The following is a 228,361-nucleotide window of genomic DNA, read 5'->3' as shown; positions in this document are numbered from 1 at the left end:
GTAGAGACAGGAATGTACTTTCTCCTACCAGATCTGGTGATGGGCCTTGACGGTTGTCTTCCTGGTATTTCACAAGTGAACCAAATCCGTGCAGAATCAATCTGTTTGCAAAGATCAGTGACATTTGCATTTCTGGGCCTTAGATATTTATCTACTGCAGTGTTCTTTATTTACTTCTTTTACTGTTTTCTAACTTCAAAGTATACTTTTAAAATTTAATATATTTTGAAGAGAGGATTTGGCTGAAGTTCATCCCCTTACAGTCTAAGTGAATTGGGCGCCTGTTGCATGATACAAAACCTCTCCTGTTCCATAGCAGCTGGTGAACTAAACAAATTCCTGCTCTGCTGTGGAGCAGCCCCTGGGGAAGCAAGCAGACACTGCCTGGGTGTCGCCTCTGGGATGTGTCGTACATCAGAGCTCAGCCTCACTTCAGCACACGTGCTCTTCTCAAGTGGGGTCTTAAACACATAGACAGTAGCAGATAGCCTTGGGTCTTAAAGCGTGCGTCCTGTTCCTCTGTTATCAGTTGCTTCAGTGTTCCCAAGCTACACAATGTCGTGGATAACAATTAACCATCGCTTCCCATTCTCCAGATGCTATTTCAAATAGAATTTAATTTCTTGAGTGAGGATTGTATATGCTACAGCTTTGTAAACTGAAGAATTTTTATATACTTTCTGTTAATATATGTATATTTTCCAAAGAGACAATACCTATTTGATCACTTATCCCAGAGCTTATATGAAGTAAAGTTTTTAATCCCATACTTTATTTTCATAATGACCTAATTCCATTAACTCTACATCAGAGTCAGAAAAAAAATATATATGTATATATATTCAGCAAGCACCGGGTCTTTCAAAACATGCTAAGGCTTAAAGCTCAGGAAAGGCTTTTTATATCCCATTAATTTCTTAATTGTAAACAAAGCCTCAATACCTTGTGTAATAACCACATTTCAAAACAGCATGTGGCTCATTAAAGTCCTAACATCTGAACTTGTATATTAAAGGTAACCAAATAATTAATCTGAGTAGCGTTCCTTCTATTAGTGAGGCTGTAGTGTGCCCACTAGAAGGCACTATCTGCTAGAGAGTCGTAATATTGAGGAAAAAAGTAGAGTGAGGAAAAAGTTTCATATAAATAATTCCATGTGAATACCTCCAGAACTGCTGACAGGTGCAATTTTAGAGAGAGGACGGACAGTGTATCTAGCCTTGTTTACAGCTATTTCACAGCAAAACCATAATGAATCAAAATTATTTGTTTTTCGGGGTTACAGTGTCAAACGTGTTTACAGTATGAAAGAATGCATTACTTGAGTTTTCAAGGTCGGAGGAAGAACCAGTGAGCAGCCTCACCACTCCCCCAGGAAGACAGGAGGGTGAGGTCTCTTTCTTACCGATTTCCCCAGTAATCTTGGGCAAATCAGTTTCCCATGTATCATTCCTTCTGAGGAAAGGAACCAACAGAACTTTATTGGGAATGTTGAGATGATAATTCTAGAGGGGGGTTAATGCGAATTTGTGCAACCGTTCCTTGTCTCCCTTGCCAAGAGATTGCAAGAAATGCAAGAAGAAATTGTATTAATTCCTCACGAGATCCATCCCCAAACTGGTGGTAGTATGGGCAATGGTACTTACCATGAAAGTAAGTTTTTAAGAGGAAACCTCCCTGCGTTCAACTCAGGGAAAGGAAAGGAGGGCTTTGAAACTACCTCTTGCAGACAGTGACTGTCATAGTTTAGGGTCTCTCTATAACCAGCTTCATTCACTGCATGTGCCCCATGGTATTGATTAGTTAAAGAGCTATCTGTGTGCAGTCTTATTTACTGTACACTGTCTTCAGGACAGAGATTAAATGAAAAATCCTCTTAAGGACTCCATGATTCTGTGTCGCTTAACAGTGGGTCTAAGTGTTTCAAAACAGGGATTTATGTTTTGAATCTCTGTAAATAAGAGCATCGCTCCTGTCGTAATGATGAGAGGTGAGGCAGAAGTTTCAGACCTATTTCTGTTGCCAAGTGTAAATCACTTACAACAGCATGCACAACTTTGTGCATATGAAACAGGTTCTTTGATCTTCAGTTTGTTTCTGAGTTCTCTGGTCTTAGACAGAAAATGATACCGCTGTTAATGATTGGCTATGAAAAGTTTGGCCAAAGACTTGTGTGGTGTCACTCATTGTTTTTGTCCTAGAAAAAGACTATTTGTTGTTCTTAATATGGATCTTTTGTGAGAATGCCTCTATACTCAGTAGTTACCTGGAAACTGTGTCGTTTTCCTCAGTGACAGCTGAAATCGAACTCTGAATTCCATGATGAAGAAAAGTGGGGGTTGAAGAGGGTGTTGATAATGAAAATTTGGAGAAGTAATGAGTGGTAAGAGCAGGGACAATAGAAGAGCCTGAGAAACTTGGGCAGAAGTATCGTTACGGGGATTCTGTCTTCCCCATGCTGTTTGTTCTTTTTCTCCATAAATACAGAACCCATAGTCTCTGCTTGCTCTGTAATTCTGTACCTCATGCTCATTTTTGAAAAATAGATTCACTATCCACTTACTTGCTGCTTAGCCCACTAAGGAAAGGAAAGAATAAAGAAAATGACAAGTTCAAGAGAGTGTTTTCCATCCGTTTCACTGCCTCCTAGCTGGCACCTATCAAAGAAGAAACCCTCTCCCCTCTTGCAGGCAGGCAGGAGGCAGAAATGACCCAATACCCATATTCACTTACAAAGGCAGAGCAGACAATTTTGCTGCCATAGCATGGATCTGCTGTGTCTCTGAACCTGAGCAAGTTTGTGCGAAATTGCACTAGGTTTGAATTACAAATCTGAAAATGGATCATCCACCATACCTGCGTCTGCAAGGAAATCAGAGTAGAGTGTATATAATCAGTAAATGTTTGTGAAAATAACCTGTAAATATGTCAATAAAACACAACTGTGTGTTACCACGATGACAGCAGAAAAGGTATCTTAAAAGAAGTAAGTGCTTATGTAGACTCAAGCATAGGGATAAAAACCTAAATAAAATGCAAGCCCCGGTCTCAAATGACAGTCCTAAACAGAACACAGCGTTACAGAGCTTAGTTTAAATTAATATAAGGAACAGTTTTCTTCATATGTATCCTGGTTTCCGCTGGGATAATTGCAGATGACTTTGGTCTATAATGTAACTACCCAGCACAATGCAGATCTGATGAGGCATGAATTGTGCTTAGCCTTTTACCGTACAGAATACATCTACATTCTAGCCTGTATTTTACAGACAGAGGTCATGCTAAAGTCTTTCCATAACTTAAAACTAAATACAATCTCAGATAAAATTATATACTTACACTAGATTTCACTTTAATATATATGACCTGACTATTTGTTAACACATAATAATTTATTAGATTTTTTTTAAATGACATTACAAATAGCCTAAGGCTGGTATTACAAGGTATATCGATACATTTTCTATGCTCACAAAATTGCCCTATTATTATCAGCTTTTATTACAATTTCCTCTCAGTTTTGAAAAATGACCTGTCATATTGCCTTCATAATACACAGGTACTAATTTGGTGGCACTCAAAGAGCAGTCTTAAGTGTGGTCCACACGTAACTGCTGACTGCCACTAGTGCTTTCTTGAATTTGTATTTCAAGCTGGAGTAGGATTGCAATGATTGTCAGTAATATGCGACATTGGTCATTTTTCTTCACACCAGTGACGTATTACAGATTGTTCTAAAAACGCTTATAATTACCAAAATACTTTAATGTAATCCGTTAAACTTCAGGCCCATAAATGTGGATATGATTATAAAAGCAAACACTTTTCTAAACTAAGTATTTTGAAGAGTTCCAGCTCTGTTATTCAAAGAGTAGCAAGGCTTTACAATTCCGACTGGATTCTCTTTTTGTTACTCAGCATCATTGCCTTGTTTAGCAAACTGTTTTGTACAACAAACCAGTGATCTAAACTGAAAGAACACACACTCCCACAATCCCATCCCTATTCTGTCAAGTATCAATATTTTAATCATAATTGCTGTTCAAAGGTGACGCCAAGTGACACATGGTCAGTTACAAAGAGATTTGCAGTGTTAAAAAAACTTGAATCCCATACTGAGATGTTTCACAGTAATTCTTTGTCTGTTTAAATATATCACATTTGAACGGCAGTCATTGTTTCACTGCGTACAGATGTCTCTAATGCTTAACCTGTATTTCTGTTCTATGTTCTAGGAACACACATGTAAGGTAATATGACGAACATGAGATACGATTTTGATATTCAGTGTCTTACATTTCCAAAAATCACCTTACTACATTTATGAGGAAAACACAATACATAGTCATCTGCTAGTCGAGACTGGTGCTCGGAGCTAAGATTAATGCCAAGTTTCAAACTTGTGCTTCACTCCACGAAGTTACATAGAAGTTAAGATTTCCATCTAATCGAAGTCACTAGATGTTTAGCTATCAAAAATGAAATGTCTAGAAAAAGTATTAAAAAAAGTAACGACAAAAAAAATACACCCAGTAGTTGAGATCCATAAGATCTGTGTTTTAATAGCTAATTGATCCTCATAACAAGAATTCAGAGAGTGAAATTACAGTACACAAATCAAAATATAAACTAACCTATTCCTACCTATACAATATACATTAGGAATGCAAGCTCCGTAACAATATAAAAATGCTTTTACACACAGTAGTTGCAAAAAGCTGTTCCGTAATTCCAAGGGCCTGTAGAAAAAAAAAGTCTTCCAGCATTCATCTTAAGTTATTGGCAACCTGTTGGGGAAAAATAATAAAGTATTACTGAGTAGAATTTAAAAAACATACTGATCAGAAATTTTCATTTTGGGGGTTCAGGCTAAGAAAATCGACACTGGGGGCAACAAAGCCCATAATAATTTGTATTTTTGTCAAAGTACACAAAAAATAGATCCCTTAACAAGCAAAAAATATACCAGTTTCAAATATACATGCCTATTACACAAGCTGCGTAGTGCTCTAGAACTGACCCCAGAATTTCAGGCATGAGGCTGAGACATGTCTTATTTAGCTACCTTAAAAAAAGCAAGTGTTAATCTAACATCCTATGTGTGTTCATTTACCAGCTCCCTTCCATGGACTGCAAAAATCAAGTTCTGTACAAACTGAAATGAAATCTTAGCACTCATATATTGCAATTAGGCTCCAACACACGGCCCTTGTTTATGCGGGAATACTTTGGCACTCCTGCATTACCCTTTCTTTCTGAAATACCTTTAGCAACAGTTGCAAATGTTGCATGTGGTGACCACTTGAATTTCTTTGTATGTTTTTGTACTACATTGTTAATCGCTGCTTGCCAAATAGATGAAACATCTGCTTCTCTAGTGTTTTTGTGCAGGAACTTCCCCTCTCTTCTCCTTTCCAAGCACCACAGATGGTCATTATTTCAGCTCTTACCAAGACTATCAGAGTGCTTGAACAACAGAGGACGAATACAGTATTGCAGTTCCTCAAAACTAACTATGCACGAAGAAAACATCCTTAGGGAAGAGACTAACAGGCTCCTGCTGAAGGGAGCTTCCTGTACATTCTCTTATTGTAACGTACAGCGCTGCTCTGCAGGGATTTCAGACTACCTTGCAAATCAAACGAAAATTTCTTTTTAGTCTTTTAAAGTCGATAATTTCAAGCGACCTGAGGATTTGTTTCAAGGCTAGCAAGCGATTGTCTCACTTTAACTCTTGTTAGTAGCAGGGGTCTTGTTCTCGCCTTCCAGTTCTTCAACTCCGGCTTGTGTCATGAGATCTGCTATATTTTTCTCCAGGTCATCTATGCGACAGCTCATGTCATCAAGTTCACTGCTGTTAAGGAACGTGACCACAATCTAGTAGTGTTGTCAGGTTGTTGGTTTTGATTATGGCTTTGCTCAAACTCTTATGACCACTCTAAATGTATCTTACAAATCCCACCGGAAATATACATAAAAAATACTTCTACAGTGGTAGTGTATAGTAGCTATCAGACTTGTAAAAAGGATATTTCGTCCAATTATTTGGTCAGACATGGTTTGAAATTTGTCCTGCATTTGCTGAAGCAACGTTTGCACCTAGTAAAAAGGAAAAAAAAAAAAAGTAAAAAGCCTGTTTTGTTTCTATTAGAGGCTGTCACAGCATTACCCTTATATTACCAAAATGCGTAACAAGCTGACTTTTTCCATTGCTGAGCTCAAACTTTGCAGTATAATCCCGTATTTAGGTATCGCGTTATACAAACACGTACACACACACGAGAAACGACACTCGGCCACCAATTTCAAGACAGGGCACACCGCGACCACCCCACAGCAGCCGTCCCCAGCTCCCCGCGCTCATCCCTCGGCCACCCCCTCCCGGTTATCAGCCCTTCAGCCTCTCCCTCCCCTCGCTGCCCCCCGCTCCGACCGGGGCTGCCCCTCAGGGTGCGGGGCCAACAACCGGCGGGCCCAGAGCCGGGCCGGGCAGGCCCCAGCAGCCCCTCGGGGTAACGCAGCCGCCCCACGGTGCCGGCCGGTGCCCGGGCGCACCACGGCGGTGAGGTCCTGCACGCTCTTGGGGTCGGGCTCGGCCATGCTGGGCTCGGGGCGGCTCGGCGGGCGCTCGGCTCCACAGCGGCACCACAGCGGCACCGCTTCCGGGACGCGCCCCGCCGCTTCCTCCGCGGGCGCGTCTCGCGGGAAGAGGAGGGCCCGGGGTGCTGTGGGAAGTGTAGTCCGAGCCGCCTGAGGGGGCGGTCGGGGAGGAGGCGGGAACAGCCCGCTGGTGGCCGGTGATGGCCCCTGCCCTGCCCTGCTGCTGGTGCAGCGGGGAGAACCGTGGTGTCATAGCATCAGAGCGTCAAGAATCGTGGTGTCATAGCAATCACAGAGTCACAAATCGTGATGTCATAGCAATCACAGAGTCACAAATCGTGGTGTCATAGCGTCACAGAGTCAACGTTGGAGAAGAATTTCAAGGTCACAAAGTCCACCAAACACCAGAAGCCCACGTCCCTAAGCACCACGTACACGTCTCTTAAATAGTTCCAGGAATGGAGACTCCACCACCTCCCCTGGCAACCCATTCCACTGCCTAACCAGCCTTTCTGTGAAGAAATTCTCCCTGACATCCACGCCGAGCCTCCCATCGTGCAATTTGAGGCCGTTTCCTCACTTCTGCTGTCACTTGTCACCATGAAGAAGAGATCGAAACCCTCTTCACTGCAGCCTCCTGTCAGGCAGTTGTAGGGAACGATGAGGTCTCCTCAGCCTCCTCTTCTCCAGACTGCCCCAGCTCCCCGAGCCACTCCCCATAAGTCTCATCTTCCAGTCCCTTCTCCAGCTTCGTTGCGCTTTTCTGAACGCGTTCCAGCAACTGCACATCCTTGTCAGGAGGGACCTGAAGCTCGAGGTCCGAGTACAGAGGGATGATCGCTTCCCTTGTCCTGCTGGCCGCGCTATTTCTGATACATGCCAGGATGCCACCGGCCTTCCTGGCTGCCTGGGCACACCACCGGCTCCCATTCAGCCGGCTGTAGGCCAGCACCCTCATGTCCTTTCCTGCCAGGAAACTTTCCATCCACTCTTTCCCAAGCCCATACCGCTGCTACCAACGTCCCCCGGGAGGCCGTGGGAGCCCCCTCATGCCTCATGGGCCACGGCCCCTCAGGATGCAGGCGGTCTCCCTACTTCTGCCCCTCAGAGTCTGGCTGCCCCTTGTCACCCTCCACCGTCTTCACGGTAACTGTTGGCCCCCGCCAGCAGTGGGGTGTGAAAAGTAAGGAGTGAGCGGGTTTATGCTTGCTAGGATATGTTAACCCCCGCTTTTCACTGAGTACGAGGCAGTCTTGTCAAAAAGTAGCACCTGGCACAACTGCATGGGAAGGGGTGGCATTAAAACATCTATATTTTCAAGAGCATTAAGCTTAAACATAATCTTATGCTTAGAATAAAAGCTTTCTTCATGCTAAGATTTAGTAGTTTTGCTGATGCTCTTAAAAAATAACTTTGCAGGTTGGGGAGATTACAAGTGCATTTTTCTAGCCTCAGAAAAATGCTCTAGCTGTCTGAAGGGGCCTTCACCCTTTTCAGCATTGAATTTAGAAGGGAATGAGCAGTTAAGCCTGGCTAGCAGGCAGCTGCAGGTAATCTGGATTCAGAAAGGGGCTGGCCATAGGAATGGCAGCATTACGGATTAGCGGTGGAAGTCCGGGCTGTTCCATACACGGATTGATGATTAAAGGGAGTACATTACTGCGGCATATTGTCTTCATGAAATAAAGCACAAATAACAAAGTTGCATGCATTAGATTAAATTCATGTCTGCCACAGATTAGTGATATGGTTCTTAAGATACTGTAAAGCTTCAGAGAGTGGATTTTCGCAATGGGAATGGTTGCAGGATAAGCATTTCCTAAGTGCGAATTTATAGGCTTTTTAGACCAAAGCTACTCGTCTGTAGTTCTCATTCGTGAAATGACTTAGTGTTTATGCAGCTCGCTTATTGCGTACTGAGATAAGATCTAAACAAACTGAAGTCAACAAAAACATTGAAGGTGCATTTGTAAATGAAGAACATTTCCCATTAGCAGCAGATGATTGTCAAATGTCTCATTTCTAGAGAAAGCTGATATGCCGACACGCTCTGCCTGATCCCATAACTAGTAACAAATGGGAGATGCAGGGCGTTTGCATTATTAATGTGCCTTTTGGAACATTGCAGTAGTAATAAAAAACAAACAAACAACAATTTAGTGCCAGTTTGGGGAAATTTTGTTGACTGTTTAAAAGTAAATATAGTTTCTAGTTCTGAGAAACACTAAGAAATTAACTCTCATTTATTTGTTTGATTTGTTCATGGAACGGTGGTTGTTTTTATGACTGTTATTTGCATCACATAAACTACCGTTTCTAAAAGGTCGTCATGTCTGGTCTCTAAGTGCACACTTAAGTGGAGGTTTCTCAGCTGCCCTGGGTGCTGATGTGAGTCACGGTGACCGTGATGCCTGCAGGGTCAGGCTGTGGCTGTTCTGCAGCTGCTGCAGACTCCCAGAGGACATGGGACAGCAGTATTTGGCTGGGGGCTGTCTCTTTCCCTGCACGATTTAAGTCTAGGATAGAACAGCCACGACCTGCCCACTGACGGGCTCTCTTGCATGTGCACCATGTGTTGCTTGAACAGGCAGGAAAGCTGTGGCTTTCCGCAGCAACTTCAGCAGGTAGAAACACAGCAGGCAGGGGCACACACACAGCAGGAAAGATCTGACTTGTATGCTTGTGCCTTCTTGTGCTGCGCTAAGGGTGATCTTTGTTCTATTATGTGGTCTCCTGGTAAAGCTGAATTGCTGTGTCCTGTTACCTTCTTAGTCTGATCAGACTAGCAAAATGATTCCTCAGGCCGTTAAGATTTTTATAGGTGTTGAATAGCTGCCCATTTGTTCTTATATAACTTCAGAGATTTTCTTTTTTCATGGCAGGATAAAACATTTTCATTATTCACTTTCTTCTTAGCATGGCACAGTTAAACAGTGCCTAACTTAAAAATTGCAGGGGTTCGTCTCCTTCTGAAGACTGGACACAGAGAAAATGCTATGCAAGGCGGACTGGTAGGATTAATGATCCTTTCACAGTAATGTTCAGAGATTACTAAAATGAATGGAGATGTAGAAGGCTGGATACTTTTGCTAGCTTCTTACTGGCAAAGTCTTAATTTAAAGTGTACAGAGAAGGAGGATCTTTAGAATTTAAAAAGGGCATGATGTGTTCCTTAAATTCAAGGGGAATTTACAAAGATGGATTTAAAAACAGTTAATGAAACTGCTATAAAATGCAGGGAAACGTAATTCCGATGGAGAGTGATTGGACCATGCAGCACTAAGTCACTGTCAGGCTGTGTACAAAAGCAGGCACGTTTTCGGTTTTCCAGAGAACTCAAAATGAACTTTGCCTTTGTGGAAACATGACAGAGATTTCTGGTGCTGGTCTCTTTAGATCTGATTCTGTTCATGTTTATTTTGGTGATGTAGGATTAGGGCTTAATATAATTTTCATCAAGTAACCACTTAAAATAAAAAGGCTGCTAATTTAACAGCTTATTTTTTTGTGCCAGTTAACGTCAAAATCACCTTAAGCAGTTAATCCTGCAGAATTAATTGTATATTTGCTGTTATGGGGGATTGGAAGGCATCTAATGAAATGAAAGGGTAGTTGTTAAAAAGCAGCATAAAATTTCCCAGAGGCAATTTTTGCAAAGACAGTTGTCTTTGTAAAAGACTCTGCTCTTACTGAAAACACTGGTGTGGATTCTGCAGTGACCTCAAAGAGCTGTGGTCCTATGTTTACATCTCTTTTAAATTGCAGCTCTTCCAGAGGACCATTTCCCTGGTAGAATTCTGGTGCATTAGCTCAGCGTTAACAGTTTAGAAATGACGATGTTATTTTGTCTGTGTATTCTGAGAGGCAGTGAGTAGCAACTATACTTCAATTGTTTGGACTATCAGATCTTACTTGGGCTCCCTGAAGACTTTCAGATAATTGTGATAGCTCTGAGTATTATTTGTGCAGTGGCTGTGCACTCAAACTGCTGCAACTGCTCTTGCCTGCCCCCTCATTTGACTGTGCTGAGTTGATGGATCTTAAGGTACTCAGCATGTAAAATCACAAAAACACTTTCTGTATTTGAGCCAAAGACTTACGATGAAATCTTGAGAATGAAATTTTAATACCTCAGTTGCAGCCTGAGTTGCTCACGGCATAAATTCTTGAGAAATTATAAAAATATAACAAACAGAATTCCTTTATTACTTCCAGAGGAAAAACGTTCCTTAGAGGCTGTCAAATATACATGAGGTCAGAACATATTAAACAAAGAACTATACTTAGAAAACAACCGTGAAGGGAAAAGTAAATATTCAACATCATGACTCATGTGAATATTTAACTGGATAAAGCATAAAGTATGGAAATCACAAAAACAGGTCAAGGATAAATGTAAAAACAATTCATAGCAAAACAGAAATGATTCACAGTGTTTTTTTTCATATTATTCCTCAGCAACTAAAATAAATATCTTTAGTATGGGTAGTTCTTGCACAAAGTTAACTCCTGTTAAGAAATGAAATCACTTTGGCTCTTTAAAATCACTTTACCTTCTGGTAATTTATCCAGTATCTTGCTTTTTTAGCCTTTGATCAGCTTGCTGTTACCTGCCATCAGAATTGATGAATGAACTTTGTGGATGCTCAGTACCTTGAGAGCAAAATATTAATGTATAGATAATGAAACTTTCATTATAGTGATGCGGAGTGTGGACCATGCACCAAACTGAAATATTTTCTTACATACCTTGACATTTATGACCTGCAGTGTCTGAAGACCTTCCTTTTTAAAAAAGTGAAGTCCATTTTCACCTTCAATTATAAGCATTCCAGAGGGCATCTCATTAAGGTTCCTGCAAAAAGCAAGCATGCCACAGATATGAGGAACAGAATAATTGTGTTCTGCTAATTAACTGTAAGCGGTTGGTTTCTCAATCAAGTAATTAGTAGGGGTGTTGGCTTTAAGTTTCTCTGGCAAAAGGAAATCTGCAGCACAGAAAGAGAGGAGTTCTTAATGGAGATTCAATTTCTTCTCTGGGAAGTGGTGCCAGTGAAAAGTTTTTTACCTTGTTGGGTCTGGCGGAGCAGAGCAGAGACAGATCAAGCTGTTTTGTAGATTGTAGTGCAGGGTGAGGAGTTAGCTTTTTATCAAAGAGATACACTTGTGCTTCAAGAGACATTTCAGTGCTTTATCCACAAACTCGAGTGTGGACGTCAAACTCACATCTGACCCACTTCAATGGAAGCTCATTGCTTTTGAAGATGCAACCAAAGTGTTTTCACTTGACTTTGAGCATGCACTACTCACACTCCCAAGTTAAGCGAGTGATAGTCAGTTGTAAATAATGTATTTAGATTTGCAGTAGTTTGGCTGAGCTAGAGGAACTGGAATTACACTTGGGCAGCAGCCTAGTTTACTTGCAGCTTTAAACTGAAATTATAACAAGTAGAACAACTGGATACTGTTTTGGCAGCCTTCACATTCAAAGCTTATTTGACCAAGCCAGGAGATTACTTGAAGGTTCATGAGGGTATAGTGTAATTAAGTTGTTTTGTGGTTTAACTCAAAGACGAATAAGCCCACATCTTCACAGTTTTAACCTGTTAATTAGCCCTGTCTACTTTGCCAAAAGAAAATGTGGACTGAGAGTCTGATCCTGCAAGTTGCTGATTATTCACAGCCTTCGCATGGAATTGCAGGTGCCGAGCACCTCAGGACATTGCAGGATTAAACCATTTGTTCTGCAGGGCTAGATCAGTGTCATACTGAAGAAGGCAAAAACACAGCCTGCAAAACTAGTCATTTCCTTAGGGAAGACACTGCAGACTATTGGATATGCCAGATGCTAATTAAATATTGGCTAGTTTCTGGTTTAAATACAGAAAGTGCTCACAAAGAGCTTTGGGCTACAAATGAACAAATAACATATAAACTCATCTCATAACTTGGATGAGTAAAAAATAAATGTAATACAAGGTTATAACAGCAACCTCAATGAAGGACACAAATCACGTTGATTTGCTCTTTGCAAAAAGTTTGTGTGAGCTATGCGAAGAGAAGTGCTATGGGGTTACAGACTCCAGCTGGGGAGAGATTTCCATCAAACGATTGTTGAGGGTTGGATAATATAAAGTACGTCCAAACAATGACTGTAACTGCACAGTAAGATCTTGTTTCACTTTTCCTGAAAAATCCTTATCATCAATTATTATCATTAATTCTAGTGTACTAACACTAGTGTTAGAGAGCATTTTCTGAGTAACATCAATACTGTTATTCTCATGTCTTCTGACTACATTCATTATATTTGTCATTCTATTAAAAGAGCTTCTCTATTGTAATGATTTACATTTTTGTCTGAATTACAGCTATTATCACTTTTTAATACATCTCCACGTACAGCTTGTTTGCTGAACTCCTAATTTTCCCCCAATGATCATATAATGAATTATTTCCCAGTTTTATTTTTTATGCACAATAATGAAATGTTCCTTTATTTTATTTCTTGCCTTCTCATGAATGAGCAGTTAAGTTTAGGTGTGTGCTGCCTTTTGAATGTTAACTTTCTATCCAGAATTAGCTGAAAAGCAGTAAATGTGTTCAATTTGGGCTCTTCTATGAGAAATTAAGGTAAAAATGCATACTTTTTAAAGATATGTTTAAAAGAAATGTAACACACATCTCCACAAAGAATGCTATTAAGTATTGAAATTCCTTTATGGGCCTATCCACTCCTCAGAACTAAACAGTAATCCTGAGCAAATGCCTGGCACTAAGGTCATTGTTTCTTAGGTTATTTCTGACAGTGTGTTTTATGTCCAATATTTACTTCATTGTTTGGTAGGGGCATAAGCTGTTGTGCTTCAAGTTGTCTTGCAGACATCTTAACTAATTATAAACTCTAGTATCTCCTCTTTAAATTTGGTGTTCAGTCGTGGTATAGGATGATGTAAAAATTGTCAAGGTCGTCTCAGCTCAAATGCTCTTACTTTTCGTAGAAAAATGTTCAGAAATACAAAAGGAATGTTTCTTACTTAATCATTCTAGTGCTTGTATGTCAGCTGTAGCTGAGCAGAATATTTAGAGTGACATAATTGTTTAAAAAAAAAGAAAAGAAAAAGGAATTTTGAATGGAGGCGGAAGAGATTTCTGTGAACATTTCTTAAAGAATTCATTGGCATTTCTATTTCTTTGAATGAACAAAGCTGGATGTATTGAACTATAGTAAATATTTCATGTGTGGAGGACAATAGGTAACTGTTTCCAGTGTCTGCTCTGCCAAGATATTTTAGCCCTCTGTTATTGAATTGACTTGAAAGAACTTTGGCAAATCAGTTGCAAATTTACAACTACATGTCCTAGACAGCCAAATTTTTCCTTCGTTGAAATTAGAAATGTTTCCTTCCAATTTTAACTCTGTAAAGCCATGAGAAAGGTGTCATTAGTAAATGGACTGAGGTGGCACCTGGAAAACAGATGGATGACTGTGGAAGGCAGCGGGGAAGCCAGATGAGGAAAGGGGCCAGTGAGATGGTTCCGCAGCCACTCTGAGTAATGGGGTAATTATAAAGGCTTTGCACAATGTGTAGATCTGTAACACTGGGTATCTTGGAGCAGTGATAGCTGATTCCTGCTGTGAACGAATCTAGTGATAAATTCCTGCTGATTCCAGGGCGATCAGAATTAGGTCAATACAAACATCTACCCACTAAGAAATTAATAAAACCGGCTTTTGTTTGTTTAGGGTAATGAAAGGAATGTGAAGGTTTTCTAACTGGTACATCCAGGCAATAGAGAGGTCTACATTTAGTTTCCCAAATTACTCATTAAAATCCCTTCATTTCCTGCCCAAACCGCACCGTTACACACTGCCCTTTAGATGTTAGGAACTTTATAAGTGATAGCTACAGTTCCGTAGTGTTACTTTGTAATTGTTCATGTGCTAGAAGAAGAGTTTCCGAGTGGGGGCAGTAAAAAAAGAACTCCTCCATTTCTTCATTTTCCTAATTTTGGGCCATGTTGTTGCAATTCGGCATGGTGCATAAGCAATAAATACTATTCTGTGCCTCCACGCTGGCCAGCTGGTTCCCCAGATTTAGTACAGAGCTGTTTTACAGCCTGTTTGCTTGGCAGACAGCAGTTCCCTGCTAAATTATTCACTTTATTTTGTGGCCAAGAGACTGGATGTTTGTGACATGTCAAATGAAATTCAATCTCTCCATCTGATATAAACAAATTCTCAAGACTTGTGTCTTTCAGGAACAGAGCTTCCGGTAATGTCATCATCTTCTCCTGAACAGTCCTCAGCACTCCAAAGGAAGGCATTGGTAAAGCGAGGGCAAGATCCTCCTCGCGTAATGGTAGTGCACTCCCTAACCCTAGGCCGATTTAGATCAGGTTGGGGTGAGAATGAGTGGGGCACTCTCTGTACCTAGACATCAGAAAAGGAAAGGGCAGTTTGCTCATGCGAATCTGCACCAGAAAACACTGCAGTGAAAGGGGTCTTTCCAAAAACCCTACTTAGGGCCTCACATGGATCCATTTCAACAGATAGCGGGGCAGAAAGATACAATGCATGTGTGGACATAAGCAACAATTTTAAGTAAAATCTGTCTTGTTTGGGGGCAGTCTCATAGGTTTGGGGGTCTGACTTTGGATTTTATAGTCTTCAGAGTGCATGCTGTAGAATTAACCACATTACTTGTCTTAGTCTGGGAGACATTTCATTTTTCAGCCCTAGAGTTGAGGGGTAAGGAATGGGGTGGGATGTAAATGGCAGGTGTATTCTTATTGCCTGCACCACAGGAAGGGAAGATTGTGTGTTTAAAAAATTGCAAAATAGTGCTGTAAAATTAAAACCATGAGATTTAGATTTGCTCAAGTTGTAAATGGGGCATAGAAGCCACATATGTATCATTTGTTCTACTACCCAACAAAAACTGATAGCACAAAGGAGATTTGTTTTTTTTTCTTCCACAACTGAGAAAAAAAAAAAAAAAGTTGTTTCAGCCCCTTCATTTCCTCAAGAAAAGCTTCAACTATCTTCAGTAGAAAACACAGAAAAATTGTATCACAGACAGGCTAGAAATGCCATTAGTGAAACGCGGATACTTCTTCAAGCACATCAAAACTGTCAATACCAGATGCTTCAAAGGAAAAAGAAAAAAAAAAAAAACTGCTTTGATTATAGGAAGATTGTGGCAGAGAAAATTCTTTCACAAGCTGTATTATCCAGTCAAAGAAGAAAGATAAACCATGATTAATAAAATGCATGCAGATTTGTGTGGATCAGACCTTGGATTATTCTGAGAAGTAATTTTACAGAAAGTCTTTGGTGTTGTTTCTGTGGATAACTAAGGAATTGTCCTGGGAGAGCAGAAAACTTCTAACTTCCAAACCATCTCAAAACTCAGAGCAACTTCTTTCAGAGGATAAGATGGCATTTCCCAGAGCATTGGGTAGTGACGCTCGATGAAAACAAAATACAAGGCATGCTTGGACTGCCTAAACAGTTGTGTTTTAGTTAAAAGTACTTGGTATACCAGTTTGAGGGCTGTTCCAGCAGGTACGAGACTGTTACCTGCACACCAGTGCTGCTTTTTGGCCTGTTTTTAATGCATCGCACGGCAGTTTTAGTTGTCATTACTGATAGTCACCTGTCAGGGCTTTATCTGCTGGGATTTGCTTTCACTTTTTACATTCCTGTCTTTGTGTCTGTTATCACTGTGTCCTTCAACATCTGCGTGTCACCACACCTTGTGTCACAGACGTATGCATTGTACTCCTATAAACGCCTGGATTCTCTTGCCATCCTTTGGTCAGAGAATCTCGTCTTAGTTTCTCAAGGTCCAACCAAGTTTTTTGAGGTTAACAAATTCACCTCAACTTCATGTGGTTTGCATTCAGCTAAATATTCTGGTCCTGGCACAGGCTGAAACGGTGTCTCCTACTGGCATAGCATTCCTTGGATGTCTCTTTTTTGGGGCCCCTTTTCCTGAGCCTGAATGTGACACTCCACATCTTAGGTCAGAGGATGCAGGTTAGTTTGTAGGAGAGATTGCAGCTGGCAGATCTGTTCCCATTAAAGAAGCTCCTTCGAGAACAAGGGCTGGGCTGGAAGCATGCACCCCTTGTTGCCACGCAACAGTCAGACAGAACCCCGGGTACCAGACACAGCTCATCCATCACTTGGTGATTTTTCTGTGTCCTTTGCAAATGTGGCTTCCAGAACTGCACACAGTCTTCCAGTCTGTTTCAGCTGTGCTGTAAAATAACTTTATTACTCCTACTTATTAGTCCCCCACACTCTTATCTAATGATCTTGTTAGTCTTTTATGCTACCACACTCCATCAATTTGTATCTTAGTTTCAGATGATGACAATGCTGTTCTGTGTTTATTCATTACAAAGCAACAAGGTATTCCGATGTGAACTTAACTGCAGATGTTTCCTAACTTTGGACACATGCCTTTTCTGGGATAAACAACTCTAAGAAATCAATGCAGTGAAAGTAATAAACATATGGCTGTGGGACAGAATGCCCACTGATCCAAATTCCTTCTTTTTCTGTTTCAAGTAAACATTTCCTTTGGGAAGCTGTGTTCTTCGTGGTGGATTCAGTGTGTTGTTATATCTGTGATACAGCGCTAGGAATGTGTTAGAGGGCTATTTCCTTGCCAGATACGGAGACTAGGTTTTACCATCTGCTTGATGTCTTTTTTCCCCTTATGTAGGTAATACGAGTGGCTAATATTGAAGAGAACTAGTTCTTTCCTTATGTTGATAAAAATTGTATAAAGATGTTATGAGCATTTGATAAATGAGATTTACGCTCGTCTGCAAGTGGGAGAACGTATCTGTTCTTGGGGCTCAAAACACTCCCTGGTTTTAGACTGCATCGATAGAATATGATTATTTTCAGTCTACTACTGAAACAATTCCTAGATACAATTCCTTTGATGTTCAATAGAAAGTGCTTATTTATACAGTGAGATGCATAACAATATGCAACATCAAACTATAAAATTGTATACAGGACTATTGTTATAATTTTGTGTTTGTCTAACTCTGCAAAAAAATGTAAATCCTATGCCTAGCAGGAGGTTATTGAAAGGATCATGTAGTCATAGCCCATTCAGATGAAACAACCAGCAGGTTTAAGAAGAAATGAAATTAAACTTTAACAGCACCCTAACTACACGACAATAAAATTCAACTCTTATAATTCTGGTTACATTTATCTTAGAAACTCACTTTTATGGTATCTTAAGCTATAAAAGAAATTCATTAGAAACATAAGGAGCACAATGAGGGCATCTTTCATTTCCCTGCTCTAAAGCTACATGGGCTGAAAAACGCCAAGCTATTTATTGTTTCAAAAACTGTATGTGCATGCATGACTGCCAAGGGAAGAGTTAAGGTTATGCACCATAAGTTTCCTTCTTCCAGAGGTCAAAATGTGTAATTTGGGCAGGGTCAGTAACAGATAGTCTTATAAAAGATGGAAGTTGTGAGAGGGAATCACATTTTGAAAGTAAATTAAAACTGGAAAATGATCTTAGAAACAAAGTGATATGTACTTGTGAATCAGTACTTTTCAAGGTGTTAGTTGTGCACGTTGTGATTTCGTTATTCAACCTGCCGTGATATAAACCTCATCTCAAGCTAGCTGTTGTTTTCCTGCACTTTCCATAATCAAAGCCTGCTGAAATTAAACTGGTGCAGAGTTAATCATGCATGCTGACTGTTTTAGTTATCGCTTCTTTTTAGATCTGTACCAGTAGTGTCTAGGGAACGCAAACAGTAGTAGACCAAGAGCACCTGTAATTATTATTGCAAATTAGTAAATTGACCTTGTCAGAAAAAAATGGAGCAAAAGTTTCCCTGTTAATTAATTTTCTCAAATGCTTTTTAAGTTTGTACATATAGTGTGGAGATAGGCAAGGAAAAAGAAAAGGCAAGCACAGAAAAGATGCACTTAAGGCAGTAAATGATGGGTTATATACTGTTACCAATCTGGGAACTGCATTTTTACTAGTACTAGGTCTGGGGACCACCACGATAATTAGGTGCCAGTGTTTTATGGTAATTAAAATAGACTTATGTCTTCGTGACAGTTTGCAAATGAGGGTTTTTTGGTGGCAAAGAACTTGAGGTGTATTGTTGTTTGAACTGGTTGATCTTGGGGTAGAGCAGTTTCCTTTATTTGCCTCTGGCTTGCAGAATGCAACCCAGGTTTGCAATTAGCATCTGCAGGTAACACCTGTCCCGTGGGAAACAAACTTCCACTGCTGTGGGCCTCAACCAGCACAGCTAAATGTAAGGGGACAAAAGCTTCGCAGCAAAAAGTGTCACCAGATTGCGCTTCTGACCTGCTGTTCAGCTTCTGTTCTGCTTACAGAGCTACATATGGAGGGACTGCTGTTGTGCAGGACAGCTTGCAAGGTACTCTGCTGATAAACTATGAAATCAAATAACTGATAATGTCCTGGGTATGTTTGGGAATGCCAAAGGTTCAAAGGTTCTTCAGAATCTTTCCATCAAAACAGATGGACTGATTATATATATATATATACATATGTATGTATAGATATATAACTGACTTTTCTTATAGGTGTAATCGCAATGACCTCTATGTTCTGGGGCATCAGGGCAATGGAATTCTGGCTGGGCGATGGAAAGGGCAAGAGTTGGTGCATCTGGAAGGGAGAAAGAAGAAAAAGAGTGCTTCTTTCATTCTTTAAATCAAAGCCTGTGGTAACCATGTGATTTCATCAGGAAATTACTCTGCTACAGTCAGGAGGAAATCTAGGGACATTCCTTCCCAGAAGGTCCTGTGCTTTTGAAGGATGAAGCAGTTGCTTCATTTCACAAAGGTTCTTGCATTTAACTTTCTGCTCTGCCTCCGTTTCCTCATAGTAGCGAATGCTGAATTTCTGTCCCTGCCTTTCTGCCCTGCAGTTGCGCTGCCTCCTTGGCATGACTAGGAAAGGGTAAGATCACCGCAGCCCTGCCTGTAAGTTCTGTGGCAGAACTGAGGCAAGGAGCTGCCGAGGTGGATGTTGAAGCTGGTTTATGCTTGCAGCAGAGTCCACTTCTTGGCAGAGATTTCTAGTGCTTTGTCAAACTGTCTGGCTGCATCAGTTAATTACTTGTTCCAAAGTCATATCAGAGTGCTTAAATCTCAATGAGTTTGTTAATTTGATTCTTTGACTAGTTTAGGGGAACTTGGTTGTGCTGGGGTAGCACGAGAACAGTCTTGTAATGTACCTGCAGCACGCCTGCCTGCCAAAGAGGAGGATAATCAATCAGTCCGTTGCCGCCACTATTGATGTAGTGTGAGATGGTCTCTGACTTGAAAGATGAAGAGGAAATTAAGCGTAACACAGTGATAATGGAATGATCAATGCTGCTTGCTGCAGACTTTGCCTCTGCACTGAAAAAGCAAGATGTTTTGTGAATGCTAGCTAGAGATGTGTAAATGAGACGCTAAGTCTTGCCCGTAATACAAAGCTAACCAGAAGTGACTAATATAGCACTGTCAGCATTGGTGCTTTACCAGCAAATCAAGAGACACAAGAAGAATGAGAGGATGTCCCAAACCTTCTGCTTCAAGAAGGCACAGAGAGTTGTGGTTGTTGTCATGAAATTCCTTTTTCTCGGTCTTTGAATCATGGTTCTGTTTTCTCTTATCATCACTGAGTGTAAAGAAGGAATTAGTGGAGAAATCATTTTCTTCTAGCAGTTGTGTAGCCTGGGTTTTTATCTAAAAAACTGTCATAAAAACTCGTTCTTGATATTAAAAGATTACTTTCAGTGACCATAAACACTCATCAGTTTGGGACAAACTCTTTCCCTTCAATGGCATTTTCTGTGGAAGGAGCTTTCGATATCAAAACTTGCTCCGAGTATCATGGGTCTCAACTTCGTCTAGTATGAAGCCTATAGGTCACCAGAGCGATCCTGAATATTGATGTGGGGAGGAACACATTTGTAAGTGTCTCACCTTGGGAATGCCATGCAGTTGATAGGATTGGTCTCTGCAGCAGGTGTGTTTACAAAATTCTCTATGCGTAATGCCAGTTTGAATTTTTTATGTTAATAGTTCCCCTAAGGGAAAACAGGACTTCTGAATGTCCGCTTGTAGGATCAAGCATTTATTATTTATTCTATATGCATTTATCGATGGTTCTTGCTAATGAGATGAACTCATACCCTCGGGTTTTCCAGTGCTTTTATAGAATGTCAATTTCCTATGAAATCATTAAGGAAATAATTAGGGACCTTCATCTATTTCCCATCCTTCCTTGCATGTTAGAGCTTCGATGTCACCCCCCACTGTTATTTTCCGGATTCTGACTTTCTGCAAAGACTAAGGACAGGATTTCCATACCCTGGCCCTTTTTCAGAGCCATTGAGGTCCTTATTCAGTGTCTCACCCACCCTCTGAAACATTCTCTGCTACTTTCCTCAATAGTACCAGATGATGAAACAGATAATGGGATTACCATGCTCCAGTCATATGCTTTAAAATATCTTGCTGAGTCAAAATTTCATTATTTTAATATTCCATTGACCACTATATGAACTTTCAATTCGCTGTGGCTTCTCCACAAAATTACATTAAGTAACAGTGGCTTGTATGAAATCTTTTTTTAATATCCTTGATTAGTCAATAGCTTTATAATACAAGATTTTGTTTTCAAATTCCTTTTCTGTGTAGTAAACGTTCATTTCTTGGCACTACTGTCTGTTCAAATTGCAGTGTTGTTTACCTTTGTTTTTAATTTCATGTTAGCCTCAGGTTAAACCCATTCACACGTCAATCACCACTGAGCTTGAAATCTGTGCAGATATATTCTGTAAAATTTTTAACTGTTTGACCAGATATCCATAGTGAATCATAGCAGTCTCCTAATTCAGGATGGCTGTAGCAGTCTGACCACCACCTGAGCAATTCTGTTTCTGTTTTTTCTGATGACTTTTTCTGGTTTTTCTGCTCTGCTCTGAGCTGGGCAGTCTTTGGCAAAACAGGAAGTTTTGAAGCAATCAGGACAGAACTGCATAAAGATTTGGGGGAATCATTTGAATATGGAGGCCAAACACTGGTTTCAGAGATTGTTCCAGTTTTAAAAGCCTTGGATGATTGTAGAAGTTTTTCAGATTGTACTATAGTGAAATGAGCATTCATGAGGAAACTCAGCCTTGAGCAAAGTCACGAAGGCTCTTCTCCATCAATGTCCTTCTTTCATGCTGTTTTCAACCCACTCTGAGTAAATTTCAATCTCCTAGTATATGAGTGAATAGTTCTTTGAAATTTGTTCATTTCAAAATTGATATTGTTGGGGAAATTCATCTATTTTTTTTACCTTTGTGCAAAGTTATTTTTAAATATATACATTTTCAAACTGGATGCAGCCTAAGCCAAACCACTGGAGTGTTTTCATCTGGTATTTGGATTTGGACAAGCACATTATTTTATATATTTCTATTTATATATTCAAATGACAGGCATGGTCGTTTTAAATCTTCGAGTACACATTGATCCGTTTTTTGTTGTTGCTGCTAGAGAGCATGCTTTCCCTAAACTTTTGTTTCTTTCCAGGGCATTTCAGTTGAGCCAATGCCAGTGCAGAGCCAAATCCATTCCCATAGTCAGCATGATCTCCTCAATGTAGCCCCATGCCGGGTGATGTTTCCTGATAAATTCTAAGCATAGCTAGAAATAGGAATCCCTGCAGCACAAAAGCAAGAGTTCACCTTTTCTCCCAGACTGTTCATACCACTGTGCCCTTGCCTTGCGTCAACACTCAGTATCTTGTCTTTGTGAAGGATGTGAGCACCATACCCCCAGTTTTTAGTATACTTTTCCCCTCTTGAATCATTGATGGTAGATAATAAAAAATGTCACAGAGCTGCTCTGAAAATCCTGCATCTTTGAAATAAAGTACAGCAGGAATCACACTAGATAAATGACATGTTTTAACTGAGCTGAGTCCTTGGAGAACTAGTCTGGTGATTATAGGGAGACTGCAGCTGAGTGTCTTTTTAAATCATGTAATTTGAAATTAACTCTCTTTTCCTTATCTAGTTAGTACAGTCCATTGTTCTGAATTTACGGCTCAAGTTGCTATCTGATGTTTAAAATATAGCATTTCCCAAAGTGTTTCCTGATCAGTTTAATGTAATTTGAGAGCCTTTCATTCTTGAATGCTACAATTGCAATGAGATTAGAAGCACAGTGGTTAAAATGAGTTTCCATTGCTAAAAAAATAGATATTGGTAGATAATTCAGGATAAGGTCTCAAAAGAGAAAAAAATTAAAAGACTAGAAGGCAGAAAGTAATCCATATTGAGAAACTACCTGCTGTCCAAGGCAAGCATGGACTCCAGCGTCATCAAGCTGCAGTTCTCTTTGCTTTCTGATAATGTGCCAGATGTAACTTGAATGCCTCCCAGATCAAGCGTTGCTTGATTAAAATGGGTCACAGAAAAGAAAAGCAGTCAGAGCTTGCCATGTTCTACTCTGCGAGACTCACCCTGCCTGCCAGGCGAATGGGCAGCAGAGCTATTATCATTCAAACCGTAATGAGATGTGTGATTTAGGTTTTTCAGGTCTCTGCCTTTTATACTCTCATAATAGAAATCATTAGGGATCCACTGAAATATTCCATTTATCACAGTAAATTTAGGTGACTGGTGACATTAAGTGCTGTTATGGGTCTGGGTCGTGATTACTGCCAAGCTGAGTCCTGTTCTGGCTGAGTGAGTCTGCATTAACTCAAGTAGCTAGATTATTATCCATCATGGCTGATGATAAGGCCCAGTTTTTCTAGCAGCAGGGTGGTAGGAAAGTGTCCAGGAGAAGTCTCTGCCTCTTGCATCTGGGGCTGAAGTCAGGATGAAGTTTTCATGCTTTTGGTTGGGCAAATCAGAAGTCTTTAAGCTAATTCAGCCTTTCCAAATTGCACTTCCCTGCTTCTGCGTGCTCACTAGGGCCAACTCCTATTTATGCACTTGAGTAGTTATTACCTTTGTGCCTAAGAAAAGGAAAGCAATAGGCAGGCCTTCCCAGACAGTGATGAGGTGACAAGGAAATTACACTGCCAACCACAAACATACAGAATTACCACAAACCATTAAGTGTTTTTCTCTTCTGTCACACACTTTACGTCCAATCTGTCACAGCAATCTTGCTCTGGAATTTGGTTGAATCTCAGTCTTTGACTTCCATCCTTTCCAGGCAGGTTTTTAGCTTGAAAGCCAAAAATCAAGCAGTTTACAACATTCATTCACTATCTTGAGTTCCAAACACCGCCTTTACAAATTGCACATTCATTATGTAAAAAAAAGCACTTTGCATCCATTGTCAGTAGATACAATGCTTCAGTGCACACTGTTTGGCTTGATCTGTGTGCAGGCTTGAAATTAGCTGCCTTCCAAATGTACACGTCCTCGTACTGCTGCACAGTCCTCGGGTGTATAAGCAGTAGCCTGCTCTCCTTCTAGAATGAAGTAGGTCCATTTTAAATTCTGAGTTTATCCACTTTAACCTGGATAGGATGTGACATTTATTCTAATTAAGCAAGATTTTATCTAGGAGAAAAGGCAGGCAACCATAATAGGCAAAAATGAGGTATCATATTATCTTTAAATAAAACGAAATGGAAGCATGGATAAAAGAAGATAATTTGTTTGTCTTGCTGGTAACCTCAGGGCTCTGTTATTTTAAGACTGCTTATCAGAAATATCAATTCATACTCTTTTTTTTTTCCTTTGAAACAGTGGCAAGTTATAATTATATTATGACTTATTTTACAATCTCAAGATTTGTAATATTTACTCAGGCAAAATTAGAAACCAAGGAGAGTAATCAGTCATTCACAACTCTAATTCTGTCGTTACCCATTTTGTAGACTGAGTACAGAATAACTCTGTTGTTAGATTCTCTGAAATATACAGAGCAAAGAATAAAAGGTTTTTTTGATTTCTAATGACTGTTCACTCTGAGCACTATTAAAGCATCTCACCCTGAGTTACAGTCCTAAACAATAGTTCAGTCTTTATAATACCAAGGATACAAGGTGTTACTGGAAGTTGTAATAATTCGGGACCCCAATTACCTAGCTAATTGGGAGCATTGGACAAGGCTTTACCATCTCCTTCCACGGAGATGAGACATTGGTAGGATTTCTCTCACCAGTCAGATCTACTCTGAAAGCTGCCGGTTGTGTAAGATTGGGTCCTGGGGAGGGATGTGTTTCTGGGCTTTGCCCACAATATTGTCCTCTTGTGCATGCTGTGCTAGTCACTCTGGATGGATTGCAATTAGTATGTATCTGCAAGACCCTTAGAACTATCCCTGCTTTCAAACCTGAATCTTCTTGTAACTGTAAATCAGTATCCAGAAAATAATTTCTCATGTCTAACTTATGTGTGGCAGAAATATTATGAAAGTCTCCAGATTCTGCATTCTTTTACTTCCCAGCTGTCTCAGGAAAACTAAGAATTGTCACCATAACTTGAAGTCTTGATGTACATTTAGTGAGCAAAACTCTTCATAATATCACTCCGTAAGTCTTGATATTAATATTCAAATTTTCAGCTTCTTTATTCAAGTCAATGGTGAACCTAGAATAATAAAATACAATGGAATTGGTGTCGAAAATGATTATTCAATGAAAATTTTAATAACTGAGCAGACACCTAACCATATCTGAATTGTAAAATGAGGTCAGCTGTGAGTCATCACTGTTTATTTTAATAGCTGCTTAGGGTTCATTATGTAGACAGTTTAAAAATAATAATAATAATAATAATTCAAGAAATTCTTAGCTGAATCTGAAACCGTTAGAAGCAGGTCCTATTTATTTCAGTGGAGGTGTGCTGGCTTACAGCAGCTGAGGATATGATAGATATCTCTTTGTTTTCAGAAGATTTTCCACAAATCACTGCAAATATAGTGGTTTGGAAATACATACTTGTGAATGTGAATAAAAATTTCTGACCGTGGGTTTTGGCATATCATGTGTCTGGGAGGACTCTAAGCCCTGACTAGCAAATATAGAGAGTTGTGTTTTGGCCAAAACACCCTGGAAATAACGCTGTTCATACCTTTCTGTTCAAAGTAGAAAGTACACTGATATCAGAATGATACAAGTAAAATTCTGAACGGCTCTTCTGCCATCTGAGTTTGGGTCTGTTAGGAAAGTTATTTTCAGGGAGGGGGGATAAAACAACAAACTTCCACCATTTCATTCAGGCTAAAGGGCTGTTAATCCTCCCAAATGGCTGTTTGCAAACAATAATGCCTGCTGTGTTCTTCCTTACCGCTTGTTTCAGCTGACCTGCACAGAATACCGGTACGGATGTGTTCGTCCATTACTATTTTACAGATGCTACTCTGGCAAGTGTCATTGCAGCAATGTCCATCAAAAATGTCACTCAACACAAACATTTGCCAGATCTGCCTGCCAGCACGAGCTAAATCATCTCACCATGGATCGAATGGAGCTCATCCTTGCCTCTCCCTCTCTAAGAAAATCATTAGGGAGCCATAGAAGTGCTGATAACTAGCAGTGAATGACATGCAGCAGATGCTAAATATTGTAACACTGATAACAGTTAATTTTTCACTGTGAGATCTGAAACCTTATTTGTTACTGAGGAATCATTATTCTAGTTTTAAGGGATTGGACAGAGGAATTTGTGGGAACAGAACAAGACAGTAAGTAGTATATGAGCTGATTAATAATCGTTCCATACAAGTCCTTAGCCAGGAGTTTATAGGTAGCTCACTCTGTCTGTTCATACAACGATGCTTAGCACACGCATAGCCAGAGAGAACCTCAGTGAACCTACAAGCCAGGCCTTTGCTGGGTTCACCGAGCAGCTCTGTTCATGTTTATTGAAAGAGGTACAAGGCAGGTGCCCTAAGTGGGGTATGTAAGAGATGGAGATCAAAACACAACAGAAATAGAAGGAACAAGGACCTTTAAGTTTGTTGTCATATTTCTGATCGTGTTGAGGCGAATGTTTCACGTACTTCATTTCTGATAAGTAGTCTGAACATTTTCTCCTGCAGATTACCAGTATCTGTGGCTTGTCAAACCTACGCTGTTTCAATCTGAAAGGACAGACAGTTGTGTGCGGCAAGACTGACAAGAAATATTAAATTAATTCAGAAAATCAGACTCGGTCCTTACATTCTCCTACATAACACAGCTAAGGGGAACTTTGCAAACCTAAGCCCCAATCCTGCTGCTGACGTTTCCTTAGCAGATCACCGCATCCATGTCACAACTTGCTTGAAGACAAAAAGTGCCTGCTGCCTACTGCTGGGTCCAGACCTTGCCATGGGAAAGATCTGACCCCTGAGCAGATGAGCAGGGACTTCTGAGGTGACCTCTCCAGCTGTCAGAGAGGCGCTCCCACTGCGCTGCCTTTGATCCCAAGGAAAAGCATGAACCGGTACATCACTGCTAGGGTAACTAATTTTAGCATCTGCATCTGTTTAATTGGGACTCTCAGCAGAACATGACTGCAGAGGGAGCCCGGAGGAAAGGAAGATCACTTGGCTATGAATTGCGTATGTTTTAAAGCTTACCTGCCCTGTGGATAAATCCTCCCAGGAGCTGCGAGCTTTGTGCTGCTGCCATTCCTGACCAATCTTCTGCACTCGGATGGGAGGTTTTTTCCAGTGCAGGAGAATATTTAACAGAAGTACACAAGAGATCTACTAAATATATGGCATTTTCTCTGTCATAAATCATGATACTGAATATTTTCCAGAGCTATGCAAGATATTTGGACATTTCAGAGACTCTCCTAGATCACTTTTGTAATTTTCTGCATGAGTTGAGTGCTAAACTCCCAGATTTTTGGTCAACGTTTGTCAAAGGTCCCTTAAATAATACCTAAAATCTCCTTAAAATTTCCAGAACCTAAGCTAGCTTTGAAAAATCAACTTGCTCCCTGTTTGTGTCTTATATTACCAAGAATTGTACGCGTCACTCTTATCTTTTATCTTTTTATCAGAGTCCTGAATACTACTGACATTTCTAATAGAGGATTGCTGAAAATATAATAAATATAAAAAGCAGAGCTGATGTAGAATTATATTAGGAGGTTGGCTCTGAATTCACCAACTTTCTCATATAAGAATTTGTATTATTTAATTATCCTCCTAAATGTACACTTGTCTGTTTCATTGGTCTCTTGAAGAATGTGAATGCTGCCTAGTCAAGAACTGCATATGACCTTTTCCATCAATATGTCTCACTGTCTACATTATAATACAATATTCATTCACAATATATACATACGGAACTTAGTAAATTGTTTCTGGGTTTAGGAGTGGAATGTCAAAAGCTAAGACATGAGCATTCATCTGCTTTGGATTAGTTTTACAGACCATCAAGCAAACGCAGCAGAAGAATAAAGAGACATGGCTTATAACCTGAATAATTTGAATTCAGGGTTTGAATCCAAAATTCAAATAGTTATTCTCTTCTGAAAATAATTAAAGGTTGGCAGCACTTTTAGTTATGTGAAAGTGACAGTAACCTTTGTAGTAAAGGACTTCTGGTAGAACACAATGTGATCTCATTGTTCTCTTAGAAGAGATCCCACAGTCAGTGATGAGAACCTGGAATATGCTTCATACTGTGCGTTCAAGTTTGAAATGAATGTTGAATCTATACCAAGAGATTTCTTTAAAATATGCTAAACTCTTTTCGCAGCATTTTGTTTCTTACCAGCAGTTTGCTGAACACCTCTTCAAACTCTGCAGCCTTTTGCAGTTGTTTCCAACTCTGGCCACCAGTGCAACAAAAGAGCAGCCTGTTTTATAGAGAATTTCATCACTGTTAGTGCTAAACTGTCCAAACAAACAAAAAAGAACAACACTAGCACTTCCTGATTCCTAACCTTGTTGGATGTTGTGTTCCTCTGAAAGAGGTGGATGGGCGAGTATTGCTCTTGAGAAAAGCTTTTTGTCTTACCAAGACCAGCTTTTGAGAACCTGCGAGCTGTCAATTCTTTTTTCCTGAAAAAGAAACAAAGGATTTTGTCCTACTTTTCTAGAGATTAGCTTTTGTTTAATCTTCCAATCTTCTGGCATACTGAATCACTGACTACTCTAATAACAACATGCTGGTTAATCCTTATGAAACACGTAGTGATAATTCCGCCTAAGAAACAATTCATGTCTTACTGGCTGTCAGCTGAAAGATTATGTTAAAATTTCTGCTGTTTGGGAAAAAAAAAAAAAAAAAGAAATGTGTGTTTCTCCCCTCAATTATTTTATTTTGCAGTGAACAAGGTAATCACATTATTCTCTCTTATTTCAGGCATCCTCATCACAGATGGTCATTTTTTACTGGATTTCATTTTATATTCTCTTAGAGCAGACCAAAGGTAGGAAAAGAAAACCTACCTTTCAGCTGGTATTTGTGAAAATCTTGTGTGAAACTCCCCCAGGATTTGAATCTTAACATACTGTCAATGACATAATTTTCTTAATGATTTTGCACCGTTCTTGAAGTGGGAAAAATCTACTTGTTAAGTAATACTAATGAACATACTGCTTCTGCTGCTAACCTAACCCTACCGTAACCTTCCTTTTTTTTCCTGCTGTCATGAGGGGAAATGGTCACTTTTTTGTTGCGTACACAGCACACAAAATGAAGGCCTGACAGCAGTTCACAGACAAGTCAGCAGCACAGTGAAAATCAGCAAGAGCTGCTGATGACTAGTTGTAGGACTACCATTAAAGCCATATTTCAAAATGTGCTTTTATGTCAGTGAGACAATTCTGCCTTAGTACATCTTTCAGCCCAGCTCCCTGTGCATGGACTTGCCTTCTTAACTTTGTCCACTGTGCTTCATTTTTCTCTTTTTTAATTTGTCTCCTTCAAATCTTCCCCCGACTCACTTACTTGCACATCCTTCTGAGACATTTTAAAAATAGATGGCTGAAAATAAGAACATTACATAAAAATGTGGAACCACCGAGACACATGGAAAACGTTCACCATAAATCACTCTCCCTCCTTTACCTTTTGCATTGACTCTGAACTCTTTTGAGCAGACAATTTTCTCTACAGTAATACACTCAGCATGCGGTGCTACTGGACCTACAGATGATTAGCAATGAGTAACCCTGTGTCAGGCTTAGTTTCAGTCCTTTCAATGAGAAGGAAATGTCTATACAGCAGAATGGATGATCAAAATCATCCCCATTTAATAGGGTCACATTTGTTGGTGCTTATCAATGTAAGATCATGCAGTAATAACCACTGTGTTCAAGAATAATTATTTTTAAAATTACATGCTGTACTTTAACTAGCATTGGATATCACTGCTCAGTGTAAAAGCAAACCATTTAAAAATAAATACCAATTATGGATTAATGAAATATAAAAACAATCAAGGAATTAAAAATATTTAAAACCTGGCATTTAATCTTTTGCCAATATAAAGATGAGATTTCATTTTCAGTATTCGCTATTTTCCTTTTGATCTTTCATTACTAACTTGAATTCTCTTTTGGTTTTGACTACCTTGTGTTTAATTTCAAGAGAAATTTATCTGCAGAGAAAAGCCTGAGATCTAAGGATGAATGCATTTAGTTATGTTTTCTTCCCACCCAGCCTTACAAGTGGGAACCAAAACCAATTTGTTTGCTTTTCTTTATATTTGTTTGTAAATGACAAAACGCTATGCTGTTGTGTTTTGTGTTAATAGTTATGTAACTTGGTCTACTTGCTCTGATATGTTAAAAAAAAAAAAAAAAAAGATAATTTGTTTCACCAAGAGCTCCCAGGTAGCTCTTGAGCTGTTAGCTGGAGTTTCCATTCTCAGAAGGTACGCATCAGTAATCAAGTCTGTTTACTTCTTTCAGTATGAACTCTGAAGGAGGGCTGATCCTGAGACAGGTCTGTGACTGAAGCCTCTGAATTGTGAAAGGAGCTAATGGAAGGGTCTCTGACAAAAGCCACTGCCTTTTTATAATAGGGGTTAAAAAGCTGAAAATGAATTTCCCAGAGTGCGTAACACAGCATCCTTTTGCTGCGCTATGTCCTGGGAAGCATCATGTCATTTTCCTCTCAAGGGGTATTATACATTCCACATAAAGGTGCATGTTTAGAGGCATCTTCATTTTGGTTGCCTGTGGACTTTACAAAGAGATGTAGAGCCAGGGTGAGTGAAGAAATGTCTCTGTGTTGATGAGTCAGGCTGGGGGATGAAGGCCAGCTGGGCGTTATTATAGATCGCTATGAACAGCAGTGGCATGGGCCTCATGGAAAGCTCAGACACCTGGGTCTGGGATGGGAGATCAGCGTGGTAGCAGACAGGAGGAAATGTATCTTTTTTTTTTTTTTCTTTTAGAGAATTTGGGGTAGAGGAAATAGGAGTGGTGTTCTCTGTCAATCTTTAAAGTTAGAACCAGTAGTTCCTGCATTATTTATTGATGTTAGTGTTTCACCTATCTCTTCTGAATGCTGGAGGAAAACATTGCATTCAAGTTCTCTACAAAGCATCTCTGTTGAGGTAAAACTGGGGGGGTTTATTTAAGCGGGGGATTGAATGTATTGGAAATAAAAGAAAAACAAGGTCGAAGTCCAGGAAGCTGAGACCTGTCGATGTCCTTATGTTTGTAGCTGACCAGAACTCCGCTTCCTACAGACCCCGTTTGCAGCATCTCTTTCTAGCAGGAGCCCTGGGCTCAGTAAGCTGCCTGATGCTGCTCGGGGGGGGGGGGGGAGAAATGAGCTAATTTGACCAGCTACTGTATTTGGGGCCAAATCATGCTTTTGGCAATGAAGTTTTCCCCTGAACTGTATCAGTCGGTCTACTGTAAATTCACCCCTACGTATTCTGCTGAAGGCAAAAAACTGAGGTAGTTAACTCCCCTTTGCGTTTTTTTTTAATATATGGAATAATAATATCTGACTCTGAAAAGTCATGCTGACTCTTTAAATCTTTTTTATTTTAAACTATTTTTTCCTTCCCTGAACACTGGAATACATTCTTGCCCTCTGGATAAACCTGAATCAAACTTAACATTAATTTGCAATCTTCTTGCCTTCATGCTAAGCTAGCCAAGGTACTTTACTGCTAATTTCACAGCTCTCAGTACCTCAAGGCAACGCAGCTCCTGCAACGTTTCAAGCCTGGTGAATGATGCCTGTAGTTAGGAATGAGTGCAATGGTCTAGTGAGCTTAGAAATGTGCACAGCGTTACATGGGTTTCTGTTACTCTGTCAAGCAAAACACTTTGCAGATTGGCTCTTCTGGTTCTGGTTGCCTCTGCTGGGGACAGTGGAGGCTGATGGGGTCTGCAGGGCTCAGGTAAAATGCTATGACAGGGAATATGTGGAGGCAAAAGCATGACAAAGATTTCTAGGTGATTCTGAGGGCAGTTAGCGTAAACCTGAGCATTTCGGATGTAAAAGGACATAACTGTCAACAGAGGAAGAAACCAGAAGAGATCAGCCTGTTTGTTACTGGAGGTAGGAAGTCCTTGGAATCAGCTGCAGTTTACTGTAGCAAGTAACTTAGTCTGCAGAGGAACTTCAACACATTCTTTTATACCCGATGTTAATGGAGTTGCACAAGATGCATGCTTGAAAGCTGGGAGAGGTAAGTGGGGAGCTGGGGAGGAGACATCAGCTAAAGGCAGCTGTCAGGATCATTGCTGTGTGTGTTTCATGATGAAAACCTTTTGGCAAGACTTTCCGAGAGGCTGCAGTGGTATCTTCAGAGTGTTTGTGTCCATGGACCATTTTATATAGGATAACCAGAAATAAATAAAGTGACGTGAGTATAGGGTATAAACTCCACTCTAAGGGCCCAGCTACTAGCTCCGACAGGAGGGGACCATCCATCTAGGCTCTGTTTGCTGCTCCTTTACCTTGCTGAGTAGTGCAGGTACCACTAGAGGGCTGTCAGGCAGAAGGAGTGAGGACCTCTGGGAGGGTGTCCAGGGCAGAGCAGGGTTCGGTGCAGGACCCCTACAGACTGGTTTCGAGGCAGGGTCTTAACTATCAGAAAGTTTAGGAAGTGAAAAGGGGAGAGATTTAGTCATCCTGAATTGTGTTTCTACGATGTGAAACATTGATGTTAATTATAAATGAAGCTCTTGATTCGTTTTGGCCTTGAAAGCATGATTCAGAGGCAGGGTGCTTGTGGTCTGTTATGAGGTTTCAGAGGATGGCGGCATCTCTGTGAGCCACAGGTAGCAGCGTGTGTGAGGTCTTTTTTGGTAATTCATACGTTGAAGAGATAGAAGTCCCAGAGGTAAAAAGGGCTGAATCTCTGGAGTATGTTTTTTTTTGTTGTTGTTTTATTTTTTTGTTTTCAACTTGCTGTTCTAATTTGTATAAGAACGTTAGAAGTGTATCTGAAGGCTGCCTTGCAGTGTTATAAAGTGTTAGTCTAAGAAGGCAGTAACAAAATAGATAAGATGCTGAACAAGAAGGGGACCAGCACAGTGACTTGGCAGTGGGGGTCCTGCTTGGCCAGTAGCCTTTGGTTCAGATCTGACTGGAACGGAGCTGTAATGCAGCAACTAAAGCGCGAGCACGTTGTCTGTCCGTGTGCGCCTCACTTCCTTGATGGGCTGCAAGAGTGGGAGAAGATCCTGAACGCTGATGTCTCAATATTGGCTCAACACCAAAGCAGTGTTCCTGCAGATTCGGTTACACTCATCTGGACGTTTGGCACATACGTTGATATTTCTTTGATAATTTTCTTCAGTCGGTAAAAGTGCACCCAGTGACTATATGGGGAGGGAGACCAATGCAGTGTTACAAAGACACACACAGATCCTCAGATGTGCCACTGCAGGCCGCAGCTGAGGAGATGTCAGCTTAAAAACTGTCTGCTGTGTCCTTCCTTACAGGCAAACTCACATGTTTTGTGAGGAAAATCCTCCATTAATACTTGTTTCTCTAGACCTGCTTCTCTTCTATCTCATGACACCCAGTCATACAAACACAAGTCATTGAGACAATTCTCTTTCATGACTTCGAGCAGGGTTCAGCTCTGTGCAGAGCCTTCAGCTTAGAAGCCGCCTGACTTACCTGCCACATTTTAGAAGAAAATGTCCAAAACTAATAAGCTTGATTATTCAACGGAAAAGCAGATAGGAGAAATGAGTGCTATTGCTGTCTTGTTGCGTGCAGGGTGCTCCAAGACTTTTTGGCTTGTTGCTTTTGCTCTCTGAATAAAATGGGAGAATCGTATAAATATTGGCAGTCCTCAGTGCTGCTTTTTAGCCAAAGTTGAGCAAGCAAACAGCTGTGATTATGCCAGCTTTTCTCAAATGAGCATGCCCTTAAGGAGCAGGTTCAGCACCTCCCCATAGTTCTAATTAGAGTGTGTTCTTTCCCATGTACAAGAACACAACAATTATCTAATAGCTATTTACAGGTTGGGATATTCCCTGTGGTGCTATTAGAGCGCCTTTAGTGGCTTCTCTTTGTGTTGTAGACAGGATGAATCAAGACTTGCTTCCCTGTTCTTCCAGTTTCCCACCCAAAATGAGCCAGGCTGGAAATCTGGCAGGAGCTTTGAAGGTCCTTTGAAGCTTCCTCCCTTTCGGAAAGGCTGGTGTTTGGGAGTGCTTGGTGTGGCACTTTGAGAGTGTGTAGTCTGTAATTTTAGGGAGTTCATGGTATATATGAAATGACAACCAGCAGTACTAAAAGTATAGATAAGAGTGGAAATACAAAGGCTTGTGTTCACGTCTGGTATTGCAATTCATGTTAACAAGGAAGTTGCAGGTGTCACTGTTTAACTGGACTTCTAGAGCCTTAAGTGTTGATCAGTTATTTTTAAAAGGAAAGTCAGTCGTTCTCTTCAGCTTTCTGATAGTCTCTTTTGCATTTCAGAACCACTTGATGAAGCAGGAGAATGACAGCAAACGTTGCAGCAATAGAGAAGTCCTTGCAGCCCTGTTCTCAACTGCAGTAAGTTGTTGAGGTCTATGGATTTTAAGAGTGATAGAGATTCACACCACATCTAGGCTTTTTTTTTTTTTTGGTATCCCAAGATGAGATACTGAACCTAGCAATGTAAAAAATATAAGTCTTTTAAAAAAAACAGTCAAAATCTGTGTTGCTTCAGTGTTCAAATCTGTTTTCTCATTGGAAATCAAGTATAAAATTTAAGAGCTACGTAGAGTTTTCAGTATACTGGGTGATACAAGCTCTCTAGACTTCCACAGGAGCCAGAGGTACTTTGCAGATCACAAGAATTATCCAACAACCTGCAAAAACAGGCCCCTAATTTGCTCTTAATTCAACAAATGGTTATTAAAGACCAGCAAACCCATTATCCTGTAATGCTGACATACTTTGCTCTTTTGGGACATAATTTGAAACTGATTTATCTTTTGTTCTGTGCAGTGTTCCTTCCAATAATCTTACTCTTGAAATTTGTTGGTTTTTTTTTTTAATGCTACTCCTGTAATAACTCAAAGGAATAGACTCTTTGTCACAGTTTTACTCAGAAATACAAAACTCTGTAGGAAAATGCAATTTTAAATTCTGCTAGAACATTTCACAATCTGCGGATCACTAATGGCACAAATCTATTTGACCTTCATTTTCCATTAGGTATCTTTGTATAGGTGTGAAATTAGCTTAGTTTGTTTAAGCATGCATACTTACACCTTAATGAGCTGATAGCATTATCTTTATCAACCCTGTAAATTACTGAACTAAGTCCCACTTAATATTAGATGCAGACAATGTCCTAGGTATGAACCTATGTAACAGAGTTGGAATTACAGATAAAGCTATGTTAATAGCATTAATCAAACTGAAAACTTATCAGTGGGAAAGGCAGAGAAATTTTCCAAGGTTTTACCTTCTGATTCCTAGAAATATCCTGTTAGAAACCTAGTAATTGTGCTGTACAAGTCTATTCATGTATCTTTGCTGAACTGTGTAATTTTTTTTCTTTAATCATCAGTAGCTCCTAGCTCTTCCTTCTTTGAAATTTCCTGGAGTTTGTCTTTGAGCTGAGATGATTTCTTATGAAATTCTAATATAAAAGTCTCTCAGAGCCAGATCAGCTCTAACTAATTTGGTGTGAAAGTAGGCAGTTTGGAAAGCTTCAGGATATCTTGGTAGAAGGAAAACGCCAGACTAATGAATATTTTTATAATTTGGAGGAAAAGTAGATCCTCGAGGCATAAAGTTTTATCATTGTCATCTACTTTGTTGTTGTGGTGAAGATATTTCAAGAAAATGATTTGCAAATGAAATTTTAAGGAAAATCTGTTAAAATTTTCTCATTAAAAGACTGTGTTAGACACTTACAGGATGGTACAAGACCTGTCGATCGAAGGAAATAAAAGCACTTCATGTTTGTTTTATTGGCATTCTCTGTTCATGAATGCAATTCAATTATCTTTGGTATTTGTCACTCTGCACCTTTAAGGTTATAGAATTTTCCTATTGGGATTCATAACGATATGGCTTTTTGTATAGCAAATGAACCGTTCCTGATGTGAGCTTCCAAGAGCAGGAAGGCAAAGGCAAAAGAAGCTGTGAATCTAGGAATGTAACTGTTGAAGTGTAGGGAGTGATGTGTACCCAGATACAGACTTAAAGGCAAGCAGTGGAACATCAGCAAATGATCATGCAATTTGTTTGAATTTAACTGAAAAATCACTGAGTGCTCACAAAGGCATTGATAAGGTTTCACTTCTGTGTAAGGTCAATATAAACTCCACCTCACCTACTTTAGGCAGAAGAAAAGTTCTGTATCACTCCATTTATTCTTCCTGAGACATATCAGTTTCCCGAGAGATGATAAAAAGAAATTATTTTGAAGAAGTCAAGATGAAACCTGTTGACCTGTAGTTAGTGTCTAACTGACTAATTCTTCTCTGAACACTGGAACTGGCAAGCAAGGAATTTCAGAAGATATTATGACTTTGCCATCTGCATGTATGGTGTTCTCTGCTAATATATTAAGTCCTAAAGGATTTCTATTTTTTTAAACAAAGTTGTCAGGTATGAACCAGTAAACCGTCTCATTTAAGATTTAAAATTTTAAGTGCTATTAAGTGTTGTATCAAGATTACGTCTTATTACTAGTTATGGTACTTTTTACCGGTGATATAACAGACTCTTTTTCAGAAGAGATGCAAACAAAGGGTCTTCTACAGCCCTTCTCTTATAGATATATGCTTTATTTTTACAACCAGGCAGGAATCAAGTATAAAAATAATGAAATGTAGCTGGATTTTTACCCTTCCCTCTTGCTGAGTCTACTTTAATATTCCACTAAGGTGGCCCTTAAGCACTCCTACTTGGTGCTGATGATCTAAGTCGTTTTCACTTGAGTTGGTTCCTTGGTCCTTGCTAGAATGCAGCTCTCTCTTATAACGATGTAGCTTAGGGGTAAATTTTACCCAGGGAAGTGGTGAACACCCCGTTTAGCTCAGACAAGCTGTTGCTACATAAGCAAAATAGTTCACAGAAAGGAATTTAACACTTTCAGTAAAAATGTGCTGGAATGCAGCAAACAGACTCCATTCAGGATACTTGAGTATTATATTGGCCTTTTATCAGTTTTAATTTTAACATGTGGCTAACTCATCAAAGTGAAAACTTTCTGCCGCTCTTTCAGGGAGTGTGCTGTACTTCTCGTTTCCTTGACCTTTTAAGTTTTCATCATTTTTTATAGATCAATGCAATGTATTAGAACATTTTCCTGAAGGAAAAAAAAAAAGGTAAAAATTGCATTAAAAATAATATTAGAGGGGGCATATCTGTATAATTTTTATCAGCAGACATGCTTAAATGTTCATAATAACTGCAGAAATTAAATAATTAGCTTTAATGTTTGGGTATGTTTGAAATAAAAAAAATATATTGACCAACATAAATTTTAAATAGCTCAGCTCTAATTTATGTTTAGAATATGCATAATACTTAGGATTAAATTACAGAATAATTCACATAAATAATGTACCATTCTCTCCAATTAATTTGTGATTTAAATAATAAATCTAATCTGAATTATATATAGATGCTAGTGTCTGGATGCAAACTTCAGATTGCCAAAGACAGATAAAAAGCAACTTTCCGGAGATCTAACAGTAGGTTATAAGTTATAAAATACTGACCCCATGAAAGTAAAGGGACTTCATTACTAAAAGAATACATCCATTTTATATAAAGCTTCTCTGCCAGAGGAACTGATGAAAGTCAAAGAGGAGAAACAGCTGGAGAATGGCTGGGAGGTACGAGTGCTACAGAGAGAATTCAAAGCAATTTGCAGAATCCCTGAAGAAATTACAGTTAGGTCAGAGCAAAGGTCTTAGTCCCTCAGTACTATTCCAGCGTCATAGGAAGCTTGCATTTAGTCCATGATCAAAACCAATTCACTGTGTTTTGGTTCTGAGTCAGACTGGCGCTTGGAAGGGTCCTGTATTGCATTTCCCTGTGATCCTGTCCCTCTGTTAGCTGGTTTGCAGAGCAGGATATCTACTAATTCCCCTAAAGAAAGCATTATCATCGGGAATTTTGTGGGTCCTTCGTTATGCGGCAAAGATGTTGCTGATCAGAGTTTCAGTTAGAAGTTAGAAAAGGGATGTGGTGCCTTGATAAGGGCTGAGGAACATGGTGCCCACTGGGTAACGGGTGCTGGTCCCCTGCATCTTCTAGGATTTAGGTTCAGGGAAGAGGCTCTGAACTAAGAGAGGCTCGATGCCAGGCACCTAAACTGCTCTTTTAATTAAGTCTAGTTCTGAAATGATATGTACTTGGCAACAACAATATCTGCTAATTGTAACTGCTTGTTCTGAATTTGTTACTCAGTTGAATTACACAGGAACTAAATGTTCCCCTCAACATATTTTTTTCCTTTCCTAATAACACAGTGAATCATGAAGGACATTTTCTATGAAAGCTGGTGCAGGCCTGACCCAGCAGTAGGAAGAAATTTGGTTAGAAACGGAAATGTGTGGTACGGTCCTGATTCTGCCAAAAGTACCGGCACTTACTTCACTGTTAAACGTTGGTGATTTTTTTTTTCTTTCCTCCAAGTTTCAGCACGTTCTTGCATTGTGGTGGCTTTTGTTTTTGTTTTGTTTTGGGGGGGAGAAGGTAGGTAGGTAGGTAATTCTTAAAAAAAAAAAAAAAAAAAAAGTAGGTTTTTCCTGAGGAGCTGAAACAACCCTAAAGAAATACAAAATCCCCAGGAGAAATGCAGGTGGCGTGACATGCCTAGGAACTTGGAGGGGTCGAGGTCGTGGTCCACATCTAGGCTGGATTTTGTTTGGTTTCCTATCTGAGTAGTCCTGCAGTAGAGAATCACTGGCAAAAATAAAAGTTAATAAAAAAATTATCAGATGGATTTATGCATAAAACAGCAGAAATTCCACCTGTTATGTGGCAAATAAAAACTCCTGTCATCTAGAGTCTACTTGCTCCAATTGTGTTGCTACATCCCATCTATAATCTGCTAGAGTTTCCCTGCTTTAGATCATAGGGTCAATAGCAAGATAAACCCAAGAGATTAATTTGAGTCACGTGCTGCGAACTGTGCCAACAACTGTGGTTTTCTCTACTTAAGCTATAAAGCACAGCGAGGATAGCATCGAAAAACTGAAACTCCCAAATGCCTGCCCGAAGTTGCATAACTCTGCCGGTGACTGCGTTTGTGTGTCCACGTGGGAGGCTGGTCACACGCCTGGAAGTGTCCCCTGGGCTCTAGGGGACATGCCCTGCCTGAGCACGGTGCTTGCTGAAAACTGGAACTCAAGGGTCATCTCACTGAGCTCTGCTTTGCTGCAAGGTCATAGGGAACCTGGCAGGATTTAGGAAATGGAATAATGAAAGCTGAAAATCTGATTAAAATATTAATGAATTGCTTCATCTCGGTACTTAAATACATGTCAAAGTTCTGCAGATACCACCAGGACTGCTTACAAGCTGAGGACCCATGAGCAAACCAGGCCCTGTACACACAGATGTATGCACAAACGTGACTTTCATGTCTTGGCATAGGTTTCCACTAACTGCATTCACAGCATCTAAAAGGTTGAATTATAAAATATCATCTAGAATATCTCAAGAAGTAGCATTTTTGACTTTTGTAGGCCTGTCATTTTCTTCTGGCTAGACTGGTGTATGCTAAGAGGGACATCTTCTATTTGCATTAGCAAATCACTCCCACTACCTCCGGCAATCATTCCTCTCATTTTTGCTCTTTATACATTTGAATACTTCTGAGCTGTCATTTTATTTTCGATAACTTTTTATTTTTTTTCTTCTAGAGAAGCCAACACCATTCAATTATAAAACAAACAAACAAAAAACCACCACCAGCAACAAAAAAACACAAGCTCAATTGTATGTTCAATAAGTTTGGGTTTTATTCCCTCCCCCTTTTTTTTTCATTTTTTTAAATATATGAAAAAAGTTTGAAAACTTCTGTCTAGTATGAAATGTGTATAGTTTCAGACTGCAACTGTATTTCAAGCAAATTCTCTTGCAAACACTATGTGTCTTACAACAGCAGTGCAATTCATTGTTTAGAAATTGATCGTCTGATTACAGGCGAGCTTTGAAAGCTTTCACATATAGTGCTTTTATTATAAGCTTATTAATAGCTTTAGATACAGAGCTCAGATTTATATTGAGGCGTCTTCTGTATGCCTGGCTAATGAGCATTGTATAAATAACACTGGTGCATAGCCCTGAAAAAATCCTTTCTAATGCTTGGCTCAAGGTGTTAATTGCAAAGAACATTGGAAATTCAAAGGCAAATAAAATAAGTGTTATTTGTGCCAACAGAAGCTGTTTTGTTTACTATTCATTCAATATTAGTTTTTCAGCAAGATACATAACTGGCAGAGACAAAGTTGAATCTTATCGTTAGTCCTAGTGAAGAATGTATATTTATTTATTACCGAATAAACTCCGACTTTTGCCATTCTCAAAACCTCTGCCTCCATAATGATGTGTTGGAGCCAGCTGCGTTGGCTTGTACTGCTTTGTTATACCTATCCTGACAGAGAAAAATAGCGCTGCAACCTAATTTTCTTGCTTTGCTTTATGTATTATGTTGACATACATATGTATATTTCTATTCCTGTTCTTGGGAATGTTTTACAGCAAGGCTTAGTTCCCCGTGTAAATGTATTTGATCGGTGATGCTGGCTCCTCCAGGATCAAGCTGTCTGTGTCATTGAAGGTGTCACTTTCGCCAGAATGATTGGCATTTTTTACTCTGTTTACCCGAGACTGCAATCGTTCATGTTCCTTCCTCAGCTCCGAGTAGGAATGGGAAAAAGTGTGGAATATTGATGTTGCGGGAAAAGACATGATGAGAATCCCACTGAGGATGCTGCTCAGAGCTACCATCTGGCCCGGGACGCTCCGCGGTACCATATCTCCGTACCCCACAGTGGTCATTGAAATGATGGCCCACCAGTAAGAGGCAGGTATGCTTGTGAATTCAAGCACCTTGCCCGATTCGTTCTCGGCAAGATAGACCAAAGGAGAGAACAGAGTGACAGCCACGCATAAGAAGAGTAAAAGCAGGCCAAATTCTCGTGTGCATTTCCGAACTGTGAGGCCCAAAGTCTGCAAGCCCAAGGAGTGCCGGGCAAGGCGCATTACATACAAGATCCTCAAGGCACGTAAAACCCGTAGCACCAAACCAACCTTCTCCAAATATGTGTTGCTGCTTGGCCTGTCGTCCGCCTCGTTTGAGTCATCTTCTGCCAAGATGAGGGAGACATAATAGGGTGAAATAGCCAAGAAGTCAATTATATTCAGGGGCCCTTTGAAGAATTGACACTTGCTCCTTGCTTGAATGAATCGGAGGCAGAACTCCAGGGAAAACCAAGCCACACAGATGGTCTCTATGACGAAGATGTAATAGCACTTCTGGGAACACTCACCCTGACACAAAACGAAAACAGAATTAAATAAAAGAACAGTCTGCGAACCAGCATCCAAAAATATTAAAGAAGCAGCCATGCGTACCTTCTTGAGTCACTAACATCAGAAATAATAAAAATCCCAGCTAGCAGGTTGTATGGTAGCTGTCTTTCAACGGTGAATAGGAGGTAATAAGCACATGAAATATTTAGATGAACAGATATACTGCCTGCTTATTTTATTATTTTGCTTCTTCCAGTCCAAATGCATGAAACTCTTTTCTGAATATGAGAAAAACTCAACTCCCTCTGAGCATACAGCCTCTAAGTTCCAACCTGCAGCTCCCAATTTAATTTAAATTTGACTGGTTCATTAACCTGTACAAAATATAGTGTCTCTTCAAAAGAAAGATTAACGTTCAAAAGTCTCTGCAAACTTCTGGTGCTGTTCAATGCATGGTGCTTTCGCAAAAGTTGCGTACTCTCCTGCAATTAAAAGTGGTTCAGAGAGATTCAGTAAGTCATCTGGATCCTTGGCTCAGTTATCCATATGCAAATCATGTTTCTTTCTATATTTACAAATGTTTTATAACTACAACTGAAAGGAAAATAAATATCCTCCTGTAGGCAGAACTTGCCTTGAAGAATCCTTTCCCAGTATTAAGACTCCATGCTATGAGCAGTGCTTTCCTTGGTTTTGTTATCAAACGAATTGCTTTAGTTTGCTACCTCAGATTCACATTTATTTTATTTTTTATTCTGTTTTCCTGAGCTTAAATGAATTTTTTTGGCCTATTGCAGTAAAATGAGGAGGAAAATGTAAACTAACTCCTGATTATTTGGGTAAATTAGAGAATACAGGAACCGTTCCTTATATGCTATTACCCATTCTCAGCCACGTTTCACAAGCAATACTGATGAAAAACACCATGGGAAACGCATACCCCTATTACTAATTAAATTTGCTCACAGTGTTCAGTTACACTCTGCATCAAATATGATGTGATGTTTTTTTAAGAGTGCCCTTTTCGATAGAATTACAGCTATTCTTGAGACGTAACATTTTTTTGTTGTTCAGGCAATGAATGTGCAAAAGCCAATATATAAATAAACCTATATAAAAAATATAGACCTATATAAAAATAGCCTGTAGTTCTGTCATCATTATCACATGTTATGATCCTTGGCTATCTGAGACTCCCCAGGTAAAATCATAATATATCTTGTATTTATTTATTTATTTTTTTTAACACAGTGTGTCAGAACAATTCATCTCTTTGGGGAGTTAGCACTCTGGGGGTTTTTTCTCTTTATGCACAGTGGACAAAGGAGATCATAATTTCTCTCAAAATAGACATCTCAAAAGGTAACAAAGACTTGCTTCTGCTAGAGTTATGTGTAGATGATGAGGTTATAGCCCTATCTGAAGTCATTGCAGTGACAGTATCTAGAGTGCATTGATGTCTGCAGAGTTGCTGACTTGGCTTGATAAGATTGCTTGTGATCAGCAATTGTGTTATGCAGTGTTCACTTTTTTTCTGTTGTAAATTATTTGTACAGCACAGCATGGACTCTTCACAGACCTGCCTGTGATCACTCCAGTGATGTGGCCTGTGAATTATTCATTGGTCCCATCAAGATTTATTTTATTTTTTGTTAACTGGGCTGAATTTCCACTACACCTGCTATTTACCTACTTTTATACATTTACAGGTGATGCTGCTCTCAAATCAATGTGTAGTTTTCACTATTCCTTCATTGGAAAATACAAGAAAAAAAATTGTTTGCTGGGAATTTTAACTGTTAAGATCTAGGATGTCTTTTGAACAGAGTACGTAAGTTAAGGAGTAGTGTGGGAAGAACTGATTGGGAGTTTTTATCTTCTCTCCAACCTCGGTTGCCTCAGTAATCCCCATGGGAAGTTATTTGTGCTTAGAGAAAGCAATTTGTGCAGGCAGCTTCCCAATTGCATATTTCATTTTTCAGAAGAGCATTCTTCAAGCCAAACTTTTCAAGAACATAACTGTGCATTTTATTTTTCCTTTGTGCAGAACTGTGGATATAAAGGATGGTGAGTTCTCCCCTGTTAGCACACTTTGTCTTTTTTATATACTTTGCAAAAGACACTTCAGAAATGTTTGTATATGATTCAAACCAGCCCCTTTTGCTTCTACTTCTGCAGAAATCAAGAGAGTTACAGTATCGCAGTCTCTGACACTGATTAATGCAGTGTATTCTGTGCTTGGTTTCTTTTCTTTTTTTTTTCTTTTTTTTTTTTTGAGAGAGATGGATGGAAAAAGGATGTGTTTGCCTCAAACATGCCTATGCGGGATGAAAGCATGCAGCAAAACCATCCTTGTTTATCTTGGAGGGAACTGATTTATCCATGCAGTACTGTAGTTCTGCATGGAGGTGACTAGGTTGTCATTTGAAGTCACTTTGAAGATTCTTGATCATTTTGAATACTCCATTCAAAACAGCAAATATTGTAGTAAGAGGGGAAAAGAGGAAACAACAAATACCAAGGCCAATTTCTGTTTCTCTTAGTATTTTTGATGATTTCAGACCTTGTAGTGCTTTATGTTCCACCTACAGCTGTTGTCCAAAGAGCAGGCAAAATAGCACACTGACTTCAAATACCATGTACTTCCCAAAATACAGACACCCCTATGTCAATGGTAGATTTCAGATTTGCTATTGCCACCAACCTCCTGTCAGATGTTAGTTACTTTCAGTGAACTGTCCAATTATAAGCCAAATATTCTGATCAATGAGAGGTGTTTTGCAAAAACGGCCAATAAAGGAGTTTCTGTGGAAAAACAGCTTCTATATATTTTCTCTTTCGGAACAAAGCAAAAACATTTGGGAAATTCTAGTGATCAAAGACTGCCAAAGCAAAACCAAAAACTCCCTCTCTTGCCCTCAATATTAACTAGAGCAGAATTCTAAGCTTTTATTTTTATATCTTTGAGTCAAATTTATCACTGACTTTTTTCTCCTCCTGACTGCATTTTTATACCCATAGTATCATGGTGTAGTAGAACTTATAAAAGCACCAGACCAATGCAGCACTGATCACGAACATGGAGGGAATATGAGGTTTTATTTATAACTGACCACAAAAAGTTTTGGGTAGGATTTTTCCATAAAACCCTCTGAGATGTTTTACACTATCATGGCATCAATCAGTACTCATCCTGTCATTGACTCTGATGGGAGAACAATTAGAACAAAGCTAGCAGTGAGTGAGCATCTAACACTTTATACTTCCTGCAGATTTACTTCTGAATAGTGTAAGAATTTATCAGGATTTATGGAACTTGTCTCTAGCTGAATTCTACAACGTATGGTGTGAATGTAATAAAAAGAGTGCCTGGTATTGATCTCATGTATGAAAAGAACATTTGGTTCAGCAACAAAGGACACAATGATTTGTATATAAAAAATTATATATTGAGCCTAATGGTTTGAAATATTGTATGATTTCTTAAATTTATACACCACCTCAAAGAAGTAAAGTGGCTGTTTCAAATTTCTCTGCCGCCAGAGATAATAAGCAATTCATACTACTTTTTCATTACTTCCTTCTGCTGTATAAGGTAATGGCTCATTTTCTGGGTTCTGTTATGTACTGGAATGTTTATAGCGTTACAGTAAAAAAAACCTCATTTTTGGATACTTTTATTAACTTCTCTTTTGATATGAAAACGATAGGCTCATAATAAAAAGTAAGAATGGCCACAGTGAGTCCAGTTAGCCCAGTGCCCTATTCTACCAGCCTGAGAAGGCACGGGTGCCCAAGACAAGTCTCCTGGCTTCTGTTTTCTACTGCAGAGCTTCCTACGCTGGAGGTGGTGTTTGTGTTTCTCATCTATAAAGCTGGGCCATTCTTTTTGTCTGCTGCCTACTGCATGCAAACTTGCTTCTTTCTTTGCTTTGAACTAAGTTCCTGTTGGTTCCATCTGATGCCCCTAAGCTATCATACTGGGAAGGACTCTAAATAGTCAATGGACCTTTCCTCATTTCCTGCTATTTACAATTTTGTAGACTTCTGTCACAGTCCAGGTCGTAGCTTGTTCCTGTCCTCAGGAATTCTGCCTGTCTTAGTGAACCCATTCCATCCCTTTTGCCTTTCTCTGGCCCTTTTCTTTTGTGAGATGCAAGGGACTGGGACTGCAGTTTTAAAGCCTGGGTGAACCATGAGTTCATCTAGTCAAGTCTATATTCTGTTTATAATCAATAATTCTATATATTTTGCTTTCTTAATCTACTCTCCTTACAAAAGTTTAAGCAAATTGGATCTACACAGGGACTGTGCTTAGAATGTAGTATTACTATTAGGGAAAAATGTTTGAATTCCCGGGAGCTTTGCTGTAACTTTCTTGCAGTACATTTTTTGAAAGGATCTGAGGTTCAGGAATTCAGCACCTCTGATGCCAGCACTGGCCAGAGTGATGTGTTGCATCTAAATCGCAGGCCTTAATTGCACAAGTGAGTTTAGAGAAGTGAAATTTATTCCCTAACAGTGAATTCAAGCTAAATGAACTTGAGATATGTGCCGCTCATAAGATAGGATAAATAAGATAAATTTCCTGGTCAAGTGCTCTCTTAGTTTACCAGGAAACATTAATTAAAGCATAATGACATCTAGGTTAATAAACAAAACCAGATCTTAGAATTATGCTGTACTATCCTATCTTACAACAGATATAAATCTCATCTAGTGAAAATAATATCTGTACATGCATCAATAGTTGTAGCAATGCCCAGGGAGACTGAATCAGAATCTCCCTTGCAGAATATATATCTCATCTGTCCACCTTGGTTTTCATATGCAATGTACTTGTTTACATTTTCTAGACAAGGAGAAAAAATGTTATTATAAACTCATTTATAGATAACTGGATAAGAGCACCAAGGAGCTGTTCTCATGTCCTCAGGATCTTCTTTGCACTGGCTATTTGTGACCCACTTGGTTGCACTCTGAGGCATTTTATAATTAAAATATGCTAGGGAAAAGCTGTTCTGAATCATTGCCTGACCTGATGATTAGTTTTCTGCTGCTGAAGATTTACCCCAGTATTTCTGAAGTGAATATTTACCCTTTAGAAAGACAAGTAATATTATTTATGGATCTGAGCTGATAAAAGTCTTTAAACCCAGTTAGAAATCATGCTTGAATCACTACATGCAAGCATTGTTATTTGCAGGGTACATTTATGGAAACCAGCTGGCTCATCGACATGAAACAAATAAGTGTTGGACAGAAAGGATCTGAAACATCTTCCCAGCTAGATCCACCCTAGACGCAGTAGTGATTGCTTCTGAGTAAAGGCTGTTTTGGTGCTCAGTCACCCAGAAAGACACTAAACAAACACAGAACGAAGCAGAGAAGGAACTCAATAAAGCAATACGCTTGACTCTTCTTGGTTCAGCCTCCTCTTGGAGCTTTAAACAGTGACAGACAGGACCTGGACCTGCTTAGTACTCTGCAGTTGAGGGACAAGCTGCCAGAACGCCGTCTTTCACACCAGAAATGCCTGGCAGCAGGGTTGGTGCAAGGTCACAGTCCACATCTGCTAAACTTACCCTGGCACGTCCCAATTTATTTCGGCACGTTCAGATACAGCCAGTTACTGCTCAGACCCTTCTCCCTGGTCCACACGCTATATTGTGGACAGAGGCCAGCGGCCACTGGCATGGCAGCAGATGGGATCAGTCTGTACTGAGGCTACCGACCTGCCCACTGCCTGTTTGCTCAGGCTGACTGCTGCCCACCGCCTGGCAGAGAGGCTTATTGCAGCCAGGTGCTCCTGCAGGCTGGCCTTTTGGCCCCCACAGAAAATAAATAAATAAATAAAATAAATAAAAAATAAAGAAAACCATTCAGCTGTGTATGTATCCTCTCTAAGCCCAAGGTTGACTTATTTCCTGGGCAAGGTGCTGTTTTCCAGCCTTCTGCACTTCTCAAGGTTATACGTGGGCACTGCATCGTGGGCTGTAGCTTGTCCCCAGAGAATTCCCTCTGTGGATAAAAATGCAGGGTAATGTACCTTCAGTTCTTCTCTCTCACACAGTGGGTCTACAGAGTGAGTCTACAAGTCTGGAAAGTCATTAAGGTGAAGTGGAACCAGACCAAAAACTTTGCATAGATTTTTGTATAACCAAGATACCAAACCATCTCCCAGGTATTCTTATCCCTCTCTGTGTCACAAAATGAACAGACGCAGGAGAGAAATCTCTTTTGGCCGTAAAATGACAATTCAGTTAGTAAGTCTTGTACCAGTCTGTGTTCCCTGCCTACCTGGAGCTGTGGGATCCAGCTGCAGGGCTGGAGGTACTGCTGAATCACTGCGACTGCATTGCTGCAATTATTTGAATAATGAAACCATGCTCTGCTGAATCAAATGATGGCCAGGGAGAACTTGAAAACCCCGTGTTATGGATCACTTCAAAACTTGGATTTATGGTTACAGAGCCATGCAATAAAATCAAAAGGTTTACTGCCTGCTGAGAGAGAACTGTAACCTGATTTACAGAATGATGAGCTGGTTAAAGGAGTGCTGTGTATTCTGATCACAGAACGATTTTCCACTCATTTTGCTTTATGGGAAAGAAACCTGGACTTATGAAAACAATTGCTCTAACTAGTAAATTTGAGGAAACTAAACTAATAGTGGGATTATATTAATGTGGGCATTACAAAGAACATAGAGAAGGGGAAATTTTTATCTCTGTATCCAACACAGATCATCCCCTCTGGGGAGGAAATGTAACTGAAATAAAATACTTCGATTAACTCTTAAGCTTGGGTCCTTATTCTGCAAACACTGTGAGAATCAATCTGAAGAATTTCAGTTTGATCTAAGCCAAGTGGTGACCCCAGAACATTTGTATTCGGAGAGAAATGTGGAGGTATTATCTTTTTCTTTATTTTTCCAGTAAGAAATTTAGCAGACTTCGTTTTGTAACTGTGAGAAACAATATACTCAAAATGACAGGTATTTATCTGGGACTTAGAAGAAAGACTTTCAATTTCCAGTTTTACTTCTGATCAAATCTTTTGCACTATTACCGTTTCTTCTCTGCTCCATTCCTCCTGCATCGTAAGCTCTTTGCAGCAGAGGTACCTGTTATTGTACCTGTGTACTGCAGGGCGTACAGCAGGGCCCCACATATGGCTGAATCTGTTTCAAGGGAAAATACTGGTGCTGACAGGAGGAGCTGACACTGTGGGAGTAAGCACAGCATATGCAGTTCGTAGCTCTGAAGCTGCAGTGAAATTAGCAATTAGATCTGCTCGTGCATCTTCAGAACTAAAATACCAGATTCTGATTTTGGCTGTAGCAGTAAGCTGAAGAGTCCTCAGAGGTTTCTGTCATATTCAAGGAGGAATTTCTACAGCACAGAGAAATTCGGGTGGTTATTTTTAATGCTTGATGCCTTACTTCTATGAATTTGGAGGATGCATTGATTCCAAATAGCATTTTCCAAAGATAGAGTGCCTTCTCCATGGGAGGAAATACCCATCTTCCAAAGAAAGCATTTATTAGGTAATGATCTATGCTGAACCCCCTGAGAGGACTCAAGTGAGGAAAGTGAACAGGGTTTTTCCTAGTGTGGCTATTGCAAACTTTGAAAGCGTAGAAAGGAGAAGAAAGCATGATTCCCGGGGAGGAGTACATGTGCCGGCACACTGAGTTGCAGTTGATTGCCTGCCTGTTGCAGAGCAGCTAGAGCAGCTGGGGGTCCCCCCAGGATAGCGTGCAGAGCCGGGAGACTTGGTGCTGTTGGGATACAGCCAAAGCTGGATGAACATAAGGCAAACTAATAATGTCCAGTTGTGCCTTCTGAACACTGGACCTTTTGCTGGCAGAGACAGCTTCTGAAAACCATGCAGAATCCATTTAGTCACTGAAATGGAGTGTCCAGAGCTTCTAAAGAAAATTGCTCTCTGTGGCAGTGGACGTGAGCTGAGACAGGGATGTTCAGCAGGATCTATCCCCCTGGTGCCCCTCTCTGGTTATGTAGAGCAGGGCTTAAGTAGTGTAGACTTCACCAATGTTGTTGTATATATTATATTTAATGCTGAAGTATGCAATGCTCTTTGTGGATGCTTGGAAAATAATCACTAATAGTGTGCAACTGTTAAATGAGTGTCTTAACATAATGATCCAATTCCAAGGTCTAAACTTTTGACATTACTGTATGGACATGTAAGCTGCAAAAACAGGTATGTCCCATAATGCAATAATATGTATATATCAAAGTACTTCAATATTCATTTTTTTTCCACAGCTTATGTTTATATCTTTATTCAATTGTTATTTAACTAATACAACCTGTGCTAAGTGCACCTGGTAGATGTGTTTTTGGTGCCTCAGTGAAACACTTTTTTATATCTTCAAATGTTGGAATATTTTAATTTGTGATTAAAATGGTTAGAAGAAATCAGAACTGTACTGAATGACTAGATAATTTAGGCAAGTGAGTGTCCACAATATGTGTTCTGACAAAAAGCCAGAAAAATTCTTGGACGGGTGCAATAAATCTAAAGCGTGTCCAGCTTTATTTTGTTCCAAGTAATTTCAAGTCATATGTATATACCAATATATTTGTAAATAGGCATGTACACGTGTCTTTTTGGTCTTACGCTTTTAAATGAGCATTCAAAGTGTCTCTGAAAGTCAGAACTTCATTAATCTCTTTGCAGTAGAACAAGTAATTCTGGGCCATAGTTTGTGTGATATATACCTTGTATTAGAAGATAAATTTGAACATAGAGTTACTGTCAAATACCTCTGCTGGTCAAATATAGTCCGAATAGGGCTTCACTTCATTAATAGTACTCTTAACTACTCATTGAAAAAAAGGTATTATTCAGCAAGAATCATTTTGCCCTGGATATTCAGCTAGAAAATTCTTTTTTTGATCAGTGTTTAGACCCTGTTATTTAAAAGCTATAAAGTCAGTAGCCAAGGGTATCTGTCAAAATTCAGCTGTCATATCCTGTTTAACAAAGGTGATTGCTTCTACCAGTTGGCCAAATTACACTCTGATGGAGAGCCTTATCTTTGCAGACTGCGAGCAGTAGGACTGGGTTTGCACACCTCTCAGTGACACTCTCTATATGGGTTATTATCTTCTCCACTCATCCCCAAGCCCTTCAAGTTTTCTTTCAATAAGTGCACTAGCGAGATTTAATGTTATCTGCAGGTTATGGGCAGGGTTGGAGTATAATGTTATAATGTCTTCACAATGGATTTAATAGCTTGAATGCTGAGGATATATCTCCTGCACACATATCTTCACATACTGAACTGCTTAACTGCAAGTCAATGTGACGTTTTTTAATTACCCCATTTAGCTGCGGCAATAGTAACCCTGGTGAAACAAATGTCTTGTCTGATTTTCTTTCTCTTCACAGGAAGACCAATAAATTGCTTTTCCTCCTATAAACCTCTGTAATGCCACTTTTAAAGAAAATGTGTTTCTGGGCAGTTTCCTCTAGGTTACAAGCGAAATAGGCCGTTTTCAGAGTGATACGGACAGCAGCAGCAACATCAAGCATCAAAAAACCTGAGTCGGGGCCTCCAGAATAGTTGCCCAGAGAAGCTGTGGGTGCCCCATCCCTGGCAGTGCCCAAGGCCGGGCTGGATGGGGCTGGGGGCAGCCTGGGCTGGTGGGAGGGGTTCCTGCCCATGGCAGGGAGGTGGAATTAAATGGGCTTTAAGATCCCTTCCAACCCAAACCATTCTGGGATTCATTCTATGATTCTAATAATGATGTAGAATGAAAAAAAATACATATATGTATTTAGAAATGGTCCTGTTTATTATGTATCTCTGTGTTGTTGTTTTTTTCTGCCTTTGTTCACGTTTTCTGGATTCTCAATATAACCAGTGACCAAAAATGTAGTCTTTTAAAATGAGTTAGATTTCCATGTAATCAAATGACCCCATGAACTGGAGCTTCAGCAAATGAATATACTAAGTTTCAAGATAAACTCATTAGGCCTGACAATACTGGTTGCTTTGTATGTTGGTTCTCTTTCATTAGCTTATATACAATACCTAAAGCAATTACAGGCCTATCAAGATCATTTAAGAGCAAACATAAAAATGAGTAGTAACAAGGTCGGACCACTCACTTATCACTGGAGAACAGAGGGAGAACAGAGAATAGATGTTTCCTTCTCTCTTAACTGAGATGTCATATAAGTGTAATTTTTTGGAGACTTCTGCATCAGGAGAAAAAGACGTCATTGCCACCAGTGCTGAGGGAAACGGAATGGAAATATCTGGGGTTTCCTTTTCTTCTTCTTTTTTTTTTTTTTTCCCTGACCCTAATTTGCTTGCCTTTCCTGAAGAAAAGTCCTTGCTGTACCTTTTCTGCTGAGTCATTTCTCCAGAGGATGCCAATTTTAGGGACTCAATAAAAGAAATCTATTCCAAAAAAGAAAAAAAATCCCAGGAGTGCTTCAAAGTAGACAGTCTTACTGTCCAAGCCCTTCTGCAGTGTTTTTGTTCCATATTTCACAGGTGTAAAGATGTTTTTTTTCCCTTTGGATTAGATGTGCTGAGCAGTGCCTATTTCTGTTACACCCTCTGGATGCTGATAGTGACTCTTATGTGGGACTGAGACTGCTGGGGGGACTTTGATGGGACTTTTGCCTGGACCCTACTGAACTCAACTTAATTCCTTTGTTTGAGGAAAATGTAGATTTTGTTGCCTCAGCTTTCTTATCCTAAATAGGATGCAGCTTTGTAGTTCTCTCAGGCTTACAGCTGCTACCTGTTTGGATCAATAATAAACAGAGTTCCTTGCTGCCAAATATGCTTTCTTTTCTACCTGCACATACACATGTGCCTTGATTACCACATTTTGGTGATGCTGTATTTGCTTCCTTACTGAAGACAGTTTGCTCTCCATAAGGAATAGCTGCAAATATCCTAGATAAAGCTGTATGGATATTGCATGTGAAATTTTAGTTGTTTTATGCAGATAACCTAATTTGTTGTCTTTCCATAGTACTGTGTGTGATAGATTCATTTATACACCTGTTTCATGGTCAGGCTCAAACTTGAGATCACTAGAGCCGCACAAATTTACCTCTCTAGAGTTTTCCCAAACTTTTGACCTCCTCTGCTTGGGGCTGTTTTCCTTCACGTGACGTACTTGCGTGACATATAGTTACAGAACTGTTTGCTCATATATCTCTGGTTCTATTTCTTCTTTCTCACGAGGAAGTTCCTAAATGTCATCTGAAATATTCTCGGGGATGTGCGTGGCGTCAATTTTAGTAACTTGCTCTATATTTTTGCTTCGGCTGGATGTCTATCTTTAGGCCAGCCCCCCCCTCCCCGTTCCACTGCCCATGCGGACGGCTCCTTCCCTCCCCTCGGGTTGCCAGGGTGACTGGGCTGCCCTGGTGCGGATGCTCCTGCCTTGGCTCCTCGCCATCCCTTTCCCAGAGACCGTACTTTTCACTTTCCCTCGGGTGGTGAGGACTCCTCTTTGCTCTTCTGCCTGCCCGGGCAGCTTTTCTTCCTCCTAAGCCAGTCCTGGCTTAGCAGCTGCTAAAAGAACAAGTGATTTTGTGATTTCGTGTGCCTGCAGGGTGGGATCAGCCAAGCCTCTGAGTGAAATGGAAGTCACTTTGTATTATTTTTTTTCCTTTATTTATTTTTTTTAAACCTGATTCTTCTCCTTGAGCTGGAACCCAGCCATTTCTCCCTCTCTTAGTGTGGCAGTGATGATGTGAAAAAGGAGCCTACAGTGATACATACTCGCCAGAGGTAAAGCCTTTTTTATTTGTATTTCAGAATGGATAAATTCCATTTCCAGTGTTAAAGACATTGGAATATGGATTCTTAAAATACCTTCAGCACGTTTATGCATAGAGGTTTAGTCAGGCTTTACCTCAGAAATGAATAAATCTCAGGATGGGCATCTTTAGGGTCAGGTGTGGAACTGCAGGCTGTGCAGAAACTTGATTGAAGGAGTTTGGCTGGTTTTTGTCTCTGGGCAAAAGGATGTCAGGTGATCTTTTCAGCCCCCAGTGCCAAAATTTCAGGTGCTGCATGCCTGTACCAGGTTGCTGGTAAATGTGGCCTCATCCTGTGAGTCATTTTCAGAGGCCAGCCAGTGAACAATTTGAGCACCAAATCTCAGCGCAGAGTTGCAGTTTCCCTGGGTGTGACTCGGTCACAACCAAGTAGTATTTTTAATCAGTCAAGCTCTGTGAGTTATTTGTTTAGATTTAGCTGATATGCTCTTTAGAAACCCCATTAATAAAATCTTAGGTGTTGCAGGCTGAGAATTTAGGGATGGAAAATATCTGACATGTCAAATTCTGTGCTTTTCCATAAGGTGTGAGTATTCTATCCCACATTTTCCACTATATTTTCACTGGCATAATTTTAAACGGTTCAAATAGCAGGACTTTCAATATTCTGTTCTGTGTTTCTGGGACACAGTGACAAGGTGCACCAGCCTGGTGTTGTAAATGTAAATTATGTGATGTTTGGACAGATCTGTTCCTTTGCCCAAGTTCATCCTTCAACCTTTCCCCTGCACATTAAGCATCCCTGCTTTTGAGTTTGTTTCAGTCCAGTCTGCTTGTTCTTAAAGTATATTTATGCAAATCTCTAAGAAGTAGTGTTATCAGTGTTTTATAGAAAGTCTAGGTATAGTAGCTACACTTCAGCTAGCAGATATACCTGTAAACCTGAACATCCTTCCCGTTCTAAAATGCGGTTAATTATTTTCAAAAATGCATAACATATTTCATCTAGCTGAGATCTGAATATTATGTGCTCTTTTTCTTTTTCCATGAAAAGTATTTACAAAAGATTTTTCTGCACTGCTTGGAAAATAAAAATCAAATGCATCAGACTGCTTCCATTAACAAAGTTAGTGAGAAGCACTTCCTAGAGCAGAGTTTGTAATGTTTTTGCATCTAACTCTAAGAATGATGTTCTATATTTAAAATGTTTTCTCAGAAGAAGCATTGGAACAGGGTAACATTTTTTTCTGCCAAAAGTAATAGCTGTGGAAGACAACAAGAGCACCAGACTTATCACTGAAAGGTAGTAGTTTTCCTATGCAAATATAAGTTAATATTTAAGGAGTTAAATAGAACAGGGAATTTCAGCCTTCTGTACAGTCCTTAGCGTTATTGAAAGACATCAAATATCACAACATATCTTCACCATGACTATGCTGTTTTGAATTACTATTTGGGAAATAAAATATATATGTATTGTTGTGTACACCATGCTGTGCTACAAATGTAAAAAAGTCTTTATTCATTAATATACAATACTTTGGGGAGTGTCTTATCTTAGTGGGGTAAGGAGTTCATTTAGTCTGATTTTGCTCACCACTTTTGGAAGGACAGTTTGCAAATGAAGTGAAGGATTCATTAAACAGACTAGTCAAGGTTATTTGATAAGTTTGAACATTGCTACATCTGAAATAACTTTTGATTTTTACTTTCCTCCATTTTATTATTAGAATAACAAATCTGTATAATGCTGACATACAGAAATGTTATAGAAAAAATCATTCATGTATGATACAGACATGACTTATTTGCTCTGAATTACTGTGGATGATTTACTCGAAAAGGCTTTGTATGTGATTAGCAGTTCAGTTAGTATTTGGCATTACTCCTACAATACATATATATATATATGGGGGCAAATATAAAGTTCTATAAGCATGGAATCATGATTTTTGGAGGCCCAGCATTAAGTACCTGTTTCTGTGAAAATTATTCATGTATCTCTTATCTCTTTAATCTTTATGCAACTATTGAAATGTAACATTGTTGTGGGAAGAAAATAATGAATATTTCTTCCTCTTGAAATATTTGCCTTAGTTAACAAAAAGGAAGACAGCTGGCTGTTTTTAAAAGTAAAGCTGTCATAGGAAAACATTTCTTTTGCTGATGTGTCCAAACAAGAGATTGCTTATAACTGAGAGTAAAACATGTTAAAAACTCCACAATGTGACTTTGAGTCTCAGTGTAACAAGTTTATAACTTACACTAGCAAATGCTCTTTAAGAAGGAAAACTAATGCCGTATTATAAAGCTGCAATATCTGTTCTGTCCAGAAACACTTTCCTATATTTTAGCTCACAGTTAGTGAAGTACTTTGTTAACATTATTCTTGAATGTCATTTTGAAACTGATTTTTAGCTACTATTGTGTTTTCTGTTGCAGACCATTTCATTACCAGGGCAGTTTTGAACCTCATTGCTATGGATTTTCTGTATCTGTTTCATCTTTTTAATGATGTATACCTAGCAAAGCAAACAAATTTCTTTTAATTCTATATTTAGATCAGTTATAAAGGACTTACTTACCCTGTCTTCTTCAGCTCTTAAATCTGGCATTGTACTAACACAAAGGCTTATAGCTGTGGTGGCCACAAAGAGGATGGAGAGACAAGCAAAGACTTTGCCTGGGAGCCCTGACTGCGGATTTTCTACCATATCTCTGAGTCTGTTCATAAACTGTCCGAATTTTGTTTTCTCATCCAAGACACATGCAGCTTCTTTGCTCCTCCGGAGCTCCTCTTCTTTCCGTACCTCGGCCAACTCCTGCAGTTTTTGAAATAGTTTTCGAAAGCAGCAGTTCTCCAGGTTGGTTTCCTCGATCCCCCAGTATCTCAGCTCCTCCTGAAAAGACAAGGCACACGTGTCTCTTAAGAGCATCAGCTTCCCTGCTGCTAGAAAGCTGACAATCATCCCAAAAGCATTGGGGTTCCTGTCAAAGAAGAATTCGTGCGTGTCTTCATCGTAATCGTCACACAGCTGAATAATTTCTTCATAGCTGCTGCAAAGCTTAAGTTTGCTCAGTCTGGTCAGGGGAAATTCATCTAAAGTACTCCAAGGTAGCAGGTACTTGATGCCTCCAACATTTATCATGATCTCTGTCTTTAGATCGACTGCAGAGACTTGATCGGGGTGGTAAATCCTCCTGGCTCTTTGGTAATGAACCCCTTTGACAGAAGGAGTTTCAACGGAGACAGGAAAGAAATGGCTCAAGGAATTACAAGAAGCATAGCTAATGTTACTATAGTCTTGGTCACTGCCTCCGGAGAGAATAGGCATCTCTAAGAGTTCTCACTGGGACATCCGAAATGGCATCAGACCAGGATTATCTGTCAGCCAAAAGACAGGTGAAGAAGGAGAAAACATAGCAGAAGTTATTGCAAGAGAAAGGGTGCTTCAGGCTACTTTCCTAAACCACAAAATTAGCGAGTGCATGTGTGTGAGTAAAAGTCACCTCTGTGCTTCTTCCTGAAATCTGCAGCCCGTGAATGCGATTTGCTTGGCAGCCTCATTGGTTGTCTGGCAACACGCAGACACGGAGGAGAGCTAAAGCCTCATTCATAATTATCGCAAAGGGTCGGATGCCTGCAAATCCAAACGTGAACAGATCGGTCCCTTCTCCCAGCACATCGCGGTCATTGCTAGATCGCTGCCTTTTCTGGTGGGTGGCACATGGCTCTCGTGCTCCTATAAACCCTTAAATACACACTAACTCAACTAAGCTGCTTAATAGTTATTAGAGTGGTCAATTACCTGCCGTCAGCTGGATGCGAAGTTCTTAATTGCTTTAACTTGAATGCTCAGATTGTAATTCCTCTTCCTTTCACTACTCGCCTGTTTTGCCTGCCTCTCCGGGGCACTGTGAGCATTAACTAGTAGATGTTTGTAAAATGCTTTAAGAGTAGATTGCTGTTTAAATGACAAGTGTTCTTATCCACCCAGTCAATGCAAATTACTGGCAAAATACAGGGGACATTTGCCCACCCTATAGAAAACTTTGTTACATGGACAGAAAGCAAAGTATTCTGTCAGCTCAGAGGGAGAAAAACAATTGAAATACACATTACCAACCTCCCCCCCCTTCATCCTTTCAGGAACAAATCCCTGGTTTTGTTCATAATCTCTGAAGATTCACAGGCAGTTATTACCCCAAGTCAGCAAACTACAAAAACCCCAAGGAAACTTCCCCAAAGTTACTCACCACCGCGCCACGGGCTGCTGCCCGGTGCCTGCCTTCGCCGCAGGTGAAGTATACATGCCGTAAACTGATCGGCTGAGTTACAATCCAGCAGAAAGACCTGGGGATATTTTATGGTATTGATTACATAAAAAAAAATCACTGTAGCACTCTGGAGATCAAAGTCTCTTTTTCTCTGCTTCTTCCCTGGAAGGGGAAAATATTTGTATGTGTTGGTATAATGTGTGTTGTACTAATAGATCCTTTGCAAAGGAGACGGCGTCCTAAGTGGCAGCTCCTCTCCTGGACTCGTGGGGCTTCCTGGTGAAATATGCTGAGTGAGAGCTGCAGGATCCTGCCCTCTCCCTGTCTCTCCACTGTTTCCCTTGGGACTGTCAGTGTGGTCCTGGAAGAGGAGGGGAGAGGGAAGGGGGAAGGGCTTAGAAATAATCTCTCCAGCATCCCTCTGTCTATTCAGCAGGCAGCAGGCAGCAACTGAGTAAGAACACGGAGACAGTCTCCGACTAATCAGGTTTAGCAATAAGTAAATTCTGGTGAACCTGCTTAATAAAACAATTTTAATCCTTATTAACTCCTGCCATTGTTGTAGTCATCCCACAATTGCTTGCTCTGGCGGCTCCAGTCGGATTCCTCCGGAGCAGTTTCGGTGTCCTGCATCCCTCTTGAAACTGAGATTTGCTCTTAAATATCCCTAGAGGGAAGTTTTTTGGGTCCATGGCTGCTGGGTCTCAGCATTTCTTCTGCTACTAAGAAAGTGTTTTCCTCCCCAAAAAAGAAAGGGTCTGTGGCTTGCAGAGAATGGGTGCCGATCACTCTTTTGCAGCTCTGCGGTGCTTTTCCAACAGCCAGGGACTTTCTCCTCTCTCCTGTACAGAAGATGGGAAATCACACATGACTGTCTTCTCCCTTTCTCATACATGGCTGTGGGGGGTCTGAACATGCTGTAACGTTTTTAGGTTCTGTACTGTCGGTAGGTCCTGGGCTGCCTCAGCCTAAAATTGGGATGACATGGATTTGACCTGTATTCTGCTTGCTTGGTCTCAGTCAGCAGGTTCAAAAGGCCTATGATCAGATCTTAATGACAAGTGCCCTCAGTAGCATTCCTAAATTCAGTAAGAAATGCCTTAGTTTATACCTAGTGCAGCTGAAACCCCTAAACCCAAATCCTATTTCTACAGGGGTGTGTGCATCTATAGGATTTTCATGTCCCACTGTGCATATGAAGAAGTGGCTGTGTTTGGCTCACAAAGCTGTGTTTGTGCCATTTGCACAGTGGGTACAAGGTGCAGGTGGTGCCCTTTGCTTGCGCTGAGCTGTTTGCCCTTGTGATGTGTGTGGGACTTGTGCACGGCTGAACTGAGGCACCTCGGAAGCAAATCCTGCAGCTGTTTATCAGTGCTGAGTGATGCTGTGGCGCAGCCTAGGACGGGAAACCTTTGCTAAGTGGACCTTTTGGCACATCTCTCTTGGCCCACGTGGTGCCCAGAAGATTAACTTCTTATCAGGCTTCACCACTGGGGTTTACACTCGGGCCCTAATTATGCCATTTACCGAGAAAGACCAGATAGATGCCTGAAGGCAACCGAGTTCTGGGAGCACAGCTCAAAATCACTTAAATCCTACCACCTTTGTGCAAGGCGCAGTTTGCTCTGCCTATCAGTCTTTCTTATGGATTATTTTTGCAAGGAAAAAGCAAACCTATTCTAATTAACTTTGGATGGATTGTTTCACAAAAGGATAAAACCAATTAGCATTTCCCTCTCACCTTGTGAAGCCCTTGTGTGGTTTTGCTAAAGGTTATGTTTCTGAAACTGGCTGACAAGAAGGTGAATAAATCCAAATCAATGAGTAAATCTTGTACATAATTCAGTAATTTGAATGTTATACTTATTTAACAGGAAATACATAATTTTTAATGTTTAAAACTTCACCTCCAATACTGGGCACCCTAATATTTGTTTTACTGGGACTGACAGCTGTATCTGTAGCTAGATCAGGACCTCATTGCCAACTAGAACCATATCAGTATCTGTCAGTCAGTCCTTAAGAGCCATCTGTCTTCATAAATGAGACAAAAATCAAAGAAATATTTTTATCTTAGCTTTATTAGCAGGAAACGAAGACACCGAAAAGGGAAATGCTTTATTTGGTGTCTGAGGAAGCCAAGCCCTGAACCCATCTCTGAAGGTCTTAAATATATAACTTACTCCTTGACCCGTCCTTCTTCTCTGGCCAGTCTCTGCCTCCTGCTCTCCCGGATCCTGCTACTATATTTATAGGAGATCTTCCTTAATACTTCAGCTTCTAAAACTGTTAATGCCAAGACCATAAAATTGAAGTCTCTCCCCAGGTGAGAAATCATATTTCTGGCTCAATTCAAACCTCTACTGACTTGCTTTTACATTTATTTTTTCTTTTTCATAACTACGTCTGTAGTTTTCCTGTTAAATTCCCCTTGGATTTGCCTTATTCAGTATGAGCTTTATAATCTTTATTCTCTTTTTCTGTTTGTTATTCCCCTTGCAGTTTCTGGAATTGCTCTCTCCTTGCTCCTTAGCCATCTGGTCATATCAACTTCTTTTACATGCCCTTTATGCCTTAAATGCAGTTTCTATACGCTTTATTTATATGTTAACATGAATGACATTCCTGTCTCCTCCGTTGTTTCCCCTTATTGTTTTTGCCATTCTACTGTAGTGTCTTAGACCAGAAAAAGCCTAGCCCTATGTAAACCAAGGTTAAAGCCTCTGTCTTGGCTGTATGGTATTTGATAGAATTCAAATTTTAAAATGCACAATGGAGATCTACTAGGCTGGCTTGAAACCATGTGGGTATGATGGTGCGGCTATCGTCATGTCCCTGTGAAACGCAGAGGAGAATCTCATAAAGATGTCCACTGCAGTGAACAGATTTTTCCCATATAGTAGGATAATGAAGTTATTTATGGCATTAGCATTTAGGTATTGATAATGGTTAATTGCTGTAGAAAATGGGAAAGACAGTGAAAGTCACTGGCTCTAATACCTTACTTACCTGCAATTTTATCTCCTGTATCTCCTACTTTTTTTTTCTCTATAATTTTGCCAGAATCCTGGATCAAGCAGCAGATATATACAGAATCTAGATATACAGAAGCAACATATTTTTTTCACTAAGCACATAATGAAACTCGAGTTTATTGGCACAGAATATTGTGGTGTCCAAAAGTGTAAAGAATTCAGAAAAGGACTGAACAAATTCAAGCAAGGAAGGTCCACCATGTAGATTCAACTTCTGGCATGGAAAATCTGTGAAAAATTGCTGGGCAGCAGGAAGGTATTTTAGTGGAAATACCACAATGGTCACTCTGCTTTTTTCTAGATTTCTGATGATGTACATGGGGGCTGCACAGACCCTGGTGTGACCCTATGGAGAAGTCTTTATGCTAAGAAACCAGAGGAGGGTGGTCTAGGCTCTTCTAGGTTGGTTATGCTTTTCTGGGTTGATCATGCACTAGTTAGTTACCTGACAGTATTTCTCTGTCAGAACAGCAAAAAAAGAGCTGAAGATAAAACTCTGATTATATATGTATGTATATGTATTTTATATATATATATTCAAGATTAATTATGTCTGTTTATAATGGGCAATCTCACAAAGGAGTAGACTGTACACTTGGAAATTGTACGTGCTTTCAGGTCTTCCAGTCATTCTGCAGGGAGCAGGCAAATAATTTAATAAAGGCAGTGTGTTGTCAATCTTCCTTTCTTCCCAACCAGGCATTTTGTAATACTTAAATATAACACAAAGATAATTACTTTCCCTGACATCTATACCAGAAGATGCATTTCAGGCTTTTAAAGTCAGAAAACAAAAGTGTAAATCAAAATAATTATTTAAGGAAATATGAATGCACAGAAAAAATAAGCATAAAGAGGAGAAAAAATATGAATGAAAGAAATTTTAAAACCTATACTGCCTTCATTCATTGACTTAGGAATTAACCCAGTGCTGAATCTTCTGTTGATGCAATTTCATCACTAAATTATTGTGTGCTGTTTTTTAATATGTTGTGTATGCAGGCTTTTGTCTGTGAAGATTAATTTTTTAAGCCTCAGCCAATGTATAGACCTGTCCCTTCCCAGGTTCTTGTTGTTTATGCCATATGAATCCCTATGATAAATAAAATATTTTTTTCCTTTATTTGCAAAATAATTGGAATGGAATTGAAAAGAGCACTTTAAAACTCAAAATTAGTTTAAATTCTTCCATTGTGTTCAAAGGTGGTTAAAACTTCTGGAAGTAAATGGATTTAGATAGCCTTGTTACATGAAAATTCAATGTCTTTTCAGATCCTCATATTATTCATTGGGCATAAAGAAGAGCTTAGCTTTCTTTTCTTAGTTTAATTATTGTATTGCACATTGCAAGGTAAACTTTCAGGATTTATGTCAATATTTTATTCAGTCTAGCAATGTTAGCTTCATGTTCCTGTTTATTCCTTCATAATTTGTCTTTATGGAGCAATAGAAATATCCTTTCTTGCCAAATGCCTAGTTTGTTTGGATAATTAAGCTGACAGTAAAGGGCTGGATTCACCTCTTCATTATTCAAGCCTTAGCGAGTTGCAGAATTGATTCCAATAGAATAATGCTAGCAATTGCCCAGGAGTATGTGGTAAATCAGGCAATGGATACCCTTGATTTATTGAGTCACGCGTATTGTTGGCAGTGTTTTCTTCCTTCTTTCCATCACTGTGAAAGTTGTTTGTTTTTTCTTTGTTGAGTTTGATGAAAGCCAAACAAGCCCCTTCTCAGTAGGAAAAATGTCACTAAAGCCAATGAATTATTCAAAGCATTTGTTAGATATATAAAGGTAATGAAGTTAATGATATGTAATGCACAAATTTCTGTGTCCTTTCACTCTTCTCCATGCACAAAAGCTGAACCTAGGAATTAACTTCAGTTACATTTTCTGAAGTTTTCTCTACTCATCTTCTCTGGACTGTCTAGAAAATTGTACCTGTTAATGGATAGTACCCAGGGAAACTAATTGCAAATGGATAATCATTCCTATGTCAATCCAAAAGCATTTTTTACATGAGGGCTGAATCACTTAGGTTTAAGGGATTACAATGTTGTGTGGCATGGGCAGATGAAGCAGAGCTGAATGCTGTGGCTTAGAGCTGAGTGCTATTATCTGTCCACCTAGATTGATGAAGTGAAACATACAGGTAATCCGAGAGTCATGCTTCAGAGGAAGACAATCTAAAGTCTTTCATAACCTGATCTGGAGATTAATTCCCTCCAGATATCAGTTCTGGTGATCAGTCTCACCTGAGCACTGCACACTAGTTGAGCATTTCAGGAGGAAGTTTTTCTACTATCTCTGAGCACTGGTCCCTTAGAGGTGCCAACAATTTTTATAGGAAACACATGCAACTGTCCCTCCCTTGAGTCCAAATGAAAGGGCACATCTGTCTAACCTCATGAACATCAGGGAAAAAAAAAAATGGTGGTCTGCATTTTTGTCCTCACTGAGATCCTAGCAACTGAAGGAATTAACAGAGTCCCTGGTAATAATCAAGATGAGATTGTTGTTAATAAATGGAAGATTTCTTTGGGAGAAGCATTTTGTTTTCTCTCTTACTCTGCAGGCAGATTTAGACAGTGGGTCCTGATGTGTCTATTGAAGTAGAGAACATCTTGACATCGTAAAACCTTTGGTGAGATAAAAATTGGAAATCATTTTAACTTCTTTATTTTTGACCCAGTGCTTTCCATTTCAAAATTCCAAGGCATTTATGAATCACACCATTTTCATGGCTGATATTAAAGGAGCCATTTCAATGGCTGACCTCAGGATCATTGAAATACCACAGATGCCCAATAGATATAGTACAGGATACAGACGTACAGATGTACCTTCTGCTATTTCCAAAGACTCTCCAAAAATCTGATATTTTACTGTCATTTGAGTACCGAGGTAGTTTTTTTGTTTTGGTTTGGTTTGGTTTTCTTTTACCATTTTCATGCATTTCTCTAGTCAGTAACAAGACACATGATAAGAAAGAGAAACCTTTGCTTCACTGAGAAGCTATCTGCACAGGGGCAGGTAAAAAAGAAATTGTATTTGTGCCACCGTGAGTTAGGGAAAAATAACACCTGCTTCAAAATTAGAAGAAAATGGGCAGAAGAAGGTGATGGAAATTGGCTAGGAAGAAAAACTGAAGAAACTTAACTGGAAGTTTCAAGTGGCTTGAATGTTGTTGTTACATGCTTAAGAGAATGCCCACTTGGGAGTATATTTATGCATGCAGATACCATTGATTTTGAGCTCATGGGATCACAGGTATTTGTGTACATAAACACACACCTGACTTACTGTGCACACTAAAATACCTGCCATCAGGTGATGCAGTATTGAAAGAGAAAAGATAATATTGTGGTTACAATACAGAAATTGTTTCTTTCTTACCTTTGTTAAAATCTTTCCTTGTCATCCCAGACACATCACTTAATATCTGTGTGCCTTTGTTTCCTAATCATAAATCAAATAAATATAACTCCTGTGGTCTTGTAAGGAGAACTCTGTTACTAAGACAGAACAGCAAGCTCCCAGACAGGGAGAAGAACAGGAGGCATTAAAAAGTTGATCTTCAATTAACTGTGCTGGAGAAGACTGTTTTTTAATAGGCAGATAAGTTACTAGTCAGACTGATTATCTAAAGTCATATAGCTCAAGAATCAAATACAGCAATGCTTTCAGTTTCCAAATGGAAAACAGAAACGGTGTTAAAATTACATTAGCTACTGTGACGAACTGCGAGATTAAAATGTGAATCACTAAGCAGGTGAGGTGGGTTTGAATACCGAATGTCGCTGATTTTTTTTCCTCTCTCCCGTTAGTATTTATTTCTCAAATCATTTAAAAGTAACAAAGTAAGGTCTGAAAATATTTTTATAGTTGTTACTGGCGAGATTGATTACTTCATCTAGTTTTTCCTAGTACAATACTGCTCAACTGAATTACCATACAAATCCAGCTCTGCATTTATGATGCATTAAATTTAAAAAAAAATAATAATAAAAAAAATCATTCTAATTATATTTTTTTCTAAGGCTTGAGGCCTTGCATTAAAAAGCAATATACATAAAAGGCATTGTTGTGCATATAGTACCACCCACTTGTTAAAAAGTACCCTTAAGCTCTTTAATAATTTAGCTAGTTCCTCACTGAGATCTGTATCTATTTTAATCAATGAAATGTTAGCCTCATTCAGGCTAAATACAAAGATATTATGATTTGATCGTAGTATAAAACTAATAGAAAAAGACTATGTGCTTGCATTTTGGCCCCTTCAAACCTGTGGGAAGATCCCCATCCAGTGGGCTCTGAATAGTTGTTTAACTTTTTGTTTGAGAGGAAAAGAGAGATTTTTCACTCCTTGCAATGGTTCTTTTTCAAAATTTCCTTTGGTGAGAACATTATCAGGCCAACATTGAACATTTTTTTAAAACCCACCTTTGGGCGAGAACCCAAGCTTTTCCCTCAAAACCCCTTTTCAGACCCATCTTTCATTCTATCTGACAACATCTACTCTTTGTTATTCACGGTGCAGGTTCCTATTTCAAAAGTGAATTAGGAGCTGAATTAGAGCCATTTTCAAAAGTAAGCCATTGGTTTGCATTTTATTCCCTACAAGCTCTTTCCCTATTTATTTATTTAATTATTTATTTAGGAAATTTGCATTAGCAACCCCTCTCAGCCTGCAGAACTACAAGGTTTCAGTAATAAAAAGCTTCAGTAGTACAAAACCTATATCGTTGCTCAGGTTCCTGTCCATCTGACAAAAGATGGACACTTTCCACTAAAACGGTATTTTCCACTTTTCCCTGATCTCTGGCTGCTTTGTCAGCCCTTCATGTAGAGGAACTTTTGAATTACTTTAAGGTACATTAGGGGGCTGACTTGACATGCAACTGCACAAGGATTAGGAACATACAAGTGCCCTTTGTGAGCTTTCCCACCCAACGTTGACATTCTGGGCCATTACCTCTTGCAAACTGGTCACTCTGTTTTCAATCTGTATTCTCTACCTTCTCTCCTGTTAAGTCAGAAAGATTTGTCATCTGCAAGTGCTGAAATACTGGAGAGGAAAAATAATCAGAAAATGTTTCTTTTATTGTAATGTTAAAATTGTCAGCACAATGATTTGGAAAATGTCTGGCTCTCAGTGGCTGGGCAATGAATGGATACGTGATTCACATTTATAACCCACCTTTTGTTGTAAACACTACAAATATGCATTAATTAATGATAAAATCAAGGGAAATGTCTGGGAGGATAGAAAGAGAGACGAGGGAGCTAGGGAGATTAGAGAAAATGGTAGGCATTAATAAAATTAGACTGAACATGGGGAAAAACAGACTAATACGTCCAGTGTAGGGGGATAATCTAAAGGAAAATAGCCATAAAGTAGGAAGAGAGATGAATGCAAAGAAAAACAATTGTCTGGAAAGCAGAAATGCTGTTTGGTTTTCTAATATGATGGGGTAGCTAGCATAAAGGAAAATATAAAATGACCCCATTCATGTAGTCCATCCACCAAGTAGTCAAAAGATGCTTGTAGGGATATTTTAAAAGATTATGTTATGGATTGTGGATTAAATGGAAGTAGTGTTAAGTTTTCAGTTCATGTTTCTTTAGATTTCATTATTTGAAGAAGATACGTAGAATGTGAAAGGGATGGTGTTTGCAGAATTATTTAAAGATAAGAAATTTTGGTCTTTCAGGCCAAAAAAAAAAAAAAAGAAAAGAAAAGAAAAATGGAGCTTAAGAGACTATGAGTGACATGATAACTGTCCGCAGTTGTTGAATGGGTGCTAACATGAAGCAAAAGGAAATAATTACTTTGAATGATTCAGGTAAAGCCACAAAGAGTCAGTCTATATGTTTGGGATAGGCGACAGAAAACATCTTAACTAAAACATCTTTAATAAATAAATGAATACTTCAGCACCTGAGGGGAGGGGAGCTTTTCTAGTGAAGCTGCTCTTATGTCACGAGGCTTTGCCCAGCCAGGAGTTGTTAGCAGCCAGTAGCTGGCCTGGATGTGTGAAAGCCCTTGGGGTAAGCAGGAGAGAACGTTGACCCACATTACACCCGTGGGTCAACCAAGGGCAGGATGCACTGCTCTGAACTGAAATAATGGTGCTGAAGGGCCGGTCAGACAAAAGGGAGTTGTCAAATGCCAATGTCCCCCAGTCCTCTCCTGAGGTTCCTCCTGAAGCCGTGACGACACGACACAGCTGTGTAGAAACCAAGTGCACCTCTTGGGTACTGCTGGGCATTGCCCCAGTGTTGGATCTCTCCATGGTGCAGAGAGGAAAGCTGAGCAGGAGCTCAAACACCCCCTACTCTCTGCTGAGCTGTACAAACACCAGTCAGAGCATTTTCACGTTCGCTTCTCTCATTTGTTCTTTAAGGCCTCTTATGCAGAGCTTGAATGACAGATACTCCTGTTTCTACGGTGCTTTCTTCCTAGTCTCTTTCAATAATTCATATTCATCTACACCTCATTCCTGTTCTCCTTTTCATTGCTCCTTTGGTAATTAAACAATAGGACATGAAAGGTATGTGAGATGCTGAGATATTGCCGTGGCTCAAAATACACCTGACGTGCGAGTGAGGTAACTTAATTACCACTTGGTCTCTTATTGCCTGCCAGGGAAATAACTAGGCAGTTGTGTTACATATAAATGTATGGCAGCGAGCGAGAGGGAAAAGGGAATTTGAAGGCTCGTTGTGGCTGTGATATTTCTTCGTGTACTGAAGTCAGAATTCCTGTAGTTCATTTTAACCATTTCACATAGAAAAAAATACAATAAGCATGTCTCCAAGCACCCTTTTTCTTGGGGAAAACAGATATTATCATTGTATTTTGTTGAAATGCTTTCTTACCTCTGGTAAGAAGTTCTTGTTTTATATATGGACTGTAGAAACTTTAGTTCCCTGGTAATTTTACATTAGTGCAGACATTTTATTTATGGACTGAACAGGACGAATTCTGCCTCCAAGATGTTGCTGTTTAGAACTTTCCTTTCTAAAAGTGTTGTAGAGAGACTTAAGTAGATGGCAGCACTTGGCTCAGCCATCTCTGTTAAGAAAGGAGAGTGATTTGAAATGTGGTCATTCCAGGCTATTTATTTGGATAGCAGAAAACAAGAAACTACTTAGAGGGTGATAGAAAAAAGCTATCAGGCTCAGAAAGCCTGGCTCTTGCCTTGTGCTTCTCTTCTGACTATATAGCAGGCCAAAAGGGACAATCTTTCAACCCTGAGAACCTCAATTAGATAACTAAACACAATGATTGCATCCAGGCTTTGTGTAGGGATGAAAATTTTCCTTCTAACAACATTTAATCTGCTGAAGGGATTAGAAATATGAAAAGATTTCTATCTATAATATAAAATAACTCAAATTGGCATAAGCTCATCAAGTAATATAGCCAGCAGAAATATCAGTCAAGTTGCTTGAGTATCATTCCTGACGGCCTACTTTAACTCCCTGCTTCCTAATCTTACGCACAATGAGATTTCATAGCCCTGCAACTCTCTGACTGTTGCTGTGGTTTCTTGGTGCTGCCATTTTGTACTACTGCCGCAGCAATTTTCCTTTTGACAAGAACTTCCACCAGCCTGATTTCCTCTCAGGCCTCATTTCGATGTATCAGTCCATGTTGATGGAACCAGGTGATATAGTACATCTTTTTATTCATTAGGTGATGGTATGGTGTATTATTGCTCGTGTTCTCCTCCAAGCTTTGCTGATCGTAAGCTACTGCAAAAGCTGGAAAAATCAATACAGACGCTTACTTGTTTCATCTTTAAATGCATCAGCAGGTAAAAACAGGGAGAGCACTTGAGGTTATGTTATCTAAACACAAGATTATCTGAGGGCATCAATTGAAAGCAGAGACTACTCTGAACAATGACTAAGGTAAAAATTGTACCACTTTACTCAGCACCTCTGATTCCTAGCTTGAACTCAGAACTGCTGCTGTTACTGGCAATGCTGCTCTCCTCCAGCTTTGCAGAAGCAATCCTGCTAGGAGAAAAGCAGCTAAATCACCTTCCTTTTTGTGCGTTGTCAACAGAATTGGTCACCAAGTTCAGGCAGAGTTCTGTGATGAACGAAAGCTAAAAGATACCCAAGGACATGCAGGGCACTGCAAGTACTTCATTACGGGTGGTATGAGAAGGAAAGAACTGAATCTGATTGGAGGAAGGAACAATGATATGATGTTTTTCTGGTTTTAGGATGAGATCATAATTTTAAGAAATAGCCTTGTAAAGCTTCATATTCCAACATATTTTGGCTGGCTGCAGGACTTTGCCAGGACTCATAGATTCCAGATTCACATTCGTAAAGGGCAGATAATTATTTTACTGTTACAGAAGTGTTATTATTTTCATGTAAATTATTATCTCATAATTTGCCACGTTCTTTCTGTGATACTTTTGCTACATTATGGTTCAAAGATTTCCAGCAAAAAACAATGTTTTATTACAGGAGAATTGTCTGGAAATCAATGCTGTCTCTCTGGTATATAGGACAAGATTGTTTTTGCTATTATTTGGTCATTAGTGGTGTTGCAGCAGAGCTTAAGAATCCAAGGAATAGACTTGAACACCCTCTCATTTGGTAGAAACACAGGACAAACAGATGGTTGTTGTCTCAGAAAGCTCGCCCTTGAAATAGATGCAAGAGACTAAGCCAGGCGCTGTGGGTTTGTTTGGACTTCAGTAGTGTTTGAAAACATTTACCACTTTCAAGGCAAAATTGGGTCTCTGGTTTCACTGAGAGACTCTGAGTGAATTCCCACAGTTGTCATTAACTGGCCAATTGCCCAATACATGCAATGTAAAGGCCAGATCCTGTTCACCTCTGTCCCAGGATCATTCTGTTCATTTTACTCATACAGGATGCTGTCCTGTTAGTTGTTAGAACATGTTCATATGGACAGGACAAGAAAAATCTGTTAGTACTTGTTCAAGAAAGAGAAGTGCCATATGTTTTCAGGCCAGGGCCAAAGCCGAATGTTTTAGACTACAATAAGGTAATGCTGAGCTTTAGATGCTGTGCGGAAAAGCCTGTAGGGAGGGAGTGTTAATATCATTACCATGTATTTTGAACATTTTCATTTCATGACATTCACAAGTCTAATAAAAAGTTATGCACAACACTTAGTGTGTTTGTTAAGTGTTATGATTTTATATGCCCAGTGTATGGAAGTTAGAGTGAATTTGCTATAAGGGGAAATCTCTTCTGTTTGAAGATACAATATGGAGATATGAGTGGGACCATATCTTTGTATTCCCATTACATTCAAGGTTTTAAAAATCAATTTTTAATTACTGATCCCAGGCATTCCCAGAATACAGCGTGCTGATTTACTAGTGGCCCTTTTAGAGCTCTTCTGGGCGTGGTAAAGCAATTGTGTCCATCTCAGCCAGCGCCAGGGCCCTGCACGCTCCTGAATTCGTGATTGTCCTTTTGTCATGCCCTTCACAGGACAAGGTCATGGGGAACCTGTCACGAGATCAGCAACTGTTCTCCTTCTTTTCTCAGGTGCAATGGGCCACAGTGAAGTTTGCTTAGGCTGTCTTAAGGATGAAAATAGAATCTATCCATCTTGTTGATTTTATTAAGTTATGTCCTCTGTTAACGTGAATGAGGACTATAAAAATCCTGTCTCATGTCTAACTCACTTTAGGTGCTATATTCATGAGAAAGCCCCCAAAATTCCAATTGACTTATTGTTTCCAAGACATTGCTCATAAGGAAAAAGAAAAAATCCAGAGCAAGTTTTTTTTATTATCATTGTTATTATGTTTGATTTTTATACAGAAACCCTAACCTGCTCAGTTGGCAGGCTTCACAGTTCAATATATAATTGTCAGGAAAGTGATTTTATTGCTGTTGTTAGTAGCATTTATTTCAGATAAAAACACAAGGGAAAAGAAAGTTGAACTAATTTTTGGATAGTTTAGCTTTGAGAATACGTGAGGCTATTGCCATAGTTTCACCTTTGTGAAGCAGTTACCTGCTGTGCTGTTTATTTGTCCTATCAGGTGTGTTCAAAGAAACTTAATTTTAATCCTTTAATGCTTAATCTATGCATAGCTTTCCATTGTTACCCGAGGATATCAAATAACATGTTTGAGTTTAACCTCATTTTGCTTCCTGCTCCCCCAGGCATGCACTTAAATGAAAATCCGACCCTTTGTGCTTTGGTCTTTCATCTGTAGAATAATGATGGTACTTCTGCTCTGACTTTCTTCTCTCTGTAGGTTAAAACCCTTGGGAGATGATCCATCTCTCAGTACGTGTCTGCACAAGACCTGCACGTAAGGGGTTTAGTTCTGGTGGGAAGCTCTAGGAGTTCCTCAACAAAGAAATAATAATAATTAAAAAATAAAAAAAGTAACTTTTGGAGGATACTCTGCAGTGTTTATGAAGCAGAGAGAACTTTGAACTTGTCTGAGAAAGCACTGCAGTAAACCAATTAAAGTGATATGCTGTGAGTTCAATACAAGTACCCTAAAGCAATCAGGTGTTAGGGAAGTTTTCTTTTGATATATACATAAAATCTGATGATAAAATTTGGTGCAGATGCACTCACCCTGCAGTCCGAGGTAGTTTCATTGTGTAAGTTGCACTTTACTTCTCCCACACCAAAATTTGTCCATAGTGGAGCAGAAAATATTGAGTTTACAGTACTGACACTAGTATTTTATTTTTATGCTAGTATTCACTGCTGATACTTTCCTTCAAGTATGTGAAGTTGTGGAGTCAGGAATATCTGGCCCATCCTGGAGGTAAAATGAATGCACATACTGAAGAATAGTGAACCATGACTTTTTGTCTGTGTATTTCAGGATTTTGGATATTAATTTCTTGGTCATTTCTGTCTGGGAGTATTTTAAATGATGTTGTCAAATGCTAATTAACATATTTGCTTTTTGCCTAATACTTTGTCTTCCTACCTAGATGACAATAGAGATACATGATTTCTTCCAGTTTCTGGCTTTCTCTGACACCTTGCAAAAGGTAGCAAGTTGTTGTGACTTTTTGGAATCATTTCAATTTGTAACTTCATTTCTGCATCTAATTTATATCCCCTGATGATCAGAGCTATTATATGCCGTACCATTATACCAACTAAGAGAGACTGAAGTGAAACCAGGCCAGAGATTTCAAATGTATTTATTGCATTGATGCATTTTTATTAAATTGTATATTTAATAGTTTTTTTGATTGTTCATAACACTTGTGCAAAATAATGTCACTGCAAAACAAATGAAGACATCATATTCATGAAAGAGCATTTAGCTGTATTTCTGCCTTTAATGCTGTTACTGATAGCATCTAAAGAATATGCTACCATCAGTCTTAACATCTTTTATTACTTCAGCTTTTTGCAGTTTGGTTCTACTGTTGCTCATCTTGCTGTTTTTAAGGAAAAGTTGTTTGTAACTTATGTATTATTTGTTATTAAATCAGTCAACCTCTGAGCCACACCTGGTATCCACATTTGGGTTATGTCAGCTGTGGACAGGTATCTTCTCTAGCAAGGGATAGTGTTCTTTTCTTTAGCAAAAAAACAAGAGGGGACAAGGCCTGAAATTTGGGGATCACCTCAACCACCTATTAAAATTTCCTATTCTGAAGAATTGTCTTTTTTTTTTTTTTTTTTTTTTAGTAGTAGAACCACATGACACAGGTATTGGTTTTGCACAGTTTTTTGAGACTATTTATCATCCTTTTAATATACAGGCCTGCTCATGTCAAATGCCTTATTAATGGTTTAAACAAAGAGCAGTGGTTCGACTGAGATCTCCTGGATCAGGAGCAGCAAGAGATCAGCATTAAAACTAGTGACTCAGTCATGGAAAGTACTGTTCCAGAAGGAGGTTGTCTGTCATCAGAGAGCCCAACTCTTCAATAGTATCATGTTTGCTTTGAAATCAGCCTGCTTGGTGTTGTTTGCCTAGCAGATGATCTTGCTCTTCTACCATGCCCTTGAATCTTCCTTCCTGCCCTTGTCAGCTGACAGTGCAGAAACCTGAGGCTGGGGTTTCCTTCACACCGTGTCAGCACAATAACATCACGAGGTGCCAGCCACATCTTGGTTTGCAGGGTAGTAGCACTGGTTTTTCAGTTGCAGTCACAAAATATATTAAAAAAAAAAAAAAAAAAGTGAAGAAACATTTTGTTAAGAATGAATGTATTTTTCCTTCATTGGCAAGGACCTGTGTTCAATGTTCCTTGCAAAATTATATCTGAACTTGACTAGTTTAGACATGCTATGACTTGCTATGCTAATATTAATTTCTCATTCAGTAATTATCTTATGAAACAGACAGATTAAGCAGTCATATGGCCACACAGATGCAGAACACCCTCATGTGGGTGACATTGGCAGATTGTGCTCATATTAAACATTTAGTCGAAGGGAAGATGAGGAAAGAGAGCAGTGTAATATGGCTCCTCACCCAATTTGCTTTCCTGTGCTAAGTATCTCTGGGGCAGAATTGTAGAAAGGTTTGCAAAATTGCTTAGAGAGTCCTAGTGAATGAGCTGTCTATATAAAGACTGAAGATTATCTTTGATAGCAAAGGAAGGAAAGAGAGTTTGCTGTCTAGAAATGACATTCTTCCAATCTGAGGTGCTTGTGTGGGTCTGTTATGTCAGGATCTGAGCATCTCACCAGCTTCAGTGTAATACCTTTGCAGTCTCAGAAGTGTAAGGAACTCTTATCCCCATTTCTCCTGTAAAGGTGCATTGCACCTTTTCTTCCTTACTGGAGTGATCCATGGTACTCACTGGGATTCTCGTCCCCTCACTGAACACTGCTTGTTGTACCTCCTGCACACAAGGGTTTTCTTCCTCGGGAGCCAGCGTGTGGGAAGCCCTCCACATGGGGGATATTTCTGCAGTGCAGGATCCCGATGCACCTGGACCAAGTCTTGTGGAAATGCTCCTGCACTCTGTGCAATGGACAGAGCCAGAGTAAGAAAGGATGATCCTGATGCTCAAGATGAGACTGAGGTGGTAGGATGGATGATGGTTGGTGGAATTTAGGGACTTAAACCAGAATTACAGTCCTAAAAACCACATTCAGTGTCCCTCCCCATTTGGAGGTGGCTACCCTCTGTAGCTACCTGAGCTCGTCAAGCTCCTGAGGAGCCCAGTGCTTTGCTTCTTCTTCTTCACCCTGTGCCCAAGTCCAATGGGGACTGAAAAATAGGATGCACCTTCCTCAAGCATCTACAGAGCGTTCCTGGGTTCAAAACTCAGTTTAAACTCAGCACAAGGAGTAAGGATGAGAATCACTTTGTTTTTTTCTACAGTAGAAAATATTTGGCCACTCCTCTTTGTTCTCAAATTGACTCAGAGCAAAATCTGCAGCTGAGTAGAAGACAGTTGACTCTTCAGTGCCTGACTTTGTCTCTGTCTCTTTGCGATTCTCATTAGTTCATTCCCTAAATATGGGGTGGGGAGTCTAGTCCATATGGAAAGGAGCTGATTCAGTAGACACGGTCAAATGAACTAATTTTATTTTTAGGAGACAGAAGCGAATGATATGAATGAAAATAAAGTTTTTAATTGTTATTGCTGACAATCTTTTTGTTTGTGCAAACTAGCTGTGTTGAGAAACAAAGCCACATCTGGTGGTTCAGGTTCCTGCCATCACGTTTCGGTAGGGTCAGAGCTGAACATGTGCCACAATCAGAGCTGCTTTTCAGGATACTACTTATGCCAACAGCTTTTTGGAAAATCAGTCTGTTGTTTGGCAAAAACTGATTTCCTGCCTACGCCCTACTGGTCAGAACAAAATCAGTTCCAGCATCCAAAATTAGGCAAAAGAACAAAAAGCTTCATGCAAGCATGAATACTGCTCACTCTGGTGCAAAGGTCAGTCCTCCCTCCTGCCACAGCTCCCACTGAGTGTGTGCTCTGATGCTGCATGGGTGCAAATGAGAAGCACGTGGCAGCATGGAGCTGTGAAGAGAAAAAAAAATCATAATATCTGAAGTAGTTGAGTCTATATATGTTTTACATATCTTGTAATGCTGTTTACATTTTGTACTCTAAATATTTCATAAAATACTTTATTTTAAAAAATCAATATTTAAATTTAAAAGCGTGACATGAAAATTCCAAGAACCATATATTGGGTTCATATCAAATACTGAAAATGAAATTATCTCTGAAATTTCGTCACTTGGGGCATTTTACCCTGTCAGTTCAAATTCCAAGAACGGTATTTCTAAACCATTCTAGGAGATGTTTTACTCTTGACTAATACCTCCTTAAGAGCTCTGAATTCTTGTTGTTGATCACTGCATAACGAGAATAGCACATTTTGGTATTGCAGTAAGTGACCCAGTGAAGAGGTTGCAGCTATATCAAGGTGAATAAAACCTTGGATATCTAAAGGACTAGAAGTACCTCATATATCACAGGATTGTAGAAGAGAGTAGGAGAAGGAAGGAAGGGAGGAAGGAAGGAAGGAAGGAAGGAAGGAAGGAAGGAAGGAAGGAAGGAAGGAAGGAAGGAAGGAAGGAAAGAACATAATATTATATTCAAAGGCCTAATATTGGAGCAAGGCTTTCAAATGTGACCTATATATTAATTCAGCATCATTCATATGTCTGGAAATGAAAGAAATGCTTCACTGAAACTGCCAAGGTTAAACTAGCCTCTTATTTGCTTGGCTTGTGTCTTTATGTTTGCAGGGTTGGATAAACTTTATTGCTTTCATTTTAATAACATATCTGGAAGATGTTTGCTCATGTGTTTTTCATATTCAGCATACTGAAATCAACATTTTTTTCGTGGATTTGTGGATAATTTTGGCTCACCATTTTAGAAAACATAAAGGCTGACCAGTAAAAATTGCAAATGCAAGAAGATCTGGATGCCCCATGTAATAAGTTTCTAAAGAGAAGAGAGAATTTAGGACTCAGACTAGTGGTTCTTAAAATGTATTTCATAAAGTAATTAATTTTATAAAGTAAAATTTCATAAAAAAAACCTCATACAAGGTCTTAATATCCTCAACACCAAGGATTAATATCTTAACACCAAGACTTAATATCCTTCTCCCATCTGTTTGGAGAGGGGTAGATCCTTTCATAAGCAGGTGCCCCTTCATTTGCAACCCTGCAAGGTCTCCAAACTCTGGTTTGAAGCCTACGCCTGGGACATGGCAATCACCAGCACTTGGCTTGAAAATTCCTATCAGGCAGAGTTTCCTGTATCTGTGTTTTCTGGTATTATCTATTTTTAATGCATTGTCTTATACCTCTCTCTCCCCTTTCTACTTTCTGTGAATAAGATGTTTTAAAAAAATAAATAATGTTTTAAAAATAATGTTTTAAAAAAATAAAAAAAAAAAAAAAAAGGAAATCTGTCCCACCTGAGGTTCTGTAGCTTTATATTTTCAATACATCAAATCCAAATGTGACAGGCTGGTTGCCCATTTGTGAGTTTTACTGATGACTTCCATCCCTGGCTTGGATGTTGCAAGAAAGAAAAGTATGTGTTAATAAAGTGTGGCAGGCCTGTGGCGCATGACTCGGAAGTATGAAGAGCTCCAAAATCAAATCTGGATCCAAATTTTAAATCTAACCCTTCAGGTCTGTGAAATGAGCTGACTCTGACACTCAGTTCTCTTTGAGTCACTGTACAATGAGAAGTGTTGTTTATCCTTGTCAGGCCTTTGTAATATTCATCTCCATTTCATATGGAATACTTTATCACCATTTGACTAAAGCCATTATTTCCCAAATATCTGTTTTCTGAACACATTTTTTCTGTTTAGCTTTTTACATAGGTTAGAACTTTTTTTTTTTTCACTTTTTTTTTCCCTTGCCTATTTTGTTGAATGTAGAAGTATCCAGGCCAGCAGGGTGGAAGAATTTAAATATTTAATATCATAAATATTTAATATCTTCAGGATTATATTTGAGTCTGAAAAGAATAAGAAGGAACATGTACTTCTGCCCATCTCTCAGACTGTCATGAGCGTGGATCCAGCAGCTACAGAATTGCTCAGCAAAAGGATCACAACATTCTAGCAGTTATATTATTAGGTGGTATTTGTTTAACCATTTTTAGAACATTCCCAGTGTTTCTTATTACGTAGTTTTTGTAGCTATCCCTCTTTAAGATTCAGGGCAAATTGGTCACAGTTTTTAAAATTGAAAATAATTTCATTAACTTGTTTATTAGAAAAGTGTCATCTGGTATATCATTATTCTCACGGCTAGAAGAAAGTTAATTGCTGTGTAGTCCAACAGAAAATTTGTAATCTCTGCTCATCTAAAGCTGTTGTTCGACACGAGAAGGACTATGATAAGACACTTCAGAGAGAGGTTATTGTTCCAGTGGAGTTTTCTAAGTGTTCAGAGTAAAAGTGAACTTTATTGATGTGTTTATTCTCATTGCTATTGCTTTAATTTCTAATGATGGAGTCTGAGGAGCAGCAGAATAGTGATCAAGACAAAAGTTAATAAATTAAATTACTCTGTTTGACACATTCATCAAGTTGGTACAACTGTCATGTATCTCCTACAACAGGTGACATAATGACACCCAATTTCTGGTCTGAATTCAGAGTTCTGAGCAGTATTGCAGTTCATTTAAGTAGCAGTTATAATATGCAGCCTTTAGAGTCACTTAAGAACATGACTTTTTTCTTAGTGCTAATTTTTCTTTGAACTTGGGAGAGAGAGTTATATATTTAACCATTATAGTCTGCTTAAGAAAAGACTTGTGAAGGAAAAAAGAAAAGCAGATGTACAAGCAAACTCTAGCTATGTAGGCAGGAGACAAGACAAACTGAGATGGCACTGTTAAGTACTAAAAGCTGCTCAGGTACTAAAACTGCTGGTCTTTGCAGGGCAGTGAGCTGTCTGCAGGTTACTTCCTAATGCAGGTGACCTGTACTGTGTGATCTCGATTGGTTTTCTGTATACCTGGCTCTGGCAACACAGTGCCCTTAAAGCTGAAAGAAACTAATTTTTCTCTGTTTCTGACGTGTTCTTCTCACAGTTCTTTGCCATAATTAAATATAAAAACGTTTGTTTCAATGACTAGGAATAATAAGGGTGCCCAGGCATTCATTTGCCATTCAGTACAACCACAGGCAACGCTTACTGTAGTGTTTGAATGAGGGAGTTGTGAGAGTACGGCTGCCTCCAGAAGTATAATTACATCTGATATGTGATTATTCTTCTCTTACCTTCCAACAGACTTCTGCAGAGCGTGATTCAACCAACACTTTTCATCTTGAATACACGGTATTCTTGCAGTATACTAGAATTTAAGTACTTACAACACAGAGTATGTGACAGTCTCCCAGCATTGGTACTATTCTGGTCACATAACTGATCCCATTGGTCTTGTATCAATCCCACTACCTTGTGGTTACCCAAAGCATGCGCTCCTTTCACTGAGTTGGCTCAGAGGTTAGTTTTCTCACCATAACATATCTCCCATAGGAATTTATTATCAATTCATGTATTATATTAAGGGTAAATAATGAAATTGTAAAACAGAAAGAAGCAGGTAGATCAAGAGTACATTATCTGCATCAGTGATATTCACCAAACTGCTGTATATGTACAGTTTCTTTTTTTTTAATCCTTCTTTGAACATCTTTCTAAAATACATGACATAACAGAGCAAAATGAAATACCTAGATTATAATTCCAGCATAACACAAGTACCTCAGAGGGAACAAGGGGACATGTGACAAATTTTGAAGCACCAGCAGTCTGGCAAGCACCCAGTTCATAAGCTACATGCTGGTAAAAAATACACATGCTGCAGAAAAATGTGCATGTACAGTAGTCATTTTCTTTAGGATGGAGGACAATGCGACTGTGGTGCTTTATAAACATCAGGTGGGATTGGAAATTGTTTATGGATTGAAATAAATAGGAGAAAAGTCTCGTTGTAAAACATTTTAGTTTTAGACTGTCCCACAGACATCTGAGTACCTAACAGTATGCTTTTATTACAACCGTTTTTGTTAAGAAACCGAGGGAGGAGATGCTTAATGCTGCACTTTAAATGAATTACTTCCTTTGTGCTCAGAGGGAGGGTTAGCACAGCCCATACATCCTCTGTTGCTGGGTGAGACTCCTTGGGAGAAACGCTGTTGCCTTCAGTCATAGAATCATCTCCACCTGGAAGGACTGCAGAAATCTTCCAGTTATACTTAACATAGACTAATAAAAATTAGGGTGGGAAGGTACTTCTAGAGGCCACATATCATGATACCACAGCAGGCTTAATTATTTTTATGCCATTTCTAGAAGCTATTTGCCTACTTTGCTCCCTTGCTGCCCACTCCCCCTCCATGGCCATAACAGCAAACTCAGAAGTTCCCCTATTGATCCATTTCAGTGCTGCTGGAGCTCTAACAGCAGAAAAGCAGTTGTTGGCTTTGCTCTTATTTTCATTTCTTGCAGTTCAAGCTCATTCTTTCTTGCCCATCACCAGTAGATATGGAGAACTGCAAGGAGGAAAGCAGTCAGCAAAATCATCTCATGTAGCTTAAGGCTCTTATAACTTCTTTTAGTGTCTGGATGAAACATTCCCAGATCCAGATTTTCCTTGTAAGTGATGTTTTCCAGATCTCCTGTCAGCATTATTGCTGTGCTCTCATTTCAAGAGATATGCCGTAATATTCTTTACAACCCCAGGCTAAAATGTTTTGGGGGTTTGTTTGTTTATTTATTTGTTTATTTATTTATTTCCTAAGACACCAAAATAGTTCTGGCTGTGGTGTTTTGAAGCACCTTGCACAGCAGTCTGGGGGTCCAAAACCACCAAAACAGAGCTTTATCCTGCACTTTTGGAAATAATGGAAATTTCAATACCATCTTAGGAAAGGATCAAACCCTTGAGGATGTTTTTATAGTGTTTGCAACTGTTCGAGCAACCCAGTAACAAGCGGAGTCTGCAAAGCAGAGACTGGTTTGCATAATGTATTACCGCAGCTAGGAATAGATGTAATAATTTTTGAACATGGAATAGCTGGCAGGAAAACATCTGGATTGTAAATGATCTTTATAAAATTAACTGACCTAGGTCCTGTTGAGGGTGTATGCTATGACTATATCTGAAAGCACTCACAGGAGAACTCTTACTTCTCACTTTCCCAGCTTCAGAGGCATTAACCTGCATATTGTTGCCAAGTATCATGTATGAAAGGCAGCATAAAACACCATCCAGTCATTTCATATGTCGACACAGCTTTAATGTGAGCAATGGAGCAAGATTTAGAGTCATCCTTTGTAGAAATATAGGAGAAACTTAACTTCTAACTAAAGCTTTTAGTTTGAAGTGTACAATTGGGTGAATATGGGTCAAAATCAGCAATGAAAATTAACCGAATGTGTGTGATTCCAGCCACATATCAGAGAAGGTTATTGTGTTAGAAATCGACACATTTTTCCTTTATAATAGAAGAAATTAATGCAGCCACAAATTTAAGCTTTCGTTTTTGCAGAGATGCTGAAAGGTCTTGGGATGATTCTGATGTCAGAGATGCTAAATCACAAAGCTAAGGCAGGGCCGGATTTATTCTTTTGTCTTTTTAATTTCAATAATATGAAAGTTAGGAGAAAACTTGGCTCTAGGCCTTTACTTAGCGATAGGCACCGAAACCTTGACACCTGATTGACTGTCTATATATTATTTCTTTATATGTAAACATATCTAAAGCTTGTCGTCTCAGGAATTGTATGCAAGACACATCTATTTATATATTATACATTTACTATCACTTGTTGCTACTAATATAATACCGCTTCCTTGTATAGAGAATATTGGTTATTTTGTCATGGAGCAGACTGTGTCGACTCATTGCCAATGCTGATAGGAATGCCCTTCAATATTAAATTAAAGAGATGTGTCTCTTTCATAATCTGTCTACACTAGTGACTTTCATCCTTATGTTGTCTGCTGCATCATGTCAGTTTTCACATCTTTGTGCAACTTCATCTCCATTTTAGGTATGAGCAGCAGCACACATGGCAACCAGAAATAGCTTCACTGTCTTCCAGCAAAATGTCAGTCAACCGATAAAGCTAATGAAAGGCCCAATATCTCACTTTTTCTGTGCTGCAGTTTCCATCTCTCACGTCAGGAGAATGTACGTCCAAGGCTGTAGGACTGGCCATCTGTTCTGCTTACACAGTGCTAGTATTTGGGACTGCTGAATTACTCAGATGCTGTAATTTTTATAGACATCTGGAATGGGGGACCATCAATTAAGAAAAATGCAACAACAACAGCAACAAAATATACATATTTATGTATAAATTGTGCTAAGTGCCCTTGCCATGGGATTACGAGGAACTGCAGGACCAGTATCTGCCTGGTGGTGTGATAAACACGCAGCATAATCACTGCAGTATCCTTTGTTATAAAGAATAACAAAAATGGTTCAGTAGAACAGTTTAATCCCCTAGTCTGCTCCAAGGCATCTTCCGAAAAGCATCTTCCAAAGGCATCTTCTTCATTTCAAAGTTATTAAACATAAAATTTAATTTTAGGCAGGTGAGGATGACATCAAAGTTAGAAGGTTTTGCTAGTTTGTTTTCTTAATACCATAAAGCACATGTTGAAGCAGCAGAAGACAATCAAGAGCCTTATGAGTGCAGAGAGTCAGTGAAATCAAACTATGTGTCCATGGGTCAGGTTGTCAGAGTCTTTATAATGAAAATACTATAGATACATTTTAGTGTTGTAGAATTAGTCAGTACAGAAGAACCCTAAAGATGTTCTGACACGTAACACAGTTCTGTATTTTGTGCGGATTTATCAGTGAGCCAAGGGGATTTTAGCCCACCCCAGTAGCCAAAGGAAAATGTGTGTTGCATGGCATGATAATTCAGCTGCCAGACTTCCTCTCCCTGACTCTGCTGGCATCAGCTGTCCCTGGGTTGGAACAGAAATGATTTTTTGTAAATAAGGAAAAACTCTGCTTGTAGTGAACAGAAGCATTTTGTCTTTGGTGAGGAGCGAAGGAGTAAGCAGCTGGTGTGGACTCGCCATGAAACGCATTCTTCAACAATCATCAAGTCAGAGCTTCATTTGGAAGCATGGCGAAGAGAGAACAAGTAGAGAAGGAAATTTTGCTAGAGAAATTTGGAGACCCATTACCTTAAAATTTAGTCTTGCTGGGAAATACCTCACCAGCAGTTCTGGTTCATGTACAAGTCAAATGTGTCAACAGGGTTTCACATGGATGGATCAGGTACTTAACAGAATTAAGCCAACACCTGCCATTTAATCACCAGTTAAGCCTCCTAAATTATTACTGGTTTACCAAAAACAAAAACAAAAAAAAAAAAGTTTCTCCAACTTGTACCCCCTGTTTGGCTCAGAAGGGCATATTTAGGCTACATGTTAAATCTTTCCATTGCAATCATAAAGTATTAGCGTTGCTTTTTATTGTTCTTAATTTTTGTTTTTATTTTAATATTAACTGAAGTTCTCAGAACCAACAAATTCCTGGACCTGGAACTTAATGAAAGAGAGAAAAGCACCAAAAAGTGGAAAATAAAATCGAAGAGACTGGCCACATGGTTTCTGCATGGTTTTATCTTGTGATTTGCTGCCGTGAAACCTTAAAGCATATATTCTGTCCAGTGGTGCTGCAATGAAAATGTTACTTGCAGGCCCGGCGGGTAGTTCACACCTGTGGAGCGGCCAGTTTTGGGCTTTTTTCTTTATTTAGCAGCAATGGCTTTAGCTGAAACATTTTCACACAAAGCTGCGTCTTGTGGAAAGAGCTTGAACACCTGGGTTGTAACCTGTGAGACCTCAAGATGTTGGATTTTATGTTTCAGAACTGACATTCTTCAGCTATGTTTCTGGTCAGAGCAAATGCTTACATGGGAACCTTTCAGCCTCAGGAATGTGAAATTGCCCTGTATGAGAAACATTGCTTGTGGGGTCTGCTAAAGCAATCACATTAGACATCCATGTGCTTTTGTCTTTTTTATTTTTTTCCTGAATTAGCATAATTTCGTTGCTTTGGGTTTAAATATTAACTGCTGTAAAGTAATGTGGACTATCTCTATCTACTGCAGGAGAAATTGTGATTTTATTCCTAATAGCTCAAACTTGAAGTGAGCCGTCACTTGCTTTATTTAAAGAGGCACTTGTTCATATACATATATATTAAATGTTCAGTAGTGTTTTCTGGCTTCATTGTAGCAAAGTAGATAAATACAGGCTTAATGTTCAGTATGTGGGCTGTTCCTTGGGCTTCATTGGTACTACACGTGCTTAAAACAAATCACTCACTCACATGCTTTGCTGGATCCGAGCTAAGGCTCTCGGTGCCTTTGAAGGCAGAGCCCTCAGTGAGCAAGCCACGGATGGCAATTTGTGCCAGAATACATGGCTTTATTATTTAACATCTCAGATGGCTATTTAATTTGTTACCACTTTTGGCTAGAAAACTGGCTGTTAATGTAATCAGATGCCTGCTTTCTGTCAGGCCTGAGGCATTTATTTTCATTACTGTGGTTGCCTCAAACAAACGAGAGGACGGGTGTTGGAATTAACATCTTTGGAGGGCTGTGTGTCCATCTGGTGTGTCAGTTGGAATAAATCACTTCTCCATTGTGGAAACAGGGCCTGACACATCCTTCAGGAGGTGCACAAGCTGGATGCTTAATAACAGTCAGTGGGCAAGTTGCCGGCCTGAAGGCCACAAGATTTAACTCAATTTGAAGAGATCTAAGGGAGTGAGGAGGCCAGGCAACACTGAAATTAAATGGAAGTTTGGACCCTCATCCCCCTCAGTTTCTCTAGTTGTCCTTTTTAGCTCTATTTTCTGATTACATCCGCAGTGTATTGGTCCCTCACCGACCCTGGTCGGTCTGGCCACCTCTGGCTCCTGGCTTCCCTCTCGCTCCCCAGCACGCGACCCTCTGGCCTCTCCTCGCTCCTGCTTTCTTCCTGGCTGCAGCTGCAGGGGTTTGAAAACCAAAAGCAGTTGGAAGGACAGGGGTGTTGCGGGGCACCTACAGCTCAAAACGAAGAGGAAAGATAAAGAAGACAGAAAATCAAAGGAAACTGAGAAAATGAGAACAGGGGGAGGAGAAAATAATGTGGGATAGAGAAAAGCAAGGGCAAAGCAAAAATAGCATTGAATGTGTCTGAGGGAAGAAGTAACCCTTCTGCAACATCTTCTCCATAAGGCACTGAGTGAGATACTGCTGATCAGGGAATGAAAAACAAGACAAGGGAGACAAAACCTGGTAAAATATTTGCTGTTTCTTGGCTGAAGGGGTAATTCTGTGCCATTATGCTAAATAGCCCAATTAAAAATCATTTTAAAAAATAATTTGGATAGAAATAGGGGAGAGATCTGCTAATGTTTGCCTAAGGTTGCAAAACCATCCAGAACCATCTCTCAATAAAGAACGTTTTCTTATTTTTATTATTATTATTTATTTTTTCCTTTCCATTCTGGAGGCTTTGGGCAGATGAATGTGCTTTTCTCACTTAGAACAGTGACTATAATGCACAGGTAGATAACCTGACAAATGCCAGTTTGTTTGTAAATCTGAACTGCAGAAGTGCCTGCTCGCCTATTATTTTACTAAGTTATTTAGAAGAGAAGGAAAGGTAAGTAGTGTTTTCTGGGACTGGCCCCTGACTGTTGTGGACAAGGAGGTTGAATTGCACGACACTACTAGACCTACATTTAATCATCTACACAAACCAGATGTCTTCCACAGGGTTTGGGGAGCCTGTGCTAATGCAGAGAGGATTTCTGTGATGTGAAATTTGAAACAAGTAAAACATTGTGGTCTGGTTTTCCACTGCTATTAAGAGAAAGTATATACCAGGGAGCAGAGTCTTGTCTCCGTGGCTTCCTCAACGGGAAGGAAAACTGAGCTCGGTATCGAGGCACTGGTCTTGCATGTCCTAGGGATGTGCTAGCTTTATGCCACAGGTCAGAGAGCTGTAACATACAGCAGACCCTATTTTAAAAAGAATCATCCTCCAAAAAAATAGAAAGAAAAATGCCCTCCTTCCACAACTGATCCCACTTAACAACCAAAGAAATATGTAATGAGATGAAATAGAAACGAACACTTCTCTACTGCCGCCAAAGTCTTTCTACAAGACTGGTGCCGATGTTGTATTTCCTTTTTCTCTAACCACTGATATTAAAGAAGAAGTTTAGACCCAAGCTGGACAAGCCAGGCATTGTATGAGAATAGAGATCAAACCATTCTGGGCCTTAGTTCACTACATTATTGCTATTTGTTGACATGTTCTGTGTAATTCAAGAATCCAACTGGTTTCTCTGGCAGTAAAGTCATACGGGTGTCTGGGATTTTCTGTCCTGCACTTGATTATTTCTTCTGTCTCCACAGAAAGAGTACAATCTGTCACTGGATTATGTAAATTTAGTTAGCAGAGAGGTTTTACGACTGAAACAACCATGTGATTGTGCACTGAGAACTGTCTGCTGAAATTGTAAGCCCTTAGGTCTGTGAGAATTTTGTTGGGGGGATTGTGTGTGTTTGTATAATATATTCTGCACAACACAGCCAAACAGCAGAAGCCGAACAGTGAAGGCAAGTCGTTCATAACTTTCTTTCTTTTTCTATTACATGTATTTTGTTTTTAATAAAGTGTATAGACAACAGGACTTTTTCTAGAAGAGAATTTGCCAAGGAGTCTCTCCAAGTTATTGGCTTTTTTTCACAGGATAATGCCCACTATTACTGTTTGATGTCTATCATAGGCAAAAGTCCCTGGAGAATGGGAACACTGGGATCCAGAACTGAGTATCCAAGGTTGAAATAAAAAGCCAAGGAAAACTTTAGCTGGTCAGGGCAAAGGGTCTTCCATAACCACACAAGTGGTCTACAGTGCTGCTCACTGCTCTTGCCCACAAGTTTCACTAGGGCTGGAGCATGACTGGGAGAGTCAGGAAATATTGTGCATTCTCCAAACCCACAGCATTTATAAAAGCACAGCTGGAAGCAGCCAGAAAAAGCTGCTGATGGATCTCCTGTAATTTATTTTCTTTCACGGTAGAAAAATATGCGAGAAAATGACATAAACATGCCCAGATACGCAATGACTGGGATTGCTTTTATTTCTGTTTCATAGTACAGATTCACAGGCAGTCTTCTCATCCCCCTCTTAGCTCAGGAACATCAATTAGCTTCCTCCAAACACGACCCATATCGCCACGGCCCTCTGGAGGATGAAGTGCAGCAAATAGCACAGATGCTTGTGGGATGACTCCACAGCCAGAGCTTCTCCAAGTACACTCATGTATTTGGGGGAGTGGGTGGGTGGCTGTGAGTGACTGCATGGTTGTTTTGACCTGCTCTGCAATGTGACATCTTTCACTGAGCTCTGGTCTCTGAGCCCTGCTCTACCCCTGAGTCATTCTGCAGATTTGATTGCTCCTGGAGGTTGTTGGTAGAGGCCCAGAGGATGGAAGGGGCAAGAAGCTCAGCAACAGATGGTGGTTTCTCCATCACAATACACCCAGGTGTTTAGTAAATCCAACCTGGACGTTGGTGCAGCAGACATTTATGGCTATTTCTCTTTTAAAATCAGATTATAGTGACGCAGTCATTCAGTCCATTAGGGACTGAAGTAATGAAGGGTATTGCATGTGATGCCCCAGTCAGACAGCACCATAACAAGCATCGTGGCGTCTGCTTCCAGCCCTTCCCAAGCCAGACACTCTAAGCAGGCACTGATTGCACACCCTTAATCTCTTGTTGCATCTCATAATTGTTTGTTCCAGCCTTTATCCAAGTGATATTAAATGCAAAACACAGGAAAATGTTATACTCAACCTTTCAAAATTAATCAAGTGTTTTTAAAAATGCACAAGATGAAAAAATCTACAACTCTGCAATTGAGAGACAATCAAGAATAAAGCACATAAAGCAATCAAGTTGCATTTAGCTGGGTAACTAGTCTGTGGTTGCTGATACACACACACCATGGATTTGCAATGCTTCGCAGTCACTGGAACATAATAATGACAAAGGCTGAACTTCCAGCTAGGACCACAGATTTTATGAAAAATATCTCAAAGTTAATTATCTGTAGAAAGGTTGAAGCACTGCTCTAGAAGGTCAAGAGATGGAAGGTCAGCCTCCAGTTCTGCCAGCAACCTCTGTTGTATCATCGCACAAATCCCATGAACTATTTGTGATATAGTTTTAAAAATTAAGATAAAAATAAAATTACTTTTTTTTTTTCTTCTTAAAGAGTCAAAATGAAAAAAGAAAAAAGCCATTGAAACCAAATTAAGTCTAGAGAAAGTATTTGAATCACCGACTGAACTCTTTTCATCGGGCGATGTTACATTTTCAGGATTTTCTGGTTTCCTAGGCAACATATTTTTGCAATCACCCAGCCTGTGTCCCCCAGCTGGCTGATTGAGCCCACTGATTGAGTTACAAAGACTGCACAGCAGCTCTGGATGGGAAGGGCATGTGTCAAACATCTGCAGGCTCTGCTTTGGGGCTGGCATCAGCAATGTGCAGGTCACTACAGAAATATTTGGTAGGACAGAATGGAAAGGAAGCCATGAGGGAAAGACATCATAAAGGTGTAGTCATGAAATCACACATTGTGTTTTCTGCTACAAAAGTTAAACCCAGACATATAAATTATGGTAACGCTTTTGGTTTTGAAATCGTTTGTTTGCTAGACTTTTGACTATCTACTGAATGGGTATTTTAAATTTTTTATTTCATGTAAACTATAAAGAACATATCCTTTTTTTTTATAATTGAAATTATAGAGAAAAAAAATAAAAAAATAAAATACTACAGTCCTACAGTCAAAGTTTTGGCCAATGTAAACTTGTAATTTCTGTAAATTAAAACAATATTTTCCTTGATTAATCTACGAGGAAACATTTCATATTTTTATGGTTCTTGGGTAGAAATGAGTATGTCATTAAACAGATAACAAAGCCAGCTGTCATCCACTGTTGCCTGTCTTCCCTAGGTACTGCACTGGTGCCACACTGCCAAGGTATGGTAGTTCTCCCTGACTCTTACTCAAGTTAATTATTTCAATTCAGCCACTATAACATACCCAGGCAACTGAGTCCTAGAGAACTATCGATTCCTAAGGAAATGGTCACCCTGAGAAATTGTGACATGAAAATAATAGAATTTTTTCTTTGGTAAACAAAAATGTATACAGAAATTTATTGGTTTAATTTTTAAATGATTTTCATAATAAGAAAATTGATGTTTTTCTAAGTGGTATTGATTTTTCATTTCAATATTTTAGGTAATATGCTCAAAAAAAATTAAACACTTCAAACGTGAATAATTTTTTTCCAAATCACAAGAATCAAACTTTTTGGCTGCATAGAGCCAATGGCAGGAAAGCTGATTTCTGGTCGTTGAAGATTTTCAAAGGGTTGATAGATTGTTCTGAAGCACAACATGAAACATTTCCAAAATCTTGCAGTTCTTCAGAGAGTGGGAAAAATCTTTCCACTCAGTTCTTGTCACAGGGGAGGTATTTCATAGTGAACTTTAAAAGCATTGGCAGATTTCTTCCTTCAGTCAAAGGAAAGCAGTGTGAGTTTGCATGTTTCAAAGAAAACTGATATTCTGGCAGACAACATTAATGTCTATGTATGTGTGTATCTTTCAAAATGCACTTGTCATCAGACTCAATTGCACTATAACTCATATCCCTAAGAGTTATAGAGGCCTTAGGCTGTGATGAATTTTTGAGTTGTTTTTTTTGTGTTTTTTTTTTCAAGGAAAAATTGAAACTAGTCAAAACTGAGACATATTATTATTTGAGATTTAATTGCCACAATTACTGAAAAGCAGAAAGCTTTAGATGAGAAGCCTAGTTATCTGAGGCCAGAATGCTTACTGTATTTGTAAATGGATAGATAGGAGCGTACAGCTTTTCAGGCCTGAATTTAGAAAACACTTGATTCTGATGGTAAATAAGAAAGGTCCCCTTGGTTATGTAAGAGCAAGGGGGAAGCATCTCACTGAATAATCCTAATGGATTATACGGCCCCAGTGAAAGTCCAGTATTAGCCACCAGCCAATAGCTTTACATCTGGAGTCAGGGGGCGAAAGTCAGATAGTGGGTGGCACTCGTTAAAAATAGATCTGCTGAAGAGTTTAAGACGATTATTGGTCCTGATTCGCAGGATTAGACACGTGGAACAGTCTGTCAGGCTGTTTCTTCACTTGACCACACAAAAGGCTTCTCTCAGGCTGGGATAAAAATCGGTTATATGGCCAGACCTCTCTCCAGGGAGGTGAACCAGGCAGTGTCCGAGCGGAGGCAAGAGAAGATGCCTTCCCTCTGCTCCTCTGGCTTTAACCTCCCTCGTGGTGGTTGAAGCCAGAGCTGAGCACATAATCAGTCCTGCAGAGATTTATGTGGCTTAAACACTGTAGATGTAACTTATTAACGTGATCTCCCTGCCTGATGCTGTGAAATCTTTGCAGCTAGGTGTCTAATGGGTTTATTGAAACTGCAGGTGTAGCAGGAAATTTGCAGGTTCTTTAGCGAGGGTAGCCAAGGGGAAGGATGGGCTGTGGACATGGAAGAGATGGAAGGGGCTTGAAATCAGAACTGTCAGCAGGAGTACCCAGTGTAGGGGCTAGCTGAACAGAAATACAAATATGCCATAATTCATGTGGAAAAACATTGTTTTGCTTGTTCTTGTTTCTTCTTTATGCTTATTTGCAAAATTGCTCTGTTTTGCAAGAACATACTTAGCAAATATTGCAGGGGAAGAATATATTTCCACTCAGGAACAGAAAATTATACAAATTATGCATTTTACGAGTCTAAGCATGCAGATTGGATAACTACAGGTATTTATCTCTCGACAGTCTTTTTCCCTTCATTTGCTGGGACAATGATAAAACAAATGATTTACAATAGTAAGCACATTCAGAAAAGTTATGTGTGTTCTCTGCCAAGGAGGAAAAGTTCCATTCATCAAAGAAGTTATTACAGGTAGTTTGTCCAGATCTTGCTAATTTCAGTAGGTAAAAGGAGTTACTCATCTAACTCTTGCTGTACGCGTTAACTGATGGCGAATGAATATTTGGCTGAATCATTTGAATACTGAGCTTTCTACTGACGATTAATGTAACTGCTGGACAATCAGACCTGTACCACAGAAGCGCAGATTAATTTCTGAGTGAAATGAAGAAATGTCGATTCAGGCAGTTTATTTGCTAATGGTTTCTCAAACAGCTCATTTGGAATCGCTACACACATTTTGTTTTACCTGGGGTTGTGTCTTTCATACTTACAGTTCAGACTCAAGCGCTCAAGTGCATATCAAAAAAAATGTCCTTTTCTAATTGGGTTTCTAATACTACCATCTGCGGCTTGGATAAAGTATTTAAAGATCCTTTTCTCCCTTCATTCAGGTGCTGACAGTCAGTTCCCCATCCTCAGATGCGGCTGGGCTCCACATCTCAGCAGCACACCAGTGATAAAGGAGAAGCCCACAAACCCAGTTACACAAACCATTACAGGCAACACCCCTTCCTAAGCCTAATGGCTGCACAGAGTGCGATTTGGAGGCAATCTCACTCAGTGCTTCCCCTGTAAATAATAATAAGATACTATGGATCTGTGGGAATTAAGTTCTTAGGAGGCAGTGATGTCATCTCCGCAGATTCAGGGCACTATTCACTTGCTTTCTGGAAACATTTTATAGTTATATAATATTCCTCAATCCACATTCTGGATCAGCTTTGTTCCATCAGGCTTTTCCCATTACTCTAATAACTTGTGTCTGCAGCTTCGCAAGTTTATATGAAATATGCAAATGGCTTTAACAACAACAACAAAAAGCCAGGCAAGGGGTATCTTCTAAACCATGATCTTTGCTTACATGGATATAAATAATAGGGGCTGTTTAACTGAGGGCAGCTTATTTCTTATCTGCAGAAATATTAGTGCCCTTCCTGTTATCTAATTCAACATAATGTAAGGGGATTTACTGGAGATTAAGAGAGAAAGTGGTAGAAGGTTTTATATTCTTTTGGGCCATGCTTGTGCTCCCAGGAGTTTGGCCATCGCTTCCATCAGAAGAGGCGATTGCTTTCCTAGGAGTTAAAAAGAATTGGAAAACAAGGTATGCTCTTACAATAGAGAGAAAACATTTTGTGGAAAAAGAAGCAGTTGTTTGGGTTTCAGACTCCCTTCCTTGCCTCTGGAGGGACGCATTTTTGTTCTCAGCCCCGTATTTTGGGAAAAGCCCAGCACGCCAACAGCACGCAGTGTGTGCCAGCACTGCTGGAGCGCAGGTAGGCTCTGCAGAGCTTCACTCCCTCTGGATCGTACAGGCTGGCCAGACAGTGACAGAGTACATTTCTGTTACATAATATTACAGAATCAGTACAATTGTATATACAGCTCCTCGGGGTGCTCCAGGTTCTGGCAAAAAGAAAGGCTGTTATACGCTCTGGCCATATATTCAACATTCCCCAAGTGAATGGATTAGGATTGATGAAAACGTATCGATTTTATACAAGGGGAAACTTTATACATATATGAGGGAGCTTCCTCAGAAGCACATTTCTATTTGTCTTCAACACTTTGAAGTGATTCATGGTGTAAGTAAGGATCAGGTCCCCAGATTTACCATTGCTGTTTAGAAATACCACATATTTGGGGAATCCTGCACACCATAATGCCTGTTTCTACTAACTGCATGAAATAGTAGAATAACATTTGCTTAGCTGCCCGTCAGTCTCAGAACAAAGTATCACCTTGTTTTCTGAAGGTTGCATGTTTCCAGAAATATTTTGGAGAAGTGAGATGAGTCTCTTCATTGCAAAATTATTCTTGATAAGTAGAGAAGAAAAAGGGTTGTGCAAGAGCAACAACTATTCCGTGGTTTTAGTCAGATTTCCTTGGATGCCAATAGCTGGCTCATGTAAATTGTATGTGAGCCTGACTGTGTTAAACAGCGACAGAAGTTTCTTTGGCATCACTCACAGATCTCACATTGCACGTAAAACGCAAAGTTGACTCTTTTTTCAGTGGATGTGACATTGGGAGTTATGCACAATTATACTCAATGAGGATGAAATTATGAGACCTTCAGGGCAGAATTAGGGCCTACACTGTATTTGCACTGGGCTTTTTATGACGTTTGATCTTATGATCATGCTGAATTTCATTGCTCATTTTGGTTTTAACTGTCCAAAAGCAGGTTAGAAACTCAATATTTTTTCTAGGCTGTAGAGTGAAGCAGTGCTGCCTTCCCACAGACTTCCACAGAAACAGCAAAGGACATTTGAAGGAGAAGATCACTCTTAAAGTGTGGATTGTCTCTGAGGAAGTCTGCCTACCCGCTCATCCCTTCTGCATCCTACATGTGTCTGTCCTTCCCACGGCTGCAGCAGGCTTCTGGCCATGGTCCGTTATCTCTGTGATTTGTGACCAGGGATCAGGAACATTGGCTGTTTTGAAGCAGGCTGGGGCTAAATCCATTCAGATCACCAGATTTTACAGCTTTTTTTTTTTTTATTGTTTATTATTCTGAGCAAAAGTAGTAATCCTCTGGGAAGTGAAATAAAAAGTGGTCATGGATAAAATGATATGGCTGTAACTACACTGTTCACTCGTTTGCATTCACAAATGGAAACTATTGTATTTTCTGAAAGTGAAGGTTGAAGTCATTCCCTGGTCAGTTTAATCCAGACAGTGATCCTATAATCCGTGTTAAATTTACTGGCTTCCCCTTCTAATCGGGCTGGAGTCAGCATGATTTCTTCCAAATGTTAATAAAAGCCAGGGAGCTCTTACTCAGGAAAGCAAATGGAAATGAAATCCACATTTCCAGTCATTATTCCGACTAGTGACCGACTTTGTTTTTATGTTGCAGTATTATGTCGAGCTCAGCTTCTACTCTGTGTTTTTTTGTTTTTTTTTTTTGTTTGTTTGTTTGTTTCTGACCTGGAATGCTGAAGTAGTTTGACATGAACAAGAAAATACTTGGTTAGGAAAACAAACAACAATCTTGCTATGGAATACTGAAATATAAATACACCTGTTTTGTTTGTATTATCTTTCCAAGAAATATGAAAATTACGTTCCCGATTTCTGAACTTCATCTGAAGCACCCCATTTTCCCTCTTTTCTGAACATAGGATACCTTTTTGTCATGCATCTCCCATTAGCAACTTTTGTATCAGCAGTGTTACCCTACTCTATTGTAATTTATTCCTCCCTAGTACTTGGACATTCTCGCATGGATCTGCAAAGCCAGTGGGTGGATTCGCACCAGAATCCCCTATCTGGAAGAACCCCTACTGTGACCCCAATACAACGTCTACTTCGGGATGTTTATTCGTACCTTTTATTGCTGCTCGACGTCATAAATATAAGAAATCTTATCCTCTATGCAGTTCCTAATACCTATAGGTCCTCAGATGAGAGACCTAGCAGACAAATGGGAATAAAACGTTGTGGTTTATGAATATAAAGCTGAATTAGTCTCACCATTAGGACTAAGCCAGCCCATGATGTGGAGTGAGCAGGCAGTGTGGGGCATGGCATCTCAGGGCTTGGGTCCCCACCTTGGCTTCTGGGGATCCTGTGGTAAAACCAGAGACCCTTCAGTTCTGGCATGCTCACAGCTGAGATTTTCTGCAGGGTGTTTCTGAAGGGTGTTTCCTGTTTCCCAGGAACACAACCTCATTTGTTTGAGCTAGGGACAATGTTGGCAAGAAAAATGTCCGTGTTCATTAACCTGATGGAAGAAAAAGGGTGTTTACTCTTCCTCTAATTTCCTCTTGATTTCTTTTCCATCTGTAGGCATCTTCTTGGATGACTGGTGGTTAATTTGCAATCTTCTGTAAAGCACCATATGTGAAGTAATCTGACTTTCATCTAATCTGAAATGAGAACCCTAAATCAGGCCTCCATTTCAATAGTCTGCAACAGGTTTCTCCAACACCACCGTACTTCAGTCATTCCTGACTGGATTACGTGTGGAGACGCTGAGTTTAATTGTGTTATTCCTGGCAAAGAAGGGGAAAAAAAGCAGAGGAGAACTAGTTCTAACAATCCAATTTGTGAATTATAACTGTACACTCTAATCTAATCATGGTTTTCTTTCCCCAGATGTGGAGAATTTTAAGAGTGCCTCATTATCGACCTCTAATTAAATCTAATGTGAAAGAAATGTTGGATGAAATCCTGCCAGCACTGAAGTTTCTGGCAAAACTCCCTCTGACTTCAGTGGAACTCAAATTTTGTTTTTTGGGTTTTGGACTCTTCTGAGGATAATAATTATAATTATTTATTATCTGGGATCTGCAGTTAGAGCTCAGCCCTCCTGGCACTGGGCAGGTGAAGTGGCCGTCTGCTTTTAGCCATGTCGCCATGTGAGAAGCAGAAGGAGCCTTTGGATGGAACAGCCAAGTGAGGTGGAACGAGGCAGGGATTAGGAGCAGATCTTGAGACTAACAAAGTTTGTCATAGCAGCGAATCGTTTATTAGAAAACATAACATAGTGCTTTCCTTTCACTGTGGTAAAACCTTCAGAAGTGCCTGCCTATGGCCAGATGATTTATTCCTGAGGCTAGCCAGACTTCTCTGCAGACAGAGTCTTTTAGGAATATGCATTTGCATTTAATGAGAAGAAATATCAGTCCCAAATGAGAAAAGGGCTCAGTGATTCATATAAAAGCTGGCAGAGGTAAAGGGAGCGTCAGGCAACCTCTGGTGCCTTGGGAAGGAGTTGTGAGGACAAAGACCCCATCACAGAGCCATTGGGAGATCCTGGTTTTACAGAATTCCTTTCTCAGACCCCTGTGTGTATTGTAAGAGCTTTACCTCCAAAGAGCTGGCTGTCTTATACAAGACATCCCAGGCAACCCTAGCTGCAGTTATGTGTGTAGGTGTTAACCACATGTACGGAGGTTACGACAGGACTGAGGGCTCACAAGAGAGATCTGCAATGACATCCCTAACATATGAGAAAGGAGTAAGGAACGTGGAGTCTGGCTCGAGGGGGGATGCTCTGCACAGGAGTCGCTGCAAACAATATATATGAAAATCTATTATCTGTGGTATTTACAACTGCATCCTGGCTTGACTATGACTTTCCCAATTCTTTCCAACATCTCATTTAAATTCTTCGCCAAGTTGTTTTTCTCTTCCCTATTGCACTCGTTGATCTATGTAGTACAATTAGAAGGCAGCATGAGGGCAGTATCTACAAGAAGTTGTTTATTTCTGCACTTTATTGCAAACGTAAGTTCTCTGGATGCTCAGCATCTAAAGAAATGTATTTTCTTCCTTTTCTTTCTCTCTCCCCTAAGCTGCTAAAAGTTTGCTTTAAAATTGCAGTGTGGGTCAACAAAAGTATGCCCGAATGCCTGTTATAAACTGAGTTTTCCTTTAGTGACTATTCACACGATATGTCAAGCTAACAGGACAGATGTGGACAGTCTCAAATTTGGCTTGCTGATTTTCCACTTTGCTTACAGTAGCACTGCAGCAGTGGAGATTTTTCTGTCTGTGTTTAGCCTTTCTCTTTCATCAGCACTTTTGGACTAGATGCCTTCTTGTTTTGTCTGTAAGGTTAATTGAGATGAAAAAGGATTATAATTAGGTCTCCTTCACAGCACCACAGTATGATTGACTTTTTTTTTTTTCTATATGCAAGTTTCAACGTGTCTTTATCAGCTGTTCCCACATTGTGTTCAGAGATGAAGGTCTCTCAGGCAGGGTCTCCTCGCTAGCTGTCTAGGGCAATGAGGGAACCTGGGGAAAGCCCAAAAAAAATTTGTTTGAAAAGCAGAATTGCTGGGCTAGGACAAACTTTAACAATATTCTTGGAAAGTCCCCACCAGTTCCAAGGAACTCATAAGAGGGTATTTCCCTGGTGATTCTAGGAGGTTCATCTGAGACTTAGTAAATGTTTTGGTGCCTACAAGCTCTTTCTGAAATGCTTTCTTTCCCTGTGTTTAGTGTTTTGTGGTTTGTTTGTTGTTTTTTTTTTTCAAGTTATCATTTAAATATAGCTGAGTGGTTGTTCACATCATCAGCTGAAGGGGTATGCATACATTTAACCTGTAGTGCTTAGTGTAGCTACTGACAAACCTATTCCAAAATTTCCTTTCAGTTTTGCCTACTGTTTATGTCTATAAAGAAAGATTGCCTAACATGAAAATGTCTGAAACACTCAACTGTGCAACATCGCTGCATGAGCATCAGGAAAAGAGTCCTCTCCTTTCAGCTGTAGTGTGACTGCTTCGTGAGGATGGGTAATGGCTGTTGTAGAAATTTATCCTAAGTAGTTTTTTATGATACTGTGGTAATGCAGTAGCAGTAACTCCTACAGCTGTACTCCTTCTAGCTGTCACTGTAATATGGATAGATGTTTCTTTTAATGTAGGAGAGGCCATACAAGTTGCTGTGAGAAAGTCCTTCATCTTAAGCAGTTAGTATATTCGGCCAATGTTAAGAGGTCTCTTAATACCACTGTAGTGCTTTCTATTCTTAGATGGATACTCAGTGGAAAAAAATGGCAGTACATCAATATTATGTTATACATGTAGAAGAACCAGTATGGGATAAAAATTTTAAAATCCCACTGCCTTTACTCTATCCCATTTTCTTCTGTAGAACATGTGGTTTATGTCTCTGGAGACAAATCTGAATCAAAAATTGTCGATGGAATGTGAAAGTCAGTGGAAAGCTTTTCGCTGACATTAATCAATGCTGTAAAAGGCAAAAAAAAAATAGATGTTATCTCAGGTACCTCGTAATGTCTAAGCTAGCAAGTAGCATAGCAAAACAGGAATTGATCTGCAGAGCTGAGTTGCGGCTACGGCCCCTGATGTTGCTGAGGACCCAGACTCTGTACCATGGGACTTTATTTATTGACCATCATTTGGAAGCAGGAGTTCTCAGACAGCTCCTTAATCTGTGGATCTTCCTCCTATTAAAAAAGCATCATATGCATGAACATTGCAGTGTCTTCATTGAAAAAAAAAAAAAAAGAAAGAAAAAAAAAAAACAGAACCTTTTTTATTTGGACGGTTGCAGTCTTAACAAATTACTAAGACACTCTTAAATGTCTAGGCAAAGGCATAAAGGCATCTCCCAGTCATATTGTAACATGGGTCAGAAACCCCAAACTAGTTTCAGTTTGCAGTGCCAAGCCATGCTTTCAAAAGGTGGGGGATGTTGAATTTTAGAGCGAGATTGTTTCTATTTTGACATTTTCTGTGGAATAAAAACACTCATCCTTTCAAGTTAAATCAACAGTTGTAGCAAAATGGCTAAAAGAATTGCAGTCAGATTCTCAATTGGCTTTTAAAGAAGAGAAAATGCTATGACATTTGAAGATGACACTAACAGCATCACAAAAATAAATTAAATGAGTCTTATCTATTTTTCTGAGTGGCTTTTAGAGTCTTTAGAATGCTTTTTGGATTGTTACTGCTGAGTAGTATTAACAAAGTGCCAAACATCTATTTCTGTGTAATTCATCTTTTGCAATATTTGGTATGACTGAAGAAATGGAAGAGTCAGTTGTAACTGGAAATGGAAGAAATGAAGCATCAGAAAAGACAGGATGCTATCAAATAAGAATGTAAACAGGTTTCTGAAATTAGAAAATGTGAGTTTGTAGCTTTCAGTACCTTACTCAAACAGGTGATAATGCCGTTTGTGTTCACGGCAGACTTAACCATAGCTGCTAAACTGCAAAGAGCTCATACAAATAGAATTCGTTTCCAAACAAAATAAGACCCCAATCAGATAGAATACTTCCCTCTATATTCATCCACAAGTGGCAGATTTCTCCAAAAAGTTTCAGCCCTGACTTCTAGGTCCCCGCTGCAGAACACGACTTACATTTGGTCAAAGCAAGCCTGCTTTTGGAGTTTATAACCAGAATCTCAGAGCAGGTGGATTTCAGAAAACTTACGGATTTATTATGAACTTTGTGTAACATTCGGGGATCCTCTGACAAGGATAAAAATATGTATTTTGACTTAAGAAAAAGATGAAAAGTTAGATATGATATAAATCATGCGTAATTGTTTTGGGGAAGAGTTTGATTCTCCAGATGTGCAGTTCTCAATCTTCAGTGACAGAGTTAAAGGATTTCAATCCAGCTGCTACCTCAGCAGCAGAAGTGCAGACACACAGAGCTGTTCCAGGGGCAGAGCCCGGGTCTGGCTTCCTGGCATGCTCCTGAGCACCAGCATGATGTGTCTTGTCCCCACGGTGATGCTGTCGTCCAATGTAATGTGTCTCACTCATCGTGTGGTAAAATGCGTGGATTTGCCACTTGGGAAGCTTGGGATAGGAATCAGAGACTTCTAAATATTTAAATCTGATGTCTTTGAAGATTAAATTGCCAAGCTGTAGGGCCTAGCTGGAGGTAGTGATGCTTAGATCAAGTGTTTGCCACTGGAAGAAAGGGACGTGAAACCAAAACATTCTCCTTTTGAAATATATAGCAAGTTTGTGTTCCCCTTTCCCCCTTAGATCTTAATTAAGTAATTGCTAAGACTGCCTGTACAGATGATGTTTACAGAGAAGCTAGTAGCAAAGACTGTGGCCAGCTGTGCAGTATCTTGCACTAGCAAAGAGGTGAATTAAATATCCTGAAAAAGCATATCCTTGCCTACTGTCCTAAAAACCTGCCAACCACATGCACGTGGAGGTGCCCCTCCTGATCTCAGCGCTCGGGATATGAGGTGGCATCCTCCAGCACAGCAAAAGCAGTGACACAAGAATCAGGCACATCCAAAACTGTCCCAGAAATGCCAGGGGAAAAAAAACATCTCACAGTCTGGGCTCATTCAGAAATTATTTTCCATTTGTGTCTCACCCAAGTGTTTATTCTCATATAATCTATATGACGGTTGATAGGGGAGGGAGAGAATGAGATGAAAGAATGATGATGTGCTGTGGAGAAGTACTGTTTTCATCACCCATTTTGCTATACAGGCCACATGCACAAGATCCTAAATACGTAATGGCAGGTTTTCTGCCTGCTCCTCCCCAGGGCAGAGAGCAAGACCCAAAGCTGAGCCGTGAAAGCAAACAGCATACAATCCTTCCATGAGGAATTACCAAACCTTATTTGCTGCATCTGTCAAAATAATTGCACCTCTCAGTGATATTTATCTCTATATTCCTTGTTTTAAGTACATTCATTAATTAAATGGCTCAGCTTATTTCAACATGGCCCTGAACTGATATGAGCAGTATATCATACTTGTTATCCTCTGAGCATATTGCTTTGAACTCACTCAAATTAAAAGGCTTTCTGTCTGCTCGTCCTCTTTTTTGTGCCTTTTCTATTTTTCTATTTCCTTGCTTGTTGTTATGGAGGGGATACCTGGTGCATCTGGGGCTCACAGGGGAACCAGCACAGGGCGTTCACAATAGAGAGGCCCCAGTGAGAGGAGAAGGGATGTCACCATCCCATGAATGCCCTGCTTCCACCTCCCAGCCCCACCACCTGGCGTGTCCCTGCACCCTTCTTGCACCTCTGCTGCCCTTAGAGCACCTCTGCTGAACCCACCCAATGGGAGAAGGACCGATGAGTAAAATTGAAATCATGTGCTATAAGAAGCAATAACTGAGGGATATTTTAGTGCAGTAGTTTTAATGGTTTCCTATTTCCTGCTAGGGAAATGTGTAACTAATTAAGTCTATTACATTCATTTAACTCAAACAATAAAAAGTGCCTCATGTCATCAGAGCTATTTACTAAACACGTTTTCCCGGTGGAGGGAGGGGAGAGTTTGTAAAGGAAACATCCATGACATCTTAGGTGAGGGTTCAAGACAAAATTACAGCAACAGAAAACCTGTAGTTGTCCTGCAAGTCTCAGCATTAACCATCTCATCTGGTGATCTGAAAATTGCAGCAGATTCTAGGATTAAATGGGGATTGTCCTATTAAAGATTCAGAACAAAAAGGTCCTGCATAGCTCCATAAACCAGCCTTGACTATGGATGCATCACCCCTCCCTAAAATAAGCACTGCTTCGAAACCCCGTAATAGGCAGAATAATTCACAGCATCGCTTCTGTGCCAGGGAGCAGCTGTCTCCTAGATCCCGTTTTGCTTTGAACAACCAAATGCTGCTGTGGTACTTGTTGCCGTTCAGTAACTCTGATAACGGCACTACCTCACCGATGCAAGGAAATTGTTGTGGCTGTGCAAGAGGAGGCGGCTGTGTTCCTCGGAGTCAGCACAGTGCTGGTGTTTGCCCTTCAGACAGCCCTGCCTTTGTGCAAAGCCGAGGAATTTGCCTGGTGTCTCCTCGCATTGCTAGGCAAGTGTGCCAAGAGCTCGACACCTTCCCTTCGCCGCTGGCCCACATCGCATACCTCCCCGCAAATCTCGTCATGTCTAGTCATGCAGAGTGGCGGGACACCCTTGAGCATATGTTGTGCTCAGCCTGCCCGTTTAGCTCGGCATTGCCTGCTTTACGTCTGGCTTCCCAGCGTAATCTGTTGTGTCTAATTGGAGATTATTGCAAGTGTCACAACAGAGACCAAATCTGACAGTTCAGCTGAGCACCGAAGTAATGAGTTAAATAATGCACCTCGGAAAAGTTAATCCGTAAAAATACGTTAGACATCTCTTGTTTTCCAGGTCAAAGCAGAACTATGTTTAACCTTTTAGAGGTTTTCAAGAATTTGGGGATGGGGGACAAGTAGAGCAGTTATTCCGTGGAGCAATGCAGTCTTGGTATTATTATACCGGTATATATATATATATAAGTGGTGTAATTATACCAGTCCCATGGTATAAGACAGATTTTCTCCTACTGAGGAAGAAGCAACAAAAATTGGATTTTGTTTCACTTCTCTCAGATCTTGTTCCAGTAGATGACAGCCAGACACAGAAATAAAACAAAGTACCGTATTGAGGAGATATTAAATCCTGCTGCCAACAATTCACTTCATTTTTCTAGTTATTGATTGCTGTCAAAGACCTGTCTGGGGAAGGATACAGAATCCTGGTTTATGACAGCTCACAAAAATACCGAATCTTCAGACTCTTGCTCTGAGCACACTTCTATTACGCCACTTAAATTCTCCCACAAACACCGTTACTTTATTCCCTAGGTCCAGCAGCCCAAGCAGGCACAGAGTTATATCATCTGTTCTCCGGGACAAGAAGGCAGACTGATGGAAACATCCGTCTGGCAGGGCCGCGCTGTCTGTGCTACCAAGAGGACATCTCTGTGGCTCCTTTATGCAAAGAGAGATGCAGCATGCCCTGTGCCTACAGCAGAGATGCTCCAAATGGATCGGAAACCTCAAAGCCAGCTCTTTTCTTTACCCTTTGATTTCAGCAGTGGCCTTGGAGAGCCACACAACTTGTCACCTAATTCCCTGAGCCCTCTGAATCGTCCGCTGCCATATGTGCCATACGGATGTTGTGAATACAAAAGCCACCCCATCCTCTCCCATCTGGAATCACTTCTGCCTAACCACTTCTCCCAGGAGGCTGAAAGAGTCTTTTTTTTTTTTTTTTTTTTTCCTAAGGAGGTGAAAGAAGCAGGCAGCAAACTACTTAGTGTAGTTATTTGGCGGTTGTCTGCAGCAGTCACAAGACAGCAACAAAACTCGTGCCTTCTCCAGTCCTTGCTACTAGCCAACAAGCAAGAGTCTCTTTACCAAATGTAAGCAGTCTTACCAAGACTGAGGCCCCATTCCTTGTTTTCTTACTTTTGTTCCATTTTTCCCCACCTATTTCACATGTGGAGACACATACTAGCCCAGCGTACAACTCTTTCTTTGATCTGTGCACCAGAAAATCTGTATCAAGCCAGCCGCACATTTCTGAGGAGATTAAATTCGCCTTTGTGGTTCATCTGAAGCCTGGCAGATCTCCTTTGTGCGGTTTATGGTTCAGGGTCCCAAACCAGAAAAACCCTACAGCCCTTGTGTAATTTTAAGCACATGGGTAGTCTGAGCAGCAACCCTCCTTCTGTGGGACGTACGCACTTAAGGTTTAGCACATCTAAAACCTTCTGCAAACAAAGTGCTCTGTTTTTATACACTTGTGAGGGACATTCACTTGAAGATTACTAAATTGATTTTTTTTTCCTTTGGACTGCTTTAGAAAAGTCAAAAATGTCTGCAGCACTTCACATGAACAGGTGGAGGCCCTTTGGTGTTTGGGTATGAAGGAGACATAAAGTCCTAAGGAGTCCTTCAACACGCAAAGCAAGAGGATAGCTAGTGGAAAGTCAGAGGACATTGTGGCAGAATATTTGCCTGTGTGGCAAGGAAGAGGACTAGAGAGACCATATAACATTATCATCCAGTGGTCAACACCACAGGAATGTGATTATTACTAATTAGGCCACATTTTCTCCTGATTGCAAGACAAAGCTGAAAGTCTGTCATGCCTGGTGAAATTGATGTCCTAGTACAGTTTTACAAAAACGTCTTTATTGCTCTGGGTTGCTCTATTTAACCAAGCATGTCCTGCAAGCTACATATGAATGTCATTCACAGCTAGAAAATGTTTTCTGAGGTCAGCAGCCAGACTCAGAAGGAAACCATCCTCAAAGGTATTCTTCTGGACTGTGCCCATCCTCTCTCAGCAGTGGGAACATTCCCATTTTGCGGGAATTCTTTATGTCAAATAGCAAATGTTCGGATTAAATATTATGAAAGGACTGGGAGCAAGAAGAAGCTGCGCCTATTTTTCCCTTCCTTTTGCCTTTGGTTTTATAGCCATTTTGAAACACGAAATTTTTTTCGAAATGTATTTCCTCTGAATAAACTGGGTGGCTATTTATGGTTTCTGATGAGAATCTAAGTAACTGATAGCTTTGATTTGCATATTTATTTATTCTTTTGCAGGAAAAGTAGAAGGAAGTTGCTCATGAATCTGAAACCTATTACAAGTGTCCCAGTTCTTGACTTGGGGGTGTTCAGTGAAATATTTTATCTGAAAATATGAATTACTCCTTTTAATGTTTTCAACCTGATAGGAAATAAAAAATAAAAAATAAAAAGCAACAATCACCTTGATTCAAATAGGACTGAGGAAAATCTAAATTGATGGGGAAGAAAGCCTGTCTGGTGTTATTTGTGGGATCTGCAGCCTGGAAAATCTGAGGGCGACAACCTCAAGGGGACATCTTCGATCTATCTCCCAGGACGGAGGGAATAAAGGGATTTCTTTGCTAACATAAAGTTAGGAGCAAGCAGGAATTTTCTATCATTTTGATGACATTGACAAAGCCATTTTGACTTCTTGCACCAGTGGCTTTAATTGCTGAAGTAAAACAGCCCAGAGGGCTGAGCTAACACAGTGCTTTCAACATCGATCCACCCCCGATGCTTCAAAGCCCACGTCTAACCTCCCCGTCATCTCCCGTGTCTGCACTTCCCAATTTATTCACTGCATAGAAGCAAATGGCACTGTGGTGCTGAGGAATTCGGGAGATTTGTGCTTGCTGCCATCAAGACTGCATTTGGTATTTAATCTTCAGCCCATAAAAGTTGCAAACCATACTTCTAAAACATGCTCACAGAAGCCGAACTGATTGAGCCATCGCTGCTGCACCTAGCTAGGAAGGAAGAGAGGCAAGTTGCCATGGTTTATCAACCCTTCCCCATAAATACCCTTTGCTTTGATGCTTCAGATGGCCTTAGCATAGATCAACAGTTACAGCCCTCAATAGTTTATTCAGTAAGCTGGTGTTTGTAAATAAAGTGGAGATTTTAATCCGCCCTAGCAAAAGGGCAAGTTTGAAAAGGAGGAGTGATTTATATATGGATCCTGTCTCTGTTCTCACAGAAGAACTGGGCAGACACTCAGGTTGCAAGACTCACAAACGTTTTTTTGCACAAAATCAGAAGAAAAAAAATGAATGCAATTAGGCTGAGATATATTGCTAGGGAGCAATGGTGGAATTGTAGTTTTGTAAACTACTCCCATAGTTTTCATTCACACATCTTAAAAACCTGAGGAGCCCTTTCTCATTGCCAAATTTCTCTGCCATTGCTCTCCGTGACCTGCCAGGTCGCGCAGCAGGATACTGCTCTTCTGCAGTGATCCCCCAGCAGAGCGGAGGTCATGGCAGGGCCTTGCTGGAGAGGTGCTCCCGAGGCTGTTTTGTCTTTCCCTGAGCCACAAGCTCTCTGCTGACAATTTTCTAGCTTTTGTGATCTCTGGAATTCATCACTATCATTGAAAAAACAGGTTTCTGTGCAGGAGCTGTTGTGTCTTTGGTAGCTCAGCATCGAAGGGCCATGTACGCGTTAGCCAGGGATCCCCACAGTAAGCAGTGCAAAGTTTTCATTTGGTTCTAGCACTGACGGCAGGAAAGGGAAATCTTCCAGAAATTACTGTGCCGGTGATGTCTGGCCTCACTGCCCAAAGTCTCGTGCCAGTCATGGCTCCTCCAGCTCTGAACGGCCAAAATGTCCTCAAAGCCCATGAGGCTGCTGTTGAAAAGAGGAACCCAGAGCTGTGCCCTTGTTTCCTTCTCACATGTCTGTCTGCAGCCACCAGTCAGCACCCATTTCACTGCCACCGTGAATGGTGGGGAAGGTGCTGAGCTGCCCCACTGCCACAAAGTCCCTGCGGCTGGATCCCAGCACAGCAAATTGTAGTTATGGAGCATGGGAGCTGAAGGGGCGGACCCGCACCCCACTGCTCGCAGGAAGGCTGGAGGCTACAACACATCCACGTGGCTGTCTGCACTGTCCAACGGGAAACTGCTCTGGCACTGGCTGCTAAGCCCATTAAAAAAAAAAATAAAATCATTATCTTAAGCAGTGGTTATTTCATTACTGCACTAAAAGAGATTCTGGCCATTTAAAGGACCATGATAGAGTCTGTAATATAATTACATGATCCTGAAAAAGCAATATTGGAATTCAATCATTCTGAGCAATCCACATGCGTTTCCTGAAGGTAATCAGGCCCTGTGTCATGGGAAGCCTATTGTTCTCCGTTCCCCAGGGTCTCTTTCTCCTACAATGTACAAAGGGATTTTTTTGTCAGGACCAACAAATCTATTTCCTCAGCTTAGCTGGAGATATGAAAACAATGCCTGGATGATCTAAACAATTTGTCCTTCCTCAGCCACTCTGCTTTTCTCTTTCTAGGTTTCCCGGTTTCCCTGTTTGGGAGATGGCTGACGTACAACTGATGACACATTTTGTGAGGTAAGGCTCTGCTGAGCTTTGCACCAACGTAAAACTAAGTCAGGGACAATCATTCTGCATTGGGAAAAGGATACTGAAGGGCAGCATTTACATCCCTTTCTCCATGGCTCGTATAGAATTGATAAACAGCTACTAAAATATATAAACCAGCATCCAAGATCCACCTTTAGGGGCTTTAATATAGATTTAGGCACTTTATTATCCTCTTTGTGTTGCAGAACACTCTACACACATGTACACTGTGAGATTTGATTTGTAAACACTGGCCCAGAACTCAGCATTCTTTCATTAATTCTACCAAGAATGTTATTTTGTAACCAGAAAATTGAATTACCTCCTCTATTTAACTGTAGTACTTTCTACCTTCGTGCTAGGAAATTGAATTATCCAGGCTGGTTTTCTTTTTCCACTGTGTAATAACGCAGGACTTGTCTGTGTTAAAATATATATGCTGTCCTTCCACTGAGTAAAATTCCACCTAATTCATACCTGTCCAAGCTTGTTGAGGTTAATAGGAGTTAGCTAGGGAAACCAAAGCCAGAATCGAGTCAATATCTATCTTCTGCGGAGGGCCTCCAGGGCTCAGACAACCTGGGAGAGGCAAAATGAAGTGTCTGACTCAATGAAGCTCCCATTACCTAACGACTCCCGATTGGAATTGATACAGTTTTCTGAAGGAAAAACTTTCCTTACAACTCACACCTCCCCTGCAGCAGCAAGGACGGTGCCAGCAGGCCCCCTCCACAAACACGCACTGCTGCAGCGGTCAGGGGAGATTAACAGCATTTCCCCAAGGCTTCCCAGTGGAATCAATGCTTGCTAATCTTTAGAAAATTACACTAACAAGCTCCAGGCCCGAACGGCAGGAGTTCAGCGCACCAGTCTCTGAAATTGCACACAGGCCATTAATGTATCAAGGCTTTAATGAACCAGAAAATCTCTGCTAAGCAGAGGCCACAAGGATGCTTTAAGGTTCCCGCCTCTCCTAAGCCAGTTTTAGTAGAGACGGTCAAGGCCGAAACCAAAAAATGTTACTTTTGGAACTGCTCCAGTCTGGGGAGCTGCCCCTGGTCCTCAGAGGTGTTTAAGCTTTGAAGTCCATGCGAGGAGATGAAGCAGCCTTGAGAAAGCCTGAACTCAGAAGACCTTGAATGGCAAGCTCAGGGATGACTGCTGGTTGTTGTGGCAGTAGATGCTGGGTGTAGTTTCAGGGGAAAAAAAAAACACGTCTATTTTCTCTTCTTTCAAATCACCAGGAAGAACTAGAAGGTGTAGCTGGCCAAGATACAATTGCTAGAGGCTGGACATTTGAAAATGAATGAAATCTTACTATAGCCTTCATTAAAGACAAAAAAAAAAAAAAAAGGAAAAGGAAAAGGAAAAAAAAAAAAGCTTTTTTTTTTTTTTTTTTCCCTACCGGTCATAAAATCTATTTATTTCCTGAGCAATGTTCTCATTTACTTGATGCTTATGAGATATATTGCCTGTTTTCTGTTTTCTACTTTGTTTTCTATTGGGCAGTGTGCAAGATTGTCTAATCTCTAAAAGAAATAAGCATCTGTTTCCTTTATGGTCCATGTCTGATTTAAGGTAATTGTGCTCCTATTATACTCCTACACAGCATATCTGAGAGAAAATAACACCAATTTTTTTTTATTCTCAGAAGATATTTTAACTTGTAATCCAAGAGGAACGCAAATTGGTTCTTTCTTTAAAAGAAATAGCCTGCAAATGCTTGTCCCTGATTCAGGGAAGAGTTCAGTGAGCTGGCTCCACGCCATTGCAGTGGACCTGGTGCTGACATCTTTGCAGAATCAGCACCCAAGGGGCTCCTGCCCTAAAGCTCCAAAGATTGGCACATACTCATCCATCCTGATGCACCAGCAATTCACAGCCCAGGGCTGTGTAGGTAGAAGTAAGAAAGCTGTTTTCTCTAAGAAAAAGTCTGAAAATTTTGAGAAAATGTTACAGAATGCAGGAGGCAAAGTCTTGGAGATAGTAGTATCACCCTTTGGAGGCAGGGAAGCTATTTTCTCTCTCTTCTGTGTACTTTGAAACATTTTGCTTACAGTCCCCAGCATGTGTTGGCACTGACAAGGAGTGGCCCATCATAGATTTTTGCAGAGCATCAATAGCCAGGCTACGGTGTCTCTTCACCAAGAAAATCAAGAGAAGCTACATCTTTATTTATGGTCCTTATACTTGCAGAAATCTGAAACGATAAGGTCACTTCTTTATCTTTGCTTTTTTGGCGGATCAAGTGTTTGATTTGGAATCCCTAGGGAGCAGTTTGTCCAAAAGGCAGGCAGTATTTCTGCTGCCCCGAGGTGGAGTCTCACTCCCATGTTGTTCTCAGACATGGGGCTTTCTCCATCGCTATCAGCAGACACTGTTTCCATTCTGCAAAGCCCATCGCTAAAAAGGTTCAAACAAAGCAACTTTCCCGTCCTGACAAAAACAACCAGACATGCATCTTAAGGATTTCTGTTTTCCAGAGCTCCTTAACCTCTGTGACCTCACCTCTTGGATTTTAATAAGGAGCCCTTTGTCATTTTTATTTCATATTGCTGATTCTGACATGAGGAAAGAGTAAGTATTAACTTAAATTTGTTACAGAACCAGCATTTTTTTTAAAGCAGCCTTTGAACAATTGGAATGTTTCCTTGCATAAAATCCTCAATGAAAACTGCATCTGAAGCCAATATTTGCCCCCCTGCAGAGTGTGAAACCCACAGATTTCAGCACAGATGCTGGAAATCCTGTGCTATGAGACTCAACAGCAATGTCACTTGCTTTGAGAATAGGAATTCATCCTAAAATATAGTGGTCTCAGAGCAGTTTGCCTCAGCAGAGGATCTGCCACTCAGTGGGAAAATTAAATCAAGAAGGACATAACGTGAAATGTTGCCACTTGAAAAAATGAATTTGAAATAGTTTCAGATTCTTCTCTTGCTGTTGTCAGTTTTCTAACTTTACACTCCCACATTCCTGCTTTATAGGGCTGGGGTTTTTCTCTTCTCTGTTGTTTTCTGTAACTTGTACCCAAACAGAAAGGGAAGTTGATCATACACAAGAATCAGTCCCAAAATATACCCCATGTATGAAGTGGGAGGTCAAGCACAGAGGGTTGAATGTAGAGCCCTCTGATGAACTTTGGTTTCTGTAAATGAGAATTTCTTTCACACTCCACTGTAAACCCTTCCTCTCTATCCTGGGTGGGATGGGGAAAGGATTGTGTTACATTTCACAGTGCCCTGACCCAGAGAAGCCCTCAGAGCCTGTAAACACAACCTCTGCTCATCCTTGCCTCTTGGAAACACTCATCTGCTGTCAACACTGCTCTGCTGTCAACCATCACCGCTCTTCTAGCCTTTCACTGCTCCCTTTCTTCCAGTCCATGACCCCAAAGAGGGTCAAACTTTGCAGACTGGGGAACACAGAGTAATTGTAATTCCAAGTGCTAATTGTGCTTTGGGGTGGGGACCATCATTGTGTTCATTTCGTACAGTAGCTGGAACAACAAAGTCCTGCTCTGTGATGAGACCTCCCCAGTATTACTCTCATACTCACAATGTCAGCAGATGAAACTTTCTCAAAGGGGCAGATTTTGGGGTGCACCTTGGCCCTGCCATCCAGTAATTCTCAAGGGCCAGGATGACAGAAACATAAAGACCATCCGCTTGGATTCGAACTGCTTACAGGAATGTTTTTCTTTGCCTCATTCTGGACCTAGTCATAAAACCTTCTCTCCGTTTTTCTGCTTTCCTTAAATAGGAGTTTCGTCCCTTCCGAGGAATTGCTGCAGATTCCAGGATTTGCCCTCGTTTCCCGACCCTGGGCTCGCAGTGCCCCGCTAGGCAGTGGGAAGGAGGCAGCGTGCACCATAGAAGGACAAACAGCAGCCGTGGGGCTGATCCCCCCCCAACTCCATTCGATGGAAAGGCTCCAGCTGGCTCCAGTGGGAGCTGGATCAGTCCCATACCGGGGAGGGTAATGATCCAGCCATTTAGCCTGGCATTTGTTAGACCAGAGCAGCAGCAGACATTACTCACGTCCCAAGATATGCAGGGCTATGGCCAAGATTTCTTGTGGATCTGCAGGCTCTGTGGGGCTTCCTGGGACCCTTTCCATGTCTCGGTGGTTTTGCCAGTAACCCCTCGTCTTCAGGGCAAGTCCTCAGGGCTGAGCAGCAAGTCCCTCTTCTCAGGGTGGCCCCAAGCCTCCTAATCTGGAAGGAGCTCGTTTACAGAGCCCTGAATCAAAAATATGCTGCTCATGTTTCAAAGAAACCAGAAATTATTTTCTACATCTGTTCTCCACTGAGTATGGAAATTTAAACCAATTTGGGCTGGTATATAATGAAGAGAAGGTAAAACTAGCCGAAATGTCTCTCAAAACTGGTCAGCACACTCTCAGCCTCTCTATTATCTGAAATTCCCAGTCCAGGCAAAGACAGCTGAAGTTCATAGGATTTTCTTTTTCCTTTTTTTTTTTTCCTTTTTGTCCTGAAAACTAGGAAACTGATGAAATATATTGGCATTTGGGTTTGTGATATACATGGAAAAAAATATTAAAAGTGAGCATTACTATCTAAATTATATATTTAATGTGGCCAATTTGTAAGTAGTGACAACTTGCAATAATTACCCACCTTTTGGAGGGAAAGCCATTAGTTATTCTTGTGTAGAACATGCTTTCTCCATGTTTCCAGAGGCTGCTTTTTTAACGAATCACTGCTCCAATGGATGTATTGTGCCTAATGCGTTTGCTTATGCATTCCTGAGACTTTGCATTTGTCCCAGCAGCCGCCTGGAAATTGCTGACTGGGACTCTCACTAACAGGCTGATCTTGCAAATATTCGCTTGAAGGAAGCTGTTCGTATTCCCGTTTATTATCTGCTCCAATCTTTTAGGAAATAATCACATGCAAATCAATCAGGATGACAGCATGTTACCATTATAAATCCCAGTGTAGAAGAGGGAGGGCAGCATCATTTTCTTCCTATGAGAGAGAGAGGGAGACTGTAGGAGCTTGGCTGTCGTGCCCAGTCATGTGTGACCTGTGTGAAAGTTATGGAATTTCTGACCCAAATTCCAATGTTTTCTCATGAATAATGGTGCCTTTCTATAGCATAGACTGCAGGAGTGGGTCATTCTCCCTTAATTTGAATAAAATCCTTCTATTCATTCAGAGTTTAAATCTGTTTTCCTTGGTAGGCCTTTGAAGATGAGGAATTGCTCAGTAATAATTCACAACTACTGTATATGAGCTGATTATTGAGATATTTAAGTTAATGACAGCAGTGTGAAGAACTGCCTGAATGGAAATTCAAGACCACAGCTCCAAACAAAACCTCTTCTCAAGGCAGCTCAGCAACAAATCCTAGGCTACCAGTTGGGAAGATCCTACTTCATCCATGTTTTGTAGTTTGCTTTGTCCATGTTGACATAGAGAATGAAGTGTTCACTGCTCAAGCGGTCACTGGGAGGATGATGTTTAAGGTCCCTTCAAACCCAAACCATTCTACGATTCTGTGTTTGAAGGAGGCAGAGAGCTTCCTTGAAGTTTCTAGAAGCAGGACCAACCACTCACCCAGCTGGTTGTTGTCCAATAAGGAGCAATGCAGAGGGTGCTAGTTGTTTCATAAAACCCTAGAATATCCTCAGCTGGAAGGGAACCACAAGGATCATCAGCTCCAACTCATGGAATTGACCCTTTGAGCCTTATGCTCAGACTACAAAATGTTTCAATTTGCAAAGGCTGCCTGGGACCTAGTGATGGCAACAAGCTCCCCCCCCAGAAAAGGGAACTTAGATGTAGCTAGACAGGTTTTCTACAAAACTAATCTGGGAGAAGAGCTATTTAACCCCTTGAGACTAAGACAGGAGGCCTCAAATTTGAGGGAGGTGAATACAAAGATGAAGAGACACAACTAACACTTCTGCTATTACACTTCGTTTAAGTCTGGAAAAAAACAACTGTAAATGCCATAACTTTTCAGTCACAGTCTGAAACAGCTGTTTAAGTCTGCACAGAAAAGTAAATCTGCCCTGCTGCAAACAGCATGTCCTGGGTTTCTTTGGCAGAAGCATTGAGTTAATTGAGACAGAAAGTTTGTAATAACTGGAGGTTCTGCTGAATTGAAGCCCCAGATGAAATGCATTGTACAGTATTTATCTCCATTACCTTGTCATGAGAAGGATTTTCACTCTATCTACATACTATGAATATGGGGCTTGCAAACCTCAGTGCCCTCAAAACCATATTGTTCCAGCACAGACGATCAACACTGCAGTACTTCCTTCTTCCACAGAAACCTTCCAGTGCCTAGAGCTGCTCAGGGAGCTATGGGAGGTGTCGTTCAGCCGCCAGCTGAATTAGCCTTGCCATTTCAGCTCTACAAGACTTGACGGTATAAGAAAGCATTTGAATTTTCTTCTCCAAGCTACTGAGTTTCCACTTACTCCCAGCACATGAACTTCAGTTTGCATTATTCCTTGGACATAAAGTCTGAAAGGGAAAAAAAATACAGTGGAAGAGGCTTTCACTCTAGGTGGAAAAGATGAAGTTCAGGGAACCCAAATGTATGTAGACTATAAAGGATCGGTATTTAACCACACAGGAAATGATGATTAAATTAATCCACCATTCTCCTTTTTGCAGCTCTTTGGGGGATTTATATCAAGAAATTAACAAAGGAATGTTGTAGTCTGCCAACAATGTAATTAAGGAATCAAGCCTCATCTGAGCTTTCTCATGCCAAAGAGCTTGTTGGATGTAAGTTGGAAAAACGTTCAAATTCAAAACTTCAAAGAAAAGATGGAGAGATATTGTGAAAAAGCATTTGAATATTCAGCTATTCACTTTCTCCAGTTTCCTTAACACTCTCAGAATACTGAAAACACGAATGATGAAATAATGCAGCTACTTTGGGAGGACTGAGGAAAAAAAAAATGATGAGGTAGGGCTGGTTACACTCAAGACGTGGTTAACGGCTTTGAAAGACAAGTAGACTTGATAGGGGACCTGGAACTTATGCCAAATCAACTGCAAATGTTTGTCCCATACTATTGAAATGTGCTAAAAGAACGGTCAAAACAAACCAGTTGTTCTTGTTTGGCTTGTACACTTGAGTGTCCTGACAATAATTTGGAGGTTCTTGTTTTTTCTTCTTTTTTTGTCTAAGATAGAGCATTTTCCCTTGCATCCTGTTTCAAAACCCAACAGTGGGAACTTCAGCAAAAACAAGGAAGAAGCAGAGACAGACCTTGGCCTTCACGATGCCTGAACAGTGGTGGGGCCTGCATGACTCCATGTGTCTCATAGCCTGATGCAGGGGGCAGGCCCTCACCTCAACACCTGTGTCAGACCATTCGTTGTAGACTGGTAAAACATTTGGGATTCCACAGACAAAACCATCACAAAGTTCACCAAAACCTCATAGGACTAGTGTGTTTTCTGAACTCTATGATATTTTGAGCATGTTCTACTCCTACTAATTAGGTGCCTATTCACAGAGGACTTAAGTTGCCATGTCTGGACTTAGGCAAGACAAAATATACAAGTACTTGCTCTGTGGAACTTATTTCCATTAGAATGAGTCCAGAGTTGCTGGGCACTGGAAATCTCAGGAAAAAAAAAAAAATGAACCCTGATGAAGCAAAAAAGTTGATGACTGGGGCAAAATGTGGGTGTAAATCTGAACTCAAACTCTGGCAAGATGCATGCCTACTCTGCAAATACTACATATCCTGAATTAGAAGGAGCTATAATGTACCAAGCAGCTCTAGATAAAGAGATTTGTTGATGTAGCTACATTACTCTTTTTTTATTTTTTTCTTTTTTTGAGTGGGGTGGGTGGAGGTGGAGAAGGGCAGGCTGGGGTTTATGAACAAACCAGAAACATGTTGGAGATTAAATTATATAAAGATATATATAATTTCATTATTATATAACTTATGCAGTTATATAATACATAATATTTAACTAGAACATTGAACAACAACTTAATGAAACATTTTCCAGTGTATTGAATTCACATGGTGAATGGCAAAAGCAGCTGCCTCATGCAGGGCTGGGAGTGTACTCTCATGGGAGTTAGAGATGTGACCATCTTCTGTAGCCACATTCAGCGCTAAGTAATGACAGACCCAGGTCTGTAATAGTCAGTTTTTTAGCACGGCTTTTATTCTCTGCCTGGTGCTAATAGGGTGTTTAGAGAGTTTTTGCTTTGTCTTTAGCTAACAATTTCCAGATTGTTTTGCTGCAGAAATAGGGACAGCCATTGCTGAAGTCTCCGTGCAATATTCAAAACACTGACTTTGTAATAGAAATGTCGCCATTTCTCATGTGTTGTTCTCCATAATATAAACATCCCTCATCCTCTGTTCTCTTCTCTCTGTCCTGCCCAAACAGTTTACTGCAGCTGCACTAGCGCGGAGCTTGGAAGCAAGTGAACGTGACAGTGAATGCAAAGCATCGACTGACTGCGGCTGCGGCACAGTGCATCCGAAGTACCTTCATGTTTCCCCTTTATGTCAGGAATGGGAAACATTGTAATTGGCAACATCTGTGGAAAATGCAAGTTACTGTCATCCTAAAAATGAGTGGTTCACTGGAGGACAATAACTTTCCCATTAAAGAGACTCTATTCAGATGGAAAGTTTTGTGCCGAGATAAAAGATGGAAAGTCTCCATGTATCTCTCCCGGTCTGCTGAACTATTCAGAAGGAATTCAGCTGGAATACTAAACCTTTCTGTTCAGGTCCATTACACAGAGACCTCACATGGAGACAAGAGGGGAGGAAAACCCTTCTATTAAACTTCTTCCAGCACCTTCAAAAAATTAAACTATGTCTGACGGTTACAAAAAATACCTTGTTTGGCTAAGGAAATGATATAAGCTAAAATAAAAGCTATGAGATGCATCCTCTCTATTAGGGGTACATACATCAAAAAAGAACACTCTCTGATGTCTCCTGTGTTTTCCTGCCACACCAAAGCTTGTAGGAGCTCTCTGACTGCCCAGAGGGCTTTTTGGGCTGATTTCTAGGCATTCAAGCGCACATGTGGGTGTCAACAAGTAGTTTTAGGAACATTCTTGCATTAAGTTTTTGCTTTGCAATCCTATGTTTTCATCACTTGGTTTCTGATTTTGGGATGACATCTAATTATATTTACAGCCCAAGCCAAGGAAGGATTCAAAACATTTCCTATTGGCATCAGGAGTCAGTGGTGAGTGAGATGCAGCCCACTTAGCAGAGCTACTGGACAGGAGAGAGCCTGCAAGTCCCCTCAGACCAGGTAGATGATGGAAACACATGTGCTGATTTCCAGACACACTGCTTGAGGAGATAAAAGGGAATGCTCCCAGATAAGCCCAGTCTGCAATGGTTCAAAATACTGCTGTTCGTCTTCAACCAGCTTGAGATAAGACCTTTATCGGGAGGTCAAAGGCAAGTGGGATTTTCTTTAGCTTGTTTAACCCTGCTCCTTGGATAAGAAAAGACAAGAAAAAAACATCTGCCTTCTCACAGCCAACTCCTGAAAAGCCATGGGATAATGTGTCAAATGTGACTCTCAGATTCCCAAATCCTTAGATCTCATAAAAAATCCTGAAGAAATGTTACCAACTACAAGCCTTAGCATCCCCGTATGGCTGCAGCGATGCTCCTGCCCTGCTGGGTCCCTGCATGGCTGCTGGATCCTGCTGAGCACTGAGGTTGTGTCTCTGTTCTGGAGAGTGTTGGCACATCCTCAGAGCTAATGTAAGGAGATGGAGTTTTTTTTTTCAGAGCTCTTAAGACATTTGCCTTGCGGTTGGACCTGGAAAATCATTTACTGTCCTTGCCAAAGTACTCACTGCCTCAGAGCAGCCCCAGAAAAGCAGGAGGGAGTTCATCTGTAATGGTGTGTGGGAAGCTGAGGTTAAAGGTTTCCTTTATGGAAATTATCTGCAGGCACAGCGATGATGTGTATATGACTGGCACTTCATCTGCCTTGTTTGCAGGTGCCACCGACAGGCACTTGGTGTATTAAGTTGCTATTTCTGGAGGTAGGCAGGACACTTTTGTAATGGGAAACCATCTGTCTCTGGGGTCACAGGCAGGCAGATTTCAAACTTAGAGAGATGCAGCCCCAAAATCAAAGTGCCTGGCCCTGAGCAAGTCATCATGGGTCAGTGCAGGGAATCAGACACAACTTCAGCCAGAAAATATCCCCCGTTTCGATGTCTTGTGTAAAATTGTGACTTTCCTAATGGAACATGCCTTTTAGATGGATTTATACAAGTCCATTCCCACATGTTTGCATGATCCTGGCTCTGACTCGGGCCTTACCATGGTCCAAACAAGATATCATGTGCCCCACGCTTCTTCCTGATTTGATCCCCTGGATTGCAGCTCTGCTTTTTTAGGCAGCCTGGCTTCAATCTTTCTGCCCCTGGGGAGCTCAATCTGGCTGCCACGCGCAGCGTGGTACAAGGCTGTGGATTTCTTGTAACATCCATGTGAATCCACAGAGAGACTAACGCACCGTGTCTTTCATTTTAGGGTTAAGCCTTTCTTCCAGGGAGATTTCTCTGAGCTTTCCGGTCCGTGACTCAGCTGCTTTGGTGGTCACAGTGTGAGAGCTCCCGGTACATCCTCCCCACCCAAACCATGCAGCACACCCCATGGCCTGAGAGGGAAAGGGTCCCTGCTGCCCCCAGCCCCAGAGCCTCCTCTCTGCGGGAACGCTCACCGCTCTCCTCTTTGGAGACAAAAGGCTTTGGGACAACGAGGCCCCAGGGGGGACCGAGTGCTGCGTTTGCACAACCAGACCCGACCGTGTGGGCGAGAACCACCCAGCTCCAGTGGTCCCACCCAGAGGAATTGTTCAGGCTTCCCAGAGGTTCCCCCGGGCACACGGCATTGCAGCGGAGGCACAGCCGCATGCTGCACCCCAGAGCCCAGCCTTTTCCCCCAGTAAAGCACCTTCCCCCTTTGTAATGGATATATTTTGATTGTATATTTTAAGACTTCCTGTTAATTTTGTTAGTGGGATGCAGCATGCATGAGAGTGCTTCTCTAATAACATTCATCTGCTTAATTTATATCTCATATGCAATAAAATGAGTTAAAAGGAGGAATAGTTTCTATTCTTCTTTACAGGCCTGTCCAAATGGATAGGGGCCACCTAACATTGACCCCTGCCAGGCTTTGTGAGAGCTTGAGGCCAGATGCTTAAAGAGAATCACCTGTCTGTGTTTTGCATTGCTTTTGATCTTTTATTTCATCCTGTAAATTCCCGGGAGGGTTCACTGGTAGCATACATCTGGCACAGACACAATAGCCAGCTCCTGCTCAGAGAAGGAACGAATCCACACCAAAATCCCAGATTTGGTGTCTTCCTATAGAGCTGGTCCTAAAATAACCTTCTGGGTGCATCATCTGCATCCAGTGTTGCCTCTCGAAGACACTGCAGCTTCTTTTGGTTTATCCCATTCATGTACCTGGGTGTGCACAAAGTTGGGATTGCAAGTAGGGTTTGCAGGGGTTAGGGGGAGGCAGAGCATGCTGTAACCTTTCCCTCGCACAGGACCAGGTGATATCAATAACCTCTAACCTGGTTAAACCCCAGAAAACCATTGCCCTTTGCTTTTGCCAGCAGAACCTATATAAGGCTGGTGAGGAAACAGCCTGCCTGTTATTTTCATGGATAAGGAGCTGCAGCAACCCCTGGCATGAAGGTATGGTGATTGTATCAAGCTCAAATGAGTCACCCTGTGCTGCTGGGGTTGTGTGCTTTGAGGAAACTCTCTTTTTGACATAATCTTTCCTTAAAAGTCAGATCTTTCCTCTGGGAAAGGGGAAGTCGGCTCGGGCTGACCTACCCTGCTTATTTTTGGCTGGACAAAGACATTTTTCCCGGCTGCACAAACGCCCTGGGACTTTCACTCAGAACCTCCCTGAGAACCATTATTCCATAAACCATTATTTAATTCATTCTAATCAGGTTGCATGAATCCTGGTTCCAGTTGTGACTCTATTCTCTTAGCTGGATAAAATGCCAGGCTTTCCATTCCAATACCTTTCCCCCAGCTCTTCTTTGCTGTAAGAAGTGAAGCTGAAGGTTTCAAAGGTCCTGGGGAGATACTCAAGTCTCAGCCACGTTCTTCCATTACCATCTGACTGCAACTTATGTTATTGTAGAACCTGCCCTCTTGAAGCCATTTGTGGAATGGAAATTTGCACAGATCCACATACTGAAGGTGACTATTTTCCTCGTAATGAGATATGAAACTATCTCATTTAACATCCTTGAAGGCAGTGGGAATTTTATGTGAGGAACTACTCCACAGACCTTGAAGCAGAGAAATCTTGACTTAGCAAAATAGTGTGTATTCCCAGGACAAGTGTATAGAATAAATAGTCCTATTTTGAATAACACAGCTGAGCACACTGCAGGACACTTTTACCAGCAGGAAATGTGCTTAATGTTCACACATGTTTTTGCACCTGGTCATTGTGGCTGGCTGTGGCTTTTCACTTTAACACCTTCACTAGGCTGATTGCTCAGCATGGATATACTTATATATCCTGTTATACTTGTCTCTTTTTTCCAGCTGTCGGTGTAACAGTGATGACAACACCAGAGGGGATCTTACAATGGGTTTCCCTAACCTATTTTTTGCTGTGGTTTCAGCCACAATTCTTTAGCAGGTACATTGCCTGCCAGCACCCAAAGGAACCCTGCCTGCTCAATGCCCAAGATTTCAGACAAGCAGGAGCCAAATCTAGCCAAGACATTATAATATTGTGAGGATGTCTTATGCCAGCATCGCTTATTCCACTTTGTATATGGGATAGGCACACAGCACCTTCAGACAGATGTAACTGCAGGCAGCGTGAGGGAGTTGCTCCGTGCAGAGAAATGACTGTGCCCCAACTGGTGTGTATAGATAAGATGTAGTTCAAGAGAAAATGGCAGTTCATTTTCTCCTCTTCTTGTAATAAGGGATTTTCAAATGTCATATGTTATCAACTGCATAGCACTTAAATTAAGACAAGTCAGAATTCTGCTTAGTAGTAAATTTAAAATTTCTAATTATTTCCAGAGGCTATGTTTGCTAAGAACTTGTGCCTGATTCCTACATTTATTTCACAAGCTGCTAAGAATCCTTCATATTAATAGTTGGAGCCATATACCTGCCAAATATTTCTTAGTTAAACAAGAAGTTCTTTGGAAAGTCAAAGCAGCTGCTGCTTTATTTTTTTTCCTTCTGAATGTGCCATTCAAAGTGAACTGGGTAAAACATGAACTGCTCTGGAGCAGGAGCAGGGAGCCTCCATAACCGGGTGGACTTGGTCTTGGTGGACTTGGTATCTTGGTTTTGGTGTGCATTAGGCTTCAAATGGGGAGGGCAGTGAGGGGATAGGAAATGGGCTGAAGCTGTCCTGCAGACAGACAGCTTGCGAAGACAGCCCTGCCAGGGACCACCAGGAAGAAAAATAACTAGAAAGAGCAAGAAATATATTCCTTCTGGTGTTTCCAGCTAAAGCAGATTTTCTTAATGCTGTAAAAAATATGAAATTCCTTGCTTAGTTTCCAAGACAGGCTGGTGGTAGAAGTATGTGAGGAATGGCAATGGGCGGCATGAGGAATGGATGTGAAGATAGAGAACTGAAACATGGGGCACCAGCTTAGTATGCACTGTTTATAACTCTAAGGAGTCTGGTCATGCGGATGGGAGAAGGTCTAATTTCAGCAAATCCCTTACCCCATGCCTCAGTTTCACCAGCAGGAATAGTCCAGTCCAGGCACTGCATGCAGTACCTTGGGAAGTGAAGATGGAAAGTGTTGTGTGCAGGAGACCTAAATATTGCAATACCAACATTCATTTTTATGTGAAGACCATGACCATCTGCTGAAATCTGTTACTGCAAGGAGTGTTCACATTTCTTCAGTATACAATCCGTGAACTGTAATGCACAGACCCTAGTTTCACCTGGGTAAATGTCAAAACTGCATATCTGCCAAAAGAAAGGCCAGAAAATGGTGTCTGTAGCAGCTATTAATCTTGAGCATTAGTTGCTTCAAGTCCAGATTGCAAGTCTACGAAACAAACAACAAAAATGAAATTAGGAAGATTTATCGTGAACAGTTGTTTCTCGCTGGTTTGTGTTTCAGCAAGAGATCAGACAAGTGGAATAGCACAAAGACATAAATTAAGTAGGAGTACTCTAAGAAAAAATCTTGTTTATTCTTTTGGACAAGCTGTGTCATTTGTCACCTCATGGCACAGGAGTCGGGATATTGGTGGGAGCTCCTGGTTGTGCTTGAAAGGTGCTTTATCAAGGTGCAGATATTAACACCGCAGCAAACAGGGGAGATTTGTATTTAAGAAGAACTGGAGGCATCCTGTTGTGTGAGACAAAGCCCTCTGAGCAATAACAAGTAAAGCCACAACCAGAAGACTTGTGGTAGTGATATATTCCTCTCTGCGTGTACTAATGATGTCTGAGTGTGCATTTTACTAACGCCAGCACAACTCCTGATTTCGGTTGATGTTTAGGTGAAATTTGGGTGGGTTTGACAGAGAGCTGTGGTTGCTGAACTCTGCTTTCCCCTGGAGGTTGTCCTGTCAGCCTGATCTGCTCAGACCCCAAAACTCTGCTTGCACCTTAGGCAGATACTATTGTTACTGCAGGAGCAACCCATGGTGAAGACCATACAAAGATGGAGCAATATGTATATAGTCACTGCATCTCCACAAAGATGCCCTCGGAGCTCCCTGGGGAGGCCCTGGCCACAGAGTGGGACTGAACATTTGGGGTAAACTGAAGCAAGCAGGACTGAGAGCTCGCATCTTGACTAATTTTGTGGGTCCATTTCTTTCTTCCACCCTGGTAGAAGGTGTGAACAAGTTGCTGCAGGAGTTCAAGGAGGATTATAAAATAAGCAGTCCCCTACATTTGGTTCAGGAAGCCCTGAACAAGTTATTATTGAAGACTGAGAAAGCATATACATACCTACATATGCATACATGTATAGATGTATGTATATGTGAACGTACTTCTATATATGTAACAGATACACGGTTCTTCTACTCTTTGGCACCTGCCTCTGTCCCAGGCAGGATGCTGGGATGTTTTCTGCCTGATTTCTTAGGGGGATTCTTGTCCTTCAGACACCGGGGTGCCTGAATATCATGCGGGTGTCTCATCCCCACATCCAGTCTCTCCCATTGTCAGGCACAGGCTGACTCATGTCCCCTTCCTCACTTTCCATTTGGCCATGTCATTTCCAAAGCACCTTCCTTCCCTATTCCCCACCCAAGCATATGGATTTATTTTTACCTGATGGCCACATCTTCCCCTTCTTCAAAATCATTTGCGGAAAGCTAACGTCAACTTGGTTTAATTAAAGCCTCTGCATGTTTATCATGTCTTTAAATCATTTCCTTCAAGCAGCCTTCATACAAAGTTATCACTTTGTCAGAACATGATCTGAAACCACGGCTCGGGGCACAGCGGGAAGCACACAAAGGGAGAGCCGAGTAGCCTGGAAAGTTTGGGTGAGCTGTTTTCTAGATGCTGCCGAGCCCACCCCTCCAAGACCTTTATTTCCCCCTGCGGCAGCTGTCATCTGATCCCACGCTTTGGCTTTGAATGGGGCTCTCTGAGGATGCCAGATGTTGGGAACAAAGGTCTAAAAATAATCTTTCCAAATAATCTTCCCATCTATCATTCAAGGAAAGCATGTGCTTTGTATGAACATGTGAGCGGAGAACCCGATCTAACTTTGCGTAGGGAAGTTCAACGGCAGCTCCTGGCTTCTGCTCGTGGGCTCCTTTTTTATTTTTTTTTCCCCTTTCCCTTCCCACAAGCTGCGCAGCAGAAAGCGGCTCTCCCCAGCGATCAGCCCTCACTCTCCCTCCCTCTCCGTCTCTCTCCCTCCTTGCCAGGGCTCTGAATCGCCTGGATCCTGGAAAGCTGAGCTCCTTATTTGATCTCTCATTGGGACAAATGGATTCCAGGATGCCGTCAGAGATGATTTTCTGTAAAAAGATCTTCACTGCAGCCTTGTGTGTCTTAATTTTGCTGCCAGACTCAGGCTGTGCAAGGAATCTCTGGAAACGTGCTCTACATCTGAAAATGACGGAGAAATATGATGTGAGTAGCCTGCGGTGGGGCGATTCTGGGGAGCTGGGTGTGCTCACTCTGAAAGGGGAGCTTTCCTTATGTGTGCATATCATTTTAGAACAAGAAGCATTTGAATGCACAGCCTATCTCTTTATAAAAGGGCTGTGTTAAGTTTCCCAGGCTGTACTAAACTTTTGCCACCTAGCTGTTGTAACGGGGAACTTGTAAAGCATGCTGAAAATATATCAGAGCTGCAGTCATCACTGCTTTTCCTAGAAACTTCAGAGGGCAACAAGGGAAGCCTGAATGGGGAATGCAAAACCTACATGGCTGGGAATAGATTTAGTGAAAAGAAAATAATGTGATTATCTTCTTAGAGCAGGGAGGAGGGTTCCCTGCTCAGTTTCCTGCTGCCTTTTGGGGTAACTTTGGGTAAATACCTCTGCCTCCTAGTGATAATGGGAGTGCTGGAGCACTTGCTGTGCCTGTGTGCCACAGCGGAAAATGAGCCGCGTGGCTATTCACCAGTGGGGTACTGAGCACCACCACCACCACCATTCCCAAATCTGCTGTGGTACCTAGAGCAGTAGCACTGGGATTGAAAGTGAAGCAGCAACAAGTTACCAGCTGCTGGAGATGGCCATGGGGGGATGCCCCGGTCAGTCTGTTTTCTCGCGCTCAGGTTTAATTGCATTTTACAGCCATTGCATGTGTATAAACATCCTTGGTGTCACAGAGGGATTCCTCCACCTGTTTTCTGCAGCCACATACAAGGGCTTTTAATTTAAAATGGATGGGGTTTAGCCCATGATGTCTAGAGTGACGCCTGGGGACAACTACAGTTGGTTCATGTGACTGCTGACTTAGAAGTGTGATACACATCTTTTGTCCATTCTGAATGAAATTAAATATGGTGTATTTGTCTCACTGAAATTTTGTAGAGAATTTGTGTTAATATTTTAAAGGTAACCTGCTATTTTCAGACCTGAAGTTTGCTTCACTGTAGCCTCCCTTGGGACAGAGTGTCTGGTTTGCACTTTAATTGGAAAATGATGTAGCAAGAGCTGTGTTTCGTGCAAACTCGCTCACTGGAAAAGTATATTTATCAGTATGTTCTTCTGTCGTATTTCAATGTGACGCACAAATTCAGTAGGATCATAGTGTAAATGTCCCAGAGAGATAGGACAGGAGTAGAACATGTATTTACATGTTCATCTTCAGATAATGTGCTGTGTAGAGGCACGGAGCCCACTCCCCTGAGGACAAATCCTCTTTCAACCTACAGTTCTTCAAAGGGCTGTTTTCTCTGGCAGCCACGAACCCAGGTGCTACCGATCTGGCATGCTCAGCTAGAGCTGCTCGTATTGACAGAAACATTTCATCTGGGAAAACAGAAAACGCCTTTCTTTTTCCTTCACCTAGAGCTTCGTGAGGAGGAAGGCCATCCTCTCCCCATCCTCTTCTCCACCAAGAGCCTGTTTCTGCAGCATCCTCTCCTCATCAGAGAGATGCTTTCTTTTCTACCAGATTGTCTGCTCCCTACTGTTAGGAAATCAGAGGCTTTGGGTGGAACAGCTGATTTAGGAGGCTCTTGGATAGAGGGATAACAGATGGAGGTGCTCACGGCAGAGCGCAGCCATACGTGAGATGGGCCAAAGACATCTCCAGAGGACACCCAGGAGGCCTTGGGCAAGGTTTGTAGGGGGAGGATGAGGGGAGAGGCAGGGAGGTGACAGAGATAAGGTGTCTGAATCCAAAACTCAGTCCAGAGAATGCATCCACCCAACCAGTGGCTGCAGAGTGATGGATGGGCAGGTGTTACAGCGAGGAACTGGCTTGAGGTCCAGCCAGGAGTTGTTCATTATGGACTCTGAGGAAAGGTTTTGGTTGGAAGGGAGGAGCTGATTGAGAACAGAGAAAGAGGATAGGGAATGTAATGACAAGAAATGTCTGGCAGTCAGGTTGGGATAGAGGAACTGGGGTGCCAGCTTTTAGGAAATCCATGTATTTTCCAGTCAGAGGGACCCTCAAGTTCAGTGATCTGCAGCTTTGTTCTGCAGCCTCCTGCACAGTCTGGACTGTTCCCAAAGGGGAGAGGGAGGAAGCTGGCTGGGAATGGGCTTCAATTTATTATCAAGACACCCACATGTCTACTGGGAAAACCTGGGGCAGTCTTGAATTTATTCCGGTGTCTACTACATCAAGCATTTTAGGGGGAAAAAAAATCCAGTCGTCTTTTAAAGATTTCCAGAAACAAAGAATTCCTTACAGCTGCTGTAATGTTCCTCCAACAATTTATTTACCCTCCAGCTAGCTGTAATACATCAACATGGAGATATGCTCTTTGTCTACCAGGTTAGCACACCTCGTGTTGAGGCTTCTATCCTACATGTGCCTAAGAGAAACATACAAGTAGAGCATCCCTTGGCCTTTAAAGCCTGCATACATATGTTGCACTCTATTCCCTGTTTTCCAGTTCTCTTATCGCTATCATGCATTTTTAAGCCCACCCCTATTTTACAACAGTCTTCCAGTACTGTAGACACCGGGTCTTGTTTCAGAGAAAATGGGGTTTATGGCCCTTGTCTGGAAACACCTGCCAGGGCCAGAGCTGGCGACTGGAGGCTGACAAAAACCTCACGTGTGATCTCAGTGATCTTAGACGTGGCCAAGCAGAATATGAATTAGCAGAGAGTCGTGCTTTGGCACAAGCCCAGGGTCCAGATTCAGGTGCAAATAACGGAACAGATTTGGGATTGTTTAAAGGCAGATTGCATCCCAGTTACCATTGAAAATAGGGGTTGAAAGTGAGTGGTGTTGCATTCAGGTTTTCTGTGATCATCATTACTGACTTCCAGGGTTCTTAGCTAAACTCTGAACTTTTTACTTTACCTTGTGTCTGTATATCTCTAATGCAGATATTTTCATTAAAATGATTTAATCAGTTTCCGTGGGATGTGACAATTTCCCTCCTGAATTGAAAAAGATTCTTAGAAGAAATTCTGATAGTTGTCACAATCTGTAAAAGTGATGAATCCAAGCTATGCTCCAAGCCAAACTGAATCCTTGGAGAGATTTTACAGAGACCTTGTAGCCCTTACCTAGAGACACCCTTAGCCAGGCTGCTTTGTGAATGAGAGAGATTCCCACTGAGATTTCAGCAGACGAAAAGCAGTGGCAATAATTTTATTAGACAATAAATTATTCTTGTGAATTTTGTCTATGAGGTTTAGAATGAAAGGGATTAAGAGCAGTAGCTGATCAGAGAAAATGGGCAGCGAGGTCATGAAGACCAAAGGTATTTGGCTGAAAACTGTACATTGTTCCCAAACGGAAATCTCATTCATTGAGCTGAGTGTTCATTGTAATTTTGGCTTCTTGGTTTCTGAATCATTTGTAAAGCCACTGCAGTAGCTGTGTGTGTGTGTTTGCTGTTTTCCCATGTATCCATTATTTGCCAGTGTTATTCACATCCCTACCTTTTCAGTCTGCAGCTGATATTTCAAGTAATAGAATATTAAACTGTGACCCTCCAAGGTGCATGCTCCATCACATATGGAGACTTAAGTGTTTGCAACTTACGTGGTCCAAGAATTTCTATATTTAAAATCCAACAACAAACAAATTAAATTTTAGATATATTGAGGTTAAGAGCACATTGTTTCAAAACTGGATTTTTTTCAGCTTTTTGGGGAACAGTTTAAGATGTTAGATGGCACCTTGCTTTACACTTTAAAATTGAAAGCATGATGAAAATTATTGAATGTATTCTTCAAATCTGTCTTGTGGATCAAACAGCGCACCAATTAATGGAAAAACAACCTTATGGGAGGAATCTTGAGCAGTTTCTTATTCACTGTGTATAAGAAACTACGGCAAAAGCAGAAGAAAAGGAATTGTTGATAGTGGGACCTGGCTAATACTGGGAACAGGGCAGGAGGCTGTTTACAGAAACATGAGCAATTCTGTCTCTTATGTGCAGACATAGGCACATTAAAGAAAATCCGGTACCTGGTTAAATAATGTACACCTTTTAGTATAAATTAAAACTTTTAATCACCCTGACTCTGCTCTGTACTTGTACATTTGCTGACTCAATGACTGCAAAGCAGGCAGCTGAGAAACTGCTGCTCTCCATTTCCCCCTATCGCCCAAAGAAATGAGATCAGCTCTTATGCAAAAACGACCACTTTAGCAATACAGTTATATCCTACGGCAGAGCATGGAAGTAAAATTTCTCACACTGGTAGCACAAATAACGTGAATCATTATTGCTTTTGGTGCTCGGTGGTGTGTAGCAGCAGAGGTTGAGCGGGCCAGGGGTCAGTCCCCAGGGCTATGAGCCCCTTTACAGATCAACTGAGGAGTGCCAAAGTTTCGGCAAGCGATCTCATGTTAGATGTGAGTGACAGTCAATGCTCGGTCCTTCGAGCTCAAAACCATTGTGGAAGTATTAGGCTACTGCGGGAGTGTTCAGCTTGTGGATTTGGGATGAGTGCAGGCTACCTCCTGGGGCCTCTCCTAGGATGTGTTTTTGGGCACTACGTGTGGTGACGTGCTGTTTTGCAACACATGTTTTGCACACTTGCTCCACAGAAGCCATTGGAGCTTTCAACAATTAGAATGAAGCAGCATCGGGATAAAGAAGGATATTAGTCTCAACCCAAATTTCTCCATAGCCTGATGGTGAAATTTCCCTGGACCCCCTCAGGGACAGTTGCACCACATTTTTTCTTGGAATAACAATCCCAGTTGTTCGTCACTGATTTCAAAACACAGCAGTGATGGGGCCAAGTATCTATAAGGCTCTTAAACCAAGCAGCCTGCCAGTGCTCTCACTTCGTACTTTGGGCTAGGCCTTGATCTCTGATAAAAGGGCAAATCCGGAATCTGTCTTCTGATTTGACCAGAGCTTATTAATGTGTGTTAATAAATCTGAGAACTGATTTCTGCCCTTTGTGAGCACTTTATGCTGCTCTGGGGAGCTACGTTTAAGCCCAGAGTGTTTTAGCCAAAGGTGAAAAAGGAACAGGCCGGGGTGATTCACCTTTGATAGAGGGAGTTGGCTGCTTGCTAAAATGCCACCAGCACAGATAATATCTGAATGCTGCCTCTTTCAAATGTTTCTGGTAAAATCCTGTGCCTGTTAATCCAATTCAAATCCCCCTTTCCTTTCAGTGTGCAGAGCAGCTGGGCTCCTTTCTGCTGTAGTCGAACACCACCTCATTTGCTGTGTGATTAAACTGACATCACCCACACAGCTCTCACCCAGATCATCTCCAGTTTTAGAAATGGTTTCCAATTTAACAACCCAGGCCTCTGCAGTGGATTAGCTTGAAAGATTTTGTACCTCTTCCCTAAAGGTTTTGGTCCAGCAGGAGGTGATGAAAGGTGAAGTAACCTGTTCTTGAGACAGGCACTACCTGGGACGTCAGTGCCAGGTCCCTTTGGGGATGTAACCTCAAAACAAGTGTGAACTCCACACAACAATTTGATGGTTTGGGGTTTCCGAAGAAGGTGTTAACATGGTTATATAACTCTGTCTTCAGTGCACTAAAGACGGGGCTGGGAAAGCAGAACATTTAATTGTTCTGTCTCGTGAATACTTGAGAACCGCTTTGAAAATCCCTCTTCTATTTCAATTTATGGGATGCTTGGTACTCGCCTTATGCCAAACCTTTGTTTCCTTTTCTTTTCTTTGCAAGGATTATGAGTACCCTCTTCATTCTCACAGTGCCCACTACCAGAAGAACGACCGCTGCCCGCCTCCGCCCCAGACTTTGCCTGACCGAGCCTGCGAGGTGCCCAGCTGCCGCTCCGATTCCGAGTGCGAGCGGCACAAACGCTGCTGCTACAACGGGTGCATCTACGCCTGCCTCGAGTCCGTGCAGCCACCGCCAGGTAGGGAGGACCCAGCAGTCAAATTGGGGCAGAGACATACAGAAATTGCGGTAGTCATCCCCGTGCGCATCAGGTCGCAGGTGGGAGGTGTGCTTGGTGTGAATTGAGGATAAAACTGTTTCTGCACTTCTGATTTCCTGGAGCTGAGTTTGGGATAACTGCTGAGTCAAGAAATTAGCTAAGGTCAGCTGGTGTTGCAAAATTTCCACCAGCACAAATGGTAGGAATCTTCTGAGGCCAGCCCTTTTCCTGGGATTATATATTAAATAAATAATCCCAATCTGGATTAGTGCTCACAGGATCCAGGCAACCAACTCACCTGACCCATGCCATGGGAATGGAGAATCCACTCAAATCCAACCTTCAGGGTCCTGGCAACCTCATCCTGCCAGTTACAGAATATCTGTGTTTTTTCTATAACAGCATGCCCTCTGTGCTTGACTCTGTGCTTTCTTGTTTCTTTTACAGTTTTAGACTGGTTGATTCAGCCCAAACCCCGCTGGCTGGGAGGAAATGGGTGGCTTTTGGATGGCCCAGAGGAAGTCTTACAAGGTACAGCACATTTCACTCTCTATGATATGGATAATTGTACAAAAGACAATAAACAGTATATTCATCACATACGGGGCTTGCCACAGACTTTGCCATGGTAGGGCTGCGTGTATTTGCCTGTAGTTTCTGCACAAATAACACTGTGTTGTGCAGGGTACTAGTTTCTAGTGCAATAAATCAGTTGTTTTTTTTATGGGAACAGCTGGAAATCCTGTGCTAGGAGAGCTTGATCAGATCTGTCCTTCCAGAGCAAAGTGCAACACACAGGGGAAAGCCTGGAGGCAGCAGAGCACTAGGAATACTCCAGGGAAGTGTGTTTTTATCCATTCTTGAAATAAGTAGAAATGCATGGTTTTTTTTTTTGTTTGTTTGTTTTTAGAAAAAAGTCTTTGTCAGTATACATGGATTTTCTGCCAGCTGCTTGACAGTCCGTGTGCAGCTTTGGTTCAGGAGGTCTTATAACATGCAGTGGCCTCACTGCACCGATGCCCTGGGATGGGCACTTAGTTCTGGCTCTTGTGTCAGAAGACTGTTTTAAACAGAAGCCCAGGCAAAACACTGCAGAGTTGAGGGAAGCTGAGATGGAGCTGGGAGTATCAAAGCTTGAGGACTGCTAATGAGATTGGGCTTCTCAATTAATTCCATAGAAAAAGGACTTTAATTAAAATTTTTCAAATACCTCAAAATGTAACATGGAGGCAGCGGAGAGGCAGGAAATTTTCTTCTATGACACATCCTGAAATGTATGTGTGCCTGAAGTTCTTCATTTCATCACGAAAAGGCTATTCCAGCTTTTGATCAGCTGTAGTCAGACAAAGATAGTGCCAGTAAATTACCCTCTTTGGTCTTGCACAGATGGTATCGGACTCAGCAAACCTTATTTCTCCTCCATGATGGAAACACCTAGTTCTTCAAGAGGAAATTCTGACTCCATCTTGTTGCAGTTGCCCTGGTAGAATTAAGATAAAATAGGTCCATCCTCATCCACCCCTGTCATGCTTGGATTATTTGCTACTATTTTATCACATTTATCTCAGCTTGAGGGAATAATTAGTGCAGTAAGAGCCATCAGTCATGGCATGGGAATTACAGCAGAGGTTCTTGAAATTAAAATCCTGGCAAATGAAAGGGTGGAGTGTCCCTGCATAGGCTGTACACTTCGTGTACGTAAGCACCACCTGTGAGTCCTGCTTTACCTTCTTATTCTGCTCCATGCCTACTAGATATCCAGGGTCAAGGCAGTTAAGGCCTCTGGTGGTGGTAGGGCTGGCACTGCCTTACTCCATCCACACTGACTCACATCTGAGGTTTAAATTCATTGGTACCGTGGTGGGTGTGGAGCAAAGAACAAAGCAGCAAAGTGCCAGCTTCCTGCTCACGTTTCCCTGACTCCTCAGCCAGCCCCAAACACTGGCTGGAGCAGACTTCTGGCTGCTTGAAGGCGGTAGCACTGTGGGGAGACCACCCATCAGTGCCCACCACGGTGGACGGTGGTGGTCTTCACCACACTTCAGCCTTTGCACAGCCCAAGCTGAACAGGATGTGGGTAGGCTGGTGGTACAGGCAGACGGGCTGATATGGGCTATCCATATTGAGTTAGAAAAAGAAAAATCAGGTTCTGTCTCAGGTGTGAACATGATCATCTACTCTGCCAGACTTCTTTGGAGGTGTTAGCTCCTTGGCAGCCTTGCTTGGGAAGCGGTCTGAAATCCTGTCTGGGAGGAGATGCAGAAGAAGGTGGCCGTGCTGCCATATTGTGTTTACCTGGGGGTGACAAAGCCACAATTTATGACCTTCGGGCTTCTTTTGCAGCTGAGGCCTGCAGCACCACTGAGGATGGAGATGAGCCTCTGCATTGCCCCACAGGGTATGAATGCCACATCATCAACCCCGGCAACACGGCTGAAGGAATCCCTAACAGGGGCCAATGCATCAAGCTCCGTGGAAATCCAGGTTAGTTGACTGGAAATCTCCCTTCCTTTCTTGTTCTGCCACGCAAACACCAGTAAGAGATGGGGTTTTGGCTTTGGTTTTATTATTTGATATATTTTTCTTTAATAACTTCCCTAGTGTAATGTATAGCTATATGGTTCTTAGACACTAGCTATTTCTAGGAGCATTTTTATGTAACAAAACGGTAAACAAACAAAAAAATAGGTTGAACTTGAACTTTGTATATCAAAGATAGATGGTCTCAAATTTTCTTTCATTTGGGGAAGTCTGTGATTCCCTGACTCATAGCTACTGAAAAGGACATAATATTATAGTGGCCATCAGTTAACCACTCTCAGGGAAAGTGAGTTGTGCCCGCATAGTTCAATAATCTAAACAGGTTTATAAGAGGTTTATAGCAGCCTAAGCTATTTCAGCTACAGAGGCCTTCTGTTTTCTTGTTTGTGAGATTATTATTTCTATATCTGTGCTGTACACAGAAAGCTGCAGTTTAACACAGGGAATGAAGGCTGGCTAGACGTGTTCTTATTATGTACTTTCTTTTTCAGATGGACGCAACCTGAGGCAAAAGTACTACAAGGAGTATTTTGGTAAGCAATTGGCATGAAGTGTTTGCTATTATTAAGCCCTATAGCTATTGCATTGCTTACAGGGAATTTGCAGCTTATGAAATCAAGGTCCTTGAACAGTAGAAAGATTCTTCAGTCTCAACTCTCCGTACCTTGGTCAAAATATCTTATTTTCAGATCTGCAGTGCCCTGACTTGTGGGATTCTTGGGAACCAGTATTGCCAGCCGTGACACACGGTGTTGAATGACACAGCCTTCTGCCAGGGGTTCCCACCCAAGGGTGAGAAACACCCAATCCAATAACCTTTTGTACATTTAAAGTATATTTTTGGAGCTTTGGTCATGGCCCAGGACTTCTTGCAGACAAACACAGAACTCAGTCAAACACAGGATCTCTTGCTGAGAACTTGTATTGGGGTATATGGGCCCAGAGGGCACCAGTCAGATCAAGTTGGAAGTGATATTCAGATATAACTAGACAAGACCTTTGATAGCATCAGACTTGCAACCAACCAAGTTTGGCCAGTTCAGCTGATGAAACTAGGAAAGGTTTTCCTTTCCTCAGTCCAACCTGCTATCGCAGCTCTACCAGAGAACAGATAAATAATGACACCGATAGAACTGCACTGTTTATAGCTCCTTGTGAAAATATTTGCCACAGATTAATCTGCAATCTAACCTTGCTGAGATTTGCTTTACAGGTAGTAATTCCAACAATGTCGTTGGCTACGTGAAAAACCAGCAGAAGCATTTGGGCTAAAATCAAAGGTGTGCCTGGGTAAGTGTCCTGTGAGTGAAGGGACAGCTGAGTGAAAGGAGTTGGTGCTTAGTATGCAATTATTTAAAGAAATGGTTGTTTTAGGATGAAATTACCTCTCATCAAAACACCAGCATAAAGACAGCACCTTAAAATTATGCAGATGCATACCTCAGGCTCTAAGAATAGAGCCTAAACAGCTCTGCAGACAGATGGTGCAGTAGAAGTATCCCGAGAACGCGTGGCATTGCAGATAGAGCTCTGCAAAATGTCCACAGAGAAGCTGATGTCTTTCCCAACTTTGCTCTCTCCCTCCCACTTTTTATTCTAATTCCACAAGACAAACGTTGTTTTTGAAAAGCCTTTGCTTTTTCTAGGTATTTAGAGGATGAAGTGATTTTTTTCAAGGTGAAAAATGCTGCGAAACTTTGTTAGCTTTAGGACTTTAAAGTCTTTATTTAGGAGCTTCTACTGCAGGTATGACTGCTCCTGCAAGACAAAGTAAAAGGATGGATTGCAGTCAGGGTCATACTTAGGCATATGGGTGACGTTGTGGGGTAACTTTAAGTGCGTGAACACTTGTCCTGAAGAATGTGGCCCACTCAGGTGAGTAAATGTACTTGTCTGGCCAGACCAAAGCCAACTGAAAGAGCTCCCTGACTTTCATCAGGCTTTGAATTAGGCAAGAGTGAAAATATTATGCGAAAGATTCTGTTCCAATATGCCATTCTCAACGCTTTTAGCTTCACTTTAAAACTAACCTGATCTTAACTGGCAGTTATGAGACCAAAGCAGTTAAGTGTGTCTCTTATGTACCTACGTCAGGGTGACGGTTAAGATTCCGTGGCTACGTAAGGACAAGCTCTGTACAAACATCCCAGGAAAGATAAATATTTTAATTCCTTTTTTTCTTTGTTTGATTTTTTTTCACCCAGCTGGACCGCTCTGTTAAGCAGCTTTCAAGGAATGATTTACTCAACAGTTTTCTCTTTCGGAAGAATTCTAGTCCCAAGTCTACATGAGCATGTCTCTGGCATTACCCTGATCCCTGCCCATCAACGATAAACACTTCGATTTTCAAGAAACAGGAGGAGTCTGGATTATAAACCTATCATCTTGGGGAGGAAAGTGATTCCCTGAAAGAAACCACACTGTGTATGAGCTGCCCTTCTACTGACAAAATGTAAATATCACCGAATGGATCCCTGCAAGCTGCAGTGCCCTTATCAGGCTGCTGGCACAGAGCCTGCTCTCTACGTGCGTCTTAGGGGACTGATTCGGATTTCAGTACCAGGAACATAACTCAGTAGTATAAGAGTTAAATTCAGTCAGAATCACACCAAAATATTATATTTAAGATGTATGAAAATAATCAAGTCTAAGACTAAAGGAGCTCTCTGGGTCAAATCCAGTCCCTGCCTATCTCAAGCAATTACTTCACAGAAGTCGTCTCATAAGCGTCGAGCTTGAAGAAACCTGCAGGTTTCTTTTTTTCCTATTTATAGCTGGGGTTCACCAGGTCTGATACCCAGTCTACAACCCTAAGCCTGAAATCTTAAAAATTTGAGGAGGTAGGAGCAAAAAAATAATTTTTTTTAAGTTATGTTCCTTAAGCGTCTCAGTCTGATGAGCTGCAGACTAAGAGCTAATGATCAAATAGGTTTCTTTCTGCAGTGTCTAAGCAGTTAGAGGAACACGCATGACAGCCTTTTGAAGTTGTTGTTTTTACCCAGCACAGTTAATACTCACAAGTTTTATGTGTGTATTTTAGTACCTGCAAAACCGCAGCAGTAGGGCTGAAGTCTGGCTATTTTGTGCACATATTAGAAAAGCAAAAGCAGGATAAATATGTGATTAAAAGGATTGGCTGGCAGATGGGCAACTTCTCTCTAGAAGTCCTGTGCCTTTATGTTGACTCCATAAATCCTTAAGGTCACATTAATTGTGTTTTGGCCTTCACAGCTTCTTTTAGCTGCTTAGCAGTAGGAAACGGAAAACACATTTTCTGCTAATGTCGTCTTTTTCTATGGCAGCTCCTCAAGGGACGGTTCCATTTCATTTTGACAAATCTGTCGGAATTACTAGGCAAAGGAAGATATTTTGGCTTCCTTGTTTAGTACATGTCCCCATCTGCATGCATAAAATTAGCATTTTGATATGCAGAATAGTAGCAGTGTTTATAAATACCCAATTCACAAATACAAGTGCTTGCTTCCACCCACCAACTAAGAGGTTTTTCTTTCCTTTCACCGATTGTTTAAGCCAAAGCTCAGACGCTTATAAAACACTTGATACTTTGCATATGACATTTGCAGCTGGAGAGATGAGAGATGCCAAACCACTCTGTTTCCTTTCATAAACAGATATGCTCCTCGGTGCTTTACAAAGCAAAGGAACAGATAAATGGCTCCACATGTTCCTAAATCTCTTAATTTGTTGAACTCCCTTCAAGTCTACATGCCTTTGCTTCAAGTTCTAGGAATTAAATGAAACTCTGTATTCCAACAGGTCCATTTTTGTAATTTTATCCAAAACTATACTTACTGTTAGTGGGTACATTCAATGCAGCGGTTGCTTTTTGGTAGCTAGAGAGAGCACATACCTGACCGCCTTGCCTGATGGGTTGGTAAAGATATTTTCTAATTGCAAAAGGCATTTTTAAAAAAGAAAAATTACAAATTAATAATTTGTTAATGAATTTCTGTTTACGGGGTGTTATCAAAGACATCACCCTTCCTCGTGGTGCTATTACGTTTGCTTTTTCAAGTTAATTCTTTTCAAGTTATCAGTTGTCAAACTCGGAAACAAAAGCCACAGAAGCAGCTTGTATAAATGCTGTTTTCAACACAGTCATCCATCACACATTGAAAAGAAAACGTAGACCAAATAAATTGTCCTTACCTTATCTTCTCTCCAAAGAAAAATGGCTTTACAACACTTTCGTGAAGCACAATAGGAAATCGCTAATGTAGCTTGTTTTTCATGTCCCCATGTACACTTTAAAGTATGTTTGGTGCTATAATCAACTTTACAAATATCACTGTGTGCTAGCAATGCTCATGGCCTGTCGGATCCGCAAGCGCTGCCTGTGGTGTTGGTGGAGCTCCTCTGCCTTGTGGCAGCTGAGGATCTGTGCCAGATCCAGGAAAACCTTTCTTGGTTCGTGCGTCTGCTGCTGGATGTGTGCGGGTTCTGCCACTTCGGTGCTCAATAAAAAAGTGACCAGTATATTTTTCAACCCTGCCTAGTTTCAGTTGTGTGTTCTTGATGGATGCTTGGCTTTAAATTCTGGGGAAAAAAAAAAAAATGTATATTTTAGGTGTTAGGTAAGCTGAGAAAACACAGGCATGAGAAGACAAAAGTCAGTTGGCCATTGGAAGGAAGGTGACAGGCTCCAAAACACATCTTCCACCACCACTGTCCCCTTCCAGAGGGATCACCCTTGTGGGTCAGAAGCTCGCTCAGTTCTTGGTGCCTTCATTTCTGCTCGAAGAGGAGCTGAGAGTGCTGTGAGGAGGGCAGGGATGATGACCTAGATAAAAGGTGACCTTTTTATTTGACTGGGCGTTTAGCCCAGCTGCGTCTGTGTTGATTCAGAGATGTTGCTCGCTGCCGGATGGCCTTGGGCTGTCAACTCTGACGGTTTGCACTGCACAAGCAGCTGCTCAGGCAGCTTTGTGGGCGGCCAAGGCTTTCTCAAAGGGTGGAAAAACAAACCAAGTCAAAGTCCAGTGCTGGGATGATGCCCGCTACAGAATATCAGCGCTGGAAGAGCAGCCTGGTGCTGGACGGCTGTGGTGCTGAGCGCTGCATTTCCAGGAACAGGCAGGACTTCACCATCCCACCAGCACCACCCGTGCCCTTCTTGCTCTACCTGCTGGGCTGGAGTAGGAAGGAGTGCCTCTGTGTCACATCCCTTCTGCCCCGAAACCATAGCTGAGAAGCCACAGGGAGAGAAACTGCCTGTAATTTTGCCAAAGAGGGAAGACCAGCGGGTTTCATCGCTTAAAAAATATTTTCTGTGGCTTTTGAGAAGAGGCCAGCTAGCACTAGATGTCAGCTCTTCAGTCTGGCAGCGATCCTTGGGATCACTTGAATTTCTTGTGGTAATGGTCATCTGGTCTTTTGGATGGGGAGATTACGAGATGGGTGTACAGGCCTTCTGTTTCCTGCTGTGAACACTTAGTCACAGCGTGTCTCTCAAGAGAAGTCCCTCTCTTGGGACTTCAGGAGAGTCCCAAACTTTCAAGAGAAGGAGCTGCGTCACAAAATTATGTTTTAATTTTACCCGTGTTAATGCTAGCAAATACGTTTTGCTGATGCAGCTGGCTAACAGGTTTTGTGGAAAGTATTATGTGATTTAAGGCATCATCTGTACATCACACCAAAGTGCTATCAGTGCATCCAAGAGCCCAGCAGCTGGAATCAACAGAAGGACAAACATTACAACAGATCTTCACAATGTCAGGGGTCTGCATTAAAACTGCAATGTGCATCACTAGGTCAGCAATCTGCAGAAGCAGTAAATATGAGAATAAATAAAAAATAATTTTAAAAATTGCTAACATTTTGACATACCTAGTTCAGAGTTCAATTAAACTTTATGATGCAGAAGTGGTTGGTTACCTTCAGGAAGCTGTCCCATAGTTTCATGTAAAGTGAAGAAGTCTACAAGGTTGAGACAATCCACAGAAGTCTTTGGAGACATGGCACACATCGGGGATGGTTTCGTGCAGGGTGTTTTTTACTCTCCCACCTCATGCTGTGTACTCAGGCTGGACTTTTCTCTGGCGGCGCTGTCAGGTGAGCATCAATTGCCTCTGGCAAACTGTGCAAGAACAAAAGAGGTGTAGCAGGTCAAATACTCCCTGCCTTTCATTTCCCTAAAGGCAGAGACCATCTTGAAGATGTGCTTGTGAAGCACTTCTCATTTTAAAAATGATTCCAGTTTTTCTAACCACAGAAGAGATATTTTTGCTGGGCTGACAGTATACCACAAGCGAAACTGAAAAGTCTTTTAGCATCATTTAAATTCAATTTTAAAAGACCCCTTTTGCTGGTTAAGTCCTATTTATTCTCATGATTTTCTCCTTCTAGTTAGCCTTGTAGACAAAGTAGAAAGAACCAGGGGAGAAGCTGTGCAATACAAACAGGGCCTTTTGACAGTTTCCATGACAGGGACAGAAATGATGGGGTTTGTTGCACCTAGCCTCAGCCACCCCACCCACCCCATCCCAACCTAAGCAGCAGAGCAGGTGACAGGCCTAGGGACAGACTAATAATGAAGCGAGGATTTTATCTAGCTTTCTTTCAATAGCATTGAGAAAAAGGAAAGGGTCTGTGGCTCAGGTTCTTTCCTTTTATAACAGGCTGTGAGTTTTCAAGTCAGAAATCTCCCTATTCTCTACCACCCCTTGCTGCACAGACTGTGCAGCACAGCACAACACAATACTGTCTTTTTCTCAGCAGAAGAGATTTTTCATTTGAAGTATGTGCCAAGAAGTCTGCTTTTAGGCAGGTCTGCGTTCCCACCAGGAGAAGTGGTTATTCTGCCCAGGGGCATGGGAAAAACCTGACCTGAAAGCAGAACATTTGGACATCTGGGTAGCAGCAAACTCAGTAAATCCAAGCCATGCACCGGAGGTTTTTTCCCTCAAGGTGGCACAAGAGGAGCAGAAGTGTGTCCAGCCCTGCTTATGATGAGGGAAGCAGGTGAAGGAGACTGAGCCGCCTGTGTGCCTCAGGGATCTCGCACCATGAAGCCTCTGGGAATGAAGCAGCCCTCTGCAGCACTATTTCCCAGCCTTAGCTTAGGCTGCTTGGCTGACACATCTTCCTCTAAATCAAGCCTCCAAGGTGCCAGGCCCAGGAGGGGGGGAGAGGTCCTGCATATCAGGGTATGAAAACCAATCCATAACAGATACTATCTATTTTAAAATAAAAAAATAAATAAATAAATAAATAAAGGTTTTCTGAATAGCCTGCTTAGAACCGGAGTCTGACCAGCTTTATTATTCAATTAAATAGGAAATACTATAAAGGTAGTATAATTGCTGTGTGGTTTTTTTATTATTTTTTTTTTATTATAGTATGAAAATTATGTGTTATTATTTTATAGTGTGAAAATTATATGTGACAAGAATGAAGAAGTACAACTTGTATTAGTGTTGTTTTCTTTACATTGTGGTCCTGATTCGGTTTATTCCCAGCATTTTCTGAACCATCAGATAGCACAACACATGGATTTGCCATTAGATTTCCGGACAGAAATCAAAAGCGGCAATAAACCGAAATTTCATTCAGCAACTTGGCAGAATGCATGGGTAATATTCAGCAATAACCACATTTTCTTTCTGCATTTGTTCACTGTCATTGGTGCTGAAACGCAACCTCATGTTTCAGGACTGAATGAACATACAGGTGACAGACGTGGGCACGGTCCTGAGCCCGAACGACTCTCTCATGATCCGCAGGCCTGCTGGATAGCAGCCCGTGACACACGATGACTGTGGCACTTTGCTCTCACCATGTCCTGCTCCTTTCCATGCCCTGCGTGTCTTGGTAGGTCCCTGAGGGGTGTGGGGCTGCAGACCCAGCACCCAGCGGGTGCCTCCACGCTGACCACGGCACGTTGGCCTCCGTCCTCCTCACGGATACCATGGGTTCTGCTCTTCTCCGGCTTGTTTATGCAATGCCAAGCTCCCCGTGCTTCCACCAGCAGCAGCTTTTGGCCAAGAGGGGGAGGTTAAATACAGAAACCGACAGCACGGGCCTGTTGCTCAATTAGCCGCACTGTCAGCAGCGCGGGGCTAGTGAGCACCGCGCTCGGGATCGTACAGCCCCAGCGGCACTGCGAGCTCCTCTTGTGTGCTGCTTGCATGGGCGATGGTGAGGCCTCGGGGTGAGAAAGGAAAGGACAAACCCCGTCAAATCTTCCTGCCAGCCTCAAGAGGGGGAAAATGGTTTTTGGTGCTTTTCTATCAGAGCCACGAGGAGCAATTCACTAAGGTCCCCAGGCCGTGACCAGGCCAAGTGCGCTGAGGTGACCAGAAGCGTGTGCTCCGTCGGGACTACGGCAGCAGCTGCCTGCCCTCCTGCTCCTTACAAAAGCCACAGAAGGAGGGAATAGATCAAAGCATGCTGAGCTCTAGGATGTTTTGCCACACAATTCCCATAGATTTCAGGAAGGTTTGAACCTCTGTGCCTTTGGGAGCCCGGGTTGCCTTCAAGCCCTGGGTAAGTTGAAACCCTGGGCAAGGCCTGGATGTGAGCAGGCTGAAGATCAGCACGAAGCATGATCCTGGATGTTTTCCCGTGGGAAGGAGCCTTGTTGCACTGATTCAGGAACTTCCTTCATCTGCCTGACGCATCTGCTCTGGGTCATTAAGAAAGCATTTCTCAATCAGGAGCCGAGGGAGGTAGGAAGTCCCAGCCGTGTTTTACAAGAGGTCAGCTGCTCGCAGGGTGTTTCCCAATCGCTTTGCCTTCCCCTCAGCCTTTGGGACTAAATCCTCCCTCCGGATTGCCGCAGTGGGGCATGGCATGTGGGGACGTGCATGATCAGTGGCTGACACCCCATCGTGCTGGCGGGGTATCCTCCGTGGCTCCTCACTGTTTGCTAGACCCGGGACACGGGAGGTGCAAATAAGAAAACCGAAATGCTCTGTGGGAAGGCACCCGTTTGGTGAATTAAGCCAGGTGTGGGGCACCACGAGCTGTCACGCAGATGAGAATTTGGGATCTTGGTCCCATCATGGTCTGGGTGTCACCACCCACCGACACTGACCCGGAGCCAGGAAGGTGGCACCTGAAGGTCCAGGGAGAAAACTATTCTTCTGCAGGAAATTGCACAATTTTTTTCTTTGTCTGGGAATGACACTGATTCCCTGAATGCAATTTACACCACAGGGACAATTTAAGCCTAAGTGAATCCTGTGGCCATGCTGCCTGAGGGAGCACATAGGTTTCCTGGTGCAGACCAGAGCACGACGCTCCCTGACAGACAGCTATAAATCTTCAAAAAGGATGCAAACAATTAACTTTACCCACATGTCAAGATCCAGCATGAAAACATTCCCCTCTGGCAAACGAAAGCCTGTCGCTTTTTAATAGAAAAGCACCACAAACTCAGTGTGGGTTCACCCCTGAGAGGGGTGGGGGCTCCCATTACACACACGTTACGCATTTATGCCCTCTCCTGGTGTGTTTAGCTGTAAGTGCCGGCGTTTTGCTGACCGGAGCACTTCTCAGACAGGATTTCTCCAGCCTAGAAGTTTACAAGCAGGCTCGGTGCCGCGTGTGATGCACAGTGGCCTCGGTGAAACAAGCTCCCTGCCTGCCCGATACGCAGCACCTGGCGATGCTCCTCCTGCTGCACGTTTTCAGCGGGCAGAGGAAACCACAGACCTCGAGGCGCCCTTTGGGTGCTGTACCTGCACGTTCCGCGCTCTCATATGGGTCTTAAACACTCGCAGGTTTCCCCTGGCAGGGTTTTATGGGCGAAAGGTGCGCAGGCTCCTTCTGGCACCTGCAGCCGAAGGCGTGACTTGGCGGCAGGTAACCCGGCCTCTCCCCGCCCGTAACCATAGCCCCGCGCCTGCTGGGGAATTCGAGCCCTGCCGCAGCGGGTGGCAGCGGCACCGCGGCCCCCGGGGCGCTTCCCACCGACCCGGCAAAGATGGTCGAGGGAGGCTTCGCCAAACTCTTCCAGAAAAGGTCCCTCGTCCGCTTCACGCAGAAATACCAGCCCTTGGGAAGCGCCGAGCCGGAAGAGGAGGTGAGGATTTCTTATGTCCCTTGCCTGGACCTGCCAAAAATAATTTGTAGGATTGGGGTTGAATCTGTCACCTTTGCCTGCCGGTCTGCTTTGTCCGGCTGCTAACCTGGTGTTGCTGTGGCCGTGCCCTGAGAGCCGAATCGTTCCCTGTAAGCAGGACGAGGTTGCTGATGTTTACCAGGCAGCGGGACAAGATGAGGATACGCGTGCTGCGTGCTACGGGCAGGGCGCGCAGCTCAGGCCGCAGCAGATGGGCTGGGACAGCCGGGCTGTCTGTGTGCTCTGCCTGCATTCATTACTGCTAATGAGTGGCCGAGATGAGCTGGGCAGCTCTACTCATAACTCTGACATAATACTTTCTTTTCCTGAAAAATGCTGATCTATGAACATCGATTTTTCCCTTCACTACCGCTTCTTGGTACCCTCACAGATGGGTCGGAGAGTGGCCGGTGGTGGCCTGGGAGTCACGTTTGTTACTCTTGTTGCTTTCTCTCCACTGAAACTCACAGGCTGGGATTATTTTATCATCACTTTTTTTGCTCAGCACAGGGATTACCATTGCTCAAGACCCATTTTTCTCCCACACAACAGACAGATCGGGCGCCCTCCCACATGAACCTGATCTAATTCTTTTAGCACCTTGGCCTTTAGTCCTGTCCCCACAACACCATCCATACATTTCAAGATGCTTGTGTTCCTTTCTGACTGAGGCCTTTGTCAGATGTCATTTCAGCTAATCCTCTGATCATTTCTGAGCCCTGTCTTTCCAGCAGGGGGTTGGTCAGGGCAACAGAGAGAAGAAAAGAAGACGTTGAGCTCTTACCCCACGCACCATGCAGTGTGTTGTGCGTTGCTGCTCTGTGCCACTTAAACACAGCTCGAAACCCCAAGGAGAGGAAGGTGCCGCTGAGATTACAAATTTCTGTAATCTCGCTTTGATAGGAAGCTGAGGTTTCCAATCCTATGTAGTCAGGATGCCGCCGGCAATTAGGCTGGCTTGTTCTTTGGCAGTAACTTTTCTGTCGTGCCAAAATAAATAATGATACATATTTACTGACAAACGTACGCCCTGCCTGAATTTGAGCCGTAGTCCGTGCAGCGTCATACTTGTGTAACGTGACGGGGAAACGGTTGGCGTTTTGGCTGCGGGCGTAGGAAGTAGGCAGCAACGTGCAAGTGCAGTGGGGAAGCGACTTCCAGGCAAGTCCTGGAAGAACCCATTACGGGTGAGCGCGGTGATGGAGCGACTTCAGAGCAGGTCTGCAGAGACTCGAGGGTGTCAGGAATAATCTGATTCCAAAGACCACATAGATGTTGCTATCGTTTAGATACCCACCAGAAAACCTTTTTACAATGCTGTCAGAGTGAGGCTTAAATAAATCCAAACAATGTCCAAGCCAGTATGTTGGGTGACTGGTGGGAAGCCGCTGCACTGGGGAAGAGCAATGAATAGCAGTTATTGCACTCCTGAAAGGAGTTCCCAGTTTATTCTATATAAAGTCACCAAAGAATTCTCTGCATTTTGCCACTATTATTATTAATCTCAGTAACTGCCATGCCTTAAACAACTTGATAAATCAAGAGAATATTCCCAGACTGTGATTTAGTCTGGTAAATGACTCGTGTCTCCTCTAAGGATGATATTTTGCATCTTTATTTGAAAATAGCCACAGAACACTTTCAGTTTTATAGTTCTTAAGTGGCCAGGTCAAAAAGATTGTCCTGGGCCTTAAAGATGTGAGTCCAGGTGATCCGATGAGTCTCAAGCAGGATAAATACACTGGCTGCAGTGAGCGAAGGAGAAGCCCCAGTGCTGGCGGCTGCAAGGTGATGGGCAGCCCTTGGGCTCTGCCGATGGCATTATCTGGAGGTGGCAGAACAGTTAACTTCCCCATCAAAGCACAAATGCAGCTGGCGTAGAGACTCTGATGCATAAAGTTTCAGTTCTCTGTCTGCAGTGGCACATTCAGAATCACAGGGAGTTTGCAGCGCTGGCTTTCGGTTGAAGAGAACCCTGTTTTTCCTGCTGAAACCTGAAGAACATCCAAGCCCAGATCTGGTCACTGGTTCCTTCATCCCCAAAGAACCGAAGTCAGGGCAAGGTGGGAACACCCTTACGGTCTCGGAAGGCACCAGGAGAGGAGAGGAGCTCCCTGCCAGGATCTCCTGCCAGCTCACTGGGCACCTGCTGTGGTTTAGGGGCTCTTCTCTTAGGTTTAGAAAGAGCTGGCTCCTGCCCCAGGCGCATCGCATCACCAAAAACCTTTTTGTCTTTTCTCCCATAGCACTTAATCCACTAGAGTCTCAGTAGCCATGGCAGGGAGCACCGGTATCACGGGCTCTGTTCCTATATCTTTCCAGAATTGCAGAGCATCCTCACCAGAATATTTTCCCTACCATGCAGGTACCTAATTTTATATATGCCCTCAAAATAAAACTAAATAGTGCAGCTCGCCTTCCAGGTAAAGAAAGAGAGCCCATGGGACTGCTTCTGCAAAGCAGTGGTATGGCTTTTCCTTATGAACACTTTTTCAAACCCTCAGGGGTGTCAAGCCCAATTTCTGCATTCTGCAAAGCATCCAGCAAGCAAGGAGTTAACTCATTCCTTCCAGCTCCCCCGGGGTTTTGGGGCTGCAGCAGCTCCCTCCCAGGAGACCTTATGCACCAAAGCTGCCTTAAATCTGGCTTTTTGGTCCTTTTGGGACCGGGTGGCTCCAATAAGGAAGCCCAGCGAGGCAGCCCCTTGCTCGGGGGGCTGGGGTTTGCTGCAGGGGGGTTCCTGTGCCCCTGAAACGCAGCTCCCCAGGCCACCAGCTGCCACATGTGCCCAAAAAGCAGCCCGAAGGGCTTCTGAGGGATTAGTCTGGTTTATTTTTTTTCAGTAGGTATGAAGAATAGACAAGAAGAGGGTTTCTGTTTAAGATTTTAAAGGGTTCCTTGTCAGACTAAATAACCCAGCCCACTTTTGACCAGATTACGATACACTAGCTGGTCCAAAGTAACCTAAGACGGGGAGTGAGAAATACCCAAAAGCTCAGGAAAAGCAGAGCTGGGGGAGTGGAAATCCCAAGAACTGCTCTTCTGGGCCGCTTGCCAGAGCACACAACGAGGGTTTCGTGCTCCCTGCGCTCTCCCTGTTGGCACGGCTGCTCAGTGTGACAATCCATGGATCGTTTTGGGGCCGGGGGTGCAGCGGTGTGGGCAGCAGCAGCACGGGGTGGGCTGCTGCATGGATGGGGCCTCTCCAGGTCCCCAGCATCTCCCAAGCCCACCGAGCAGGGGATATATTGTAATTCCTCCTTCTTGCTAACCTGCTCTAATGGCATCACGCTTTTGTGCTTGAATTATGTATAAGGGATAAAGGTTAAAAGTGTGCATTGATAACGTTGACAGCCCACATCTGGTTTAAAAGGTAGACAAGGAGCGATGCACAAGACAGTCCCGAGCTGGCCCTCACTGGAGCTGCTCTGGGAGGAGAAGCCGTGCCAGGCAAATCACTGTCGGGCACAAGCTGATCAGTAGAAATCAGCTCACAGGAAAAGTGTTCCTTGCAGAGCAGCCCCGGCTGCAAGGAGCACGGCGCTGCTGGCCTGGCTATTGATTCGCGGCCGCGCACTGTGTGCTCTTGTCATTCATTTCCTCCACGCCTTTCCGAGGGTAAATAGCAGTGATAGCGCGGGGAGCTGGCAGCTCTGCCTTCTCCTAGCAGCTCTGTGGGACTGCAGGCATGTTACGCCTCTGCCCGTGTCTCTTCCCACCTCCGTCTCCTTTAATTAAAATACAGCCTCCTTGGAGGCAGCGGTACCTGTTCATGCCATTGGCAGCATGGAGGAGCCTGTAGAAGCTGCTTAAACAGCAATAACAGGAGTGCTGCAACGTAAGGAAGAGAGATTTTCTGCATCTCCCTCAGGCTTTGGACTGCAGAACGCTGGATGTTCCTGGACACCTCCTGAGTATTCATAGAAGGGCTAACTCCCCAAATACTGGTTCAGGCATCCCCGACATCCTCCAAGCCCTTGCTCAGGTGCTGCTGAGCACCTGAGCCTGAGCGTTTCCACCCCGAAACCCCCTGGGTGCTGAATTTCTCCCATGGGCTGAGCGTCCCCTGCCAGGGTCCTCAGCACCGCGCTCACCCTCGCAGCACCCAGCCTCCTCCACTCACAGCATCCAGGATTGCTGCATTCAAGGGAAGAGCAACAAGAGGAGCTCAGCAAATGCTCCAGTTTGTGTCTTTTTTATCACGGAAGGGAGAAGTTAGGGTGAGATTTAAGAGGGTTTCTCCTGCTTGGAGATGGAAAATGGCTGCAGAGGTGGGAAAGGAGCCTCATGTGAGCAAGCATCCCCTGCCCAGCCTCACCAGGGGGGTTTGCTTCCTCCCATTGGAGCAGAGTTTTTCTATCTCATGTTTTCCATTCATTTTTCCTTCTGACAAGTTTATATTTTTAACAAGGGAAAATGTTTTTTCCTTGCTCTGAGCATCAAGCGTGCAGTGGGCTGGAAGATACTGTCATGGAAAAATGCTGATCTTGGGCAGGATCCCTGCAAACAGCAGAGCCCTGCATGCTTTCCTGCCCACGGTGTTGCTGTGTGTTTGTCTTTGGGGTAATCCACCTCCTAATCACATTGCTTTCCACTAGCTGATAACAACAAAAAAAAGGTTCGAGCTCAGCCTCGCAACCAAGGCAGCCTCAAAATCTTTGTAAAGGCTCCGAAAAACACTCAGCTGAACCCAATTTTTACCTTCCCTCCTCTGCTGAGCAGCTGGGGGAGCTCTCAAGGGAGATGAGCTGGGGACAGTGGAGGGGAAGGGAGGTTGTAGGGGGGTGAAGCGTGCTGCCAGCATCCCTGTCTGCTTGCTGTGTGGAGATGAAGGCAGCAAGGGGGCAGAACACAGCTGTGGTCTTTTCTGCTGGGAAATGTGCGTGGAAGACGACCAGAGGTGTTGGTGTGGAACAGGGCACGAGGGCTGTCTGGGATGCTGCAGGGCTGGGGGGTAACACTGAGCTCCTTCAGTTGTCGCTGACTATTTGGATGTATGCAGGGGTGATCAAAAGTGCCAGTATTTGGGCTAATTATCGAACGGTATTGAACACAACATCATCAGGCACTTTGCGGGTAGAGCACAGCAAATCTCCTGCTCTGCCATCACCCAAATGAAGGGGCTCCTGCTTGGAGGGTGGTGCCACCGCCTCCTGCTTGCACAGGACCGGCTTCTCCCAGCCACCGGCTGTCCTTGGAGGGGTCACGGGTGGGTGCCCGAGCTCCTCGCTGCTGGGCATAAGGAGGTGCTCCTCCTGCCTTCGAGGATTAATTAGTGAGTATTATAGAGCGCTGTGATGTGGGATGTGTTTTAGCTAACTGGGGAGCCATAGGGCTGGTGAGATAAGGGAATGGGATTAGGGGGAAGAGGTGAAGAGATGTTGAACGGCTTCTCTTAATGGGGTTCTTGCCTAATGAGCGCTTTATCTCCTTTCTGCAGAGCCAGGAGGAATGTGAGCTGAAAGTCATTGAGCAGGAGAAGGAGGTGACGGTTCTGCCCCCAAAAGATGCATGTAAATGCCATAAAGAAGACTTGGCAAAAGCCTTAAATGTAAGTGTTTGAGCTGTGCTTGTGAAAATAGCATCGCAGTCTGCAGGCTGCACACCTGTTGACCCAAATTATCCTCAGCACCTTAGGAAACCTTGTGCAAATGCACGCAGCCCTTTTTCCCCTGCTTTTTGTGGCAGGTTTCATTTCAGAGGCAAAACTCCTCACGTGGATTTAGCATCCTGGGTGACTTCTCTGCAGCTCCCACACAGCCTGGCCCCATGTCCTGCCCTGCCCAGCCACCGTCCCCCACCTGGAACAAATCACGGGCACCCCTGCTGCAGTGTGGTTTTCTAATTTGTCATCTCTTGTATAATTTCTCACCAGTGGAAATATATATATATATTTTTTAATTAATTTATGCTTGTTTTATGAGTTCCTGTGAGAACTGATGGTCAAGTCTTACAGTTCAACAAACCAAGTGCCTAAGCAGAAAAGCAGCAGATAGCTTTATTTTGGGGGACACTGTGCTGGCTGTGGAGCCACACACTGCTCAAAGAGCAGCCCCAGGCCTTTGTGACACTGAATCATGAGCATCATGCCCAGTCTACTGCCAATTTCTTAACATAAAAAGATTGGCCTTACTCCTTCTTCTATGACTATCCTACAATGTGTAAAGTTGTTTTGCTTTGATTTTCTGCTAGGTTGATTTACACACTGGACTCTCGGAGACTTCTGTGCTACAGCGCCGGTTGAAACATGGCTGGAATGAATTTTCAGTAGATAACGCAGAGCCCATATGGAAGAAATACCTAGACCAGGTAGGGGTTTTCAGCACAGACTCTCATTTCCCTGGCTGAGGTGTCCCGAGAGTGTCTGTATGTTGAAATATTCAGGCTTTCGACTTCCCTGGATTCAGCCTTGGGACAGGATGTGCCCCGGATACTGAAACTGTCTGTTCCCACAGGAAAGCCATTGTGAGATGCAGATGTGGGTTCATTTAAAGTGGAGATAACATCTTAAAATAAAAATAAACCTTTTTATCTCCATGCAGCCTGCAAATCAAAAGCTATAGCTCGGTGACCTGGTTTCTGGAGCACATTTATTCCCTTTAAGGCAAGTGATAAAATCATTAAAGGTTTGGGAAAACCATCCATAGCTGTGATTTTGGTTACGCTGGCAGTCACTGGTGCCCTTCAAGCCAGCTGCACCCAAGAAGCCTGGCAGAAGGTGGGATGTGCTGTCCTGTTTTTCCCCAACTGAATTATTTTTGAGTCTTTCTTTTGTTAACTACTCTTATCAGTATTTAATGTATCTTTCACCTCTCTTTCAGAGCTTTTAACCAAACAAGAAAGGTGGTTTAAATTTTTTGTGTGTGTTTTCAGCCAGCAATTTGACTGATTTATTTATTTATTTATTTATTTATTTATTTATTTTTGCTTGCTTGGTTTTATTTTAGCTAGATAATGAAGATTTTCCTTTCTTTGAAAGACTTTATTTTTATTGCATGGATTATATATTATTTTTTTTTTATGCAGATAATACTCTTTTAGCAGTTTGATGTAAGCATCACTAAATCTCTTCAAGGATTTTTTTAATTTTCAAAAACAGTGAAGTATTAGGAGGGTTTTTTTACTCTGCCTTGACTACTTTAAAAAGTTATTTCTCCTATGAGGACACCAAACAAACTCTTCAATGTGATTCACTTCCACCAATTCCTACATTAGCTGAATAGTGCTGAGATTTTCTCAAGTATGAGTAAGGTCCTTAAAATCCATGTTTAAAAGTGTGGGGGGAAAAGTAAGGAACTCTCCAAAAGCACTTGATTTTCCTGAGCCTCTGCTGATTTTGGTGATGTTTTCCATGATTTTGGGACTGCAGCATCTGACTGGTAGAGTGCTGGCGCCTGGGACCAGGGCAGAGCTTAGCAGATTAATGAGACGGGGAAAAAAAAAAAAAAAGAGAGAGAGAGAGAGAGGATTTCTGGTTTCAAATTCTGAAAAGACAATAAAAGGTTTTGTCTGCACCTGTCTTGACTCTAAGGAGATTTTAGAGTCAGCCCTGCGCTATATGTCTGCATAGACAAGCCTTGCCTGTGCAGCTGGGGGGAAAGAGAGGAAACTTTTGTGTCTTGGTGAGAGCCTCTGCCTTGTCCTGCAGTCCCTGATGCTGGCTGTCCCATGTAGTCTGGCCATGGGCACTGCAGCTGCTCTGCCTGGGCAGCAAAGTCCCTCCAAAAAAACAGCACCTCTAAATCCTTCCTGAGACCAGCTCAGACCATGTTTAACGTTATACCGCAATCTGTTTTGTCTCTTTTCCCAGTTTAAAAATCCCCTCATTCTCTTGCTGCTGGCTTCTGCCTTAGTAAGCGTCATCACTAAAGAATATGAGGATGCAGCGAGCATCACCATGGTAGGTGGCACATCTCCTGTCACCCAACCCTTTGCTTCCCAGAGCCGGCGTGCCCGTGCCTCTAACACCTCTCTGTCCACAGGCGGTGCTCATCGTGGTCACCGTGGCCTTCATCCAGGTACGTCGGCCAGGGTTCTGCTCCACAGCCGGGGCTGTGCCATGAGCAGGTCGCTCACGTAACTTGGCTTTCTTCTCCTTTCTTGTTCAAAAGGAGTATCGCTCGGAAAAGTCTCTGGAAGAACTGAACAAGCTGGTCCCCCCCGAGTGCAACTGGTGAGGCGCGGCTGGCTGCCTGGCTCGGTGGTTCTGCGACCTTTGGGTTATGAGGGCAGAACCAGCCTGTGGAGAAAATGATTTCAGGTCATCGTGTGCCTGATGAGAAAGCGGTGTCTGGGAGGTGAAGACAGGCTGAGGGAGCTGGGGTTGTTCATCCTGGAGAAGAGAAGGCTCTCGGGAGACCTTACAGCGGCCTGCCAGGGCCTAAAGGGGGCTGCAGGCAAGCTGGGGATGGATTCTGTCAGGGAGTATAGTGATAGGACAAGGGGTAAGAGTTTTAAACTAAAAAACAACACCCTTGCTGTCCGTACACACAGGCACAGAGGCCTACAGCCGGCCACGTGTGAACGTGGCCATGCCACTGCCTGTGGGGCAGCTGTGGGGCATGGCAGGCGCCCACGCCCGGCTGCTTTGATGCTCGGTATCAGCACTTTAGATTGTGCTTTCCTGCTTGTGTCTTTGCAAATTGGTCCTGTCACAGCCAACGCAAATAAGCCGTGAGGCTCAGAGAAACATTCCGTCTCAAAAGCTCTGTAGGGCTTTATTCTGGTTCAAAGTTCACCTGGGTTTGGATCTTACGAACACCGCTGTTAAATTATTTATTTATCTTTACAATATAACAACACCGTAAGAATCTATCCGCTTGAAAGGCGATACTTTAAATACAATAAAAAATGCCAGTCATTAAAAAGTTTTTCAAGCTTTTTCAATCAAGGTATCAGCATGTCACTACTTAAAGCGTGAGCAATGGGAAAGCACACCTTCTTGTCACTCCTACCTACTAAGTGTCGTTCAAGTCACTTACTGCTGAAATGTAAATCTTCTGTAAGTTGCCCATCTGTTTAAGAATTAAAACTGAGCCCAATGGGGAACACGTTCATGGTTATGCAGATTGCATGTTATGTACACTGGAAGCTCTTTGGAGCAGGGCTTTTGCTCCCCTGCCAGTCATATTCCCAAGTCTGCACAAAGAATAAAGCCTGTTTTTTTTTTTATTCTTTTTCCATTTGCCTAATGTAGCCTAAGGGAAGGAAAACTGCAGCATCTTCTAGCACGAGAGCTTGTGCCTGGAGATATCATATATCTTTCTGTTGGCGATAGGGTCCCTGCAGACCTCAGGCTAATAGAGGTAAATATAACTATATGGACAAGAGCCTGCTTTGGAAAATTGTTTTAACGGTGCCAGAAATATGTGGGTTTAATTAGGTTACAGATCTGCTGGTGGATGAATCCAGTTTTACGGGAGAAGCTGAGCCTTGCAACAAGACTGATGGTGTGTTGCTGGAAGCCGGAGACATAACCACGCTGAGCAATGTTGTTTTCATGGGGACCCTGGTGCGATACGGGAAGGGAAAAGTGAGTCCTGTAACTTGCAACCTTTTACTTGATATTTGTCACAGAATCCTTCAAATAGGATTTTTTTCATTTGCCTCTCTCTCTCTCTCTTTTTTTTTTTTCCCCACTTCTTTTCAGGGCATAGTTATCGGGACGGGTGAAAACTCACAGTTTGGAGAGGTGTTCAAAATGATGCAAGCTGAAGAGGTAAAGGAACCTCTGTGTAACTCTGGAAATGTTGGGTGTGCTGGATGAAAGTTGGTGAGGAGGAGCAGTCCTGAGAGTTAATGCACCCGGTCTGTCTCTGTTTCTGCTATGGAATGCCTGTGTGTGACCAAGGGGCATCTAAACTGCATGGCTTCTTGTCCTTGTTCTTTAGTTTTTTCCCTCAATTTCTTCTAGATATAAAAAAATTTTACTTCTACACATGCCAAGCTTTGACAGGCTAGATCTCTGAACCAACCAACACAGATGAGGTTTTATAAAACTAATTGACTCTTGGTCTTGGGCTTTGGGTGCATAAGCACTAGGGTACATGGGGCAGCAGTAAGGACCACAGTAATCATAACCAGGACTGCGTGGGGCAGTCACTCTGGCCTACCATCCTATTCTAATCTTACACAATAAGCAAATCAAAACAGCTGTTCTCTGTTTGCAGACTCCCAAAACACCTCTCCAGAAAAGCATGGACAGACTGGGGAAGCAACTCACTCTTTTCTCCTTTGGGATAATTGGTGAGTTGAACACAATGCCTGTATTTGCACGGTCAGCTGTGAGAGCCCTCTGTGCTCCAGGGCCACTTTTTTCAAAAGTACTTGTTGATATGGCTTACCTGGGTGGGGGTGTCCAAGCACAGATGCCTGGGAGGGAGAGATCTGGGGGCCTCATTGCATATTCCATTCCCCAACAGCAGCTAAAGCAGATTATAGATGTATAAATGTATTTTAATCGGATGTTTTCCCCCCACCAGGTTTAATAATGCTCATTGGCTGGTTACAAGGGAAGCATCTTCTCAGCATGTTCACAATTGGAGTTAGGTGAGGACTGAAGAGCACTTTTCTCTTTGATTATAATGAAATATGTCCCAGGGAGTTTACTGCTGAAAACAATAGACAATCCACAAGAGAACTTGGATAACGCTCTTCATAAGTACACATTGATCTTACACTGGTGCAATTAATGTTTGCTTTACAATAGAGTTTAATAGAAAAAGAAGTATGAGGGTTTACTTAATTTTAGAAATTAATCAAATTCAAATCTTTTTTTCCTTATTTTCTCTGAACAAAGTATTTTGAAAATCATCACTGACATTTCCACCTCATCCTGCCATGAATGTCCTCTCCTATCTGTACTATGAATTTAGTGGGAGTGTAACAACAGCAAATATTAGCCTTTGCTGTTCTTACTAGGTTTACTTATAAAGACAGGAATTTGCATTTTATGTAGCATGAAATGCATGCACAACCTCCTAATCAAACATAATAAACCATGTGTTTTTAGTATGGCCCATAAAACCTGTTGTTTGGCGTTGTCATGGCTCCAAAATCAGTCCTTTTAAAAAAAAAAAAAAAAAGCTACATGTAGGAGATGTGGAGCTGCATGTGGCCAGTAGCTAATGTGTGAACTGCGATGCCAGGGAATATTCAACTTCCATAATCAGAATGTTAAATGAATGAAATCCAGCCCTTAAATTCCTACTTAGCCAGAAAATATTGCTCTTCAGCAATGAGAAAAAGAAAAGTGATTGCTCCACCACAATCACCCCCCAAAAAGGTTGAAGGGTTCTATAAATATCCTGCTTTTGTATTTACGGTGTGCCAGTAGTCCCAACAGTAAGCTCTGCATGCTTCCACTCAGATGCTTGCATATAAGCAGGAAAACTTGCCCCCACAGAGATGTCCCTTTGGCAGATTTTGGTCAGTCCTTGCAGCTTGACCCGCATTTTGAAGACGTTGTCTCTCTGCTGTCCCCAGCCTTGCGGTGGCTGCCATCCCAGAGGGCCTTCCCATCGTGGTCACCGTAACGCTGGTGCTGGGTGTCCTCCGGATGGCCAAGAAAAGAGTGATTGTGAAGAAGCTGCCCATAGTAGAAACCTTAGGTAAGGCTGCAAAGGAGCCACATGGTTTGTTCATCTGCTTCAAAATTTGTGCTTCTCTGCAGGCATGTCTGTTTTGGGTTTAAGGCTTGGTTTCTCATTCCTCTCTATTCTGTGGGACCACCCTGCAGGTCCCTCCAGCCTGCTTCTTTGCTGCCTGGCTAAAAAACCTTGCAGCCCCTCAAGTTAAGCCTGGCAACATAGACAAAACCATCTGCCCTTCTGTGCAGCCATCTCCCTGATGTCCAAAGAGTCATGGAAAATAGGCATAGAGAGGACGATGAGAAGGCATCCAGCAATTCTCGCAGCTCCAGGGCAAAATAAACCATAATGAAAGTATTATTTCACCTCCCTTTACCTTCAAATTGGCCCTCATCCCCAGGTCACCATATTCCAGGCTTTGCTACCCTGACTTTGGTCAGTATGGCACTTAGATAAAGGAGAAGACGTGCATTTAGTCCCACTCATTAAAATGTGCAACAAATGCCAAGCCCAGCCTGAGTAATCTCAAATGTCTGCTGCACAGCCGGATCTTCAGCTAAGATTTTTCTGACTTAGAAATGCTGCTATTGTTTGAACTACCCTTGTTTGTTCTGCAGTTAAGGGATCTTATCACCCTCACTTTATTGTACCTGCCCTGACCCAGGACATCTGAGACTGCCTTATCTCAGTAAGAATTTTGTTCTGGAAGGGCTGCGCCCAAATAGGCATAACTGCCAGATGTCCAGGTACTCTGCAAGACGGCCGAAGTGTGGAAAAAGTTGCACTCTCCTGCACATTAATTGCACCGCATCTGTTACATTTCTCAAAAGGAGAAAGACAATCCTTCTGCTTTACCTGATTCTTTGATTGTAAATAATTAAAAATGAAATATTGGAGGTGATAGCTTTTCTCCGTGCTAATCCATCAAAACCGCAATTAATTTGGTCACAGACCAATCTTATTTATTCTTTCTGGGCTCTTACCTGGTGGTCACCACGTTCACGGGTCTGTGCTAAGCCACGTGGTCACCTCCAAAGCAATTCAGACATAGAAGGGAGCTGAAGTCTGATTCTCTTTTTTGCATTAAAGTCATGTTTTTCCCTTTTTAAGGAGTAGAAACTAGTCCGTGGTGACCGCTAACTCATTTTTTTGCTGTATCTGATGTAAATGGGCTCTGGAACAAATGTGATTTATGGCCACAAAAACAGAGCATGAGTGGGGCAGCTTCCACTCTTCAGTGTGGATTTTAAAGTATTTTTTGGTAACAGGTTTGGTGGTTTTGCAGCCTCGCAACTCCTTGGGGAGGCAGGGAGTGCTGTTGTTCCTGACTTAGAGAGGGAAGTAAGGGTTAAACAGCCCGTTTGAGGAAGCATGTGGCAGAGTGCGAATTTGATAATTTTTTTCCGAATGTAAGAGCTGTTCTGTCCAGGTGTAATACTGCAGCTTGGGTACGTTGGTCAACTCCCTGGAGATGAGGGCCTTCTCCAACTGCTCACAGGCTGATTCTCAAGACAACATAAAGACATCTTCAGATGTCTCCTACCACATCTCACAACCAAATTCTGTGCACGATACCCTGAAATGCAATCAAATTCTTTTCCCTTCATCCTTTCCTCACAACTCATCCATCCGTTGGTATTTTCTCCCTTTCTTATTGGTGCAGTTTAAACAGCATCAGGGGAACGTGTTCTCCTCCTTCTGGGGCCTTGGATCTCATTATTTGCGTAATTTATGAGTTCTGATTAAAAACTTCCCTGCATCAGGTTGCTGCAATGTCATCTGCTCAGATAAGACAGGCACTCTGACAGCCAACGAGATGACGGTGACTCGGCTTGTGACCTCGGACGGGTTCCAGGCAGAGGTACGGACGAGGTGGTGATACAGCCTTTCCTATTCCAGCTCAGTGGGGCCAATTTGCTTTTAGTTCAGTGAGGCCCAAGTGAGGAATATTGAGTCAGTCCTAAAACATCTCTTTCTTGTACGTCACTGGTTGCGTGAAAGAGAAGGGACTTTCGCAGTGCTGGAGACAGGCAGAGGTGGGGCTGCGTGTACAAAAGCTGCTCAGATGCCATAAACAAAGTTCTTCATTGACTTCATCTGCTGTGCTCCGCAGTTATTGTAAACACTGAAACCCAACACTGACCCTTGTGGGTCCACCTACTGTAGGAATATTTATTACAAGTGACTTCATATTTTCATTTGGCTCGTTTACCTGCATGTAAAGTGGATGAAAAATGCAGGCCTGTGAAACATAAGGTAGTGGAGATTCAGGCTACCCTGCATCAGGGGGATGGAGCTTGAGCAACGCCAGTGAACCCACTGTGACCAAAGGACTGGATGTGGACTGGATCTCTTGACTGAGCTGAGAGACTGCTGCCGAACTTGTCTGCCATGAGTTCAGAAGACAAGCCAATTCTTTTTGTTCTTATGTATTCTTAATAATATACATTCATTATCAGCAGTGATTCATATAAGCATTGCCTTGAGCTAGAAAGAAAAATCCCAGAATACCTTCAAAATCAGAAATTTCCTCAACTGCACCACACTCTATACAAACACAGTATAGTCCTGCCTGACACTGAGAAATTTGCTCTTTCTGTCTCCGTTCCTCAGGTCAGTGGGGTGGGCTACAACGGAGAAGGAAATGTTTATCTTCTGCCATCAAAGGAAATTCTTAAAGAATTTTCCAATGTCTCAGTCGGGAAACTAGTGGAGGTAAGTATAAATTATGAAACAGCTTGTCCTATTTACATTCAATTTTAATTTGCACAGATCACTTTGGGTAATGAGTGTGAAAACACCACTTTTGTATTTCTAAAATAAACTGCCTTGCGAGGGCAGTCACATAGAACGGTTCTGAGCAATTATGATATGAAACCTGAAGCTTATTGGTGAAAGGTAGCAATCATAGGACATATAGGGAGAGACCAGAGTCATCAAGTTAAGTGTCATTGCTGTTTTGGATCAAAATACAACTCTGGCAGGGGAAAGAGCAATTAACATTACCACGTCCAGGTTTTTTATGCAGACAGACCGTAGACTTTAGCCAGCTGTGTAATCAATATATATATGCACTGCGATGGTCTCTGGATTTCTTGTTAGCATTAAACAACATCTTGTGCATTCGAGTGTAGACTAAAGCAGAGTGTTTGGATAGTGAAATGATGTGAGCTGGAACCTCAAATGGAGGTTAGGCTTTACTGTACACATACTGCACTTTAGAAGTAACAGTAGGAGGAACTGAGTTTTCATGACTTATCAAGCTGGTTTGATATATATCATGTTTTGCTTCATGTTAATTTATGCAAAATGTAATATTTTATCAAAATGTTGGCATATCCTGGGGATTATGCAGGTTTAGAAAGCACAAGAACTAAACTCAAGAGGTGCTGCTATGGGGAATAGCACATGTTTTGGGATGTAGTTGCTTTCATTCTCTGATCTCTCTTTATTTCATTTAAAGAGATGAAAAAACTATGAATTTAGTTGTGGAAAAAATAAACCGTGTAAATATGTTTCTTTCTCTAGGCTGGCTGTGTAGTCAATAACGCTATTATCAGGAAAAACAGTGTGATAGGACAGCCCACAGAAGGAGCTCTCATGGCCCTTGCAATGAAGGTAAGATTGTTGAGATTTAAAACATTTCAGAATTAAAATAAAAAATAAAAGCTGGAATTGTAAGTCTGACAGCAGTGATCAGACTTCTTTAAAGTCCACAGACTGGCTTTAGTCTTTCCTTGTCTCTTCTTCCTGGGGCTGGAGATGTACACCTCTTGTAACACAAGGTGTAACACTCTTGTCACGGACAACCACCTTCCCTGAGCTTCTGTGCTAATAGCAGTAATTGTTTTGCTTGGTTAATCTGTGCAATTATGCTGCATAATGGATTTCTTTTGAGCAGAAGCCAGAATGTCTATTTATATATTTCCTGTGAATGCCAATTAAGAGTTCAGGAGAAAGGCAAGAGTATGAAAAACGAGCAAGAACTGGCCATGCTAGAAAGCATAGCATAGGGTCATCCTGGATTTGGATCATCTGATAGCTGTTTACCTTTTTTCTGGTCATAATTGTGTAAAACAATATTTTTATTTGTGTTGTATTCATACTCACAGGTAGGGAGCCATAAAACACCTTATATCTGTGCTATGCAGCCTGTGGTCCACAGACCTCAGGTGGGCTGTAAAGCAGAGAAGGTGGCTGATGAAATGATGTACAGAGATACCTGGTTTTGCCTCCTAATTTTTAAGCTTGTAACTCTACCAGTGAAAACAGTTGTTTGGATTTTTTATTTTTTGAAAACAATGACATTTTATTTCCCTAAATGCTAAACGTAAGTCTTTCTTCTGCTCTGCCATTGAGTAGCCAATCAATAGCAGAACATGTGGGCAGTTGTCTCTTCTATTTTGTTTATTTATTTACTTTTTTTTTTTGGTGGAGCAGGGGCAGAGAAAGAACGGAAGCTACTTCTGATGGCTGCAACTGTGCACAGAGTGCAGTGCGTGCTGCTAGGGCAGGCATGTGTGTTGGTTCAGAATGTCACACGTCAGAGCTGTAGGGTCTTCTTGTGGTGAATTTATTTTGAGCTTAACTCATCAGGGAAGAATTTGAAACCACACCTGTAACAGACTATTCAGTTGTTTGCAATTTTCCTTTTTTCTTTCAAGTAGGGCAGTTGGGAAATAGCTGAAGTGGGGGAGCCCGAGCTTGGGCTGGAAGAAATCCGTGGAGCCCAACCTAGAACTTTGCCATCGGTTCAGGGAAAGGATTTGAGCCGCCTTTGATCCAAAGCCCCACCGAGGGCCTGGACAGCAGTGCAGAGCTCTTGCAAAAGCCAGCAGTTCTTGCAAAAGCTTCAGGCTGAGGTTTAATTCATCCCATGTCAGGCACCAAAAGGAAAAGGTGTTTCTGAAACAGAGGTTCTACTCTCCACATGCTTTCTCTTGAGCTCTACCAAATATGACTGTTTGGAAGTACCTGGTCAACCATTGGTGCTTGATGTACCATGGAAAATATAGACAAGCTTTGATATTGTTTAGCATTACAGTGCTCTTTTTATTTCACTCTGCTTTAGATGGAATTAGCTGACATAAAAGATATTTATGTAAGAAAGAAGGAAATTCCGTTTAGCTCTGAACAAAAGTGGATGGCCGTGAAATGCATGCTGAAAAATCAGGTAAAGCAAACAGTGCTGTTGGCTGGTTTTGTGTTCCTAATTGTGCACTCCGACAATGGGCATGAAATGGTATCTCTTTAGCAAATAGTGCTCTCAAAAGGTAACTATGTTGGAAGAAAAACTGCACAAACCTCAAAATTCCTGACTTGGGTGTAATTTTAGTTTCTAATGCTGTGCTTGAATGGGAAAAGATAACTCTTTTCATGCAATGGTTTGAGCAGGAAAACAAAAGCTGTTGGATAAAACTGACAGGGGAAGAAAGATTTGATGTTTGTTTGGAAGAAAATGTTGGCCTTTTTTTCCTTGCCTGCTTAAGGAGCTTGTCTCAGCTGATACTGTGCTCTGATTTAAAAACTCACCAACCTTTTCATTACCATTCTGCCTGTGTCTGTGATGGCTGAGCATGAAAAAAGGCTAGAGCAAAACCCTCACATCCTATAAATAACACATGTACGTGGAAATTTTACAAAACGGGTAAAAGAGCAAAGAAAAGATATCTTTTATGCAAGATGTAAAACTTCATGTATTATCAGTATTTTTAAAACATCCTCTTTTCTTTCTTCGATAAAGTATATTATCTCCTTACTTTAAAGGATCAGGAAGATGTTTACTTTATGAAAGGAGCATTTGAAGAAGTTATTCGATATTGCACTATGTATAACAGCAGTGGCATCTCGTTAACGCTTACACCCCAGCAGAAAGCCACCTACCAGCAGGAAGAAAAACGAATGGGCTCCTCAGGTCTACGGGGTCAGTCTTTACTGTCTGTGTCCCTTAAGGTTCTTATGCCCTAATACTTTCTGGCTCGATTCTGGTTAGGATAGGCAGAGGCTTAATCCCTAGCATCACTTGCATGATCTCTTTATAATACATGTCAGTTTGCCAAGGATCCTGTCTTAGGTCTGCTGGATGCTTGCTTACCATTAATCTTTTTTTTTAAATATCTTTTTTTGTTCCTCTGGATTTAAATTAGTGAAAGTGAAAGGAGCTGAAAATAAGCACTGGTACTGGTGAATGTTTTCCTTTCCAGAAGCGTTGTGATTGTCTGGGATACAGTCTGAATGTGGCATTGAAAAGCTTCACGCTGAACCTGATCTAATCGCTGCTCTGCCAAGTTTTGCTTTTAAAGCAACAAAAAGCAACTTTGAAAGGGGATCAGAGCATGGATTTGAGCACTGAGACTTTCATTTGAAGTGTGGTTCAGTTCTTTATTAGGACCAAATTTAACAATCTCCTTTTGATCCTGACTTCATGTCAGTGCACAGCCTACAGAAGTTTTATAACTGTGCCATTTCCTTCATCGCTAGAAACATCATTTCAGAAATGTCTTAGATTTTCACACAATAACAAAGACACCATCTCCTGTGCATGTCCCCAGGATGTGAGTAGATGAGAACAAGTCTTGGGAACCAGGTCTGGAAGACGGTATAGTTAATGTACATATTCTCCAGTCCTATGTCTTGCAGTTAGTAACTCATGTACGGAGCTTGCTTTACAATATCTGACTCATCTGATGTTGTGAATGGCAAATCACCTTTAAAAGAAAAGCGATTAGCTAAGGCAGCTGCTGTGAGCTTGTGATTCAGTCATCAAAGCAACACTGGCATGAACCCCTGGCAAAATATCCTTGAGTTATTCAAGACCAATTGAATGATACAGCTAGGCACCAGGAACAGAAACAAAATGTTCAGAGCCTTGCTGTTTACACAATGGAAGTTTTGCTGGTTTAACTGAATTTCCTTCTTACAGTTTAGATTTAGTTAAAAATTGTTTTCACAGGAGCACTGTTGTTTAGCATAGCAGTTTAATAGTGTCTGCTCTGATGTTGCACTGTCCCATTTTAGTACACCTGCACTTAGGCAAGACTTGGTGGACATTAAATTAGACAGAAATAAATCCTAAGGGAAACTTGTGAAACAGAAATTCTCTGATTCTCATAAACCAGTACTATTTGAGAACAGCAAACTTTTGTGTCCATACAAGAATATCTGACTATCTGGCTTTAATGACTTTTTCAGATGGAAAACTGGAAAGTTAAAATCGCCTCTAAATGTTCATTTTAATGCATGGAAATTAATTATAAATAATTTACTTTTGTCTTCTTTTTTTTCTCCCTCTTTTTCTAGTACTCGCTTTGGCTTCAGGGCCAGAACTTGGCAAGCTAACCTTTTTAGGTCTGGTTGGAATAATCGATCCCCCCAGGGCTGGAGTGAGAGAAGCTGTTCAAGTCCTTTTTGAGTCTGGTGTATCAGTAAAGATGATAACTGGAGATGCCCTGGAAACTGCTGTGGCTATAGGTAGCAAACCTAGTTTCTTTCTTGTGGGTCTGTATTCTGTCTGTCAGATCAATCAAATGTTTTGTTATGCTACCTAACTATAATCGGCTTTATTGTTCTTCTTGTTTGTGCTATATAGGTTTTAAATGTCACAGAGTTCTTGACTTTTCCATTTAACCAAGTCATATTAAATGCAGTAATAAAGCAGCTATGAACTATGGGCCAAATTCCCATTACTTAATTCTGCTATTTTAGAGGCAGAAGTGTAATATCCTTAAACGAGACAAATGGCATTGCTGGGATTATAGACTCTGCTAATATTCTAAGTGTGAGCAACTCTGCATTTTTGCATTTTGCCTTTAGAAATTCACTGCACAAGCAGCAGAGAAGAGAGGGCTGGATTTAGTGTCAGCTCCAGTTCTGGGTATTGCATTGCATCCATAACAGCAGTTGAGTAAGGACAGGGTGACCGGCCCAGCTCAGAGCCAGAGCTGTGTGTCCTCCCAGGTGCTCCAGATTCAGAAGTATTTTCTTGTAAATTCTTCAGTTGCTGCCTGTTCTTCAAGTCAGGAAGTAGTTGGCTTTTTCCAGAGCTGATGATCTTATTTTGGTCTTTTCTTTGCAGGACAGAATATTGGTCTCTGCAATGGGAAACTGAAAGCCATGTCTGGGGAAGAGCTGGACCAACTGGCAGAGGCAGAGCTCTCATCCACTGTCAAAAATGTAATGGTTTTGAATATAACAACTAGGCTTGGTTCCATTTCCTGTAGCACCCATCTCATACGATAATGTATTTTTTGTTTTTCAGGTTTCAATTTTCTTCAGAACGAGTCCAAAGCACAAACTAAAAATCATAAAGGTACTAAAAGCCTCTCAAATCCATTATAGGCCTCACAAAAACAAGGTGTAGGGGGGCCTCAGGAGTTCTGTAAGCCACCTGGTCTTCCAAGGCACAATCAGCTCAAACGAAAAGACCATAAAACCCAAGCTAGAGCATTGGCACCGTTTACAACAAAGTCGTTAGTGTTTCTCCTGCAGACCTGGCCTGGGTCACTTGAGAGATGCTAATAGTATGATGCTTGATAGTAACAAGCACTGTATCAAGAGGACTTTGGTCTCCTCTTTCATCTTCTGCTGGAATTGTGAGACACTGGATACTCTTGATAACCCAGTCTCTTAATTTTAAGTCCCGAGTTTGGTTGTATGCTCTATACAGTCCATATAGATGTGGCTTGCTGATGTCTACCCTCACAACTGTGCTGCAGTTCTGTTAAGTGCCAATCCTGTGACTGCCAACAGGACTTCATCTTCTCCTGGCTTCAAAGTCCCCCATCTCTCCTCCACCACAGGCTTTGCAGAGGGCTGGTGCTGTTGTGTCAATGACAGGAGATGGTGTTAACGATGCTGTGGCCCTTAAATCTGCCGATATTGGGATTGCAATGGGGCAAGCGGGTACAGATGTCAGCAAAGAGGCTGCCAACATGATCCTTGTGGACGATGACTTCTCAACAATAATGTAGGTTCAGAGACTTTCAGTATCTGCTTTCTTACTTCAGATGCTTTCTGGCTATCCATTGCTATGAGGCTGTTATGTGACTAGCCCTGGAAAAATCCAAGATGCAGGATGTGTAAGTCAGCTGGCAGTAAGTGGAGATTGATTCCTCAGCGTGGGCCTGGCTCACTTTCAGTTGTATGCACTGCAATGGCTTTTTTTGTTTCAGGTGGTGGTGACAAAGCTACCTTTCATCTGAAAGCCCTGGTTTCTTGTTGCTGTAGCAATAGAGAATCCCCAGTTACTGTAGCTGACTGGAGATTTAAAAGCTCCTGGACGTCTGGGTAGATCATAACTTGTGCTCTATGCCTCATGCGGGAAGCTCAGAGGAAAACTGTATAATTTGCGATGCTTTGCTGGTTCATAACGGGCACGGTAAGCAGAGTAGAGTGAGGATATAATAGGTCACATGCCTGCTTTATGAATCAAAACCTGGCACTATGAACCAGTATTTTCAGATTGATTAATGCTGATATAGTCATTTTAACTAAGATTCATTGTTCGCCTCTTCCTAAGCCGGGGTATGAATTTCAACCAAGGTAAGTGCTAGAGAAGATAACTTGTCTTCAAGGTGTTACAGGGAGCTCAGCATAGAATAGTATTAGTCTTAGTTATTTAATAAATTCTCCTCTCCCTTCCAGGAATGCAATAGAAGAGGGAAAAGGAATATTTTACAACATAAAAAATTTTGTGCGGTTCCAGCTGAGCACGTAAGTTCTTGTTTGCTTCAATTGCAGTGGAAGCACCTCTTGGGCGAGGCCATGCAAACAAACGATCTTCTGTGCATTGCAGGAGCATTTCAGCATTGAGCCTAATTACTCTGTCAACAGTGCTCAACTTACCCAATCCACTCAACGCTATGCAGATCTTATGGATCAACATCATCATGGACGGGCCCCCAGCCCAAAGGTATAGAAGACTCAAATGAGCAAAATATTCTTGCTTTTAATATGTATGAATTTGCCTTAGGAACACAAGCTGCTATGAGTTCTTATCAATGGGCCAATTGCTTGATAGTTATGTAACAGAAGTTGCACTTTTGTTCCCTTCTGGTCCCTCCTAAAGCACTTCAGCTGTATTCAAGGTTTTACATGTTCTTGTTTTGGGGTTTAACCAGCTAACTGTTCCACATTTTCAGTGTGAACAGTCTTCTATCTGGAGTGCATCACCTGCTATCACCCTGCAGGTCTGACCAGCAAGGAAATTCTGCATACATACAGGTGTATATGCCCAAAATCACAGGATGCAAGAAACTCACCCATCTGCTGATTACAACTACTCCATCACAGAAGGGATGTTAGCCAAAATTTCACACCTAGCTCTCCCTCTAGGATGGGATTACTGGTATGATGCATTACGGTAGTCTAATATCACTGTAGCAGCTCATTTTGCAAGAGAGACCTTCATCATAGGTCTCCCAGACAAATTTGGGGCTTTATGTAACCCTGCCAGAATACTGGCATCTCTCATGCTTTATTTCAAAGAATTTAATTTTCCAGATCCGTCCTATCAGCAGTACCATTTCAGGAAAATGCACGTTAACTAAAAACGGCGCTCTTCTATTTGAGGTAGCTTGGGAGTTGAACCTGTCGATAGGGATACTATCAAACAGCCCCCCCGCTGTATTACGGATACTATACTCAGCAAATCATTGATCCTGAAAATCTTCATGTCAGCTGTAATTATCATCAGTGGAACCCTCTTTGTCTTCTGGAAGGAGGTGAGGAAAATCTTCAATCATATCTTATTTTCATCAGGGTGGAGAACAAAGTGAAGGGCAATTTCTGAAGGAACTATGTGGGAACTTTCTGAAATATCCAGTGGGGAAGGATTAGGAAGGGCAGCGTTAGGAAGCCAGGGATCATTAAAGGGAATATTTAGTTCATCTATTGCATTGACCTATTTTTGTAAGGCTTAACTTTGCATGTGCTTTCAGAATCCAGAAAGTGGCATAACTCCCCGAACCACCACAATGACGTTCACGTGTTTTGTGTTTTTTGACCTCTTCAATGCCCTGACATGCCGCTCTCAGGTGAGATCATTGTGTCAGCAGTAATTTCTTGTCCAAAAACAGTAACTAAACACTATATAAACACTAGAATACAAACATTTTGCATAGGAAGTTTTTGTTGTTTGTTTTACAGTCATTTAAACAGTGTGATTTTTATCATCTTTATAAAGTTATTCATCATTGTTCAACTACAACTACAGTTTCAACTATCTAGTTCTGCCCCAGTTAGCATTCACGTAACTTCAGTTTTCCAAAGAGTAATAGAGCTTACGTGCAAAGAAACAGCCTGACATTCAAGTACCAACAGGAGATTGGGAAATGCTATGTTTCTTTTTCTTTTTTCCTTTTTCTAGACAAAGCTGATATTTGAAATAGGCTTTTTTCGAAACCGCATGTTCTTGTATTCTGTGCTTGGGTCGTTCTTGGGACAGCTGGCTGTTATATACGTCCCTCCATTACAAAAGATCTTCCAGACAGAGAATTTAGGAGTCCTAGGTAAGTTATATATTTTTTTTATATAAGCTACTTTAAAAAGCAGTTGAAACTGCCAAGTTGCTATGTGATAGCTCCCATGAGATTGCTGGTAGGGGAAATCAATCAACAGTTCATATACCTATATGCATACACGTAGCTATACAAAAATGCTAGTATTTAATGATATCCCAAGGTAGGTTTAGAATTTTGATTTACTGCACATAAATGCATGTAAATGCAGACAGGCTAAGATTTTCCATGAGTTCTGTATGATAATCTTTCTTTAAACACATCTATCTATGATCATTATGCAGTCACTCAATTTAAAAAAAAATAATCAGGGTAAATGTTTACTAGTTTCAAATGCAATGCATATTTTACCATTTAAATCAGTCTAAGCAAACTCTACCATACTATATTGTATCATATCTACACTAGGCATGCTGTTAGAAGCAGGGTTCAATGACTCCAACGAATGTAGATTAATGTAGTCCCCCCATCAAGTGGACTATACCAACTGACTGCATATTCCTTGTCTATTGCAGTCATTTCTCTAATTCAACAGCTACCACAAGCATAGCCAGGCCATACCTCTACGTAGTTACACCAGCACAAATACCTACTGCAGGAGGCCCCTTAATTAGTGATCCCTGCCCAGCCCAAAATCCAGCTGTCCACTGTGTTCACCTCTGCTCTGTTTCCTCTCGGCAGACCTGCTGTTTCTTACTGGACTGGCTTCCTCCGTTTTCATCGTGTCCGAGTTGGTCAAACTCTGTGAAAAACACTGCTGCCAAACAAAGCACACAAAGGAGTGTCATAACTGATGCAGACTTCCTCTAAAGACATACTCGGATTGGAGCTGTGATGCTGGGTAACTCGAACGCACCATTTTCTGATGATGCACGTCTTTTCTGAAGATACCCAAGTAAATCTGTACCGACAGTTCTTCCTGCTCCAGTGCGTTCCTTCTGCACACTGTACCTAAGCTGTTTGAGCTGTCTACAGAACCCTCTGGACTGGCTCGTGTTTTAAACCAAGATCAGGTATATTTTTATAACGTTGCTCTGTATGCCAAGAATGCTGTGATAGCCCCCAAACAAAATAAGGCAATTTCACGCCTGTACAGAAATATCTACTGTGCATAAATTGAATTTTTATTTATTTAAATCACAATGATTTTTATTAATAAAAATCTATGTTTTAAAACATTACATTCACGTATCTGAACAAGACTCTTGATTGAGACCCATCCTTTTATTTTAAATTAGATTAATGGAAAATAACTGCCTTCATGAGCACTTCTTTTCCTATAGGCAATCTACAATGTTTCTAGAGTCCGTGATACCTAGCTTTGCTTTAACAGACTCTCAAGGAACCTGGCATGAGATTTCAAATGAACCGTAGAGATCTGAAGTGCTAGCACTCCCGTCAGCCTTTGCTGAAAACCAGTCATTTTTTACTCCTACTGGTCACATAGGGGCAAAAGTAGACGGCTGATCTGCTGCACGGTGGCAGACAGAATTAATGGGGAAGGGATTCACTCTCACAAGCACACGAGAATGAAGATGACTTGCATACTTGCAGGAATATTAAGCTTTGCAGTTGGATCAACAGCTGCATAAAAGTGAGTGAGAGATGTTTAGATCATAGCTAAACTCACTGCTGACAGCCACTTTCTGGACATTTGTTGATGCAGGAACATGAAGCACAGATTGCTTAATCATTAGGTACTGGGGGGTGGGGGAGAGAAAAAAAATAAAAGTTGACTCTCTTCCAAGCCAGTCTTGAATAATGCCATCTGCTGCTTGGATCAGGAGTTTCCTACTAAATAGTGCTTCACTGACATCTGCTACAATTACCAATGTCAGTTTCCTTCTTGCCCTAGCGTAACACCTTCACTTTAAAGTGAAGATAAGAGTCTCAGATACAAACTTGTCATAAAACACAATTTCAGAGGTCAAAATGCTATGCCAGTCTTCACAAGATGATATTTAAACAGGATTATACTTTTGATTCATAGTCTAGAAAGAACCAGCTAGACTGTCACTTACTTTAAATCAAAGAAAACCCAGCCACTGTAATACTTTTGGTGTAGAGTAGGCTTTGTGCAATTCACCCTCCCCAGTTACCGCTTGCAAAGATGTCTTCTTGCTGTTTTTTTTTTTTAAATATCCTTGCAAATGGTTTCAGTCCTCAAGGAAAAGTGTCTGCCTCGTTACTGGACAAAAAGAAAGGTTAGCAGTTTGCTTAACATGTAATTGCAGAAGTTCAGCTGTCTCATTTCTACATGTCTTCCACTTCAGCAGTATTTAGTAAGCTTAGCCATTGCCTAAGACAAAGAATACTTCTGAGGCTTATGGTGGGAGTCTGACAATACCATGTTAAAACAAAGCCAGCATCGCCACACTTGCAGAAAGCATCATGGACTTAGTAGCTGCCTATACAGTATTTTCTACTGTATGCTATTTAAGATTCTTAAAAAAGTACAGAAAGAAAATTACAGAAAGGATCAGTATAACTCTTCCAAGGCTTACTTTTTTTTTCCTTCCCTAACTGCTACAAACTTGGGAAACTATCTTGTTTATTTACTTAGCCACAACATAAAAGCAGTAAGCTCAGGCCTTTCACAGCATATATGCTCTGATCATTAGTGCAAGCAGCACGTTAAATGCTAAGCTGAGTTCCAGAACGTGTGGCTGCAGAGATTTCTTCATGTTCTCCTCTCAAGGCTGAATTCATATTGTTTAAGTACAATAACAAAAGTGGGATCTATATTAAGGCACAAGAACAGATTATTCAGAATATTCAAAAGTGGTTCCCTGTGAAAAGCATCAGAGGGGGTAAAGACCACATACAAGAAAATGTTAACGGAAAGCATTTGAAGGAGGGCCGTATGATCAGGAATTGTAGCAATACTACAGACTTACAGCATATGTTTTACTCTACGATGCATGGAAATCAAACTTTTTCTATGAGAAACTCATGCTAGTACAAAGAGGAACTGACACAGTCCTTTTACATAGGAAGAGAAAGGCTGACCATCACACATACTTATAACCAAACACAATTTGCTGAGCTAGAAATGACAGTCCCTGATAGAAATGAGGGTTATTTTTGACAAGTTAATTACAGAGAGAATTAGCAAGGTCAAACTAAAAAGCATGTGAATAGATTTAAGTAGAAAAAGCCCTGAGTGGAGAGTTCACAAAACTGGTCTTGGCTGGTGAACAGCCAACAAAACAGAGGAAAAAAAACCAACCTGCTAGTTACGTTTTGCACTTTTTTTCATAATACAGTGACAATTATGTGGAAATAAAGTGTGCAGCAGTCTTCAGAGAAGTTAAAGGCATAAGCCTGATTTTTAAAATTTTATTTATTTACAAGCTATCTGCAGATACTAGTCCCAATTACCTGTGGATGCTTCTTCCTTAATCCTTTTTACAGCCTCATCTTTTTCTCCAGTCTCAAGCAAATCTACTAAAGAAGGCAGCTCCCCTTGAGAATTTCTGCTTGAGGTATGTTTGTTCTGGGAGCACAGGGTTGGCCCATTCTTAGAATAAGTATGTCTCAATGACTCCAATGGCTTTGTTCTCCTAAGTTTAAAAAACAATAGGCAAATTTCTCCAGAAACATATTAAGTGAGCTTTACTTAACTGTAGTGTATTACCATAAAACTCAATGCCGTATACTTAGCATCCTGCACCTTACAGCCCATAGAGTCACTTGCTTAAAATCTGACTTAGAAAAAACTGAGATTCACTGCTTTAATTGCAGCAATGCAAATTAACAGCATTCTTCGTATGGAATCATGAGGACTATTCTATGTTTGCCGATGTAAGATACAATTACAATTTGGAAGCTTCACCACCTAATTTCATTGCATGCAAATAAATACGTGTAGTTGAGGTGTAAGAGCCTTAATCAAAGTATTAGCTAGTCTTTACGTAAATACACATTAATTCTCCAAGTCAATAAGCAGTACTGTCAATAAGATATTCTTTGGTTTTTAAACTTTATATGCAGGCAGGATCTATCAGAAATGCTAGTAAGTTCACATTCAGCTAGAACTTAATCATTAGATATCTTTTAAATACCTAGTTATTTTTTCTGTCTTCCCCAGGCTAAGCCCTTCAGGCAGGATAATTTACTGGACCTAAATGTTACATAAGTACGAAACTTATGCTTAGTCCCAGATAATTAGGTAAATGTAAGGAAAAAAAACAAAAGAGGAAGAACATTCTGTCCAAAGAACATGAAAATTCAGGAGCAAAAAAAAGGGGGTTTCATGTTACTGTGAATCTTTTAGTTGTCTTCGTCATCTTCAATGGGTTCTCGTAAACCTTCGCTCTGCCGACTTTTTCCAGTCATTTCTAATAATGCCTGGGCCTCGGGATCCACATCCAAGATACTCTTCTTCCCTTTTGTCTGTAAAGCAAAATAAAATAAAGTCAATTCACAATGTCATTATGAATGAATCAGTATTAGGCTAAAAGGAGGAAACATACTCAACAATCCACAAGTAACGTGGTTTTGCAAGCTCGTCACAATGACGGATGCATGCTTTCCATGTAAGGCATTTAAGATTCACTGGGATACATCCAGTGTCTTTAATTGCTGCAGATACACAAGACAGTCATAAAATTTTCCTAAGAGGACAGTGAATTGTTTCACGTATGTTCAGGTTACAAGTCAGCCAGAACATACTGGTTAACCCAACCACAATTTCAAGTGTAGCTGTCAGCTTTTTGCAAAAAACGGAGATTCGAGTACAATTTAACAGTTCCTGTAAACAATTTGTTCTGTTTCTACTTAGAGCTATGTGTCCAGTGAACAGACAGAGTACATTAATTTAGTATTAAAAGAAATAAAGATTAAAAACAAAGAAAACAAGCAACTGTGCAAAGCAGACAGTTTAATAAGTTAAATTGCAGAGACAGAGGAGACAGGAAAGGTCTCCTACTCATTCTCAGGAATAAACCAGGTGCAGAAAGACCAACAATACTCTATTCACAAACTATTTAAGCAAAAAGCTCTTTGTATCCTTGCTGAAACCAGGTTTCCTAGGCACTTCAAATATTACTGTTCTATACAGAGTATCAGCTGTTTAAATGCAGGTCTTGCCATGTTTTTATTAGTCTTCCGTCAGATAAGGAAGTGCTGGGATTGGAGCTGCAAGGATTATAAACAGCTAATCTGTTGTAAAACAACAATAAATTACAACTTACTGATAAAGGAATATTTTGGAGCTCTCAGTTCTCTTCCTGAGCTACGGATTAGACTTTATTTACGCGCTTCTAGTGCTTTGTTTCTGTTTTACAAATACTGGGTTTTACTGAACCCCTCCAAGGAGGTTCCTCCTTGAGACCACTCCTCGATATCAGAAAGGCATTTTGAAATTGAGAGTAAAGTATTGCTCTTCAATCACCTCACGGCTCCTGATGTTTTTTCATGTTGGAATTCTCAAAAATTCCACTACCGTTTTACAATTTTCTTGCTACAAAATATACTGCACCTCAAAGTGAGTTAAAGAAAACATTATTCATTATGGTAAAGAGAAAGCGCTTGTGAGAAAACCAAAACTGGAAGTTTTTCCTTCACATCTCCCATGCCAATCAGGAATCAGTTTCACAGGTTTCAGTTTTGTTCACCAACCTCTGTACTTTCAGGCAAGTCTCCCACTGCCCAAACTTCTAGGGCATCCAGTGTAAAATTCTCTTTAGCTGACAGCTGAGGGCTATTGTAGGTGGTACATCGGGGTTTGGCTTTACTGTGTCCTTTCCCGTAGTCACTGTCTATCCAGAGGCCGAAGTAATCGTGTTGTCCACCCATACCCTGTGAACCAAAGCAGCACACTAAACACTTGCTACACACGTACAATACAGTGGACAAGTTACGAAACCTAGAGTATAAATTGCCAGTTTTAGTATCTATGCCATGCTTCTGTGGGTAGGTGAAAAAGGATATTCTGAGTGAACCTCAGCTACTGTACACAAATCCGATATTCCCACAGACAAACCAGAGTTTACTTGAGTGCTACTGCCTTCCCTGTACGTTTTACAGAGTCACAGCTGAACTGCTTGCAGATACTGAATTTGGCACGAGAAATTTAGCTCCCTGGCTTTCACTTATGGACTGACAGTTCCATTTTAAATAGGGCAGAAGCATTGGGTTTAGCTGCCTGTTTTCTGTTTAGAAAACCATCCACAGAAATGGATACCGTAATTCGATGTTGTTTTCTTCAGAGCAAATTTACCTGAGACTGCTACGATTCCCAAAGTTACAGGCACACAGCACAACGAATCTGTAAAGCACTGCTCAAAACAGATGGTGTGCTGTTGTTCTGTAGAAAATCTGCATCTGGAGAGCTCATTCATGGGCTTGAGTAAAGGGAGCTTCTGCCACTGGAACCACACAACAGCAGCAGCCTACCTAGAACTCTCATACTCTAATTCTGTTGGGCTTTCTCAGTCTTCAGTAATTTAAAAAGCAGTTGCTGTGGCATTGAGAACAGCCAGTAGAAGGCTCTTCTATTACTTAGATCAGCCAGCTTATGCTGCTTCAATGATGTGGATACACGCTGCCAGAAAAACAGGAATCAAGCACTGTTTTCTTCCAGAAAACAGGAATCAAGGACTCCTAGAAGGGCGTGTGTGATCATCAAACTTGGTAAAATAAATGTGTTCCCATAGTCTTCATAACCCTAACCTGCATAAAGCCCACCTACTTAGACCAGACATGAATAAATTCTATCTTAGTAGATTTGGTACTTCAGAATACGTATCAACTACAAAAAAAAGTAAGAACTCTATTAGTACCCTAAGCAGTTCTCCATCATTATCCATAGTTCACACATTGCACTGATGCTTAATGCTAAAAAAATAAATAAATAAGAATCCTCCTGGTAAAACTGTGAGACGAATAGCATAGAGAAAGGATGAAAACACCCTCAGAGAAAAAAACAAGTGAAACAAATCTGCTGAAAGATGTAACGAGAGAAAAAAAAAAAAAAACATTTGCAAACATCAGCCATTAATCCAATTTCCAAATTGTCATTTCTTAGTACTTACTAGTCCATTTGGCATTGTTTGTTGGCTATGGTTCAAATACATGTAGTGGTCGTTGTATCCTGTGTATGTATATACAGCGAGAGAGGGGGAAACAGAGAACAGAAAGCATCTATTGTCACCTGCAAACAGAAAAAAGCATGTGAGGTCAGACAAGTGGCCAGACAGTAGCTTGCTAACAAACAGGATAGGAAAAAGGTATTGAAGAAATGCAGCTGAATAAATGAAAGCAGCTGCAATCTCAGAAAGCCAATATCTATGTCTAATCAAGATCTAGACCTATTGTTTACTGTCAGTTAACTCTGTGCAGGGTCACAGAAATCAATGGGATTATGTGGCTGTGACCAAGGGCGGTCAGAGGCATGACTAGTACATTACATTACTAAGCAAGGGTACACCTATCACAGCCTTGCATCGTGTCATCTAAAACTGGCCAACCGCTGGACCCGTACAAACTGGTATAAGTGCAGACACCCTTAGTTCTGACTGTATATACAGATATACAGATCAGTTTGGGGTCAATGAATTTAGAGTACAGCTTTCATTATGCCCAGTTTTGCACTCAGAAAGCCTGTGGCGTGTAGAATAGCACTGCATGTGTTATTCTATCAGGAAAAAACAGAAGGAAAATGTTGTGTAACCAACGTAATAGTGTATTAACTGAGGGGGGTGGTAATTAGCATATATTACTTAAGTATAGCAATTGAGTTTTTTAATGTATCAAAAGCAAGGATTCCCAAAAGGATATATTATCTGAAGTCCATCTTTTTTTTTTTTCCCAGAAAGACATATTTCCAGAAAGAAAAGTTATTTCCATAGAGTTACAAGAAGCCCCTCTCCCCCCTCCTGAGTTTTCAAGGGAATAAAATGTTTGTTCTGTACAGCGGAACTTTTCGCTGTTGGATTTTTAAAGGGAAGCAAAGGCAGAGAGAGCTAGTGTGCAAATGGTAACGGAAGGCTTAGCTGCCGTTGCCATCTGCTGGACAAACATTGCCATCTGCTGGACATGTTATTGAAACTGTACTTCCTTGTTTATACTGTATTTCATTCATTTTTCACTTCACTTTCACCTATGGAGCTACAGGAGTTGATAGCTTTCCCTGAAAAGGAAACCATGATCAATAAGTCCTGCAATTTTAAGTCTTACCAAATGACAGACAAACTATAAACATTCATCAGCAATATGCCTGACCGAGCACAAGGGCAAAGTAACTTGGTATGTTTTATACATGCTTCCAAAATGAGTACAGTTTTGCTGCAGGAAAATACACTTGAAGCCATGGAAATACTGGGTGTTATGAAAGTAAAATGACAGCATCCATTAAGCAAACAGGATTCTTGTACCTGCACAGAACACACAATGTTTACCAGAACCCTAAGATATTAACAGAAAAAGAAAAGTGAGTTTTACCTTGAAACTGTGGTTTCACTTCCCAGGAGTGAGATGCAAACCCACCAAAGATATAGCCATCTAAGTCCCTTAAGATCACTATGCAGGGACCTTTGTTCACTATATGCCCGCATAACTGTGAAAAGCTTTCTCCGTGAAGTCTGGAAGAAAACAAAAGCCGCCACTTGTGCTGTAGCTCTGCTGGCAAATGGGAGTTGATGTATATGATGGATGGGATGTCAAAGAGACTGACAAGTCCTCTTCCTTTGATGCCTTTGCAGCCTGGAACCAAGTTGACTATTTCTTTGGTTTGGTCTGGGAGAGAGTGCAGAACATGGAGGCCTTGCCTGATAACAACACTGAGAAAAGTTGAGATGTGTGGAACTCGGTACACCCAATCCTCAATGACACTTTGATCAAAATTCATCTCCATTAGCTGAGGACCCACAGGTTTTGCCCCATCTAAATAACGAGATACATGGAACAGCAGTAAGCCTCCTAGCCTGTACCTTCTTTCAGGAAAATAATCAGTTGATTTAAGTGCAGAAAAGATACTCCATTATTTAGGCATGAAAACACAAACAAAAGGAGATGGAGATAGTAAATTGTCAGCTACATTAAAGAGATGCATGCACAGAGCTGAGAAACGTTGGACTGTGACACCCATTCACTGAGCTGTCATGATTAAGAAATGTGGACTCATGGTTACAACATGTGAGTTTTTTTGTTTTGGTTTTTTTTTTTTTTTTTTTTTTTTTTTTTTTTTTTTTACAAAACAGCCATATCTATAATTACAACAGTACAAAGGTAAATCTAGGCTTTCCAAAAGGACATACCATCGTAAACATCTGCAGATGCATCAAAACAGTTGTCACCTGCAAGTCAGGTATTTGTAAAACAGACATGTTCCATGGTAAAGTTTTGCATGTCCACTTGAATTGGGACTTCCAATCAAAGCGCTCCTGAACTTACAGGAGAAAGACAGTAAAAGCAGAACAATCAAAATTCCCAAGTTGTTCTCAAAGCACTAGGAACAGGTCTCATCATTTAAACTCAAAGAAAATACGACCCAAAGTTCTTTTGGTGATTATGCAAGCCCTCTGCCATTCTGGAATACAATACATCAGTGCTGCTTACCTGCAAGCTTCAGTTCTGACAGCAGCTGAGAAGCCAGAGCCTTTATTCCACCTGCAGAATCCCTCGTATTCTCCAAATTCCAACCTTTCAGTTCCTTCCTGTAGCTCAGTACATGGACCACAGACATGATCAGATCCTCTGTGAACTTGAAAGATTAAAACATCAACATTTTGTCATTTCTTAAATAAAACTGCCAAAGACTTTCAAAGACTTTCAGAGAACAAAGGCAAGTAGTACTGGTGTTGTAATTCCAACGATAGAAACATCTCTTCTCATGAAGAGTCAGAAATAGCAGAAGTGCTTTGTCAGTGTCATAGGTCCTGAAAAGGATCCTTTTCCAAGACATTTAGTAAATGTTACCTCACAAATCACTTCTGAAAATACATCACAAAAGACAGGGGGAAGAGGGGATGAAAATTTGCAGTGGTAGGAGCCACTACTGAGTTACAGTTTTCTGAGATCCCACTCTTCCACCTAGTGAGCTACTTAATCCATAAATCTATCCCGTGGCTAAGGCTCTGGAAAGCACTTTGCTCAGTTCCCAGAAACACCAGCCACACCACAGGTTTTGCTGGCTCTAGCCTACACTGTTTGTCCAACAAGTCAGTGGCAGAGAGAGGGGAAAAAAAAAAAAAAAAAAACTCAGGAATCCCTGTTCTGAATCATCTTCTGCTCTAAGGTTTACCTTCAGATTACCTACCCTAGTCTCTGCTCTTTTACTGCCCCCCAAAACACACATTTAACCTCTCGGTGTACCTCTTGGATTTGCTTGCCCTTCACAGGACCTTCTGTCGTGGAGATCATTCTCATTATTATGGTAATCTTCTCATCTGCATTCCCTTTTAAGAGGTTTGACATAAAAATTACAAACTGCTCCTTAGCAATCTGCTCGCTCAGCTCAGACGATTTCCCAGTCAGGTCAATACTTTTCATTCCATTGTACAACCGAACAGTCATTTGCTCTGGTAACGGTTCTCGCATATACGCCTACAAGCAGAAAAGTAGCAAAGAACATATTTTTAAAACGAAGAATAACTAATATAATTCAGCTAACGTGTGCTGAGATACACTGCTATGAATGAAGGATTCTGTACCAAGTATCTACTAAAAGAAACAGACTTTTGTCAAAGTACTGGTTTTCCAAGAGAAATAAAAATCTCTATTTTTATAGCAAGTCCTTTCCAATTCAATTTAGTTATTTAAATTGACACAATTATTCTACGAATGCTATGGACTTTAAAAACGTACAAACAAAAATCTGCACTGTAAGCTATCAGCAGGATACTAGCAAATGGTTTGTACATGGCAACTCTGTTGTAAAGGTTTACAACTCTGCTAGTCCGATGTTTAAAATTATAATTCTGCTTTTGATAGTGGAACTCACAGACACTTGAAAGCAAAGGGCAAGTAAAGTTTTTCACATAGCTTCAGTTTTGGCCTCATGAAAATGCAGGCAAAGTATTTAACCCTAAATGCATGTGTAGCAACAATTGTAGAAAATTTTCCTTGCACAGCAACATGCAGGAGAATCCTGAAACAGAACCGAGATCACCTGAGTTTTATAAGGCATCCCTGATGTTGAAATCACAGGGATTGTTCATTTAAGTTGCACGATTGGCCCTTTGAACTGAAGGCTAACTTGTGTACACCACCATACATCACAACACTGCGGAAAGATCTGACTCCGCTTTCAAGAAACATTCACGGCGTTCAAGTTAATTACAGGGTTTAAAAATAAATCATCTAAAATATATCCACACGCTAGGATGTGATTACGCAGCGTCTTCATTGTGCCTAACACGCTGAACACACAACTTGACGCTCACACGCAGAGCCATAGCCCAGTGGGGACTACACCGAAATCAACAGACCTCCACCTGCGTAAAAGCACTCCGGATCAATTCAGTGGAGCTGCTATTACCAATCTATTGCTGGCTCAATCCCACTCCTATCGAAGCCACCAGGAACGTTCCTGTTTGATGTTAATGGTTGTTGCTGTGCATATAGGGTGAGATCCGACGTGCTGAGCTCTACCCTGCTATCATTGACGTCAGCGGTAAAAGTCCCATTGATTTCAGCAGCAGCAGCAGCATTCACGGCTGCAGTCTGACACATTAGCGTGGTTCATATTGAGGGAGGGACCGTCACAGGGGGTACAGCTGTCTTCAAGGGGCTTTCTGAAAGCGCTACATGAGCCTGAAGTAAGCAAGCAGCAGGCAACATCGTTAAAAACGCGCTACACTGAAGGGCTTTTTACTTCACACTGCAGTATTTCCTACCTACTCTGTACCCCCTCCCACCCACCACTTTGCTGCACTATTTTGTTATGCTTATAATTATTCCAGTGAGTAGATTCAGGGGGATGGACTGTAAAAAAGAGCAGCTTTAGAAGACCTCTAACAAACGCAGATCTCTGATAGTTTAGGATCCTTGTTGTAAATGGCTTCAAGAAAGTACCTAGAGATGCTTGCCGTCTGCTTTCCAAGCTACGTGGTGCAGCCTGCTCTGGTCCAGAAGCCACGCAGCTTCCTTCTAGTAAAGGCTACGCAGAATACATGAGTTTGTTGTTGGAGGCCAGTGAATGTTATCAGGTTATTGCTAGATCAAATCTGCCACACAGCAGTCCAGCTAAGGCATAAGCACAGGTGCCAACAATGCAGGCTCGCCATTGCAATAGTCCCTGTGCTAAAGAATTAGGTAGACACCTACGTGCAGTCCTCAAGAAGATTTTAATTTAAGTTGGCAAACAAAACGGATGGGAAAAGACAAAGGTTCATCAAACATCACATTGAGATAAGGGCAAAGCTAAAAAGAGAACTTCGTCCAGGTCCCAGTCAAGTAACAAACACCAAGGACCATGTTTTTGGAGGTATTAGGATTGAAAGACTGGGCAGCAGCAACACTACTTTCAAACTGCTGATAGCTGATAAACAGCCTGGCTGTAATAAGGCTGAGGCTGGTCTATATGCAGACACATCGCTAAATACCTTAAAATATCCTGCCTCTGCCATGGAGTTCTAATTTGATTCCATTAACTGCGTAGCCTATGTAGAAATGAACTTCAATACTACATTCATTTGGACACTTGATTCCTGTCTAACTGAAGTTATGAAGTATTATAACAAATCACTCCTTTTCTTTCTTGATTAGAAAATGAATGCAAAGTTGATCAGAGACTATAATATATGTTAATTAGATAAAATAGGGAGCTGCGGCTTAATCAAGTAAAATTGAATTCTCACTTTTTGATGCAAGTGGAAACATCAAAGACTGTGATGCAATTGAGGGAGAAAGATCTAACCAAATACAAACTGAGCTTGTGACAGCATCTTGAGAAAACCTGTAAGTAATCCCATGCATTCAAATCCCAGGGGAAGAACAGTCTTCCCACTTTTCTGGTTCTGTAAAAGTATTTTCATACCTCCCGAGTTACTTCGGAATCAAGAAAGAGGCAAATTGATCCAACGGTGCAATTTAAGAGAGAAATACAAACTCAATAGTCATTACTGATGCTAAACTGTAAGAAAACATTAAATATCCATTCTACCTCAAAACAGTAATCATTAAGGCAAACAATACGTTAAAAGTAATTATTGCCACATCTTTAATGCCTTTCTAAAATTATGTTCAGTACATTGCATTTCAGATATATCAAGAATAACATATTCTTGCCTGTAGCGCTCCCAGAGTCACAGTTTTCTTTGTAGCTTTTCCATTTTTTGCTGCTGATGAGCCACTTGATCCCGATAAGGTATCGAATACTCCATCAATGTCAGACTGCTCCTCAGGAAGAAATCTGGAAAGGTGGTTCCGATAGGCATTGCTTTCTGCATTTCCCATCTTTCCAACCTGAAGCAAAGGGAAATGGAAAAAAAATTCAAATACAAAAGGCTATTACAATGGTCGCAAAAGACGCGCCAAACAGCCTGACATACCAGTGCAAGTTTTAGAAGAGGGCAAATTACTAGCTTGCTAGGAAACTATTAGAACTACTTTTAAGTCTCCGTGAATATCGAAACTACATAAACTTGAAGAATAATGTGTGTGAGCAGTAACTGTGCTTTAAAAAGCACATCTCTCTGCTAAGACCACCCTGTCTACCAATTCAAACGTCATTCAGGTCTTACCAAATGGAAAAACCAGTATGATTTAATGATTAAATCAGCTTGTACAAAGTGACCACGAGTCTGTCAGCTGGAATACATCAGTAACATGAAGGGAATAGCCTAATTATGGATTATTTATGGCAGATTATGCTACATTTCTAATGCATTAACAGACTGAAGCTAGGTCTGCCAATAATATATGGCACTAAAACAGCATCACTCTGAAGATCACGTGTTTCTACAGACTCAATTCGGCAATCAGTCAAAAAGCTGCTAAGAAATACAGAGTAACCAAAACATTTAGGAGGAAGACTCAAGACCTAACACACAGCTTCATATGAATTCAATAAATTGTTGGGAGCTGGTATCCAAAGAATTGTGGGGGTTTTTTTGTCTGTTTGGTTTTTTTAATACCTTTAACGTACACCTGTGGTTTCTCCCACTGCCTCAGGATTCACCTGCATTACTAATTTAACGCATGTGTTTTTTAACGCGCTGTCAAGGCCACATGCACCAGGTTTCTCCCTGGAGCAGCATGGCACAGACCTAACAGTGCCACAGGGACCTGAAATCCCAGGTTCCGTGACAGACACTGCTGCAAACGGCCTTCCCATCTCCCCAGACTTACACGCTTCTGGGGTGACAACCCCAAAACGGGGAGAAACTGTATAATCTGCCCTTTCGTGTTTTCCTTTCCACAAACTCCTCATTATTTCTGGCACGTCACTTTGGGTTCAGGATTACCACTTCCACACAAACCTTATTTTCTAGGCAAGGCCCTAAAACAGCCCTTCAGAAACATCAGAAGCTCTTTGTTTAGGCTAATCCAACGTGACATTGACTGATAAGCAGCTGTACCTCCGAGTCTGGGTTGGGCTTATTTACCTTAACTGAGTGTTACAGGCCCAAAAGCCTTGCTTCCTGCAAGGAAGATGTCGATCGCGGGATAAACGCCAAAAGGTTAATGGAAATGGCAGTAACCTGGAAGAAAAAGCCGTGAGGACATGGTCACTATCAGCAGGGAACTGACGAGCAGGGCTCCATGCAGGGAGGGCACCGCTCTTGGGAAGGGGGAGACCCAAGGCGAGTAGTTCCTAGCAGGGAGCCAGGCACAAGCCTTGGCGATTTGCAATTTGCTAGCTTTATTATTTCCCCAAAGCCGAGCCCGTCCTTCCCCACCAGATCTGCAACCCCCCAGAAATGGTCCCCATCCCACCTCGGGGGCCGAAGCCGGAGGGAGCGGGAGGCGCCAGCCGCCAGCCCCCCTCTCCCCTTACCCGCAGGGCGCCCTAAGCCGCGGCCTCGCTGCGGAACCCCCCCCAGACCCCTCTCCGCCCCCTCCAGGAGAAGCCCCCGGACCTTTACACCCCACCCCCCCCGCCCCCGGTACCCGACAACCGGCGCCCCCCGGCGCCTGCAGGCTGCCGGGCCGGAGCGGAGCGCGGCGGGGGAATGGCGCCGGGCGGCACCGCCCCTGAGGCGGTGGCGGGGCGGGACCGGGGCTGCTCGTCCAGGGAGGCGGGCGGTGACAGAGACCGCTGTGGAAAGCCTGGGATGGCTGCTTGGGAGCCCCTGAGACTGGGGCCGGTGTGGGGAAAGGCTCTCCCCGCTGATCGGGGGCTCTCGGCTCACCTCAGCCGCACAGGCAGTTCGGCCCTAAAGCGCAGCCCAAAAACAATCATAGAATGGCCTGGGTTGGAAGGGACCTCAAAGATCACCCAGTTCCAACCCCCCTTGCCATAGGCAGGGATGGCACCCACTAGATCAGGTTGCTCAGGGTCTCATCTAACCTGGTTGTGAACACATCCAGGGATGGGGCTTCCACAACCTCTCTGGGCAACATGTTCCAGTGCCTCACCACCCTCTGAGTGAAAAATTTACTTCCAACCTCTAAATCTCCCCTCTTTTTTAAAAAAAAACATTCCCCCTCATACTGTCAATACCTGATTGAGCAAGGAGTAGTTCTCCATCTTTTTTATAAGTCTCTTTCAAGTACTGAAAGGTTGCAGTGAGGTCACCCCTGAGCCTTCTCTTCTGTAGGCTGAACAGGCCCAGCTCTCTCAGCCTTTCTTTGTAGGAGAGGTGCTCCGACCCGCTCTAAAAGCTCCACATCCTTGTGCTGTATGCAGTACTCCAAGTGGGGGCTCACCAGGGCTGAGTAGAGGGGGAAAGAGTGGTGAAAACTCAGAGGTTTGTGTGTTGTGACTGGGGAAGACCGACTGCCCAGGGCAGTGCTCCTCAGAGAAGGCGAAGGTGCCTTGTCAGGTCGTTTTCAGGGTATACAGTCAGGCGAATTGCCATGGCATTGGGGGGAAAATATAAAAAAATTCTCAGTGAATAGGTCAAACTCTTATCTCACGGCTTCCAAAATCACACCAGGCTGGAAAGTAAAGGCCATACTGGGGCTGAGAAGAAAACGCAGGTGGCAGGGACAGCACTTGGGCATCGGCCACCCTTCACTATGAGACAGGAATACTTGAGAAAAAAAAAAAATCTAAATGGTTGCAATACTGGTCCCCAAACTCACTTTTTTCAGATCAATAACTGTTTCTTTCCACCTCAGTTATGTTACTTCAGCAGCATTCCCCTTGTCCTTGCAGTCACTGGGTTTGGTTCCTGTAAGAAATACATTGAGGGCTTCACGTTCTCAATAGCCATGCCTCACCCACGGTTTGTCTAGCTGTAGTTTGTTTGCAGCCAGACCTCGACATGAAGCCTCCTTCCAGCCAAGGGGAAGATGTGCACATGCATCTTCCCCCAAATGTAGTGATGGTTGTGTTCCTGCAACCAGATTCTATGGGACAGGTTAGCAGCTTTGGCCTGTGGCTTGAAACGACAGTTTGATCCGTGTCTTTTCAACAGTTCCTTTATAACATACCAAAGCAAGAAAATAATGTATAACAGTCATGGCAGAGTTCCCATTTTTTTTTATTCTTTTGTACCAAGTAAAAGTTCTGATAACATTAACTTCCCCAAATACCCAGTTTTCTTAAATTTTTGTGGTATGCAAAGCTTTATAAAAACATGTAGTGTATTCTTGTTGCCAGTTCGGAGTTAAAAACGCATTGAGCAGCATTCCAAGATGGTCATGGATGAATAAATACCTACTGATTCTGGTGTGCCTTGGTCGTCACTAGAGCCACATAAGGTAACCAGGTTGTGTCAGCGGGATCAAGACATAGCAAGTCAAACCTGAGGAAATGAATAGGAAGTTCATGTAATGTGAGCACAAATTCAGCAGTTAATCGAAACTGCTTGAAGCTTATTTGTCCACACGGTGGCGAAATATGTCAAGAAAGTTAACTGTGTAGCTTACATTGGGCGCTTCAGATGCGTTGAAAATGTGATTCTCAGGTTTATTGGCATATATGTGGGAGTAAAAATTCTTATAATAAATTATTTTAATCTCTTTCCCACGAACTCTGTAAACACAATATGTACCACGAGGACAAAATTCCATTCCTGGTAAAGCTCCTTCCCTGGACTACATAAGCACTTACTAGAAAGTCTGCTGCAATTGTTTGGTTTCTATCAGAATTAATGAATTTCCGACTGATGCCTAAGGAGAAAGGGTAAACATACAGAATAAATAAAAGCAAAATTTTCAAATTCAAGTTAGTTTTTTCTTCTTTTCTTTGACACTTCAGAAGTCTTTTTTTTTTTTTTTCCCTAAAGGTTGCATTTCATATTGTATCTCTGTCTTTATGATATATTTTCTTGACTGGAAATACAGGGCTAGAGATTCTAGTCTAACTGACCTTATGCTAAGTCTATTTGTCAGCGTGTCTATGATCTTCACAAACGCATGGTAATGTCATGACCTCTCTTGTCTAACTATTGAGCTCTGAACCAGTCAAAGCTACTGAAGGATATCTGGCCTTCCTCAGCTCCAAGCAGCTGCTTTTGCAAAGAAGATGTGTGATGTTTTGCCCTTTTTGTTTAAGTCTTGCCCACGTGTAACAGAGGTGATTCTCGGTTTATTTGCCCTGCCTGTCAGTCTAAACTGAGCTTCCTGTAGCTACTGGATGGCACTTGGCCGCTTGCCTGTAGCACTAAGCTGTAATCTACAGCGCAGATGTACTCCTGAAGCCACAGGATACTAGCATTAAATTGCACAAATTATGCTCCTACTGTGGGGGAATTTCCAAGACTAACAATTTCACACACTAACACCTTTTCGTATAATCTTTTAACACCAAGAGTGTATAAAATCAAGCTAGAAATCAGGTTCATAAGTGTAATAGTTTGTAACACTCTTTAAATGACTAGTCACTTCCTCAAATGTATTTTCAGATGCTCTAGTTGAGTTAGTTAGGTTTCTCAAGCCACTTGGTTTCCACCAGTAAGAGAGAGAGAATACACTAAGAAGCCTTTTAAGGACATTCAAGAATATACTGGTATATAAAAAAGTGGAGGAAAGAAGAAACAACAGAATTCTGGAAATGTTTGTTGCTATTTTTATGAACTAGTGATAGATGTGAATTTGTTTGCAGAGTGCAAAAAGCACACCTTCAAAACCCCAAATCCTTTTATTAAAAAAAAAAAAAAGTGTACTTTAGGCTTGTGTGAAATTATGAAATTAATTTTTTTGGCTTTTATTAGTTTGCCAAGACTATGGCCTTCATTCGCAGTAATTCTAACAGTACTGCTTTTCAGTTTAAGGAAACCACTACAAGATAACAACCTGGAATTTAAACAGTGTGTTGAGCACCCTTGTTTATATCAAGCTCATTTGTCTTACCTAGATTATCTTTTAGCTTCTTTAAAATTATATTTTTCCTACCTTGAGTTAGAACAGAGAGGTCTTGCTGTTGATCAGTCATGTACACATATGTTAAGATCATTACCCTCTAGTGGCAGTGATGCAGAGAATCGTTCTCGTTTGTCATTGATATGATACATACCTTCCACTGTGGTAACATTTTATTATTATTATTATTATTATTATTATTATTATTATTATTATTATTAAAGTCCAGCACAGAATGGGACCCTACTGTGCCAAAGACTATGCAGAGAGATGTCGATGACTTCTGTTCCAGAGAGCTTATTGTTAGTTGCATTCACATGAAGGAAACACATTCAATACTTCTAACTTCCAATTATTACTCAGCATTTTAGCTACCGTACATTGCAGAAGTCTGGCCTTTGCCAACAAGGTCAAACTTGACCTCTTGAAAACAGTGAATTGAGATTATAAAAACCTTGTTCATGTTTTAGGGCCTACTGATCACAAGAGTCATTGTACTTATTTTTAATGCCATTACACTGTGTTTTCTATTTTGGTTGCAAACTTGATTTTTTTTTTTTTTTTTTTTTTTGCAGACCACCTACAGTAACAGTAAGTGAAATCCTGCAAAAAATGTTGATATTTGATGAAAATTGTTGTAGGCTTAGGCCACTGGTCATCTTGCAGTGTGACCTCAGCACAAAATTCCTTTGACTTTAAAAGGTATCATCTTAACCCTACCCTCTGATGCCCTTTTATATATGTATTATTCGTCTCTGCATTTAATTGGCTCCTGTGACAGTCCCAGCCTTGCAGTTCGTTACCTGATTTCTCTTCTGTTTTTTTATGAGATTGCCATATACGGCTAAAAGAAAGACTCTGACTAATCAGAGCTGTGGCGGTAGGTAGTCACAAAGGAAGTTGTGGATTTTGCAACTCTTTATACTTCCCTTTACAAAAACCTCTGCCTGCTAGTAACCAGCTCCCTTCTATAAAAGGGCAAAAAAAAAAAAAAGGGTGCAGTCAGGAGATTAATCTGATTATGAGTAAAGATAGTAATATGTGGTATCCTAGAAAATGCATTTACAGGTGGGATGAAAGCTTCCTGCCACAGCTCATTAACTGTTGTCACCAAGAGGCAGCCTCTGTGTCTACAGCAAAACTGCAATGCCTAATTTTACTAAATTAAATTGCAGCGTGTGTTGCAAGTATGTAGATCAGAAAGATTACTGGGGACTGTGGACCAGATCCTGACAACCAGAAGAAATGCACAGCCTTAGTCAGGAGACAATATGAAGTTCTCCTGGGCTCCCCTGGCCTTCTCTGGTAACAAACTAGTTTGATGCCTCTCTTCCTGAGCGTTTCGAAGGCAAAGGCCTTCACATTCCCTGGGTTCATCCAGTGATAAGACTAGCTGATAAGCTGCCCTGAACTCCAGCATCTTCTAGTTTTGGAATAATAAAGTTGGCCATTTTAACATGCTTTTAACATGGTTTGATATATAGCACTTACAGCTTATTTCATAGCAAGGCCTGTGGCCCAGGTTGGAGGTTTTAGAAACCATCTTTAAGAAACCATCTGCTATAATCTTCATATAAACTAGAGTAAATTTAACAAGGCAAGTCATCCTTAACAAGAGAACCTTCTACCAGAAATATGCAATCTGTGAATTTGTTCAAGGGCGTTTGTTCTAACGAGGAAGTTTTTCATGGAGACCGACAATTCATAACTTTAACTGCTTCCGTATAGAGAACTTGAGGATGAAAAGCAGAGGATCTGCTTGCTCCTGACAGAAACAGAAGGTCTCACCTCCTCAGAGCACAGCCTGCATGTCGTCTGTTTCAATTGTAACGCACACAACACTACGAGTAGCAGCACTGTGGCCCAGATTTTTGGAAGCGTGTGTGAATATTGATAGTCTCACAGTGTGCTATCACCACTGTGCTCTCGTGGTCAGACTGTTTGGTCTACGGGACCAAAACCCTGGAAGCGTTAACACCAGCAGAGACAGTAAGGTGGAAATACAGTGAAGGAATCAAGCAAATTTAGACCATTGTATCTGGCAAACAAAAAAACATTTGAGTAGGAGCTGGGAAAATTTCTGTAAAATTCCTGAAGCCATTTTTCACCCTTGTTCACCTCTGTGACACATACATACTCCCTCTTTTTCTGCAAACAGTGGGAGAAAAACCCTTACAAACATCTTAGATCTCTTGTTACTAGTGAAGGAAGTCTTTTTCAGCAGGACAGCTGTGTTTCTTGGCACTGTACAGTATTTACACCCACCATGTAACAAGAAACCAGTGTTTTGTCATCTGCTGTATGGTGAACTCTTAGGTTTTGAAAAGAAGTGATGGAAACACGATCAGGGCTTGTGTGATTTTAAAAGCTATTAAGTAAACTAATAAATTTCTTGCCATTTTAGGTTGTTTGTGCAACTAGTATTGCACTGCTTTATTTGTTACTTGTGGATTCTTTTCCTGTAACACTACCTTCTTCCCTACCGCACAGGTTGGATTTTATCTATTAATTTTCTTTTTCTGCAGTGCAGTTTATTTTCTGATGTCGCTGGCCTTTTTTATTGCTTTCCATATTTCTGTCCAGATTAAGCGGAATGTGGCTATCTGAGTTCCAAGTCCTTGGCTTACTTTTCTCTGAATAAACAAGTGCCCGTGATGGGATGATCTTCTCCCAAAGCAATACTTGCCAAACCAGCACAGATTAGGACAGCACCCAGTTGTTGCTGACTGCTCTGTGCTGTGGTTTCTGCTCCAGGAGTAATTGGTAAAAGTAATAGTATGCAGCCATGTCCCTGCACGTTTCTGCATAGCCAGATTACTCCAATCACTTAAAGGTTTTTTTCCCCAAATTTTGGGCTATAGAAACCTGGTTCTGGAGCAGCTCTCTGTGTGGTCCAGCTGTCCTGGCTACTGGAGCCATAGGCTCTGAGAGGGAAGCGGGGCAGCAAATTGCTTCCATCTTCTGTGTTTATCCTCTGTATGGTTTGTCCAGTACCTTTGCAAGATGAGTGTGGCCGATCCATCTCTCACAAATGCTTTCCAGAGCATACCAGCTGTTCCTATGTTCTGTTTCCAAGATGTATTGACCTGCTCTAATAGAGTGAAACTGTCAATAATAAATGGACTTAAACCTTAAATCTTACCATTCTCCTCAGTATAATGAACAGTCTTGAGGATCAGACTGGTTTTTTACAGCTTGGGCCTTGTTATCACACATGCAGGAGGCAGTGTGCTTTTATACTGAGTAAGGTACCGTATCAAGAGATCAAGATCATAACAGGAAGCTGCGATAGCTTTGAGAGGCTGCTGCGCAAGTCACCTGCAGGCTGGAACTGGCTCACAGCATGCGTGTCCCCCGACAGGGCTCAAGTTGTTGTTTCAAGTGGTGATTTCCAACACTAAAAATGTACGTCACAGACCAGAGCCCGAACCAACAAGCTCTGCCAGGCTTTTGTGCTGGTATCTAACGAGGGCAAATGGAGATTCAAAGTGGGGAGGGAAGGAAGGTGAGGCAGTGAAATACTACAAATGTTTGGGATCCACTGCGGAAGAAGAATAAAGTCCTTATCTAGGGGGTGGGAAAACCTTCCCTATGTATCATACATTCCCTGTGTATTCCGCCTTCAGTTCAGAGCCAAGCAGTCACACAAAATAAAACGTGCTGATCCCAGCGGCTCTAGGTCCTCCATAAACCACCTCACACACAAAAACCCAGCTGGCAAGAGTGCGAGGCCACCACCAAAACTGCGTTGCATGATGCCTTCTGCCACTTAGGAAGAGCAGGCTGTTTCTATGGCTACTGCTGTCTCTCTGCCTCTCTCAAACACAAGTACCATTGGTTCTGATGTGATCACGTATTGTAGAAAATAATAACCCACGTACTTCTTTACATTGCAGCATTTGGGCTAGTAGACACTTGACTTCCTATAATAAAAGCGTTTTCCACTTAGGGTGTTGTTACAAATGGGTAGGATTTTCTTCATCTCTGATTTATAAATGCATCCAGTTGGGCTCCAAAATCTTTGCTCTGGTTTCCATGACAACAAGTATGATTTTTGAGGCTATTTCTTCCCCTTCATCTTGGGTTGGAAAGAGTTGTTCCCCTTCCAGTAACAGCGCAATGGGCAAGCAAAACGATTGTCCTGAAGGCAGATCTACAGCCCTGAAACCAGCAGCTTCAGCCAGTTTTGAAAGATGAGTGAGGATGTATGAGAAGAGGGGCACTTCTCACCTGGCATGGTCTTGAGTGGATTTTTTGTCCTCTGGAAGTCAATCTCATGTGTAACTCCAGGGAATGTAGTCATATATCATGCTGTTGCCTACGAACTTACAAAGTGATCCATTAGGCCCAGATATCACCATGTTGCCGCATAGGATAACCAAGCAAAGCCAATTTAGCCGTCCGCTCATGTAATAAATTTATAGATGAATTAGTACTGAATGCACACTACTGTTTGAAGTGGACTCTCGTTACCTGTATGCCTTCCCTTGGTTATTCCTAGTTTCAGTGATGGGTAGCTGGGACTTCAGTACTAAAACAATAAAGAGATTATTTCTACAAACCCCTCAGAAAGTCCCAGGAGAGGGTCTATTTTCCTGCAGAGAAGAATCACACCAATACCTACATCTCTGGGTACCGGGTAGCAGGTACCCCAAACATGCGGTCCACTAAGGTTGCAGATGAAATATTTTTGTATCATGGTATATATATAATGGTTGTATTATGGTGTGATAATCTCAATTATATTTGAGCCAGGAGCAGCATGATAGACTACCTAGCTGTTCCTTTAACCTGTGCAGGGTTGCTCCAAGTACTTAATGCTGGAGTTTCCAGCCTGTCTTTTTGAGTGGAAAATCCAAGTGTTGGTTAGACATTCGCCTTTAAGACAGAATGCAGGAATATCTCATGTAGGAATATCTCATGTTACTTCATCCATACTATTCTAAAAAGCCTACGTTAGAGGCTGATCTTTGAAACAAAGAACACTTAGGCCCTGACCATGCAATGGCTCATGGTGGGGTGAGATTGCCATAAGCATTATTGAACGCCAAGCACAGTTAAGTGAATCGATATCATGACACAATACCAAAAGTGGCTCAGTGATTGCCTTAAATAACCATGCACAGGTTTTCCCTTTTGTCATGCCTAAAACATGATGATCAGCCTGCTGTAACAGCAAGTCCCTTGGTGAGAATGAAGTCATAGCAGCACAATTTCTAGCTGCACAGCCAACCAGAAACAATATAAATGCACTTGTTTTCTCTGCCCTACTGTTACATGCAGGGGATTAAAAAAGTGAGTCATTTGCTGGAAAATGTACTGATCCTGTGGCAGCAGGATGACTTGTAAGAAAGCTCTTGCATTTTGTAAAGGCAAAAAGAGTGAGAGGCAAATGAGAGTGGGGAGTGATAAATTTTTGCTTTGACTAAAGCAAAGACACAAAAAGTAGACACGATTGAAAAAAGTGAAACGTATGCAACTGCATATTGCATTACCTTTCCAGATACCAGCTTTTCATTCTCTAATATTCTCTCACACATTGAACACTTCCATGGTTTTCATGTTCCAGGGCATTGGAAAAGACATGATTTTTACATGTTTGGGTTCATCTTCATTTCTAGTGGTACAACATCACTCAATATGGCACCCCACAGAAACATTTTGTTGAATGTCTAAATTTTGTTTGTGGCCCTGTATGAAGGTTCCCCCAGATAATTAACTGATTCCTGCTTTTCACGTTGTCCAGGGCAAGTTTAGAGGAAATAAATGTAATATGAGTTAGTCATCCTTAAATAATCTTGTAATAAAGAACTGGGATCCCTACGTTAACAGGAGGCTGATAATAAGCTCTGCAGTGCTATCTCCAGTAATGCTTTTCTCATGACTTGGAATAAATTTATGAGCTGTAATTTATTTGCTTATTTGGTTTTTCTCATTCTCATTTCTCATTTCTCATTTTCTTATTTGGTTTTTCTGGTGGAAATATTTACTGTCTGGTTGCTGAAGTATTAATTATTCTTGTAAAATTGTACAGTACTGTCTTAGGCTCACACACATAGAAACTAACATAATTTGAAACATGATAAAATTAATAAGATACCGACTCTGGTGTCTGTGATAGGTATTTTGTGTGTGTGTGCCATAGGGTAACTGATTTAGAAGAACAGGCATGGAAGCAAAGAATGGGGTTAAAAAGAACCAGCAGATCTGATCTAACCCCGTCATTTTTTATTTTTGCAGGCGTCTGCTGTCAGACCATCTGCAGCTGTTGTCGGTCACCCAATGATCTGACCTCTGAGAGGCAGAAAGCCATTCTATTCCCTAGCTGATCATTCAAGTCTTTTTATTCTAGCATTTAAATTGGATTTTATTCAATTTTGTTTAAATCCATTGTATCAACACTTAATGAAAGCAAGCCCTCCCACTCTGCTCTGTGGCTTCCCATTGTGTACCAGCATTTTATTCTTTTTTATGTCCTATACATACTCATTTCCATTAATCCTTCATTCTAATGTGTGTTTCTCTTTCCCATTGTTTTTCTCTTCCTTATTATTATTAAATGTCGGGATGGTACTTAAATGTCAAGAAAGTCCTGAGAAATGTCACATACCGAAGGAAAACATGATATTTTATGTTTAAAAAGCCCTGAGCATAGCAATATCTGCTTTTCAGGCTGCGGGGGCTGTTCTGGCCACCTCTCAAAAGAAATGGATCTCTTGAGAGAAATAGATTTATGGTGCTGATGGTGTTTCAGTTTTAAACTTTGATACTGAAATTGGAGGTCCAGAAACGAAGCCTATCTTCTCTCTGGTTCATCTCTGCCCTGACATGATAATAGGTCACCGGGAACAATCGGCTGCTTTCATTAATTATTAATGCAAACACATGGCAAAAGCAATTTGGAGATCACCGAGTACATGTGGGTCTGCTGATGGAAGCGTAAGGGGGAGGGAGCGGGGTGTGATTATTCATCTGAAAATAATTGAGGGTGGTAAGTGCCAAAGAGGAGGGGGATCAGCAGATCAGGCTTAGGTATAGCTGGAAGAATAAAATGGTATTTTACTTTTCAGTTAGATGCGAATCTTACGTTACGTTAAAGCGAAAATGCTTAGAGCAGGGCATGCGGTTCACATGAGTATTAGGTTACTGAGCTGAAATGGGGCCAGTGCAAATATGCCTTTATAAACCTTCACGAGAATTCAGATACTTGCTGAGCGTGTAGAAAAGGCAGTAAGCTATTCGCTGCTGGGGAGCTGCATACCTAGGCAAACAAGAAGAATATAACTCTCGTCCGTGTGCTCTAGTAGCCTACTTGTGTATTTATGCCGAGGGGAGAAAGCAGAAGTCTTGAGACCTCAGAATAAGAGCAGCTGTATGATGTGTGCTGTCTGAAGGTGACCTTTTCTCTACACCAGCCTAGGCAGTCCGAGGAACAACGACACTTACTGCTGCCATAGAAAAGGAACGGTGTGAATTTGTCCAAAAACGTGATGTAGTCAGAGGGGCCATGCCTGTGCCTCCTTCTCTGTTTGCCGTGTAGACACTGTGCATCCCAGCAGGAGTCCACGTGCTGGTAGATCCCAAATGGCTGCAAAAAGCAAGAGCAGAAGGAGCTCTCTATACATTTTCTCTCTGTTTCCCTAAAGAAAAAGCCTACACTGACACAACGACAACATCAGATCTGAACGTCTTAAAGAACAGTTCCGCAGAGAGTGGTTCAAAACCCCCACGCAGGTCGGTGGTGCATCGCCAGGGCCTCCTCTAGCTGTAGTCTGGAATTGGTGCCCAGGAGAGCTTTCCCTCCTGGTGGCCACCAGCCCCAGCAGTGCCACAACACCAAATGTGCCATCCATCCCATTTCTGTTCTCCAGCAGTGCTGTTTGGGAGGGATGCGAAGGTTAACAACACCCCCAGCCTGCTAAGCAGGGCTGGCACGGTGGAGAATAAAACACGAAGCAGCTCTCCCGCGCCTAGGCTGCGGCAGCTCCTGCAGTGCCACGGATTAATGAAGCTCCAGACTGTCTGATGGAGTTTTTCCCACAGAGCAAAATATTAACTAAGGCAATTGATTGCATTTTCATTTCTTGGGGGAGCACTCAGCCCACACACCCTATTGTGCGTCTGATCACAAAGGAACGTCTGCTGTAGCAATATTGTGTTATCTCGCAGGTGCTTTGTGATACATCTCGAGCTGTTGCCTCTGATGTCAAAAGGAAATGGAAATTCTTGCTCAGAAGACCTACCTGAGAAAGAAATGTGTTCTTGTAAATTCAGTGTCCCAAATGTAGGAAATTGCAATAGCCGCTGCTGAAAAATACTGTGATAAATCCCCATCCATCTGGAATATTGCCATAATCCACTACAGATTGCCGATTAATTGCACACTTAGTTCTATGTAATAAGGCCAGATAATAGGCTGTATTAGCCTAAGTCCCCCAGAGGCGGTGGAAATACATCACAATATTCTTAAATAGCATATTTTTATTACAGCAGTGCCTGCAAGCTCCTGTCTGGTACTGGAAACCTTGTGTGCTAGGAATTGTACGTGTAATGAAAGGCCAGATTTACAGCACGTACTCCTCTTTAGTGAAGCACTTAATTGCTTACTTCGAGTACCATTTTAAATAAACTGATCTCATCTATTTTCTAATTAAACATGGGAAATAATTTTTATAGTGTGGCTGGTTGGGATACATAGTTATTAAATCCTCTTCTAGTGCCAGAGAAACCGTAAATAGTCTGTCTTGCCCTGTTAAGATTAAAATGAGTCTTTCTGTTCTGCAGAAAAATACCTTTGAACAGTGGTGTGTAAAATATTTAGGATTTTGAGCACGCATATAAATCACTATTTTTTTTTTTTTTGCTAACTTATGGAGAACCTTTTGTGGCCAGTTTGGATTTAGACTAAATTTCCTGTTCCTTAAACCAGTTACCTATTGAGAATATGTCATTTTTTAAAACACGTTTGGGGATTTTTTGAATTAATGAAATTTTTCCCTGTTCCACCGAACAAATGTAATCGATGACCTTTTCCTGCATGCTATAGTTTTAATATTTGATTGTAGTGTTTCTGGCAAGCAACTCAGTAACCTGTAATTGTTGCCCAGAGGACAAAAAATAAAAAAAAAATAAAAAAAAAGTATGTCTTAAAATTAAGTCAGTGTCACAGGATTGGTAGGGTCTAAGGAAAAAATGCATCTTCACATTTTACTTCCATTTACTGCTGCAGGTAGTTGTTCTCTCATGCCCTTCACATCCATAAAAGTAATGTAATTTTTTAAGCTTATTTTTTTCTGATTACTGTGTGTTTGTCTTGTACAACTGGGGACGTTTCCATGCACAAATTCATCATACAAGGTATAACTCTGTACATCCATGGCAAAATCAGTAGTGTAGTACCAAGGGGAGCTGCATTGGTGCAGAGAGATGATTTTAACTTGAGTTGCTCTCAGAAAAGTTTGGGATCGATTCAGAAGGCTTTGGGGGGCTCCCAGTGAAACCAGCTTTCTTTGCTGCTCCCTTCCTTCGCTTGAGGTTGCCACCAGACTGATGAGGCAAAACTTGAGTCGTAAACCACTCCCTGTAAGAAAAGCCAGATTGAGCCCGGGCCTCCCTGCCCCCTCATGTATTATACATCTGAAGCTCATGATAATTTCATAGGGTTTCATTCTCTAAAAATAGTCTCTTCATGACCTAGGGCCTCTGGATCTTCCTAGCAGCAGGCACCACATAAATTAAGCATCCAGCTCCACCTCCACTTGTGTGCTACTGGCTCAGCTTAGCTTAACTCCCAGGAGGGCCAAGCCCACGTTTGCCAGTTGCAAGAAGGGCAACATTATTTATTACTCCTGAAAGCATGGAAGAGTTGTGTCTGTTGGGGGAGTCATCTTGGGTTTAGCCTGCCACAAGCCCTTGTGAAAGAGAGATTATGATTTGAGATGAATTTAGCTTTTCTATGTTTATAGGGAGAAGTCATTACAATGAGGTGGGTGGGTCTTCCCCTCACAGGGTGGATTTTGTTTGGTTGTTTTTCTGTTCTCAAACTATTTTTATACTATCAAAGTAGAGAATCTGATTCCTACAATACAGTCAAGGATATTAGTAATGAGAGACCGCACAGAGAACTGCCACCGTCTCCTCTCAGTCCTGATGAGAGCCTTTGCTTTTAGCCAGCCTGGGAAGCTGGGCGTCGCTCGCAGACACACGCCTGCCTGCCTCCAGAGCAGGGTGTGGAAATGCTGGTTGGAGCCATTTGATCTGGATTGGTATTCGAGTGCCTCGAGGAACTCGCTTCCACAGTGCAAGATAAGAATATTGGTTCCTCACGTGACCGATTGCAGATTTCTTCGACCTTCAGCTACGAGGGGAAGCGTTCCTGAACCTGAAATCTTCTGAATCTTACAACAGAGTTCCAGCAAAGCTCCCCCACTTCTCCCCCTTTTTTCTTATTTCTTTTTTTTTTTTTTTTTTCTGGTTTTCTTTACAAAAAGCCACTTCTGAGTAGAATGGATTTTCCTCTAACCAGAAGACGTGGTCTCACTAAGCATGGCAAGTTAGCAGCACCTTCCACCTTCCTCACGTCCAGCTGCAAGGTATTTTAACATCTGATCACCATGCTGCAAGAATACCTAATAAACAACCCCTGAGTGCCTACTGGCAGAAACAAAAAGAACCATATGCTGTCAAGTTAGCAGATGTATGTGAGTGTCTGTATACATAAATACACACGTTATACAGCTACACACACGTGCACACCATTACGTATGTATATGTTTATACATAGGACATTCACAGAGCATTCTTTTTTTCTTTGCTGTGCTGATGGATTCATTTCAGAACAAACAGACCAAGCCCTCAGCCATGTGAAGCATTCGAGTCTTATCGAAGTCCTGGTCATTTATCTAACCAATGTAATGGGTCTGTGTTCTTCCAGCTGTATAGCCACCCGTTTGTACTCCTCCTGCAGTGTATTGTTGGGAAGTAACTTTTCTGTTTGGATGCCACAAGTGAGTGATAACAGGAACTGGCAAATCTCGTTCTCTGTGTGTAGATCTGCCATACATTTAACAATCAGTATTTTTCCCCCCCACCTCCACAACCACCCTGTCGTAAATTTAAATCAAAGCCCATTCAGGACGTTTCATTTCAAGTGGTTTCATCTTACTGTAATTACCCAGCCATGTGAGGGATAGCTAAACAATTGTCTGCACAACAATGGAGATGAAATAAAGATAGCCTCTAATTAATTCCATCTAGGTTATAATTAATTTTGACTGAGTTGCTCAGGACAATATCCCTAAGTCTCACAGACTTCTATAAAGAGGACTGATCGCCAGCTGCTGCTCTTTGATTTTTAAAGCAGATGGGGCTATTTCCAGCTATTGCTTAAAAGGAAATGATGAGGATGCAAGTAGAGTGATTGAGTGGCTTTGAATAAGCCCTGCGGTAAGACTGGTAGAAGGGCTGCTCTGAAGGCACACTGGTCCCTGGCAATGTCTTTTAAAGACTTTCTAGGTATTTTTATGCAATTTTCATTAAAATTTTTAAGGATTCCTTTCCTTGATCTACTAGAAAAAGGAGAAATATGTGATGCAATATTATGTGAGTAAATACGTTATCATATACTGTGTGTTAAACCTGCTTTAGGTCCTAGTGCTAAAGGCAGTGAAGAAGGGCACACAAATAGATGTTTCTAGTCCTTTTCACTTCATCGAAACAAAAGATGAAAAATATCCATTAGATCATTCTCCTAGTTCTGTCTGTCAATGCAGAATTGTTCCCTGCTTCGTTATACAGCAAGCTTTGGTGAATAATTCATTAAAACTAATTTATCTGAGAAATTCTGCCACTTGCTTGGTTTGCTGACAAATTGCAAAATTCTCAGAGGGATTTGTTTTTAGAAATTATTCATAAATTTTTTGGAATAAATAAATCCTAACTTGCTGGTAGGCTGGGCGCTTTGAAAATAACAGATATATAAAATGACAGTCTGTCAGTTTCCCAAGTAACACAGTATTTAGATATCTTGATTGGGTACTTTCCAGAACTAGCTAATACCTGGGCATGTTCTTAGTCATGTACTGCAATGCAAAAAGGGAAAATCAAGGTTTGAAATTAGCTTTCTCTGAGTGTAGAATGCTTATAGAAGAGAGCAGAGATGTGACAAATTTGGGGATAAGATGTTTAAAAACTGATAACTGCCCCCTGCAACTGTGAAGTGGGGGAAAAATGTCACACGTCTGCCCTGTTATGATATGCATTAGGGAAGCTGGTGATTTAAATATTAAATGGTGGTATATCAAATACTTTTCCTGTGAAGTTCTTGTTGCTCAGTTCATGTTTTCCTGTGCTGAATTTCCTACTTACTATCCTTTTTGTTTGGCTGCCTTTTCATTGCTGTCCTACATACACTGTCCTAACAGTCCTTAAACACCCAGCCCAGTGTGTTTTTGGAGGTGAATTTTGCAGGGAAAACAATGCTTAAAAGCTTCTATGAAAGATCTGTTAATATGCTTGTGAAGAAACTGCCAAAGAAATTAGATGAGCCATAAGCAGAGGGGTAGAAAATGGTATAAAGTGTGTGCAGCCTAATCTTTCTACTACAAATCTGTTTTCATGTGCTGTTTAGTCTGATCCAGAGGAGTCGTGGTTCTGCTCTTAGACCATCAGTATAGCTCATGTGGAAAACCAACCTGCATCATCTATTTGCTTTACCTTGAACATCGTATGTTGAATCTATTTAGTGTTGCTTTTTCTTAAGTCTATTTCCTTGTGTGTGCCACAGCACATTGATTTTTGAAGTGACTGAGATGATTACAATGCTCTAAGCTGCCTTCTACATGGCAGGCCATAAGGTTTCACCCAGTGGTCCTTGCATTGAACATAAAAAACATTCCCTGATTGTGAATTCTCTCTTTTCCCCCTTAACACTGGTGCTCTTAAACTTCTTAGTCTTACCAAAAGATGGTGTATTTTAGTGATTGTAGTCATGGCTGCGTGGTACAGAGTTCATACAACGTTATTCAATCGGTTCCAGTCAGGCCAGCATCACTTTATCAGCATGCAGCATCTGGGTTGCTGCTAGCTCAGATAAAAGGTACTGGTGATGTGACATCGTGCTGAGTGCTGTAACAAGCTTCAGCTGGCTTTGGTGGCTGACTTTTGTAGGGGAGAGGCATGTTCCATCTATTTTATATAGTCGTCATAATCCTGGATTACAACCCCGCTGAATAGCTGTCTATTTTGAGATAAACGAAGACTAGAAATTTTCTTTTCCCCTTCAATTCTCCCTCCTTCGCAGTGTGGTACTTGCATTACTTCTGGTTCCAGGCCTTGTAAAGCGCTGCACAGACAGCTTCCTGGCCACCAGGAGTAAATCGCCTTCCAAAGACACTAACAGAAGCACAGGTTGGGTTTTCTGCCTAATACCTGTGCCCACTAGAGTGGGTGAGTCAGTCCTTTGTCTAAAGGGAGAAATTTTTAAGTGACTCACAAATTTCTTCCTTTTCTTCAAAGGATTCCTATCAAAATCTTCCATGGAGAGTTCTACAGAAAATTCAAATAAGATCTGCAGTTTTGCATTGCCTACTTCTGGTTTATTCAGTAATTGTTTTCAGTAATTATTGTTGTTAAATTAGCCAGAGTTGTTTATCTGCTCTCAGACTGCATGGCAGCAGCAGAAATCCGTGCCCATGTAACAACAAACTGACAAACTTGGCTCATGGTTCATCGCTCAGTACGCACGAGAGACCTGTCCTTTTCCAGGGTTACAAGGATCTTTCCTGATTAAGATGTTTAAGAGAAAGTAGAGGAGGAGGAGAAAAAAATAAATAAAAAATAATAAAATTAAATTAAATTAAAATTAAAAAAAAAAATATGGAACTCTCTGAAACCCCTACCTGACAATTTTCAGAGCTAAAAATCATCTTGTGCATCAGGCTGGAATGTAAAAAAGTTAAGGGACTTCATGTGTATATTTTCAGATGTTCCAAATGTTGTCTGTAGCCAAGATCGTGACCACCTTGTAGGTTTTCTATCCTTTCCTGATGCATTGCTGAGATATGCAGAATAGGTTTTCATCTTTTCTTGTGGATATATTTTTATTTGCAAAGCTTCCATTTAGTCTTGAAAAGGAACTTAGTCTGATCTTGAGAGAGAAACGTGGAAAGGAGAAGTAGACACCCACACCCTCTTTCCAAACAGCTCCCTGTTCATGCTTACTCTGCTTTTTGCTGTCAGCAATTCAATGTCAGTAAGTTCCCTCTTGGGCACACAAAATGATACCAGGAGATCTCAGTATTCACTGAAAGTAAGGCCTTGTTGTGCTGTCTCAGTTGTGCCTCCATTGTCCACTTGAAGCAGGTTTTCCAATTCTAAGAAGCTTACTTAACCCAGGGTTTAAAGCTATTTTTATCCCACGTGAAATGTGTGTAGAGAAACGTCATTTGGAAATGGAGGACGGCGTTGTTTGTTTTTCCTCGGGGTCTCCTTTATGCTGCAGAGAGGTGAAATGGTATTTTATAGAAAACCTAGAGAAACTTCAGGTATCCTGCACATCCTCACGGCTTGAGGCAACTCTTTGAGGGACAAAGAGGTTGATTCGTTTGCAAAAGCTCATTGGTGTAGTCTGAGATCTGAGTTCTTCCAAGCACGTGGAAATCTTTCCTTCCCAGACCACTGCTCCTGCACTGTCTGCAGTGTTAAATGAGGGCCCTCCCATGGTCACTTTAGTGATGAGGTACCAAAATTGCCACTACTTTAGTGATATGTCATGTCAAAGTGTAGGTTTTAAGGCACAGAGCTGTAGTATAACTTGGAGTTTATCTGATCCCTTCATTGCTCCTGCTATATAACAATAATTGTAATAAATATAATAATAATTGGAAGAGTTTATGTAGGTGCCAAGTTGCTGGGATTTGTTCTGTAGAATTAAAAACAGTAAGGCAAAGATGACAGAGGTAATTTGGCAGGCTACACAGAGCAGTCATGGCACTATTAAAAGACAGTAGCGTGTCTGTTGCTGTTGTGAGCTTTTAATCACTCCAATTACTGAGCTTTTCCCATCCTGACAGCTGGCGTGCACCGGAGTCTCTTGTTAAGGCTTGTATGAGTGGTGGATTTTTTTATTTTTATTTTTTTTTAAGTCAAGTGAATGACCACAGCACCAAACAGTCCCAACACCACCTAGCAATTTGTGCAGCTGGAGAGTTTGCTTCTTTTGCAGAACACGTTTAATGCAGTATCCACTATAATGTGTGCAATAACTGCCCATCCAGGCCATGCAGCAACACAAAGCCCGCTGAATTCAGGGTGTTATTAAAAAGCCATTGTACCAGGGTTAATGGGGGCTTGGTTAAAAGAGCTGTACTTCTTGTCACTGGAAGTTTAGCAACAAAGGCTATTTGGCTTTGGAGTCAAAACTGGATAAAATTAATGGTAATAGAATAAAAATGCACATGAATCTGTAGGAAAAAAAAAATCTGCTGTGTAAAGGGATGATATTGTCTTAAGTGTTAAGAGGAGTACCCAGCCTCACTCCCTTGAGATTTCTCCTGAAAGTCCATGCCATGCTGACTTCTCAAGTGAGGTAAATGCAGAACTTTTGGCTAACAAAGATGATTTCTTTTCCCCTTCCTGGAATCATTATAATTTCTGTCATTTTTAATGAGAATGTTACTTCCCAAGTACTTTATGAACAGAGAGACAAAATCCAGTCCTACTTACACTAAGTTTTTACTGGAATCAAAATTTGCCTCTTTAACATGTATCCCAGGGGTAGATCCTGTTGTTTTTATACAAACTCAGTACCAAAGCCTGAATATAGGCTGTGGATTTCACCTTCCATATGGCCTGTCATCATTTCACCGGTCAAAGATTTGGTAACTAGCCAGAGGCCAGAGAGGAAGTTCAGTGTGTGTTTTTGTCTTAACAGCAGTGCCAGCTTATGCAGCTCTCTGGTTGACCAGTCAGTGAACCTGAACTGGTTAGGTTGAAAACTGCTATTTTTTAAAATGTTGTTCTTTTTTCTTTTCTTCTCAAAATAGCCTGGTTTATTCCTTTGCTTCTTCTGGCACAACAAGAGGTTGTTCTAGATCATGCCTAGTTGGTTCCTACAGCCATATTAATAGTATCTTACTGTTACTCCAGTGTCCCTAACCTCCCAGGAGTTCCTCAGAAACACATTCTCTGGAAAACCTCTCTAAATATTAATGAGTTGAGAACTTCCACTGAAAACACACTGAATCAGATGCAAAAAGCCTTCCTGAGAAGAAGCAAGTCAATGCCTTTGCCCTGGCCCATTACCCCAAAGTAATTTATGTACCAGAAGAAGCTGGATTGCAGTGTTCCCCGAAGGCTAGGATGCCTGCAGGACACACCTGGCTGCCTCCTACAGCCCTGTCTCAGCCCTCAGCTCTTCTCTGACAGCAGCTAACCCCAGGGACGTACAAGGCTGTGTCAGCAGATGCCAAGTCTCAGACTAGCAAAGAACCTGCTTGAAAAGAGTAGGTCTTTTCCAGATCTCTTGCAAGCTGTCTTCATCCCAGTGGGCCTCTGTGGAGCTGCACGCTGACCTTTTTTATGTTTGATTTAACATAGAGCTTCTTTTCTTTGGTGCTGAGCTGGAGCTGCTGGTGCCTTCTCGAGTGATCACAAAGACTTGCAGAAGTGTTGGCTTCAGCTCCCATGCAAGTAACAAGGAAGCCAGGAGCCAAGAAATGTGAGCAAAACACAAATACCCTGGAGAGAGATGTGTCATGGCTGTGGTTTTACACCTGCCTCCCATGCCCTCCTTCTCCCCACTAAAAGTTTCAGTTAGAAAGTTGCAGAATACGAGTTGCAGTGGGATCTTTTCCTCTTTATAACAGAGTGGAGCTACAGCCTTTCTTTTGTATATGACTCCAGAAAAACCTCCTGCAGGATTAGGGGATCACCCTCCATATATCCTGGGAGTTAAATACCCCCTTTGAGGTACTAAGTGTGCCCTAAAAATCGAATGGATGCCTTGCAGAAATAACCTTGGCTTTTTGAAGGGGGCAAGGTAGTTTTGTAAGTATTGGTGGTGGTGGTTTTTTTCCCCAGTTCAGGATTCAGCCCTGCTGCCCGAAGGTAACATCAAATTCATACATTTCACCATGCGTGGGACTAGATCCCAGGTTTGTTCCTCTTTGAATCTCCCCGGCACGGCCGCTGTGAGGCCCAGACCTGCTCTGAAGGCCCAGCTTTGCCGTCTGCCTGTGCTGAGTGAGCAGCCTCTCTTCCTGCCCCTCTCCACCGTAAGGAGGTGGCTTGGCAGGCCTTGGGAGAAGAGGCTTCAAAATAAGAATTTGTGCCTAAAAGGCATTTTTTTAATCGTACTAAGTAGTTGTAGCAATCCTTTTACCCCCCAGGCAATCCCGACAGGATGCGCATGCCTGTTCATTGATGCTGCAGGTGGTCGCAGGGCCCAGGCAGCTGTGGGAGGCCTGCCCTGGGCACGCGCTGCCACCAGAGAGGGTCGGCACCTGCCGCCTTCCATGTTGCTCCGGTTCTACCTTTATTCCAAAAGGCTGAGGATTACTATGGCAACCCCAATCACACGCTGTGAAGGATTCAGACTAAAACCCCCAAAGGTTCGCACTTTAAGGGCCTTTCTCTCTTCCTCTCCTATTTTCTCCATCACAGAAATCACGTCTGAGCAGATGGGCCTGTAGCGGCTTCATCACGGCCCCTTTGTGTGCGGGGAGCCCTTTGTTCCTCGGCTTCACGAGGCTGAGCAAATGCAGCTGCTCTTGGGGTCAGGGGCCATATCAGGTTGTTGTTTCCCAGTTACTCAGATCAGCAATGAAATCACCCAGTTTAGTTCCAGAATATCTTGGTGGGGTGAGGCCTGTAACTGCTGGTCGTGCATTGCTCTGCTTGGAAAGGCGCTCGCTACAGCAAGAAAAGCTTTGGTGCGTTTTCTCTGTGCCAAAACTTTTAGAGTCCTGGGAGATAAGCTCTGTGTGAGTGATTTAAGAGATTATTGCTCACCTATTCCTTACAACCTGCTCCCAAAGGTTACTAACTTGATCGCAGAAGCAGCTACTCACTAGCTCCATGTACACTTCTAGCCACAGGCTGGAAGCATGATGGATTGAAATTTATTTGGCTTCTCTTTGGACTGTGATGGTTTGGGCTGTCTAGCTGCTTGCTTGGTCCCATTGTGGATATCTTTTTTTATGGTGGCATAATTAGACCTTTAATTTTTCGGTCCTTATCCTCCTTATGCAAATAACATGTTTACACAAAGCTCTGTCCGTCAGATGGGCTTTGTGATGAGCAGGAGATTTGGGGAATTCCTTTGCTTGCCCACAGTCTGGGAGAATAGCTCTGGGGGATCTTCCGTCGTGTTTTATCTCCCATACGCTGAATGCACTTCACAACCATTTTCCTCATCCAGACTAGGATATGAAAGGCGATTCTGTTCAGCACACTGACCTTTGTGTCCGTGTCCCTGGTCGACAGGACAGATTCCTACACAGCTAATATTTTCTCTGCTTCTGAGGAAAAACTTCTCCTTTATTTGCTCTGAGTCACACTGGATGTTATCAGTGGCTCCATGGTTACACAATTCACCTTTCTGCTACCTGCCTAGAATTTATCGCAAGATTATCAATTGGCAGAAACGGGAGGTTTCTTTATAGGTACGATCCCGAATATTTCCTGATTTATCTCGACTGATTTTGCCCATTTGTTAACTCCCTCTAAGTCTGTCCAAGGTTTTACACAAATGGGTGTGGTGTGCACAACGTATGGAAGAACACATTGGCACTTGCATCCTTTGGCTGAAATGGGAACCAGCTGTATGGGTGGGGGGATTTCCTGGATCACAGCAGCTGCAACAGGAAATGGGGAAAATTCAGCCAAAAAGATTTTTTCAATTCTCTAGCAAACGTTCCTTGGTGAGCTTCCAGACATATCTGGCTTTGATTATCTCTTACTTGTTTGATATATTGGAAAGAGAGATTTCAATTTTTTTATTTTATTTTTAAACAGAAGTAGCAGAGCAGCCAGGCCAAAGCGAATAGGAACAATCTGAGGAATTGCTGATGTTAAAAGAAAATTATGGTGGCATGAGGGATTATATTGTTATTGTCTGATTGAGCTTTAAAGAACAGAGTGTACGGTATTTAATCCTACTCTTACACGATGGCGTTTCATGAATACATTTGTTAAATAAGGAGGTCGGTTCAGTAGTGCCTTCGTGCTTACTGTGGGAAGATTTTCCTTTTTTTTTTTGTCATGCTGGGTTTGAGCAGCTGTAGTCTCTCAGATTGTAGTTCTGATAACGAACAAGTCTCAGTGTATACAAAATGAGAGGTGCAGCATGCAAATCCTCCCAGGGAAATAGTTCACGAGTGATTTCTCCTTCCCCACCTCAGTCATGCAACACAGCACACTATGCAGTCTAGCAGTAATTATGGTATCAGTCCTATTACTTTTGAATTCAAATGCACAAGTTTATGGACAAACAAATATATATCTCCTGGACATAAAGCTAAAGTAGAATATTTAAACTTTTAAAGTTTATTATTATTTCTTTTTTTAATTTTTAATACTTTAATATTTTAAGTATTTCATGTTTTGAGGGCTTTTTCACATGCTAACACGTGAAAATCAATGTGTTCCCAAGAAAAGCAAAGGTTTTGAAGCAACTGCCTTTTGTAGTGGCAGCGTGATTTGTTATTGAATTTTGACCAATTTTCTCAAAATGATCTGTAAAGGCTTAATGTTCAAGACCCAGGAGCATGTGCAAAGTAGGGAGCAAAAGTCTAATTTGTACACGTGTTTGCCATGACTATGAGGACTGAATTAAACTGAAAGGGTGTTAGGAGATTGATAATACTCTGGGGCTGAGCAGAGAAGTGTGAGGGGGTGGGAAGCAATTCTAATTTTGTGATTCCTGCCAATGTGAGCCCTGGCTTATACATAATTAGCTTTCTCGATTATCATCGCAGAATGAAAGTATGAATGGGGAAGCTAGGATGACCTTCTGCTGGCGAGGGGCTTCGCGTGACTTCCTCCTCCCTGCGTGTGCTCAGCTCCAGTCCCAGCCTCCTTCCTGAACTGGTTGTGGTCTCTCGCCGGGATGCAGGGCAGCTCTGTGTCCTATTCATATTGCTCATATTAAAAGGCAAGAAGAGAAGGCTGCTCTGCTTCTGACATGCTGCAGAGTCGCAGATCCGTGTTCCCTGAGCCCTTGTGTTAAGTACAGCGGCCCTTCAAAATAAGTAACTGCAGCAGTTCTTGCTGAATAACGCAATTCACACAGACAAAGGAGGGACTTTTTTCTGCCCGCAAGCAAAATAACCGAGGCAATCTGTCCCTTCCCCAGAAAGTGGAAGTGGGAATAAGTAGCTGTAGAATCCTACAGGGCAGATGTCCGATAAAAAATCCATTCAGTTTAGCTCTCCCTCATGGAAAATAAAGGAATATAAGAACTCATTATTACCAGTGCCCCAAGCAGGAGCTTAGCAGCTAGCAGTAGTGACAGCTCAGGTTATTAGTGTATTTATAATAAAGTCGTTTAAGTCTGCTGCACGGAAGGATTTGTGAGTCAGCAAACATAGTAAAGAGGTCTGCAAGGGACAGGCCAGCACAGAAAGGAAAATTGTCAGGGATTATTCAACGCTGATCATGCCCATGTTTCTGTGTCCGTTAGCACTAACCATTGTTCTGGGAATGACAGGTCTGCCAGTTTTAATTTCTTTGAAAGCTGAGCGCATAGAAGGCAAGGAGAAGTGTTGGTTCTTGACAGATTATAAAAAAGTGGGTCAGCCTGACCGAGTTGGCGTGAATGCAGAGAGGAACCGTGCACAAGGATGTTCTACCAAAGCGCCCGTTGTGCAAAGACTGCTACCCAGTTTACCCTCTTAACCTACATTTGGAAATATATTGTGCTTTACAGATGCATATTGCAGTAGATTTGAGGGACCTCGTTGACTTTCTAATAGGTTTAGAGCTGGAGAAACCAATTTATGCCTCGTAGGAATGAGAGCCCTTAATCATGTTCAGTCTGGAGGTTTCTTGCAGGACTGAGACTAAGAAGGGCCCAAAACCAAAAAGCAAAAAGAGATGTCTAGCTGTCAGTTGTTTCACACTTAGTAGCATTTTTAAATTTATTTTTTAATGTGGAAGACCTCTATGTTTATATATATTTTTTATTATTATTATTATTTTTGCATTTAAAGCTCAGGGAAAAATAAATTACTGCTGTGACTAACCAGAAAGCAACAGCTGAATGCTACAACATAACCAGGAGATTTTAATGAACCAGATGCCCAGCTCATACCAAAAGTTGGTTGGAATGGGATGCTTAATTCGCATTAGTATCTTTAAAAGCTTTTGCTAAACACAGATCCTAATCGCTTGTGCTCGCTGATGGTCCCATTCTGCTTTTTTTAGCAGCAGTAATCCAGGTAACCTGGACACACTCCAGCGTGGGTAATTATGTTCTCCTGACCTAAATTCATCTTCTTGTTTCAAATAGATGCTGTTCTGGCTCTGAGATCCTAAATGAGCAATTGCTCTTACATGCATTCTTAAAGGCTTTCCGTGTTTCATCCACGTTAGCTGTCACTGGGGATGCAGCAGGTCTTGGGTACGTTGTGGTGTCTTTATAAACTTAAAAATCCCTTTGTAGGGTAAAGTGGGAGGGGAATTAGTAAACATAACTTGTATTTTACAGCATCTACTTAAAAATATTTTGTTGATAAAAATCGGGTGTGTATTAGATTCAATCTGATATTTAGCAAACGTGCATAGTCTGCGATGTGGTCGCAGCACCAGCGCTTCTTGGCATTTATCTCTGACTTTGGAGAGTGCTCGTCGTTCTGCCAAATACTCAATAATGAAAATTTCAGCTGAATATTTGCTCCTTGTTCTTCCTGGTTCCAGCTGGTCAGGCAGTACCTGCAGCACACCGGAGGTTCCTGGAGCTCCGTGTCCTCCAGGAAGACTCAGCACAGACCAGTGCGCTCAGCACAGAACAAAACACACATAAAGATTAACTGATTTTTTATGAAGATCCCCAGATGAGGCAATGGCCTGAGGAGACTGCAAGGGGATGAAGCAGATCTGGTGGATCGGCCTGGGGACATCAGCTGAACCAAACACTAGCTAAATTAACCAGGCTTTCTTGCACACCTTGATTTCAGTCTGCTCTGAGTGTGAAATACGTACTTAACGCTGTTGTGTTAGCCATGTTAGGTTTTTATCAGAAACATTTTACTAAATCTCATCCTTCAGCTGCTGCTGAGACCTTACCTGCCTTTTTTCCCATGCCACTGGCTCAGGATGTGACCTGTGCTCCTCGCACATATCCAGGCAGGCACCCTTCACCGGGCAGTCAAGCACAGGAAAAGAGCAAGGTGGGACCGACATTTCGGTGATAAGTACACAAAACAAAGAAACGAGGGTAGGAAGGGATCGGAAGGGAAATCGGTGTCAAAACCCCAGATTTGAAGAAGGATGGGATGGGAAGTGGGAGGGCGGCTGGAGAGGGAGAGAAAAGCTGCTGCAGCTAAAGGACATAGCAGGAGAGTATGAAAAGGCTCAGTGGGAGGAGAGTAGAAAGGCGGAGTGCCAGTACCCACAAAACAAAAGAGAGCAGAGGACGAGCAGGGAGGTGAAAGGACAAGGTCTGGGGCTGGAAAGAGGAAATCGCACAAAGGCACTGTCAAGAGGAAGCGTACAAACATCCAGTCTCATCAGTGTCCCAGCCGTGCTGACATTCCCACTCTCACTCCCTTCATTGTAACGCCTGAAGTGACGTGCAGCCATTCACAGTAAAAATTTCATTTTGCATTGTGTCACTGCCACAAAGCCACTGCATTTTCATTAGTGCAGTAAAATCCATGATTTATATATGTTTGCCTGTGTAGGTCTTGTTCTTTGCTCGGATACAGGCACAGTTACTGTTTGAACAGTCAAACAAATTGAGATGCACAAAATGGGACAGATAATTCCCTGGCGCATTAGCCATAGATGAACTTGACCCAAAATCTTTTAAAATCACATTTCCTTCTCTCTGTTACTAACAAAAGTGTTATGAGTTACGAATGCTGGAGCCAACTGAGGTCACTAATTCCTTGAAATAAGGACATTATATATTTAACACCATTTGCAATCCATACAAGAATCGTTGTAGTTATAGTTTAATACCTTGAATAAAGCACGCCTGTGATTTCGGGGAGGACTTGGTACAATGACTGCGCTGCATTGCTACAGCCACCCTGCAAGTGCCTGAACGTCTGTCCCATCCAGAGCAGAGCCCACCGTGGTGTTTTCCAGGGACAGGCATGGTTATGAGAACTAAGGAGAGGTTATGCAAACACTTTCAATTCGCTTCTGAAATGATTTATTACTGGTTTCAGGTCATGAGTAAATTAAGTAGGTTAATTGTTTTTTATTTCCTCTGTACTTCAATGGAAAGAGAAGCAGAAAAACCCCTTGCAAATTAATCTGCCTTGAACTCGGTCTGTTTCCTGGCATTATCATTTTTGCTTCATTTTGCTTTTGTTTTTGTGCTAGGTTCTTGCTTCAGTCTTGAGACACTAAAGAGATATAGAAGACTGTTTTTCTCCAGGGTCCAAATGTTGTGTAAACCCCTTTCTCTGTGTAAGCCCAGACTTGAAACAACACAAGCAGCCTGGGATGGGCAATAGTTTCTCAGACAGGAACTGAGAAAGAAGAAACACTGAGAAGAAGAGAGACTTAGTTAATGGGAAATGCACACTGAAGCGTATAACAAAAACATGATTAAAAGCCCGCAGTGTTACTGCCACTGTTGAGCGTTGCATAGGAAGAAACTTTCATGGTGCCCTTTTCAGAACTCATCATCATTAAATGCATTAAATAACAACAGCATTGACGTTGTCTTTCTCCAGTCTTTTATCTTTGATGAGCTGATAACCTGTCACACACACGGTAACTATTAAACTTCATAATACTACCTTGGAATAAAAGTGTAGGGAGAGTAGTTACTGGAATTGGAGTGAATCAGAGTTTACCTCAATGTGCATCAGAGTATCATCCTGAAAAAAAAAAAAAAGGATAAAGATAATAAAAATAATATTTTTATATGGTTAGGCTTTCCTCATGCTGGAATGGCCTCAGCCAGTTTTCTTACATTTACATGAGAAAACATCAGGGTTTAGACTGAAAAGTCGTTCCTGGCCATTCTAGGGAAATCCCAGGGCATATGCTTTGTCACCAAAGGTTAGACACAGCCGAGGAGGTTCTCGTCACCCTGAACCATTTCCTTCCTTTCAGCATTACAGGTGCATCCATCTGTAATGCTCTGCTTCTATGGAGTTTGATTTCGCTCACATCCTCTCCTTCTATCTCTGTCAGTGAGAGGATGCAAGATGCCACCTTTGTGTCAAGGAAAAGAGCTGAAATGCTGTGAAGCTGATGTATACGCAGGTTCAATTTTTCCCTTGGGACCAGATCTAGGCACTGTGGAAGTCCAGACAAGTCGCATGAATTTCAAAAAGATGCAGTGGGAGCTCAGATAGGAAGGCCTGAGGCCATCTCGTCCACTCTCTCCAAGCTTGTTAGGTGGTGTGCTCACACCCTGCGTCTGCCTTTGTGTGCTGTCAGGGCGAAATAGTTGCTCAGAGACGCAAAATCGACACCTTTTTCTTACCTCCATGCTTGAAACAGAGTTGGTATAGGTGACAGAAAGTAGACACATCTCGAGCACGGACCAAAAAAATGTCTCGTGTTGCCCACAAAGAGCTCCTTTTGCACCGGAGGGAATATTTTCCTCCCACTCGCTGCTTCCCCACCGATAAAGCCAGTTAGTGAAAAGAGACTGTTGGGGTCTGCTGAGCTCCAAAGCTCACATCTGAAATTGGGAATTTTAATTCCGTTTCTTCCACATCGTCTCGTTCTTTGTGTGTTAACGCAGTAAACTCAACGTATGTTGGAGTTCATATAGAAGACGTGTATGTCTCGTGCGATGGTAAAAGCAGTGAGCAATATGTGTAGTGAGTGCCCTGTTATGCAGTTACCATAGAGACAGAAAATTAAAAGAACTGAGTTCCTTATTCCTTATCGCTGGTCTACAATTAAAACCAACACCTTTTCTACTCTTGTTGCCTTCTTTTTGTTTACGTTGCATGAGGAAGGTGCTGATTTTCTGTCCAGATCCTCGCATTTAAGCTCCATGAACCACCCGTTCCATGCATATTCCTCTGAGCTGCTAAAACCAGGAACGCAGACTCAGGCCCGCCGTGCCTGGGGTTGGGCAGAGTTCAGATCTCCGAGCTCCCCGTTTGGTTCCTTAATTTGTGCTCACACAATTTCCTGTTTAGAAGCAAAAAGGGGACCAAAGAGATCTTGGTGTTTCTTGTTCCAGGCTCAGCACAGTTGTTCCTTCCACAGCAGCAGCTGACTGTCCGGATATTTCTCTGATAGGCACTTGAGTTAATTTTTCACATTCTTATCAATTCAGAAGGCTCATTAGTAAGAGCAGTTTCAAAATGTAATTTCAAGTGGCCAAAAATAATCAGATCAAAGAGGTTCTTTGGACTGTAAAAGCAATAGTTGACCTGGTTTTGCAGCAGAAGCACAAAGCACTCCGGAGATAGATAATTCTCTAGAAAAGTTCTTTACAAAGAAGGTGGAGGATGTCCGAATCAAAGCTCTGCACCTGGTGCAGTTCCTTTGCTGTACTCTCTGAGGTTTGTAAAAGGATCCTGATAATTGTGAGTTTCTACAACTTCAAATTACGTTGTTAGACTGAGTTCAGGGATGAAGCGACGCGTTGTGGATGCTGTTGCGATGTGGTTTGGGGGCCGTAGTTTGGCCACAGCCCGGCTGCACCCTCGCTGCACAGTGCTGGAGAGCTGCAGCCGAGGCCCTTCGGTTGTTAATTTCTCCTTGCTGTTTGGGGAAATTAAAGTGTCACGGTGACCAGTGTTAATAGATTCCCTGAAAGGTCAGCAGGACGCATCATATGAGCAATGAAAATCAGTTCTAATTGAGGCTTCTCTATTGTTCTGGTTGGCTTGACTGAAATCTTTCCCAGATGGCAAGTGTCACCAAAGCAACTCGGGACGTTCTGTGAGTGAGGAGGAACCTTTCCCAAAATAGATTATGTCCAGGAGATAAAAGTACATAAACCACGTGCCATCACGGCATGCCCTTTCCCTACCTTCAATACCTCCTCCCTAATTTTGACATCTACCCTGAATCTATTTTCTGCTCTATATTATCTTGTCACTAATTGCACAATAATTCTTCAATCACTCTAGACTGGAGAACAGGGAAATCCACCTGCCGGATGTTCCTGATGACTCTTCCCGACCCAAATTCGTTAAAGCTCCTCGTCGCGCCTCCTTTCCGTTCCTTCAGGGTGTTGACTCCCAAATACCGACAGACCAACCCGAAGCACCGAGCGGCAGCAGTCTGCCTGTCTAGCTCGCAGCAATCAGTCGGCTTGTAGGAGGGACAGCTGAGCTACATACGAAGCAGCATCCTGGATCATGCTGTAATTTGTAGGCCGTGATATTCGAGTTGTGAAATCAGAGATCTCCTTACATATGCAAAGCCAGAAACTGGTGATTCAGGAGCTGAGAGAAGCATGAAGCTGATGGCTGGGGAAAGGAGTGCCGTCAGCTGCCTGCAGAGAAACCTAAACCTATGTAATCCTGCATTAGACTCCTTGCCCACTTTGAGGGTATATAAGACCACCAGTTAGATGCCATTCGTCATCAGGCGGTGCCATTAGATACCTCTCATGGTGGTGCAGAGAAGACAGTTCTTGCTGTCAGAGTTATAGATCAGGGCATTCCTTTCCTTTTCCAGAAACTTGCATCAAATCAGACTGCTGAGGTACACGCATGTGTCTGAGTGCATTGTAGGAAGAGGCTTCTTCAAGCGCCCTTTCTGCTTCGGGGAGGAGAGCTTTGTACCCCAGAGGATGACTTCAGCTGGGAATGAGCTGAGATCTCGCATTAGAGGCTGCCTCTTTTTGTCCTGTCTGGGCAGTCGGTGATAACTGCAGCAAAATCAGGCTCAAGAGGACCCAGCTTCCAGTGGGGAAGGAGGGCAGGAGGGGGTGTCTGTTTTTTAGTATTTGTACTCAACTTTATGAGTCTGCTGACTTTCAGAATATAGTAATAAGCACTTTTACATCTTCAAAGGGCTTTACAGATACGATCTCACTTCATCTCCTAGGGAGGGAAAAGAAGAAAATTATCAGGAACAGATAACTAAGTGATTTAATTTCATGGAAGAACTCAAAGCTTAAGGGGAATTAAAGACTTGATGTTAAGCTAAATCAAAACAATGGAAATGAGCTGGATCTTGGATCTGTCCGAGGTTTCTAGCAAGGCAAAGTGAATTTCGCCACTCTGTAAATATGGTCCAGGTGTGGGTGCTCTTGTCAGGTAGCAGGGCAGAAGAGGGACGGGACAGAATGACACGAAGAGCTGAGCTGGGACGCCTGGGGAGCAGAGCTCGCCCTTGCATCGCCAGCAGGGCGGTGGGGCTGGCACTAGCTGGTGCAGGGCAAAGCGCTCTCCCTTCAGCCTCTCCCAGTGACTGCTTGAATCCTTCCATTCGGGGGCAGTGAGCTCCTGGCTGTTTTGCCCTACTCTCACCCCTCCAGGATTCTGCTCTCCCGTATAATTACCCGACCCTGCCCTGGCCAGATCCAGCCCTGGTGCAGCCCTTTGTGACTTGCCAGTGCCACCATGCTGGGAATAAATGTCACATGAGGGACTAAATCAGAGCTAGGAGCTCCCAGATCCCAGAAAAATGCCCAGCTTACCAGTCAGCACTGTACATCTCACAAAGATCTTGGCTTATTTTGTTACATGGGATGCCAGTTGGATGAAAATATTTCTTTTTGGATGGTGGTTATAGAGGAACAGGAGGACATGAGGTCATAGAAAGCTAAAAACTTTGCAAGAGCCAAGAGCTGGTTTGAATGCGCCCCTTTCTTTCAAGATCTTCAGCTATTCTCTGCATGCTTCGAAACGCTTTCTCAAGAGCTGGTTTTGAAGTGGTACAGCACAAGGAAACCCTTCCTCCTTCAGTGTGCTGAATGCTGATTTACTGTTGGCAGGTTGTGGATTAAAACCACTCATCATGGCCCCCTTTCACTCGGATGCTTTTCCTTGTCCTCTTTGAATTTAATAATGTGTCAAATTAGGGTTAAAGTGCTGTTTCCTCAGTTCTACTCTGGCTTTGATGCTATAGACCTACCCAACACTGCCTTGCTGCGGTGCTGCTCAGATAGAAGAATGTCCCCGAGGCATTTTGTAAAGCTGATAATTAGGCAGTGTTAAAGCCGAGACAAGTGGAGGGAGTATGTAAACACGGCAGGCATCATATCCACTGCAGTACCCTGAACCGGCACCAGTTAAGGCATGGATGGGTTTGTATCTGCCTGGCCAGGACACCCCAGCTAGACACCAGACTGGCTTTGAAAACCCAATTCAGTCACCAGCTCGTGGATAAATTTTTAGTAGGTCAACTCCCAGATGCTAAACATCCGAGCACCGTTTGGGTGAGAAACCTGCTTGAAGTTGGAGTCCGTATATGCTTGCTTTTTGTTCCCATTCAAAATTCCTTTAGAATTAGCTGGATCTTGAAAAAGATTTTCTTCTATCTCAAAGCTCCGTCCATCCTCGTGGGATACGTCAGGGTCCTTTTAGAAAGAGTGAGATGTTCCACAGTCTCCGAGGCAAATAAAAGCCCTCTCGGCATGCATCAGTGCAGAGCACAGGCCTGGCCTTCCACCAGAGAGGTCTCACCTCGTTGCCCCAAGCCTGGACCTAGTTATCTCCTTGCTGATACAGACACAAGGGAAGTCTAGACTCAGGTGCAAACTGGCAATAATTTCTGAGCCAAGCAAAGATTTATGTTGTAATGACGGTTCATTAGACAAAATTATGCCTCTAATGACATCTTTGAATCTTTTTATTGTTTTCGGAGAATTAATTATGGCTACATTCCTGGCTTGTGAGGCTTAAATAGGCAAATGCATCCACAGATCTTCTCCATCACTTGAATTATAGGATTATATATTAATCTTTTACATCCATAAAAACATGTGGAAATTAATATTCAATGGGTCTCTTAGAGGTGGTCATTACAAAGCACAGGACAATCCAAACGTGTAAACTGCACATAGCTTGGAAAGGTTTTGAAAGTGTTGTGTCTGTGTAATGATTAAACCACAAACTATTTAGTGATTCCCTGTAAAAATAAAAATAAAAATAAAAATAAAAATAAAAATAAAAATAAAAATAAAAATAAAAATAAAAATAAAAATAAAAATAAAAATAAAAATAAAAGTAACATAAAAAAAAATCCACTTAATTCCTAGACCTCTGTAAATCTCCAGGTATTTATTTGAGTGTTTTCCTTTTTTACCTAAGATCGGAAAAGTGGTTTAGAAAAGGGCTGGCTGAGAGGCAGAGAATTCGGGAATGCCCAGACCTGCCATACAGACCATAAAAGTGATGTACTGTGAAATGCAGGGGCTTAAATCTGGTTTTATGTGAGACGCTGAAATGATTCTAAAAAGCTGTCATTACCGCCATTTGTCTGACCTAGAGCTAAAGGCGTATTCAAAAATGGATCAAACCGTACAGAGCTTTGGAGGAATGTCAGATGTGAAGCGTTGCTTGGTTCATATGCTATTCATTTCCCAAATACTGGATAAATGAAAGGTTGAATGAGGAAAGAACAATAAGAGCGAAGAGCAGGCACCCAGCTAGCACATAATATCCAATGCTTTTGATAACATAATTATAACCGTAATGTTATAATTTTCTATCCTGTACAAGCAGTGTCAGGAAACACAGATGACAACCTGGCATTCATTATATTGATATGAATTCATGTAAGAATTTTTAGATCCTACAGCTTTTTTAGGCAGATTGTATACTGAGGTTTAACAGAATGACCCTGAAAATGATTGGACTCTTTGTAGGCATTTACTACACACATGCTTATGGAAAAGGTGCCTCATATTTTTTCTTTTCCTTTTCCAGCTGAATTCCTTTACTGATCCCAAGTTTTTGGACCTGAGAAGTTAAGCCTGCGAGTGCTTCCCATTTCTGAATGGTCCCGTACTGGAACAAGTGGCTCTAATCTCCAGAAAGGCTTCGCCAGATGTCCTATCAAAGAGGCTTTGTCGGACTGATGTGGGACCAGGAGGTCTTGGTGAGAATTTCTGCTGGGCCTCTCCCTGGCCTTTGCAATGACACACGTGTTTATGCCCATAAGCATGTGTAATTGATGTAATTAATTGTATCCAGGATAAATTTACTTACATAATGCATATCCACATGTGTAATCTGGAAGAGATCAACACAGAGGCAGAATTATATCAGCCTAGTGTTTAAAGCTATTTTTGGAAATTATATGTTCTGCATGTAGATACTCTAAGTTGAAAGCACGACTCAGCCTGGCCTGTTCAGGCTGTGGCTTTGATTTTTCCTTGCTCCCAAGCACAATTACAAGGGAGTCTGTGGTAGCTGCGTAGAAATTGTTTGGATCCAGAACTTCCTCTTCTTGGCGTGAGCGAGAGCCCTGCTGCAACTGTGCAGAAATTCCCTTAAAGCAGCAAAGGATTGGACAGAGAACAAGTCAGTTCTGTCTTCTTTCTTCTTCCATCTGCCACCCTTACCACAATCTCCCCTGGACCCTTTTAAATGATACAGAGAAAAAATACCCAATCTGTCCTTTAGACTTCTAATTTTATTTAATGTGTTTTTCTTCTTTTTCTCCCAGTTTCTTCACAGTCTTGTTTTCTCTTTTCCTTCCTCATTTCATTAAAATTCTGTTTTATGTTGCATAAAGTACCAACCTCTGTAACAGGTAATTTTGTTTAAAAAGAGATAGCACTTATTCTTTTTTTTTTTTCCAATTTTCTTTCATGTAGGCAAAGGTTTTTTGAATTGTATTTGGTAATTATCTTGTCTTTGAGTCAACCAGTGCACTCTAGTAATACAAATCATTTTCTAGCTAGGATAATTTATTGGTCAAAAGAAAATGTGTGTTGGAACCAAATTAACATTAAAAAGTAACTCAGCTGGCTTAGCGGTTCTGAAAAGCTGGCAACAGAGAATTTGCTCGGAATGTCAATACTTGTTTTGTTACAATCCGAACTTGTTTAAAATTTGAAATGAAAATCATGCCTGCTTGAATTTGCAGCGCGAAGTAGAAAAGAAGTCCTGTTAGAGTAAATCTCAGTGGGGCGTGTGGAAAGCTCCTCATTCTGCTGAATGCCCAAGTTGTGAAGTGCTGTGCAGGGCTTCGGACCCAGGGTTTTACCTGCGGGTATTTAGAGAGAGGGAGCAATCAGAAACCAGTACGTAAACCAAATTAAATGTTTGACTGTATCTTAGCGGGGCTGCTTGTTGCTTCCCATAGTTATATATCAGCCACATTACATTTCCTCTTCCAAAATATTTTCATTCCACAGTGGAATGGATCTTGAGACTTCCAAATGTTTAGGAAAAGAATCTGAGGCAGAGACAGGGGAAAAATGGCTTTTATCCTGCTCAGACTACATAGCTACTGCTGGAAGGCCACCTGTGATAGATCATGTCAGTATTTCCATCTAATCACTGTAAATGTGTGAGCAGTAAATTGCAGCAGTGGGGCAGAAATACTGCAGTGGCTTTGTCAGCGGAGAGGGCTGGTAGGAAAGTGTTTAGGATGCCCAGGATCCCCATGTGAGTCTGCTCCAGCCCCCTTCCCAGACGAAAGGTGGAAAGGGCTCTTCGTCACTCTGGGTGAGTGCTCTTCTTCTTCAAGGTTCGGACCAGAAATGTAAGCCACGCTGAACCTGCTCCACATGTTCCTGCGGGAAGTTCACATTTCAGCAATCATCTGTTTTCTTCCAAGAATAAAGTTTTGCTGTTGACTTCAGTATGGCCAAGATTTCACTTCTAAATTGCCTTTAAATCTTTGGCACTTGGCAGCAGCTCACTCCTCTCGCAAATCCCCAAGGACAGGATTCAACAGTACAATAAATCCAGCTTAAGGGCTCCTCGTGTCAGATCAGAAAAGTCATGACACAGAGCACTGATCCAAAGTAAGCAAACCCTCCTATTCAAATGTATTAAAAAATAATGACAAGCTTACGTTGGGCCAGAAGTCTCACTCCTACATGAAGCATCTTCTGCCACAACTGCTCTTAAGTATTTTCCTCTATCAGAGTCCGCCTGTCCTCGTCTAGGCTGCGGAAAATTAGCGTAAAGATCGTGTTCTGACTGCAGCCAGTTCAACAGAAATACAGCCATGTGCCGATGTCTGATCCACATCAAACGCGTAATCCTGGCAGATCAGCAGTGCCGAGGACTGGTATTAATGATCACAGAACCAGGGCGTCTGTCCAGAAGCGTGGGAAGATTCCTGAAAAAAAAGAAACAGTATTTTTTTAGGAGCACTCAACGTAGTCACTTCTCCTGGGCCGTGCAGCAGGGAACTGGGCACAGCTGCACAGGTGAATCCTCGTGAAGAATTATTCCTTAAGCAGTGGAAGGATCAAAGAGTCTAACAAGATATCACCAACCAAGAAAGCGGTTGTGAAACATCAGCTTAGTGGCTGGAGAGGAGAGCTATTCGTCTTCACTCCACCACGTGATGATTTCCTAAGATGGCCCCATGCTAACATTTGCTGGTAGCATAAAAGTCTACACAAATGACTGAAGCAGTCAGGCCTGAAATAGTTTAAATGCTTTCTCGCAGCAAGGAGAAGCCTAGCAAATTGATGTGATCAATTTAATAAATTCCTGACTCTTAGCATCTGATTTTAAGGAAATAAATTACACTTTTATGTAAAGCACGTAGCAGTTCCAATCTGAGTTCCTAGTGAGAAAAAGAATTGACCCCGATTGTGAATTTGCTTGAGATTTTCTGGAGCTGTTTTGTGGCTCAGAGCCACAGAAGAAAACTTTTCTCTGTGAGATGTGTTACCGAACTTTTATTACCCGTTTTCATTAGGGCAGTTTGACTCAAGGAGTAACTTCATTGTGCGACACGGGAGCCAGGTGAACAGTTCCCACTAACTGGGGACATGTCCTCGTGGTCCCCAGCCCATGCTGCTACATCCCCATGATGCCAGAAATGATAACAAAGCCATCTCAGATCACATTCCCAATAGCCGGGACAATTCCGCAACCTCTTCCAGAAAGCAGTGGATTGCTGTAAACAAGGGAGAGGCTTCCCAGAAGAAGGATTTTCACAGTGAGCTCAGTACATCAGGGGCCATGGACAACTGAGGCAGTTTATTGCAGTACTCCTGCAGGTCATCCCCAACAGAGGTAGCATAGGAGTTTGCAGGGTTTACAAAGCTGAAGGCATTGATTGACGTGTTTAGGGACAGAGTCATTTTTCTGAGCTATTATGTTGTTGTTTTTTTTAACATATAAAATAAATATATATAAAATAAAATAAAATAAAATAAAATAAAATAAAATAAAATAAAATAAAATAAAATAAAATAAAATAATTATATTATATTATATTATATTATATTATATTATATTATATTATATTATATTATATATATATATTTAAGGAAAAATTATCTCCACAGCAAACAGAATGAAAGTGTGTAAGGAAATTGCTAGTTCAATTTTTTGGAGTATCTAAAACTCACAAAAAAAAAAATGGAATGGATGGGTTTTTGGGACTAAGGTGAAGTCAGAGAGGCAGAAGACAGGAGAATGATACCTGGGCATATAAAATGACCACATTCAAATGTTTTTTTTTTGTTGTTGTTGTTGGTTTTTTGTTTGTTTTTTGTTTTAAGGAAGTCACCACTGTGCATAAGCAATATAAATGGATGGTATTACGAGGACAGCAAGATTACAGAAATGTTCTGCTGTTAATATTCTAAACAGAAGGGAGGCTCTGCTGTGCTCAGTCTTATATAAATGCATAATAGGATCATAAAATCATAGAATAGGATGCAGCCCCTATCCTGGAGAAATTATATTGTAAAAAAAACAAGACTTGGAGAGGCTGGGGAGGGAAAGAGGAAGGGAGAAGGAGAGCAACATACCCCAAGCCAGACAATAGCTACGTGGCAGAGCCAAAAATAGAGTCGGAGCCTGCTTCTTCCCACACTGGTATGACGGGATCTCACTCCCTCCTTGCCTGATTGCTGTGAAATAAATCATCGTTTGCAAAAATGAGACATGCTACTCTCATACTTAGCTGCGAATTTATTCCGTGGCAGAGGTTTTCAGTCATTTTTGAGCGGTAGGTTTTCTATTAGATGTGTGGTCCCTACGTAGTGCATTTAAGCCCAATGCCATCAATTGGTATTGATTTTCTTAGTAGTGTTTCATGGATCCCTTAGAAGTAGTCCTTGGAATCCTGGTTGCCTGCAAATCACAATATGAAAGCCTATCTCTTATAGGACTTTATACATTCTTGGTCTTCTTTCTGCATTCTTGGTCTTCTTGGATATTTACACTAAATACTAACAGCTGCATAAATTCTGAGCCACTCCATTCCTTGTCAACTTCTTTTACCTAGAGTAAATGGAATAATTGAGATTTTAATGGCAAATGAAAACTGTGCAAGTGAATTAAAATAAACTTTGTGGAGTTCCAAAACTCAGAAATGTAGAACCAAAATTGCATCCAAGCTGGTTCTAATTCCTTTGAAACCCAGAGCCACCAAGGCACACATATTACCAACAGATTTAGGGATCTCCAGACAAGTCCCTGTTCAATAGCAAAAACATTTACAGTTGTACCTAGGAATCAATATTTTAGAAATCTCCATGGAGATAATTCCCATGGCAATTCAACAATGCCTAGTATGTGAAACACATTCATATTAATACCCCTAATATGTTCAAAATGCCCCTTTTCCATTCTTGAGATGTTCTAGGAAAAGAAAAAATATTGCGTGTTGGATTACATTTCCAATTGCTAGCAGAATGCTCAGATGTTGACAGATGTTTCTTCCTGTTGGAGAGAAATGTAAACCAGAGTAGGAAATCTGAACTGATCAAAATTGAGCTCTTTTCAAAGTGAAAAATAGAACAATTACCGGATGCAAGGAGATAAATTTTCCTATGGGATAAAAATTCCCTGGAACGTGCTGTTTCTACAAAACCAAGCATGACCCCCCCCCCCCCCCCCCTTCCCGGAATGTGTCAATTCAATTTAGCATTGAAGAAAACAAACAAACAACAAAAACACACACACACACATAAAAAAAAAAAAAAAAAAAAAAAAGAGAGAAATAAATTGAATTGATTGTATTTATTTCTTATTATTTCTTGAAGAAATAACAAGGAAAGAAATGTCACTGGAAAAAAAAAATCTACATCTCTTTATACACGTACAAACATAATATTGAAATCAGCATGAAATGATTTGATTGTGTTAAAAAATATTCTGCTTTTCTAGAAGCATGACAACTTTGTGTGTGTGTGTGTGTGTTTTCTTCCATTTTGGAACAAAGCAAATTTGGAATTGCAGCCTTATAGAAATTGTGGGACGGGGAGGAAGCTCTGGAGGCCACGTGGTGCAGCCTCCTGTTTCGAGCAGAGCTAATTTCAGAGTTAGATCATGTCTTTGAGGACTTTGTCCACTCAGATTTTGAAATTCTTCAAGAATGGAGATTCCACAGCCTTTCTGTATCCCTGTTACAGTGCCTAACCACTCTCTTTGTGCATATATATATATATATATCATTTTTTTTTCTTAGATTTGATCAGAATTTCCCTTTTTGTGACTTGTGGCTGCCTCCTCTCTAACCACACGCAGCATAGCATCGCTCTGGGAAGCTGAGCTGCAGAAGGATAAGCACAGTGGGTTTCTCCTGTCCAGGCCTCCTGCAATTCAGCTCCGTGCTTATGCCCCTGAGGCCAGTGAGCCGTAACCGCAGGGCTGGGCGATGCAGGATGTTGTGGTGATGAGGAAGCAAACTGTGTTGATTTGCTTTTTTGTCTGCTTTTGTGAAGTATCATCTGAAAAGGAACTGGCTAACGCTTACGACACTGAAAAGACAAAAGGGCAGGGTGACAGAGAGACCAGCTCTGGCAGTTTCTCACTTGCCACATCCATGGTTTTGGGTTGCTGCCTTGAATTCTCCCTGCCTAATGCTTTTTCACTATCCTTACGCCCCCTTGGATCAACATCTTTCAGGGAGTCAATCTTCATCCCAGCAGCAGTCCATTGGTGCAGATCACTTCAGAGACACAGAAAATATCTTTTGCCCTCTGCAATGTGCAGAAAACTCTAAGCCAAGAAAGCACACGTACCCCCCTGCCAAGCCGCCGGCTCGTTTTTGTGTGAGTGCAAAATGCTAGGCTCTGGGTTTCCTGCACATCTGCAGCACTCCTTGCTCTGCTTTTTTAGCACCGGGTGGAACTGTAAAACACTGGAAAGCAGGGAATCCCCCAGTGTCTGAAGACAAAGGCACAGCTAAGGTGGTTTCCTGACTGCACCAGGAAAGGCGACTGCCTAACGCAGCAGCAGCCAGAGAAGGACCAAGCTCCCAGATTGTTTTTTTGCCAGTTGAAATGGGAGACCAAAGCAGCATGTTGTAAAGGGCAGGTGCAAGGTTTTGATGCAAACTGCGGTTGTAGTCACACTTGCAAGGAGAATTATATATATATATATATATATATGTTGTTTGGCATGTCCTATGACACAGAACAATTTTAATTAAAGTCAGTAAACATCTCAGCTGCAGGGCTGGGAAACAGCACTCAGAAGGGGCTTGCTTTATGGTGTGCAAATGTAAGGCAGGACACCTGAGGAAGTATCCTGTAAACACTGATGTGTGTACGCTAAGCAGCTTGCTTAATCTCAGGTTTCACCTTGCTGTGCACTTTTTAACAGTAGTGATAATTTCATTAAACAAAAAAATATCAGTTTTCTGAAGCCATGGCGGTGTTTAAAACTTCTCATCATTTGAAATGCATTTAAAATGAAATAGATTATCTGTCCTATTATCCTGTTATCTTGTGGGTATATGGGGGCAGAAGATTAATGAATAAGCTGAAAAGACTTTTGATTCCTGTTTTCTGGCAATTCAGGCTGTTGGACGGTACATGAGACCTTGCACATTTTTACTTTGTTGATTTTCCTGCTGGTGAGGTGACGTGCAAAGCCTGAAAATTTCCTGTCTAAGAGACATATTGCTCATCTGACAGGAGAGTGATGTTTCTCCTTGACAGAAGGCACAGATGAGGAAAGGACAGCAGAACCAAGTCTCAGGAGAGCCCAGCACGCATGGCTGTCCACAAGTACACAGGCATAGAGGTGGGATGCTCATATCACTCATGGCCAGAAATACCTGGACAGAAAAACCTGTTGAAAGAGGTTATCAAAATGTTTCTTCCTGACTTTTATGAAAAGAACTTCTGAACTCTGGAGGGAATGTGCTTAGCAATTGAAAGATGAAGATAGTAAATAAATAAACAACTCAACCACCATAATGATCAATTCTCAAAAGTACAGAACAAAAGCAAGTCCATACCAGTATAAACAGTCCAAACTGTCTGATGCACACACAGTTCAAGTGCTGGTTCAGTTAAAAATGGGATTTGGAGCCAGAAAACACTAACCAGATCAACTGGAGAACTTGAGCAGGATTACCACTGCCCATGGCTGAGCGAAATGAAACCATCTGACTCCGCCAGCACAAGCCACAGCCTGCAGCCTGGGGACTTTTTTTAGGATCCAGCAATAAACTGAATTCTTGTGTCAGGTTGGCAGGTTATGGTACAGACAGGCCCAGTCAAGAGGTAAGTATGTTTGGACACATGGGGGTACACCAGTAGAGAGGATTTTCTGTTAAACTGGAGCAGACAAAGCAAGTTCCTCTGCTACTTACCCGTGCTGTTCCCTTCCAGGGATGCAGGAAGACAGCCAGTAGCTGTAGCACAAGCCCCAGACAAAATAAGACAAAACCACCCTCAGACAGATGTGAGTAAGAGCAAGGACATGACAAGGTCAGTGGCAAGGATGTGGAATGAAATAATGGAAATCAGGATCCCCAGATGAGCCCCAGTGATTGCCATAATCACACATCACACGCCACAGCTGCACCTCGGTCACTTGTGTTCTGGGCAGATAGTCTGGAGCCCTGTATCCTGCGGTAATGAGAAAGGGGCTAGGGTGATCAAAAGGGGTTTTTCCACATCGGACTTCTCTGATGTTGTTCCTTTTGAAAAGGCCCATAGGGTATTGCTTTATTTCCACCTTTGTAGAAAAAAAAAGGGTCTTAAAGAAATTCTTGTTAAATAGCCTCCTGCGAGGATCGAGTCACGGAGTTGGGTTATCTGAGCACTCCAGAGTGCTGAAAATAGAAGACAGAAAATGCTTCAACACGGGAGAACATGCATGCATGTTAATAAATGTTAATGTGAATTTTCCTAGCGTGTTGGACACACAGAGAACTGTGGCTAGGGAATTAATTTTCTCACTAGAAAATTTCTAGATAGCTCCAGATAGTCCCTCTCAAGGCCTTCGGAAGATCTCTTTGAAACCAACCTTCCTGTCGTCCTCTACTTGATCACCTTTGGTGATGCCTTTTGGGGTCAGTCATTTTTTCTGAACCCATTTCATTCCTGTCAGGCTGGCTTACAGGTAGCCATTGCTGTGTCTCCGTTGTCTAAAACACTGAAGTCAGATCAAAAATAACCAGTAATGTTGAGGCTCTGAATGTGTCCTCTGAGTTCAGCTACCCCTCTCTGTCGTTCCAGGGGTAATCTGAAGGAAATAAAAAATAATCAGGAAAGTGATCCAGACTGTGGACCTCTGGCACGCTGTGATGTCTGGGTGGGAAGGAAGTAGGAGAATTCTGGATGTCCTCTCCTTTATCGTCAGGTAGCAAGGGAGTATGGAAAATATTGCTCTCCTCTAAAGCCTTTCTCAGGGGCATTGCGAAGATCAATGATGAAAGAAAAAATAATTTAATGACACGTATATTCTTAAGTTAGCCTGAAAAAGTGCTTCTGTGCGTAGCTCCTTTTCAAGGAACTGCATCAAAATGTTGATTACAGCTACGAGGGAAATCACATTAGTGGAAACGAACCATTGTCATCATGAAGTTGCTCCTTAAGTCAACACGAAGCCATCGCAGTGGGAGGAAGGCACAGACATGTCACCACACTGCAGCGATGAAGCTGTCAGAGTCAGAGCACTGCAACATTCCTTTCGGTGATCGTTTCTTCCTGAGCTCATCAAGTAGAACATCTTGGCTCAGTGATCTTGCTGAGAAACACCGTTTACATTTAACAGATACCCAGCATGGTGCCCAACCTCCAGCCATCTTCTTTTTGTAGCACTCTCTGCTTGAAACCTGGTTCAGGACACCTGGCCCTGTGCTCTAGATTAATCTGATCGTGGATTTAACCAGCGTAGAGGGGAAGCTCTGAGCACCGCAGATACAAGCCCGATGCACTGTGCGATTGATTTATTATGGCGAACCAAATGTACCTTCTGGTGTGAGTGGAGGTAGAGGAGAGATAATCTTACTTCTGAATCAAATTATCTTTCCTTTTCATACTTAATTAAGAACACAGTCTTGCTAGAGGCAGAAAAGCTTTGGCTTCAGTTTACACAGACGCATTTTATCTGTCTGCCTGCCTGTCCAAACTTTTTATCCTTACAAGTTACAGTTATCTCTGTGTCTGATCCTATAAAATTTGGTGGCAAAAAGCCTATTGATTTCAGCTGAGCTGGAGCCAGGAGATGCTGATCTTACCTGGACAGTGTTCCTTAACAGATGTAGCTCAGTAACAATTCATGTAGTCGAATCCAACATAAAACTGTAAATGAACAATAAAAAATCACATTTCTAAGTCTGTTTTTACCTTTTCCACTTAATCAAAAAGAACAGAAAAAAAAAGAACCAGATGACCTGTAACAAAAGGTCTTTATTATTTCTTCTGTACTTTGCTGCTGAAATGAAGAACATCAGCTTTATCTAGGAAGAGTGAGAGGGTAACACAGAACCCTGGTACTATTTATAAGACACTTTTTTTGGTGATGCTCTCACCGCACCACATTTGTAACTATTGGAGCACGATCTGGATCAGAAGGCCTGGTAAAGTGAAAAAGCTTCTTGTTCTGATGAAGAGGATTGTAGGGTGCAATCTCAGTGATGGGGGATCAGACAGAGCTTGTATCAGATGACACAAGGATAGGAGACATTGCAAAAACATACTTGGGTGTAGGCTGAACCTGCATGACAGGACTGATGAGAGTTCGTCAGTTCTGGTCCTGGAAAATCCTGGAGGTCCCTAGACGGGTCTGAGTACTCTCAGCAATCAGGTCTCTTCAGGGCTCCATGGAGGTGTATCCTGAGGCCATGTCCTACACCAATTTAAGACCCAAACCAGGAACTTTCTGTGATTTCTGAACTGGGTCTGAATGTAAAACGTGGATGCGTCCTTGCTCTTGTCTTGAAATAGGTCAAATCTGGCTGTGGATTCACATACTGAATTTCGGGCCTATCTGTGATTTATATTGGTCTGTCGTGTTTGCAACATGAAAAGTGCTCTGTTTAGTGAGAAAGTGGACTCTGTTCTTATTCCAGCTCCCATATGCCTGATTCAATCTAAACCACATTTTCCTCACAAAGAACCTTTCAAAAGCAAAGAATTCCAAAAATTACCGCTATGAATGGTCCAAGAACCTACATTGTAAAGGAGTCCCCAAATGATCTATTGCCATTGCGGGTTTGTTTATTAGCTTGGGTTTCTTGGTGCAGCCATGGGTCAATTTTCACACACATACAAAAAGACCTTTTGTTGTCCTCAGTATGTGTGAGTCTTATGGAATCCTTTTGGAAATGAAACATCTTTAGTTTCAACATGTAACATGCCAGAATCAGTTGCTTTGAAAACATCCTTGCCTCTAACGTGTTTCTTATTAGGAAAATGTATTCCCAAACTAAAATTAGTGCCAGTTTTCAGGAAGGACTCAACTGTGTTCTTGCCTCAACATCTGTTGGTATAAATAATGTAGTAAAATGTGAATTCAGAGGAATATTTGTGTGTATTTGCAAAGATAACTTGTAACTGGGGAGCAGTTTTGAGAACTTTCTTGTAAATGGAGAGCTGTACTCAGTTCAAATACTAAACCCTTCATAAAGGAACAACATAATTGTTGCTGGATCGCAATCGCAGATCAATTTTACAAGCTGCAACCAAATAAAAGAGAGAAAATGCAGAGTGGCGTGGCAGTGTCACCAGGGAGCAACCCTGGGAACAGTTAGGCTTGGAAAAGAAGTTTACAGCAAACACTGGTTTGTTGTTGTGATTTACATTTCCAGTAAAACTTAACGCCGGGAGAACTTTGGCCTGTGTGGGGTGTTTGCAAGGTGGTGAATGCAGAACGTGGACGTTCTCCGCTCACCAGATTTTAAAACTCACCAAAAAAATCCTTGCAGAATGAAAGGCCGTAAGCTGAGCGTTACTGAGATACTAGGGATGGTTGCATTAATAGAACATTAATTAATTGTCTTTGCCCTAACAGGTCTCTTTGGACGTTGGTGTTAGTTCTAATTGTTGTCATTTTGCACAGGATTTGCTATGCAAAAGAAATAACGAGCAGCCTCCCCTCTCCTTGCATGCTGCATTAAGTGATCGGTAAGCAACGCTCGCGCTTCCTGCCAGTGGTGGGGTTGACTTGTGGGGAGCAGTTTAAACGCTTGAATGGAAAAGACAGACATTTGAACACAATTTTGAATTTTATTGCTTTTGCTTCAATTTTTAGAGCATTGTGCCCTTCTGCCTTGCGTGAAGGGTCCTGCTTTGTGGTGTCTGTAGCAGAAATATAACCAGTACCTCCCTCCTGGCTCCACAACCACTATTTGGGGTTGCCTCTCTGTTTCGTGTTAAGTGGCTTTGTGTGTTCTTGATGTTTATTCAAGAGACTTTCAGTTTCTCTTCATCTGCTGGGAGGAAAACTGGGTGATCTGCAAGCTGATCCAGAGGCAGTTGTTTGGGGTGGGAGCAATTGCCACAAGGGCAGAGCAGGCGGCTGGGGGCCAGTGACCAGCTCCATCCCTCATTGTAATCCACCAGTATATTTCTGTTGGAGCTCTTTCCCAGCACATCATTCAGATTCTTTTTTATATTTTGGTCCAACATGCACTAAAACCAAACTTTCTTGGTTTCTTGCCTGGTTCAGATTTAAGAGGATGAACTTGTGCTGGTTTAATTTAATTCCACATCAGTTCTTAAATTCTTTTCCCCACTGGGATGCTTCAGCTTTTCTGGCTGTGCTGTAAGTAGCATTTGGCATAAGTCATAAACCCTTCTTCAGACAACTTAATCTATCAAAATGGTGCTGAAAGGAAAAAGAGCACTATTGCTAACAAAAGCTTGTGTATCTTTATCTGAGGCTGAGAACCTTACGGCTATGGGAGACAAGTCTGGTGTTTGGATCCAGCTGTGAGGCCTTAAGATATTACAGAGCTGTTTGCTCTGTCCCTTCACTCAGGCTAGAGTAAAGCTGTCTCGTTTATGCCTCTTGGCTTCAAATGTGTGAGAGTTCAGTGAAGATGCTCTTTGAATCAGTTTTTTTATCACTGTACCTGAGAGAGTGAAGATGCTTGGAGTTTAAGTTCAGAATAAATTATATCAATATAATATTATATTAATATTAATTGATATATTATATGTTAATATAATATTTATCAATTACATATTATATAATAGTTCAGAGTACATTATATCAAATCTAATCATCTGTACACAACAGACAATTGTATTTGCTCTGTTTTGTATCTGGTGTGTATCTGCCTGTTTCGCTTTTATGTAGTTTGCTGCCCCACCACAGTGGGTTTGTTAATTGAATTAAATTGTTAGCCGAAGCTCCTCCATGTCCCAGCTTCATGAACCTTCTTGGAGTATGCCCTCTCACTGGTTGCAATGAAATCGCCAGCTGGGGCAAAAAATGTGCTCACTTTATGACTCACTCCTCTGTGCACTCGTGTAATAATCCTCAGATAAACTGATCAGGAGATTGTACTGCTTAAAGACAGTGTTTATCTTTCCAAGCTCTTAAGGCATTAAGAATCAGTATGAGAGGAAAATGAAATGTTGGCAGAGAGTTTTCAGAAACAAACATGAACTGGAACATTAAGATGTTTGATGCAAGAAGGGCCAGCTAACAGATTTACGGGTTCATCTGACATGTTCTAGCTTTTAAGTAAGCAAGATGAAGATAATAAATTCTCTGTTGTTTCTGATTTACAGCTCTGATATGAGATGTAGTACCCTGTACAGGTCATAATCGGGATTTGTTGTCAAATCACTCCACATTTTCATCCGTGTTATCCCAGTAGCAGGGAGATTATGGAAGCATAAAGATTCTCCATAAACTTTGTCTAAGTGTCTTAGAAGGACAATACAGCTAGATGCAAGATGCTTCCTGGAAAACAGCTTAAAGGAAAAAGGAAGTGCTTATTTCTGTCTTTAAAGTTTTTTTTTGTGATTTTCTGAAAGGTTTTTCATTAACCCTTTAATTCCACCTGAACTGAAGGTGGTTGAAAAAAAAAAAAAAAAGTCCAAACCTTTGCAAATAGAATTGGGTATGACACCCAGCACAAGGATATTGAAAACAGCTGCTTCCCTAGGTAGTGCAGTGAGTATTGATACATCGTCAAAAAATATCAAACCGTTTCATTGCAAAATAGGCAAGTTCACTTTTGATATGGGAAAGAGTATAGCGCTACACTTTATTCTTACTAGTTATCTTCAAATGCTTTTAGTAGCATGTGAATGACAGAACAGTTGGTCACTTTATGACATAAGTATTTTATGACGAATTATGATTCTTTAAATAGAAACCAGCAATTTTTGCTTATTTTTTTTTTTTTTTCAGGATTTCTGCTCTCATGAGGGGTAACAGCTTTTGTGTTCATTTTGGTTTGGAACACAGCAAAACTGAAACACCGAAATGTTGTGTTTAGTACACTTTTTGTGTTCTCTGGTATGATGGCACACCCTTCTTTGTCATATTCTAGACAGAAGAGAACTGAGAATTCAGAGCTCATCCCAGTGCATTTTAAGCCTTTTCTGAGCCCTGTGTTCTGTAGTCTGACCTGGTACAACAGTTTCCTCATCTGCAACTTTTCTTGGTGTGCAGTAGCCACGACACCAGTGGGGGAACGCAGCATTTGTCCGTTGCATAGCAGAGATCTCTCCACAGCTCCTTTGCTCTCAGAGGCTCTGACTTCGCTGAGGACACCTCTGAGACCTGTTTGATTTCTGACTTTGGCGAACCGTTTCTTCCCACGAAAGCCAATGTCAGAATTAACTTCAGTGGGACGAGATCCAACCCTTATTATTTTTAAAACATGCCACTAATATACCGATTGGAGTCTTGCCCTGGGTGTTATAAAACCTTGCTTAAGCTGCTGAAGGATTCAGCTGCTGCCTTGAACAGCTGCATTGCTGTAATTTGCCAATAGGATGTATTACATCCTGATTACAGTTTCTGTTGAGTGATAGGCCAAAATTACAAGGCAGAAATGTGGCTAATCATGATAAAGGAGATAAGTCTATTCATCTACTGCCCGCATTTAATATTTGCAGAACAGATGCTGTTTGTTCCCCTTCAGCTGTATTTACATGGAAATGCGATTTCATTCTGAAGATGTCTTAAGGTTAATGAAAAACCTTATTGGACTTTTTGATGGGGGGAGGAGGAAAGGTGCAATATCTTGGAAGGTTTCTCGGTTTCTTTTTGTTTCCCAGCACTGACTAACACACAAATCAATCAGTCCTTGTGAGCAAAGTGAGCTGCTCCAGGCCAGGAACAGATGTCTGTGAAAGCTGAAGAGACAGTGCTGTTAGCATATGGACTGCCCTCATGGGTGCAAATCACACTAGGAAAGACCGGACCCTACAGGGATAAGAGCAGGATACGAGTGGTCATTCATTCCCACCGAGCAATACACAATTTTGTATCTATACATATATATTTATACATATATACTTATATAAGCTGCAATTAAAGAATGTCTTTCAGTGCTTTGGCTGATTTGGCCATAAAGCCTAGCCTTAGTTTAGGATTGCGTTAGCACGTTGCCCCCGTTATACACCCAAAAGTGAGGTTGTGGGGTGGAGATCTCACTGCACAGCTCAATAGAGAGGCATTATATTCCACTCCCACGAGCCCATGGCTCCAAACTGGGGAAATGGGGCAGGGACCCCGTAGTGCCCTGCTCTCGGTGGCTGCCCAAGCATGGGGCATCTCATGGGAGATGCAGTGCCAGCAGCAAGCGGAAGCGCGGCCGCCGGGACGGGGTGAGAAAATGAGCTGCTGTCGTCACGCCTGGACAGAGCTTATAGCTCCTGTATTGACGGCGATTGAACAATGTGTCTTTCTGTGCTGTGTCGTGGGGGCCTGAACTGAGCTAGACTCATACTGTAACACAGAAAACGTCTGGCAGCTCCCCTTCACCCCTCTCTCTGCAGCTCCTCCAGTTCCTTGATGCTAAATAACTGCGCCAATTCAAGCTGCAGAGATTAGATCGCCCCAGGGGTCCGTACAGCAGAGCCTACTTAACACCAGCCAGTAATCTGGCATTATGCACTCCTTGGGACAGCAGTCTATAAAAACACAGGCAGAGTGCACTGGCAGTTTCCCCTGGCCGGTCTGTGCGGCCAGGGTTGCCTGGCTCAGCTGTTTCCTATTCTGCCCAACCTACTCCCGGGGTGAGAACGGGCTGTTAGCGTGTTGCAGCCAGCCATGAGTCAGAGCAGCCTTGCTGTCACCCGTGCTCAAACTTCACCCCTTTTCTGCCTGACGGCTACCACGGCCTCCAAACCACCTCTGGGGGCTGCCCGCTGACCCCCATCCCTCTCTTCCCTCTGACTGTGCTGCATAAAAGCCCCCCAAGCTGGGCCTGCTGAAATGAAGTCATCTGCTGCGTCTGACCCTTTGTATTAATCGAGGAGATGCTGGAGGATATTTTGCTCGGCTCCGTTGCTCCCTCCCTGCTAAAAGTGGATGCTGCCTCGTTATCTGCTGCACTCGTAATGCGGTGGAATAGAAAATCCTTCGGCGATGCCAAATATAAAGCAGCCGTTGAACCGTTTCAATCTTCCTCACCAGACACAGCCCCCAGCGTGCTGTTGCTGCCGCTCGTGCTCTCCCTTGCTGTGCTGGAGGAAGAGCAGAGTCTCCCCGGCCCCGAGCCCTGGCATATGGCAAAGCCTGGAGCAAAAGCCCTGGCAAAACACTGAGCTGTAGTGCGAGAGACACCACGGGCTCCCCTAACGTGGCTGGAAGCCTTTGTGCAGCAGTGGGTCTTTAAAGTCCAATGGCAGGGCTGATAAGGCAAAAATGGGCTTTGAATACTAAATGGAGGCAAAACAGGATGCTTTACATTAAAAAATGAAAAAGCAAATCCGTGTCTCACAGGGCCATTAACATAACTTCCAGGATACAGTGTTATCAGCACTGCTCTGATAAGGTGAGGAATGTATATATGACGAGGCTGACTCCCTGGGCTGTGCTGTGGGGCCCTGTACACACAGGCTGCTATTTTTGCTTTAATTCCATAGTAAAAGGCCCTTTCCTAAACAAGGCTATTGTGCTCCAGGAACAATAGTACCGTCTGGCTTATACTAATCTTTATGAAACACTCTGAGACCTCCTGTTGAAAAGTCTTACAGAGAAAATAGGTATTATTGACTCCCGCGTTGGCTGCACCACTCTGGATGCAAAATGCACTCTGTAATACAGTCCCTAATACATCTGATCAGAGGATCAGCCATTTGCAGACATTCAGCAACACTAATATGCTGTGAAAGACGATACTGAAGAGGCCTGCAGTCTCAAAGTAGAGACTTAAAATTTCCAGTTTATGTCGTGTTATGGTGATATGCCAAGCGTGAGATCCCAAATGCACCACAAATAATTGGTGGTAAGCTTTTACTCTTCGTGTCCCGTCTTTCTTCTGCTCAATTTTTGTTGATTCTTTCTTGCATTCTTAATTATTAACAAGGAAGGATAATGCATGCAAAGACTGTAGGGTAGATACTTTTCCAGCCAAGCGACAGCAGACCCCGGAGATAAGTTTTAGCCTGCAGAGCAGCTTGTGAGTGACACCAGGCGCCTACAGCCCCTGTGACTTGCTGAGCTGCTCCTATTACAGACACGAGAAGGCTTTGACTTACTACCAGTGAAGTCACTCTCTTGAGAAAAATAAAAAACAGTTGGTAATGATGAAGTCTAAGCAACATTTTATAAACAAAGCCATTTAATTTCTAATTCAGATTACTCTTAGAGGAGTCACGAGGAGAGAGAGGGTAAAATATCTAATTCTTGAAAGACATT

General features: G+C 41.6%; 6 protein-coding genes and 2 long non-coding RNA genes across 14 annotated transcripts; 4 read left to right on the top strand and 4 right to left on the bottom strand.

Annotated features, from left to right (window-relative positions):
* Positions 1 to 3,373: 3,373 nt before the first annotated feature.
* HSBP1 (heat shock factor binding protein 1) lies at positions 3,374 to 6,710 on the bottom strand. The gene is made up of 4 exons (XM_080551872.1): positions 6,556 to 6,710; positions 6,033 to 6,099; positions 5,727 to 5,846; positions 3,374 to 4,787 (listed from the first exon to the last, which is right to left on the bottom strand). Exons 1-3 carry the CDS (start codon positions 6,598 to 6,600, stop codon positions 5,728 to 5,730), a joined length of 231 nt encoding a protein of 76 aa, XP_080407998.1. The 5' UTR covers positions 6,601 to 6,710; the 3' UTR covers positions 3,374 to 4,787; position 5,727.
* Positions 6,711 to 30,192: 23,482 nt separating this feature from the next.
* LOC308176304 lies at positions 30,193 to 39,725 on the top strand. Its single transcript, XR_013938216.1, has 3 exons — positions 30,193 to 31,155; positions 34,500 to 34,577; positions 39,202 to 39,725. It is a non-coding gene; the product is annotated as an uncharacterized lncRNA (long non-coding RNA).
* A 142-nt stretch (positions 39,726 to 39,867) lies between these two features.
* On the bottom strand, positions 39,868 to 60,309 carry KCNG4 (potassium voltage-gated channel modifier subfamily G member 4). Of its 3 annotated transcripts, XM_080551870.1 has the most exons (4): positions 57,561 to 60,309; positions 56,814 to 56,944; positions 55,889 to 56,688; positions 39,868 to 41,537 (listed from the first exon to the last, which is right to left on the bottom strand). In XM_080551870.1, the coding sequence occupies exons 3-4, from the start codon at positions 56,636 to 56,638 to the stop codon at positions 40,752 to 40,754; spliced, it is 1,536 nt and encodes a 511-aa protein (XP_080407996.1). In that variant the 5' UTR covers positions 56,639 to 56,688; positions 56,814 to 56,944; positions 57,561 to 60,309; the 3' UTR covers positions 39,868 to 40,751. The 3 variants fall into 3 exon arrangements, with proteins under 3 accessions (XP_080407996.1, XP_080407995.1, XP_080407994.1); XM_080551869.1 differs by lacking the exon at positions 56,814 to 56,944; XM_080551868.1 differs by lacking the exon at positions 57,561 to 60,309 and having other exon boundaries at positions 56,814 to 57,073.
* On the top strand, positions 52,878 to 133,940 carry WFDC1 (WAP four-disulfide core domain 1). Its single transcript, XM_080551871.1, has 10 exons — positions 52,878 to 53,018; positions 101,194 to 101,330; positions 104,782 to 104,841; positions 120,789 to 120,996; positions 126,672 to 126,867; positions 127,336 to 127,419; positions 129,232 to 129,372; positions 129,921 to 129,962; positions 130,643 to 130,719; positions 131,634 to 133,940. Exons 1-9 carry the CDS (start codon positions 52,893 to 52,895, stop codon positions 130,699 to 130,701), a joined length of 1,053 nt encoding a protein of 350 aa, XP_080407997.1. The 5' UTR covers positions 52,878 to 52,892; the 3' UTR covers positions 130,702 to 130,719; positions 131,634 to 133,940.
* Positions 132,369 to 136,296, bottom strand: LOC308176306. The gene is made up of 2 exons (XR_013938218.1): positions 135,325 to 136,296; positions 132,369 to 133,986 (listed from the first exon to the last, which is right to left on the bottom strand). It is a non-coding gene; the product is annotated as an uncharacterized lncRNA (long non-coding RNA).
* A 2,946-nt stretch (positions 136,297 to 139,242) lies between these two features.
* ATP2C2 (ATPase secretory pathway Ca2+ transporting 2) lies at positions 139,243 to 163,798 on the top strand. Of its 2 annotated transcripts, none has more exons than XM_080552043.1 (27): positions 139,243 to 139,474; positions 144,954 to 145,064; positions 145,706 to 145,822; positions 147,324 to 147,413; positions 147,496 to 147,531; positions 147,625 to 147,686; positions 148,710 to 148,818; positions 148,896 to 149,045; positions 149,163 to 149,231; positions 149,683 to 149,758; positions 149,995 to 150,061; positions 150,998 to 151,122; positions 152,865 to 152,962; positions 153,715 to 153,816; positions 154,630 to 154,719; positions 156,173 to 156,274; positions 156,868 to 157,024; positions 158,401 to 158,571; positions 159,176 to 159,273; positions 159,359 to 159,409; positions 159,900 to 160,066; positions 160,744 to 160,812; positions 160,895 to 161,011; positions 161,675 to 161,822; positions 162,039 to 162,134; positions 162,467 to 162,608; positions 163,299 to 163,798. In XM_080552043.1, exons 1-27 carry the CDS (start codon positions 139,376 to 139,378, stop codon positions 163,409 to 163,411), a joined length of 2,832 nt encoding a protein of 943 aa, XP_080408169.1. In that variant the 5' UTR covers positions 139,243 to 139,375; the 3' UTR covers positions 163,412 to 163,798. The 2 variants fall into 2 exon arrangements, with proteins under 2 accessions (XP_080408169.1, XP_080408170.1); XM_080552044.1 differs by lacking the exon at positions 139,243 to 139,474 and adding an exon at positions 144,326 to 144,415.
* Positions 163,727 to 177,773, bottom strand: MEAK7 (MTOR associated protein, eak-7 homolog). Of its 3 annotated transcripts, none has more exons than XM_080552045.1 (9): positions 177,675 to 177,773; positions 177,170 to 177,265; positions 175,851 to 176,027; positions 172,935 to 173,165; positions 172,179 to 172,323; positions 171,063 to 171,503; positions 169,655 to 169,773; positions 168,240 to 168,419; positions 163,727 to 167,012 (listed from the first exon to the last, which is right to left on the bottom strand). In XM_080552045.1, the coding sequence occupies exons 3-9, from the start codon at positions 176,016 to 176,018 to the stop codon at positions 166,890 to 166,892; spliced, it is 1,407 nt and encodes a 468-aa protein (XP_080408171.1). In that variant the 5' UTR covers positions 176,019 to 176,027; positions 177,170 to 177,265; positions 177,675 to 177,773; the 3' UTR covers positions 163,727 to 166,889. The 3 variants fall into 3 exon arrangements, with proteins under 3 accessions (XP_080408171.1, XP_080408173.1, XP_080408172.1); XM_080552047.1 differs by lacking the exon at positions 177,675 to 177,773 and adding an exon at positions 177,562 to 177,582; XM_080552046.1 differs by lacking the exon at positions 177,675 to 177,773 and adding an exon at positions 177,501 to 177,521.
* Positions 177,774 to 191,821: 14,048 nt separating this feature from the next.
* LOC308176395 (uncharacterized protein) lies at positions 191,822 to 207,302 on the top strand. Of its 2 annotated transcripts, XM_080552042.1 has the most exons (4): positions 197,370 to 197,536; positions 197,631 to 197,751; positions 202,543 to 202,653; positions 202,950 to 207,302. In XM_080552042.1, exons 1-4 carry the CDS (start codon positions 197,497 to 197,499, stop codon positions 203,053 to 203,055), a joined length of 378 nt encoding a protein of 125 aa, XP_080408168.1. In that variant the 5' UTR covers positions 197,370 to 197,496; the 3' UTR covers positions 203,056 to 207,302. The 2 variants fall into 2 exon arrangements, 1 of the variants encoding a protein (XP_080408168.1); XR_013938245.1 differs by lacking the exons at positions 197,370 to 197,536; positions 197,631 to 197,751 and adding an exon at positions 191,822 to 192,548.
* The last annotated feature ends 21,059 nt before the right edge of the window (positions 207,303 to 228,361 follow it).

This window comes from Anser brachyrhynchus (genome assembly GCF_964034855.1).
Source record: "Anser brachyrhynchus genome assembly, chromosome: 12".
In the NCBI taxonomy this organism is placed as follows: Eukaryota; Metazoa; Chordata; class Aves; order Anseriformes; family Anatidae; genus Anser; species Anser brachyrhynchus.
This window is presented reverse-complemented; position numbering and strand designations above follow the sequence as displayed.

Bases quoted from the DNA above. Each gene is read 5' to 3' on its own strand.
- ATP2C2 (XM_080552043.1), top strand. From the start codon at position 139,376: ATGGTCGAGGGAGGCTTCGCCAAACTCTTCCAGAAAAGGTCCCTCGTC. The intron at 147,532-147,624 runs GTACGTCGGCCA...CTTGTTCAAAAG, and splicing joins TCACCGTGGCCTTCATCCAG to GAGTATCGCTCGGAAAAGTC. The intron at 154,720-156,172 runs GTAAGATTGTTG...ACTCTGCTTTAG, and splicing joins TCATGGCCCTTGCAATGAAG to ATGGAATTAGCTGACATAAA.
- KCNG4 (XM_080551870.1), bottom strand. From the start codon at position 56,638: ATGCCTATTCTCTCCGGAGGCAGTGACCAAGACTATAGTAACATTAGC. The intron at 41,538-55,888 runs GTAAGTAAGTCC...GTTTTGTGTCAG, and splicing joins TAAGAGCTGAAGAAGACAGG to GGTGAGTGTTCCCAGAAGTG.
- MEAK7 (XM_080552045.1), bottom strand. From the start codon at position 176,018: ATGGGAAATGCAGAAAGCAATGCCTATCGGAACCACCTTTCCAGATTT. The intron at 173,166-175,850 runs GCAAGAATATGT...TTCTGCTTGTAG, and splicing joins TGACTCTGGGAGCGCTACAG to GCGTATATGCGAGAACCGTT. The intron at 168,420-169,654 runs GTAAGTACTAAG...TTTGGTTCACAG, and splicing joins AAACAATGCCAAATGGACTA to GGTATGGGTGGACAACACGA.
- LOC308176395 (XM_080552042.1), top strand. From the start codon at position 197,497: ATGCCAAGTCTCAGACTAGCAAAGAACCTGCTTGAAAAGA. The intron at 197,537-197,630 runs GTAGGTCTTTTC...GATTTAACATAG, and splicing joins AAAGAACCTGCTTGAAAAGA to AGCTTCTTTTCTTTGGTGCT. The intron at 202,654-202,949 runs GTACGTTGTGGT...TCCTGGTTCCAG, and splicing joins GGGGATGCAGCAGGTCTTGG to CTGGTCAGGCAGTACCTGCA.
- HSBP1 (XM_080551872.1), bottom strand. From the start codon at position 6,600: ATGGCCGAGCCCGACCCCAAGAGCGTGCAGGACCTCACCGCCGTG. The intron at 6,100-6,555 runs GTGCGCCCGGGC...CCTTTTTACTAG, and splicing joins TGCAGGACCTCACCGCCGTG to GTGCAAACGTTGCTTCAGCA. The intron at 5,847-6,032 runs ATATCCTTTTTA...ACAGCAGTGAAC, and splicing joins TGACCAAATAATTGGACGAA to TTGATGACATGAGCTGTCGC.
- WFDC1 (XM_080551871.1), top strand. From the start codon at position 52,893: ATGCGGACGGCTCCTTCCCTCCCCTCGGGTTGCCAGGGTGACTGGGCT. The intron at 126,868-127,335 runs GTAGGGAGGACC...TTTCTTTTACAG, and splicing joins GTCCGTGCAGCCACCGCCAG to TTTTAGACTGGTTGATTCAG. The intron at 129,963-130,642 runs GTAAGCAATTGG...TTTGCTTTACAG, and splicing joins GTACTACAAGGAGTATTTTG to GTAGTAATTCCAACAATGTC.